This window comes from Chamaea fasciata, unplaced genomic scaffold (assembly GCF_029207755.1).
Source record: "Chamaea fasciata isolate MVZ Bird 193981 ecotype frontalis unplaced genomic scaffold, bChaFas1.0.hap1 SCAF_7, whole genome shotgun sequence".
Lineage (NCBI taxonomy): Eukaryota > Metazoa > Chordata > Aves > Passeriformes > Sylviidae > Chamaea > Chamaea fasciata.
The window spans coordinates 13,278,591-13,534,814 of NW_027094092.1; the positions used below are offsets into that span (position 1 = coordinate 13,278,591).

The 256,224-nt window shown below is 39.4% G+C and overlaps 3 protein-coding genes and 2 long non-coding RNA genes across 12 annotated transcripts in view; 2 read left to right on the top strand and 3 right to left on the bottom strand.

Annotated features, from left to right (window-relative positions):
* The window catches only part of SOX6 (SRY-box transcription factor 6), a 368,657-nt gene extending 343,317 nt beyond the window's left edge, over positions 1-25,340 (bottom strand). For all 5 annotated transcript variants that reach the window (XM_066187620.1, XM_066187618.1, XM_066187619.1 and 2 more), the window contains exon 1: positions 25,165-25,340. The gene's annotated coding sequence lies outside the window, so the exon portion shown is untranslated. The remainder of the gene's footprint in view (positions 1-25,164) is intronic.
* Positions 25,341-61,082: 35,742 nt separating this feature from the next.
* CUNH11orf58 (chromosome unknown C11orf58 homolog) lies at positions 61,083-65,557 on the top strand. Its single transcript, XM_066187622.1, has 5 exons — positions 61,083-61,198; positions 61,384-61,464; positions 62,683-62,743; positions 64,214-64,323; positions 65,105-65,557. Exons 1-5 carry the CDS (start codon positions 61,139-61,141, stop codon positions 65,312-65,314), a joined length of 522 nt encoding a protein of 173 aa, XP_066043719.1. The 5' UTR covers positions 61,083-61,138; the 3' UTR covers positions 65,315-65,557.
* Positions 65,558-72,155: 6,598 nt separating this feature from the next.
* Positions 72,156-217,675, bottom strand: PLEKHA7 (pleckstrin homology domain containing A7). Of its 4 annotated transcripts, none has more exons than XM_066187624.1 (28): positions 217,500-217,675; positions 217,322-217,398; positions 217,119-217,176; positions 134,416-134,499; positions 126,995-127,106; positions 121,095-121,199; positions 119,265-119,337; positions 117,938-118,038; positions 111,479-111,657; positions 109,095-109,580; positions 103,334-103,850; positions 101,179-101,265; positions 98,883-98,936; positions 94,587-94,655; positions 94,345-94,425; positions 93,365-93,514; positions 92,353-92,454; positions 88,781-88,889; positions 87,687-87,922; positions 87,101-87,289; positions 86,707-86,824; positions 85,787-85,866; positions 85,208-85,408; positions 81,951-82,103; positions 79,315-79,448; positions 78,345-78,487; positions 74,963-75,071; positions 72,156-73,711 (listed from the first exon to the last, which is right to left on the bottom strand). In XM_066187624.1, the coding sequence occupies exons 1-27, from the start codon at positions 217,580-217,582 to the stop codon at positions 74,974-74,976; spliced, it is 3,879 nt and encodes a 1,292-aa protein (XP_066043721.1). In that variant the 5' UTR covers positions 217,583-217,675; the 3' UTR covers positions 72,156-73,711; positions 74,963-74,973. The 4 variants fall into 4 exon arrangements, with proteins under 4 accessions (XP_066043721.1, XP_066043720.1, XP_066043722.1 ...); XM_066187623.1 differs by having other exon boundaries at positions 87,684-87,922; positions 217,500-217,673; XM_066187625.1 differs by lacking the exon at positions 74,963-75,071 and having other exon boundaries at positions 87,684-87,922; positions 217,500-217,671.
* LOC136292209 (uncharacterized) lies at positions 217,222-222,781 on the top strand. Its single transcript, XR_010721855.1, has 2 exons — positions 217,222-217,551; positions 220,956-222,781. It is a non-coding gene; the product is annotated as an uncharacterized lncRNA (long non-coding RNA).
* On the bottom strand, positions 221,452-226,186 carry LOC136292210 (uncharacterized). Its single transcript, XR_010721856.1, has 3 exons — positions 225,875-226,186; positions 225,427-225,483; positions 221,452-221,555 (listed from the first exon to the last, which is right to left on the bottom strand). It is a non-coding gene; the product is annotated as an uncharacterized lncRNA (long non-coding RNA).
* Between the last annotated feature and the right edge of the window lie 30,038 nt (positions 226,187-256,224).

A 256,224-nucleotide genomic window follows, 5' to 3' on the forward strand; every position in this document is an offset into this window, starting at 1 on the left:
ACAACTGGAGCAACACTACAATTGAAGCCCCCAAAAAAGTCTTATGTGACTTTATTGGGACTCCATCATGTACCTAAGAGACTGTAACTATAAGCAGGATATTCATTAGTATTGAATCCTTCATTTTCAACAGATGTCTTCACTGAAATTAAATTTCTACAACTAAGATGCCCAGTTTGCTACTCTTATTTGCCTGGAAATTTTCACTAACATCAACTTCATTGGCAGCAGAATAAAGCTACTCTCACACTCTCTCATTATCAAGAAACTGATAAATCAGAAAAAAATATATTTCTGATCAGGGAATATTCACACCATGTCAGATATCTTGTGCAAATGCCTGAATGATGAGTTAAGGCTTTCCATACAGTTACCAACATTACCAGAATCATAAAAGTAACATGAATAAGAGGTCTTTCTCTACTCTGCATAAAGGGGCTTGAAGTTAGATAAATTCTCCATACTACACAGAGAACACTTTCATTTTGAAGACAACAAAGTTTCTCCAGGGGAAAAAAAAAATAAAGATATCTCAGGTTAAATGAATGGAAGATTTGTACAAGAAGAAAATCCAACACATGAACAGAGTTCAGGAGGTGTCTAGGAATTACACTTTAAAGAGAAGTCAGACTTGGCAGTTTCAGTGAGTTTCAATGCAGATTTTCATCACAGGATGTTCTGATTAATACTGAAGATTCATCACTGGAGAAAAAAGTTAGGGAAAGGAAATTAATTCAATACTCATTAAACAGATTCTGCTGATAAAACCATCAACACAAGGAATGTTTTCCCAGAGACAGCAGTAAAAGTCAAAGTCTGTGGATCATTTAATAATATACTAAAGGTGATATATATATATATATATATATATAGGGACTGCAATAACGAAGAAATATTTGTATTATTAGCTGTAGAGTGTTTTACTAACTTTCATTTGTTATGGTAGTACAAATGGGAAAAATATGTTTCTTTAACTATAGTATTGCAATAGTATCTAGGTAGTAAGAAAGCAGTATGGCCTCTGATTGGAAATACAAGCTACTTTTAATTTTGTATACATACAAAACACCGTCATTTGTAATCTGTACTAGGCTTTCTGCCATTTATGTCCAGAAATTAATCTAAAATTTCAGAGCTAGTAGCCCTGAAGGGAGCACTGGAGCTTTCATTTGACACCTCTGTATCTCTGCATTTTTCACAGAGACCACAAAACCACCCCACAGTAACCTGGGATGTCTGCAAATAATCCATCTTTATGTAGACATGAAAATTAAAATTAAGATGGTAATTTTATCTTCATATCAACGCAAATTGTCAATGGCACCAGCTTTATAAGTGGACTCCATTCACACAAAACTGTTTCAGAATCCCAGCTTTAGAAATTGTGCAGTTTCTTTAAAAAATGTTAATACGGCAAGATGTAAACTTACTCCCTATTTCCCTGCTGGGTTTGTTCAAGTTAAATATTTTGCTTCTGTTCCTACCATAGTCCCTCCTTAAAATACACAATATCAGAAGATTTCTAATCCATGAGAGACTTCCATGGCAGTAATAGTGCATCTTACAGTGCTGGACTTGCATTTGTTGGAAGGCAAAAGTACTTCAGCATAATTTTTCTCCCCACACCACCTTCAATCTGATATCACCTTCATTTACTCCTTCAGACCAAGCCAATCACTTCCTAAATGCTACACCTCATTTTCTTTTCCAGGCAGTTTCCAAGAGTCCCTGGCATTGAAAGAGCTGTGAAACAATACTGAGGACTGACTGCAACTGGATGTTCACTGCCTGCTGACCTCACAGCAAGGAAGATTCTACCTCAAGCCTTCTGGGTGAACAAATAATTTTAGATTAGAATTCCTGAGCAGAAAATTACAAGAATCCTTTTCGAGTTCACATTCTGCTCTCTTTACCAAACATAGATTATCTGACAGACAAGTTTCCTTCTCCATTTGTCCAGTCTTTTCTAACAAAGAAAAAAATAGTTGGCGCAGTGAGTGTTTTTTCACTCTCCTTGACTCAATGCTGTCTATCCCAGTCCCAGAGAAAAAGCAGTTGGAGTAACCCTAACCTACTTTTCTCTACTACTTTTGCACATGGGCACCAATTAAAATATCGAATCTGTGACTTAAACAGGAGGTGTCTCATTCAACATCAATGACAACCCCACACCGCCCATAGCCTGAAAGTTAAAATGCATCTCTTTTAAAAAAAAAAAAAAAATTAGTTTTTAATATCAGCGAGCGTGTTAATTGTGGTAAAATGAACAATACTGAAATTGTTTGAAGATAGAATTAAATTTAATGAAATTCACAAACAAACCCCTTTTAGAAAGTAACAACAGTTTTTTGAACATTAAAGAGAAACTCATTATATCAAGACAACTCCAATGTAAAAGGCAAACCGACTTCAATCACTGCATATCTGCATGTTAATGAACTTGCTGTGTGCAGCAGGGACTGAACAGAGTAAGTAATGGGAAGACTGTCTTAAAGCATACAGTACACTTTAAAAAAAAACACGCCACCTTTAATCAATGAAACACCTTTTCATTCGTACCTTAATAGAAACTGAAATGATTTCAAACGTAACACAAAGGGAAGATGATACTTGGTAAAGGTTTCTTTAAGACATAACATTTCTTGCACATTCTTTCAGCATTCACATGCTGTCAGCATCACTGTGGCAAAGACTTTCAAGTTTCAGCAGACAGATACCGCCTAGTACAAAGTCTTTGTCATAATAATTTCATTGCAGCCCCCTGATCAAACATCTAGACAAATCTGAAGCTGAAAAGTGAGAGCTAACCAGTGACCTTTGATTAGAACCACAAGCACCAGTTTTAATAAAATGCCTCATTCATTGCCTTCCACTGCCAACAAGGAAGGTGTGTTTGAGCCTGAAAAATGTAGTCAATATACCATTTACACCCATATAATGATTCCTATTATTCACAGCTAGAATTTGTGACTGTAGCAAGTGAAACATAGACATCTTAAAATAGCTAAATGAAAACACACTGACAACATTCTACCTTTAAAATATATTCAGGAGCCTGCCTCTGCCTTTCTGTTGCCTGCTGCTGGCTTTCATGTCTTGCTGATCGTATTGTAATAGGCTTGGCTTTTTTCCCCCCACAAGCCTTCATTTACACAATGTTTGGTTTGTTACAATTTCTCAAAAATCTCTGACTGTTGGCAAAGTCCAACAGTTTTAAGGGGCCTTTAAATTTGTACTTCACTCAAGAAACAGTGTCCCATTCAAATATAAGTTTATAAAGCTGCCTTTTTGTATATTATACATGAATATTTATATATTAAATTTTGAGAATTCAACTCGTTTTTGGAGCTGAACTTCCCATCTAACTTTGAGGGAGGGTTGTAAAAAGACCTAACAAACTTTGCAGTTGTTCAACACATGTTTTTGCTCAGAAGCATCCAAGTTGCTGGTCTCTAAAACAGAAGTTCAAGGAAATACAATTAAAATCCATTTCACATATTTGTGCCTTAGCATGTCAGGCAAGAGGACAGAAAGGGGGTCTTATCACATTTATTTCCCACTTGAAAAGCGAAAGTCTTAAGAAGGGTAATAAATATTCAAATGACTTTGCACCACTGAGCTACCATATCAAGCTAATGATCTGTAGTCTGGAGCTCTATAAAAAGAAAGCTTACTGCCTGCCGTCACCTAGAGGTGTTGCTGTAAACACTGTGGGGGGATATTCTCCTCTCAGTGTGTGTGCATGTAACTACACTTAATGTTGTTTTCAAGACAGAATATATTGCTGAGTTGTAAAACAGAAAGACGGGGATGCAACGCAAGGCAGGGAAAGAATGCAAGGACAAGACTAATTGAAAGAAAGTTCCTGGAGATTTAACTCAGCCTCGTTCTTCTCCGTGCTCTGAGGGAGTGGGTTTGTTTTTCAGGCCCCACTTGCACAGCCACAAACAGGAGAGATACAGATGTTCAGTCATACACAGGGTGGGAGCTCATGGTTACTTAACTAAGAGCGAGATGAGTGAACTCCACAGCCTGCCAGAGCCTGCTGCAATCTTGAATTCACTGCAATAGAACTATTGAGGCCCTGAAGTTGAATGGTCCACTGCATAAGGCAACAGACCCCTTCAGGCAGGAAGAAAAGAGGAATAAATGGCAGATTTGTCATGAGCACCGCATCCTCCCGAGAGCACAGATCAAGCAGACTTGTAGTCCATCAAAAGCCATGGAGAAAAGGCACCTCCAAGTACATTAAAGAATCATTTCTAATCACATATCTAAGGGTACATAAAGTCTTATCTTTATTAAAAAATATTGCATAAGAAGGAGAGATGGCCTGCCATTTAAGCATAGGCCTGGAAATGAGCCATATCTTCCAAGTTCGAATTCTGGCTAGGACCCAAACCATCTTGAAACCTTCCTGCTTCAGTTTCCCAACTGGAAAAGTGAGAATAAACATACTTGCCTACGGTATTTCTCTCTCAAGAGTGAAGGAATAATTAAACACAGGGTACTAGTATCTTGTCTATTTGGAAGCTCCAACACCCCTTATCACCTCTAAACAAATGTAAAACAGATTGCAATTGTGCTTCTTCTCTCCTGCATACATTCACTTTCTAACATGCAAGAGAGCTTAATCATGGTTACATAGATTATTTAGGCTGTTCAGAGAAAAAGAGAGACCGAAAGAAAACTGTATGGAAAAGGCATACACAATCAAAAGTAAAGCTCCTCCAAGGTCCATGTTTACTTTCCTTTGAGTCTTACTCTTAACCTTCTAAACCTGGAGGAAAATGCCTGTCATCAGAAACCCTCAGGTTTCTCTCACCAAAGCCAGCAAATGACAAGTAAACTGGAAATGGATACCAAGGGAGAGTGAAACAGGATTTTTTTTTCTCCCAACAGAGTGACATAAACCAGGTTTTTACTGTCTCTGCTTTTTGTTCTTATAGATTGCACGGCAAACCATGCTGGCCCAAAGGTGACAGTGGTGCCTTCTTGTCTAACATATATTCTAAGCAGTGCTTCCCTAGTTCTTTGGACTTTTAAATCAGCTGGAAGAGACAAAGTTCTGTTCAGTTATAAAAATAATTATCAGATAGCAACATTTGACCTATTGTGATTCCATCAGGGCTGAATTATTCAGGTTTGCTCAGCAGACATTCAAAGTCTAAGACCTGAATCACCCACAGCTTCTCCCATACTAGGACACAGAGAAAGGTTCTGTTCAGCCTCAGTAATGAAGGATGGTGTACAACAGGCTCTCACAGCTTCCTTCCAGGACCTGCCTACAGTACCTCCAGCACTGCTGGCATCTCCAAAAATGGGCCATTCTCCCTTGAGTTTTTATTTCTGGCAAACAGCTCTGAAACAGAACTGTGAGAAAGGAAGTAAGTTCTGACTTTGTGAACGCAGGTAAGATGCTCCAAAAGAATGAGAAGCAAAGACACCTAAGACTTCTGTTGCATCTAAATGACCACTGTGACAGAAAGAAAAAACAAAACAAAACAAAACAAAACAAAAAAAAAAAAAACCAAAAAAAAACACAAAAAGAGAGAAAAGGACGCTTGTTATCTTTCGTTTGAAAGATAAAAATACCTCCCCATTGGTATTTTAATCATGAGGTTTGTTTGTCTTCCAAAAAGCCATCTTCTCAACAGTCCAAGCACACAAGTCCAGCTCATGCCCAACAAACATTCAAACACCTCGCAGCTGCAGAATCGGGCTCAAGGAATTTGATTCTGTTTACACTCAAAGCCCAAGTGACCCCTGAATATATAATACAGGTTTAACATCCTGATTCATTATCTATTTACCAAAGCAAAGTTGAATGGCTGAAAGAAGAAACTTTATCACCTTCTACTGATACTCCCCTGATTGTATTTATACATTTAAACATGCAAGAAGAGACAAAGACAACTTCTCAGAAGTGTTTTAAGTGCTCTGGAGTCTAACAAAAGCCAGGGAAATCTAGAGCTATCTATCTGAAGCTGCCAAGGGATACTGTCTTACTGTCTATGTGTGTACATCCTGTACCTTTAATGACTTGGCAATTCTCTTTCACTATGTAACAAAAAAAGCTACAGCTAGACTGACCTATCAGAAGGTCAGATTTCCTAGGGTTTATTATACGGGTTCTGTACAACTACAGATTTTAAAACATCATTTAGATTAAAAACAGAATTAGTCTTTGTTTCCTCTAGATAATTTTAAAAATTGCTTAATGTCCATTCACACACTACATATTTTTTTCAACTTTTCACTTGCAGATAACCAAATATAATTACTGCTGTAATACAATATAATACTACTGTTTGTTTCTTTCCTAGAACTGCCTGGAATTACATGACTATTGCCACCAAAATGGAGCAAAACAGACTGTTAAGCATTAGCTCTAAGTTAAGTGGTAACATGATCTATTTAGTGGCACACTTATCAAGTCAGTTCTGCTGCTGTTTATTTAAATAGAAATTGAAATATTAGCTGTTCAACAAACTCCAGGCGTTCTGGGCAGGAAATTGAGAGGACTCTAGACCTTGCTACATGGAGAGAATTTTTGACAAGCCTTCCCTAAACAGTTTCCTATTCTGAAGTACAGTAACATCTCTAATAGTCAAGGAAAAAAAAAAAAAAAAACCATAACAAAGCTGGAAGAAGAAAAATGTAGTCAGGGCAGACACAGTGCAGACACATCCACATAATGATGCTTGCCAGGGTAACAGTCCTTAGGCTCTGCAATTACAGCCAAAGTGAAAGGATACTCTATCCAAAATCGTAAAAGTCAAATGGATTCCTGATAGTACACACTGTTCATTAAATATCTGTTTTAAAACACAGCTTTACAGCACAGAGAAATCTACCTACAATCTTAAGCTCTTGAGGGTATTAGAACTACTCAACAAATACTTTAACCACAGTAGCTAACCAGATTTTGTCATTACCTTTATAATCACTTAAAACATTCTCTGAAAGACCCAGCTCTCCTATCCACATTTTCTTTTAATACATCTATATATATATACTTTAAATGTTGTGATTTGAGATTATAGAGCTAAAGGATAGTTTTGTATTCCACTGTTGCCACCTGTCAGCAAGTATTTCCTAAGGGTAGTGCCACTATTCCCAGAGCTTCACACATCCATATAAAGGGCTGAGTTTTCATTCTAAACTATCTGGCTCTGAATGTTCAGCCATAAAGATTTTGATTTGCTGATAAGAGTGTTGCAATGCAGCAAAACCAAAGGAGAAGTCAAGCAATGTTATCTAAATAAACTAAAATCATTATGCCTGATCAAAGCTACCGTACAGCCAGCTTTGGTCAATCAGCATAGCACAAATAGCATATTCCACTGCAAGATAAACTTCACAATTCACCCTGCAAGATTTCAATGAACAGAACAATCCCAAAATAATCAAATTACCTGAGAAAGGACTTCATAATCATGCACAAAGTCCTCAGAATCAGAGAGAAAGAGAGAGAGAGAGAAAGAGAGAAAGAGAGAGAGACAGAGAGATCCCACTACAAAGAAAGAAGTACATTCTTTATGTAATTTTTCTCATGCCTGAAAGTATTAAATAGATAGCAAAAATTACAGTGGTATCTTGTGTCTTCTGACTAAACAGTATTGTTCTGCTTCTCAGTTGTGGTGATTTTTTGGGTTTTTTTTTTTCACTGGGAAAGTACTACTCCATTGTACACATTTTCATTTTTTATGGATGACTCGCTTGATACTAAATGGAAGAAATGCCTTAGTAACGTAATCAAAAATATGCAGGCATGTGTTTCCAAAATTAATTTTGATATTTCCTGTCACTGAACTTGCCTCATCAGAGCATAATAGTAATTTTATAGTTGTAGCAACGCTGATTTCACCACATAAGAATCTACAGGAACATTTGAAGTTGTGCATGTTCAAGATTTTTTTTTTGTCCTGAACAGCTACCCAGACAGTAAGTTTCAAATTCCTATCATCTTCCCAGTAAGTCACACAGAAACTTGATTCAGAATTTCCAAAGAGCAATAGCTGATATTGCAATCTATGCACAGCTACAGCCCCTCTCTTATAAAAAGATGGAAGTCTAAGTGATCACTATTAAGCATTTGCTCACCATTTAAATTGCTTTCCTACTATTTAAAATGTGTATCTCAATCCTTTTAAGTAATTAAGCAATCAGTAAAAAAAAAAAAAGAAGTTGGGCTATTACAATTATTGTTCAATGGTTAATTTATATAAACACTGCAGGGGCTATACTGAACACTTATTTCATAAAAGACCTTTTCCTCCTCTTTCACACAACATTTTTCAGAAAATAAGCAGTTGCACGAAAATGTTAACATATGGCAGTATTTTTGGAACTGCTATAGAAATTAAAGGCAATAAAAATTGCCTTGGACAAGAAAGGACAAATAGGCCAAACCAAATAATTATTCTTGCAGCTTTCTTTAACCACTAAGTCCATTTTATATGCAGTTTCCGATCTCTCACATTAAATCTGATCATATATATTTAATTCCATTCTTAAAAATTTCAGTAGACAACTTCAGTGCTAACCTACAACTGCCCTGTCAGAAAATCTTTGATGTCACAGCATAATAGCTCCTGAAAGAACAGCACTAATACTTAATGTAACATGAAACCAGGGCCCTGCAGTGGGGCTGTCTGCTGTCAGGAACAAACAGTTTCACTGCTGTTCCCCAGAAGTGACAAGATTGAGAACTAACAGGGCAGCACCTCCTCGGTGCTACAGGAGACCTGTGGACCAGAGTCACTGGCAAATCACACAGAGCAACATTACTAAATTACAAACAAACAAAAAAAACCACACGAAATAAAAATGTCCAGCACTGCAGCCATAGATGTTCTCTTCACCTCTTGCAAACACAGTTGGTGTGAGGATGAATTATTTCCACGCAGCAAATGATAAAAGAAGAATCTGTTTTATGTGGAATTTCTTTACATTTCACGCTTGCAAATAAACACTCTTGTGCTGCCCTATGCATCTTAAATTCTTTTCTGGAATTTATTGTTTTCTCACTATGATCATTAGATCTCTTTAGGTTTTGAACTGAAATTTTAAGAATTAAAGCATTACTATTTGGCCTTCAGCAGAAAACACAAGATACTTTCCTCTGTTGCTAACACAGGTGCTTACAGGTCCACCTATGAACTTATTATCAGATTTCTGACTAATGAAAACCATTGCAGCCATTGTCAGAAAGCCTTGGAAAGATCAGATTCCAAAATCTTGCATGTCCCCTGCTCTGAATGGCACCAAATGTCTCTTGCTCAGTGCCTCTTTCCATGGAACTAAAGGCTCCCAGGGGAGGGATGAGATACTCACAGAATCAAGTCCCATATGTGTCTGCTTTGTGCTCCATATTTTTACCTCTTTCAAAACATTTTTAAGATTCACGGGTAACATTGCTTTAGGTCAAAATGTATTACTATACATGAGAGTACCAGGCTCCCATGGAAATCAGTTCCATTGCTGGATTTATTTTGTCTCTTGGAAAGCTGACTAGTCTATTTTATAAACTAGCAATAGCTGTATTTTTAAAGTTTATAAAACCTGGCCTCTGGCTAACTTGTAAACATAGGATATATTATCCTTTTGTTTGTAAAGCTTAATCCTACAACTGTCAAGCTGAATAAACCTTTAGAATAATAGCAAAAAATATTAAAAAAATAGTCATCACTAACAGAAAATTGAACTCAGATTGAGATTAAAATGTCAGTGGCATAAGTTTTTGACACGTTTGGCACTACTCATAGAACTGGGAACACTTTTACCATTTAAATTTCTTAAAAGGGTTCTTGGGCTATCTGATTTTAAAAGTCATAGGTGATAAAAGTTTTAAAAATTATCTATGCTTCACCCTCCTCCTTCAATGAATCTCCGGTAGTTGGCAAAAAAAAAAAAATAAAAATAAAAATAAAAAAAGTCGTCATGGTTTAAGCATGTAGGACCTTACTGACACAGAATTGGAAATTGCATTCTTCTGGTAGAGTGAGAGCACGTGCCCCTACAGCAGCATTAAATTTATCTGCTCATACATTTGCAACTCTTAGCATTTGCTCCCAGAACACACTTAAACACACTAACCACAGCGCAAACACTGAGCAAGAGACATTCTTTATACCTTGTAGTGGTAGCAGATTGCACAAGAGGAAAGAAGGGGACTGTGAGTAAAGTAACATGTCAGTAATCACGGTCTGTGGCAGTATCAAAACAATCGATAACGCCAAGTTCTCCTCCCTCGCCCTGAGTGCTGGCGCCCACTGCTCCCCGGGCTGCATCAGAGGCGTGTGCTGTTCCTCCTCCTAGGAGTGCAACCAGAACAGCTCTCCCTGCTAGAACTGGCTGTCCCTCCACTCAGACACTCCATGGTCTGAGCTGTGGTTTCAGCCAGCTCCCTTCCCCGCACGGTGACACTGCGTTTGAGGCAATCGCACAGTCATTCACTGCACCTCGGCTGGGAGGCAGGAAAGAGGAGCTAAACGTATGATTTCTTCTGTCCCTCCAGCTAGACGTGCAACAACATGCCTGTCTACACTCTAATCTAGGCTATATAAATACTTTACCTCAGCTATTTTAAAGACAGAGCATAAAAAGAAAGACAAACAGTCAAGATTTAAGCTGGCACTTAACTGCACCCCTATTCCATCCTGGTGGGAGCAAGCAAAAACTCTTAGACAGACAATGAAAGTCTCTTCCCCCAGAGATTTGAAAAGACCAAGGTTTGTTCCTGCTGAGGAGAAATGGCATCCATCACCTTTGCTGGAGACATCTGGGATTTCCCCCTGGCTTTCTTTTTTATTTGGTTTGTTCAATTTAGCCTTTGTGATGCTTGCTCAAGAATTTGGGGAATAATGGATAAATATTTATTTAAAAATCATATATAATTGACAGCAATAGCAATCATACAATTACAGAAAAAGATTCTCTGGCTTCGTTAACACTTCTGAGGTTGTGCCAAGATTATGCTTCTCAGCAGAACAGGTGAGAGGAGGAGGAGAAAAACAATTAGAACCATTACCTTACATGGCCAAGACATTTTGAGTCAAGACCAAATATCTGACAGTACTGCCTAGAGATCTCAGCTCAGATAAAGCTCACTGCTAATAATTGTCTGAAGAATGCTCATTTGGAACAAGTTGAAAAAGTGATAGTAGGAAGCAGAGAGACCTTGGAAACAGAAAAGTCAACATAAACAAATATAATTTATTTTCAGAATTTTATAGACTAACAGGAGACAGGCATTATTAATTTCTGCAGGTAAATAACACAGTTCAAACAAAGAAGTAGTAAAATCTGAGTCAAATGTTGGTCTCCTGATCAAAAATCTTAGCAATTTCACATTAAACATAAGTTGATTATAAAGAACATATTTATTTAGCATCAGTAATTATGTAAAATGAGCCATTCCCTCTGGAGATTATCCATAGCCTTCTAGACAAAACAAGCCCCAGAAGTTTTTAATCCTGACCATGTTGCGGGCTGACCATTAAACAAAGGAGCAGGTCAGTGAGGAAATTCATAAGCCAAAAAAATATATAAACCACCACTAGTGAGTAAGGATTCAGCCCTCCAAAGTGCTAAGCATGTTGGCCCCAGTCCAATGTAGTACTTAACTACATGCTGAATTTTAAGCACATACATAGTCTCATTCCCACTGAGATTATTCCTGGGCTTTAAAGCTCACCGTGTGCTTGTATAGTTTTTTGAACTAGGACCAGAGTACTTGGTATCTTCGAGGACCTGAAACCTTGAGTATTAGGAGCTGGATCTGGAAGAACTCAAGCATATGAGTTTTCTACCTGTCTTAGTCAATAACTCTGAATTTCATTCTAAAGAATGTGTGAAGCCCACAGAAATTGCAAGTTCAGATTTTGACACCGCAAAATTAATTAATTCATTAATTAATTAATATTCTCCCCTAGGTCTAGACAAATAACCAGAACCCATCAACTCCTCTGTCTGAGAAAACACATGTTCTGCCGAGTTCAGCTGTAAGAATCAATACTGGGAACAAATGCCAGCTCTCTAATTCATCATTGCTATTTATTTTAGTACAAAAATGGTGAGAAGAGGCAAACTGCTCTTCACACTTTTGATCGTAGTCATTATGGCTCCAACACCAGAGAACAGGCAGCCTGTGGCTGGCAATGGCTTCTGGCAAATGAGAATCTCTTTACCCAGCAATTGCCTTCACCACAACTCTGGAATTCACCACGAGGAGAGGGAGGCCCAAGTGTGACACTGAGTATACTTTTGGACAAGCAGAATACCAGAAGAGCAAAATGCAAATAAATTGATTTTGCACATCAAACAAATCATGGCTAATATTAAACAGTCTTTTATCTGCATGCAAAAGGGGTTGTTTGTTTAATGCTCTGCCTTTTTTTTCTCATTTCAGGGCCCTATTCATTGCAAAAAAAAAAAAAAAACCTCGGAAATGTAAAATATTTTTGAATTCAAGTAAAGTCATTTTATTAGAATCTGAACCTTAAAAAAGCTTTGTAAGATCCTGACACATTAATCAAGTGAGTACTTGCACAGAGAAACTTAGAGAGAGTAGAATGAACCACATGCACCTTTATGTCAGAAACAAAATTTGAAACAAATTGTGGAAGGCTATTTTGTGCAGTGGCTGCTGTGCCTCATTTGGACAACTGTATTACACTGTGGCATAGAAATGAAATAGTGAACATGCATAACCAGTCATAGAGTGATCCTAAAATAATCAGACAGTCGGCTGCCACAATCTAGCAGCTTTAACTAGATGGAACATTGCTGTGGGGACCCGTTTGCTGGTCCACGGCATTCACCAAGAAAAAGCATTAATATGCTCCATGGCATTTTTTTACGTGCTTAAAAATTCCAATGAAGCCTCAGTAATGAATGATCCTGCTAACCCTGGGCACTCTTAGAAGAAACATGGAGGAGGATATATGGATCCTTCTCTGGAAGTTACAGTGGCTCAATGTCTTTTGTGATAAAGCTCCACATTTCTTGTGTTTTTGGACTGTTTGTTACCTCTGCATCTCAGGCATTGAAACACGGGCCCAGCCCAGCCTACTACACACAGCTGGAAGGCTGCAGGCCATGGTCCAATTCTCCTAAAAGAACTGTCTGCCACAGGAAATCCAAAAAAACTTTTTGCTAAAAGTACAAGAACTGCACTATTTTCCAGAAAGCTGAGAATATAGAAAAACTCTTTCCCTTTTACATAACACAATATTCACAGTTCTGGAGGTTGTACATGCCAGTTATCAACAGCTGTTCAATCATTACTCCCCCTCTAACCTCAATTAATAACCCATTTGATTGTGAGTGAAAAAAGAGCTGATTTTGATATCGCATCCTCAGTTCTTGGAAAGTGGAGGAGCCTAAGCAAAGAAGGAGAATCAAGTAATTAGGTATCCCTTGAAAGGCTGCAACCACAAATGCTTATTTGCCCCCACACATCCTAGGGTTTTTTTTCCTGTCTGTCTGCTTTTCATCCTATCCCCTTTCTTCCTTTTGTTCCCTCTCATTCAAGTATTCTCCTTCCCATCCCCAGAAACTACTTCAGATTCTAAAATACCTATTTAATTTCTGCTTTGCTTTTAGCTAGTCTCAAAACTTCATCACCAACGAGATGAAAAGGACATAAAATAAAATCTCATTTTGCATCCAATATTCAGACCACTGGTGTGCAAGTGTATTGGGGTTACTAATTTACACTGATCATCTAGAATCTGTTAATCTTTTCAAAAATATTTGCTATCAACCAGCTGTCAGAACGATCAGTAAAACACAAAAATGTTTACAATTCATGCTAACCATTCACAGACTGATCATATATGTAATCTTTCTGTGCACTTCTAAAAAAAGACTGATATGACCAAACTGATCCACTCAAACCTTTCCTAGAAACCTACATTTTCTCAGACAGCAAGGACAGATAACTTCTGTTCCAAAGAATTTGCTGTGAATAACTTGATGAGCAACAGAAAAGGAATACATTGTTCAGTCTTGAATACCATAAGCACTAAAGGGACTTCTTCAACCACTGCATGTTATCTTCTTTAGAAGACAGCATTACACCACCTATATAGAGAAGTTTTAAAAATTTACATATATTAAGCTATATCCAAATACTATGTGACTACAGAAAATCTCTATGCGTGTTCAACAGCAATATGAGCAGCACAGTTGCTATTCTGTTCAATTATATATGCATTCACTCACTCTTCCCTCCCATCTTTGTCCTTTCATAGCCCTTCCCCTCCTCTTCCTCTCCCTTTGTTTTTTCATCCCCTCTTTTCTCCCACACACTTTCAAGAAGGCCCAATTCAGCACAGTGCAGCATCGGCAGAGACCAGCGACAGCTGCCGCTCCAGCTACAACAGTGAGTGGGTTTAGAAAAAAATCAAGGGACAGCTTTAAAGTTTGGGAGAGCTGCTTAAACTGAATATGCAATAACTCTACTGAGGATTTGGACTTTAGCTCCACTCAATAGGGGTGCTTCATTACCTACTTGTGGGAATGTCACTTGTCTGCGGTGAGGTCACAGCCTCCTGGCGGTAAATTCCGTATGTGCTGTTTAGCCCGGTCAGCTGAAAACAAACTAGCAGATGCCACCCTGATTTGCATCCAGTTACTATTGATGCTAAAGGGACAAGATGTGAAAGACAGGAAGTATCATGTGGGAGCCACGCTTCACCAGTGTGAGGGGAAACAAGCCTTCACCTTCTTTATCTAATCATCCCAAGCAGAATTACTGAAATAGAAAAGCCTTCCACAGCAGGAACACAGCAATCAAAACCAGTTTGGGGATGAATTTGACTCTTACTGGTTTATTGGTTATCCTAGGCATTTCTGTGCCTCTTTGACTGGGGTGGAGGCAGGATTCATCAGAAGTAAAAACAGCAACAGCTTACACCTTGATGTTTGCACTTCTAATGGAAATCGCCCATACAAGCAATTCAGCAAAACAGTTTCCTCCTGTTCCTTTGGGGTTTGGTTATGTCACACCCATAATGTGAAAAAGTGAATTCAACCTGTCCAAGGGAAGACACAAATTTGAAACTTCAGCTAATTCTCAGTAATAACTTCTCAGGTACATTTTACGTCTCCCATCCACATTTCCTCTTTCACTGAAAAGATTATAAAACATTCACAGCATCTTTCACTTTTACCCCATTGTGATGAGTTTGTGTTTGTAATTTGATGCCATTCCATCACAGAGTGTTGTGCAATGGTGTTTTCAAATCAACCTTTAGTGGGCACACCCATGCAGCCTGTAAAACACATGGCAGTGTGGCTGCAGTAAAATACACACCGGTGTAGCTGCACTGCCACTGCTAATCAGAGCTTTTGTTACATTCTTAAATATCACAGATTGAACCCTTCTTGTCTAAAGGGGGTAGAGAAGTTAAAAATAATGAGAATTTTCACTGACTGAAGAAAAACACGAACTAGGAGGAAAGACTGTGTAGACCAGCAAGGAAAGAAAAGCCTTTTGGCTTTCACCAAAGGTTGAGGGAAAATCTTTGAAGCAGGGAACAAGGGCCCACTGAACTACTTGAATACGCAGCAGACTTGGCTCCTTCAAGTCCAGGCTGAGTGTTGAGGGTAAGCACAGAGACACATGAGAATGAGAATATGCTTTGTCTTACTTATTTTTCTGGAGCATAAGTGGCAATAACTTTCTTGCTTGGTCTCTTCTGTTTCACATTTTTCCTTCCCACTACTCTTCTCTAAACTGACTCCTCACAGGAGCCGTCGCCCCATCCCAACACCAGTCTACTACCTTCTAGCTCATGAAATCAAGGTGAAAAGCAATTATCTCATCATAAAACTGTTATATCATATCTAGCTTGCTTTGAAATAAATGAAGATTCCACTGTTACTTCCAGAGAGAAAAACCATGGGCATCATAATTTCCATATGCAAAGATGGGTAGCATAATGGGAACTAGGGCTTATAGAAGGCAACCAGAAAGCATGAAAGGATTTTCCTGGAATTCATCTTTAACCTTTTGGTTAAGCAATGAGAGTAGATAGAAACAACAGAATGTAAGAATGTATGCATGTAAACCAGAGGTGAACACACAATTTCACTCAATAGGGACAACCGTAACAAAATCACTACTAAATATATGTTGAAACACAACTACGTAGGGACATAAGAAAAGGCCATGTACATATCTTCATATATTTGCACTAAAGGTTGAATAAAGTATATTCCCACTGCAGTGGCCTACATGAATCTCTTAGCAGAAGAAAAATAGGAGAGGACCTGCAAGAAGATAATCTGCCCTCAGCAGATCAGGTATGAATGAAAGAAAAACAAAAAGAAGAAAAACACACAGCCACAGTCCCCACAATTACAGGAAGCTGGCAAGCCAGCAGACAGAATCCCCACATGCTGAATAATATACTGCACCAGAAGACCTGCTGGAAGACAGATATGGAGGGACAGTTGGTCTAATGTGTAGTTTCTATGAGGTGAATTCCTGTTAATATCATCCTAAAGCCATAAAAAACATCATGTAAGCAAACCTGATTCCACCCTGATTGACACAAAATTATTCTCTTCAGTTAATCCAATGCAAACAGGGCCTTGACACGCAAGTCCCATCCCCACACAGTCACAAAAAGTTCTTTCCATTGAACCCAGAAGGAACTGCATCCTGGCCTAAGGAATGTGATTGTGACTAGAATAAAAAGGCACCCTCCTGCTTAAGTAAACAGAGTTACACCGGCTTATACCAGCTGAGAATCTGTCAAATACCAAATTATATCAAAATATTCCTCTGAAGTAGCTCAGCACTCCAATTCCATATATGTCAAATCCTTCAAAATGCTCATTCTAATAACAATAAGCCAGTCAGACTGGTTTATATGACACCGCTCTTCCCCAGAAAGCTCCCAAAATATCAGTCCTCATCTAGTTCCACCTACTACTTCAACAGGTGGATTTGGTCCTCCTGAGGTAAAATGCTGTGAATGTCCTTAGCACAGCTACTGCACTGAGGAAAGGGAGTGAGGATTCACTGAGCCAGTTAAAACTATAAGAATGTAGATGGGCAACTCCATCCCATCTCAGCTGGAATTAGGCCATGACAATGAGGTTAACCCCCCACTTGTGCAAAAATACCATGGGTTTTCACTAACCACAAATGGTCAGGAGCTTGGTGGAACGAGCCCATCCACAGCAATCCCACAGATGTCAGAAGCAGCAGAACAGTCTCTGAAAGGGTGGGATTCCCGCTCAAAGTACCCATGGATACATCCATCAATCGTCACCTAAAACTGGAGAAAACTAAGCAAGACTGCAAGATTGCTGCAGTACAATCACAGTCCAAACATCTGTTTAAGCACAAAGACTTCCTAGAAGCTTCACCTCAGTAGTTCTGGAGCATTAATGGACAGAGCCTCTGTGGAATGAGCATCTCTGAGTAATGAGGAAACTCACAGAACTCTCTGCCTCCTCCGCACTGGGACCCTGACCAACACAGTTTCTGAAGTAAACAATAGAACAGCAGCCCTTCCGGAACAGCTCAGGGTGATCCACTCAGGAATTAAAGTCACATTTATTCCAGAAAAAGTTTCCAGATAGGGAGCACCCTGCAGTATTTTATGTCAATTTTCCCACAACAGCAGGTCCTTGGAGTAATATATAAATTCTCCTTATGCTGTGTAACAGTTAGTTGGAATTAGTAAACACATATTGTTTCATTAAAAATATTATGTTCCAGCACATGCATTTAATTTGCCATAAAGTATGGTATGTAAGAAATCACACCATTTGCAATAAATCTCAAAAGATATTAGCATTTTTGTTTCTAAAACAAGATATTTTATGCAAGTCGTAAAATTTCAGTGGTATATGGAAGGGGTCTTAGCGAAACACACAAAAAAAATATGACTATAAACAAGCCATCATTCTGGTAAGAGGAAATACAAACAACCAGAATAAAAATAGTTGATGCACAAAAGCCATAATGAGGGGGTTGCTCAAAAAATAACTTCTACTTTGAATGGTTTGGATGAAATACAAATTATCCACAGAAAAGTGTGGACTGGCATAAATGTTTGTACAAAATTATAAGTATATTTCTAGAAGTATGCGAGAGACAACCGCCTGCATGCTGCACAAGGTCCCAACAACGCTCTGCGTAAGTGCTAGTGCACAGAGTCCAAACCACTGCATTTTAATTACTATGCAGCCTCAGATATATTGCCTTTGATATGGAAATGTTCTTGTTCTCTCATCTTCACATACGGTCTCATGCACAGAAATCTTTATCTGATTCATAAAAAATAAACTAGAATCCAATCTCAACACCTGACCTCAGTGCTTAGAAGTTTTTTACTAAGCATGGTGTCACTATAAAAAGAATGGGTAATATTGGTGTAAAGTTAGATATTTGGAGCAATGATGTGAAGGATTTGCAGTTAGGAATCAAATCAATACTGCATCTCTGAGGTTTTAGAGTTTCCTATTGCCTTTTGTCAGTCTACCAGTGACTGAAGACACAATTGACTACACCTTTCTGTCTAGCTCAAGAAGAAAGAAAAAAAAATTTAAATGACATCTTGTCTTGCCACCGATGGAAGAGATGCAGCTCAGCCACTTGCTATATGGAATAGGTTCTGAAATCTAATAAATCACTATCAAACTTTTCACCTTTTTTTTTCTGAATTTGGATGCTACGAACTTGAGCTATGCACTACAAAGTTTGCACAAGAAGAAGCAAAACATATCCCAAGCTTTACTTCAACAAACGGGTAAAACAAACATAAGAATACTTAAAATACAGACCCAGTACTTTCCTTTATCTTATATTAATATGCTGCCCATAAGAAGACTAAAAAATTTTGCTTCAACAAATTCTACTAGTCACTCAGAAAAAAACATAAAATATTCAGACCTATTTAGGTAATTCTCCTAGCTCTATAGAATTACATTCTCTTTTACTAAAGAATATGATCTGTGTAAACCCTCTAGAGATGATAATGACCCATCTGTAAATCATTTTGTTGCAGGTTATCTGTTTTTTATCATTGCTATTACCTGTCTGTCCCTGATATGATACCCTTAAACACATTAACTAGATGGAATGTTTTGCCTGACTTAAAAAAAAAAAAAAAATTCCATTGATCCATTCTGCACTATAGATGAATTACTCTGATTAACCTAGTTTAACAATATACCTAATTTTATCTTACTCTCTCCAATTCACAAGATTCAAGAAATATTTGGTTGAACTAATTGCCAAGCAATGATTTTCAGACTTGGGATGCTGGTTTTTTTCTTCTTAATTTAAGAAGACAAAACAGTAAACTAAAAACTGATATGAGTATTTTAAAATATACAAGAGGAGGAGAGAAACGTCTGTGTACTGATTCTTGTTTCTTTAAGAGAAAATCCATTTTTCAGGTTCCTGTTGTACTAATTGAAAGAGAATTATTTAAAACTTCACTGAATACTTGAATATACGATGGGTATCTGTAGCAGTTTCACGAGTTCCAAAGAACTCTAGACTTTCTGAAAGACAGTAAACTAAAAATTGGCAGGAAATCTCTTACAATGATGTCACAAATATTTGTTGTTGCCACAGAATACTGTTTTAAAAGAGCACCTACTTCTGTGCTGAAAAGGCTTTGGGAACATGTAACTATCCAGTTTTATCACTGCAGAAATCAGCTGCTTTCCAGAAGAGATGTCTATCTCTTCTGTCTTCTCTATCTCTTCTATCTCTCTTCTGTGCAGAACTACATCTAAATAAATAGGCACATATTTCAGACAGACATCACACCAGTCCAGTACACGACCTTACTAATGATAGGATTTTATGGTGTTCTGTTATTTTCATAATATGATGTAAAGGCATGCAACGACACACGATTCTCCCACAGTATGTATTTGTACATGTGTCTAAAAAACTCCAAATGGCTCATACTAAAGAAAAAAAAATTCAGTTTCTTTGGTTTGGTAATAAGTCCCCTAAAAGTTCCCATTCTTGCTGTTCTACCTGAGGAAAAATAGAAAGTTGTGTAAATAAAAATTACACCAAAAGCCACTGAAAGAGATGAACAGAAACCAGCTTGCTACAGTACAAACCTGAAACATGCATCTCTGTGTGCTTTCTGCTACTTGAGGACTGAGCTCTATGTGAAACTACCAAACACATCACACAGCAGCACTTCTCTCCCGGGTTCTGACACCATGCAGAAATGGCTCTGCCTCTGTGATTTACGGTAGGAATTGAAATGTTTTAAAAATAGGTCGCTGTATCACTGCAGTTGACATAGTTCACATGTACACAAACACCCCTATTTACACAACTTCTGAAAACTTCAACCATCACAGGCAAGGTCTGCCAAACCAGCCCGCTGATCTCTAAAGTGACACTGTGGAAAAAAGGAAATATACAACATCCCATCGTATGGGGTGGAAAGCAAAGTGCATCCTGTCTTCTCTTTCCGAAGTAATTTTTGCTCTGGGAAGTAAATAAATAAATAAATAAATAGACTGAAGCTTTTGGAGTGTGATCTGTACACTTCCAAGGGGGAAATCAACCCATAAGTAAAAAGATTGATGGATATGCTTCCTGAAGTGGTGTCTCCCAAGATGATCACAATGTTCAGCAGATAAAAGAGGACTAAAGGAACTTTCCAATGCCAACTGAGAAAAAAAAAAAAGTATTTGTTATTGCTGTCATCATGCAAAGCTCTGACCTTTATTGCCACAAGATATTTCAAGGCCTCCAAGAACTGCAGGGATATGTGGATGCTTTGGACTAAAAATACAATCAAAGATGCAAAAAACATGTCCAAAGAGATTTTTTTTTCCTGTTGAGCAGAAGAAGTTCGGCAGGAAATGACCACGAACAGTTGTTGGCCACATATTAAAAACCACTAGCGAGGGAACAAGCACTGGCAGTTCCCACTTGTGAACAGAATCAAACTGACAAGTGAAGGCGACTAACTTTGGACATCAGCTATTCTTTCCTACAAGTATTTTCTACTGGTAAGGCACTTGTGGCCTTACCAGTGAAACTGACGGGCTCCACTTAGTTTCTCTTGTCACTTTCCCCGGTGTGTAAACGCAAAAAAAAAAAAAAAAAAAAAAAAAAAAAAAAAAAAAAAAGGAAAAACGCAGCAGTTACATAAGTTGAGTGGAGAGTTGGGAACGTGCAGAGAGAGACAGCCATCTGTCTCGCTCCCTTTATGCTGCGTTATACACATGGCACTGGCTTGCACCCTGCGATCTAGCAGAGAAGGAAACCGAGGGAGCGCTGAGGCAGCCCAGTTCAGCCTCCCAGCAGAACCGAGACGGAGCACTGAGCTTCAGGGAGGAGGGAGAAAATAATGCGTTTAGCAGAGGATGCGAGACTGCCGAGCAAAGGGCCTCTTACGCGCTCATCGCTGAATGAATTAAAGTTCCCGGGGAGGAGGCCGGGGGAAGCGACACGAGAAGTGTGACAGCAGGCAAGGGGCCGGGAGCCGCCAGCCGGGGGCAAGGCGGGCACACGCCGGGGCCGAAGCCCGGAGGGGGCGCGGGGACCGGCCCGCCCCGGGGGTGGCGGCGGGGCCGGGCGCTGCAGCCCGGGGTCCCGGGCCGGGCTGGGCCGGGCTGCCCGTCCGGTCCCGGGCCCGAGCCCCCTCCCCCGGCTGCGGGCGCCCGGCGCGGCCCGGGAAGCGGCCTGGAGAGCGGCGCTGGGAGCGATGCCCAGGGCTCACCTTCCCCTCCCCCCGGAGAAGCGCGCTTCAAAATGGTTTTGCAGGCGAGGCTGGCCTGGCTGCGCTCGGTGCAGGGCTTCCAAGAGCAGTGCCTGGGTTGGTTTCCGTATATTCTTTGGCTTTTAATAGCTAGCTGAGGGAAAAAAAGAAAGCATTATTGTTTTCTTTCTTTCCTTCTCTCATTGCCTATTCTAAATTTGACTCCAAAGTTTAAGCAGTTGAATTGGCTAATTCTGAATACAGTCTATTGAGAGACCAGACACAGCAGTATATCCCTGTATAGCAATAGATACAATGTGCTGAATTGGCAGTCTAATTATAAATGTGGCATTTGGACCTCCTTTCAGACCCAGTGCCACCTTACCTTATGAGGGAACTTCAACTACAGCAACTGTTCAAAACAAAATGCCATTACAGGATCAGCTTCACCCAACGCTGGAACCAGCCAGGGGATTGTTTTACAAACAGCCTTTCTCACTTAACACAAGAATGTATTATAAGGAAAAGTTATGGATAGTGCAGAGTCTGAAGAAAACGCGTATGTAGTTTCTGCCAGGTGTCGAGCTACTTCAAACTGCAGCATACTCCAGATGACCTCATTATTTTCTTTTAAATGTACTCACTATAAATAATTATTCCTTAGTTTTACTAGAATGAACTGCTAGGTACGCTTGCTGTTTATATTCCAAGCGTAGTGTGCATGTAACGTCATGAGCACAAAAACCCACGAAATATCCTGGCTCAGAACAAAAACCTGCAATAAGATCTTGCCAAAGAATCATGGGGTGCTGAAAAAAAAAGTTTTTTAAAGGGTCTTTTCCAAGGAAATATTTGTATATAATGGCAGGCTACATGCACATATCTCACATTCATTCTTATTATTTACTTTATGGTATTATAATGGCTTAATTAAATGAGTGGGCACAAGCACGTCAATAAAACAAGTCAAGTCAAGTCGAAGTCTCAAAACAGGTTTCAAAATTGCTCCATTACACGAATACAGAAAGGGAAATTCGTTAATTTTTGGACTTCAAACTGTTTGAGGACTGGATAGAACTGTTCTCCTGTCCTCACGATCAGCACTGAAGATGGAAGTGACAAAAAATGTTAAAGTGAGGGTAAAAGAAAGCAGTAGGAACAAAGTGCCGGCTCGTGTGCCGAAGGCTATTTAAATTTGCTTAATAAACATATACCTTATCTACAAACAGCAGGCGAAGATATATTACTTTATCACAGAAAGTTTCACCTCTCTGTTTTGGGGAAACACCCCAGGACAGCACTAATCTGCCGTCCCCAGGCTCCCACCGGGCTGCCTTTCCCTGCGGCCCCCCCTTCCCCCCACCCCGGCCACTCAGACACAACACTAATTGTCCTTTCACGGTGCCACTTTCACTCCTTCCCGTCCTTTCACAAACAACAAAACCGCAGCAAACCCCACGGTGAGACGGCCCGCAGGAAGCGGAGACAGCGCCTGGCTGGGCAGGAGCGGTGCCTGCCCGTGACCTCCGGGCCCCGGCCGCACGGCACGGGCCGCGGCCGGGGCTGCCGGCCTGGGGACACGCCGTGGCGGCCCGGCTGGCGCTGCACGCCCGGAGGTACCTGCTCTCATCACTCCCATCTGCTCTCCCTCGCCCCGACCCACACCCTGCCGCGACCCTGCCGCCGGTACACGCGTGCATGCATTACACGAGCGGGCAGCGCCGGTGCCCGCTCCTCCCCGGAGCAGGGCAAGCCGCAGAGGCGCGCTCATTAGCTCCCACTGATGATTCCTTTCAGAATCGTGAATGGAACAATTGTCAAAAACTGCGGGAAAAAAAAACAAGCCCCCGAGACTATTATATACAGACGCAGCCTGTGTGCGCGCATGTGACAGTTGCAGGCAACACAGATTTGGCCATAAAACTCTTCAGCGTTATCCGAGATAAAACATCAAATTGCTGGTACGGTAAAAGAGGCTTCTTATCCCCAGTCCAAAAAAAAAAAAAAAAAATTAACAGCTTCGAAGGTGGTGAAACCCAGGAAAAGAACAAGCTCTCCACAAGACACACCTTGCCTCACTCGTATCCTGCAGCACCGCCTGTAAACAGCTGCGCTAGCTTGTTGCAACTGCCACTATTTTATTTTAAAAGAAGAATAACCGTAATAATAGTAAGTGAAATACTTCCTGAAAACTTACTTTGCATTTAGTTTAGGCACTATTCTTTTTTTCAGCTCGCAAAGGAAGCCGTTTTGTCCAGGTTAGGTATTGTCTACTTATGGATCAGCCTCTGGCTAAGGGTTTATTTTAATTTATGGCTTATGCATTCTTTTAAGGTCGATTTGCATGACCTCCGGCAAAGAGCTAAGGCAGCAAGAAATCCCAGGTCGACTGTTGCCACAAAGCGGCACGCATCTCCCCTTCCCCGGGTGTAAACAGAGCTCTCTGATGATGGACTGCTTTCTTCCCCCTCCCTGTGTATCACGAATTAGGGCGCGATATCGATTTTAAAGTTTTCGGTATAACTTTATCCGAAGGCTCCGCCGGGAGAGATAAGGCGGCGGCGGCGGCTCCCCGGGACAGCGCCGCGCCGTGGCCCAGCGCGGCACGGCCGCCGCCGCTCCCGCAGCTTTGTGTGCTCCCCGCAGCCGTCCCCGGCCAACTTCAAAGCGCTCACCCACCTCAAACTTAGCGCAGAACCCACAAGCACCACTAAAACTCCCTTCGCCTTCCTCCATCCCGCGTCTCTCGGGGTTATCCGCCAGGAGAAACCCACGCGAGCACTTCGGAGCAATGACAGCAGCGCTCCGCTCTCAAAGATTTATTTCGGATTTTATTTTTCCTCTCTTTCTCTCTTTCTCCCTCTCGTGTTAGTTCCTTACGTACAATATCTTCCCGCACCATGTGTTCGCCTGCCGTGGGTGATCTTAAAATACAACGCTGATCTGTCACTACATTTTAAAATAAACTCTACTCGGGAAGGATGAGAAAGTGTTGTGATTTCAAGGTACTGGGGTCCCTTAACGTCTCGGAAACCTCAGGATTCAAACAGCCCCGGAAACTCGCACGGGGACGAGACTATAACTACTTTTCCCTAAAGAGAAGGGAAGAGGAAAAAAAAAAAAAAAAAAAAAAAAAAAGGAAGAAAAAAGAAACACAACACCCTCGTGATACAAAAGTAAATAATCGTGCAGGGGGAGGCGGGGAAGGGGTCAATTCAGCAATGTTAAAAGCTAAACAACAGATCTATCTCCGGACGCTGCTGCTTCACTCAATTGCAACTAATAACCCATTAAAGACAGCGCAGGAGGAACCGAATTCTCTCCTGCAAAGCGACATAAATCCAGCGAAAACCCATTAAACCACCGCCACCGCCACCAAGCCACGCAGCACTACACACCACAGCAAACAACAGGTATACAACACAATAGGGCTGGTTTTCCTGGTTACCTCCTCGGGATCCAGTGTGGCACAAAGCACTGGGAGAGCCTCCTTTTTTTTTTTTTTGCAACGCGCTTCGGTAATTTTCATTAAAAAAAAAAATTTAAAAAAAAGGAAAAGGAAAAAAAAAAAAAAAAAAAGGAAGGAGGTGAAGGAGGGGAGGGAGAGGAATAAATGGGTAGTAATTCGGTAAAATAAAATAAATTAACTAGAGTCTGCTGGTGTTTCTCCGGGCCATGGATGTGCAGGATCCCGATCGTTAGAAGTTTGCGGATGGGTTGCCTGGAGATTTGGTTACAATCAGGTTCATTTTTTTTTTTTTTTCCTCCTGAAACAAGTGAAGGCGATGGTTACTGCTGTCAATCTTGGCAATCAATGTGAGCGGCCATGTCGTAAGTATTCAAAGCATTTCCCGTCGTGCAACATCAGAAAGTGAGTGGCCAGGGCATTGATCTGAGGAAGGCAAAAGGAGGCAGGGCTCCCCCGCCCAGACAGCACAGGCAAGATGAGACAACACAGGGAGAGAGAGGAGGGAGAGGGGAAGGGAGGGAGAGACACACACACACAGAGAGAGAGAGAGAGAGAGAGAGGCTGGGAGCGAGCGGGGAGAGCAACAACTGCGGAGAAAGTGAGCACAAAACAGAAAGTGAAATCGGCGCGGGTTGCCAGCCGCATCCCCGCGCAGCTATCACCACTCACAGGGCCATTAGACACATGAAACCCTACACCGCTCCGCTCCCGCTAATGACCACTGATTGCCCGGAGTGGTGAGGAAAGGTACTAGAAAGTTACCGGGGAGGGGGTGCGAGGGCGGGGCGGGGGCCGGAAAAGGAGGAGGGGGAGCGGGAGGGTCCCGGGAGAGCCGGTTCGCGGGGCGGGGGGGCCGTGTCACACGGGGCCGGCCCGCCCTCCGCCCTCCCTCCGCTCGCCGCGCTGCCAGGGGACACACACGCCGGGAGAGTCCCGCCGGCCCGCGGAATACACCGGGAAAATAAAATTATAAGGAAAAAAAAAAAAAAAAGACGATGTGCAGGAGGGAAGGGCTGGCGGCGTGGGGAGGGAGCGGGGACGACGAGAGGGAAGCACTCAGCAAGCGCTCAGTGACAGCTGATAAATGGGTCTCTGAAGAGCCCGATCCCACAGCACGGCCGGGAGGGGAAATTTTTTTTTTTAAAAAAATCAAAGTTTAAAAAAAAAAAAAAAAGAAAAAAAGAAAGAAAGAAAGAAAAAGAGGGAGTGGGGGGGAAGATTAAATGGAAAGTATAAATTACACCAGAGATGGGAGTCCGGCTACAGGAACTCGGGGGAGAGGAAGGGGAGAGAAGGCACTCAGAGTCCACAAACTACCTAGTGATGGATTCAGCAGAAAGGTGAAAAGTGAATGCAGTGAAAAGGGAAAGACAGGTATGGCCGGAGAGGAAAAACTGATTTAGGACGGACTCGAGCTGAAGTTGGGATTCTCGTGGCGACGACGAGAAATTTTAGCAGCGGCAATATATAAATATCCCTCTCTCTGCCTACCAAAAGGCAACAGATAAGGACTGGAATATCAGCTTGAATACCAATTTAGGAACTCACGCTCTCTTGGAAGTGCTAATTGGAGATAGGGAGGGTGGGGTGGGGGGGGGGGGGTGTTCTGGGAGAAAGAAGGGAAAACTATAAGGAGCTGAGGAGAAAATCAACCAGTGGCAGAGTACTGCAAACCCAAGAAAGTCTCCCTGCTGTATTTTTGCATTCCAAAGGTAAACATAAAAGAGTCTTTCAAACTGTCAAGGGCCCGCAGATCAGGTGGGCAAACAGCGCTGCAGAGCGAACGTCTCCCTCTTTTGATATTATTCACACCTAGGCTAAACTGTTGTTAAGGTGGGAGCGCGGAAAGCAACCTCAAGCCCACAAAATGAGAGAGAGAGAGAAGTTGTTGATTCATCTCTGTATTTTTGGCACTTTCTCCCCATTTTCCAGAAGGCGCCTGGAACAGTTAGTAACAGACAAACTTTTTAATTTTAAAATAGCTTCATAACTTATAGAGGCCAAAAAGACGAGGAGAGAGAGCCTGATTCCGCTTTCCTTCTTTCTCAAGTAGAAATTTGCAGACTAGGTTAGACCTAGAAGCACACTCAGCCCCTCTGAGAATGAACCTGGCTCCAGCAGGACGTGATGAAAATTGAGCATTAACGCGGTGGCACAGGACAGATATGACCTGGCTCTGATTCATTTTGTTAACAAGCTATAAAACTCGACACACTGCTGGAGTCATGCACGTTGCATCCTCTGCCTTTGCTATCCGAGGTGCTATCGCCCCTCTCGAGCCGAGTTCAGGGAAAAGGAGTTGTAAGTCAGAACCTCTTGGAATAGTGGACCTGTTTTTTACAAAATTTTTGGCAATTCCACTACAATTAAAGGAGTAACCCAAGTCCTGTTCGGCAAGAAGCAAGCACCTTGAAATACAACTTTATAATTATCCAGTAAAGCTTTATCATCAAATTAGCTGGATGAGGGCATAGTAGCTAATTTCCATACATTCTTTCAATTTTAATAAAAGACACTTTAAAAAGTGAAATTCGGAGATAAGGGGAAATTGTATGGTTGTAAATACCGAATTTGTATTCACCTGCATTCGGCTAATTCAAAGTATGCACCTTGCTGCAGTTACCCGGTGTATGGAATTGACAGCAGTAAATAGCTGCCTTTCGAGATATTGCTCTGTCCTTTTTAATCTTTAATTTTAAGAATTCCCGTGATTGGCCACTAAGGCTTTCCTTACAGCACATTTAAACCTGCTGCAAGTAAAGGAAATACCTTGACTTTTTTGCACAACTACTGTAGCTTTGGCGCGCAAAAAGATTTTAAAAAAAAATTAAAATGAGCTATGTAAGACAAGAGATGTAAATCAGAATACAAGGAGGAATAGTCTGCCTCGGTCTGCAACTCTAGTAATTTGTTGCTGGAAGTTTTTTTCTTCCAAGAAACAGGAAAAAAAACAACCCAAGCACTCCTCAAATGTAGCGCCTTATTAAATACGAAGCGGGAATGGGACAAGACATAATTAAGGCATCAGATAAATCTAACCGCCCACCTAGCTCCAAATCGGGCGAGCATCCCGCTGCACTCCCGGAATTCCAGCGCAGAGAATGACACTGGGTTGGGGCAGGACACGGCAGGGATGCGGCCACGCTCCCATGCGGAGCGCAAGGAACGCTCTCCAGCTTGTTGCTTCCCCTGTGTGATCAATTAAGTTTACAGATGTAACTCATAGCGCCGGAGAGCGGCAACTTCTCGGCGGCAGGAGGATTCCTTGGGCATTGTATGCAAATGTGCGTGTGTGTGAGTGCGCGCTGCACGGGGGTAATTGTGATTCCCTCTTTGTTTGCATAAGTGAACACCCGCCGTGCGGATCCCCACACACGTGCCGAGAAACAAGAAAACGCTTCCACTTGGAGTGTAACCCCACGTTTAGAAACTGCGTTTGGAATCACTGCCCTTGCTTTGGCTGCGAGAAGGCAGATGTTGAGGAGGGATGCTGACCTGCTGGGGCTCCCTGCACAGGGAAGGGACCGCAGGGGCTCACATCACGTCAGGGCACTTACCTGTGCACATCTGTCACGGCATTTTGCGCCGTGTGTCTCACTAAATGCGTTAAAGTAAAGCAATATTCAACAAGCGAGGCAACCTGTCTGTGTGCTGAGTTGTACGTACCGCATCTTTAACCTGAGCAGCAAACCTGCAACTCCTGGAGAGTTGGCGGAACAGTCTCAGAAGTTTTGGATACAAAGGGCAAGAAATTTCACTTTAAAAGTCATTCACCCACTTCTAAACTGCCCTCTCACCCCAGTTAATGCCGGACAATTAAGAGGCACGTTTATAAATTCCCTCTGCGGACACTGTCCGACAATGAAGGCTTGTTATAGGCTTGCTAAAGATGTTCAGAGAAACTTTTGCGAAATAATCAACAGCATCTGAGGGAAAGCTAAAGGAAAAGAAGTTAAAGCCCGATAATCCGATTGGGAAAAAGTTTTGTTAAGATAGATAGAAGTAAATTACTGCGCATTTCTTTAAAAGTAAACCCATCAAATGATACGAGTTCTCTACAACAAGAACCTCTGGCGAACTCCTCCAAAATTAGGGGACGTTTGCATTTTGTAACACTCAAAGATAAAGATATGCCTGAAAACAAAAACTCTGAATTCCTTACAGCGTCATCTGCCAACAAAATGTATTGTCTTGGCAGAAAGAGGATCAAGGAGATTTTAATTTCATTTTAAACTGTGCATCATCTTGATAGCGAAGGGAAAAGCCGCAGCAACAATCTCCCCGCTCCACGCCCCCGCCGTTCAAAAAAAAAAAAAAAAAAAAAAAAAAAAAAAAAAAAAAGAAAAAAAAAAAGGGGGGGGGTGGAAGAGAGAACTGGAAAAACCACATAAACTTTTACAAAGAAAATAAAAGCAAGTTCGACATGAAAACCCCTTCCTGTCTCGGAAAGTTCATTTTAAAGGTCCCCTCTGTAAATCTAAAGTGCAAACACCAGGCTAAGGTAGTGAGTGGCTGGAATTTGCATGCTGATAAGAGAAGGCTGTTGTACTTACAGTGACAGAGGGCAGGCTGCGGAAGAAAAGCTGTTTGTGTTAGCCTGAGAGTCACCCAGGGCTGCAATGAGAGGAGAAGAGAGGAGTGGGAGTGCCAAGCTGGATACACCTTCACCGCATCTCATCACATCTGCCAGCCTCTCTCTCCCTCTCTCTTTCATTTCCACATTCCCTTTGTTCCTGAAAAAAAAAATCTACACGTCACATCAGTCCCCAGATGCAGTCTACACCAAAGAAAAAAAATGAATAATTCAATCAAACTGTGCATAGTCTCTAAGGCAATAAATCTATTGCACTTAAAGAAACGAAGGGTAATTACCGCTATAGAATTAGAATAAGGCCAGAGCGCGCAGGGATCCCAGGGTCTGTAAACTCCACGGTCAAATAAAGTTTCATTTATTTAATCCTTTGACAACCCCAATGTAAACTAAAGGGGAGGATCAGAACTTATTCCGGTTGGGTTTGAGAATGCTTGAAGTGAATGTTATAAAAGGAGAGCGCCCGTGGTCTGTGACAAACACAATACAGGGGAGTAGAAGTGTTTCACTGCATCACCTCCAGGGTCCGTTCCCCCCTCCCTAATGAAGAGCAGACCACACTCCCACTTCCACCGGCTCCTGCTGCTCGCTGCAAGTGCAGCGGGGATCGCTGGCAGCCAGCAGCCGCCTTACCTGCTCCCGAGCGCCAGCAGAGCCTGACAAAAACTCAGGGGAACCGGCAATTTTGTTCCACGCTCTGGCGGAGAGAAGCCTCGGGGGATTTGCACCGGCAAGGATTGCCTCGGAACGGTGCCCCCGACTCGCGGATGTGTGCGGGGCTGAGGCGGGGGACTGCCCGCCAGGGGCGGGGGGAGCCCGGCGGGAGCGGAGCCCGGCGGGGCGGGCGCTGCCGGAGCGCTGTGACGGACCGGCCGGGGCGGGAGGCAGGAGCCGCGCTGCTCCCGCTCCTGCCTCGCAGGCTGCTCCCTCGGCTCGGAGGTAAGATGACTCTACATTGTGTTTGTCCCCCCCACGGGTACCCCGGGTGCCAGGGGCGCGCTGCTGTGCTAACGAGGGCGGCGGCTCGGGGCTGTGGCTCAGCTCCCCGCGCCCGAACCGAGCCGGAACTTGACATCGGCATCTGCCGCTTTACACTCTCCATCACGCTCTTTGCAAACTTCTCCTGGGGGGCTGGGGGAGGAGTGAGACGGAGAGGGGGAGGGGGAAACTAACCCCAGGTGAGACCGCGCTCTTCAGATGCCGCAGACCCTCGCTCCGATGCCGCCGGGCTCCGCGCCGACCGGGGAGGCTGAAACACCTTCCGCCGGCGCGGAGCATCGCGCACCTCCCGTCCCCGCGCCGCTGTAGCAGCGGTTTGATTTCCCCGAGACATGACCGGGACTGTTATTCCAGCGCGGGCAGAGCGGAGCGCGCTCCCGGCCGCCCGTGCCCGGGCCCGTCCATGTGCTTACCGCGCCACCGTGAGGCGGCCGCGGGCCCCGCACCGAGCGCCCGCCGCTCTCCCGGGGCGGCCGAACGCGCCGCGGCCGCGGGCACCCCGCTCAGGGCAGACGGGGAGGTCGGGGCTCTGCCACGGGCAGCCCGCAGAGCCCGGGGCTCCGGGACAGTGCATGCTACTGCCGCCCGCCCGCTCTCAAGGGCCGGAGAAAAACGGGGAGAATTTAAGGAGAATTGAGGGAGATGGGAATACACAAAGCGAAAGCACCGCACCGGTGTTTTCCTTAATCCCCTGCCCCGAGACTTCCTTCCTCCTTCGCCCGTCTCGCCGTGGCTGGGCGCTCCCCAGAGGATTGGGGTGAGTAGGGCAGAGAGCATCCCGGCCCGCTCCTCCCGCCGGCACCGCTCCCTGTAAATCCCCCTCCGAACCCCCTGCTGGAAGGCAGCGTCCCCTCGTCGTGTCTGCCAGGGAGCACTGCTGGCTCCTCCGCCCATCCTCTTTCCGCCTCCTTCCCCGGCCAAAATCAGGCCACTTGTACTGCCCGAGCTTTCCTAGAAGATTTTCCTTCTCAAGACTTTTAGTTGATTTCAAGTTTGAGGCTGGGGTTTTGGTTATATTTATATTAATGGAAAGGGAATGGGGGGGGGGGGGGGAAGGGTAGCTTGTCACCACCCATGGACAGTACCTGGGGTAACACTGCTAAAAGTTGTGGACAAGGCTCAGCACGGTGACTTTCTTAGGCACGCTCCAGGCACACAAAAGCTATGGAAATGGATCTAGTGTAGGAGACAGATCTTTTTATATAGGGGCACAGCACATCACTTACCTCTCACGAAAAGCTTTAACCCAGAAGGAGTTCCTCTCAGGAGGCTTTTAGCAGCTGGTGGAAAGCATCCCAGCTACTGGAAAGCATCCATCATGTCAGCGCATCCTGGCACCCAGAAAAAGCACTGACTGCACTGGCAAGGTTGAAGTCTCTTAACTCCTACCTACTAGTTGCACTGGCAGAGTAAGCTCCACCATTGAGAACTCTCATAACAAGCTCCAAAAAATGGCAATTAGATTCAGCTGTCATTAGGAATTACCTTAAGATCGGATACCTGATGATTTTCATGCATAGAGTAAAAGTAGAAAAACATTAGCGTGACGGTGGAAGGTGCAAGTATTTCCACTGAAATCCATCTGCTGCTCCTAATCTGAGAATTTTACCTAACAGCTGGATTTGCCTGTTTGTCATCTTAATCATTTTTCAACTCCCTTCTCTGTACAACAGGATGACCATAAAACATCTCTAACGTACAAAAACACAGCTCGAGATTAACAGTGATTTTAAATGTACTTTTCCAGAAGCAACCCAAAGCCATGCCAGAGAGGTTTAAAGCAATCATCACACTCATGCTAAGGCATCTCTTCCTTGAGCATGCACCTGTGTAGCCTCACATATCCCAATTTTCCCAGCTTCATCTGGGAATAGCAGAGCTTGTCTCGGGAATGAGGCGGGACGGGAGGATCTGTGTCAGGTCGAGCTATACCTGCATGCATATTTGAGGGGCTGGGAGGGGACTCGTGCTACAGGATCCCCTTGCAGCCCCACAGCAGCTCTATTTCATATTCCATCCCAGAATAAGCTCTAGGTCAGTGGTGTAAACATGAAAGTTGCTGAGGATCTTCCCCTAGAATCTCAGTGACAGAAAAGCCCTTGCTAAAACATGATGACTGCAAACCCCGTATCAGCACATCACGGTGCTTTTATTTTCCCACTGGCAATGTCCTATTCTGACAGCACATGCTGGAATTCAACAGAGCACGTATAGGCTTTCTATTGTAACACTGCAATTACTCCATCAATTTATTTTTGTTTCATACACCCACCCCTCTCAAATAAAAAATAACCCCACCAGAAAAGCACAATTTTCAAAGACCCTGACTGAACTATTGTGCTACAAACATATACTGAGTAAAAAAATACAAACAAACAAACAAAAAGACCCCAAAAACCAAACCAAACCAAACAAAAAACCAAACAAACAACCCCCCCCCTGAATGTTAGAATAAATAAACAAAGTTTTCTTTGATCTGGAGACTGGCCCACACTGCAAATAAGTGTATTACCACTTAGCCACATATACATGCCACATTTACAGAAATAAAAGGAATCCTCAAGATAGGGCAATGATTTTGTAGTTTATACTACTACCACTGTGCACTTATAAATTGCACTCGTTTCAAGATGTTCTTTTGGATTTATGACAATATGGCCTGATCTTGTAGGCTCGTGTCACTGCCAGTTGTTTCATCCAGAAGCTCAAGTCCTGTGCATGTGAAGTACATGCTTCTTATAAAGAGACTCAAAATGATGATGCTGGAAAGGATTAACAGTTTAGAAAATACCAAGGCAAGAGGTTAAAATGTCTACAAAGATATTTTGGGGTACGGAGTTGTTTCAAGCTGTCCAATTTTATTCGTAGCTTGTAAATATCATGGCATATCCCACGCCATGTCCTCCCTCCCCTTTGGGCACTTCACATTTTCTTACCCAAATACGTAGTAGTAACTTCTTGCAACCAAGTTGACTAAGAAGCAAATCACTGTATAAATCTTTCAAAACATGTTTAAATATAGCTTAGTAAACCGGGAATGTTAGGCAGAAACTGCTGAAAGTGTTCATACTGGTAAAACTGAAATGCGACATGATCTCAACGTATTCGAACATTCAATTATATGAAACGTTTTTCCAGTGTAATATCAGATTTAGGACTGAAGAGAAGTAAATGTGATTTGACTGTTTTGGAATCTTCCTAAGACAAACGACTGAATGATCAAGGTGTTTTATTTCCTATTTGGATCAATGATCAATAAGTCTTAAACATGTGAATCATGCATTTTGAATAGAAAACACGCTTTTTTAATAAATGCAAGTTAGACTGAATAAAATTACTATGTTTGGAAAGCAAAGCTCACCATTTTTTAAGTTATTGCAATCTATATAATTATGAAGTAACTTAATAAGGCATCTTACATTGGTCCTAAATTCTTTACTCAAGTAAAACACTCATTGATTCCAATGTGAGTGTTGCCTGAGTAATAGAGTTCCCTGTCAAACTGTTAAAATCAGCTAACTTCTAAAAGCCTGCAGATTGATGGAATAACGTGATTATACTAAAGGTATGTATTTAATATGGAAAAAAATCAAGTTACCAGGCAAAGCCTTTTCACTTTTCACATTTACAATAAAACAAGACAGTAATACAAGCAATTATTTTTAGGGGGGTTATAACTCTCTGCCTGGTCATGAAGACACTTAAGCTTGTGATTTTATTTATGTAAGTCATGCCAGTGAATCAGTTCTCTCATGTCACAGGCATTTGAGGTTTAGCATCTGGGACAATAGAAATAGCAATAAACTGGCTTTAAATATTCCACTAGCAAAACAAGACTGCTTTTTGCTGTGCATTGTGCTGTAAGAGTTACTTTGGAATGTCGTGTTTAAAAGTTTGTGAGTGATGATATACATTCTCTTTGTTTTGAGTGAATAAGCCTTTCATCAACATAACGTAGCACAGTTAGATTTTAAAAAGGTTCTCATAGAAAGCCAGAATTCCTTCACAGAAAACCAACATCAGACAAATGAAAAATACCGACATACACCTTTTTCTGATTTTTTTTAAAATTAAGTATTGAAAGCTTGATTCTAATAAGAATATTAAGTAAATAAATGTTAGCTCTACTGAGTGCTATTAGCATAGTTGAAATAGTAGTTTATAAATTTTTGAGAGCATCAGCATCATGATATGGTTGTCATAGAAACTGCAACAATATGTCATTTCAATTAATTTTACATGCAGTGATGCTGAGATTCGTGTAACAATTCTTTTAGGAAGTTCTAGAAGTAAATATCGAATAGCAGGAATAAAAACATTAATAGGTAATGGTACCTTTAAATTATTATTTAATTAACGAAACAGGGAGAAATCTAAATTATTCAAAAATAATGACAGTGCTGGAGGAATTAGTTAAGCAGACTTTGACTTCAAAACACCAAAATTAAAAGACGAAAGCCACGGAAACATTAAAACTCTAAGTGAAAAAAGTATCTTTTCCCAAATGAAGCAGATTTGGGGGGAAAAAAAAGTTAAAAAAAAAAAATATTCCTGTCCACAAAATATAAAACATGAAATGGTTTTAAAATGATCAATGTTCCTTTTGTGTGTGCAAGAAGCAAAAAGTGAAATGTTACAAACTCAGGACCATAATACAAGATTTTAAAAAAAGCTTTAAAGGTAGGAAATGTAATATGAATAGATTTATTTTTCCTGTATAATGCAGCTACTGTGTGTTATGAATGCTACCTTAAGTAAATCATTGCCAGACACACTCAACTGACATTAATGACTTGATTATTAGAACAGAAAAGCTAACCAAAATAAAGGCAGTGTTTCTAAAAAATAATTGTGTTGTAGCAGTGTGAATTTTTTATTTATTATTTTTATGTTATGTATGAACATATACTTCTATTTTCTTATTGCATATGTATGATACAATACCTGACCTGATAGTTTATATATGAAAGAAAATACTGAGCAGATTGTAATGAGAAAAAAATTTAGATTGTCAACACATTTTATATAGCAATCAATAATTTCATGGTATATTTTGTTTAAATTTACTGAGTTGCCACACAGACTCGAATGTGCAAGACCTTACAAACTGAGATGTAAATTGAACTGTTTGTAAGTAAATAAAAGCTATTGATATTAAAAAAAAAAAAATTAAAAGGGGGAAAAAATAAAACCCCCAGCCTATGGAAGCTAACTGCAGTGAGAAAGGAGAAGCATCTAGAGCTCTCCTTTCTGATAGGATTAAGGAATGCTACAAAAGAAGCATTTAAATCTCCAGTTTTCCCTGACAATTAACAATGAAAAGCAGATGTTTACAAAGCTATTTTACATGCTCGTTTATAAGATGCTAAAAGATGGTTTGTGGATGGTAAGAAGGAAGAGCTGGATAACTGCTTGTCTGGTGTATATTTAAAAGCATTTTCATTGGCTCAGTTATTGTTAATAATGAAAGAAACACTTTGTGCTGTATAGCTGTGACTATAGAAAACTGCCGTCGTAAAGTCCTCAACAAACTCTTAAGATGCAATTTACAAAGATAATAATAACACAGAATTATTTCACTTCTCTGAATGCTACACATTTGCATACCAGGACTGTGTACAATATACTCATAATGCACATTCATAACAACAAGGACTTCTTAACATTGCAACAGCACAAGATCTGTGCATTAAAAATCTACAGTTCCAAGTTTTCCTTTTTGGTGGGAAACCATTTGTATAAACCAGATGCTCTGCATCTACTCAGAGAAAGCTCACGTTCAGCTCTACACCTTTATTGAATGGGATCATATCAAGAAAATTACAAAACACTGTAAGGTAGCAGCAATATTAATAAATCCCCCCTCACAGAGAAACACGGCCAATTAAGTTTTCACACAAATTTGAGCAGAAGTCTGGTCTATAACTGTGAGTCAGGAGATGTGGATTCTATTCCTGGCTGTGCTACAAACCTACAGAGTGTTTCTCAACAAGTCACTTACACCAAGTCACTTGAGTAGAAAAAATGCTAAGAATGCCTGCCTCAAGCTCAATTTAGACAGATCCATATCTGCTTCTATGGATGCGTGCAAATGTGGGCATAAGTCTCTAAAAACCTGGGGCCTACCCCTTTTTTACTTTGCATCTTATCCTATTTCTCTTCCTGGAGGGAGCCTGTTGGGGGACTTAATTCATGAAAGACTCCTCACACAGCAATTATATTTATGCATAACAAGATTGCCATTAAAAGCCCCAGACCCGCTTGTTTCACGCTCACATTTCACTTCACACATTTGTAGGAGTCCCATTTACTCTAATAGAATTATTCACTCTGTATGATTCTGGGCATCTAAACTTCTCCAGTATCAGGAGCTAAGTTAATAGAATAGATAATGTGTAGAAATACTCACAGTTATTAATGAGCTTCAGCCCTCACACTTAAAATCCTGCATCACATTTGATAGGAGAATTTTTAAGTACTGCTATTACAATGTGCTGGTACAAGTAAGATGACTTGACATTAAATTTTTTTGAAATCTTAGCATATGTACATTTTCAAAACAAACAAAACTCTGTTAAGTGTAAAATAATTCCAAAATCTGAAGTTCTAATCATAAAAGGCACTCATAAATCACCTGTGTGTTGCCACCACCCAAGCTGCTTTTCGGTTTCTGCCTCGGCCACTGAATAAATTCTAATTTTTGTTAATGCTTATGTTATTTGTACTACTTCTCCAGTTGTGAATGAATATATTACACTAAAGTACAAAAAAAATATTTAATTCATATTATTTGGCTAGATTTTATTTCCTCGATGGACACTTCCGCAACTCAAACTTCCCATCTCCGGGACACTCTCTTGGACTAAAACTGTGCTACATGCATAATGATATGCAAAGTAGGTCAAGTTTCCAACGTGCAGCTACAGCCATCCTTAACTTCACCCAAATGGATACTGCTCACATGGTGAAAACTAAACAAGCATAGAAATGTTTACAGAATTGGGGCTGAAAGTAGCAAACAGTCTTCCTGCCTTCGATGGATTTTTTACCATAACACAAATTATTTACACAGAAATCTAACAGCAAGGGATAATTGAAAATATTTTGTCTACCTTTCAACAAAACACCATGGGGAAAATATCATCCCAGCAGCTGTTATTGGTAGGGCAGAAGGGGACTAAAGAAGGAAACAGCTTCTCCCTGAGTCAGTGACAGGCTGCACTGGTGCTGCACTATTGCCAAGTACCAAACCAGCTCATGAAACACAGGTCACAGCTGCCCACTTTTTCTAGTACCACGTTCCCCAGCCCAGAAACACAAAAGGTATCCTCCCTTCTCCCTCCCCTCCTTCCCACAGAAATTATACTCCTGGCTGGGTCCTTGACTGCTGGCCTGCCACAACCACAGAGGAAGGGACACAATTTGCCTCTGTCTCAGAATTTGCCATTATTTTAATTTGATGGTATTTTAATAATACAGAGTGGTTAAATTCCTCAGACTGCCATCTGAAATGTTGGTGACTAAGGGTTCTGTTCTGAGAAGGTTCTTTTCTTCTTCATCTTCTCCTTTTTTTTTCGTCTTTTTTATTTTAATTTTTTTTTCTTTTTTTTTCTGGTTTGAACATTTCTTTCAATTAGCTTTCTCACTTAAGTAATAGAAAGGTTAGCATTATAGGGTTGGGGTTTCTTTTGAATTAACTTAGGAAATGTTTATGGCGTTCATCAAAGGAGCCCATATTCCTGGAAGTTGGAATTAAAAGGAAAAACATGTTAAGAAAAAAGAGCACTTTAGAATCAATATGGTCATACACCCCCCAGATCCCCAACTTGTATAGTCAGCAAGCAAACATTTCTTTAGTATGGCAATTTTCCACTTAAGCACTGAAACCTCAACCTTGATTGTAAAGCAGTATTCAGGGGGTCATAACTTGTGTCTGCTTTTCTTGTCCTTTCTACAACCTAGAGTTGCAAAAGAAATTTTTCATGTTATGTTATTTTAATGTACAAAAGAGGGGAGAGCTGAGTGTGGAATTAGCAATGTATTGGATTTGAAAGGACACTTTTACCACAGCCACACATGATGAACCTTTTCTAGAGCATCCTCCACAGTCATGTTCAGCACAGGGAGCAATTCCTGAAAAACACCACTAAATTCTCTGACACTAAGGTTCTGGGTCAAAGGAAGAGAAACAGGGATTTGTCAAGGTCTATTTAATGAATCTGAGAAAGGAAAACACTCAAATCTGTGGTTTACATGTAGTACACTATACCAAATCCCCTTTTTTTTAAATTCAAAAAAATCATCCCTTTCCTATACAGTATTTGGCACACTTGTTTTCCAAGAGTGAGATTCAAACTTTTCAAAGCCCTTACATAAGGAACTTCCTTCTTTTTGCTCAAAAAATTAATGAATGATACAAATCCTTTGATTTAGAGAGAAGCTTTATTTTATGGAGAATATTAAGAGATTTTTACTGTTGATATTTCCACATTAATATACATTATTTATCTCCACAGGGTGGCGAAAAAGAGAAAATTGCAAAGACTTACTGGGTGGCAGGAAGTGGGATTCACTATAATCAACAGCAGCAGGGGACTCTTTGAGGTTGTGTTGCAAGATATATTCAAGATTTTAGCAGAAAGAAAATAATTGCATTTAATATTGTGCTGGTGGGAAATAACATATGTTCAATCTTTTCCAGCTTTTACGCTTACATTTAGATTTAGACTCTTGCCCTTTCGATGCAGAGATGCTACTCCTTAAAATCTGGATTTATTTTTTTTAATTCTTATTTTTAACCACACTTATGCAGAGAATATCCTGTTATTAGCCAGCTAGATTTTTATGCTACTTGCAAATTTTACTTCAAAAATTTACTAAGGTTTCATGAACATACTCTGTGGACTAAATAAATAGCTCTACGTTCAATAAGCAAGCTATTGCCAAAACACAGTAAAGTTTCCAGCATTATTTTATTTTAGATTTTTTTTTAATGTAAAATCCAAAGATTATATATTTTCGCTGATGTTTGCTTCAAATTTCTTTCTGGTTCAAATCACTACATTTCTTAGAAATTCAGAACTTCTTAAAAATAGATGCAGCTCTTTCTGTGTAAAGAGTAACTAATAAGTTGATGAAATATTTTCAGTTAGCTAATACAAAAAAGCTGACAGTCATATAAAGGTTTTCCACACTTAAAGGGATTAAAAATTTGTGCATATGATAATTGAACTTCAATCTTAGTTTATAGCTCATAAAAGTTCAGGAAATTAAAAGTAGCTGTCTAGCATAAACAAATTGTGCAGAATTCCTTTATAATCAAATACATACATACATACATACAGAGGGGTATCACTATAGCACATTTCAATATTGCCCAGTTTGCCCATGAAGTAGAAGAGAAACTGGCACTGGAGAAGTCTGTCCCTTTCTCCCACCTTAAAAAAGACCTAGAAACAATTAATTTAGGTTAGACACCAGTGTTTTAGAGACTAAGGCAAGTGAGATGAATTCCAACTTGCACAATAATTGCAACTCTGGTCTAGTCTTACTATTTACCTTTAGTCATTCCCTGCTTTGTGCTACTCCAGAATGGGTGTCTCAGGGCAGATCATCATCTGTGCAAAAGGCTAAAGGAACAGTCATCATTTAGGCCAGCCAATAGGATCAGCCTATTCTTCCCTATGAGTTCAGTTGCACACTTCAGGGAACCATATGAAATTATTTTTCAATGAAAATCTGTTCAAGTTGTTTTGGTGGGTTTTTTTTTTCAGAACCCTATTGCCTTATTGATTTTCTCCATAAATATATGCATATATGTGTAAAAACACATCATGGATTTCTGGAATATGAAAGATGCCAGACCTGGACTATAGATTGACAGGGGCTTACAGGTGGCTACCAAAAGACTTAAAGTGGGAGTTGTGAGTGGGAGGAGGAGGTGGGGGAGAACAATCTTCCATTCAAGAACAGTCTTGTTAAAAGTCTTGTCAAGGCTAAACAGGCTGGTTCATTGGTAAAATGTAATAAATATATATACATGTACTTCACAAGCTGCAATTCCACGGTTACTTTACATGGCTTAATGACTGGCATGTACTTTTTCTACTTTTTTTTTACTTTTTTAAAAAAATATTTACTTTTCTTGCTCCACCCTCACTGCCAGCAGTAACGTGACATGGCTCCATGCTCTGTCAGCTGAAGCAACTGCTGTGGTTTTGGGGGGCAGGGAGAGGGGCTCTGCTGTGATTTGGAAAGCACACAAAAAGTAGTGCTGGCTCCAAAGGGAACAGCGGCAGGGAATGGCCAGAGAAAAGGTGGAACTGCAGCCTGCGGGTGGGATCCGATGGCACCTTAAACCTACAAAGAATTCGAGTCGTCAGAGCCTCATCTACCAACCAAGGCTTTCTATTCTTTCCCTTGCCTCAGCAATAACACCCACGGACGTGTGCAGGAGCCAACCCAGGGAGGCTGCTCGTCTGTAAACTAACACCACAAATGTGAAGAGGAAAAAAAGAAAAAAAAAAAAAAGAAAAAAAAAAAAAGAAAGAAAAAAAAAAAACCAACAACAACAAAAAAAAAAAAAAACCAACGAAACAACAAAAACTTTTCAGCCAGATCTGCTCCAAGGATCAATTCACAGAAGGATCAGACAAGAGCCAGTGCCAGCACAGCGCAGAAGGTGGAAACACAGAGCCAGAGCCAACAGAGGAGGGGACAAGGCAGCCCAAACTTAGATCAACTCCAGCTGTAATGGACCCAGAGCCGGAGCCAGCCTGACCGCTTAGAAGCTTCCTAAAACCTCTGCACTTTCTCTAAAAACACTGAGATAGAATGAGTAAGTATACGGAGTTTAAACTACCACGATACCAGAGAAATAAATCAGGATTCTTACTTAAACACGGAATGGGTCAAGAAGCAAGAAAAAGCCCTCATGGTCCTAAAGATATCTAGCAGAGTTTCTGTAGGATGTAACAGGCCACGAAAAATCCTTTCTGAGCTACACAGATCACACTTGTGAGTAAATTTCTTCTTTCTAAGCCTTCATTGTGTAGATGAGAAGATCAGGTAGAGGCCGTTTAAGAAGGATTGAAAAAGACTGAAACCCATCAAGAGTAGGAGCTAGCATTTGAAGAATTAATAGTGTGAAAGACAGCACATTTTTTCTCTGTGCAAATATCTAAATTCTGCAATCCCTCACCCTTAAAATATGAATATTTTCTTACTTGAGGGTATGAAAGTTTAGATTTATCTGGCTATTTGTAAGGGCAATTACATACACATGAAGAAGTGTTGGAAAACTGGATTTAAAAGAAAGGAGAAAAATACTTGTGAGACATCAAGTCCAGAATAAAAAGATTTCTAATATTACACTTGGACTGTAAATAAAACAGACAAAGTCTAATATGTTGACTACAGTAACAGCAGCAAGGAAAAAGGTTTCTAAAAGATCGATTTGGAAATTGCTGGAAAAAGCTGCAGGGAAGCAACAAAGGATTGGTGTGTTAATTCATAAAAGAGAATAGGCTATTTGGAAGTACATAAATAAACAGATATTACTTAGTAGGTTTAGCTTTCCCTTTGAAGATTGTACTAGTTGGAAGGAAGATAAAATCTGTCACTGATTTTGGGGAGAACACATAAAAAAAAATTAGAAAAGTTTATATTGACCATATACTTGCCAAAAAGGCCCGGAATGAAGAATTCTAGCAGACAACAAGGTTGGACTGTTCTCAGATATACATTGAGTAGCAGTCTTTGAATGTAACTAGGATAAATCAGTATTTACAGATACTTTAGTACTCCCACTTCCTGTCTTCTGCTGATAATTAAGGAAATTAGTATAAATTATTTACAGACACAAAAAGAGATGTCCAGAAGTAAAGTAGCACGGTCAAGGCATGTTAAAGGTAAACGCAAACACATTCTGGAGGACAGCAGTGGAGAGCAGTATGGAAAGACTGTAAAGGATACTTCAAGAGGAAAATGCTGCAAATGAGAGGAATTAAAAGCAGAGAAAAACAGGCAAAAGTAATTCACATACAATCAACAGATTTTCATATTTGGAGAATTATTGGATGACAGATTACTAGAAATAAAAGTTTCTCAGAAGTAAAAGTTTCATGTGTGATGTCCTCTGGTCCTATGTACAGTTATTGAGATTGAAGGTAAGGAACTTGATTTTTGAAGTTTTGTTTACTGGCCTGCCCTGGCTGAGATAATAAAAGAAAAGTTTTTCTAATCCAGTTTGGATGTGTATTGATTTGTTGTTGTTAGCAGCATTGCTATACTATACTTTCTGTGTCCTTGAACAAGCAGGAAGAAACCTGGGAAGGGAGAAATGCATGGCATGGCGAAAAATAGGATGGCATCCCTGAGGCTGGAAAGATGTAACATGGGCTTTTATGATACAGCTACAAAAACACCTGTAAAAGCCATGTCCTTCTGCTATGCTTTTTTTATACACGTTTGGTATATCCAGTCCTCAAAACTGGATTTTTGTTAGTCAAGCAGATCAAGTCAGTTGAACTCAAACTGCCTGTAGGAGCACAGCTTAAGGATTCAACCACCCTTAGTGGATGGACTTAATTAGATTCAACATCTGATTCATTAGATTCAACATATTTCCTTGGGGAATTTGTCTGGAACAAGACATTCTTTAATTGTTATCAAAACAAACAAACAAAACCCCAAGAAAACCAAAACAAAAAATAATGAAGCAGAAGTTTCTTCTTAACAGTAGACATTTGAATAAGAATATAAGGACAACAGAATGTCTTTCCCATGTATATTAGTTTAACCTAGAAACTACAACTCTTGTCTAAGCCAGTCTACACAGAGTGGAATGCCCAGATTTTGACCAATATTCTCTTTAATCAGTATGTGTAGATATACAACTGTGTACCTTTAGGGCAGCCTGGAACTGCTGTCGTCAGAGCAGACGATGCAGGCAATGCTTGGCAATTATCCCATGCTGTGTGCCACGGCGCTGTTCAATCCAGCATGCTTCCTCACAGTCCTGCCATCACAACAAATTATGATATAAACATAGGAAACTTGACAATAATACAATTATGAATGAACCACCTTAATTTACTAGAGCACATACAGTATTCCAAAACAGTAGCACGTTTCTTACCTTAAAAGGTTATTAGGCGTGGGCAGAAATCACTAGTCTCGTTTTGTAATGAGTTCATGATATCAAATGTCGTCTTTATTGAATATTGGTCACGGGGAAAATTCATGGGTAATCAGTGATCTTTTAAAATCTGCTGGATTGTCACTCATCTCCTGTAATACCTTAAGAAATATGTCCTTGCCTGATTAGATGTTTTGGTACCATAAAAAGGAAGTAAAAAAACCCTCCAAAACACAGTGAATTTCAGATCTGCAAATGCCTATCAGTACAGCAAATATAGATCACCTTATTTTATTAAATGCCTTTTTTTAGTACTATAAAAGCTTTAATGTAGTTAATCAACACACCAGGACCCTAGAAACTAAGGCTGTCTTTTTTTTAAAAAAAAAAAACAGACTGAAGCCATCTCAACTCACCCAAAATCTTAGCTCCCCTGTGGAAAGACAGATAAAAGGTTAAATCCTTAGAGAACAAAGAGAAATCCAAAGAAACTCCTCCATCCTAAATTGTCACCAGGATTACAGTTTAACTAATTACAATACAAGAATGTGAACTGGGCTGCTTATAGGACAGTGTGCAAATTTAGAACTGCTCTGCACTGAAGGTGTTTTTTTAATTCCCACTGTCCTGAACTAGAACCTCTTTTCCTGGAAAACTCTTAAAAGTACCTGTAAGTGTACATACACTCTGCACATTTCTCGGGAATTACAGATATGAATATTTAAAATTAAGAATTCTTAATTAAATTATAAATAGTTACATAATGTCTTTCTTACAATATTAATTATTTTAAATATACAGTACTTACCTATTTACACATTGAAAAGTTGTACTTTAAAATGGTTCCAATCTGCTGCTCATAACATACAAAAATAACAGATATACATAATTCCAGTAGGCACTGTAATTTATTACTTTAGCCTTTACCAAGAAAAATATTTTCAAGCAATTTTATTTTGACCAGAAGTTTATGAACTAAAGTTGGAAGGGTGGTTCTATAAGCCAAGTAAACAATTTCACTATCAATGACTTTCTCCCTTGCTTCCAAGTATCTGTTGTACAAAGAGACTTCATTAAAGAAGATTGCAAAAAAAAAAAAAAAAAAAAGTGCAACAATATTTGCCTTTCATGTTGCAGCTTTAATTTACTTCAGTATGTTATCACACATTTCCAAATAAGTAATTTTTGATTTACAGTAACTTATTTTTTTCACCACCACCACAACCTGAAAAATAATTGTTCTTTTAATATGATAAATACTAATTTCATTGATAAAAAATTAATTCTGTTATTATCCAAGAACAATAAAGACATCATCAAAGATAAAAATTGCCATTGTCTGCATGTTAATTTCAGTACATATGTAAAAGATTGATATCTCTGTTCAATTGCTCAACTGCTCAACAGTCAGAATTCATTTTTATCAGCCCAACAAAATAAATTCAGTCACTTTTAGCTGTGATACAAAATGACCGAAGAATAGAAAACCCAACTCACAACTGCATTCCATTCTACCAGGCACTACTCATAGACAGAAGATGCACAGTAAAAGGCAGATCCTACCCTGGTAAGTCCAAAGTTTAACAGACAAGAGAAACAGAAGGTGAGAGGAAAGAATGTAATGCCCAAATAAAGGTGAGGAACATGGGGAAAAGAGAAGATAAGAAAATGGCTATACGGTCACAACCATTACATTACACACACGTACATTTGCATTCCTACATATATACACATTTATAGATACAGATATTGATATAGATATAGATAGATGTACATATAGATGGGTAGTTATATGCATGAAGACATGTGAAGACAAATGCATACATAGAAGATACACATTGATGATTTTGCTTCCTGTAGAAATCCAAACATTTTGAAAAAACAGAAAAACACCTTGCTTGACCATACTCTTTACCTGTTAATGAGCTGCTAATTAAGACAGCAAAATGCACAGTCAGAAATTTTACTATCAACTTTTTTTCCAAAGAAAACCTTTGTCCAATCATACGATTTCCAGTCATACAAACTAAATATTTTTTGTCCTATCTGAATAATAGATATATCTTTTTTGTATAAGTGTCTTGACACTTATAATCAGAAAGCAAAAACAATTCACAGATTCCTAACAGAAGTGAAATTAGTGCCTATTGTAAGAGAAGCTAATAGGGGCCAGGAAAACAAACAAACAAAAACAAAAAAAAAATTGGGTTTCTTCATGGTCTTTCTGACACATCTCCTCCTATGCCAGACTGTGCAATGCTCTCTCTGATTGGCTGTTTCTCTAATCCTAATCCTTGCCTCCATGACAGAAGACATGAGTTTTGTGGCAGTCAAAGCAAAACTGATCAGTAGTACAAGATGTATGCTCAGAAAAGGTCAAAACACTCATGGAAATAGGGAAACCAAAGCCCACTCCAAGATCCAGCACCACACTTCAACATGACTTCAAAGCTCCCCTGCTCACCTCAGTGTCGTAATCTTTGACCAACATCTCTGTCCCACCTCAAACACAGTTAGGTATCACCATTACAGTCACCAAGCTGCTGCTGAGGCCACAGAGCCATAGTTTGAAATAAAGGCAGTACTGTTTAGCAGAGATGCTAAACAAGATAAATGATGTATTCTGCTGAGCTCCACAGAGATGTACTGGCACCATGAAAACCCTGAAAGAATTCTGCACCTGCTTAAATTCAGAACAATCTTCCCACAAAAGGTAAGATTTTATTTTAGGTGTAACCTGTCCTTTTTCTTCTGCTGTATTTCTGCAAGCATATTTGCCCACCATTTTACTTTAATTATCACCAATTACATGGTTTGGTTTTTTGTCCAGCAAAGATTTTGTCATTCTTATTGTTGCCCGAGGACACCAGACAGAAAAATAAACAGTTCCTAGTAAGCTCCCCTTACACAGCCTTGGACATGCTAAAAACTTACCTCCTAAAGTCTGATCAGACATGAATTGTGTTCAAACTTTATCAGTCCTTAAAACAGAAAGTTTTCAATTTTTCCTGACAGAAACATGAGGAAATATAGACTTAAAACTTTATTTTAAACAACAACAACAACAACAAAAAACACCAAAACACCACAAACCTCACTTAAACACAGACCTAAATGTTGTATTTCACAGTGGCAGTCAAGGAGAGCACTCTGAATGCTCATTTAAAACAGAAAGTAAATATGAAATACATACATAAAATACAATGCATGGACTTGTCAAACAGAAGGAATATTATAACAGCAGATCCAGGGCTGTTCCTTTTTTACTTTCATTAGTCCACAGTTCTCCTGATTTGCATTAACAAGACTGCTACCACTGGTAACTCTCTTTGCATTTGACATGAAAATTAACAGAAGACTAATTTTAGGAATATTATAAACATCTTTCTAGAAGTATATCACTTTTTTTTTTTCAATATGCAAAACATTTTCTTCCTGAATACCAAGGAGAAAACAGATATTTAGTATCTAAGTTCCTCTTCAAAAGTATAGCTCCCCCACATTTCTCAGTTTCAGAACAGCTGGCCATCGATAGGGAACAGAGGGCTGAAATTCTTAAAATAATTGACAAGACACTGTGCAGACTCCCAAAAGCTTTCTGTAATGGGTGTCTTCTAAATCAAATATTAGAGCATTTCCCTGAATGTATAATATGTGTGATATAGTCCACTGATTTGTTCATTACAGTAATTTCCCTTCTCTTCTGTTTCAAGTTCCTTTTTCTTTTTGGTACGCATTTGTGTCTATTGCCTTTCTTTTAATATAGAATATATATTAAGAGCTGTCCAAGAAACATTTTATGGAAAGAGATTATCCAATAAACACTGTTTTAAATGTCCCAGGATAAGTTACACAGCTTACAAAGCACCCAAATAAATGGCTATTGCATTGAAGCATTTAGCACCTTTAACACTGTCCACAGCAAACCAAAGTTGTTTGAACAGTTGAAAATGCAGAGAGCAGCCTATATTGGTCCATTTCAAACATAACTGCTTAAGCAGCGTGTCTTCTCTGTGGTTTCCAGACTCACTAAGCAGAGATTCCTGAAAGACATCACATTATTGGGAGAGCAGCATTGCCCATTACAAAATGCTTTTCAAATCCCAACACTTAGTGGAGCCACATTGTACTTTTAAAGCTAACTACATGCACCTTTCAAAAATATTAAAGCACATCTCAGCCCACTGAGTGCTGCCAATAAACCATTGCTGTCAACACGTGCTGTACCTACAGAGAAACAGAGATACAAAACAAGGACTTGATTTACCCCACACACAAAAACCATCTGTCACATAACTGCAAGAAAAACTCTGACCTCTCAAGTCCCTGTGCCTTAACCACTTGACCAACACAGACACCCACACACACTCCTTTAGTAAGTATTTCCTAAGAAATAAACGTAGCATAGTTGCAAAACTGTAGCATAGATAGACTGAAATAATTCTTCAGCTGCTTATACTTGCAGATATAAACAGTACACAGCTCATAATCCACCTGCAGTTTTCAGAAGGTTTTGATGTCAATGCTGTTCAAACACATCCTCTAAAATGTTGAGTCTATAATCCCACAATATGTTTCAGATAAAGGATTTCTTATTGATTTGAGGTCAGGATTTCAGCATAATGAAACTCATGCAAACTTAAGGCTTTTTATGTTGTTTCTTTTCCTTTGTCTGACTACTCCCTTTCCACTTTTAAACACGCAATCTGTGATCCACGAGACTTAGGAAAAAATCCGAAACTGTTTTCCTTGTAATTCAGTACATCCAGATAAAACCATGCTAGAAGGTTATTATTGATGCCTTGTTTGCTCATGCTACACTCACAATCTATTATAGGTAATCCCTGGATATTCTGAAGAATCACTGCTAGAATTAAAGAACCTTTGTTTGAACTTAAAGTTTTGGTGAGTGAAAGGCATCTGCTAATAGAAGGCAAGCTTGGAAAAAACCTGCAGAAAACTGTATTTCCTTACTACTTTTTCAAACTCGACACAAAAACAGCATCCAACCTCAACAAATTGGTTCAGGTGCCTAAGGTTAATATTCACAGTGTTTTCCTGGGACATATCTTGCCCTCCTTAACACATCCAGCATTGCATCATTAACTCATTAAGTTTATTTAAAAACCCATCTCCCTGTTTGCGTGATAGGCTGCAGCTAACAGCCTGTTTTGTAAACTGAGCAAGTTTATTCTTGGTCTGTGTTCATGCAATGCTGAAGATTTGTCTACATACAAAAGTTATGCCTAATTACACTGATTTAATTTAATCAGCTCAAGCCCTGTACTGTGATGAGATCACAAGATTGCTTTCTACATGTGAAGTTCCTCATTGGGGAAGATGGACACGACCCTTCTCCACTACTAAAGTTGCATCCACGTGCTGGCTACACCTGCACAATTACTTAAATAAAACATAAAGTGCACAGCCAAAGCCTTTACACTGCTCTAGAACCAGTGCTTCAAACCTGAAACACCCCTGAGAGTACATGGCCCTTAGAAATTTTGGTAAGAGATTTTACCAGGAATTAAAATACTCTTCTTTTTTTTTTTTTTTTAATGTGCATTATTTGAGAGCTGATGCAAAATTTCACATGTAACTGGTCTGAGTTTGGCAGAACCAACTTCCTGAGCTTCTGTGGCATCCTAATAGTTGAGAAGGTGTTGCAGTTTTCACTGTGAACAATCCCTAACTTGGGATGCTTTTAAATAGCATTCAGGATGCATTTCTATTTGTTGCTTAGTAAACTGAAAAACTGAAGTTGCCAAGTCACCTGAGCCAACATAACCTAGTAAATATTAGAAATTTTAAAAAGGGCTGAAAATATTTCAGCTTTTTTTTCAACTTAGGATGAGATTCTTTTCAGTAGATTGGAAAATAAAATGGCTCTTCGTTCCATGGTAGCATGGAACTATAAAACAATGTGAAACATTCATAATCTTAAATTTTATTAGTGGAAATACCTAATAAAAATCTTAATCATTGAGGACATTTCTGTTTTTATAATTCAGCAGAAATCTCTATTCTAGGGCACTAGGAACTGAGGAAAAGTAACATTTAAGTATTACAAAGCCGTAGAATATGTGGCTTTAATAATGGAATTTCAACAGATATGTTTTAATAAACAGATAGTTCTGTAAGCAGTGGAAATGCTCATAGTGTGGATACAATGTGACTTGTGCTGCAAAGCAATCCTCTACTTCAATAGTATACTCCATGGATCTAATGACAGAAACATTTTAAATGCTAGCAGACTGTAAAAGCAGTATGTTATAGACTCTTGAATTACTGGGGACAAGGTTATAGAACACCCCATATGAGTTTTCAGCGCTCAATAAATAACACCATTTACATGTGGAAATTTTTAGGTATAATATTCTTTCCTCACAACATTCCTGCAGATTCATAGAGACAAAAACACAACAAAAAGTAAGATTTTTATATACAAATACATATATATGCAAATCATAGACTGCATGAAAAAGACTATGTGCTGTTACTCATGTATTATATAAAGATTATAGATGCATATTCCCTTATGAACTGAATATCTTATGAAATTCAGCGTAAGATAATGAAAATACAGATGGAGTGTTTAGGCTTTTCACTCAAATTACTGTTATTGGCCATAAAGCAAAAATAGTCTGAAATGGCCAAGCCTGTCTACAACAGACACAGCTTTTTTAGCTGGATAGATAAAAGATACACACGGCCCAAAAACTTTCATGTTATAAATCACTCTAGAAATAATGATAGATTTATATCTCCCTCTCAATAGTGCAGACAAGCAGTACTCTGATCCAAACCCCTGGGACCAGGCAGGTGGCCTGATATACCCTCACTCCAGACTGTTTGGATCCACCCGAGCATCAGCACTGAAAGTTATTAGCAAGGCATAAAGCATTTGGAACTGCAGCGTATTTACCATTGTTCATATTTGAAATGTTGGTTTAAATATTTGGTGACTACCTGAAGTTTTATTGAGGAACATTTGTTGGTTATTAAATCACTCCCCCACCCTGTTGCTCTATAGAACAACACTGAGCTCTCTTGAAGGTTTGGGTGGCCCAAGAGTCTGTGGCTGCTCTCGGACTTCCCTTCCTAGATATATTTACCTTACTCCTACCATTTCATATGGAATTATTTGTTGGTTTCAGTGCCATTCCTTCCTCTGAGGCTGCACTTTCATCTCACTGAATTTTTATCTTTTAGTTTCATTTCACCTCTTCATATATTTTCTCAGTACAGAAACCGAGGAAATGATTTCAAATGTAACTTCCTCTGCTTCCATCTCTTTGTGATTAGCAGGCACATTCGGAAAAGCACAATGATAGATTCCTTTGTATAGCGATTTCTCTGCAGAACTCACAAAGAAGCAACAAAAAATTTCTCAGCTAATATGGAATTTCAGCTTAGATGGTCACAAATTAACCAGAGAAGGGTGTATGTTAGTTTAAACAAATTACTCACATTTTCCATTTTTGGTCTATAGCACAAGAAATTAGATAGTTAATTTTAAATGCAAAACTTTGTACAGCGTGCAAATCATGTCTGTATGTCAAAGTAAAATAACAAACCTAATGAGGAATGTTAAAAAAGCAAGACCCATTAGTTTAAAGATACATGGAAGCAGCCAAAGATGACAAACATGCATAAAATTCAAAACATGATGGAAAAAGGAACAGGCACTGAACCACATAAATCAGTGTTTTGAATTCTATTTCTCTGTGGGTATAATTGTACCTTAGTTTCTTATAATGATTTATTGAGGTAAATAGTCTGTATGGTTTAACAGCTACAGCTTCAAAGTGTCAGGCACAGACTCTCCTTTATTCATGAGGCAGCTGAGTATTGGGATGTGAATCAGCTTCTGTATTCTGGGACTTGGCAAAGTTTGTTTTTAAGGTCCTTATAAAGGATTCATGTTGATGCAGCTATTCAAATGTGAAAAACACTGTGCCGTAATGGATGAAATAGAAAAGCTTTACAGTAATTCTGGAGGAAAAAAGTAAAAACACTGAAATAAACCGTTCAGAATTACCTTCAGGATAAGAAAGGAACATCCCAGAGTTAATTTCAATACATTATATCATTAGGGGGAACACAGAAAAAAGCTAATTTCTTGATGAAGCACGAAAGTGTGATGGGATCCCAGAATTTATTTTTAAGTTAAAACAAAAGCAAGTGCAAGAAAGAAATGGTAGAAGTTTAAGCTGCGACATTCGCATTTTGGGTTGATTGCCAAACCACACGTTCTATTGCTCTCAGACCAGGATAAACCAACCATTAACTAATCAAAAGAATCATTATCCATGAAAGCCATGATGGCATTTTAACAGTTCTTAATCTATTAATAAGAAAGAATAATTTGCAAAATATATTCCCTCTTCTGTTTACATTCACAGGGCCATTCTTAGCAGAAATTATATGTAGGCTCCCATGGTGTAGAAACCCTATGAAAGCCATGAAAATTCACTAAGCTTCCTTACGTCCCATGCCAAGATATTCAGCAGGAACTTTGGTCGTTGCCAAGAAACACGTGTGCCTCAGATACAGAAGCTCTGCGTGTACCGGTATTTCAACATTCCTGGAGAGAAATGTGACCCCTTGATGCATACACTGGTTTGCTGGCATGCTCACATTCCTCCCCATCTGTCAGAGTGGCATGCTGCCTTCTCACAAGGTGGGATGCCAGTTCTGGAGCACAGGTGCCAACCAAATATAGGTTCGGACTAATACTCTGCAAAATGTGGCAAATGACATTTCACCTGCAAGAGGACCATCCTACCTGTGGCCCATGCCAAATTAGGATTGCATGCTTCATTAGCAAAGGGGGTCATCAGCTGAAAATCACAGGCAGAACCAGAAATGCTGGCTTTCTGGATAACATCTCCTAGCTGAGAGCCTGCAGCACCGAGGTTCAATCTACAATACACCAAATTTTCCTAACATTGCAGCCATACAGCCCTTTGGAGTAAGATGCAGCAGACCATGGACAGAGATCTGTGGAATTCATCCTCCCAGGCTCATTTCTGACAAATTTCAAGATTCTTAAAAAAGGCAAATGAATTAACAGTGGGGGGAAAGCATAAATAAAGATTTGTGTTTCCTCTAAGGGAGTTTCTAGCACTGCAAAGAAAACCATCTTCATTTCGGCAGTCAAAAAAAACCCCAAACTAAAAATAAAACTATTTTCAACCAAACTGCTCATATAATTTTAAAATTCTTAAAGTCTATAAAATATTTTTATAAAGAATGACATACAATATAAAAAGTCTTTAGTTTCTAGTCTGACAATTTATGTACACGTGAAAGTCACGAACAGCCATTACACAAAAATCATTCAAGATGCAATGACAACACTGGATAACATTAAATGGTATTTCAATATCCTCAGAATGAAGTATAGTTTGAACATTTCCATTAATAAAAATATTCCACACTATATTAATCTAACAATAAAAATTAAATATTGAGTTGATCAATAAACAAAATAGCCACAAAGTAGTGTTGGTTTTGCCTCCAAATTAGCACAGCCTACTTAATTTATAAATGTACAAAAGAAAAATGAAGCATTGCTAGTCTGAAAAAATTACCAGTTTTCAGGAAACAATTTGCTATCCTTTCTGTGGTAATTTACTATGATTTCTGTAATTTATTTATCCCAGGATGTACCTGATATATCACCAGATTTAGGTGGTTTTGTTAAACTGGCCATCCAAAAATGAGTCATATTACACATAATTCTGCATTATTTAGGCTATTCAGAAGATACACCACTGCTATTCCCAGATGACAAACTCAGAGCTATTCTTACAAGCACAAAATTATAACTCAGTACATTGAATTCTATAATTACAATTCAATACACTAAGATGCAAAGTCCTGCCTCTGAGATGGAATAACCCCAAGCAACAGTACAGGCTGGGGGCCAACTGGCTAGAAAGCCTATTTGCAGGGAAAAAAACTGGAGGTCCCTGTGGACAAACTGATCATGAGCCAGCAGTGTGCCCTGGCAGCAAAGGCAGCCAACAGCATCCCAGGCTGTTTTAAGAGAAGCATTGGCGGCAGATTGAGGGACCTGGTAATTTCCCTCTTCCTGGCATTTGAGAGACTGCATCAGGAGCAATGGTCCAGCTCTGGTCTTCCCAGGACAAGGCAGATACTGAAACAGTGAAGCAAGACAACTGGGAGGCTGCAGTGTCATATACAAGATAGACAAGAAGCTGAGAGAGCTGGGCTTGCACAGCCTGGGGAAGGGCAGCTGAAGGTGAGAGCTTATTGCTGCCTGCAACAGCCTAATAAGAGGGTGAAGGGAAGATGGAACAAGGCTCCTTGCAGAGGTGCACAGAGACATGACAAGAGGCAATGGACACAAGCTGAACTATTCCAACTCAATATAAGGGAAAAAGAAATTACCTTGAGGGTGGTCAAACACTGGGCTAGGTTGCCAAGAAACACTGTGGCATCAGCATCCTTGGACACAGTCCAGCTTGACTGGAGATGGCCCTGTGTAACCTGCTCTAATTGGACCTGCACGGAGAAGGAGGTAGGACTGGATGGCCCCCAGGTGGTGCTTTCCCATCTACTTATTTCTATGAAATATGAGCTAGGATTTTGTACGATACACATCCCAGTTTTAACAACATACAGGAATATTTCAGGGTATCACACTCCAAGCAATCACTAAACTATTCAGGGACAGCAGCCAGCCTTATATTTGCTTTTCTTGTCTTTTCTTTCAAAGTCTTCAGTCTTTTGTGCGGAACTTTTTTCTAGTAAATGAACAGCATTAGACATGGAATTTATGCTACGCCTTCCCACTTTGGATCCCAAATGCTTTAGAAATGATGCATTACTCAACATAGAAACAGGCTCCTGTTATCCCCCCAGCAAAACAAGGAAGGTGGCATAAAGTCAGTAGAACAGCATATTTTTCTTCCTGGCACACTGTGCCTGTATGTCACAACCACTAGCCTAATGTAAAGGAGATTGTCCTGCCCACAGTTCCATGACAGTCTTGGGCCTGTCATAAATACCACCATATTAAGTGGACATGCTCTTTCATGCCTAGGTAAATTTATTTCAAACTTATTATTTCAGATTAATAAAAATATCCTGATGCTTGGGCTGCAAATTTCCATGCTCAAAGTCAAAATGTACATAAATTGCTGCAGTATTGCACCTGCAACTTACTGTCATTTATTATTAGAGTATGAATATCAAAATGGTAAAGTCTACTTTAGTGCAGGCAGAGTGTACAGTAGGTTCTTGGCAATGCTGCCATATAGTTTATAGTTTATTAATAGAGTGTAGATCTTGAAAACATCACCACATTAATTTTAAAGGCTTAACATAAGAAATAAGATGTTGGTGTTAAACAGGTAAAAGAGTAATGGATTTCCCTTTTATTTTTGTGCTTCTTGCAGTCACTCAAAGCCAATAGGCTGTGACTGAAACACAATTAATAACCCATGAACCCAGTACAGGGAAAAAGCAAATATGTATTTGTATGTCCTTCGTAGAGTAGAGGTCTTCAGTAGCTAAGAAGAGCAAAAATCAGCACTGCCAAGGAGACACTCTGGCTGTGTTTTAAGGAACAAAAGTCACAGGACACATCCAAACGGCCTAAATTAGAGGGGTAATGAGCAATACACCTTTTAAACAGACACTGTCAGAACACAAATTAATGAAACAGTTTTTGCAGCAGGAAAAATCTTTCTGATGCAGTGGCAGCAGACAGTATTGAGATATAGCTCTATCAGGGAGGTGCAGATATTGGCAGGAAAAAAGTCTTCTGCAGTCTTCAAAGGTTATTTGGACACTGGGTATATATGCAAAATCTGTGCACTCTACTGATGATGAAAGTTGAGGAGAAACATTTCTTTTCAAAAAGAACCGTGACATGGGAGCTGTGCAGATATATCAGAGCTTTAGCACACCTGGTTTTTCACACTTTTTAAACATTTCTCTAAGGATCAAGTGAAACCAGCAGGATAAAGATACCTGGTGCTATTTCTTATTCCTTTTCACTGACCATTTCCACAAATGTTACCAAAGTTCCTAAGGAGAAGAAACTACTACAATCATACAGGGTTAGGAAGGAGAACACACAGAGTCACAGTTTTTTCCCACATCACTTACATTTCTTTCTAATTTCTCTTTGTTCATCCAATAAAAGATTCAACGATGTTAGGAACAGAAACAGTTTTATGAAGAGACAAATTCTGTTTGCAGACAATTTTCAGCAGACTTCAAAGACCTTTGCTTACACAGCACTGTGAGACTCAAAAAAAAGGACAATGTTAATTTTGTTCAACCTTTTTCAGCAGAGTGTTACTCACCAGAGTATGTTAAGCAGTGGTTAGTCCACACCATCTTCAAATTATTCATAAGTTAAATTCATTACGACAAACAGATAAAAATGTTAATGTTCCCTTTTCCCTAAGGTATTCGGATTTACTACAGGTGGATGAAACAGTATACCAGAGGAAACAGAAGATACACCCAAGGAAGTATCTACAGAGTTTTCACTCTAAACAAACACAATTAATTTTGATAATACTGAAGATTTTCTCCTCATTCAGACTCACAGTAGAATAATTGAACTTGGCAGATACTTTCTGTGAAATGTCTTGTCTTTGTTGGGGCTTTTATGTGTTAGCAAGCACAAAAGAAAAAGAAGGAAAGAAGTGAGACAAAAAGCGGTATCTTCACTGCAATAAAAATGATTTTTACTCAGGTACAGTATTCTAGTGCTGTAGCCTGTACAGTGGTAAGTGAAGAGGCCTAGTCAGTTTAATACAATGTAAAGTCTTAAGGAAGAAAATCACCCCATCTCCTTATTTTGGGGTAGCTGGTGCACATCAACTCTGAGTAGGAGATACATTGTTGGCCTTGTCTGGCTACACTGATATAAAAACTACCTGGGAACTGTCTGCACTAGGACTGTACCGAAACAAAGCTTAACATACCTTTTAGGATGGTAGAAAATGGAAACTTTAAAAAATTCTTTGTAGAAGCCTAATGCATGCAGGGTTACTAGAAGCCTGCACAGACCTAGGTTCAAGGACATAATCTCTCCATTCTTTGTTTTCTTCCTTTGTTAAACTGGGGCAACAATTCTTTTTTCTCTGGTATTGAATAATGGCTTTTTCTGCTAGTCCAGAAATAAAAGTAAGTGAAGATAGTCTTTGTATTGATGTGCTGTCTGTCTTGTTTATGATAGAAACTATTTTGGTTTTAGATGGGAAGTGTTCTAAAAAAGCTTTTACAACAGGTTCAGAAATATAAAAGCCATTTCAGGATGAGGACCTCTCTATCCTTTATTTTGTTAGTCCTTGAAAGAGCTTTTTAAATGTTAACAGCTATGGCTGCCTTCACTCAACTGATGCTCCCTTCTCAGCAGTCCTTCCGTTGACATCTCTTTCTTTGCTCTTAGCTTGTCTCTCCTTCTTCCCAACAACTCCTTAAAAGGAAACTTAACAAGAGGTTGGAATTGAACTCTTGGCAGACATAGGGCCACTAAAACACATTGAATAGGTCTGTTGGGCAAGTCAGATTTCAGCAAAAGCATTTCTTTCCTTACTTTCAATGATACACAGAATATTTCCCACTCTTCCTGTGGCACGTTCCATATATTGCAGTGACAACTACTAAGCAAAGCTGCTCAGAAAATAGGAAGCATTTTCAGCTTAAATAGGTTGAAAGAGTTGAAAAGGTAGGGTAATGTCATGCTTCTATTTGATATGAAATAAAGCTTTATGTCTAAAAAAAAAGTAATTTAGACTGTGCACTTAAAGTAGGAGTATGTGTATATGTTTGGGGTTTTTTCAAGCTAAAAAAAAAGGCATCAGTTTCCTTGATAATCTTTCTTACAGACAGGTACTGGCAGCGTTCCCTGCCTCATGGTGATAGCTACTTTGAGTATCAGAAGTTCATTAGTAAAAATTAAACATTCTACAGCACTTGAGAAGAGGTTGATCCTGTTTTATAAGTCAATGTCAGTGAGCATATTATAAATTACAGTAGTCCAATTACTCTACAGCTAATATTTAGCACTTATACTGTGCTTTGAACACACACTCTTGCAACTGATAATTAATTCTTAATGCTGGCATGCAGATATACTATCCTAATTTCACAGATAAAGCAAAATTTTCCAAAAGCCACTTAATCTTGAGTGGAGTCAGGACTAAGCAGGGGAAGATTCAGCCCTGTATCCATGGCTTCCAAGCCAGGGCTGACCACTATCTTGGTCACCATGGGACAGTTTTATTATTGCAGCTTAGTCAATCACTGCATAGCAAAGACACCCTTATCACATTATACTATGAGAAATTATTTTGGCTCTCAGATCTGGCTCTACTTTAATCTACCTTACCTCAACAAAAAAGCTAAAAAACAATAAAATAATAAAAAAAATGTGAAGAATTTATTATCGAAATCTTCACTCATGAAACTGCTTCCGCAAGATCTAGTTAGGCCTCAACTTTCCCACTCCCATCCCTTTCCATGAAATGAAATGAAATGAAATCTCATGATTTCAATGAGGATCATTTCAGCAAGATTCTGTTCATTCCACTGCACTTTGCCTCTGCCATTCTATCTAATTGTTTTCACTTGATTTCAGAATTGCCTTTTTTTCCTTAACAAGGTTTTGTCTGCCTGCAAGTTTTTATAATGCAGATTGCTGAGCTTCAAAACTTGGAAACTCTTCATTCAAGTGATTTTTCCGGCATGTCCTGTAACAGAGCTGGTGTGCACCTACCCTGCACCTGCAGAGATGGTTCCCATTCACAGACTGCAGCTCACCACAGCAGCAGCAATATATTGAAAAGTCTAAGGGGATAATTGTACATGACAGCAAATAATTCCGTTGCCTTACTTGTCATTTCAGTTCATCTCATCTCACCCTTGCCTCTTTTAATGTCCAGCAATTGTTCCTCCTTCTGCACAGGCAGCCATTTGCTTGAGGCTCTGTTTCTGTACCACAGCCAGTTTGTGCTTCACGACAAAACCTCACCTCCTGTGAACGGAATGTTAACTTCAGGACAGTGTCTTCAGAGAGACTATGTCAAAACTGTGGAAAACTCTCACAAATATTGCCCAGAATCCTTACTTACTGCTTTGTTTGTATTCCAGAACAGCCTCAGAGATTGGAGAAGACGTGTTTCTTCTTAGAAATTCAGCATCCCTTGTTCTGAGAAAAATGACATTTCTCTGTTGCTCAAAAGAATACAGCAAAAAAACCACTGAATCTCAGCATGACAGCATTTTCAGAACCCCTTTCTTATAATTTATTAGTGTTACTGGAACTATAAGAAGCTCATGAGTCACACATCCTCAGACTTATCTGTAATACCTGCAGGAAGATAAGCAAAACCTTTACATAACCATTCTGCTACTGAGAGAATCCACATTTTTGTGAGCATTCAGATCACTCCATTTTTAAGTGATCCCATAGGCAAATGGCCACCATTTAACGTTTAGGATGTCTTTGTTTGGTAAGGTACCTCTTTGCAAAAACAGAGCATTTGAAACAAGGGAGCAATAAACTAAGGAAGAAAAAAATTTGTAAAAGCCTCTCACTAAAATATCAGCACCACATCATTATTCAAAATGTAAATAAAAACAAAATTAACAAACTATTAGTCGGACACATAGACATTAGTTCATTTTAGTTGCCCAGAAAAAGACTTGAACTTAACAATAAGCCACAAGACACAATTATAATAGCTGATTTGAGCAGCCTTATTTTTTATACCTTTTTTCCCCATAGACAACCCTTCTCTATTTGCCCCACAAGGGAAATATAGCCATGAAGTTAAATTTTCATACTTGTTTTTCATCGAGAGACAAGTCTTTAAGCACAATATTACAGAAACACTACTAACAACTTAACTTCGGAAAAATACAGTTTCACTGGTATTAGATTAGCCCAATTCTTACCAAGTTAAACAGACTAAAATGCTGCTAGACACTACTAAAAAGTTGGGGGTTTGATTTATAGAGTAATGTCACTTTCAGGGGTTGTTTCCTGTAATTTTACTCTTCTTGTTAGAAAAGATTTTTAAATACTAACATTTCAGTTGATCCATCACTACAGTCTCTACTCTACAGTACTACAATTATAATAGTCTGTACATCTAAATACCTGAAATACGGTTAAAGATGCATATATATGATTCTCTCAGATTATTAAGAATTATTGCTTCTGCTTTTATTGCTGTTAAACAAGAACCACGGAACCTGTAGAAAGCAAATGTAACAACTGTGCTTTTCTAATTGCTTTTGCACACCCAAGCAGAGCAGTCATGCAAACGTGAAATAAAATATCAATATCTAGTGCTATTCTGTAAAAATAGCGGTTGAAAATAATTATATTCTACATATCACCTCATATTTCACACCATATATCGTATCATAATCGTAGTTTGGGTTGGAATGGACCTAATCCATTCAACATCTAATTAAGACACTAGCTCTTTGGACAAAAAAAAAAAAAAAAAAAGAAAAAAAAAATTAAAAATTGCAATAGTTTGTTTAAAATGTCTCCAGAGGGAGATTCCCCGGGCAGTGTGTTCCAGTGCTCTGCCACCCTCAGTGTAAGGAAATTTTGCTCCTGTTGAAAGGGAACTTCTTGTTTATGGCCATTGCTCCTCGTCCTGCCCCACTGTGAAGAGTTTGGCACCACCTTCTCGGCACCCGCCTTTGAGATACTTCGATGTACGCATCAATAAATTTGGGGGCAGTGCGTGAATTTGTGCTTTGGACACGCGTGGGAGCGATGGAACAACAGCGGCGGCGAACGCCGAGAGGCACTGAGGGGTAAAGGGGAACACCTGGAGCCCCGCACACACGGCTCCACGCGGGGCACACGAACAGCAGAACCGGCGGACACCGAAGCACTGAAGGACAGAAGTCCCCACTCCGCCACCCCCGCGCCCAAGCGCCGAGAGACGCGGGAAGCGCCGGTAATCACCGGGAAGTGCGGCACCCGTCTACCGGCAGCGCCACCGCCCACCCCGAGGCGGAGCCCGGCCCGGTCCGCCCGTCACGGCCGCGGCGCCGCGGGGGCCTCTGGGACACGTAGTCCCCGCCGGCCCGCGCAGCGCCGCCGCCGCCCGCCCGGAACTACCGGTCCCGGCGCGCCCCGCGCCCGCCCCCGAGGGAGCGGCTCCGGCCGGAAGGCGGCAGCGCGGCCCGGTCACCCAGCCGCGGCCATGAGCTCAGCCCGGGAGTCCCAGAGCCACCACGGCCTCAAGCGAGCGGCCTCCCCCGATGTAACCGGGCGCGGGGCGGCGGCGCGGCGGGAGGGGGTTGGCGGCGCGGGGGGCGGCGGCAGGGCCGCGGCTCGGCGGCGGAGCCCCCGGCGGGACGCGGGCAGGCCGCGGCCGGGCGGGCGGGCCGCGGCGGGGCGGAGGGGCCGCTCGGGGCGGGCGGGCGCAGTGAGCGTGTGCTCCCGCAGGGCTCCAGCAGCTGGGAGGCGGCGGACCTCGGCAACGAGGAGCGGAAGCAGAAGTTCCTGCGGCTGATGGGCGCCGCGAAGGTGAGGCCGCCGCGCTGCCCATCGCTCCCAGCCGGGGGGCGGGCACAGGGAGCGGGGTGCGGGCCTCTGCGGGGCGGTCTGAGCGGAGCCCCAACAGCCCAGAGCTGCCGGGACTTGGGGCTCTCCTTCCAGGAGGATTTGGGTTTCACCGCTGTTGTGTCAGCAGCCGTGTCACGCAAAACGTCGCTCGGAAGTTGACGAGTCCCTGCGCCGCAGCTTCATCCCCACCCCGCGCCTTAAATGCTTTCTCTTAAAGTTACTTGTTGGCGCTTCCGAGAGAGAGGCCTTATTACAAACTAACAAACTTACGTACTAGGTCTGTACATTTCTCTGTCGCTGGGGAAAAAAACCCAACTTTGAAAGAGTGATAGCTGATAGACTAAACGACTAAAGTAGTAAAGCTAGGGAATATTTTTAAAGAGAAAATACGCAAAAACTACATTTCTATTATGCTTGCTGCAAAACTGGTTAAATGTAATAATGCTTTTTTCATGTATAAAATGTTGGTTTAATATTGCACTTGTACTTACTTTAAAAAAAAAACATTTTTACTTGTAGTAACGTACTTTGCTTGAATACAGTAATTTTGCAAGCTAAAATAGCTAAGTGTATTAAAGAGGTGAAAGTTAGGACTTTGTAGTGAATAGGGATACAGTGCTCCATTAAAGCATCCCACTACCGCTAATCTTAATGTCTGCCTGGGTACTTAGTGCTGCTTCCTGTGTAATGCCAGTTCTTGCCTATTGGGACACATTTGCTAATGAGCAACTACTGAGCCAATAAATTAATCATCACTGTGAAGGTCTTACCTGACACTGTGAGCAGTGTAAAAGTGGGATCATCATAGGATGCATGGTCTGAACTGTTGCAGAGTGTCAGAGAAAGGGTAAATGACCAGAACCTGGATACACATCTGTCTAGAATTATGTAGTATAATTTTCCTGTCAGTGGCTAGAAACAGAGTGAAATAGAACCAGCTCTGGGGTCTGAGAAGACCAAAGAGTGTGTAGTTGTTGGGGCTTCGTTTTCAGAAAATTCAGCAAAAGAAAGATGAAAAAAAGTTCACTTAGAGGCAGCAGCTGTTAGCTAGTAAAGCTTCCAGTCCTACAGTTGGGTGGCAGGGTTTGACAGCAAACCTTTTCCATTCAAGATATCCAGGATGTTGGCAGAGCTGTCAGTGCACCCTGAAGCTCCAAAACAAACTGCCTTTTCTTTTAGAAAGAACATACTGGCCGCCTTGTTATCGGAGACCACAGATCAACCTCTCACTTCAGGACAGGTCAGTTTATCCAACAGCTGATACAAAGTTGGAAATCTAACCCTTACTTAGGAACATCCCAGTGCTCTGAGCTTGTAGATATGGCAGGGAGGGATTTCAGGTTTCGTGGCTGCAGCTGCAGATGGGTCAGGCTGTGGACTTGTAGAAGTTCCTTATTTCTTAGATAACTGACAAATGGTTTCTCTGACTCTGCTCACTTGCCTTTTAGTCTAGTATATGCCAGGATATCCAAACTAAACTGTACATAGAAGAGAACAGGGGCTGATTTCTCCTTGACCTGGTTACCTATTGAATAGAAAGAGCTCTGCCCTAAAGCAATGAGGTAAAAGCTGTAAAGATCTGCAAGGTCATCTTGGCAATCAGCAATAATTGGATGTCATGTAGGAGCGTGGTAACTCCTTATCATGCTTTCTTAGGAAGTCAAAGTACATGTCACCAAGGTGGGTTGGACTGCACTGCCTGAGAGAAGCCTTAACAAAGCTTTGTGGAATAGCAGCTGTCACCATTCCAGAAAGCTTTCCCTGATGCTCTCCACTGATCATTTTTCACATGATGAAGAAGTATCTACAGACCAAAATAAGCCTGAGGATTGGTTCCAAGTGCTGGTGCTGTTAGCTTACAGACTGAGAATCACTCCGTCATACCTGAACTTCTAGAAAGGAAGTGATGCTTCTCCTTGAAGTCATAAAGAATTAGTACTCATTTGTTAATAGAAAAACGTTGAAATGCTGGGTCTTTAACACTTCTTTGTCCAACATACAGTTCTTGTCCTTTTACAATAACATACAGTTCTAACTTCCAAATGAGGAAATGTGGATTTGCAATACCACAAATACAAGTGATACAAATTAAAAGCTAGTGCTGCAGGCCTCCTGGGGAGAATTAGAAATTCCTACCTCTTCCAACTACATAGGATCCTTAACTGTTGTAGAGCACTACTGAAGTAAATAAAGGGGCTTTAGAAGTAGCTCATGAAAATTAGTTTTTCTGCTAATTCCTAAGGATGGAAAAATGCAGAGCTGTAGTAACTGCTCCTTGTAATTTGAGATGCATGAAACAGTTTCAGAAAGGGCACGATAAACGAGTGCTGCTATTGTTCCAAGGCATGATGCTATATCTGAGGGATGATTTAATCACAGTAATCCCGTGTTATGTAGTGAAGGTCACAAAGTTTCTCCTTGCTGGGGCATGTTGCAGAGTTGGCTGGAGCACAGAGAACTCACACTGATTACATTTCCCTTGTTCTGTAGAACATAACACTGCACCTCTGGAATGCATCAGGTCTCTTTGTATCCTGCTTGCACACTTGCTATTGTTGCTTTATAGTCTGAGGGTTTGTATGCAGTAATACTGGATCCTAGTTTAGAATGGTTATGTTTAAACTTCTTGCCTTTGAAAATGTGACTTCCTGTAATTCGGTGTCTTTGTTAATTTGAATGAACCATAACCAAAGTACCCTGGACAATGCAGGGGAAGAAGACAAGAAAATGAACGAGGAGTTGGAGTCTCAGTACCAGCAGAGCATGGACAGCACCATGTCAGGGCGGAACCGGCGCCACTGCGGGCTTGGCTTCAGTGAGGTACCGAGTTCATTTCTGGAGTCATTTGGCTTTCCCTTCACTAACACAAGGTGGTGCTGGGTTTAAAAGTCCAAGCAGACTTCCATGGTTTGGGTTAAAGGACAGACTTATTGCAGGCACTTGACTGCTGTTTGTGTACACTGTGGTGGCCATTTAAGTGCTCATAAATGACTGATGCTTCTCACTGTTCTGAGAAGTGATAAGACATGCCTTCATGCTCCAGAGCAGTCAGGACTGATTAGGGCACTAAGTGACAAATATATTAAATCAGGGTGTTGCTGAGGAATACATAAGTAGCCAGAATAACCATCTGCATTGTTTTTAGCAGTATCATTGGATTACTTCAGCTTTCCTCATGCTGCAGTTAGCTAAGTGTCCTTTCAGAGATCAGTTACACATGTGAATTCTTGATGGTCTAGCCTTTAATTCCATTATGTCACACTCTGTGACAAGTATTCCAGTGTCACTGCTGGAATTACTGAACTGATGTGATCTGGAACTTCAGACTCATTGAATGATGTCTTTAGGATTTCTGCTGTAACTAAATAAATCAGTGGCTGATGAATCCATGCATGTCACAGCTGGCATGATTAACCACTTCAGGGAGTTGCTTTCTGTCTAATAATTTGTGTCTTACAGGCCTCTGTTAAACAACATGGCCCATTTTAGTACCAAAATGAAAGGAGCCATTAAGTGAAACAATCTCACTGGGAAATTTTAAAGGCTGCAATGGAGTTTCCTGGAAATAATATTTTATCTCTCTCATAATCTGAACTTACAGTATCAGGAAGATGAACAGGAAGAGGAGGCAGCTGGACACTCCTCTGATGAGAGTTCAGAGGATTCTGAAAGTGGCTCTGATTCAGAGCAAGAGGAGTCTGCAGAGGAGCTACAAGCTACTGAAAAACATGATGAAGCTGAGGTTCCAGAAAACAAAAAAGAAGCAAAAAGCAACTATAAAATGATGTTTGTGAAAGCCAGTGGTTCATAACTGCAGATGTAACAGCTTTGTATTTAAAGTACAGTAAGCCTTATTGTTACAGTGCAAAGTGGAGGACTGCTACAGCACAAATCTTTGTATTTTGATTTTAAAAAGACCCTGTTAGATAACAAAAAGTAGTATTTGCTTTCTGTTGCCATGGATAACATTTTTATGGGCGCAATGATATTACTGGTTTTTGTAAAGTGTATAAAATCCTGGATGGAGAAATAAATTTGTTTTGTTCCTGCCCAATCTTTACAATGTTATCTGAACTATCCCTTCCCTTATTCCATGCCAGATAAGGAAGCTTCATGTTAGTGGTTTATTCAGTTAGTACCCTGGTCTTGAATTTTTAACTATTAAGATTACATGTGAATTACGTGATGTTGCATTAGTTGTAAAATACCAATATCAGCATTATTCTGTGATGTACTAGAGCTTTAAAAATGATTTTGTCTATAGATGCTAGTGTTGGCAGGGCTGAGGAGAAATTCTTCACTTTTGTGACAGTATTGATCACTGTATCCATCTGAAGTCCTACAGCAGCTGCATAGAGAATATGTTTTAGAAAAGCATAATACAACAGAAGGCTCTAATTGCTTCTTTGGCTTTCTAACGAGGGGAAGGAGCTGTAGTTGTTTCTACCTTTCAGTAGAAAAGTGTGATTTTTTGAATTACTGGTTCCTGGCTAGAGCACTGAGCTGTTATTAAAAATAACACCTCCCAAAGAAACCAGTTTACTTTGAAAGAGAAGGTATACTTTGATAATGAAAAGGATATACAAATCATTTTAGCTTTTTTAAAATATAGAATAAAGAGTTAAGTATGCGAGCCCTTCTTCCTTTTCTCCCTGTACATGTATCACTTGGAGGTCTGAGTCAATTAGCACAAGGCTGTACCTGTCAAGTCCAGCTGACATGCCTAGAAAGCCAGGAGTTCACCAACTCCTTCCAGCAAGAATTAAATACATCCATTCCTCTGCAAAGTCATTGCATTCATGTAATGAATAAAATATCAGAGCTTTTTAGACTTCTTTTTCCTCTTAGTACGCCAGACAGATCTCCTGGCTGGGAGAAGAGGACATCTGCCCTGTACCTCTAGTACTGCCACAGCAGTGTTCCAGGGGACACTCGGCGTGCTCCTGGAGACTCCATTCTGTGTACAATTCCTGATGTGCAGACAACATTTCCAAGCCAGTCGGCTGAAGGAAAGCAGCAGTTTGTACTATCATTGCCTAGTTGAATGTAAATGCTGCAGCATCAGCTATTGGGGGAGGACTTGGACTAAGTATGAAAAAAATAAAAGTAATATTGTAAATAGAAACTGAGTGTAGATTTTGATTACTGTGTTTTATTACATCTACAAGCTTTTCCACTCATTCCATTTTAAGAACAATGTTACAGCAGCCACTGTCAGTCATTTGTACTTGATTTGCATAGATTTGTTTTCCCAATACTGCAAGCTTCTAATACATAGAGAAAAAGTTTTAAGTTCCTTGTGCATTCTGAAGAGAAAAAATGACTGAGGAAAGCTGTCTTATCTCTACGAAAGAGATTGAGATGCCTCCCTAAGAGATCAACTGATTACTTTCCTTATAGACCCATTCCAGATTTTCCTGGTTAGACACTCAAGCTAAACTTGAACCAGCATTTCACTGTTAAAATCCTTTAGCTGTGGCTGCCACTCACCTCTTTGCCTTCTCTGTCCCAGCACCACTGCTCTCTGAGCTCTTCTTCCAGCATGCAGCCATGCAGAGATTCACATTGGGATCTGGAAAGACAGGAAAAGCAGATCCAGCTGGCCAGCCCGGCACAGCTCTCTACTGACAGACGCAAGGGGCTCTTCCACTCAGCCTCTGGCCTCCCTGATTAGGCCATCAGTTTCAGTTATAAATAAATAGAACACACAAAGATAAAAAAACCCCAAACTATTCTAGATACGGCTCCGACCAGGAAAAAAATCAACAGAATTTCCACTCCCCAAAATAACACCAGATAGGAACATCTGATTAGGTTTGGGGTAACATTTGTGATGCTGACCAAAGACTCACCTATTCAAAATAGGAAGAGTTCTACACAGTCTTGTCTTTCTGTCTTAACATTTATAAACATTCTAAGAAATTGCAGATTGATCTATGAAGCAGCATAAGCTTCTCCTTCTGTACCATGAAAGGCTGATTTAGCTCAGTTTGTGCCGTGAAGGTTTCAATTCAGGAGTCAGTTTTAGCAACATTTGATACAACAGTATCAGCAGTAGTGGCGTGGGTAAGAGCAAGATGTTTTCAGCTTATTGGAGACAGGGAGCACAGGAAAATAAAAGTCAGTGTGTCGGCTGACTCCAGTCAGCCCTTTGCTTTTTCAAGTTGGTATGGAAGGAACTCCCAGAGATGAGAGCAGAACACATCATAAGCAGACACTGACTAATAAGAAGGGCAGCTGCATTTGTCTATGAAAACAAGATTTGTCCACTGAACTTCATCAACTCAGAGGCCAGTTAATTTCCATCTCAATAGAAAGGCAGAAGTCTGCCTGTCCTACACCTCAGGGAAGGACAGAAGTTGAGCCACAGAGGGTTGTCACAGAACAACCATCACATCTGGTAAGTTTTCACCTGTTTCTAACCACCCTTCTACACAAAGAGCAATACAGGTGCATTCTCAGCACTTGGCTTTGGAAAACACCTGAACGAGGGCAAATGCACTGGTGTGCCTGTTTCCCCTTCCATTTACCTGGAATAAGGAAGCCCTCCAGGTGAGTTCCATCACAGCCCCAGTGCCCACAGGTCTGGCAGTCACCACAGAGGGTGTTTCTAAGCCAGGCAAAAAGGGGATTCTCAGCATCCTACAGGAATTCTCCGAGGCCAAGGGAACCAGATCTGTAACTTGCCCTGTAGTTTCTTGCAAGTGCTTTGCAGTTTACTCTCCCTTTCTTCCTGAAGAGAAGGCTGACAACTTGATTCCTGAAAGCACAGTTTATAGGCCAGCTTCAAAGCAATAGGTCCCTCTAAGGCTCTGGTTGGGGAATTCACATGAAAGACGACGTGCACATGTTGTTCTGATGCCAGAGAGGACGGTTGGTAGAAATCTCCGTGGATTTGCTACAGTCCCCAGTACAGGGATTAAATTATGCACTGAAGCTGCCTCTGTAAACTGCAGGAGACAAAGAGAATAAGTGGCAGTGCAATATCTCATAATCAAAGCCTGGCACGGCTCTTTGCATCAGTCTCTTGGAAGCTGTCAGGGGATTAAGAGAAGGTACATGTGTCAAGGTACCCTCAGCTGAAGGGACAGAGCAAAAATTGGTTTTGTTTGCTTTTAAGCCTGTCACCTCTGCACTTTTCCTGAGAAAAATATTTTAGTGCAAGAGGTATACAGCATCATGATGGGAGGTGAGTTTCCTTAGTTTTTGCACAGCATTAAAGAAATACAATATATGGTGATTTAACCCAAGCTGAGTTAATTTTGATGTGCAGGTGCAGAATGAGCTCACACAGTTTGTGCTATCATCTATCCAAACCCAGTACTATTTATGGTGGCCATATGAGGATTCAGTGGAGAAAAATAAAAAGGAAGTCTGAAAAGTACTTTAGATACTCTCTAGGAACAGAGCACAGCAACTGGCAATAGAAAGACAATTGTTGTGCTACCAAAACACTGCCCTGGAGTCATCATTGATTCTCCTTCATCCACTACTACCATCAACATCCCACTCCTTTGTTTAACTCTTTCACAAGGCATTTCTTGTACTAGCACACGAAACATCCTCGTTTGCCAGCTATTCCTTCTTACCTTCTCCACTACAATTTAGGCCAAGTCCTTTCATTGAAGTATTTTGCTGCTGTCCAAGTCTATATATTTCAGCTCGTTGCATCTTTTTACTACCTCTCACTTCCCACCACCAGGCCGTTCTCCCCCTTCAGCCTCTTACACCTTGCTTACAGATACATCTCTGCCATCATTTTCTACAATCTCAGTACACACCTTTAATTTCTTAATCTCTTCTTTCTTTTAGTGCTTCTTTATGCTACAGTTCCTGGTAAGCGGATTCAAGAAAACATTACTGTCCTCCAAGTTTACATCTGGTAACACAATGTCACCAACAGCTGCTCCAAAAATGCTAAGTGTTACTGTTTTCTTTGGAAGCTGTTTTCTACTCTCTGTAAGGCAAACCAGGAGCACTGACAAGTAAATAACAAGTCAACAGTGCTCAAATATGCATATACTTTCTATATGCACTTTTTACACATACTCAATACTTTCTGGTTTTATTTACTTTATAATTAGCACTTGAAGTTATTCCACCATCTCCCAGCAATTTCACAGCAGCCTTTATAATTTTACCTCCCTCCTATATTTACCTGTACTTTAACATTCCAAGCGTGGTTGTTGCACAGGATACCTCAACAGACTTGTATTAAAAATGCTCTTTAAAATTCCGGAGCTTTGAACTAAAGAAATATCTCAAGAAGTTTTCATGGAAAGTTCATCGTGGTTGGTTCAATTCAGCTGCAGTTAGATGCACCTTTTCAAATAATGGGAAAAAAAAAATGTAAAGGGGTCAGACCCAATCAATACAGTTGTTCAAACAGAATTTCAGGCACTGTGATGTGGGGATTTTTTGTGCTCTTTCTTTGTACTGCTCCACTATGAAGAAAGGTTGCTTTTGCTAGTTGAGCAATAAAAATCTTAGCCTTTTGAATACAGCCAAATAACCAATGGGAATCTTTACCAGGTGTGGAAAATATAGCAATTTTTTCATGTTTTTCTTGCGCATGGCTTTGTTCTTTTTATAACCATGCAGTACACGGGCACACAGACACACACACAGAGCACAAGCAAACACTTTAAAATACCCAAAGACAGACATAAATGAGAGGGGTAACATCACATCCTGCCTTCTGCATCTTCTAAGTTTTGACACCAAGTAAATCTGGTCGTTCCTTCATAGAACATTCAGAAGTTAATTGCTAAGACACCTGAGAAATAGATGGCTTCCTAGAGTGAAACAGATGCTGATATAAAATACATACACATATATTTGAAGATCTCAAAGTCAGAGGAGTAAATGGTGCAGGGGGGAAAAAAATGGTGTCAAGTACCAGAATGTGTCAGGAGCACTCTGCCTTCTCAAAACACCAACCCAGAGGCTGTGGGGTACCCGAGACCACCCTGATGGGCTTTAAGAGCTTTTTGAAATAGTAGCATCCTTCAGTAGCTTTTCCTTCCACACCTAAGATACTTCCCAGAAGAGACTCTTTCAGTAGTTTCCCAGAAAACCTTTTTACCTATTTCTGGTGCGTTTTGTTTGTGGGAGGCTTTTTGTTGGTGGTGGTGTTTTTTTCCTGCCCAAATGTTCAAAAACAGCCTGGATGTCTCTAAGTACTGCTTACCTGCCCAGTCCTTTAAAACAAACAGCATAAGTACAGATGCATAAAGAGAAACAGTGCTGTAAGCTCAGCAGGATTCCTTGCGGCCCAGCAATGCACACAAACTCAAAATAATAGTGAAAAACAGGGGTGGGGGCTGTTGTGCAAGTCCAAAAAGGTGAAAGAGGTGCTACTTACAACCATCAGGTTGTACTTTTATAAATGCAGCTGGGCAGTAAAAGTTTAGTAGCTTCAGCTGAAGAAATTGGAAACGGCTGTATACGGGAAGAGAATTCAACCCGCAAAATTTTTGCTTGGTATAACATTACAAAGTATTAATTAAAAACCAGAACAATTAGAAGAACTGACACTGCTTTCTAATGAGTGAGTTCAACTGGTCCCAAATGCTTCACTGTATAATAGGCAGAGAGGAAAAAGGGCCACTTTCCGACCAAAATTATATTGATCTGCAAGGTAACAATTGTTTTTTTTCTAGTTTTAATATTAGAAAGTAGCTTGTAACACCCTGAAAAGAGCATGTCGATTAAAAGAAACAGAACTGAAAAAGGAAACTGACCCAAACCAAACACTCTATGCATAGGAAAAACTAGCCACTACAATTTAAAAACTACACCCATCCTTACAAAAGATGGTCACTAAGAAGAGCATTTCACACAATCAAGAAAAAGTTTAGGAAGACAAACAATCTTATAATTTGTCCCCCAAATATAGGATTAACTACGGAATTACCAAAATCCTTCGATCAAGACTGGGGATTTATTGAAAATGTCACTGTTTAGGGCAAAATCCTTCTCTTCCACACAAGCTTGAATGAGCAGATTTTGTGTGTGCAATTAAAGGAGAGTGAACATCTCCCCCACGCTGCAGAGCAGCAGTGCCTGCGCTCCTTTCCCTTCACTGCTTTGTTATGCCCCACAAAAACAGGATGAGCACATGCTAAGAAGCTCAGCTACCAGTTTCTGCCACTCACATTCAAAGGCCAAGGACTCACAGCCTCAAACATTCACCCTCAAGTTTGTGCAGACAACACTAAGCCACAGAAACACTTTTAATTGATTTTTTCAGAAGAATTCAACATTTTCGGGGCTCTCCATCAACCTGATGCCTTTTGAGGGAACTGCTGGAAAGCCAAATGCTGCCAGTGAGCTGCAGCTTTGCCAGTACCCACCACCTTCCCCCCAGCCAACACCCCACTCTTGCTATTCAAGAATAAAGACAGATTTCATCACATGCTTAGGAAACATTTCTGAAAACAAAACAAAAAATCAACTAATAATCATCATCATCAAAATGTAGAAACGCTGTAGAGAGAGCCTGATTCAAATCTAAAGTAAGTGCAAAACTAGGGAACTTCAATGGGATTTGAACCAAAGAGCAAAATGTGATAAAAGCACAAATTACTCCAGAATTCCAACTAGCTGGACATTGATAAGAGAGCAGACAAGACAGAGGCAATAGGAGGCAGTTATGTTAATATTTTAATCTGTACATATACCATTTTCCAAACTGTTACATTTTATTTAAATTAATGTTTTCTTGCAAAATATTTATTTATGCTTTCAAAACTTTTTCATAAAGGCAAAAAATAAATCATTATTTTGGCAAAAGGTTTTGAAGTTGATACTGGCAGTATTGAGGTAAATAGATTGCATTAGCTAAATATATACTTTTAAGAATATTTCTGCATATAGTGTTAATATAATATGATTTGTCTTACAGTCTGAAACACAGAGGTCAGTTCCAAGGGGTTTTTAGATTCTACTTGAATACAGGGAATAAAAACAAGTTAGTGGTTTCACAAAATACTGCAGAAGTATTTCTCAGTTTTTTCTCATACAGAACTGAACTCAGCTACTAATTACATAACATTGGGAAGTTTTTGTATGTCTTGCATTTGATGCATACACAAGATTTTTTTAAAGTGTAGTTGCAGCAATTCATTTAACCTTATTTTCTCCTTACTTTAACCACCTCACCCTTTGCCCTATGCATAAGTACAGCACAGAATTTCAAAGTTTGGCAAAGATAAGCACCAGGTGAACATACAAATGAAATTAGCAGGTGCCACATTCCATTAGTTCTGCTGTTTCCAGGATAAATACTAGTCAGTTCGTCATATTGTAATGCCTGTTGAAAACAAAAAAAATCAGAAGAAAAATATGTATTTAATAGCCAAATAATACATATTTTTTATTGCTTACTTCACATATTTTAATTAAAAATCATCATCTTTCACATCTCAATTTTCAAAAAAAATAAAATTTGTTAGCTGTTTGTTGTAGAGGGGGCAGCACTACTGCCAAGGGCAACCTAACAAACTGCGGATTGATACCAGCAAGTTAATCATCTGGGATCAAAACAAAGTGGGAGTTAAAAATGGCTTTTGTTGTGGCTTTCTTGAGAAATTTCAACTATACAGTGGTTACTAATATTTAGAAATTCAAGCTTCTTGCAATGGATTATTTAATGAGCAAAAGGGTGGGTGATTAACTCTACAAAAATATTCAATCTGAAACACCCTTTCACCGAACCTGTCACAGGTGTTAGCTCTATATCCATATCCTATCAATGTGCTTCTAGGTTTACTCAAATTTTCAGGGTTTTTTTTTTTCACAGAACTTAACAATGTGCATCTGAGCCTGAGGGGGAAGTAACAGCATCTTTTAGTATCTATGCAAGAAGTGTCTTTTAAAATTAATTAAGCCCTTGATTTAAAAAAAAAATCTAAAATACATCATTCTAAAAATACATTGTCGGTATTTTACAGAGTTTATTAAAAGTGCTGTTTATTCATATAAAAAGTGTGAACTAAACTGAAGTAAATAAAAAAATGATCTGCAGTTCTCTTCATTTTCATAGAAAATCCTCCTGTCATTCTCTGAATATCTTTCCAGAAGAAGGTGTCATCAGCCAATGAGTATCTCCACAGAAACCTGGAAAAGAATCTCCTCTGTCTTCCACGTGGTGTCTCAAAGTGGGATTGGCCTCGAGTCTCACGTCAGTGTTCACTTACTGCTTTGGCTGGTGTGAAGGAAAATAAAACATGGTTAAATATTGAAGGGAGTCAACCAATGCCAAGCAGTAAGAAATTGCTGGAAACATCGGGGGGTTTTTTTGAGCCCTTTGCAGTTTGACAGGAGGAACAATTCAAAGGCACGTTAAGCGTTAAGCGAACAATTATCTCCTGATGCCACTGATCCTCAAGTTCCTGTGTCCTCTGCACACCACAGCTACTTTCTTTTTCTGAAGAAAAGGTAACTTTATATAAATATATATCTGCAACTGTACATCTATGTATATATATTTGTACAGACATGTGCTAGACATGTTTTTAAGTCAGTCTGGAATCACAGAATGGCTGGGGTAGGGAAGGACCTCTGAAGGTCAGCTCCAGCCCCCTGCTAGAGTCTCTGGCACTGTACAATTATTTGAGTTACTCAAGCAACCCTTTTTACTACTTCATCTCTGCTTTGTCGTCTTGTTCAATTTCAGGCAATGAAATTAAACCAAAGGAAATCAGAAAGGTAATAATAATATAAAAGGAAAATATGGATGCACAGCAAGTATCTTAACTAGGGGCACACTTGGCAGTTGCATACAATATTTACACCTTTTCCTACTTCCAACTTCAAACAGGGAAAACTCTGCAAATCCTACCAAGAAGAGACACAAATACAGATTTTTTTTTTTTGTATAGACAACAAAATTATCACATTTTTAATACTTGAAGTGGCAAAATAACCTAACCAGAGACAAAACCAATCCTCTGTTAACATGGTCCAATTAAAGGCATGATCCAAACACAACACTGCAGAATTAGTTACAAAGGGCCAAATTTTCAGCTCACCTCAGCTAAGACTCCAACGCCAGCTCATGTGTAGGATGCCAGCCCACAAAGGAAGCCCCTTGCTTGTACAAGGGTGCACTTTGGATTCTCTCTTTGTATGCCCTGAGCAGCCATCAGAGTACAGAAGGCTGCTGAAAACCTGGCCCCCTGTTACCCAGAGCACAGCTGTCTCCTCCCTTCACCACAGCGGGACTGAGGAAGCACCTCACCTGCAGAGCGACAGCACTTAACTGAAGACTTCATCAGCCCACATGTTAGCTCATTAGAAGCAATATTTACAGGAATAAAAGCTTTCTGAAAAAGTAGCTGCATGCTTTCATTCGGATGAATGCTTCCATTTTGGTTTAGTAAAGAAGTTAAAATTTAGCAAGCCACAGCACAGGCACGATGGCAAATCAGACATGCTGAGAGCAGTTAGTTCTTACTTGGAAGGTGTTTAAACAAATGTGTAGTGAAATCCATTGCTTAAGGGGGAGTGAGGTGGCTGTGGTACAGAAGGTGAGGGTGCTTTGGGTGGGTAGGCCAACTGCTGAGCTAGAAGGGATCACACACAGGAATTAGGCTGCACAATCAAACATTCACATCATAAACGGAGTCACCTTAATTTTCTACCACATGAATAGGAAGCCTGGTTAGCAACGAATGAGGTGCTACACTATTTCAGTCACATGGAACACAAGGTAAACAACATTTCTACCTGCTGCTTTTTTCTACTCCTTGCATAAATTAAACAAATAAAGATTCCTCTTTGGATGAGAATATGGACAACCTATCTTAAGATGAAATTTCACTGGAACATTATGAAGGCACACAGCACTGACATACTCTCATCAGCCCTGCTTTTAAAGCTTTTGAAGCTCTGGACCATCACTTATATTTGCTAATTTGATTTCCAGACTTCACTGAGGCTATACAGGTTTTCAACATTTCCTTTGTTATATGCCAGTGAGCAGAAACCAAAAAAAAATATAGAAAAATAATGTTTACAAAATTACATACACATACAACATTTTGTTTAGTGCAGGGCATGATACAGTAAATACATTTTCATATCTCAGTTTGAAAACACAGGATAAAGAACACAATGATTAAAACTATCCTTGTTTATAAACCAGAGTAATGGCATAGTATTAGAAGAAAATAATCATAAAATTGAAGAAACTGAAACTCGATCCAAAATTCTGCTTCTACGTTTTAGAGGGCCAAAGCACACAACACAGGAAACAACTTGTTAATACTCTTTTTTTGACTTCAGTCTTCCAGATTCTTGGCATGATTTCCACTCAAAAGGTTGATTTCTTGTTAGGAACAGAGGAAACTCTAAAATGCTAAGATTAGATAAATGTACAGTTTATCTTAGAAGACTCATATTAGCATAGCAACCTAACATAACTGCTTGCCCCTGAAAAATGGGTTAAGCTTCACAGTCTTTTTCATAACAAATCTTTATAAAACAATCTACATAATTAGTTTGGGATTTTCAGCTCTGCTTCATCATCAAGGAGCAAATGATAACCCACACTTCGGAAATCAAAATACAAAAATAAGAATGTGAAGGAATCTGTAATACGAGACTAAATGAGATGGTAAAATCAGTTGTGCAAAGTGTCAAATGCTTTTTTTTTTTTACTACCTTAGATCATCAGAAAATAGGCCATAATTAAAAGACCTGAACTCTTTTCTGCTTTGTAGATTTTCTATTAAAACCAAACCATTCTTCTGGCTTTCCTTTTTTTTTTGTTTGTTTGTTTGTTTTTTGTTGGGGTTTTTGTGTTTTTGTTTTGTTTGTTTGTTTTGTTGGGGTTTTTGGGTTTTTTTTTTGTTAGAATGCTATGAAAGGTGTTGGCTTTTAAAGGAGTAAGAAATAATTGAAATGAAAGCAAGACGTTTCAAGAAGTGAGTTTTTGAAGTACAAGTGTGGCAACAAAAGCTGTGCACAAACATAAATGTGCGGAATTCCTTAAAAACCTTAGTCTTCGGCTACTGTATTAGGGTTTCTTTAAGTGTCTGAAAGACTAAATAGGTAGCTGCTATGCTTCAATAAGAAAACCTAAAACCTCTCTCACAACTGACTGCAAATTTTCTGAAGCAGCATTTAAACATTTTGGTGCCAATACACACTTTAATTCTCTCTTTGAGGAAAACTAAAGAACTAAGTAGATTTTTGTGGTTACATATATCTAAAAAAATTGATGGATCACACTTTTGAGACAATTAAATACAAAAAAAATTAAAGTATATAAATAAACAACCTATAACAATGAAATGTACACTGAATTCACTACACAACATTTTAAAAAATCAAGCCTATTTCAGTAGTGTACAGTTGCTACAGATTCAGGCACACCCAGAAGTAACTTAACTGGCCCCACAAAGAGTAGGGCAGGCACTCTGCTCTTGTTGTACTGACACAGAAGAATAATTTCAAGTACTGGCTGTGTTCATCTGGGCTGATCTGTGCCCAAGATGTGTGACCTTTTCCCAGCAGAAGCTAGAACTCAAGTGGCAAAATGCTCCTCTGGCTCATACATCATGAAAAGAATTCCCATTCCATAACATCAAAGGATTGGGGTACCTGTTAGAAGGTTCTGGTCACTAGAACTGGGACCAAAGCACCTGTGGAAAAGCTCTGTTGATACACACACTGGCACACCAATGGGCCACAAGGTTATTCCTGAAATGCTCCCACGATTTTACAATTCTCTTTTTCTGTTTGTTTGGTTTAGCTTTATAATGTCTGTCCTCCTCAGCAAACCATTTTATCTCTGCCACTCATTTAAATTACCCACAGAATCTCTCTGAAGTCTCAAGATTCCTATCTTGGAAATGTATTCCATCCCCTCAAGATGCCATTCTCCTCAGGTTCAGCTGGCACTGCATCCCTGAATGTACAGTCACATTCAATCAACACTGTTACTGGAGATGCATGTTATGCATTCCGATATTGGAATAATCTGTCTTTAATGGGAAGGTCTTAAGGGCTGCTGTGGCAAGAGCCATAACTTTAAACTGACAACTTTGGATGAGAAATGCGCGTATTTTTTCTCCATCATAGTTGAAGTTTCCATTATTTCCATTCTCCACTGGAACAGTGAATGGTGCCAGTTATAAATGGCCAGTCAGACACTTGGGGAAAACGCTGCTGCATGGATTACTGTGCGATACAAATCTCTTGACATTTCATCCTTATTTCAACTATAAAGCAATCAAGAGTGAAATTATCACTTTTAGCAACATATTGCAAAGGATCTATTAATTTCCAGGCACTGAGCAGAATTCCTGCAAAGCTGTCTTGCTCTGACCTCTCATCCTGGTCACCAGACAGAAACATGGCAATCCCCATTTTACAAGGTCTTTTGCAGCCTGTTGTCACACAGTTCAAGCTTCAAACGATTGTAGCCTCATCTCAATCACTGGACCAGGGAATTTTTCTCTTAGAAAAGTATTTTAAATCTCCTTTCCTTGATTTTCTTTGAAGTCACAGATCAATTTACTTTTAAAAAAATGAATACAGAATATTTGATTTAATGTATTCATAGAGAATAAAAATGTTAATTCTTTTAGCACTATTAGAGCAAGTTTGCAAGTTCTGGACCTACTGATCATTCTATTTTGCCCCCTTTATCCTGTCCACTGGAGGTCAAATACTCAATGTAAATCATTAGCCCCTCTCCATTTGTTACCTACACACTATTTTGAATAGGAATGCCTAAAACTTTCTCTTATGCCAGGAGTTCAGCAACAACCCCATACAACTTGAGAAGCTGGTAAGGAATAGCTGTTATTTTGTAAATAACTAAGCATTACCTGCTACCTCCTTGCTCCTCTGAGAGGCTTCAGAAGCCAGAGCATATGAAATGGTAATGATGCGCTCCTGCTCCTGCAGCTGTGAATCTAAATCAATCGAGTTGTGTTTGTCCTGGGCAACAGTAGGCTGCAGATTGTGCATACTGGGGGGAAAGTGAAAAACAACATTAACATTTGCAAACATAAAGAATCCACCATGCAGATAAGAACAAGCCTGGATTCCGACAGCAGCTTTCAGATCTCATCTATCAAGCTCCGCGTTTTATTGCGGTTCTTTAAAATAGGGTTGATGTTGGATGCAAATGCCTGCAGCACACAAGGAAAAATGACACAGCCACCACACATTCAGTCACAATTTCTGCACAGCCTTAACAACATCTGAAAGTCCTTTTATAGAAATATAATTTATGTGCTTAAATGAAAGCACTACAAAAGTGCTATTTATTTGTAATTGTTAGTAAAATTCCTTGCTAATGCTCAGAGGAAAAGAACCTGGTGGTCCTCAGGCTGCACCCCTTCCAAAGAGAGAGCAGGTACCTGACATATGAAATTCTGGAAATTGAATGTTTCAGCTGACTCTATGTTAGCTGTCAGTAGGCAGAAGTGTTGTTTGACAACTCCAACTCTCTGACCACAACAGAAACTTGCTTTCATGCTGACTTTTATTCTGCTTTTGGCTGGATTTCTGCCTTTCCTTCCCCCTCACTCTCATCTACAAGTTGTTTGGTAAGGACTCACTACTGTTTTAGGACTCTCTAAACAAGAAAATGGACATATACAAAATTCATCATTATGTCTTCTGCCTAGTTTTAGGAAGCAGCTCTAAGTACACCACGTAAATTCTGAGTGCATTTTCTCAAAGCTTCAAGTTGCATTCAGGTAACAGAAATAAAGATTGTTGTATGATGTTAGTTCTCAATGTTTAACATGAGCCCCTGTGTAAGATTTGGAAAAAACCCTAAAACCTAACCTTGATTTTGTAAGAATATTCTTTATTTTTTCTGCTTTACGCTGCCTGGCCGCCAGTTCTTCTGTGGAAAGAGGCTCCTCTGGCTCCAGTTCAACATAACGTTCTGGAATTACAACCTTCTCAGGTTTTGACAACTGTAGAAAGAAAGCAAGCATCGAGTTTTCAATAACAAAGACTTAAAAGAAATTGAGATAAATCCTCCTCAATGGGAGAACACAGTGAAAAGAATAAAGCATGGATTTTCACAGTCAGTACATGTACCTGACGTTAAACATGTCTTCTGGATATCTAGCTGATGCCCTTTCAACAGTGCTCCCTCTGATTCTTTCTACTTCAGAAGACAGATTGAACAAATATTTAAAGGGATTACAGAAGAAATCAGAATCAACAGAAAACCTTCCTTCAGTTCAGGCTTAGAGCCCAAAGGAGGACACTGCCTAAAGCTCTTACAGTAGAAAGAAGCAACCACTATGAGACAGCCTGAACAACCTGAGATATCAATGTCATTATATTTGTGTCATGCCAGCCAGAACTTCCTACATCTGAAAGGAAATATCACTGAAAGTTTGAACCTAGGGCATCATTCTTCTGAGACTGGATAATCTTCTGTGAGCAGAAGAGGGGGAGAAAGGCAAGAAGAAATACACCACACTGTGCGATTGTGCCAACACATTGCATAAATTAATTCTGCAGAAAAAAATTTAATATGATTGCATGAAAGCTAGAGACTTTTTTTGCTAGGACAAATTACTTTGTGGGAAATTTTCACTCCACCCAATGAAAATACAGTTTACAAACTCTGAAAATCAATTTTTATCATACAGAACAGACTGCTTTTGCACACAAAAATAGAGGACGTGTAAATAAATGTAAATCAAGTAAAGGAGAACTATTTTTTTTCTTCTTCTTACTGGAATTTGTTAAAACACTCATGAGGCAACAAGTTTTCATAATTTAAAGTTTTCAATGAAATTAATTCTAAGTTTTTTCACCACCGACCTTGGTTCACGTTAATTCAGTGGATTATGTAAAGTGGCCTGACCTAACCCCCAGTGCTTATAGGCTGAGTAACTCACAGGAAATCTCATGCCAAGAGCACACACAGGCACACTCAACCATATTAAAATCACAGCGTCAAGTTTCTATACTAGCTTCTCAGGAAAGCCAAAACCAATGCTACCAGAAAAATCCTCATTTTTCCACTACACTTCCCTACTTTTCAATCCAACTCCTCTCTGGAGGTCTAAATATAGACATGTATATAGGGGTTTTTTTTAATCTATATCTTTGTGTCCATACGGTATCTAACCTACATTAGCTCGTTCCGTCACTTTCAGAATATCAAGCCCATTAATCATCACAACAGCAGATGGATTTCCTTAAAGATACAACTGAGTTTACTTCCATCTGAGGCACAGAGGTACCTCAAACACAGAAGTGCCTGCCAGGTGAAGAGAACGGCCACATGAAATGGAAAAGGACAACAAGGCCAGGCTGGATGAAGCTCTGGTTCAGTGGAAGGTGTTCCTGCCCATAGCAGGGGGTGGGAATTAGACGATCTCTAAGGTCCCTTCCAACACAAATCTATGATTCTAACCTGGGTAAACTGAGAAAGAAGCTTTACACTCAGAGCTTTAGACCTACTTCAGTTACTCTGAAGCAGGACAGAAATGCCTATCGGCAAAAACATCTCCTATCCAAGGCTTAAAGGAAGTACAAAGTGATTCCCATAGCCCCTGGGGCCTTCTGGAAAAGAGAAATCAATAGCAGAGTGCAACAAGGAAAGGCAGAAGTAGTTATTTTCTGTTTCTGAAGTTTACAGAAGCACTGTATTTTCTGTAAAAATTATACAAAGATTATCTGAAAGAGACACTCATCTGTAGAGTTCAACAGATAACGACTCATGGAGTAAACCATTTACAAATATCTCTCTCTGTAAAATGATACTCTGTCAACAGCTTTCAGAAGAGTACAGGTGCTTACTAGTTTAATTATCATTAATAGTTTTACTGGTTTGCCGTCTCCCACAGCATTTAACACAGCACAAGGTACCCCCTGAAGCCTTTCCACTTGCTGTGTTCTCTCCTTCCCACCAGATGGCTCAATCGCATTTCAAACTGACATTTCCTCGGTGACTGGAGCTGAGGAAAAACCTCGTGCCCAGAACACCGACCAAGTCATTCCAAAAGCTGACAGTAATGTTTTCAAGCCCAAATAAAGCAGTGCTTCCTTTTCTCTATCGCCATTTGCCATTCAACATGAAAAGTCATAAGGTAGCTCTGGGGAACGAACTTTTCCTTCTTTCCTGTTTCTCATTTTTAAATCCTCATCATGTTGTCTTCTTGTCTCTTTTTCCCAATTTATAGAACTTTCCTTAACTTAATCACCTTCATAAAGCCTGAGTTATGTATTTCAAAGAGTACAGTCAACTATTCAATTTCTTTGTTCCACTAAAACACAATATGAACACAAACCTTACAAAGGTGCCAGGTCATACATTTTCAGTACCCAAAAGACTCCTTTTAGTTCAAACTTCCGGCTAACTTTCGAAAGAAACGATGAGAACTCACTGCCTAAAACTTAGAAAGGTTAATATTTTGGGACAGAGAATAGGAGGAAAAGATTGTGAGCGTTACCTCTCTGCTGATATCTAAATCATAGTCTTGAGGCTCCAGGTCTGTCTCTGTCACTGCTACTGGATGAACTTTTAACCATTCATTTTCATCCTTGTCTTCTCCACGAACTGCCCTCTCAAGTAACTGCAAATCAAATTCTTGCTCTCGTTTCCACTGGTAATAGACACAAAACAATTAACAGCATTCAAGCATACCGCCAAACTCACCATACAGCAATGTATATTACTGCTGCTGCCAACGCTACACTGCTGACAGAGTCGGGGGGCAAACCCTACAGTGACAACAGAAAGAAAATAAAACTGCATTTCCTCGTTTGGATCTCATGCTGCTCTGTGAGGAATTCAGAGTATTGTATAATTTTACATGTTCACCAGCATAAGATTCTAAGAAAATTTTTAATCCAAATTTTACATTTGCTGATTAACATGGAACCAGCTACACATGGAACATCATCTCTGGAAGCACAGCTGTCACTAGCAGTGAGCTTACAGACTGAGAGAGTAGTCCTCGGCTTTGTAAAGAGGCAGTGCTGTGTGGTTCTGAATCACTACACAGAAAGGCTATTTACACTGCTGGCTGAGAATTACAACTTGAAAGTTTTATGTATCTTTTTAGAATAATAACTACTGTTTAAAGTTGATGATATTTCGTGTCTTAGTGTTAACTTGTCTTGAATTAAAAAATAATTGACTTTTAAGCTCTTCAGACTTCACTAAAATCAGAGTCTAGCTACCTGCAAAAGTCTTCCACACTGTCATTAAAAGGTATATATTTAGCAATATAAATCAGAACTATTAAATAAATACTTATTGATATTTAAATTTAGCATATTTAAACTAAGCTGCATAATGTAGAGTACCCAAAATCACTGCACAGTAGTCCCTTCACAACTTCACACAATACAGTCACATCTAAACTCACACTTAAAGACACTCCCAACACCTTTTCACTCAAAAAACTAAGTTCAGTTGTAGCATCATTCCATCCAGTAGACCTGAGCAACTTTACCATACATGATATTAAAAGCAGTAGGAAAAAGAAGGGACAAAAACAACAACAACAACAAAATTACCTCCTCAAGGTTTTGAGGGAATCAACAGGAGAATGTGCCACTTTTATGTTTCTTAAAAACATCTCCAGTATTTCTGGTACAAATCTTTGGCTTGTTTTGGATGAAGTCTGAACTCCATGTGAAGTCTTTAGACTTCAATATGCCACTTGCATTAATAATAACTGAAACCTATTCATGCACAAGCTCTCAGTATTCACTCAGAAGATAAGTATCTTCCATGTATATTAAAAAGTAGGTAAAAGGCAATTATATCTCAAAAATTAATATGTTACAGAATTCAACAGAGAAAAGAACATTTTCTCATACGGGTACTCCAAACTCATCCTTCTACTCATATTCGAACCAGGCCTGATTGATATAGTATATTTTAAATATACACTATCATTTAAAAGTTGTTGTTATGTAATAGGTAAGAAAAACATCAAACCATTTTTACGAAGCAGTACTTTTATTGGCTTTGATGTTGCAACTTTTACATTAAAAAGGCATTGTATATAACAAATGAATTCATGTACTGTGATCCATACTTAAAATGTCATCCTACACTTGGGAGCTGACCAATTAAAAATTAGAGTTATACATACAATGTATGTTTAAAGCAAAGGTTACACACTGAGCAGCACTTCAATTATACATTTAACTGTTTGCCATTGTGGCTGCTAAATAATTGTAATGCTGTAAGTAATTGTGCTATCAAACATGCTTTTGCATATCAAAGCCCTATAGGTACAAGAGATGACCTCTACAAAACACTACTAGGGCTGAGAAACTCTATTTTAATTCTTTACAGCAAGAAAAAGACCAAGATGGCACCCAAATTTATAAATAAAGTGTTTGCCACAAATGTTAATAATGAGTGTTATGAAAATGCTTCAATTTGACTAGTGCACATTACGTGAGTCAGAAAACATAAGTTCAGATTTATTTCTTCCAATTAAAGTATGAAAGTTACAGTGGTACTACAGTACTACAATTCCCAAACATTACGCACTGTCTTTAAAAAATTTGCGATTGCAAAACAGAAGACAAAACAGATGAATGTCTCCAAGCAGTGCACTTGTATTTACTGGGAAAGTAAATACACATAACTGGCTGCAAATTAGTGCTACAGAACAGTGGGAATGAAAAGCTGAATATTATAAGGTTTTTTAATGCCAGCAATTGACACACATGTACTAAATGCAATTAAGCCTGGTAAAAATTGAGTAGCCCAGTTAGAAATTTTAAAGTAACTACAAAATTCTGCAAATTAAAAACAAGCAAAAAAAATAAAATAAAAAAGAAGAGGCATTAGGTATGATGAGTGACAAATTTAAAAGCAAGAGATCTTGTGCAATGAATTAGGTAAAACAAAGTGATCATTCTAAAGCTCTAGTGGACCAAATAAAAAATAAATTAAAAGACCACAGCATAAGTGCAATTACAGTACAATCCTGGTTTAGCACCAAGTGAGCAACTGGGTAACTTCACCAAATAGAATTGCTTTGGTTAGTATCCAAAATGTATCATTATAAACTTATCATCTGCACAGCATTTACTTTCAGAAAGCAACAAAAATACTTCTCTTCAGCAGCCTAAATTTGAGCCTTATTAGAATATTCTATATTTTAAGCTTTAAAGAATTTGTATCAATTAAAATACAGTAGCTCTCACATAAATTCCTAATCAGCATGATTAGATTTTAAAACTGATTATCCATTTACCATCTTTTTTAAAAAGAACAAACAAGCACCACCTTGGTCTGATATTACCACCAACTATCTTGCAGGGTAATTTATTAATTAAAAGGAAAAATAACCATGGTGAGAAAGAACATTCTAAAAGGCCCATTCCATTATGAAGCAGTTTTAAAACTGTACAAGCTTCTGACACTTTCTAAATACAATTCCAAGGGAAAAAAAAACCCAAACATGGCTCTGAAATCACCCCAATATACTGGCATCTCCACTTGTTACTAACCTCTGACCAACTTACCTGCTGAACCTTCTACATTTAACTTAGCTACGAGTAAAAAATATCATCTGCTCCTCACACTCTCTGAACCCATTTGATACCCCAGAACACTAATTTAATTGGACTAGAAGCATCACACACGCTCAAGTGAAAGTGCTTGCCAGGGGAAAAAAAAAATAAATAAATCCAAAGATATTTTTAGTTTAGTCCTTTTAAGGCATATCTAACATACTGAGCCTACGTCTGCAGACACGGGCCTGATGAAAGACCGAGATGAAACAGGCTGCCTTTCTCCTTGGCTAAGAGTTCTCTTGCGTTCCCGCACTAATGCCTTCTGATGTCTCTTCATTCTTTCTAGCTGCTCCTCTGCACTCATCTTGCCTCTTTGGTGGTCTCCAGAGTATAAACGTTCCAAGGCACTCTTTGGTCTCTCCTGGAGAAGTCACAAGGCACACAAAAACACGTGTTGTAATTAATACTTTATAAGAAGTACACAAAAAAAATGAACTTCTCCTATCTCATCACTAAATTTCATTAACTTTGCACTTCTTTGCATATTTCAACTCCGTATTTCATATTAGAATTTTTGGCTCTAAACCTGGTTTTATAAATCTATTTGAAATGCAGTAAGTTGTTTGTCTGTTTTCCAGTTCATTTAAGAAAGTGAAAAATTGGAGACTTTGTTAGATCACAGCTCTTGGTCCGCTCCACAGCTACTGCAATCCCACTTGCTGCCACACAAAATATACTCTAGGCTTAATTATTTCAAGCAGTTCAGACATTTGCCTTCAGAAGTTTATTTAAAACTTACCTTGGACCTATCCCTTCGAAGTGTTGCAAACGATGAAATGGTAGATGACTGGTGCAATCTGGAAGTTGATCCAGAAAAACCTTTATAAGGAAAAAGAGAATGCCTTAAAATCAAATAAAACAAAGTAAGAGACATATCAGGGTTTTTTTTTTAATTATTATTTTATTATACTGTTTCTGTGGCGTTCTGGTCACTATTTGAGCATGCATTTTGCAATTCAGAAGATCATAAGAGACATGAAATTTCATTTCAGCCAAACATAATGCACTTCAGCTCACTACTGATCAAAATTCAGAAAATCTATAATAATTTAGAAGCTTATATTAAATGAAGGATAGGTTGAAATCAGCTGTACAAGAGCTGAAAGACTGTACAAATAATCACATCTATTTAAAAAATAAAACCTTATTCACAGTTAGAAATGAAGAAATAAGAAGCAAATGGCTAAGAAATAATTTGCTTTTGGCCCAAATATCATCTCTATCCTCATCTCCGAAACAGTTACAGGACCATTGCACAGTGGGGATGGAGTGTCAACTCAGATGTCATGTTTGGGGCACTATATTCATAGACCTTATCAGTTACATTTTAATGGCGACATAGGTGTTTCAAAAATACTTGGAGTTTGTGAAAGATAGCACAAAAATTATGAGGAAAAATAACTCTGAACATAAGAGACATTCTAATAGCCAAGTCCATGTTTTGCTATGCCTTTTTTTAAGCCTTATATACTAAGATGCTTTGCCAAAGGCTGATTGTAACAGTACCATTAAAATGCACAAAATCTCTAAACTTCCACTGAACAGTTAATCTAAAAACAGTGATCTGGTGATAAAGATCATCTCCAGGAAATCCTGCAAGAGAAAAGCTCCTATACAGACAGTCATGTTAAAGATCAACTCTATAAATTCCTGGCTTACCACGGGTAGGTAATGTCTGGTATCCACTGTCAGGGCTTATTAAAGCACTGGAAGGGTGGCTGAGGTCACCGCCTATCATTGCTAGTTCTGGTTCGCTCATGTATGAACGCAGTTCCACCTATACAGAAAAATGCTCATCAGCTCAAGTAAAATCACAGACAGCAAGTTTTAATAATCCTAAAACAAATACCAAAGCTTTGTTTCTGGATTGCTACATTTCTCTCTGCCATTGTTATATGGCATAGATCATTATTATTATGTCATTATTACCTCTCTGCCATTCTATATCATGATTACTTTACTAAAGGTCCATATATTTTACAGACAACAATAATATATGTTACTCAAGGTTCCCATGTCTTTGAAGTGCAGGTGTAGAGGTGTGAGTGCTCACCCTGTAATCTCCATTTACATACTGGCCGAGTTCTCGGTCTCTCTTTCTCTCGTCTGACTGACGCTTCAGGCCCCGCACCGAGGTGTGTCTGATGACAGTGGCTTCCCTCGGGAGGGGTGGGACAGCTGGTGGCTGATCCTCAGGACTGTACAGCTGAGGGAGAGGAGGTCTGGGCGGTGCTTCATCTTCCTGTGAACAGGAAAGCACAGGGATTTGGCAAAGACCATGAAAACAGTCTGGCATAAACCGTAAATAAAAGTCAGTGCATTATAGGAATTATTTGTGACTGCTTCAGCGGGCTCTCCTCTGTCCACACCAGAAGCTTGAGGCTTTAAAGCCCAAGCAACACCCAAGAAATCAACCACAAAGCATTCCCAAGGAAGGCTCTGAAGATTAGTATGTTCTAAATCAGTCTATGGCCGCCGTACTATAGGCTCCCCATGAATTGTGCTGCAATAGCTCCAACACAAACACCCAAAGGGCCTCCACACTGTGTGCGCTTCCCAACCATGACACTTCCACTGCTCCTGACAGAAGGGAAATGGAAACACTGATGAATGAATCTCACAAGAGCAGTACTTACAACCTTTGGCTTGAGCTTGACTGGTGACTGAAGAGGTGGCTCGATTTTTTTCAGCTGCTGTGCTTGGTGCTGTGTCCTGGTCTGGAAATAAGGCTGTGGATACAGCCTAACCTCCAGAGGGGATTTAACCGGACTGCGCGAAGGGCTCTGTGGGACTGAAAGTTTGCTCTCCACAGTAGCAAGAGAAGCTGGTAAGGAAGGCACTGAAGACTGAGAAAATGAAGGCACTGTTTTTCTCTCTAGGGGAGAAATCGACAAAAAACATTTCTTGATGAGGATTCAGCAAGTCTTTCAGGCCAAAAGTAAAACCACATGGTTCAGTATCATCCCATAAAATTCCTGGTGGAGCGTAATGGGAGAAAAGGAAAGGAAAGCCTGGAAGTCATATGAAATCAGTCCATACACTGCATCTGGCCCCATGCCACAGATTCCTGAAGTTGCCTACAGATCTAGACCATCTCAGAACTATTTTATCTCTGTATGCCAAAGGTGAGGAAAGATACTTCAAATACAAAGCGAATTTTGCTGTAGGCGTTAACAGTCTCTTGCTATCCTAACGCATTAGGTCCCATCTTTGAAATGTAATAAAGCCACTGCAATGCAGACCACACACACTTTCCCTTCCTCACTTCCAGAGCTGATGTTGCTCTGCCCACCAAATACCTGCCTGAACAGGGAGTGGAAAGGCAACTGCAGCAAGGGCAGCTGGGCTGCATCCAAGGCGAAAAAAAAAAACCAATAAAGCCACAGAAAAACCACAGAGAAAAGCTCCTGGACAGGATGCAGAACAGATACTACACTGGTAAGGGCCTGGCATGATAGAAACCCCTTCTGCAACTTGAAAAATTTAGCCCATTATTGCTATTGTTGTTCCCTTTTTTCTATGGCTTGTTACATTTTAGCACCATTGGTTTGTGAAAACAAACAACAAAAAAACCTCTTCGCCACCTCAAGCAAAGAAACACCAAGGTAACATGCTCAATCAACAGATATTTCAGACACATCCAACAGCAGAACAAACTTCCAGATTATTTGCAGAGACTCAAAGACTCAGCTGCATTGGTATATTTTTTATTTTTTCATCATGTTCTCCTTACCTGGATTCTTTATAGAGTCTACTATGGTTTTGTAATTTGCTTTATTTGCACTCAAGCCAGCTGTAACATCTTCAATTCTCCACAAGTCTTTTTGTATTTGTGTTTTCTCCTGTTGTTTGTAGTAAAAGAAAAAAAAAATCAATTATACCTTGGTTTTAATTTATTATGGGCCTTTCCTTCTTTTGGAAGGAAATATTGCACTTTCAGAAAAACTACAATTTCAGAACTTACATGAAAACTTAGGAGTTTAGGAATTAGTTAAATAATTATTTTAAAATAAAAATTAAAAGACACAACACCAACAAACACATCTTGTCCATAAAATTTATTAGAGCATTTTCTGACTCTTGGAAGACTCCCTATGGAAAACAGGGGAAAAGAGACAAGTCTCTATTTTTGTAGAATATTGTTCAGCTTACAAAAACATAGTTTAATGTTCTACATAAAATGAGCTTCCAGAACTGTTTAACTTGAACTTTGTTCTTAAATCCTATACCTATCAAACTTAAGACTGCTAAAAGCAGCCTTACAAAATATCTCATTGCATTTAGGGGAAATATCCAGTATTAAAAAAGCAAAAAACAAACTCAGAAGTGCTGACAATTTTAATTTCTGCTTATATTTGAGTTGTTAGGCCTACTTGCCATGATGTGTTACAAGTTAAAACAATATATTGCTGCTGCTCCTGGACTTGGTCTCATCTTGCATCCTATTTACTTTACCAAGGCTTTCCAGGAGGAAAGAAAGAAAGAAAGAAAGGGAAGCTTTCTCTACAGACTGGACTTTGCCTTGAGCTGCATCTTGCAGCCTGGCTCCTGAAGCCACCATTTCAGTCCCTCCAATCATCTTAAATAGCTGCTGTCATCTAATTAATTAAAGCCTGGTAACACCGATTTCAAAAATTTGCATCAAGAATAAACTTAGTAAAACCAATACTATTAAAGAAAGCGAAGGCAGTGAAACACTTAAGTAAAGAATTGCTTACAAACCGCCCAAGAACTCCAGAAATTCATCACTTTCCCTGAGCAGCAAAATAACTACTAATTAATCCTATAAGGCTGAGGGTGGAAAAAAACCTTCAGTAAAAGCTGTTACACCTCATAGAGCTAAGGAAGGCATATAAATTGCTTTCCACTTTCTGTCTTAAATCAGGAAATATGTTCAGCCAGGTTACAGATCAGCAAACAGGGTGCCAAGAACACAAACATTTAAATGATGGAGAATGTTATTTGCCTGTAGTAAACTCACTCGATAGATAGGACATATTTTGAAAGATTGTCAGGACACAAACTATAAATTTGCACATTTCATTTCATTTTTCTGAGATTAATCATATTACAAGGAACCAAATGATGGATTTACAATAATCAAGCCTCAAAACTGGTGAAAAAAACAGTAATGTCGCACTGAACATCCTGCTTCAGAAACCACTCAGAAAATGTTTGATTAGCAATGTAGAAAAGTCAGATCTTTTAATATTATTTCTTCCCATTACTTAAATATTGATGTGAAGAGAATATTTTAGATCTAAAATGGACCCAGGCTGAAGGATAAGCAGATGAATTAATTTTAAAATTATGAAAGCCAAGATTACTGTTTACAGAAGGGTGTAAATATACTTTATTGGCAAGCATGAAAAGGTAACTTGGAGAGAAAATTTTATTTCTCTAACTTCCTTCAAACAGAAACATAATTTAGAATGACATAAAACCAGAGGAGAAACACTTACCAACTAAGAAGTTATCACTGATAAAATAACCCATCTCAGTTAAATTCAGCATGCCCAGATCCTCCCCAACCCTTAAGCAAAAGACAATTGAAGCTACATTCTAAAAAGCAAGATTTACTCTGACCAAGCTGCTTAAACATTTAGGTTTTAACCTCTTAATTAATGCCACATAGAAACAACATCAGTGGTCTCCTACAGCAACTTGAGCCTGCAAATTCCTGAATTTTTAATAATATTCCACGAAGACTGCATTTTTTTAAAATAAAGTATGTATTAATTTAGTGCTATTGGAAAATGCTAGATAAACAATCTTGAGTCTACATGCCCTTGGGCAGAGATCAAAAAAATTCTATTATGGGTACTTCAAGTGAGACTTCTTTGAAGGAATACAGTTTTTTTAGAATATTTAGTACTTTCTGAAAAAAATTAGTTCCCCTTAGAATCTCCAAAATAGGTATTCAGAAACATTTTTTTAAAACTTAACCAAACATATCTGTGCATACTTATATGTATGGATATATAAAAATATACACACATACAACTGATAACATGCTTATGGCTGTGTGTGTATTTATAATTAATCACTTATGTGATATGAGATGATAATCAAACTGAATTAACATTTTTTTCTGTGCAAACCACATTCCTTTCCATATGTATTGGTGAATCCCATGCTACACATCCAGTATTTTTAAGCATGTTTAACGCCTAACTGGAAATTTGATCCCAAAGTAGTCTAAAAAGGTATATTTTGTTTAAAGGTGCAATTTGCCTTTGTTAAACTAAGTTATTTCATACAAGTGCCATTTTATTCTAATATTCCCCTGGGATCTTCTTTTTTCTAAATATTTTCTACAGCTGAGCTCAATTACATATTCTGACTCCAGAAACTGAATCACTTCCCCACACCCCAAAATGAAAAGTAAAAGAAAATGTAGTTTGAAGATTGATGCAATCAAAAAAGGTTTTACAACTCTTTGCTTTGATACAGAACATTTATTCATTAATGGTGAAAATAAACCGGCTTCAAATTATATCTGATCAGATATTATCTGCAAATAAAAGAGCTAAAAAATTTAACTAGTGAGCTCTTTTGGTCCAGGATGTTTGGAAAAGTAGACTAAGATTTGAGAAAAATGTATACACTAACTGTGTTCTTTGTGTTCTGTTCTGTTCACACAACGGAAAAATAACCCAGTATTCCCTGAGAATAAAGTCACCAGTTGTAAGCAGGTATGCAGAAATAATCCGGTATTCCACATTCATTTCAGCAAAGAAAATAACTGAGCTTCAAACAAAGCTTCTGTTTAAAATCTGAAACTGAATAATTGATTTAAAACTGAGATGCCTTTCAATTACTGATGGCTGTTAAACACTTATTCCACTTCACAAAACAATCTGCAGAGATGAATCTCCCCTAAATAGAAGGACATGACAAAGAACAAGTAATGACAATAACAACCAGTGACTGATGTTCTTAAAAATGGATAAAGAAGCCAACAATGTCAGATCAAATAAATGGAAGACTAAGAAGTCCTGCACAGTCTTATAAATTAAATACACTCTCAATGTCAAGATGTCAGCATGTAATAAAAACGTAATAAAATAATGACAAATTTGCATAGACAACTTATGAGAAACTATGGCACATGCTGCAAGACAATGTAGTGGGTTTTTTTCACTGCACAGCCTGCTGTTACTGTGCCTGAACTCTGCAAACCAAATTACACGGCAGCTGAGCGCACTGCAAAAATGGCAGAGAAAATTTCTCTAACCAAATGGTAACCTGAAGTTCAGACTAAATCATCCTCTAAATATTTACAGGGTCTGGAAATGGACTCACCTGAGATACCAATGAACTGTTCATCTGCTCCTGTAAGGCTTTTTTCAGTTGGCTCACATCCTTTTCTAATTTCAGATATTCATTCCAGGCATTTTCCATTTCCTGTTAACAGAAGGAATACTCTAATACAGTGCTAACTTCAAAACCATTTTCTACATCCTCGAATTGAGCACCAAAGTGTTTTGAAGTTACTGTTCTATTATAAAAAGAAGAGTCCATTTTAGTCTAAATTGTTGCTTAGACTGGATTATACACCTGAAAACACTTTATAGCTTGCAGGATCAAGTCAAGAACCTGTAGTTTAAAAACTCTGGCCAGTTTCCTGACACAAAACCAAATTTGCGCGTAGCAGAATCTCTGCACCAGAACAGCCCTTTTTACAGTGACTTGCTATTTAAGCCCACAAATACATTTTAAATGCTGACTATGAAAGTCATACATTTTCTACAGACACAAACTGACAAGATACATTTAAATAACAGTGCCGTTTTAGTGATCAGACCTCACTATAGGGAAGGTGTTCATGCAATTCCAGAACGAGCCTTACAAAGAGCTAGTCTCATATTCATGAAGCGATAGTAATAATAGAGTGAAAACAACATTCAATTACATTTGAATTTTACTAAGTTATAGTTTGGATGGTAAATTTTTACTGAAACATCAACAGATTTTTTTCCAATTCCTTTTACCCTGGAAAAACATCCTGGAATCACATTTATATTTATAATTTATATATATCATTTATATATAGCTGAAAGACTTGCAATTTAAGCCCACACTTAAAATACAAAGACAGTGAAAAGGTTAGGGGTTTTTGTTTGGTTTGGGGGGGTTGGGAGGCAGAAAAGTAAAGCTGAAGAGATTGTTTAGTCTTTTTTGTCCAGTTTAGTAACCTGTACCTTGACCAAAACTGTTCAGAACAGGTCTTAACTCCCCTATCCAATGACCAATACAGTTTTAGTCTAACCAGGATTTTAATTATGGTTTTCTTGAAGCAACCAAAACCATGTACCGTTGAAACTTTGGATATTTCAGCCCGAATATATATAAGGTCCTCTTGCAAAAGTCTCTGCTGATAAGATATTTTGTCTGCATGTTGTGGTTGGTCTTTGTACTGATCCATCTGCCTGTGTAAAACCTCCAAAACAGACTCCAGCTGATCCTAACAAAGAAGACGGGAGTAAGTTTACAACATTTACATGGAAATTTATGCATCTACTTGCAGGAATATGAAAGGTGTTTTCCATGCCCCAAGTCTTCCCTCTAAACCAACAGAGGTTAGGATTGGCCTCCTGTTTTGGAGACTCACATGTAAACAAAAACTGCAAGAGCCTTAATTACCTATTGAATCCAAAATTATCTGATATTTTCTATTAAATCTTCCCATTAAGCAGGCAAAACCGTTGAAACGCAAAGCAGTGAGAGGGGAATTTTTCTGTTTACACACTGTACAAAAGTATAATTTACAGTTTCAGAAAAATTCTCTTAAGCAGTATAGAACTATGACAGCCCTACCACAGCCCAGCATGAGCTGTTTCTTTAGGGACAGGTTTTCATTCACTGCTATGGGTGAAACAGTCATGTGAGGGTTTAAAATATTGTCTAAAACATGAAACAGGCCCAATTCATTTAGTCAGGAGTAAGTAACATGGAATTAATTTTGCACAGTAGCTCTTCTGAAATAGCGACCTGAAAAGTACTTTTATTTTAGAATACATTTTTTTCTGAACCGCCTTAATTTATTGACAGCTATAGCTCACAGGCAATGAAGCAGATGGGTTTAAAATGTTCACTTTCAAAAACATGTTTTCTTAGAATGGGTACTCAATCCTAAAATAAAACCCAATTCCCGTTATCACAGAAGATATATACACACTATAGTGCAAACAACAACCATTAATTCAATATTTTCTTTATAATTTCCTATTTTATATGTTATTATTAGATAAAAATTTCTATTTTATTTTACTAAGCCCTTTTTAATCTACTTACTTTATTTTCCTTAAGGGCTCTTAGTTTGTCCTCCAAGTCCTGCAGAATTCTGTCCTGCTCACAGAAAACGCTTAGTTTCACCTGGAAATGAAATCATACACATACATAAGGTTAGCTTTTAAAAACCAAGCAGAAAAGTATCCACTTGTAATATTTCAGCCCAGCGAGCATAGTAATGATCAAGTAATTGTATAACACAAATAGACAAATCAGTGCAAGAGGTGCTGGTGTTTGATACTTACATCGATATCACTTTCTGCAATCTTGACAGGTTTTGTACTTCTTTCTTTCAACGTGTCACGTCCTGTCACCTAAGAGGAACAGATTTTCAAAATGTAAGAAATTTGCTGCAAACTAAAACCAAATTAGGCTTCAGCAGTGAAAAGAAAACTTTTGTTAAATATTCACTTTTAATTAAGAAAAAAAAAATTAATAACATTTTGGATACAAGTTCTTTCAAATCTGGCTTTAGTGTTTGAGAAGCGTTAACAAAAGGGATTATTAGTTGCATTAAGTTATTTAGTAACTCTTCCAGCAGCTTGGAATTCTGTACAAAACAGCATAATCCCACCTGTCTATGGTTACAAAAGTCTTTTTCCTGTAAAATCTAGTAGTTTTAACAGTCCTCCTCTAATAGCTTTCCCGAAGCTGAAGGACTGGAATTTAAACGGATGATTGCAACAATAGCAGCATTCATTAATGACTAAAAATGCAACTTTTGGCAAGTGTTTCATTCTACAAAGACAGTATCTTCCTCAGCACAGGGTGGATTTTACTAAAGACAGACTGTTATAAAAATGTTGTAGTGGAATTAAATGTAATTAATCTATTTTGATGTGGCTGTCATGTACCAAATCTCTCATTCCATAAATCACTGGTTGAATATTCCATTTCTGGTGAGATTATTTTCTCACATAACACAGTTTAAGAATCAGTACTGAAACAATACTCAATTGTACTTCCAACCTTCACACCAACCTTAAAAATTAAGGCATGTCTGTGTCTGTAGAAATGTTTATTATTGTCACTGTCTACACAGGAACCTCTTTGTGAATAAATGAGGTTAAGAAAAGAGTAATATAATACAGCTTGTAAATGATACATTTTTTAAAAGCCTTAAATTCTAATGATTTAATATGACCTCTTTAGAACACTTTTTAACATTCATTAGAGCAAATTCTATCTTACCACAGGACCTCCTGGTGATTAGTAATATTCATATACAGCATATTCTTATTCATATACAGACAAAAGTTTATGAAGAAAAATTCACCTCAATACTGTCTTCAGTAATGTGAGAGGAGAAATTTTGATACAATAAGTGAAGCTGTTGGCTTTTTTAGTGAGGTAGTTGGCTTTTCTACCAACTGGCAATCTCCAGACTTGAAGCTACATATTTTAATTATTAACCTAAGAGTCACCTGCAGAATGATGTTAGTTTTTTTAAAGTAATTAAATTTTACTCTAAGTGAGGTAAATGTTGTCTTCTCTCCTCAAGTGGCAGACCCCATTTAAAGACTTCCCATGTACCTCTGTGTGGTGAAACATTCCTTCACCACCATCACAAACAATAGCATTTATTGCCTCTAGAAGCTTTCAATTTTTTCTTTCCTTCAACAATTACATGCTATATAGAAAAAAAACCCTGTCTTTCAAAAGTATTAATGAAATTATTTAAATGGTAAATCCTATATATAATTGTAACATTTAATTAAAAATAAACATAAAATACCAGCATATCAAAAGAAAAAATGCTGCATATTTAATTACCTGCAAGCTAAGACAATACAAAAGCCTTTTGCAAAGCAACAGAATTAACATAAAAACAAGTCTACAGAATTTGGGGATACTTTAAATTACATAAGCAAAACTGTAAGGAATTTGTTAGCTACCAAGCAGTCAACATGACAACATAATGAAGATTAAGCATGCTTTCACATTTTCAAATTTTCACACAGGAGTCACTGCTTGACACATTCATTTTCAAAACATGATAAAATGAAACCAAACACGGAGGTCAGCCATAATTTTGCATACAGACTCCAAAAGAAGGGGGGGGGGGGGGGGGGGGAAGTAAAAAAAAAATCTTAGAGAAAGCACGATTGTGTACCAAAAGACACCTGTAAAAGCCAGAACACTGACTGCTAATTGAGAAAGCGATGGGATGAGCACATTTCAATGCAAGCAGTCTTACATGTATACTGGATAGTAACCCTTGTGCTGAGTTCTTTAGCACTTTGTATATCATGTTGATCAGAGGTCCATTATTTTCTATCTGTTTCAAACAAAAGTTTAGTCATAGCTTGTTACAGACGTCAAGATTTAAACCACCAAATGTTACAACTCAAAACTCCATGAGCAGCAGTGATCACACACTCTCCGGTCACACCTAAGCACTTTGCAGCTAATTGCTCAATCACAACTTCATGTTGAGAAGTTCTATTTCGAAACCTCTAAGAAAGATCTTTAGAAATAATGGATTTAGTGAAGAGGAAAAAGTTCAACTCCAGTTCCAAAATGTTGAGTCCTAAGTGAAATTGTTTAATCAGGGTGGGTCCAATTCAAAGCCCAGTGAAGTCAAAAGAGTGACTTGAAATAATTGGCTTTCTATCTAAGTCTCCAGTGTCTTAAATGGAAGATATTACATACATTGCCCGTGAATTTGCTGTTACTAAAATCTGTATCATTTCCTTAGTTTGATGCAGTACACTCTTCTTTTTTCCTCATATCACAAATCAAAGCTTTGCTACATTTAGTGGCAAAACACAAATGTAATCAATACAAGGACACCTTCTCGAATTTCACAGGGTCTCTTTAATCTCTCAGCAACCTGACCTGAAATTTTACATTTCTGAACCACGACTGAAAGAAGGTTATTAAGAAATGCCCACTTTGAAAATTTACATCATTCCTTTGCAAACACACTTGACATTTTGAGAGTCAAGATTTTCAAACGGGAACCAATTGGCATTAAGTTTCTTTTCACAGAAGTATCGGGTGCCCCCATGCATTTTTCTTTCTGGCTGCTTTTGTTAGGTGCTGCAGGCAGCAGGAAGGCACAAGGGGAACTCCTGAGAGACCAAATATCTCCTCATGTTCCAAACTCCAACAAATTAATCTGGACAGAATCCATTAGAAAGTTAAGAACCCCTTCTAATAATTTTGCTAAGCATATCACATTTTACAGAAACTTGACCTGTGGCAACTTCAACTGTGAAAATTATTGTGTTTTACAATGGACAAAACGCTGTGATTATTAATAATCTCTCACCTTGTAGAACTTTTTAAATAATAATTTGTCATAAAATTCATCTGATGGCTAGGCTGCAGTTACACCTGGCAAAGCCACGAACAGATCAAGGACAAGGCTTAAAACTGAATGTGTCCCACCAATTTTAAATTTATATATTAATGATTCCAACAGTTTACATATTTGAACATTTAGACTACATATACCTCAGCTATATTATATGCTAAATACTACATATTATACATGCATATATTTGTATTATACATATATATATTTATATATGGTACTATGTGTATGCATAAAATGTATTACTAATATTTTCCATTTATATATTTGGTTATATATCAGGAATTTAAACATCAGATAAGACCGAAATACACATAGGTGCAGTTAGCTCATAGGCACCAAACACCCCATGGCATCAGGGAGCTCTGTTCATGCAAACCAGACAGACAACAAGGTGTCAAATTTCCCTTCACCCTGATTTTCAGGAACACCACGTGATTTATATATGGCAAGACATCCTACATACTAAAGGAAGTGGCAAACTTCTTTGCTAAACAAAACAGTTGTATCTTTTTGCTGTTTTTTTTTCCCCCCTTCAAAACCTGATTTTAAGAATTCTAGATTTGCTTTCAAATTGCCAATCATCAAGTGTATCAGATACAGAAGTCATTTAGACAGATGATAGGACCCTCAGCATCATATTTAATTATTTGTTAAAAAGAAATACCTCCTGATATTACTTTATCAGATTCTACCTACAGATGGATGGATGGATGAATGGGTGCATTTGAAATCTTTTAGCTGTAATAACATGAAAACAATGACTGTGCTAATTAATCACATTTTCACAAGAACATATGGCACATTATACAAATAAGGGAAAAGTCAGTTTAAGAAGATTGAAAGGGGAAAAGCTGGATTAAGAGAACACGAGTTTTAACTTAGAGGTGTTGACTTCACATTGGTACTAATGCTACAGCAGAGAAACATTTTCAATCTGTTTTTTATCTGATTTCCCTAAACACACATATCATTCATCACAGTACCAGTAACACAAGTTGTTCTTACAAACTAAAGCAGCCACATTTTCTGAGTTTGCACTTTAATTGTATAGTCACTACTGAAAAGACACTCAATACCCTAAGCACAACACAGGCAAGAGACAGGTTCCATCTCAGACTAGAAAGTTACTTTAACATTTGCAGGTACAAAGATGATACAAGAAAGACAACTGGGTTGAAAAAAAAAAGAAAAAATTAAGTAGACTCATCTAAAATCTTACCTTTAGATCCAAATACTCCAGATCCTTTTTCAACTGGATGTAAGTGTCATCCGCCTTCAGGTAAATACATAGGGAAAAAAACAGCGCAATATATTTGAATGTTCGAAACCATTTCAGAATAATTGGATTTGCTATATACAAGAAAACAGATGGAATAGAGAACAAAATAACGGAGTAGGAGCACATAAATAAAGCACATTTGCTCCACCAGCATATTGCTATTTACTGCTAAAAAATGGGCAAAATATTTCCCTAGAGTATTACTACCTCATTACTCCCACCCAAACATCTAGATTTTTGTTTCCACCTCTAATAGAACACAGAACTACCTGAAACAATATATTTTCGAAAAACTATTTTTTCAAGATCAATTTCCACTGACTAGCCCTTCACCAAAAAAGTTACAGTGGTGTGACTGAACGTCAGACGTAACTAGAAGACATCATATATAATTACTTTTGATCACAATTCATACGCATTTTAAGATATTAATTCCTTTATTCAGGGAAAGTATGAAATAAGTTGTGTGAATAAAATTCTGAAAAATATCTCACTTATACGATTAGACAATCCATTTTGTCTTTTAAGTAATAGCATTCAAGTTGATCCTTATTTTTCATTGCCTCACCTGTAATTGCTATCAGCTTAATTTTATAGTTACACTCATATAGCAACCTCGTTATTACAGTCCCTTCAAGGAAAACATGCACTGAAGTCATAACAAAGTTATTTCTCCTCTCTTGAAAGGGGATATTTGCAATACAAAATAAAGTTTAACTGTTGCAAATGTGCTACTTGTAGTTAGCCAAAATACCCAAAACTTCCTAGAATTTTAACTGCTATTTTGTCAGCATTTCATATCCTGGGTGCAATTAACTTCAGAATAAAGGAAAAACACAACTATACCTTTTCTCAAGTTTTGAGCCAATGAGAATGTGTAGTTAGAAAAAGAAAAGAAAAACCCTTTATGCCATAAAATCAATAGATCACACTTGCATTTCTTTAGAGGTGTTCATTTACAATTCTTGTCAGATCAGCTTGTAAGACTGGCTGAGGACTTGACTAGAAAGTCTGCCCATTTTTGGAGAAAACCCTGTTATTACCACCCATCGTAGCGCAATTGTTCTGTAGGTGAGGTAATCGGGAAATGAAACTTCTTCAATTCAAAAAAATTGCTTCTGTTTTGGGCCAAAGCCTTCACCAATTCCAAGAAGAGTCACCAGATTTTATTCCCAGGTGGCTCCATTTTTGAGGCTCTAATAGGAACCAGAGAGCTCTGTGAGTACATTTCTGTTTGATTTCACATTTACAGGTTTCATAACACCAGCGCAATCAAGAGCACCGTAGATGATCCAAGACGCTCCTGAGCTTTTATGAACCAATGTTCACCTGCAGAACTCACATAGTTACAAGCTCATATGAATGTACAGACTGGCTGATGCATTTCAATTTGCAGGTGATGCAGCATGTGGCACAGGGAGCCAACCCCATCATGAAAGCAGCACAAAGAAATGGTTTTGCTTTAAAATGAACTGATATGGTATTTTAACCCACATTTCTGAAGATGCAGCATTTTCAGAAATAGTATAAATACACAGTATAAAAAGGAAAATAGACACTTTGAAACAGATGCACTGGTGCCCTGTAACTTAAAAACGCTCATCTTTTATAGCAAATACAGTAAGCAAAGAAAAACCGCAAACAACCTGGGCACTGTAGAATATCAAAGAATGGGCAAGGAAGCACAGATTCAAGCATGCCACCAGTGAAGCATTTGCAGAGTCACAAAATGTCACAGATGAGCCACGCAGCAGCTGACCTGATAGGTGGAATTAGTTGGCAAGTGCTGCAGTAACTGAGCGATTGTGTAATTTCTGATACTAGCCAACTTAGCCTGATGTCTCCTTAATCGAATGAGAAGCAATGTTAGCTCTTCGGGCTGCAGGTATTTAGACACATTGTAAAGAGGAAATTAGCAGTCTTCAGGGAGAGGAACTATAATTACATTTTTCACCTCAGTGCCCAGAAAGCAGTTACTTGACATGACTAAGCAATTATTTAACTCTGCATTTGGTCAAATAAACGTAATAAAACTTGAATCCTGTAATAACAGACAGCTCACCCCTGTTCATGCTGCAGATAAAGGCAAAAGTCCTATAGGCTTTACTGGGTTAAGATTAAGTTCTCATTCGAGTTACTAATGCTTTAATTAATAAAGTTAAGATTAAAGACTTCGGGTTTTAAAGCTCAGCTGCACTAGCACGAGGACACAAGAGGAGCCGTGCTCTGCACTTACCGACTTGCCGTGCAAGCTGGGCGCGCTCACCGTGTGCGTCATGTAGCCCATGGCAGGCATGGAGCGCCGGTCCAGGTGAGTGGAGCTCTGCAAGAAGCCATAGGATGTGAGGACTGTGCCAAGTGGCAGCTGTGTTGCACCTGAGGGCAAATTCAGCCTGCACCTCTGCCACAGATTTTTTATTTGAATTCATGGCATGCTCAGATCAGGGTAACACTCATGGGCCAGCCCCATCCTTTGATGATCAAAAACTTATGAATGAACAAATGCAAATTCAGCACCTGTGATGCTGGGCAGAGCAGCGGATTGTGGCAGCATGAGATGCTTCAGCAGAATGTGCAATGTTGCTTCAGCAAATAAAAAAAAAATTTCATTAAGTTCCCCCCACCCCCCATTGTCTCCCAGAAAAAGGTTCGGTTGGATGATGCCCTCTGACAGCAGGCTTGTACTGCACATGTACTTATAACAACTGTGAATGCTCTCTTTTAGCCAGGGAACATGAAGCTACTGACATGACTGACACCTTGTGGCAATGGCTTCCATCAATACCAAGAGGTTTTTTAATCATCATCCTTGATCTGCCCCTTTCCGCTTACAATAAAAAAGCCTACTGCACACTCATTCTTTCATCTTTCTCTTAAAGCCAAACTTCTATGGCTTTCTTCAAGGCAGACTAAATGTCTCACAGTTTATTTTTATTCCTGTCTCTGAATTTCACCGAATGCCGTTTTATTTTGCCTCCCCTGCCTTGATTTTTTTTAAAGTGCAACTGGATGAAATTTAATAAAGCAGTACAGGGAGCGTGGAGTATCTCGGATTTATGCAGACACACACGTTTAAATGTAGAATGACGCTGTGTATTTACATAGAAAAAACGTGAGCATTTTTCTCTACAAACTTTCACAGAAGTTCCAGAGAGAAGTTTTAAAGATGAGGAACTGTGTTTCCCGACATTGGCGAAGCCAGGATGCCATTAAAAGAGCTTGAAATTTCTGCAGTTACATTGGACAGGAAAGGAAAAGACTGCAGGACATGCCTTTGTAAGGATGTAATGTTCGTTCAGCTTATATATGGAGAAACCAATTTGTGGTAGAATATAATAAGTTAAAAAAATACCAATCTCCAGTGCTGCAAATCACTAGACTATTTCACACTCTGACAGAATATTATAAACCTATAAATGCTGAAAGACACTTAACAGCTACACCACATACACACCAGGAAAAAGATCTGGACTGTGCACAGAGCAGCAGCCTAAAGTCATGGTCCTAAACCCACTCTGGGTATCCAGATTTACACATCTCTCTCTTTGCAAACACTTTCCCTATCAGAGTCCATGGCTAAGGTCAAAGAATTAAGTGACTACAGAGGCTTTCAATACCAGTTATTCCAGACTGACCAAGACAAGTCAATCCTTCACTGATTCAACACAAATTTCCCCAAATTCCTTAGGCAAGGAGAGCCATTTGGAGTACTGAAGAGTGAAAATCTCCGTTACCTCTGGATAAGAGGGTACAAGAGTCCCTCCAAAAAAATCCACACGGAAACTGTGCAGAAGTTTGAAGTTTCAGACCAACACTATTCGGTTTTGTTTAGCCCAAAACTATTTGGTTTTGTTTAGACTCTGCAATGGACCTGAGCTATTAAATGCATGAAAAAGTATATATTTTACAATAATAATAATAATGATAATAATAATGTTACTAAAAACAAAATCAGCTGTAAGACTAACTACAACAGCAAAACATACAGAGAAAGCAGGCATGGCAATCACAAAGCTACAAGCAAAAAAAAAAAAAAAAATCAAGGAAGATTCCATCCTGCTGAGTTTTATATTTTTGTCTTCATACTCTCTATATTAAAATACTACCATCCATATACTTTATGCATGGAAGCATACACCTTCCAGTCTTTAATTAAAAGTATCCCAAACGTAAGCGATGTGCCACCAATTTTCCTTTCCTAACCAACAAAAGTTGGTTTCATTCATCAGAATGGCAAGAGCTTGAGGAGATAATTATTCCTTGTATTAGTTTTTACAACTTACTTCATCTTTCATACACACGAGGAAGGACGCAACGAACCACAACTAAATAAACTCCCCTGCATGACACCACATATAGGATGGTTTGTAATCAGTTAAAAGGGTACCAACCTTTACAGCACGATTCCGTATCTTCCTGGGGGATCCAGCAAAAGGAACATCCACAGTCTGTCTCTCATCAGACGGTTTAACTGTGAGCCTTTCTGCAGGAGTATGTGGTCTCCGCGGGAGAAAGTTTTTTGGAGGTCCAGGTGGAGGAATATCAGATGGAGAGGGCGGAACAGATATTGATCGTGGAACATCTAATGAACTTTTTGACTTAGCACGATCAATAAAGTCTGAAGAACCTACATAAAGCGGGGCCGTGGGGCTGCCATGTTTGAACTGCTGTCTCTGCTGCCACTCATAGAGCTGCCAAACAGTTCCATCCTTATTTGCTTTCCTTTCCTCCTGGGACATCTTCAAGTGGCTTACGCGATCTTGTGCATATTTGTAGTCGCTCGGCAAATTGCGGTTTGGTGGTGGTGAGCTCCCTGAAGGCTGCCTGGTATTCTTTGGCAAAGTGTGATAGTTTTCAGGAAAAGGAGGATTGGGACCCTGACGTGTAAGAGTCTGATCAGAAGTGAGGCTGTTAAAAAAAAAGGGAAGAAAAGGGTAAATTTTAGCACACACTGATGAGTGGGAGTGACTGATAAAAAACACCTCCAATGACATAGGCATAGGAGCTACGAGACTTCTAACAGACACTTTAAAAGAATTTACAGAAATATTAACAGAGCAATATTAATGACATCTATCCTGCACACATCTATCCTACACTGTCTAAATACAAGATTTTAATTTAGTGTTTAACCTAGTATGAACTACTAGAAACAAACTTAGGGAATGGCAGCATTATGTACTTAAAATAAAAAGAAAGTCAAGATCATGAAGAAACGAATTATTGTCATGCTTATGGAGTGAGTCTGTAAATTAAAATACTCCTTTTCACAGAAAGTGTGCTCACCACTAGGTGGTGCAGTTTACGAAAACAAATGCATGTTCAGTAAAAATATCTTTAAAAGCAAGAAGAAATCTCACCAATCCCAGAATACCTCAAATAGTTTTTGTTCATGTGAATGAGGCAAAAAGAAGGAAAATGGTAAGAAACTGCTCAAAGTCCCCAGGTCTGTATGATTTACTTTCACCTAATGCTACTGGTTCTACTGATGGGAGCAACATGAGACTTTCTACAACAAAGGTCGTTGACAAATTAGAATATAAAAAGAGGCATTACATTCAGGCTTTAGTACCGCACCCATAAAACACTTGAACTCTGTAAACTAGTTCTTTTAGTAGGTAATGTTAAGACAGAATTGGCAGAAGTTTTGACAAAGTCTAGTTAGCTCCCTCTCCTGCTTTGAAGTCAAAATCTTTCCAAAGCCTCATACATAAGAGCCTGCCTGTCTAATTTCTGATTCTTCAGTCAAACATCTGGGGGTTTTATACTTTCAGTCATTTGCCTATTGATTCAGAATCTCCAAAGAGAAAACCATTCTGCTAGGCTTGCTACAAAGCATCAACACATAAAACCCCCAAAATTTAAAAAAAACAACCCAGCACAAAACCACACAAAGAAAAGCTCTGAGCATGTTTTCATCACTTCACTCGGTAAGTTCCACTCTCTGCATAAGAGGGAGACCTCATGGTTTGAAAAATGCAGGAATTCCACATGAAAGAAAGGCCAGGATGGAAAAGAACATCTTTGTTCAGCATCCAAGAGTGACTGAAGCAAGGAGGAAAGAATTGCGACCAGTAACTGCTGCTCAGTAGTTGCCACCACCTTTTTTTACTTGCAGGATCTGGCACTGTTGGACTGCCTTGAAATACGGATACTCTCAAGAGGATACATAATTGCTCATGCCAGCAAATAGAATAATTGCCCTGCACTGCCTGGAGGATTACAAGTCTGTAAAAGCTCTGGTCTCTCAGACCACAAAAACTTGATGTTACCTCGAATTTCAGAGTGAAGATTAAAGCAGGCAGGTAGTATGAACACAGGCAACACAAAGACCAGCATACAGTGGTTGTGCAATCTCTTTTAATTCTCTAATTCATTGCATCATGTGCACTTTGAATGTCCTGTATTTCGCCACCAATTTTTTCCACGCGTGGTGGAAATGTATTTTCTCTAGATAGCAATAAGAACTGAGAATGCTTGGAGTGGATAATGCTTCAAAAGGACATTTGAGGGAGGCATGAAGCTAAGACAGATTTCTCCGTGGAAAAACAGAGAAGAGATTTTGGCCACTTCTATACTCCAGTTTAATGGAGACCTCACAAAGGTGGTCCCTTCCTGGATGTTCTAAACTATCTGTGTGTGATTATTTTCTAACTGGACATTAAAAGGCAGAGTATTGAGATCAGCTGGAATTGGTGGCAGTCACTGAAGTCATCAGGGCTGGCAGCTTTAGGAGCAAAACCAAAGACCGCGTAAGTTTTGTTGGGGGCAAGGGGAATCATGCCTTCCTTCCAGAAATGGATGATTTTTTCTTAGATTAACTAAAAAACGTTATTTTGAAAGTAGTACATGGAGCAGCTGATATGAGCCTGTTTCATGCAATACTTCAGCCTGCTATAAAAAGAGAACAAAGTTGAATGTGCGTAACATTGCACAGGGAAAGTCATATTCAGAGCTGAACTTCGGAGGCAACTGCCTACATACAGGCACATTGTGTTTTCTCAGTATCTGAAGTAGGGAGAAACCTCAAGCTGAGATGACAAGCTTTAAGCTGGTGGCATCTCTACCATACAAGGTTTGAGATGCTTAGGGATAATTTGCATCATATAAAAATAGGCTCTGAGGCAACACATCAACTTTAAGGTAAAGAAAAATGTCCCAAATGACTCAAATTAGTCCACAACAGACCACGGACTATTGCCTTCTTGGAGATTAGGTGCAGAAGTGAGCAAAAGCAGCTGTTTTTGAGAATCTCCCTCATTTGAATGATGAGGTATAGAAAATATAAAAAGGAAAGCAGACATTAAAGAGTGAATAAATGGCCTGATATCATATTATATGACTACTGGCCACGAAAATCATTCAGGGTCTGCCATGGGAAGCAACCACACAGAAGATATTGTAAAAAGAGAAGATAGATGTTCAAAAGACAACCAGTACTATTATTAGAAACACTGTGCCCATTCATGGGAATGCACAGAAGCTAACAAAGACAAGTAATGTCTCTTCCTTAAGCAAATCAGGAAGGAACGGAAAGTTCTGCATAACAAGAAAGGTTTTAACACTACTTGCAAGAAAGGAAGTATCTCAACATGACTGCATCTAGTGGGGAAATATTAAGCTTAATTGGATTTATATATTTTTAAAATGCAAGTAAATGTTCGAAATAGCAAATTCTTCATAATTATGCATTGACTAAGTTTATGCAGACACTGGAACCAGATCAAAACGTAACAATTTTTTTAACAGCTGCCGTTTGATGGTCCTGACCTTGACCTTTAATTGCTCAAACCCAAAACCACCTGAAAGCCTTCTTTCAAACCTTCCACTTCTTGAGATCTCTCTGAAATGCTGGCATGAATCTTACCAAAGCAGGTATCCCCATCTGCTGAGAACAGAGTGGGATTAGATGGCTACACCGGATGTCACTGGAGTGCAGCTGAGAGGTCACTAAGAGAGGTGGATCTCCAAAGTAACAGCTAACATTTACAACTCAGCGAACTGAGCACTTTATTAAAAGGGGAAGTAAAACATCTCTTTGAAATGTCTAAAGATCTATATAAAAAGGCACCGTTCCTACAAATGATCATACTGGATTTGTGTGAACCCTTTAGCTGAAAGAGTTCTCCCCTGTCATAATCAACCTGCTGGCAAGAACTGCATCTGGACACACCTGAGCCAGGAAACAAATAAAGCTGTACCCATTCTGTGTTCAAGAATTATCCAGCCTTCTGAATCCTCAGAGGTTCTCTATTTATAACATTTCAGCTGGAATAACAACCAATATGGAGCTTTAAAAAATTAAGTGGTCTACTACTACTTACTAAAATCAAAATGGAATGTCAATCAAATTATCATCTCTGGCTTAAATTTCTACACCGTGCAATCAGGACAACTAAAATTCAACTCCTATCCATCATTTGACTACACTGCAGCAACCTCAGCAGGCTAGAAGAAGGTGCCATTTAAAAGATGACTCTAATTATCTCTGGGAAGGTAACATACAATTTATTCCGAATGCAGAGAATATAATGACATTTGTCAGGAAAAGGCAAAGAAAACAAGGTCAACTTAGCCAAAACAGACATTTTTAGAGATATGCATATGGAGATATAAAGCTATATCTAGAAACAGATATACACACAGATATACATATCTACCTATCTCCCTTTTCACTGAATACTTAGCAGCTCCAGCGGAGGTAGCTGGTCTCTTCTAGAACAAAGCCTGCAACCACACCATCTTAACACTGCACCTGGAACACGCCTCTAAAGTTAATTTACTGGAAAGAGTAATTAGGAAGAAAACCATACTTATTTAGCTATCAGCCAAGCCTGTCACTGCCAGGACTTCTGATGCAAAAAACATCAACACAAAATTTTTAAGCATGAGCTCATTAGTTCAATCATTTTCTCTATTACTTTAGGAAAATCAATGTGTGTAATAAGAACCAACTTACAAAGTACTTTTTTTCATTAAACTTATATTCTTTTGAGAAGTACTGATTGATATCCAAGCAAAAAAGATGGAAGATAATTGACTCTAGCAGTCTAAAAGAACATTAAATAATATATAAAGAAAAAAAGAAAGCTTCTTCAAGGGTAATTTCAAAGATAAAAGAGTAGAAGAATGGACTTCCACACACAATTACCAACTCTTAAACTTCTTACAGGCTCCAAATTGACAAACATTAAATTAAAAAAGCATTTTAAAAATTCCCAAAATGTTTTCTCCATCCTAAAAAACACATGCCAAAGTCTCTTGATTGTTTATACTATAATTAGATTTGAGCAGATTTATAAAACACTAATTCAGTAGAATAAGCACATTTGAAAAATCCTCACAAGTAGCATCAAGCCCAACTGTTTTTCCTGCCACTTGACAAAAGGTGATATTCTGAACAGACGCACATATTCATAGTTAATTTTTCCAACTGGTACTTAATCTGACTTTGAAAGCAAAACAATTATGAGATTTTCAAACTACAGAAGCATTCCAGTGTGCATTTCACCTACTGGTACTATTTATGTAATTTCAGGGACAGAAAACAGAGAAGAGAATCCTGGAGACCATCCCAGGACATCTTCATTAACTAAATGAATATATGGAGACCTTTCAATATGTGATACACACACCGTGACTCTGAACGTAGTGATCTGATAGAGAGGAGTGAATGGATATTTGTAACAGGAACAGAAGAGAAGAGGAAAGTAATGAGCATTCAATACTTTTTAAAGTGGGAAATAAACAATTACCTGTAATTTATATTGTGAAATTGCTTATGAATAAGAGGTAACTGAAGTTTGCACTTCACTTTATGGCTCTTCAAAATTTAAGCAAATTTTAAGAAGTTTTAAGCATCCACAGTGATTAAAAAAAGAAAAATAAAATAGCATGCTAATCTCTCTTATTCTTTTTGCAATACTCTAACAACATTAAAGAAATTTGAATAGCCAATCCCCTATTGGCTTTCCCAGGAGATAAATGCCTGAAAAATACCATTCTGCACTGAAGGAAAAAATAAGTTTTCTTATATATTGTCTCTGTAAAATATTGTTCTGATTTGCACCAAAGGTATTACTAACAAACATTTTCCTTTAATTTAAGAAAACACCACTTGGCCATCTAGTTAAAGATGGGCCTATTACTAACCTTTTTGTATCTCCTTTCTGGACTTTTACCCAGTGCTCCACTTGAGCCATGTTAGTTTTCCTTTGAAACTGCTTATCTGGATTTGTTCTGGGAACAAACCCTCTTTTATATGAGCCAGTACCATTCTGCTCCACTAGGCCAGCACTCATACTTAATGAATTAGGAAGCGTTCCATTCTTCTCAGCTGGTTGAGGCTGAGCTACTTGGGACCACGATGCATTCGTTAAGTCTGGAAATAATGAATCAGCTTCTGTTAAGGCATGCTTAGCCTTTCCTTTTTTGGTTTCCAGAGTTTCTTTTCTGTGGATGTAACGCTCCTCCTCCTCCTTTTCTCTTCTTATCTCTTCACGCTTATCGTATCCAAGCATTTCAGCTGATTTCTGATAACTTTCTTTTGTGTCTGTAATCTCTGCCTTCACACACTCTTTGCAGGCATCCACATGATTGACTTGGGGAACAGCTTGCTGATCCACTTTTTCAGTTTCCCTGAAAAGAAAATGCCTGTCAGTAATGAACACTGCTTAATTGTGAAAAGTTGGTGTGTTCTTGCTGCTCTTCCACAAAGGATACCCACAAAATCACTCTCTGCAGACTGTGATAAATTTGATATGTTATGATAAATATGCTCAGCACAACTCAGTTGCTATGCCAGTTAGACAAAAGTTACCTTTATTGTGCTGCCAAGGAAGCAGAAATGACTTATATACATCTGTAGAAATGACTGAAAATACTGGTATTGAATGAAAGAAGTGTTCAACATAACATTATGTACAAAAAAGCTGTAAATAAAAAAAAATCTTCCCATCCTAGAGGGATATGAAAAAGAAAAAAAAAAAAAAAACTGAAAGCCAAAAAACCAAAACTAAGCTGCCAACTGCTCATGGCAAAATATAAAAAAAGTCTTTCATATCTCTGTAGATGCCTCAGGGACTAGTCACTTCTGGCTGAGAGGACAGAGCAATACCTACATTTAAGTCAGTACTATTGCCCAGGGAATTTCTATAGGGGAGCTACTGCTGAAGAAAAAATTGCTCCATGCTGCAGTGCACGCTAGTTTACTTATTTACCTTCTTGCCTAAATAATCCCAGAAATCTTGACATTAAAATTTGGACACACTATAAAATGTCTGAGGATTCTAAAAGTTTCATGCTGCTTTTGACACATAACATACTTCATTTGTAATTTTCTTCATCTCCTTATAACAATAAGCTTCTCAACAACTTTTTTTTTCTCTCACAATGTGATGTGTTCTCACTGATCTCAGGGCAGCACCTCATCTCTGAAACTAAGTTCAGCTTCTATAAAGCTTTATGGAAAGTAAAGTCAGGCTAAATGCCATGGCAAAATTGTTTTCACGTCAGTCTAATTAGAAAAGAATAGTCTACTTCAGAGCAAGGATATTGGATCAATACTTCTAATGTGCCAGACCTTCCCATTTTTTCTTTCAATTATTCCTGTCCTTACAAAGGAGATAAAGGAAAAGGTACCAGCTTGTCTCTTGAAATTTAAATTAAATCTAGAAAGTCTTAACACAAGATCATATAAGATGTAAAACTCTGGAAGAGATGCTGATCCTTTGCTTGTATTTGACTGGCCAGAAGAAAGTTGTGTGAGATACTCAGAGAACCTGCACCGTAACATTTCAGTCCTCACAGCCCACAGTGGTTAAAAAAGAAGGCTTGTCTCATAGAACAGTCTCCTTTTACGTGGAGGATTAGATAAGGAGTCATATTCCAAAGCCAAAACATCAAGAAGGCTACATCAATTTAAGGAAAAAAACTGGAAGCACATTTTGGCACAGCTGAATTTGCTCACTATCAGTTCATACCTGCATAAATTAGTTGATATCTATTAACTCTATGCACTTGCGATTTACCCATCCCTAGCATTCTTTTCCCCCTTAACAGCACTTCAATCCTAGTTCTAAACACTCATTTGAAACAACTCAAACTTCTGTTCTTTTTCTTTTACTTTTCTCAACCAAAGACTGCCAGTTGGCTGCTGCAGGTGTATGAATTTGCCCACAGAAACCGGAACGTTTTACCTGAAATTTCCTAAATTATTTCATACAGAGAGAAATTAATCCAGGTCACTAAATGCGGGCACACCACTTGCATGCATACACAAATACTGAACACCAGGTACTTAATTTTTTAGTTTAAAAATTCTTAATTAAGATTTAAAATTAAGAAATAATAATAAATTTTCTTAATATCAGTAAACTATTTCGCAACAGAATGCAAATTAAAAATAATTATTTCTTTAAAGCGTGGAAGAGTTTTATGCACATATCTACAAACAGCAGTGTCAGATACCACCACGGGTGCAATTTATGTTAAGATAGGTTGAATTTGTTTTAAAAAAGTTTCAGAGTGGAACTTGCCTCTTCAGTGAGGAGCGTGTCTGCATGAGAGCAGCCTGGTTCATAGCCCGGATCCAGGCGTTCATATCCTCCTGGGTGTCAGCACTGAAGTAGTACGTCCGCATCCCTGTGTGCTCTGCCTGAGAGCCAATGACAGAATTCTTGTTGTAAATATATGCCCGCATACCTGTGTGAACAGCCTGGAAGAAAAGAAGAGGAAATAAAAGTCAGACAGCTCTTTCACCTTTTCCCCCCCCCAAAATTAACTTTAAAACAACTTTTCCAATTCTTTGACTGTTTCTTGAATTTGGGGTGAATTATCACACTGTCACAATGGGCTGTAAGTGCAGTAAACTCAAAAGGCATTCCAGTTTTTACTGAAATTCTTCTGCCTATTTCTAGAGCTATTAAGCTGAAAGCCCAGTGCTTATGATGTTCAGAGTGGGAAATTTCAGCTTTTCTTTTTCTTTTAATTGATACATTTCATTTGCCATAAATACTATACTAAACAAACTGAAGAAATCCCTATACTAAACAATTTTTAAAAATTCTCAATGAGATATGCATCAGCAAGTCAATTTTCCCAGCTCATTTAATGAAGAAATTTATTCAGAGAAAACACAGACAAAAATCTTACATTTTAGGCAATTAAACTGGTAATTTAAGAATTGATTATAATGCATGTTAAGACCTTTTGGTTAAAGCATGCACTTGAACACATATTAGCTGCAAAGTCACAATACTTACTGATAAAAGTTAGTAATACTGATGGAATTATCACAGCACATAAAACATTGACAATTATCTCTGCACGCCAAAATACTCCATGAAATTCCACTGCGAACTAGAAGTACTGGGCAATTTCACTATAAATATATTCAATATTCAAATGGCTTCAATATGGAATATCTTCACAACTCTAGGCTAGTTGAATTTCATCAAATCTCATCCATATTTGTATTAGCAATAGTATAAATATTACCAAATCATATAAGTCCTGTAACACGACAGATTAGCAGGGATTCATTTCCTTACTTTCCAAAAAACCTGAAGACAGTATACTCTGCTTCAAAGCTCTTGTAATGATATTAAAATGAAATTAATAATTTAAACTTATTTTTATAAAACTAAGCCTGCTATCACATACAAAAGCTAATAGCATTGAATACTGCTGACATAGGGTTTTTTAAAAGGAAAAGAATTATATAAAATTTTTAATTTTGCTACATCTGTTTCTAAAGGATAAATGTATATTGCAAGTAATGCCTAAATAATTGGTCATTTTATATTGATGAAATCCTCTTCCCCCCGTAATTCTAAATCAAATTTTAAAAAAATTATTGTATAGACAATCATAAATCGCTTCAGAAATACAATAGTTTTGACAAAACTCAGCCTCTATTTAATCCAGTGCAGCCCTTCCTAAACATTATAACTTCAGTTGTTTACCTAGAATTTCCCAAATTACCATGACCTTAGAGACTTGTATCAACAACTCCAAAGAGCAAAATATGTGCTTGCTATTACAGTGCTTTTAAGTAAGTTCTGTGCAAAATTTCCTTCTTTGCTTTGGCAGGCTGTTCTCCTGAATGTGTGAAATGTGGCCTTTCCCTTCTGCGCCTCAAGCAAGGAAGCCTGAGTTTGTTTTGAAAACTGGAGACTGAAGTAGAACAGCCAGCTAGAAAAAGGAGGAGGAAAAGGAAGGAAAGGAAAAGGTTACATAAAGAAGTCAAGACTCTCTCCTGCTCAAGAGAGTCTCCGCTTCCCAACAATATTGGCTGAAAAGGGAATACAAGGTGGTTTCTTTTCAATTCCCACCATTAGCTGCCTACCTGAACACAGCAAAATGGCTTACATTAAACAATAGCTCTGATCAATCACATATTTAGAAATCAAAGGACTTTATTCACGTTTGCCTGGTTGAGTTCTTTGGCCTTTCTTTGTTGTTATTGGGGGTTGTCTTTTTTCTCCATTTTCAGAACACAATAATGCTCAAAGCAAATATGATTTAGTAGCATTAATTCATTGTAATTTACAGTTACCGTCCAGTGTATGAAGAGACCAAAAACTGGCAGCTCCAGATATAAAGAAAAATGGTACTTTAATGTGAGACCTTATGCCTACAGAGTTCCTTTAACAGAGCAGGTTGATCCCACAGAAGGTGTTAAAACTCAGAAGTGAATCGATTCCTGCAGCAAAGCAGACTATGCATGTCCCACTGCAGATGATGCAGTAGGACACAACCATTCACCGGTTTTACACTTGCTTAAAAAACCCAGAATTTTGGGTAACTATGTGCAGAGACTGCATAGCACACCAAGAAATGGATTTAACAGCTGTCTTAATTGACCTGAACACCCTAATCAACATAACCCACCTGTGTTTTAGGTTTCTCTTTGAACACAGCTGCAAGCACTGCCTAAGAGGTTGCAGGCGAAAACAATATCAAAATGCAAACTGTGCTGCACCACTCTCTCTTGAGAGACTGAAGCTCTCCCAGCCTTAAACATTCCCAGCTTCAGAAGGGATAGTGGGGATGGTGTGCGATTATCAACAAACACAATATCCTGAAGTACACAATATGTAACACGAGTTAAGGGAAAATTCAAATTTATTTCAGTTATTTATTAGTAGTATGTTTTATATGCAAGAAAGACACTTTGTGCCAGCATCCTGTAGCTGTCCCTGCTGGCAGAGAGAAGCTAGGAGGCCTTTTGGGGTTGAGATTTTTTTTTAAAGCCAAAGCTATTAGGATGGCTACAGCATACTAAAAAGCCTATAACACAGCACATGCGCACATGTACACCATACACACAACAGTGAAAAAATAATATTGGTACCTATTCACGCATTCAGATGCCTTAACGTGGATAGATTGAGAAGAAAAGCAGTCTCTCTCCCATAGTGCACAGTAGGAGAAATGGACAGTAAACCCCAAGAGCATATCAACAAGACAAGACAAGGACAAAAAAATTAAACAAGTTAAAATCATTAAAAGACTGATCTTAAAAAAAAAATCAGCAAAACAAAAACAAAAAAACCCGAAAAACACAACTTAATAAAAGGCTCTACTAAAAATAACTACTACCTACAGCTACGTTCATCTCCACTTGTTCAAAACACCTAAGAGAGAAAAGCCACCATTCACAGAACAAAGGGATTACTAAGAAAACAGTTTTCTAATAACTGTAATCTCTCCAAGTTAGTTCTGCCAATAAGTTATAATATACAGAAAATTCTTCCTTCTCCTGAATTTTGATACTTATGAACCCTTTATGAGCAAAAATTGAAATAATACTCTGAGCCTTCACTACAAACTCAACAACAGCCCCCTACGAACTCAACAACAGCCCCCTACAACCTAACTCATCTTTCACCCTTAAATAATATTGAGCTTCTTGAGGATTTCTAGAAGCTTGAACCCTTCCCTCTTTCAAACTCAAAAACAGCACCTCTCAAATTTACAACCCTTGGCATTTCTTCACCTGAGTCCCCAGACCCAGAGCAATAAGGAAACAACACTGATTCAGAGAACATAAAGAAAAACTATGTCAATTTTTTTTTTTTTTTAGGAAAACCATTGAGATTAAAGAAACAGATAGGAAGCTTGTCCTGGTCTCAGCAGTCTAAGCAATGAACAAATACTTCCATTAGTAAGACCAGTTAAAAATAATTTTCATGTTTGAGGACAACAAGGCCTCTAAAGAGACTGTGATGACACGTACCTCCATAAACTGATACTATTCCTGTCCAAAATTATTGTATTACTACAAAGTATAGTCATTTCTCTGTTAATCACAGGAAGCATTTCCAGCTATATTATATGAATGTTTAGCCAGCCTTTTCACATTAAAATCTAAACACTGAATTTGTGCTCACTCATATTGGTACCAACAAAAAATTATTATTTTAAAATGCAGCTATTAGATTAACTAAATATCTTTAGGATGCAAGGTGCTGAACTAAATATGCAGTAAAGATCCTGAGTTCTAGGCTCACACACCAGCTTAGCAGCAGTGGCTTACAGCTAGTCACAGCACTTTGCTCAGCACAAATAAAGGAAGTGAAAAAATTTTCGAGAGTCAAAAACCGTATTACGATAGAGAACTAAAAGCAAAGTTTCTAAACAAAACAAAAAAAAAAAAATAAATGCACATACTGTTCTATTTCAAAGTAGGGGTTTGATTGCATTTCAAAAGCCTGTACGCAGTTCTGCAGGCCTGTAATTGTTAAACATCCAAAGAGACACAAAAACTTAAGCTGGACTTCAGGAATGATGAAAGGAAAAGGATTTTGAGAACTCCTACAGTGCACATTTTAACACTTTGCAGTGTTTAACACAGACCCCAGAGAGCATGCATTTTACAAGCCTTCTTCTAATCAAATCATATGCAAAAAGCATCCATGTATTTGCTTAGCAAATCTCCTTCCTCCAGTTTCACAAACAAAAGAGTTGAATTTTTTTCCAGTTGTGCTCTTTCCCTAGCTTCCAAACTCATTGCCACTTCAAATGGGAGCCAACACTCTGTTGTAACAGATTTACAACAACCTCAATAAAGAACAGGCCAAATGTAAGAAATGCCATGGCTCATTCTCCCACTTACTCAGGTCTTAAATGCAAAAAAAGCCCTTATCTTTCTTTTGGGCTTAATCTGCCTGTGTGTTCTATTTCTGGCTGCGAGACAGAATGCCCATCTAAGCTCTGGGTCCTGAGGTGCTCTGAAGAGATGAGATAAAGGTAATGGCTGCTGAGTGATGGATGCCAGCACCAGTGTGCTCCTGCTGTGGGGTGCCCACAGCCAGCTCTGTGACCACTGAGCATCAGTGTTGGACAGGGTCTGCACCATGGGAACAGCACAAAATCCCCCTGCTGCCCTTGGAGCTGGGTCAGAATAAAATCAAACTGCAGCATCCAGACTGAAGCCAGTCATCAAACACCTACAGCAGAGTTAAAACTGGCCTGACAAACTGATACTTGAAATGCTGATTTTTTTACAGAGTTTTCTAGCATAACCTTTCTTTTGCTATCAACACCCTATTTCTATCTATATCAACCTTTTAGTAACGACCCTGTGTTGAAAGTCTCAGGTTACTGGTTCATGATATTTTCAGAAGAAGACTCAGATTAAATACCTGGTAGAGCTCATATAGACATGATAACCTAAAAGGAACAGGGGAAGTCTACATTTGTTTCTGGAAAGGTTTAACCATGACCAAACCATGGATTCCACTCCACTTGGCCAGTGGTGACTTAGGAGCATGCGTAAACACCATTTGAATAAAATCAAAAGCAAGGAACCCTAGAAGAAAGAGTACATTGAGTTCCCCTCTTTCAGTACATGCTTCCTCCTAGGAAAAGGCTCTAGAAAAGGAGGGCTTTATGAATCACACTCAGTAAATACTGGAGGTGGAATGTTTTTCTTAAGCAAAGATTTCTTTGTAGCTTTATCCTGATAACTCATGCTCAGTGCATTTGAAAAAGTACAATAAACATTTCCACAAAGTGCACTGAGTCTTTTTTTAAACACATTTCCGAAGTTAATATTTGTTTAATAAATTTCAAACCATTATCCACTTGAGCACAGAACTGAAAGTAATAAAAGGCAGTCTCAATTTTAAAACACCTCAAAAAATCAAAATGCAAGAGAAAGTCAGATGTCCTTCATAATTTCAGCACAAAAAATATTAAACAGAGATTCCTTCTAGATCTCCTAAAGTACGCCTGATCAAAACCTGATTTTTAAATTACTTTAAAATTTACATAGCTGATCTACTTGATAGAAAAACAAGCTCTGACTTTAAATCTGCCACAGGCACAGAAGTTTCTCAGCTTTGCCTAAGTGATGTAGTTTTGACAATCATTTGGAGTCAGGTTTTTGCACTATCAAGAAGTATATGTTTTATTTCATGTAACAAAAACTAGAACTGTAAATTATACAATTATATTTATTTTTAGCAGAAAAAGAACAAAAACCACCCACAAACTCTATCAAACAAGAGTACATTTTCCTTTAAAAAGTCCATACCACTTAGCATGACTAAGAGGTGCCATTTTCTAACTGTGAGATCTGATTCTATTCTTTTCTTTTTTAAAAAAAAACACAACAAAACCAAACAGACATAAGTCCATTATGAGATCAAGTACTCTATTACAAAGTAAATAAGACAACTATTCTTCCAATTTATAAACAGTACTGGAGCAACTTGTCAATACTAATTTCTGATTTTCGAAACAGGCTCTTTACTCAGAGACACTTCATTAGGCTCTAAGGACACTTATGAAGTAACAGACATGAATGTCAATTCACAAGCCAAAAAAAAAAAGTGCTATGTCACATTTGAACAGGCAGTCAATACACCTGTCTGCTTTTAAAAACCAGTAACAAGTAAAACAGGAAAATAGATGATGCTCTTGTTTACAACAGCAGCTTTTCTAATGCAAATGAACTATGAATAAGCTGATAAGCTTTGCAAATGTACCTTAAAAGAAAATTTGCGATTTATACGATCTTCAGGTCCAACTGGAGATATTACATAACTAGGCAATGGGATGCTCCCCAGAACAGACTCTTCTCTGCTGTCTGTGGAATAAAAAAATAGAATTTAGTTCCCTGCACTGCTCAGTGGGCTAACAATATATTTCTCCTTTATGGACGCAGAGAAAAGAGGCATTAAGTAGAAACAAGAGTGGTTCAGACTGAATATAAGGAAAAGCATTTCCGCAAGGACAGAGCAACAGGGGCACAGGCCAAGGAAGAAGCTGCGCCATCATCTCCATCCTTGGAGCTTTTCAATGCCTGACTTGATTAAGCCCTGAGCAACCTGGGCTGACTCTTCCTGACCCTGCTTTCACCAGGCACTGGGATGGGACACTTCCTGAAGTCCCTTCTGACGTGAATTCAGTTATGACTCAACACCAATAATACATTAATACATGCAGAAAAACGTGTTAGTTTTAAAGAAAAAAAAGATTGGAGCTTGTTTTCTTAATCAGGTTGGGGTTTTTATCGAGGTTTTTTTCTTTATCTTTTTTTTTGCGGGGGGGGGGGGGGGGGGTTGGATGTTGCTTTTTAGCTTCAGCCAGAAGACTACACTGAAAGAATAAAGCTCATTGTGCCAAATGAACAGCAACAGGTTGCAAAACACGATGGACCTTCCATTTAGCACTGTACATCTAGGCTAATTGCTATAATTAGGAAACCTCTCTTACTGCTGGCTCCAAGTGATCAACAGCAGAAATGCAGCATCTAGAAATATGATTTCCAAGTCTACTATTTCTGTAAGGCTTTCCTAAAATTGCAGCACATGAAGTATTCAAAACTGGAAAATAACCTTAAGTAACACCTAGTTAGGTCTAAGATCACATCTAACCTTTTTTTTTTTTTTGTAGAATTACTGGATTCACAAGTTCTCACTGTTGCTTTGTCCCTTGGATTAAAACTGAACTAATGTCCTGATCTGGCCATTTTTGAGAGCATTCTCAAAAAACCCAGACATCCAAGTGCAAGCTAGTAGGTACCAGAACACAGATCAGAGATGGGATAAATCTTATTTATTCCAGTCAGATGTTCTGCAACGTAAACCATGGCATATACCAAACATAAATTTCATGAAAAAATATCACACAGCACCCTTGGCATCCCCTACTCTGGCCTAGAATTTGCTGTGCATTCAAGATGTCTGGCCAAGCAATTGTTTCACTGTTCATCTCAGAACAACTAACTTTATCGGAAGAGTTCAGTTAGTTCATGCATTCACCACGATTTGTACAGTTCAGACTAACTCAAAACAGCGGATATCTACTCACCTTTGTAATAAAACAAACAATAATCAGCAAGCACAAACCATCGTCTCTTCCATAACCGCATTCCAGAGCTATCCTGAAATGCAAGAAACGCGGCACACTTTTCATTTAAGGAAAGTTAACAGACACGGTGCTGATCAAGGGAGTAGGTTTACCAGAAGTTTACCTAAATACAACAGCTAATTGCAAAACAAATTGTTTATATCTTAGCAAAATATTGTGCACTAAGAAAGATAAGAGGCAAAACATCCAGCTATAAAATAATGAGGGCAGAATATTCAAACTGCTATTTTTCATTAATTAAACCTTCATCCCAAACAACATTCAGATTAACCTTGTACACAACCAATGCTTATTTTATCTGCAATAAAGAACCAAAGTGTATTTCTGGATGGCACAAACTCCAACGAAGATTGCCCGCAGACCAAAATGAAAATCACTACACAGCTGTGAAGTATGACCTCACATTTGAGGCAGTGATATCCTATAATTCAATCACCATATGTTACCCATGCCTAAAATGCAATTTAATCAAATATTCCTTAGGAAATAAAACAGGATGCATAATGTGCAAATTTTAATTAAGTATAATATAATATGCCTGTGGAGGTATATATAGATATAGATATAGATATATATAACCTTGTCAAAATGAGTAATATTTGCATTGAAATTAATTTCTGAAGCTTTTAAAATTCCCAGACTATAACCTAGGCAAGCACAACTTCTTCAGCTCGGGTAGGTTTTGATGAGACCAGCAGCATGAAAAGCACCTTCAGGTTTTAAGGGCTTACAAGCAGAGGTTAGGGGACAGAAGGAAACAGGATGTGCAGCATTGTTCTAGCTATTTCCCTCCTCCTTTCTGCAATCAAATTAAGGTTGGAAGGACTTTCTTCCCTTCCCATTTTCACGCTACAAGGCTAGCAACACATACTGTGTCTGAGTTCTGATTCTGTCCTGAAAACTAATGGACTTAGGTAGTAGATGTCAACAGAGCCGAGAGCAGAACACAGCAGAATTACATCTCCCCACCCAGGAGGAAGCAGACAGCTGTTAGCTATTTCACTTTCCTGTGCATGTGAAACCATAACTGTAAGCCTCAGATTCCAGCCTTCTCCTGCCCTGAAATCTAGCTGCTGGATCCCTGGTAATAATCTGGTAGACAGGGGTTGCCAAATGAGAAGGGCAATTATTCCCCTACAAGAAACAGCTTTACTTACTACACTCAAAGATGTGTTTCTGTCAGCTTAAGAGTCTAAGACGTAGTAGCTGTAGAATTCTGTTCAATGGATGAAATTCTATGATCCAAACTCTGCTGGCTACTAGTCTTGGGGACAGCAATGTGTGGTGAATGGATCCCCATTTCCCATAATTTTCTCCCTCCTTCTTCTGGAGAACAAAAAGGCATAGGGACCAGAATTAAGCCTTTGATTAGGGTGGAAGTGTAAAACCAAGTAAATAGAATAAGGCCTTCACAGCCAGCCTCAGGCTCACTGTGTTCTGAGGGAGTCAAAGATCACCCTGACAACAAGCCAGCAGCATGAACCAGGGAAAAGACCCAGATTTAGATAACAAAGTTATAGCCTCAATATTGAGCTGTGATGGTGATGTCCATTTATCAGTTTCCTCTTCTGAATTATACCCATTTGTAAATCTTGGTTTTCACACTTGCCAAGCATGAATTCCTCATCATGGAAGTCTGTGGAAGTACTCAACACTGCTCTGCGTCACCAACACTCCAGCTTCTGCTTTCTCATTTCCTTGGAAGGCACTGGCTCTTCCTTGATGATTGCATTGAAGTATATAAACAGAAAGAGGTCATCACATGCATACCTGTTTGTGCAGCCAGCCTCTTACTATCACAGGAACGTTGAGATTCCTCCTGATAGCTTGTTCCCTCTTCCCAAAGCTGTGAACTTTGTTTCCAATCTTCACAACCTGTAAAGAAGTATTAAATGCAGTGGTGGTTTCTGAACTGTACTGAGACTCATTTCACATTACAAACAGTCTCACTGCAATAACTTATACTTCATTACACAGCAACAAAGTATTCATGGCATTTTCAAGGGCAAGTAAACAGGCAATGATATTTACAACTGAGCAAAGTCAATCTTCCACTTTCATCAGGATGGTGTGCCAGCTCCTGCTGAAGAGCAGCAGCACTGGCGTGTCAAGGCAGAAAGGCAGAACTGTGCAAATTTTAGTGTGCCTGGGAAGCATTTTTGAGAACTGCATGCAAGTCTCTGGACAATATTGCACACATTTCTTACACACACTGGACTGAGCAGATGAATCCTGCTCTTGCTCTTCTTTGTTTGGGTTTTTGTGGGGGTTTTGATGGGGGGTTTTGTGGATTTTAATTTTTCTTTCCTGTTTAAATTCAAACAACACTGACAGCTTCTTTGTTTGGGTTTTTGTGGGGGTTTTGATGGGGGGTTTTTTGTGGATTTTAATTTTCCTTTCCTGTTAAATTCAAACAACACTGACAGCTTCATAAAATGCTTGGACTCTGGTCCTGCAAACAAAAGGAGAAGACAGTGGCGCTACCAGGGAAGAGACACGCACGGCATCAGTGGAATCACAAGGTAATGATTTGTGTCTCAACGAAACCTTGGTTTTGACACACATGGACAAAACTATTTCGAAAACAAACAAGGAAGGCCCATCCACTTGTGAAAAAGCAAGAATCACTCAATGAGTAATTTGCTTGTTCTTTTCCAGTCTCAGCCCAGTTTGCTCCTCCAATTGCTTTAGGACAGACTGCCCTTACAGTTGATGCCAACTACTCCAAGAAAAGAGCTGTCCAAATTCTTTCCTACAGTGTCTCTCTTTTTAATCTCTGAGCTTGTCAGGGTACAGATGCTCTGTGGGCTGCAAGCAAACAAAACTCTGGGAACAAGGATATTCATCACACACAAGGGCTAACATCAGAAAAATATCTCAGTGTACTGCTCCTGCCAGTCAGGCAACATCAGGAGTAGAAGATAGCATATAATGTAGATAATTCTAGCAAAATATTGTAACTTTAAATGGATTCTGTTGATTGGATTGATGAAGGCCAGACTTTACCAATCTGCACCAAATTTCCTGTCTTAATGAAGTGTTAATAGCTATGATCAGTATGAAAAAAATGCACTTCTTTTTTGGTGCTGTAGCATATGAAACAGTGAGGTAGACTGAACAGTTGTGAGGAGCTGTCAAAGGGCAGGATTTCCCCTTCCCCAGCAGCTCAGTGAGAGCCTGCACAAGACTCACCAGTGCCCCAGCACACCACAGGTGGTCACCTAAGGAAAAAGCCCATACCTGTCCACCTGTCCATGGCTGTTGGCACAAACCCAGCAGAGCAGGTTGTAAAACAGGTTTCTGAGGAGGTGCCCCTGCCATCCAGCTGGCAAAAACCAGTTGATAGCAAAGGTCAGGTGAGGATGGTATCACCGAGATCTCCCAGGCTGTGTCTCTGCCAGACCTGTGCTAAGGCCCTCAGCTAAGAGGCTGCAGAGCACTGGCTTTGGGCAAACACAGCCATGTACAGGCTGCTTTCAAGAAAAATGAGAAGTAAGCAATACAGTTGAGTTCTTAAAAATTGTTGCCGAATGTTAAGATGCAACAGCTATATTAAAAGGGTGATGAAAAATAATGAGGCCCAAATTTGTTAAAGCTCTGAAAGTCAAAAATCTATTTTTATTCTGTTTTTACTTTGTTTATACTTTGCAGCTGAACAGAAATAATTTTACAAAATTTACGGAACTCTAATTCTACAGAATTTAGTTTCCTAATTTTTCTCTCATGCAGATCTTTGGAAGGGTGGAAGAACTGAGGAGCAGTTGAAGTGTAGCCGATCTAGCCTTACAGCAGCATTTAAATTTTTGTTTGCTTGGTTTTTTTAATCAGATCTTGCAATCAAGCACTTTCTCTGATAGTAATTTAAAAAAAATGCAGACCACAATCTAGAAAAATCACCCTTGTACATGGTCAAAAGACTGAACAATTTCCATGGCATGGGAGCAGGAAGATTTTTCCAAAGGCTGTGTATTATATGTCAATCCAATACACATAATGGAAACAAAATTATCCTTTTAGGATACTTTATGTAATTAAAATTCTCATATAATCTTCAATATTGATCATCTCATTCTGCTCAGGAATAAAACAAAGCATAACAGATACTGCATGTCGTGCCTTGCTTCCACTGGCTAGACTAAGAAATTGGTTTAAAAGAAAAAGTATGTTTTTAAACTATTTCTCTGCACTGCAGTAGTCTTTTCCTAACTTAAATTATTCTGATATCATTGTCATGAGTTTAAAAATGCAGGCCAGCACAGCTATCTGTATCACTGAAGACACAAAAGTCACTTTTGACTTCAGTACATTTGTTATGCTGACTTGCTTGTGAATGACTGCTAAGTTTTTGCAACAAAACTCAAAAATGTCAAGAGGCAAAATTTTCAAATCCCTTTTCATCACTGCCTCATCTTTTTCTTACAGTAGCTTGTAGCTGAGGAGTTAAGTTGCTTACTTAATCATATATTTGTTTCTTTCTTTTAAACAAAAAAGTATAGGCAGACTTTAATTTGGAACAGATTTTTTTAAATACTAAACAGGAAGACTGTATTTTGGTCAAAATATGCAAATACATATGCATAATAAAACAGGGAACTTTCAACCTCAAAGGAATTTTAAAAAAATCAACCCATAAAAAGCCACCTGTTAAGTTACAAACTCTTTAACTGAAAAAATCTCAGTGCTGAGAAATGAACTTACGAATACTTTCAGTATCTCTAAGAAAACAATACAAAATCCGTATTTTTCAGATAGAAAAACCTGAAACTCTATAAAAATCCTGCTCTTAATTTTGAGCATTCACATACAGTGGCTGTGAATGAGACCCTGTGTTCCACTCCATCTCCAGACAGTCCCAGAGCTGGCACATCACATACCTGTCACCACTGCTAGACCCATTCTTTACTTGTATTCCTCCCCAGTTTATCTCAGAGAAATACCAGCAACTACCAGCGTCATCAACAATTCAATGACTTGTGTTATGTAGGATCCATCCAAAATATGCTCTCAAAATGTAGATAGTAAATACATTCCTTACTATGCTTTCATTTTTGACTTGGCCAAAGTCCTGCGTGGCACAGTAATATTTACAAACTTCCATTCACACCACCAGATGTTTTGAAAGACTAAATTCCAAATGTTCCTTACTGTCAAACTGAAACAGATCCTTATTCCTCCACAGCCTTGATTAATAATCAATGTAAATGGCTTTTAATATGGTTAACCATGTAATTGAATTGGCTACGAACAAGCAGATCTTTGGGACAGAATCTTTGCAGTTTATCAAAATGCGCTTTGGCTTTTCATTTCCTCAACTCCATACCCCTCAAATGTCAAAGAGTAGGATACACTGCATTGGTCTAAAGTCTTTAGATGACTTACTCACACAGCTCCTCCATCAAAATACTGGCCCCAAATTTGCACAGCTCTATAGAAAAAAACAGTCTGAATTTGGCCAGGATTCCAACACTATACATACACCACTCTGTGATGGCATTTGCAGGACCAAATCATAGAAGCATTTCATTAAAAAAAAAAAAAAATTAGCCATGGCTAAGTAGAGAACATGAACGCATCTAGCTTCATGATTGTGGTTCACATCTGCATCTGGGAACTCACTCTTTGAAAGAATCATTATGGAATTCAGGGAAGAAAACATTTAGAAATAGATGGAAAGACCTTAAAATGTACTCTCAACCTGCCAAAAGTCAACCTCAAAGTGGAGGACACAGATTATTTATGTTACAGCCTTTTTTCTCACTGCTAGTTCGCTTAAAATAATTTTTGTGTAAGGCTGTGAAGGAATTCAACAGATCTTCTGACTCTTCAAAACGAGAGAAGTGATTTCAAGCCTGTTAACACATGTAATGATTAAACAAAGCATATGTAAGAAAGATGTTGGTTCGTCTTAATTAAAACTCCAATATTTATTAAGGACTCAAAGTAGAATGCATCTTATAAAAACAAACTTGGTGGGGAAGCAAAGTACTGGCAAAGCCTCTGTGAGAGCTTTATTCTACGTCTAAAGCTACCATGTGTTAAAAAAATCCACACCTGGGAGCCTGCCAGAAGCATGCATAAGCCACCCTTACACTGGACTGCAAACAGAATTGAAAAAGACACCAAAACCAGACCAAACAAAGGCTTGGGAGGTGATTCTGGATATTCTCTAAGCTGTGATGAGAAAAGCTTTACCCTCCCATTCAGCTGCATGGTTCTGACATGCCCAGTGAATTAGCCTCCAGCATGTGGGTGGCCTGGGAGTGGAATCCAGTCCCCATTTTTGATCTCTGACTAGATCAGTGCAAGCACGTGACAAAGGGAAGCAGCAGGAGCAGGGGTCAGAGGATGCACACTTTTTGGCAAAAGTGTGATCCTGGCTAAGTTAAAGCCAACTGTGTCACTGGAGAATTCCCCAGCTCAAAGCACCGTATCAGGTCCCCAGTAAGTTTGCTGGTATAAAGAGGGAAAAATGATCTTTCTGCCTCTAATGCAGGCTTTAAAAAATTCAGAGGAAGGAGGGCAAATATGGTAAAAGCAAATGCTGACATATTTTGGTAAGTTCAACTCTTCAAATATCAAAAAGAAGTGTTTCAACTAATTCAAGTAACCTACTAAGCTTACTGTTTGCAGTGATAATTTCATCTAGTACTTTAAAGATAAATGTATTCTTGAGATTTGATACACTGCACTCTTAGTGTTGGTCCAGCAACTTATACACTTAGGGTTTTAAAAATAATTTTTAAAAAATTAATTTTTAGCTTCTCATGAAATTGTATCATCTCCTGTACTCAAGCACATCAAAACATTAGTAGAAAGATTTTAAGTATACCAACTAAACAAAATATCCTTGCAACCAATTCAGTGAAATCCTTTCTTAAACTCAGTTACATAAGAGGTTGCCCACTTTTGCATTTAAAAAAAAAAAAAAAAACAAACTGAAAAGTTTAAGAACTGCAGTCAAAAGTTAAGAAAACTATCTTATCTCTGCTAATTTTTTCAATATTGCTCTATCCCTTTTCATCCACCATTCTCACTGTACCGCCATTTATTGTAAGGTCAAAGAAGCATTAAAATAGATGGTGACACTTCAAGTACAGAACTTTATTATATTTTGTTCAATAATGGACACAGGTCCTTTGTCAATGACAAGGAATGAACTTTTCTATTATTAATTATTATGTGTGTGAACTCAGTGCCTGCACTGCTTGTGCGCTGCAGTGATGGCAGAAAAGGATTTAATTGTTACTGAGAAGAGGAAAGGCAGTAAGATTTCATGACAAAGTAAGAACTGCAAATTCTTGGTATCATGCATTACTTCCTGCCATATACACTGGACCACCAAAACACTTGCTGAAATACTAATATTACACATATTTACTTCCATCTGTAAGACTCTCAAACTTTCAATAATCACTATGTTAGAAGTTACCATTCAGTGCTATCACGTGCATATACAGTGCTTCTAAAAAAGCTGTAACAGTGCTGTTACTGCTGTATGCAGTGCTTTTATAAGGTTTGTGTCTGGGTAGAAGACATTATCTCTCCTCTGAGGTCTTACTGGACTTCTAGGCTGAATCCACAGCCCTGCTGAAATAAGCATAAGATTACTGGATTTAAAATTAGGGACGTTCTGATCAACAAGCTGAAAGACCAGAAAGGAAAACCTTTACCTTAGAGCCAGGTTTTGTATCAACAGCAGACGTAGTTACTGCAGTGGACGTTTCACTGACCATGCTTGAAGGCCTTTGGTTTATTTGTTGGTTGGACATAGATGAATTTCGTCTAGAAAGCAAACAAAACCAAATAATTGTTTCAAACATTCAGTTTGGCATTTTTATACTTAAAATTCACAGTGTGCAGGTAAATGACAAGCTAGTCAAATATTTCCCCTGTGCCTGCAAGTTCCTTTGCACCATTCCTGTTATTTTGATTTCAGGTCTTTCTCAAGCAGTGACATCTGATGATTGGTATTTGTCTGTGCCTCAGGAAGGAGAAACCTGCCAAACTATCTGCAAACCCAAGAGAGAATCAAGATATAACAAGGAGTGTGGTAAGAAAGAAGATAAGGCCTATGCAGTGAAAGCAAACTGTGCCAAATTTAGAGACTTGGCCACAAACCTGTGAAAGAGCCAGTACTGGGAAGAAAATGACAGGAATCAGCACTTGGCAATAACAGGCTTTTTATTTAAAATCAAACTGAGTCTAGACTGCTGTTAGACCTTTCACTAACTTAATGCTGTATCTTTGAATCTGCCTAAAATATGATTCATAGCACAATGTGAATTATTAAAATACCTTTTAAGCAAAATGGTGCAATTCATGGCAGATAATTGTCAGAAATGTGTGATTTCTGAGTCATTCTAAGATTCCAGAAATCCTGATAACTAGCTCAGATATCCATTTGAAGCATAAGTGAGGTCAAACCTAGCAGAAGAACCTGTTCAACAGGAAAGAATTCAGTACAGCCACCCAGATGAAGAATTGAGAGGATAAATGGAAGGGCAAAATAAAATCTCTGTGAAGAGAAGCTTCAGCAGTCGAGTTTGACACCAGCATCGAATGAAATTAAAACCACAGGTGGTATTTTCAAAAATCACTAACAACATAATTTAGCAAATAACAAGTAGCAATACAGTCACATCAGAAAAGAAAACACAACAAAACAAACAATTAACAACACATGATTTTCCTTTTCCCAGTCACCAAAGCCATTTCTTAGAAAAACCAAAAATAAGCTATACCAAACATAGTTGCTGCTACCACTGAAATCCAGATCTGAACACAACAGACAACAGAATAATCCTGAGGAATTATCACAGTTATCACGAGAACAGAGAAGAGTCTGTGATTTTGGGAGCTCAACACAAGGTTTAACAGAGGACAAAGTATTTGCCACTGCTGCTTTTTCCTCAGTTACAACCTGAACAATTATCTGTCCAAGAGCTTGTATAGGTGGCTTGGTGTCAGGGAAAGCATATTTTTCCATTTGTGACCAGGGTTTCAATGAAGTTTGCAAGTAAGTAACACAATTCAGGTCCCATTTTATTTATACCCTGCATATCTGGCAGAAATTCCTTCCTTCTAGATCTCATACATAACCTCAGGTCCAAGAAATAAGAACAACCTACAGCAAGCCCCTAAAATTCCTGGCCATCCTTTAAAGCAAGAGAACTTAATCATGTCAGGTAGAGTCAATTCTCCTCACCTTTTATGGAGCAGGTACCCTACTTCAGCATTTAACCACCTTTTAATCCAGTCTCTGCAAAATGCAGATTATGACACTGCCTGACTAAGCTATTTCTGCTGATGAAAATGAAAAATACAATTTAAATTTGGACAAATTGGAATTACTTTTCCCAATATAAATTAATGAAGAAGGAATAACCCCAGAGGAATGGTCCTAATTTAAAATTGCCATTCTGGTCTGACAGATTTTCACTATTCCCCAAAATACGGTTTCACAGCAGGTTAAAAACACCACACTTCCAAAAAAATAGAAGAATTACAGACAAAAACAAGCCATATGTTTAACAAGACCATAATGAGAAAATCACAATACAATAGACAATGATAAAAATGTAATTTCTAAGCATTTATTATGTGATCATACAGTGATTTCTCTTCCACTTGCTACTAAAAGTGATCACTGTCAAGAAACCAGGTTTCCCTTTCTAGTAGTATCAAATGAATGACAAACTTCAAATTCACAAGCAGGAAAATGCTTTTTAAAAAATGTGAGGTTGTTGCCATGGAAGAATTTAAGTAGCAAGCAAAAGCAACATTAAGTCCATTGAAATAGAAATTACATTATTATTCTCCTTTAAAAAGTCTTTGGCAGCAAACACTGGTGATGCAAACTTGCTGTGCCCAACATTTAACAGGAAACACAGAACAATACTGCAAATTTATTTCAGTATTTTTATATAGTATTTCAAGGACAGAATAGACTTTTTGCATGAAATCAGAAAATAAAACCCAGGTATTTGAGTCTCTTAACAGCTAATCAGTATTCTGAGTTTTTTTTAAAGCAAATAAAAATCAGCATAATATGCAGAATTACCTGAAACATCCTGGCATGTTAAGGGAACTAGCATTGTCCTAATAGTATTTACAGATTCAACTTTAAAAATAAGTGACTACAGCATTAACTCTGTGCATTCAGAAACATTAGTTCAAAGTTACTATTACAAAAGATATTTGATAATATCTGTTATTCAAGATACCCCATTCTGTCTTCGTACTGATGGTGTTTTACTATTTTCAGGCTAGTTTTCTTACTGCCTCCCACAAGTGTGTGAATACACACACAGAATTGCAGTGTGTCCATTTGGAGCTCCAGTACCGTGTAAATTTTTTTAAGTACTTGAAAGTAACAGTCTATATAATATCTCCTGTCAAGCAATTCCCCGCTCTGGTTAAACATTGCTAGTATGTCTCCAGAAACCATATTTACCAGCTGAAAAAATTACATAGCCAACATTATGGTTATTAAAAAACCCCAACACCGAACAAGACCAATAAAAAAAAAATGACTACACCAGTCGCCCATGTTGAAAATGCAATACTCACGAGAGATCATAAAGATCAGTCCACTTGGAAGATTCACATCCATACTGGCAACTTAAAAAGTTTATTTCTTGGAATCAGACAAGATGCAATAACATTGCGTCAATGTAGTTTTATTGCTAATAAATTTCCTAATCAGCTAGATGAAACAAAACAAAACAAAACAACCTCTCCTAGTGTTACTATACATGTAAACAAGGCAGATATTTATTTTGGGGTTGTTTGGGTCTCCTCTTTCCTCTCCACCTGATATTTTTGCTGCTATAGTAACCAAATGCAATAGATAAAATAAGATGGCTCTCTCCCCAGAGGTGATACACAGGTTTTATCAGGCACACAAAAACAGGCAAGAAAGAGGATAGCACTCTTTGGATTAAGCACATTATATTTTTTCCCCCATATATCTACATTTATGTTCAAATCTTATCTTTTTAAAAGTAAAATCTTCTCATTTGCAAACACACTGCTATGTGTGTTTATATACAGCCCCTAATACACAACTTGTGTGTTTAACATTAGTTCCATGGCTGCCTGTGTCCGATTCTTCATTTCTGTCCACAATTACTTAAAGAACTATTATTTCAACAAAGATAGGAAAAATCTAAACATGATACACAGCTATCCTAAGTAATTCTATCATAGATTCTTTTCAGAGAAATGCATGTGTAACAATGCAGTTAACTAAAAACCTAACACCTGTCTGGCAGACTTATCATTAATTCTCCCTTTTCCATTGGCTGCTTAAGAAAGGTTCCTGGGTGGATTAAGAGTTCATTAAAAACATGAAAGCAAAGCACAGAAATCAGCCACACAGGGACAGTTGTGAAATGGAGGGGCTTCCCATACAGCAAGATATTCAGATTATTTCAATGTGATCCTAAAAACTGTGAGGTGAACAAGTCAAAAGAAAATAAAAATTATTCTAGACGAAAACTGAAATGCTGGCAGAAAGCGATAGAAAAATAATCTTCAGATACAAGCAACCGTGATGCCAAACTTAATTCAATGCCAACAACAGAAAAGTAATTCAAAGGAGGGAGAAATAAAAAACATCTCTGCAGTTTTATCACTCAAAACAACATCGCCAAGGAAAGGTTATTTTTAAATATCAGCTCAATGAGTAACAGCAGACAAATTATGTTAAGAATTATTAGTAAAGGAATAGAGAAGGAAAAGTACAATTAAATTATTGTAACAAACAATGAGCTCATAGGCTTAATCTTGCAGTCACCTATGATCAATCATTCCATCAGAAAAAAAGAAACCTACAAGTGACATGGAGAAAAGCTGACTCTCAAGCAGAGCTAGTGAAAGGTACAGAACACACACCAAGTAACTAAAGCTGCTAAGCTTGGAAAAACAGAGTACAAGGTAGGGATTTGATAGTGGTCCCAGCTAAGAATGTTTTAGGAAATAAGGAATTACTAATCACTACTTAAAAGAAAAAAAAGAAATCTAAATTAGAACACCTTTAGGAAGAAGGAATAGTGTAAGGATCAACAGATAATGTAATTCAAAAGTCACAGGTTCCAGCCTGAAAAGCAAAATTGATGTGATATTGTTTAAACACCTTGGGAAAAGACTAGTGAAATATACTCTCAGCCTTCTACTGAAAGTGTCCATTTCTCATTTGATCAAGTGAATCAAGGGCATTTGGTTCACAACTGAGTCATAATCAAGCCAGGATTACATCACTCATTGGTGTAATTTTCCAAAACTTGTTCCCAAATCCTCTTGCCAGAACACTGCTTCCAGGATGAGGAATGGCCAGAGCAGTCCCTACATTCATCATTTCTACATGACTGTAAATTACTTTTCTGATGTAAAATGCATCCTTTTAAATAGATGTGTGTGTTGCAGCCTGAACAAGTTTGTGCTCTCTTCTCCCCGCTAGCTCCCAGTCAACATCTGTTGACAACTCCTTGGCCCTAATCTTAAATTAAAATCAACCAGTCAGTAATAAATCATGTCACAACAGCACTGAAGAACAAATCACCTTTTACGAAACCCTTAAGAGTGCTACTGCTCCAGATAGGGTTCTTCAGCTATAAGAAACAGCATTCTTGGTCAAAGGTTCCCACAATGGAAAGTTTCCACAGATCATGCCAATACAGCGACTGCCCCTCTGACCTGAGTTCTTCTGGTGGAAATCATTTCATCATGTGATAAAGATCTACAACACTGATTCCCAACTGATACATGAGCAACACCACCAGTTCTAAGAAATCCCTGATGCCTGAGGGAAAAGGACTGAAAGCACTTCCAGTTCCTAGGCCTTGGGACAGGGAGGTGCCAACAGCTCCTCAGATTTCACCAGACACATCCACATATGCCAACATCATCTCCTGACAGGAACTCACACACGGTGAAGAGCCTCTGTGTAAACCCCCACTGCTGCACAGAAGTGGTACAAAACCAAGGAAACCAGAGCATCCCACACATTTGAAAAAGACATTTTTAAAGCAATTTTAACTGACAGATTAAAAGCGTCTGATTTTAAAAACACTGTATGTTCTTCAGGCCAATAATAAAGCTTAGAGAAACATTCTTGCAAAGACTGTTTCCTGAGCAGTGACTGGAAACATTTACTCTTCTCTCTCCCTCCAGCCATTCCCTCTTCTTTTAGAATTGAAACCACCCCTCTCTCTACTAATTCTACTACAGTGTAAGATATTTCGTGGTTTTGATACCATCTCAGTGCAAGTAACTAAAGTCTACATGTTCAGATTCCCCTCCGAATAAGCACTTCCATTTCTCTCCCAAAAAAGTTTCTAACATACATTAAAGATCATTAAGTCCATGTGCCACCAACAAGTACTTCTTTCAATTCTGTTCTTAATATTTTTATCAGCTACCATGACTACAAAATGAAAAACAGCCCAGGCAAGAGTGACAAATCCAGGCAGGCACCCCAAGAGCTTATCCAAACACCTATTTTCCAGTACATATGTTTTAAATTCACATTAAATTTGACCGAACCTTTGCAACAGATAAATTAAAAATCAATTAACAGATGGAAGCTGGAACACAGGCTCAGTGGCGGCGGTCCCTACTTTCTGTGAGACTTGCTGATTTGCAACATACCTGTATCTCCTCACTAGGAGAGAGGGGTGGAGCGGCTTGTTTCATACCTCTAAATGAGCTAAACCCACCTGGGCAGCAAAGCACCTGCATACCCTGGGACAGCTGGGGTGACCTCCAGCTCAGCAGCCATCCCACAGCCTTCACACCCAATCACAGGCCTCTCCTACAAGGTCATATTTCATGTTAGTTCTCATCAGGCACCTTAACATCGGATTGGCCTTGGCTTTGCTTCGACTTGGGGGAGAGCAGCTGTTTAGCTGATGGTTTTTTAGGGGGTTTGGTGCTATTGTTGGTTTTGGTTGGTTGGTTTGGCTTTTAAACTCTTTGAGAAGTTCTTCTCGGGGCTTTTTCAGAACTTCTGAGCTCTAAAGCCATGTTCTACCTCTCCAAGTCACAGGAGAAGACAACTGCTGGAAAATGCCCAGTCTCCCAGGAGTGTTGAACGGCCTTCCTCTAGGCCTCATTCTTCTTAATGCTGTAACTGCTTTTGATAGCAGTCCAACCAAAATGTAAAGCAAATTAAATGTCACAGTATTTGAAATGTAAAGAGCTCAGAATTGTGCAGGCAGCCACAGAAACCCCACATCCAGGCCATCACAGCAGGACGCCCAGACTCTGCGACACATGAGGGGACAGAGGCTGCTTGAACAGGGCTGGAAAACTAGCCGGGAAAAGAAAAACTAGCTGGTGTTTTCCCATTCTTCTTGCCCTTTGGTTTTAGAAGAGATGTAGAATTTTGTCCAAGACTCTCTTTTCTGTCTAGGGAAGATATCCAGTCATTCCATTAGAGAAGGATTGCAGGAGCAATCTAGCAGGCAGCCAGGATGACAAGGAGGAGTTGAAGCCTACAGAGAAATGGTGCATGACCCAATCCAAGACCAACCCAAAGGTGACCAAATTCATCAGACTGAACACCTACATTTCTTACTTTTGTTTGTTTTTTAATCAGACAATCAAGATAAAATATGATAAAAAGATATCCAACACCATTTTTCTAGAACAAAGGAAAACATCTGATCAATGTAGAACATCTTAAACAAAAGAAAACCAAGGAAATACAATGGAAACTAGTAGTATTTTATGTAGTTCAATTTCAGTACAAACCTTCCAATATGCTCCAAAAGCACTTTACATTTATGTTCTGTTTACCTGATATTTATGTAAGATTAAAGCACTATTTTTTAAGTATATTTTGAAATTTTTTGTTTGTTTATTCTTGGGTTTGTCTGGGTTTTTTTGAAGATTTGATAAAGAATTTTCCTCAAGTCCTAGCATGGAATCAAAGACATACTATCACAATGAGAAGCAAAAATTTAAGCACAAACCTCAATTAAATTTTTCTACAATACTGCAAGAACTGTCAATAAATTAAAGTACTAATCTACTGTAGGTAAATGTGTTAGTGTTTTAGGTCTCTTGACATGGGTATAAAACTACTTACTCTTCTCGTAAAATAAATTCAATATTTTCTGGAGAAACCTGTCCTGTCACAGGATGTCTAAATGACGTGGTCTGCTGATTATGGCTGAAAGGAAAAAAAAAAGAAAAAAGGAAAAAGAAAATTAATATTGCTATACTCAGTAAAATATGATCTCTAAAAGGCAGAACTTTTTATATTGACGCTTTGCTGCTCTATTCCAGAAATTAAACATATTTCTGAGGTACTTTTCAAGTATGAAATGTTTTCAGCTCCTACCTATGTTCTTGTAGACTGCCAATGGCACACTGTACCATTTAATTATTAAGCAGGTTGTTGTTTTAAAAGTAAACTAGTTGCAATCTTTAGTTAGTGAGACACACTTGAATTTTATGATTATTTACACCTGGCTGTTACCAGATTATTTAGATACAGCATAAAAATTACACAACATAAATTTCTGATTCATGTTTCTGTAAATTTCACAGAATAGAACCAGTAAAATAACTTGAAATGCTGCTGGACAACATTTTACACAATTCTTGTTATTTAATGAGGTCATAGAGAGAAATTATGTGGAAGCCATTTCTTGCATGTTTCTTTTCCCTCTAATATGGTATTGCTCCCAAGATTTATCTTTACACCTTCATGCAGAGGCCCACATACAACCTTAGCTGTGCGCCGGCATGGTCTATATAAAACAACATTATTTAGTATTTCATCAGAACTGAATTAAAAGGTTTCTATAAACTCTCCCCTCAGAATACTATCTAGACATTTTGCTATCCTCTGTGAAACATTTCTTTTCATTAAAGATACATATCTCACCTATCTGTGAACCAAGCAGTCATTTAAGATTCTAAGTTTTTCTGGGTTTAGTTAACAATTCTTAGGTAAACACCATCCAAAACCGGAACTCACATCAAATGTAGCGAAATAATAACACGCTCTGAGTATATTCAGAAAGTAAAAATAACAAGGCCATTCAAAGAACTGTACCTCTAAGAGGCAAAAATGAAAACTTGATGTGTTTTCCTGTTTAAAGGTTTGGAATTCTTCCTCTTGTAAAGCCTATTTGGTTTCAAGCACTACAGATTTGACCCTGTTGTCCAGCATACCAGGATGTCCCCCAGCACAGAATAAAGAAATGTGTTGAGGTGTCAGAGTAATGAGTTCCTAAGAGATAACACTCTGCTGACTAAAGAGCAGCTAACAATCAAACAGCTCACGAAGCCATAACATTCCAATGTAAATAGCTCAGGACATGTCTTGATTTAAAAAACAAACCAAAACCAAGCAAACCAAAACCAACCAACCCCTAACAACAACAAGAACCCCACGAACTGCTCATGTTAAGTCCCACTCGGGCCATAAACAAAGAGGATGTTTGGCATGTTATAAACTTTTCTCCCTTTTCCAACACACTTTGCTGCATCAAGTCAGATATAAGGAACCCATATAATGATCCCTTCCAAGAGTAAGCTGAAAGATGTAACAACTTATGCAGCACCAGAAGACCTTTTTCCAGCCTCGCCTAATACAAAATTCCTCACCCAAAAGCCATTGGAAACTGTGAACAAGATGTGGGCTATCAATTCCACTGCACCAGGGATGGCTTTTGCTCCCTAGACTGCTGAGAACTGACCTGTCCTACAGCTGTGGGTTAATAAAGTTTCATAAAGGTTAACAAAGTTTCTAACTCATCAGTTTTTCCATGAAATCAGAGATCCAGAGAAAGTATCTTCAGTAAACACACAGTGCTAACACAGTGCAACCAAGATCTATTTCGTCACAAAACCACCGATGAGTATTGTTTTCTAGAAAAGCATAGTGTGAGATTTAATTTTGTGTCTACATCCAAAGAGTGGGATAGGAATTGGAGATGTTTTCAAAGAAAATCATAAAATAAATAAACTATAACCCTAACAATCCAACTCCATGTTTGTCACGCAGTCCAGTTTTAAGTTGAAAGCTTTTCCTTTCAAATCAGGCCTGATGCAGTCTGTACAACCTTAGATGCTTAAGTGAGGACCGCTATCAAAACAAGTGCAGATACCTTGTTTGTTAGTTAAAAAAAATGAAAGTACCTTGCCAGCTATATTCTCCAGGGGCAGAGGAACTGCCAACAAGCTCTCATCTGCAAGCTCTCAGTCATTAATAACTCACTCTTCAATTAAGACTAAGAAAAAGGACTGTATTCCAGAAGTGCTCTGGGCTTATTCAGGATGGGAAGTTTTCCATTATACCATACTAGCACGTACACAAATGCTTTATTCTATCTCAGGAAATAAATTCACCAGAAGATGAATTAGTCCTTTTAGTTGCAAATAAAGAGCAAGTGCATTACAAATAAGACTAAATATTACTTACTAATAATAAAGCTTTCAGCTGGAAAGTAAACACTTTCTACAATATCTGAGCAATGCATTTTAGATCAAGTTTAGCATGTCAAACAAACACTACAGCAGAGAAACAGAAGGATGGCTGTGTTGCTGCATAAAATGCAGATGGTAATTTCACAGACAAGGAGAGGGCACATAAACCCAAAACTTCCCGCAAATCTGCAGCTTCAATCTGTAGGACTTCCCCGGGAAGAAAGAAATGAAACCCCTGCCACTAACAATTAGTTTTGCAGAACACAGTGGTTTATTTGAATTTGAAAAGTGAGAGTTTAAGTGTTTTGCCTCACAGGACTCATTAAGACTAAGCGATACTATTCAAAACAACCTATACAACAGATGGCTAATGCCTTGCAACAAGGAATTAGATAGCAGGGAGATTTTCGTTCACAATGAGAGCAGTCAAACATTGGAAGAGGTTGCCTAGCAAGGCTGTGGAATCTCCTTCCTTGGAAACATCCGAAATGCGGCCAGATAAGGCTCCGAGCTACCACAAACTTTCTAAGTTGCTTCCAACTCTGAAGCTGGCCTGGCTGGATGACATGGGGTACAGAGCCTCCTACCAACATAAACTATTCTGTTCTATCATTCTCTGCTGCTACCTCCATATCTTCTCTGCAAATACAATTTAATTCCTATAATACCTTTGAAGCTTTCCCAGTATTTAAATGGATTTATTCCAAGACTATTAGCTTGTTTTCACCAGGATGAGGGAAGTTGAATAGTTAAATTTTTAGATGATGATTTTTTGTTGTTGTTTTCATGTCTTTTAAACATTTGCTTAACAGTGATATCTATTTCCACAGCACTGCTAACAATAACATCGCCAGTCAGAGTGCTCTAAACGTTTTGCAATACAAGTTTTCCTTCCTTTCCAGGCACAGACTAAGAAAAGACCTGGCATAAATTTTCTCTGGACAAAATAGCTACCCAAGAAGTAGTTAATCACCTGTATTTCTCCCAAATTGCAACTACTGAATGCGTTCCTATTGTCCAGAAATCTACCACGTACAGCAGGCACAATAAACGTGCTTTAATAAAAGGGCATGAGAAGCTCTTTCACTCTCCATGCCCCTTTGATTCTTTTTTCACTAGAGAAAGATGTAATAGCTTCAACAAAACTGGGAAAGGCTTATGATGCTTCACCACATGAATTCTGGATGCCTTGGAGCTTGCATTAGTACAACACGATACAGTTGAAATGCCAAGCTAAGTTTTCTAGCAACACTACAAATTTTCTGTGTGATCAATTATGGCATTTTTTCCCTGGCAACCACCTTTTAATTTTAATAGTTTTACATTATTCTGATTTTTGTACAGATACTGGTAATCAGAGTCATGAAAGCAAAGCAAGTATAAAAACATGAAAAATCCACAAAAAATTCATTCATGACTATCTACCACTACCAGCATTATAATTACACTACAGACTGCTTTGTTACTCTGAATTTCAAAGTTACCACTACTGTTTTCAAAGAACACCACTTTCCAAGGCTACTAATAGTTAAGACTCAGACTATTCATGAAAGAATCACAGTTCAAAACCAATTTCTTTGTAATTAGATACCTCACCACAAATTCCATGAATTCAAAGCATGTATCCGCAACTTTTACCAACATAAGAACTGAGTCACCCACTACCTTAAGACAGATGCAAACCATACTCTAACCCTACTGCATAATGGAGACAGGCAGGCACTTTTGCTTGCATGGATCCTTTTGCAGAACACATAATTAATATGTCTTCGATTAATTTTGTATTTGAGTCAAAGCCAAGTCCTAATTATTAATTTTTGGACATGGATGATGCTGATGACCTTCCATTTGAAGTCAAGCAAGTGTATAGATTGTCTCTGGAGTAATTTAAATGTACAGGCAGCTGAAACTTGAAATGTGTGAATCCACTATTGATGGAGTCTACATCACATTAACAGCAAATTTATAAGCTGTGAGAAAAATTCACATTGTCATTGGACAGATGCCCTATAATTAGTACAAGCCATTTCTACAGCATTTATTTTCCAGGCAGGCTGACTCCTTTACACTTACCTATAAGACTAGATAAGCATAAACACCTTTATGTTGAATACCCCAAATGGTGATGACAGTTATGTGTGGGCACCCACCCACACTTCCATGGGTGATTTAGGTGTGGGTGCAGCTGACAGAAGAACTCGTGCAGTGAAGAACTGTTCAGCCAGCGAGTTGTTACTCCAAACGGGAGAAAGTGCTTGTATCTAACCGGGCAAACAGCCAGGAATAGTTTGCTTTATTTCATAATATATTTCTGAAATACATCAATGGCTTCAAAATAGTTTCAGCACTGCCTTCTTGAGTATTTTTTGGATATTAGCTTTAAGAATTGGTTAGAACAAGTACCAACAAATAGTCCAAGAAAAACAGCGCCCTCAAAGTTCTGCAAGCTGGAAGAAAAATAGAGATATAATTTGAAAGGATTAGGAATACCAACTAATTGTATTACTCAAGCAAAAGCACCGACAAGCTGCACAAACACAACTCCATCTTTCCAAGACACTGGACATGATCCACTGCTTTACAATAGCAGTGTCTCATCAGAGTAGCAGGAAAATCCTTGTCCCACTGTAAACAGTGTCCAGGAGACTTTGATAAGGTCAAAATTTCACTCCCCCCCACCTTACTTAAATTAGCACCTTAACCTAGAAATTACTCCGTAAGAATCACAGAGTAAAACTGATTCTCTCAAATCTTACATCCTGCTCAGATGAGAATTCCTAAGTGTTTAGTTGTTCAGCCTGAATACAATTCTGTAACTAGCAGCAGTCAACACAAGGGTCTGGGCTTACAAAGACAGATGAAAGGGGACAAGATGGCGTAACACCAGATTTTATCATATTTTCACTCCTGGTAGAAGCTGGCAGATAAGAAGAGTTTGAAACGAACAGGAAAGAGACGGTCACTCTCTCAAGTAGTGTCATGCTTCCACCCAGTTCACTGATGATGAGGTTAAATGGGAACTGCAAGTTTCCTTGGAAATGAAAAAAATTCTCTTTTCCTGTCTTAACGAACTCCCAAAGATATATATACATAGTATCCAGCAGTAGTATCAGCAGGAAAGATTTTGTTAACAAAAATGCTTTTAAAAACAGAGCTAATAGAACAATAGTAAGCTAATATGGAAAATGCCACGGGAATCACTACAAATATTTTCAGTCATTAAAAGCACAGATAAGAGGATGAATACACTATCATCACAGGATCAACACAGATTTTTCATGAGTAATACAGGCTGAAGTCATCTGCTGATTCACAAATCCTTTTGATGCATATCATGAGAAACCGTCAGGGTTTTATTAATTCACAAAAACAAAATGCATCCACTGAACTTGAAATTAAAGGGAAAAACACGTAAGTCTCTATGAAAAGGAAATCTTTAGAAAGGATTTTGATTCTATTTCATTACTTTTGTGGTTTTAATAAAAGTGTAGTCCCTGCCTTCAAAATCAAAACTTAAATTCAAAACCTCTCTGATAACACAGATAAACAAACTAAACTATGAATTCATTTTCTAATAAAAAAGAAAGTGGTGATATCTTGAAGTAACATGATTTAAAAACCCTGGGTAAAAGCAGCCCACTTTTACATTCCAATATCACCCACAATGTAAAGAGTTTAGTGAGGAAGCCACCCAACACGCAGTGCCACATAAAGATACTATTTTGGAAAAAGTATTCAAGGGAAGCTTTACACAAAAATATCACAGATCTCAGGCTTTAAGCCATAACAAAACTGGTTAAAATAGGTGTTCACATGCATAGCATCTAAATTTACCAAAGGAGGCTGAAAACCCTCAGTAGTGCTATTTGAACCTATTAAACTTTGATGCAGACATCATACATATAACAGACAACAAAATCCACTTTGTTCTAAATATCAAAGCAAATACAAGCTTTCCAGCATCCAGTTTTCATCTAAGTATCAAACCATACACTGTAGAAAGCTGAAACAATTTAACACAACCGCTCTAAGAGCCAAATAAAACAGATTTTGAAAACTTGTTCTGCTGCCACATAAGGCATATAACCTCAAAACATTTTATCTTCATTGGCGTTTTAATGCCAAAAATGGATTTTAACTTAAGATAAATGCACTTCTGATTTATTATTTATTGAATTTAATCCATAATACAAAAGATGTGATTATCAGAGGACAATACTGCAGACTGAGACTTTGCTGTGTGTGCCCTCAGACAATGTGGAAACACACTGTCCTTTTCACCTCTCCATAAAATGAAAATGTTTTATCTACCACCTACACCATGGGAATGGCATTTTAATCAAATACAAAATCACAAGTGTCCAGGATGGAATGAAGGAATTATAGCTGGTATCCATCAAGTTGTCCCATGGCTACAGTCTAGAATACTGAATCCAATTTTGGACTTCCTCATACAGGAAAGGCATCAACAAACCAAAGTGAGTGCAGCAGAGGGGCACTAAAATAGTTCTGGATACCTGTGGTGAGGAGAGAGCCAGGGATCCAAGCCTTGCCCAGCTTCAGAGGGCCCTGCCAGCACTAACCAAGAAGGTTCTTCACTGTGGTACCCCAGGGGAGCAGGCATAAAATGAAACGAGAAACCTTCAGACTGCTTGGAGGAGAAGCCTCTTCCCCTCGAGGATACAACAGTGGCAAAGCATTAGAACAGGGTGCCCAGAGAAGTTGGGTAGTCCCCACTCCTTGAAGGTTTTCAACACCAGAATGGAGGAAGAATGAGAAACCCGGTCTGACCTCACCACTGACCATGCTCTGTGCAGAAAGCTGCACAGAACACCTGAAGCCTCACCCAATCCAAGCTGCCCAACTATCATAAGGCTAGGTACAATTCCTACTTCTCTAACAAAATGCAAACAAAACCCAAAGCGAGCTAGCAAGTTTCACGTAATAGCTTCTGCTATGAGAAAAATGTAAAAACTCCTTATCATTTAGGGAGAAAAACTCAAAAGAGCATTAAAACATGGTTTGTTCCTCCAGCCTTTAATAACGCCATTATTAACTGCTTCAGTAACTAAATAAATCTGAAGTTCATTTACATTCTACTAATAAATATTCTATTAAAGTGGAGAATTTATGCAGGCTGGGTTCCTTCCCATGCTTTTTATTTGTTAGGACACAACTTTCAACTGAAGTCTTTCCTAGTCAAGGTCATTCAAAACACCCATGGGTCTGTCTCAGACCCTCTGTAGCCCTACCCATGTCCTCCACAGCTTCACAGTAGTACTGAGGTTCTGACCATAACCCCACAAACCTCATGCCCTTCAGACAGCAGGCTAAAGAATAAAAAAGGATATCAGCATCATATTAACTGAATTAATGTTTAGTATGAAGAAACCACAATTCCCACAGAGCACACCTATTCTTGTGGGTTGGTTGATAATGTTTACTGGTATATATATTAATAAAAGTTCCTTCATTAGTAACAAACTGCTCCTGCCTATGGAAGCCTTGTGGTTAATTGTGAAACACTTCGAACTCCATTCATCTGCAGCTTAGGCAAAAAAAGAGGAATATATTACAGCAACAAAGTTATTTCTTTTGGCTTGTGTGATTCTTGACTGTTTTAAAGGAGTTTCTCCTTACCCTATCTCACTCAATTCACTGTGTTGGATAAAATGCAATGCATCTCCTCCAAAGTTAAGTGCATTTGCAAAATGGGTTTTTTTCTTATCAAACCTTAAGTATTAAATGGACTACAGTAGTCCTGAGAGGCACATAATACCAAGTTTTTGTTTGAGAGAAGATTAGCAATGCAAGATCATCCTGTCTAGAGCAACAGGTATGAATTAATGGAGCTTTTCAGGCTGACTCTTCAGAGCTGTGAATTATACACCTCGTTGTTACTTTCCTTTCCAAAGAAGCCCAGTACCTACAGCACTGAAATACTGGCATGTTCTAAAGTCATGACATCAGCATCTGCTCACAGAATGCTACAGCAAATCACACACAGAGCCAAGATAAAGGTTTTAGGATTGGAACCATCAAACAGATATGGAAGAATCTCTTTCTAGATTATGCACAGTTTATAAAGTACACAGAAATATCTCGGTAATTCAACAAAAAGCTCAGCATTACAGAAAAAAAAAAAGGGAGGATTTATTGCTATACAACTATAAAGATATAAAGCTACCTGAATTTGACTATTTCAGTATAACTTGCTCAAAGAAACAATCTAGAGCCAACCTGACCTTACAAAAATGTAGAAATACTCAGTGGCCCCCAGTCAGACAAGCACAGAAACTCCTCAGACATCTCCAAACACTCACAGAAATATTCCTGCAGTGTTAAAGAATTTTCTTCAGCATCTACAGAAGGGAAAATATGCTAAAATACACACAACAGTACTAGTCAATATTTATACAAAGAAGAAAAAATACAATCATTAATACATTAACCATTTCAATACTGTACTAAGTAATTCAACCTCTAAAATAGCTCCAGTTTAATTCTTATTATTTGATGTGAATGCAGAAAACCAAACTTTTGAAAATGAACTACTTTAGTGTGTGTAACTCCAGAAGGTTCTTTGCTAAACACAAACCAATTAAGTAATTCTCCAGAAATACCACTATTTTCAGTCGTCCAGTGTCACCACCCCAACCCCCAACTCCCCACTATGTAATCAAAGCATGTCAGGTCATAATATAACCTATAGCAGTTGGTTAATAACAATTTACATTACTGGCATAAGTTATGCTGAGTTTAGTGTACTGGATGTTCACATTTGGTATGTGAACCAAACAGAAAATTCTTATATAATAACATTCTGTGCTACATTTCTTGAGTCAACGCATTGCACTGTTAGAAGGTGGAAATTTGAGAATAAAATCATACAGTAAAATACAATGACAAGAGGGGCACAGAACCCAGCCACAGAAGAAACATTTGCATTTTCTTAATGTCACTAAGACACATTAACAGTGCCCAAACAACCAGTTCAGAAAGAGTCCAGAGTCCACACAACTCTGATGACAATATGTAGATCTAGTGGCTAAGGAAAATAGCACAAGTAATGTATCAAGAAGCACACTTCCACTCTTCCTGTGCTTAAGCTTGCAAACACACTTGTAAAATGACCTTGTTGGTTTTCTGTGAAGTGGCTCAGAGGTTTCATTTAGATTAGCAAACATGTATATGCATTATTAGATAGGATGCACTCATCTGGGGACAGCACGAGGCTTCAAAATCGGTTCTGAATGACACTCTGCATGAAAGCACATTATTCCATTGGAGCAGATGAAAATCCCGTCCTTAGGCATTAAGACTGCTATTATTTTTTAAAGTAACTGGAAAGATGAAGCAACTACCACCTTTCACAATATGACTGGAAGTGAACAGCCACGCAGGACGGCCAAAATGCCAACACAGACAAAATCAGGCTCCTTAGCTTCAGGGAGCAACACTGCAGCACAACCCAGCCAAAAGCTAGCTCTTAGCGCATCACTATATATAGGGGAGCTATCAGCTGCATTCCTCCTGGGCCACTCGAGGAGGACGTTGTGGCCTCTTGGCCTGGTTCTTGTCCTGTAGCTCCACAGCAGTGTGGCCCCAGCAGAGCCCTCCGCTTGTCACTAGAGCTAAGCCAGTGCAGAAAACACCTCCAAGGGCACAACAGTGCTGTTCCTGCTGCTTTGTCACCAGGGGATCCACAGCCTGCACAGCCCCACAGCATAGCTCACATCACTGAACATCAGAGACACATGCCCTTAAACCAGACCTCAGCCAGGCACCTGCAGCAACAGCCACCTCCCTGTCACCTCAGCGGCACAAGGACGACCTCTCGGCCACGTCCCCAGACTGTAAGGACAGTCCCATGCGGGTTCACTTCCTGCCCTCAAGGCATCCCCCCCGTCTGCTCTGTCAAACAACAGGTCCAGGGCAGAGCAGAGGCACCAGTGGGACTGCATGTCTCTGCTGGGCTGGTTCCCCCTGGCAGCCCAGGCACAGGCAAGGGCAGCGCTGCAGCAAGAGAAGCTGCCAGCGGGAGAACTCTCACACTGCTGACAAGGCTTGGGGTGAGAATGGGATTAGAGACTCAAAGAAATTCCAAAAACTTCTTCAGATCCTGCATTAAGTCCTTTCAATGCCAAGAAAGCCTCTATCAAGCATGTGACTGAAACTTGGCAGCTAAGGGGGTGAAGTAACTTCACATGAAATAATATTTGTTCTTTAGGTAATTATTTAACAGAACATATGATGATAGAATGCCTTTGAAAAATGGGGATCTTTTAACTTACACAAAACTTCGTAATCTCTTGAAAACACAGATATTAAATAGTCCTCCACCATTCAGGGAGTGGTCTCTTTTTTTCCCTTTCAGATACAGCAAGAGCAGAAATAAAATGCTCCAAAGCATATGACTGAAAAGTGCCAGACTAAGAGCTAGACATTTTTGGTAAATTCAGAGCAACATATAGTAAAAAGGGTATTATTCAATGCTAATTTTTAAAACACAAACACTCCAAGTCCACTATGACAAGTATCATATGCATTAATATTTAATCAAGAGGATTACAAGCAACACAATACCTTTCCATGCTTTCAGTAGTTCCATTGCATTTTAAATAACGAACAATAGAAATGTCACAAATAACTTCTCTGAATATGTGCTGTCCCTGAAACAAAACTTAAGAGACTACATTTGCAGAGTCTACTTTAAAGCAAATAAGATATTTCAAAGTAGCACTGAATAAAGAAATCAGATGACTGATTTCTGCTGAGTAAGTCTTCACTTACACAGTGATTCTGCTTTGGAGTTATATTCATCAGTTTTGCACTATAAAGTTGAAAAAATTTGAATTCATGGCATGATGAATTTCACTTATTTTGGAAACTGGGCTGGGACTCGGAAATGCGTCTTTACTGAGAAATTAAGTTCTCCCACAAAAAAAGTGAAAGAAGTGTCTAGATTTGCAATATCTGAAGTTTTTCTGCATCATTAACAGATGAAAGAAGTTAATGGTTTTGGCAGTACTACACTGGGATTTGGGAGACCAGGATTCAGATTTTAGTTCTGAAGCAGATTTCCTGTACAGTCCTCCTTTTTTTTTATGAAATCATCATTTTATTAACATTTAAGACCTTCAAAAGAGAGAAAAAGTGCCTACCAATTTAGACTCTCAACTTCATTTGCAGCTTTGAGGATGCTACTGCAGTACATACAAGCAAAAACATTCATTGTTTTTCAATAGCAGAAAGCACTACTTCAGCCTATCCAAAAAATTCCAGCAAAGCTGGGAAGCAAGAACATGTTGAAATTCCTGAATCTAGATAAACAAGACACACTGCAGCCTTCCAGATTAATTTTTTATGGATTTACAGAAAATCTCTCCCAGTGCCTAGAACTTTGTTCTTCAAAATATTTTCATCCAACATAAAATCATCTTTATTCTGAAAACAACATTTTGGCAACATCAGAGCTCTTTTCACTTCAAGAACTAATTGTATGGATGTGGGAAGAAGGTGATTGCCTTTCCTCCTCCTGTACCCTTTCAGAGCTGTGAGGTAACACACTGTAAAACAGGATACGACTGTACAAGCATAACGAATCCTAATGCATTGCAACACCCACAAAGCAAGTTCAGCAAAATTATTTGGCAAGATTAAACTGTCAGTGCACTTCTTAAACACTGAACCCATTAATGCCACCTGAAAACTTGGATCTCTAAATATAAGTCTCCAAAACTAAGCTTACTCTGAGATGAACTTTCCTATACTACTTAAAATCTTTCTGCTCACTTTCTAGTCCATCTAAACTTAATTCACCAAGGTACAACTTATAAATAACTGCACTGAAACATCAAGTTCAGCCTGACATGACCCGGAAGATGTTTGCTTCTGTAGTATCATAGGTTGTCATTTTATTACTGTTCTTTGAAAACCATCTAAGAATGTAAACCTAAGCCAGTGATGTTAATACAACAGATTAAACTCCAGAAGAGATGAGTGGCAATATTAATTCATCTCAAAGTACAAGACTAGAAAGACACAAGTACATTGTAATGCAAATTGCTGTCAAATCAAAGTGAAAGGAGGGAAAAGGTCCCATTTCTGAACACAAAGACACTCTCTACTAAAAATTAAAAATAAATTCATTGTTCTTAACTTGTATAACACAGACTTTGTTTTCTACCCAATATTCTTGGGTTCTCACGTTATATGCCATAACTTCAAGCTTTAATGCCTCTGAATTTAACTAACATTAGAGAGCTCAAAAATCCTGCAAAAACCAGGTGCATATTCTACATTCCTGGGATGTGGAAAGGTTTGCAGAATAAGACATTGTATTCTAAAGACATAAAGAAAGAGCAGCTTGAACTTTTTGGCACCTTAAAATGTTTGGTTCTAGATTCCTTACACACTTGTTTTCATTCTCAAATACTTCTATTGACATAAATGTAAGCATGAGAACTACAAAATAGACACAAAAGCTATTTTGTTGATGCCTTAGAAAATTACAAGTGAGAGTTACAGCGGGAAGGGAAAAAACCCACTAACGTTCTATTTGGAAATAGACAGAGTTTTGTTTTAAGTTACAGGATCTAAAGAAAGTAAACAGTGTAACTGACTGAAGTTCCAACAGGAACGTTTGTGACAACTCAGCACACCCTGCAGGGAAGGACAACAAAAGAAAGATATCAGCCAGGTACTTTGCTATAAAATCTGCGTGAGCCCATCCCCCTACGTCTTGTACTGAAAACCTGGCGAAGAAAAAGAGAAAAAGAGCCTTGACAGCAGGACCAAGAATCATGTTGTTTCCTAATAGTCTTCCCCAGAAGTTTACCCAAAGGAAGAAAAAGGACAGATGTACTCTTCTTTACTAAGTGATCTTACCCTACCCATAAAATCATAAATGCAAGGATGGTGGTTCAATTTTGAAGGAAGCTTCTGCTACAGCTAAGAGCAAATTCTTAAGAGAAAAGAAATAATCCATATCCATGACATGTAACACCAACTATATTTGGAAGCAAGGAACTTCACCGAATGCCAAGTGGCATATATCAAAGACACATGCAAGATGCCACATTTCTAACTGCTTACCAACAGAAGAATAAAAAGATCATTAATAAGCCAAGCAACAAATACAAGGGAATAATTGAACGTTTTTAAGGACTGTCCTGTGAGTTGCATTAATAGTTTATATAACCTGACCTCCATTAGATGCTTGTAGAATTGATATGTCTATTTATTTGGTAGAATAGGTAAAGAGGTCACTTAAGACACTAGAAGTACATATTAACTCTATTGTTACCTTACATAACTGTTAAAAAGCTAGCGTATTTTTCAGCTGCATCCTATTAAACCAGCCTTCAGTTAAAGCAATGGGATGCTTATCCAGTAAGTAATGTCACTCCAATGTAATGATCACAGAATCAGAACGGTTTGCACTGCAAGGGACCCTACAGATCACTGATTTCCAACCCCCTGCCGTGGACAGCACACCTCCCACTAGGACAGGTGGGTCAGAGCCCCATCCAATCTGTCCTTGAACTCTTCCAGGCATGAGGCATCCAGAACTTCTCTGGGCAACGCATTCCAGTGTCTAACTGCCCTCACAGTAAAGAATTTCTTCCTAGTGTTTAAACATGCCCACCTTTCATCTTAAAGCCATTGCCCCACACCCTATCAGCTCATTCCAATAATTAAACTAACCCCACCTATAAGCTCCCTCTAAGTGTACTCAAAAGCCTTCTCCAGGCTGAACAACTCCAACCCTCTCAGCCTTCCCTCATGAAGGAAGGAGGTGCTCCAGCCCTCTGATCATCCTCACTGCCTCCCTCTGGACTCACCTAAGCTGGTAAACTATTATGAGAGCTCAGAAACCAGCTACTACCTGAAACCACCAGGAGTGCCTGGACTAGCAAAAAAATTATATGTCCTTCATTAGGCACATGGTATTGCAACACACACAGCTCAGGTCACAGGACTTTCCCTTAGGCAAACAAAATTCCAGCAACTGAAGAAAGTCATAGAAACAGTGAAGGGATTTTCCTAATCCTCTACAACTGAGATGTTCTCTTCTGTTCCTTGAACTCCCAATCGTCCCCTAGGGCTCAGAGTACAGGTAGTTCCAGTTCTTCACAGAATTATCCTGTCCTCTTCCTCACACAACAACTAATGTATAACAATATTATAATCAAATTATAAACATATAGGTTATATTAATATGTAATTATACAACATTTACAATCCAGATCACTATATATTCATAAATTCACTAATCAAAACCAAAGTGTTAACTGACCTAGGAGATTCCAAACGAAGCAGACTTTTTAAAATGCAAAAAATTCAGAATGCAGAATGTGGGACATTAGCAGCAGCAGTTGTATCTACGAATTAAATCTCAGTGGTATCAATTAGCAGATTTCTCAGGAAATAATTAAAATGGGATTCTCAATCCAGTCTTCACAACACCACTTTAACAGTAACCTCCATAATACAATAGAGTCTTGGAAAACTTTTCATTTAAATTCTTCTCAAGGCCTGTATTTACAGCATTATTTTGCAAATATGTTTCAGACACTCCTATCTCCAAGTATCGTATCACCACTGTGCATGTATTGCTTCAGGCTCTTCCCCCCCCCCCCCCCCAATATCTCTCTAAACTGTTCACCCTCCAGCAGGATTTTCCCTAGGTACCACTTTTAATCCAAACAGCCTGTCATAACATTGTGGTCACTATAGAAATCCTGAACTAGCAGCACAGACAGCAGAGACACATTTTATCTTCCAAAAACCAGATGAAGTTCAAGACACATCCATCTCAACCTTTCTCACGAATATTTTCCACCAACTTTTTACATTCTTCTTCATTCATAGAGAACTACCAGCATCTGCAACAAGCTGGCACCAAAACATAAAGAGAAAATTAGAATGTAAGGCCTTGAGTTACAAAATAACATGGCTCTGGCACACTTTCTCTTCCTTATTGTATTTTCTTCATCTCTCCCATTTTACTTATTGAGATGTTTCCATTCACAATCATTTTCTTGTTACTGAAATGTCAGAACGATCAAAGAGAGAAAACTGCACTACAGCATCTCTGTATTCCCATTGTGGAGTTTCTACGAACAAATTTTAACAGCTAAAAAGCATGAATAACACTCCTTGCAACTAAAACCATATAATTTAGTTTAACATCCACAAAGCCCTGAACTATAGCTGGTAACACTTCCTAATCATAAATTAAGAATTACCACAAAGCAGGTAGCAAAGTACAGATTAAGGTAGAAGTTGTAAAATGCCAATTTTTCTAGGCTTGTGCATGCTTTTGCCCACCTAATATTTTTGTAGTTAAAAGTCTAGTCACATTATTTTAACTGGCAAGAAGCAGAGTTCCGGCAGAAGACTAAGGAATGAAGTATGAGTTACAGGCCCTTATTATTATTTTCCAGTGTAAAATATGGTTATTTTACACAAAAGGCAGAGATCACATTGTTTGCTTAATGGATCACAAAACAGCTTCACCTCATATTGCCTATATTCAGCACATTTTGAAATAACCTGTTTTGAAATACTTCCATTTATTTTTCTTTAAATGACAAACTTCTGTGTGCATTCTTCTCTTGTGTACCAGAACAGAATCAGCTACTGTATTTTCTGAACTATTACTCTGTACGTTATTTGAATGAAAATGCCAAGAAATGACTCATCACACTATAAACTCCCTTAATGGAAAGTAATTATAATGGTCAATATGACTGTAGTATCGGAGGTATTTTTGATAGTAAGAAAATAAAGCACATTACAGTTCAAAACACAAAGCAGTTTAAAACAAACAAACTAAATATTGTTTAGATAATTAACCAGAAAGTGTATTATCTTCATAAGGAAGGGAAAAATTTCTGCAGGGACAGAAGCCACAATTACCAAGGAACGGCAAGACTTATCCAATAGTGCAATAATAATAATACCCTTTGCATAGTTGAGACACATTAATGGTATCCTAAAAGTCTAAATTACAGCCTTGGTAATATTTAAATTACTTCATAGACCAAAATAAATCCATACAAATGAAACCTGAAAAAACTGAGATGGCATTTACCTACTACAATGTAAAAACTGATTACAGTTGTAATCTATGATTTACCTACAACAATGTAAAGACATGCCTTAGCTCAAACACTTCAAATGGGAGAACTCACACTTCTCAATGTTTGCAGAATTAAGATCAATGGACAACAAGCAGTACATCTCCATCTGTCAGTCTGTAAAGGATTCTTACGTACAAATTTTGCAAAAATACATCTTAAACATCATTACTCCCAGGAAGAGTTAAAAACAGAGAGTGGTAATCTTAGGAAGTGTAAGTCTACTGAGAGAATATACAGAAAACAATGATACCTAAAGCTTGTATGCAGTTAAAAAAAACACTTCAGTGCTCTTAATGTAATGTACTTAACCTCATGTTTAAACAGTGCTTTTCATGTAAGAACATGTTCTGAATCACTGAGCTCATAAAATCATGAATCAGAAGCAAACAGAAAAAAAAGGCTTTCAAAGTCCTCAGTTCACTTCTTCCCTAGCAAATGAAACCAAATCCTGTCACGGATTATCAAGCACAGAATGACAGTTCAGGTCTAACATATTTGATCACCTCTGAGAAAAGCTTGACCAATTTGGTCAAATGCACAGTTATGGAGATTTCATTGCATAGTTTCAATGGAGTTTTCCCCCACAAACACTGCAGTCCTTCAGCTCGACAACTATTTCAATGACAGCCTGCACAAAACAATTTTTCCTGAACAACTACATGGCCCAAACCAAAAATTAAAATGCATCCCCGCCCCCCCCCCAAAATGTTTACAGGTATATTTTCTTGAACTTTTATAGATACATAAGAAAAAAAGAAACATACATGTAAGATATGTAAGTATATGAACATCATTTCTGAAGTTACACAGATTTCCTAAAGATTAAAGTTCTCAAAATGCACCAAGTTGATCTTTTACACATCTAGAAGCAGCACGCAGGTTTTGATTACAATGCCCTCCATGTACTAAAGGTATCAAAGCTGTCAAATTGCACCAGTGAAAATCCAAGAGAAACCTTCGATTCAGCTGATTATCAGAAAGCTGATACATCAGTAAGCCAATATAAATTAATTCATGTCTACCAATAGTAAGAACATGAACTCAGGCAGCCAGCTGAATGCATAATAATGATGTTTGGGAATAAAAAATTTCCCCTAAAATAGCTCTCAGAACTTAAAGAAAGTATCTTATATTTGAAGAATACCAGGTATCTGGTAACGAGGATGTATGCGACTGGATTACGATTCGGAATTCAGAGTTTTGAGACAAACATAAACTTCAGTGCAGCACTACCTGATGTAATCACAATTTAAAAACACAATTGTGCCTTGAAAATCTCACTTCCCTCATCATTTTTAAAATCATGGAATTTACAGGGATAAAAGCACTGTAGAAACTGTAAAATCAAGAATGCAGAATTTCCCTTGCTTAGTGTATAAGTGCATGAGTGAAAACCCAGTAAAGAAACCCTATTCTGTCCTGAAATCCTTTCTGAAATACTGCAAGTGTTCATAATGGAGGTCTCAGTAGCAATTACTCACTTTTGACTTGTCACTCAACTGTCACCATGACAACAACAAAAACCTTTTCATGCCTGGAGAAGACAATAGGAATTTTAATTGCCAAAATTCATTCTGTTGACAGTTTGACCGAACCTAAACTCTACTTCCTAAAAAAAAAATATAATACCAATTTAAAATTGGAAGAGTAATAGGATTTTTTTCCCCTCAAACATCCTGCTCTTGGTATTTATTTCTTCACGTTGAGATTTAGTATTTGCCATTTATCAAATACTTTGGTGAATGTGATCTTCAGGATGGCTGGTAGAATATCTTTCATGGCAATGCAAACTAAGTTTTGTCATTGACCTCAGCAGGAAATCTCAAATGTTTATCAGAGACTGACTGTCCAAGCCAACATCCCCACAGATTGGTTGGTTACCTGCAGAGGAGTGGAGGCAAAGCTGAGAGTAAGACATCTCTTGTTTTTTCTAATCTTGGGGGAAAAAATAAAAAATCAATTATAAATGCAGCTGTGTGCTTTTAAAAATATAATGGGCTAGATACTGTTTAAAAAATTAATTAAAAGCCATCATGTTTTGAATCCTGCAGATTCTTAAACATAAATCTCTACCTTGACAGGGCTATTCATTGCTCACAGCATTCATAAACAATTCTGGGGATTAGAAAATATTTTCAGTTCCCTGCTAAAAATACTCAAGGGGATAAAAAGCAGAACACTTGGTGCTAATTCTTCTCCATGCTACCACAAAGTACAAACTACAGCAGATATTTATACAATCACATAGCCATGTTTTTCTCCAACAAACTAGCAAACGGATACACCTTGATAATGTCAGAATTTGCTGTTATTTGTACCTGTTCCTGTACTATAACCTATCATCAAACAATAATATTTAAAGTAAATTCTGAACATCAATCAAGTAGCAAAGGAAAAGGAGTGGAGTTGACTATTCTCAGGAAATTGGTATTCTTCTACCAGAAGAACATCCTTTTGTGAAGAGTTAGTGTTAGATTAACAAAGAAAAAACTTGACTTCTTGACCTATATCCACCATGACACGTCCTATCAGGAAACATTAAAAAAAAAAAAAAAGTTCTATGATGCAAGAATATGCGAATTAAGATAAAATTGCAAAATTATGGTCAAACTAATAGTCATACATGTTTCAGAGAATATAAATCAATTGAGAATGTAGACAGATTGCCTGGAAAAGAAAAAAAATCCCATTTTCTTTTGATATTAAGGATATTTGTTCACAGCACCAGGGGAAAAAAAACCAAACTGGACCACTAAGCATTCAGTTTTGATTATGCAAACAAATTCATACAGATTCAGAATCATGGAGGCAATTAGAAATTGGAAAAGACCTCTGAGATCATCGAGTCCAACCTATGAGCCCCACCATGTCAACCAGACCATGACACTGAGTGCCACGTCCAGTCTTTCCTCAAACATCTCCTAGGATGGTGATGCCACCACCTTCCTGAGCATCCCATTCCAGCGCTCAATCACTTTCTGTGAAGAAATTTCTCCTGATGTCCAACCTAAACCTTCCCTGACACACCTTAAGACTGTGTCCTCTCAACTTGTGGCTGGTTGCCTGGGAGGAGAGAGCTGGCTACAACCTCCTTTTAGGCAGATGTAGTAAGTGATAAGGTCCCCTCAAGCCTCTTTTTCTCCAGGCTAAACACCCTCAACTGCAATAGGAAGGACAAAACAAATCAACAGAAGAAAAGCACATGGAAACAAAGCAAATATTCTGATACTACAGCATGTCCTTACGAACTGTGGATTCAACCCAGAAAAGATCTTCTAGCGAAAGATTTGCAAAACAAATATTGAAGAAGGACACTTGGAAAGCATAAATTCCTACAAGATTCAGGTTCAATGGGGAGAACAAAAACGTGTTCCATAAAGCGAGAAAGAGTAACTTTTTATTTTGACCAGTAAGACCCCGACATGACTGAGAAGGCAGTGTTACATGGAAAATGATGATTTCACTACTGATCTCTTGAAAGTAAACGACATTGCAGGAAACTTGAAAATTTGCAAGGATGCATAAAACCAAGCATTTGAGGAATTCATGTCTGAACCAAACAGCTTCACTAATACCACAAATAGTACCGACAGCACTGCACTGAAGCCAAGTACATCACAAACATTGCAGAAGCCTCCAAAATGTCTAGAAATAACTTTTTTGGAGGAAGTGATTTAAACCATGAAATCATTAAAAGAACACAGATGGCAAAAAAGAAACAGTACACGTTAAAAAGTACATGGCTGCTAGATATAATACATAAAAAATTCTCATCTTACGATTTAACTTCCTACATAGCTCAATGGTTTGGTTTATTATTTTTCTAAGTCAAGGGCAGCATTTTTATTGTCATACAGAAGTCATCAAGGAACTCAACGAAGTAGCAAAGCATAAAAAGTAGACTATTCTTAGAAAATATGTACGTATTTTTCTACCAAAAAGAAGCGTCCTTCCATGAAGAGTTGGTGTTGAATTGCTTTTTAGTCCAAGGGCAAGTAGTGGTAGGGAGCCAAAGCCCTTTATTTCTGCATACTGTTCCAAACTATGACGACGCAAGAGTGATGACTGACTTTCTAAAATGCACCATTTAACAGCAGGTTTATTCACACAACCTAGCAAGGTCTACAGGCAGAATGTTCTAAATCGGCACCAAAAAAAAAAATTCTGGTATGTGTACTGATTAGAAAAATCAACTAAATAAAAATCCATACCATTAATAACCTGTATTTACTTTTTTTTAACCTGTCATACTATAGAAGTTAAACATTAAAACCAGTAGAGACTTTATAACCAACAATGATTTCAATCAAATTTCCAAAAGGAACCAAACAACACAGGAAGGCTCCTGGAATTATTTACATCAATACCTTGAATCCAGACCGGGTTGGATTAAGACAGTAAACCACTTACATTGTACCTGAATAGAGGTTTTTACGAAATATTAAGGTATTCAATCCTTTTCACAAAAACCTCACTTGATGGCAATTGACAGCATCAATCGAAAAATCCAAGCCTTTTTAAGAAGCGTCAGACCCAGTTACTTGTCTTACAGCTGACCACTCATAGCTGTGCTTATTAGGAAGAAACACAGAGATGTGCAAGTTATTTGTGCTACAATATATCCCATCTGCTAAGATGCAGTGGATTCCACTTCAGCAATGAGTAAGATTTTCTAGAGCAGCAAAGAAAAAAACAGATCAGAATTCAAGATGAACAAACCACAGCGTGATAGTGGTTCTAGAGCAGTATCTTTAGAAATAACTGCTAAACAATATTTAAAAAGTAATAAGTTTTACATACACACAGAAACTCACTGTACTTCCCTCCCACAGTAAAATTTGATCCCATGTTACAGCTTAACCATTATCCCAAGGTGAGTGAGAAGGGAGTGATCTTAGCTCCATGGAAATTTACTGTGGTCATAACTGAAAACAAACCATCCCTGAAAGCCAAATCTAAAATAAAGGAATAAACTTCCATCCTGCCAACTACCTAATTATTACCTTAAATCACTCCAAACATTTTCCTGGCTTTCTTAGCACTCTGACTTGCACCTCTATCATATCCCATCTACATAATACATAAAAGGGATAAGAATAATTCTGTTACTGCAGTCTTTGGCCTTCCTCCGTTCTGGGAAAGAGACTTCATCTGTTAGCAATAACTAATTACCTTTGTGCTTTACAACACTTTCATGTTGGATTCCTTATATTTTAAAATTTATTGATATAATTACGAAGTGATGGAAGCCAGTATCCACTACCAACATGAACTCATAATATTAAACTAAAACAAGAAGAGCCAATAAGCCAATTCCCGTTTTATTTGTTGAATTATAAAACCCTCATATTTAGCAATTTCTCAAATACTGTGAAAGCTTCATAGAAGTCTGTTCTATGCACAGAAGCATTTAACCTCCGGTGATCAGAATGAAAAGCACTAGTTTTACTAGTAGAAAGGAGAAGTGACTCCGGAGCAGTCGCTTCCAGACACCAATATTATTAATCACATTAATCAAGCTACTGGAATTATTTCAATCATTATCTCATTTTCCTGAAGGATCTTAAAGAATTCCCAAAATCACAAACATCTGGATACGCGTTATAAAAGGCAAGTAACATTTCAGAAGCATTTATAAACATTAGATTTTTAAGGATACAAAATTTCAGCATGTGGTATATAGGGAAAGCAAGTTCCAAGTTAAAAATATAACCACCTCTTCCGAAGTAGGAAATGGAAAATAATGCACACTTTATTCTCTGCTGTATACTTAGAAACTTCAATATTAAGAAAAAAATATTTACACCTTCATTTACACCACAAAATTATTTGCCTCAAAACTGCATTCAGACATACCAGCTGTTGCTCTCATCTAAGTGTCATTTGGCACTACAGTTACAGTTGAAAATCTTTTGCTCTTCACTAATCAAACAACAAAAGAAATCCTCAAGGAATTAATCCAGAGATATTCTTAGTATTCCCAGTGATTACTCACTGACCATGCATCTGTCAGATTAGATCCCTGTGTAATTTCATGCAAGCGCCAAAACACAGTGATCCAAACAGGCAGCAAACAGACCATACATTTTCTGAAACACACTGCAGGGCACTGGTACTTTGCAAAACACAAGTGTGTTGTACCTTACCGAAGTAAGGCTAAATTATTTCCATTTTCATTTAAAAACAAACAAACAAGCACCCATCAAAACAAACAGAATAAAATAAAGAAGGGCAGCAGAAGACCAAGCTGGAGGGGAAGCATGATGGTAGATACAGTCAGGACACAGGGAAACAATCTTCATCTCTTCAAGCACCATTTGTGTGACTGCTGCTGATCTCACTACTTTGGCAGCAATTTTCCAGAAGAGTGCAAGACATCTGCTTAGGCAACCACCAAATTACCAATTACATCTGACAGAAGTAGTAAAACTATAGGGGGTTTTGTGAAAATGTTAATTGATGCGCATGCAGCGACTTTGCAGTTGTCTGATACAAATATTGAGAAGTCACCTTCATCTTATGGGTATCTCCTACTTCTGCTTTCTGTCCTGTCTATCACCAAAGAAAACTTCCCCCGCTTCTGAGTGAGAACCCTCCACAGAACACAGCGCTATGTGCAAATGAGCACACCATGACCCAAGCCCTACCATGATAACTTTGAATCTAGAATAAATCAGCAGCTGAAAGAAAGCCAGAGATGCCAACTGGAAACAAATTATGTTTTGAGCTCAAAAAGATGGCCTTAGTACAGTACTGAGTACCATGGTGGTTGGCACGCCTCTGACTTTGAAGCTTTAAAGGTAAATATTGCCATGGGTAAGGAAGCTGACAGTAGCAGAGCGGCCAAGTCAAAGCACCTCTTACATTCCAATCAGTTTCTGCAGATTGTCACGGGACAATTCATGCCATTTGAGTTTATCAGTTTGGTCTACAGCAGTTTTTCTTTCCACTGTCCAGAAAGGGTTTCTTTCTTTGAAAGAACTAATTCACCCATCTGAACTACACTTCTAAACTCGAACCACAATTGCTTGCACAACACAAGGTGCCTCTGGCTGGGCTCCAGTCAAGGCTGCCAGTATTTCATCAGAGTTCTGTGAAGTAAACACACATGCAGGGCTTTGATCCGAGACACATGTCCCAACACTTACACATCTCCCCTTCCAAATCAGTGCACTTAACCGTGATCAGCAGATTAGCAATGATCACTCTATCAAAAAAGTTCTGTACCTAAGCAGGGCGTAATACACTGTATGTGATGCAAGGAGAAGCTGAATAAACTGTCAAGACTAATGTGCAGCATGAGGGTACTCACAACAGGAAAAACAACCAAGGAATAGACAATAGTTTAAAAATAACAGAGCAGAGAACAGATTCATTGTGTCTCAAGACACAACTACTTAACAGAACTAGTTAGGCACCAGCATTGCTCCAAAGAACTGCAGCCCAAACTCCTATTGCAGCTCCCGACACATCCTGTACTCAAGTAAAAAAGAATAAATGCTGCCATTGACTCTATCTGTAATACTTTCAACTTCTAAAATTTCACAATCATAATACAAAACCCAGAGATTATGGGAGTGTGTTTGCAGACTTCTACAAACCACACTTTACCCACGTTTAAACTGAAACTGGAGAGAGTAGAGAATATTTTAGAATACTATTTTAATATACATTAATACTGATAAAGTATATAGGAAGTTTCTTTCAAATCACTGGAAGTAGACTATGGAGACTTAGAAAGTACAAACATTCAATGCCTTGATTGTTAGGAAAATTTAGGTTTTAAAACATGCAAAATTATGACATTTAAGCAATTGAGGTTTTCAGAACAGCTTGTACTTCAAAATAAGGGGCTTCTCTTCAGGAGCTTTTAGCATCTGAAATACAGCATATCATGACCCAGCAGGGTGAGAGTGGGCAGAAAAGAATACAGAGAGAAAGCACAATGGAGTGAAATCAAGACCCATGGTGCAAAGCAATAGAAAAGTTTACATTACCAAATCCACTGCACATTTGCCTAATGTTTTCAGCACATGGAAGTAAAGCAGGCCCAGCAGAGAGCAGAAATAAATCCATAAAAGAAAAACACTTCTGCCAGGGAATATGAAAGACTCTTAGCAGGCATTAATAGATCCATGATGCTTTTCTTTAATTTAAAAATTCTGAATTGTGAACTGAGATTTCCATGTAACAAGCTGACACAGGCCATATACTAAATATTCTGTATTTCATCCATCTATGGTAATACAGTGCAGGGAAAAAACCAAATCTGTCTTTAAGGTTTCCACGTGAACTGCCAAAATCAGAATGAAAAGTTTATTGTATCTTCCTCCATCTAAAAGCTACACCAACACTTCCTACTGGTCTTCATAGATACAGAACAGCTCAGAAAAGCTGGAGTTAGAACACCAGAAACACCTGGTGGACACACATGAAAATCATTCTAAGTAAAATCCAGTCGATTTGCAATACAAATACATTTTTCTAAACGTTACACACATGCTGACTTTTCATTAGTGGGAACAATTCACAGCAGAGAAACTCTTGTGAACAGTATTTCTGGATCTGTGAAATCACCTCAAATCTCACCCTCTCCAACAGAAGACAAAGAAACAATTAAAAGACTCTACAATTATGGGGAATGCAAAGTTTTTATTTTTTTTCCCTTCTTCCCTTCAGGCAACTTTTTTTGTTTTTTAAGAGCAATGGAAAGGACAGAACAGCTGTAGGAAAATTAAGGGAAACATTAGTTTTTACCTGAAAGGGGACAGGAAGAGGGAATGGAAAACAGTAAAAGCCAAAAGAAGCGGGGAAAGATCAGACAATTACATTTTTCAGAACAGTAATACATGACTAACCGACAGTTATGAATTCTATAATCCAGGATGCATTTCAAAACCAGAAATCTTACCTCGTAAACAGCACACAAGCATAAAGCAAGTAATTTTTATCATATCCACTTCTGAATAGGCTTAAGCAGAGGGAGTAACCTGGTAAAAAACCAGAGTGGGGACAGAGCTAATGACATGTCTTAAAGCAAGAAAGACAAGCTTGAACTTGATGCAGTTTAACAGGAGAGCCAAGAAACGGATTTTTCAGCCGGATGATGTAGCTAAAGCAGCAGGTAAAATGTGGATTATTTAGATAGGAATAGGGAAGAGGAGGGGAAGTGCTACAAAGCTCCAAGAACGATGCAGCAGCCCTGCAGAGAGACAAGGCCTCTCTCTAACAGGAGGCTCTCCAAAGCCAAAGGGAAAATGGACAGGTCTACAACACTTTAGAGACAGGGGCAGCAAAGCACAGGTAGAGTTGAAATTTGAAAAGTGAAAGAAGAGAGCAGAGATGCTGTCCCACTGCAGGAGAAGGTAGCAGCCACAGGGAACAGAGAACTACGCCAGCAATGTCACCGCAAGCAAAGTTCAGGGGTACAACACCCAAGAGTTTTCAAGGAAAGAGAATAACATGCAACAATGCCTGAAAATGACACAGGTCTTAAATTCTGAAGAAGTGCTCTATGGGATCAGATTTTTCACTTGGGGCAGGTCATAGCCCAGACATACCAGGGAAGCAGCGTCCTCATGTAGTACCCTGGCACCCTCCCCACATGAGCTCATAATCTCAGCCATTACACTCCTCTCCACTCTAATTGTCTGTTTCAGGAGATGATTATTCCTCACCCAAAGCCGCGAGTGAATGAAACCTCTTGCAGGAGCTGAAAACCTGATGTAAATTTTGAAAAGGCGAGCACCATCAGCATTATCTGCATTGCAGTCATCTCAGCAGCACAGAGGCATTTCCACGTCAACAGGACCAACCGTCTGCTGAAATAAGTGTCTTATTTAAGATGGTTCTCCTCAGGATGTGAGAAAAAACTAGTCTGGTTTTCTGCAAAAAGTCTAAAAATAGAATATATAAGCATCCATTTTCTAAGTGCTCAAATTTATTCTCCTTTTCTGCAGGAAGATGTCCTTCAAATGAATTGCAGGACTCATGAAACTGGATTAGCAATGTCATAAATCACACACCTGCCAAAATAACAGCATAAAAAGTGAGCCTAAATATAACCTACATCTAATTTGAATAGATACAATCTATATTTAACAATTTGTTATAACTCAAATATTAGCAGACACTTATTCAAATATCAACATAAATCACAGCATTAGTTTTAATTTTCCTACAGTTAATTGTTTTAAAAACAACTTTTAAGCTCTTGTAATGCCCTCATTTATGATTTAATAAGTTTTGAATTTGCATAAAGAAGAAACTTGCAAATTTATGTTTCATAAATTTTCTGCCAGTACTCCAACTTTTCTCCTCCAAACCAAATTGTAACAAAATCCTAGTTTACAATTCTCAAATTATCAATGAAATGCTTCACAAACCAGGACCACTTCTAGGACCATCATTTAAACTGCAGGATTTAATACAAGCCAGAATTTCCTTCATGGATACCGGAAAGAACAGTATTTCCCTATAGGCTTGATTTCTAAGACTCAAACTTAGTTTCCATATTTAATCTCAAAAACACCGTATTAAGAACACAAACTCAGAGTGTTACAGGGTGATTCTGTGACCTATGTTCTACTGCTTAACGTGGACTCTCTCAACACTACAGGTAAATCTCAGAAAATCTCCAGACACACCCCTGCAAGGATTTTTAAAAAGTAATCAAGAGGTATCCAGGCACCTTCAGCTCCAAGAGAATCAATCAGAGTGGAAATCCGGGAAAGCACGCTTCTAAACAAAGATCTGTAATAATTCATTAACTTAATGATGCAAGTAGATTAGCCAACTGTTGAGGCAGAAATGGTAATAGAAAGAATCAAGGAGAATTCAGAACCATCATCATTCACAAAACCAAGTCAGCGTACATTTATACCAACAGAGACAACACAAAACCCTGTGTTGTTTCAGAACACAGAGTCAAATTTCCCTAGAACAACAGAAATAATGCACAATGTTCCAAAAATAAAGGAAAAAACTACCACTTCATGCTGAAGTCCTTAGAATAATCAAAGTACAAAATATTTTACATCTGAATCTCTAGTTATACCAGACTTTTTCCTTTTTTCATAATGAAGAATGTGTTAAAAAACAGCAGTTAAGAAAAAAGCCCCACAGAACTTGCTGTAACTGGTTCTGCCACCCAAATATCAATGTCATTAGAAGAACTGCAATTACATTTCTGTGAATAAGAGCCTGAAATACCTGAAAGCACAAAGTCAATGAGAAGAAATACTCAAAGTTTCAGTCAGAATTAATTAGAAAAGTAAGCAGTCCACATCAGAACTACTGCTTTGCACCATTTGCAGTTTGTTCTTTCGCCTCCTTTTAAGGACACTTAATAGATAACATTATCATAATGTTCATATTTTTCCTCGGAGTTTCCTCTTTCCTGACAGAATGATTTATAATGAATTGTTGCAATCAGCCACCCGTTCATCTGATTACACCCTTGCCAGCAAGTGTAACCCGAGCCACACTCAGAATGTGCACAGGGAGACCTGAGGAGCCCCAGGTGATGCAGATGCCTAAAGAAGGCGATGCCCAGCGGAGCTCAGCAGAGGTGAAACAAGCACAGCATCACTGCCAGCAGTTTCACAAGAGCTCAGTTTCACAGCAGGGCAGCACACACAGCTCCACAGCTGGCGCTGCAGGGAGCCACGGGCAGGAGTGTGTCCATCTCCTGGTCACTCGCGCATGGTGGCTTTTCATTTCCAGTTAAGATGGAACAAAATAGGGGAGAGGGAAAAAAAAAAAAAAAACGGAAAAAAGGAGACTAAACAGAGCGAGGGAAAGTGGGGGACTGGCAGGAAAGCAAGAGGTAAGAGACCTGGAAGAGCAAAGAGATTTGCCATGGCAGAAGCATTTTGTAAGAGATGCATTCCTACCAGCTCCACTTTTCCAAGGAAGCAACTGAGGAGAGTCGTGCAACACCACAAGGAACTGCAACACCAGCACACACCTTAATCAACATCGCTCACCACTTCATGCTTCTGTCTTCTGGACAAAAGTCAGAGATGATGACCTTGCAACATGCCTCATCTCCAACAGTTTTCCTATCATTTTGTCTTCTCAAAGAGCACCTTGTGCTTAAGATTTATTCCCTGCAAGCTGAACTCTTTTTTCAAGTCCAATCTTGCTTAACGAGTTACTTTTTATGATGGGAAGCTTTTTTATGTGTTGTTTGTTCTGTCAAGCCCAAATAACTGCTGACATTGTAATCATGAGGCCCCTTAGAAAAAAAAAGGTCTTTTGCTTAAAAGCAATCTTCTCATTTGCCTATAAAGCAATTATATATATATATATATGATGTTTAAATCATTTTAATATAAAAATAGCCTGCCCACATTTTAAATATTGCAGAGGATAAAATACATAAAACTGTCCTCTTCAGATTTTAATCATTCCCTCTCTTACTTAAATCTGAATTTAATATATTCCTACAGCACCAGCCTTCTTTAGCAGTTCTTCCCAAGCCCTGAAGAAGGAATTATCTTTCTAAAAACCAGAGACCAATCTCCCTCTCCTAACATGAAAGCTACATTTTGTTGTAGACATATATAAAAATCAAATTCTATGGAGAAGCAGCTTCTAAGGCCAGCGTGAATTTAGCACATCATGTTCTTGCATATATTTTATCCATTTAGTCAAAAACTCTGCCCTCACCTTTCTCCTCCACTTCTCCCTACAGGAGAGGCAACAGCTCTGAACCAGCAAAGACCATTAAATACAGGAAGTCTTGCTCAACTGATTTAGTTATTCCAAGAAAAATGCAACAGTAAATCCCCGTCATATACATGCCTACTGCTGAATATTCAGAACAGCAATATTAAATAGCTACCCAGGACTTTCCCTAACACTAACAAAGAAATATTGTAGTATAATTTTTGTTATTCTTGATTACTATTTGCCTGGGCACATGACTTCTCAAGAGATTTTAATTAGATAAACTTGTCAAATTATGCTACAAAGAAAACTGAGTAAATTTGTTTCTTTGCAAGTGTTCAGTGTCTTCTAACACCGCACAACATGGAAGTGATCAAGATTTATTCCTTTGTCTAAAATACAGCAACCTTTTTTTTTTTTTAATTTAAGAAATGGATTCTGATAAAAGGCAACATTTGAAGTGGGCAGTGGCTCCCTCTTTAAAAGAAAAGCAGTGGCTTAATGCTGCAAAATCTCTCCCCTTCCACAGATAAGCTCTGCCCATTTGTTGCTTAGTTTCAGTTATAGTAACTTACTTAGGCTATTGCTAAGACTGGATGTAATTTGCATTGACTGCATTCAGAATCAGCTGCACAGGTGCAATTGACTCATACTGAATTCATGAAGATTACAAGTTTTCACTATCAAGTTTAGTTTTCAACTGGATGTTTCCCCCTTTTCTTTATTAGCAGACAGAAGAGGTACAATAGCATGTGCGATTCCAAGACTTTTGTTGTGAACATGGTTTCCACTGACCTTGCTGGAAGCAGGAATTCCAGTATTGCACAGGGATGCAGAAGGTTCTTATTTTGGTTAGGACAAAGGGGAATCTTCTTATGAAGGGTATCACAGTCCACCAGCAAAACTCCAACTACATCACAAAAACACCAGTAATTGCTCCATACTTGGGTTTTGTATTATCCCACATCTCCACGTGAGGAAAGAGATATAACTCCCATTCAAAACTGTGTCTGAACATGTATTTGTGAGGCAAATGAAAACAACAACTGTTTTCTAAAATGGCTACAGTCTGATGATATCCCAGTGGAGCTGAAAGCTCTGGCTACCCCCATAAGACATGTCTAGAATACCAGATGTCTTCTCTCTGCCAAAGGAATACTCACAAGACGACACTCTTCTTGTCTACCAGCCTAAAGCAATGAGAGACAGCAAAAGTTCTTACAATAAACAGCTCTTGCCGTACCAGAGCAACTGGGAGAAAGACATGAGTGCAGCCTTTGTTCCTAATCTCTACTGATGAAGTTTATGAAAATCAAACATGGTGAGACTATTTTGAAAGACTTTTGAACAGACTTCCTTCTACACCATATGACATACAAAGAAAACCCAACATTACATGATAAAGCAGGTGAAAAAAATGCAAGCTCTGTGGCTCATACCATACTAGCCAGTGTGATGACAAGCTTACTTGCAGGCTTACTTTGGCTACCATTTAAATTTTAACAACAAATTCTACATTTGCTGCTATCTATCTTGAAGCAGATGAATTATAGATGGCCACAGTTTCTCTGAATTTCTAGATCAAACACCAAACCTGTAATAGAAAGATGATAAACTACTCCAAGTGTTTTTCAATCATGTGAGGCATTTTCTACAACTAATGTCTAGATCAGATCTCCTTTCTTGTGTCCTTATAAAAGAAAAAAGGAGGTTTTTTATCACACTCAACCTAAATTATATTAATGTCTAAATTTTGTTCAAATATGGAAAAGCAAGAAACACCAATTCTGCACTACATGGATACCAAAAATGAATTACAATATGGCTCAAAAAACACTGTCCCCAAGCTGAACTCCCGATTTATGCAATGCCATAATCCACAGCCAACCAGGAGGCCATGCTACCCTGAGTGACCCAGTTTTGGAGACAGCATCTTGGTCACCTGCAAGATAAACAATGCCCTGAGCAATCTTAGAAAACTATAAACAAACAAAACACTGACTGTGCATTCCTCCAGAACAGGCTACCATCAATACTTCAGCCGCATTTCTACAAAAATACTATTCCAAAACTATTATTCTTTACGGACAACAGAAAGCACAATCCATTCTGAACACTATGCAATCCCAAATACAACTCTGATCTGTGGAAAATTAGTTTTATCAGAGAAAAAAAAAAAAAAAAAAAAAAAAAGCACACTTCCTGAAGAGAGAGCTTTTCCAGAACTCTGTTGAGGACTTTTATGCCATCTCAGTACCAAGGCACAGTAGGTTTATTGTCTCTGTCAATATACAAGTTTAGCATAATGTACACTAACCTTCCCACTAGAGATCACAAACCAATCATGATCACAAACCAATTATGATAAACAGTAGTCTCACTGCCTATTTATTTACTGGGGAAAGTTCACTCACCAGAATACGACCGGTAGAGTGCATTGGAGATTCTAATTCAGCCCTGTCTCTATAAGGTACGTTACTCCCCAGGCAAAAATGGATGTATGTTACTATTCTGAAAGAAAAATTCTGCACTGAGGATGAGCTCTAAAAGGACTGCAGGAATACTAAAATTTTATATTTTACAGTTATCAGTGGTTGTAGGTAATGTAAGGAACTTCTCTTTCTAGGCACTGAAACAGAGTTGCAAAGTCAGAATGACTTAGTCATTAAAGGAAGTAAGTCCACCCAATTTTACACACATAAAGCAGGATCTTAATAAGCTCAGTTGCATGTAACAGAAACTAATTATCTTATCTGAAAATTATTAAACACAGACTTCATTGAAATGCTGAATAACTATTTAAAACCATGCAAGAAACTGAAAGGAAAGAATTAAAACCAAAATGCAGATAAGCAACAGGGATACAAAAGTTCAGGAACTTTAATCTCTCTCTTTTCACAACAGAGGACTTATAAGCCAGACAGACTTCTTAGGTCTCTTAGAATTAAGACCTTCATTCTTGTCCAGAAGGTCACTGTGGAAACTTGGGAGTTGGGTTGTGGCTCTGGACATTCTGATGTTAAGGAGCAGGAGTGAAAAGCTGTGACTTTGACTAAGCACCTAACACACGGGTGGGAAGAGAAGGTTTTCACATCAGCTGCCATTTACTGAATTTCTGTTGTCTAATTTCCAGTTTGGATTCATGCCTTTTAACACAAAAAATGTCCAGAAAAAAAAAAAAAAAGAGAAAGGTTACTGGACTCCAGCATCCACTAAAGTCAGGCCAAAGGACAACCAACAATGAGGAGTCACTGTGACTGACCTCTCAAGGGCTAACTCTGGTACCCTTGAGCAGACAGCCCCAGTAGTGCTACAGAGACACAAATATTTGAATTTATTTCAAGAAACATATAAAAAAGTGTTTAAATCGACTCTATAGAGAATCACTCTTGTTTCTACTCACAAGTGACCATCACTGCAGCCTTACCATACCACTGTCTATGCTGCAGTTCATGGGGATTGTCAGATTGATTCTCTAGATCTGAGTATGTAAATAATTAACTCATTCTCTTATCCTTCTCTTCGTATGTCTTACCAAAAGATGAGTAATAGCACAAAACTCCTGTCCTAACTCCCATTTTCCCCTCCCTCTGTTATTGTTGCAGGGACTTCATATTTAGACACAATAAACAGGGATTACATTCCTTTATTAAGGTGTGCCAGAAACCTGAGCTCTTTCAGCCACAGAAGTACTGTAACACATTCCCTCTAATTATTATGCAATATTACAGTCTTCTACACCACGAAGAGCAATTCCATGGTTAGGATCCAGTCCATTCACTAGAAAACTGTTATACAGCACTTTCAGAAGGAAGAATTATCAATAAAACAGGAGTGTTGAGTTTAAAAGGTAAAATAAGAAGCTTGTATAATTTAGCTTTACCACAACACTGGTATTCATAACCTTTTCACATGTGCACATTTTGTGTGAATGCTCTTAGAAACAAAATGTCAGTAAGTACTTCTGTTTATTTACCTTATGTAATTATACATGAAAAGACTTAAAATCATTCATGTTTTAGAAATCTATATAATTTCCTTTTCTCAACACCACAGATATCTGGCTCTCAATAAATGACAGAAATATCTGAATACATAACTCACTTGAAAAAATCTCCAAGGTTACAACTTCATTTTTCCAGTCAGAAAAACTCTGAAAAGATTTAGTATGCTTAGAAATAAAAATATTTGCTTTAAATAAAAGTGAAGTTAACTATAAGGTCAGGCACACAGCATTCTAAAATAGTATTTATGGTTTTCAGCTTCTTAACTCTCCAATTTCATAATTTTTTTCTGAGAACAAAGAAATGGGGGGAAAAAATCAGTTAACACACTCATCATGCTACAGCTCTATTTGCAACTGCATTAAAAGGTAAAACTTAAAACACGATATACCTGCATGACACCTGGTAGAATGGATATCCCGGTAGAGGAAGAGAGTTTGAAAATCCAGACTGGCTCGACATTGCCTTCAGGTATTGCATCCACTTAAATCTCTTCTATATTCCATATGTTAATTCCTCGCTAAAAAAAAAATACGTACGCACGTATCCATCTGTACCTTTGTTCAGAGCTAACTAAAAAGAAACCAAGTACATGCTGGAAGGTCTGGAGGATTCTGCCTGCATTTCAAACTGCTTCCTCAGTAGTGAAATTCCTAAAAGCCAACACCCTCATGACATCACATACTACAAAATCATAAACACGCCATCGCGAGGCAAGGACAGCCCGTGGGTTTTGGCTCGGCAGAGAGCCCTGCACCGCATTCTTGTAGCGAGCACGGTGCCTTTCAGGCAGAGACCTGCCGCCGGGAACAGCAGCCCTGCTCTGGCAGGCAGCCAGCAACCAGCACAACTTCTTGCCAATGCCGCAAATCCCTCCGACCGGCCGCCTAATGAGCGGCCACACTGCAGGTGAAAACATCGTTTCAGCCCCTCCACAAGGATCTCCTTCCCAACGCACGGGGTCCGCGACCTTGAACTCGGCGACAAAAACGCCGTCTGAACATTTCGGCTAACCGCACGCTGCGTACTATTGTTTTGTAAGCGAGATCGGATCACACTGCACACCACGGTAGCATGAGAAATCATACTGAGCTTCCCCTGCTAAGGAAGGATGCTCTAATGCAACACCTCCAACTATGGGAAAAGCAGGAGGGAAGGAGAGGAGATGGAAACTTAAAACATGTTCTTTAAGCTACTGAATATAGATATAACATTATGTGCATGCCTTCCTGCAGTATTTTACTACTGCTTAAATCAAAGAAATATCAAAAGCAACGTTTCTTTTGATATACAGTACAATGGTAAGTTACATTAAAGTTACTTGGGCATGCCTTCCTCAAGAGAAAAAAAGACTACTGGAAAGCAGGAAAACATGTGAGTAGTCACAGTATTGCCCAGTGGCATGACTAATGTCAAATAGACTTAAGTGATTATCTACCTACACTACTCTTAAGGAAGGCGTACAATGCCCTCACACATGGATTTCCTTAAGTTAAGCAAAATTTCAAATAAAAGAGATTTTTAAAATTATTTCATTACCTATGCTAGCTGCACTGGAAAACATTAAAATGTTGAGTTTAATACCTCTACCCCAGGACATACTATTTACTTTCATGCTATTTTGTCTCAGTTTTGCAATGCTTTCCAATTCCAAATCAGTTTCACCTGGTTTATCCCAAGTTTATAATCGACATTTCCATCATAAGAAAAATGGTACAAAACTTTGTCACTTTCCTAGGTACCTTATAAAGTCTGACCTCAAAGACATATGTCACTGCATAGGGCTTCAATTCCTACAATCCTATAAAAGTGCCAGGATAATAAAGAGACTATAGTCTGCCCAAAAAAGTTTGCTCGTTGTTTTTTGTTTGTTTGTTTGTTTTCATTTGCACAACTGATATGTCCTGAAAAACAAAGAAGCTTCTGGGTACATAATTTTGCATAAATGTTTATCTCTCTCCTGGCTGTGAAGAGAGAGCCTAAAAAAGCAAATCAAGCACAAATAATGTTGTGGTATCAGCTGAAATTTTAGAGACAGACTTGAAAAGGCATCATCTCTCATGTCCAATACGGAGCACTCACTCCAAAAACTCGCAACACTCAAAAACCACTTGGGGAACACCAAAGAAAGTTGTGTGCTTCTGAGAGAAAGAGGAAACTCTACTAAACCTGTGTGAGTCCCATTTGCCTAATCAGGGATATCAGGATAAATACTGGTAACTTTCATGCCCATGGCCACAGCTGCTGAGGGACGTCGTGCCTGTGATGCCTCTGCACTGCTGGGGTTGGCCCTGAGGAGTCCCCTTGTGTGCACACCCCTGAAACACTTTTATTCTGCGTATTTACTCATCTTCTATTTGGTATCTTCTCCACACTGATAATGGCAGCATTAGCACGTTTATGCAGCAACTCTCATCTCAGAACAAGTTCTCCTAGTCCCAGCTGGGATTGAGAATGTTTCCATTGGATTTGCCAGCTGAAAAAGAATGTTAGTGTCAAACTGGCAGATTACAAGCTTATAAATTAGGAGTCTTAGAGGTTGCCAGTGGCTTGCCTTGACATTTTGCAAAAATCACATAGTCCCTTAATGCCTAGCTTATCCACATAATAAGGAAAATACTGCCTGACAGCAAAGGAATGATGTGAGGTTAATTTTTTTTGTAATTAAGTATTGAAATCCTCTGATTAAAGATTTATGAAGGGATAAAACAGCTGTAGTATTTGAGGGAAAAGATGTGTGGGAATATTCAGAGTAGAGCTTTTTTCCTGTCTCCTGCTCCTAGCTCTAACACAACAGAAGCATTATTGTTCTAAAATTCCAATTTAAATATAAAAGCCATTTAAATTTTAAAATATTGTGGAAAGTGCAGTTTTTAAATGGGTGGACAGCATTCCACAGCATTTAAAGATGGGGATAAGTGAGATGACAATAGGCAGACAAAAACTGTATTTAGGATGACCTTTACAGAAGCAGAATCCTACACTGGTAGGCATCACACCACTTCAGTCACTTGGAAACAGAAAGGGAAAGCGTGGCTTAGGACAGAGAAAAGGGAAAGAAAATCTGATCAGGACCAAAGAGAAAGCCTCCCCACAATGAAACCCAACAGTTAACAAGTGCCCCTTTTATTTAGTTCCACAAGCAGGCTGGATTGCAGAACACAACTACTTTTGGGATCCAGACCTAACTTGCCAAACACCACCTCCACTGAAAGAGAGGAGCAGGTTTCATTTCAACTGCAGTCACAACTCTTGGAAATTTGCTTCCTTGTTTCAGAGCCAACGAGCTCACTTAAAAATAACCACCTTAGTATTGTTTGGCACAGCATGCCCTGTAACACTTATTACTCTGCTGGAACAAAATTAAACCAAGAAAATAAGTTTGAGACACAAGTACTGTGTGCTCCACAATTTACAGTGACCTTAGTACTGAAGGAAGTGACCTGTTAGAACATTTAATGCTGCTACTTGAAAAGGTATGAAATACTTAACTGAGATCTAACTGCAGTTCAAAAAGCAAGGACAGGCTGAAAGACCGGAGAAGAACAAATTCATGACCATTTTCAGTTATTTCAAACAAGTACCATCCTAATGGAAAATTTCTTTAAAGCCAAGTCAGGCTGAAGAAGAAATAGAAACTAACCTCATAACTAACAATCAATTTCATCAAGTCTGGAACTGAGAGCAGGCATTCTGTAGACAATTATGTGGTCGTATATCAAAATGCATATAAAATGTTCAGTATTCATAAAAATAGAATGAAGTGTCACGCAAAAATTATTGTAACATCAATACGGTAAATCAGTAATTTAGTCCCATCTAAAGTGTTATATTTGATATTTTCACTGTATGCTGTATTAGTGTCTAATAAATTAGACAATGAATTAGAAAAACAAGAAATGTAAAATAAAATTACATGCAGTTTGAAAATAACAGTATTCACAAAGAAAATATTACAAAGATATTCAATATAATGAGCAGCACTTAGATGACATAAAGCAAAGCCTTTCCCTCCTTTCTGTATGAAACACACACACAAAAAAAAAAATAATTCAACAACACTGACGAATAATGGCAAATTTGCAAATGAAGGACAGATCAACCTCCCTGCCGATGGCAGGGACACCCTCCACTAGATCAGGCTTCCCACAGCCCCATCCAGCCTGGTGTTGAACAGTTCCAGGATGAGGCATTCACAGCTTCTTTGGCCAGCCTGTGCCGGTGTCTCACTACCATCACAGGAAGAAAGGAAAGCAAAAGATAAAGACATCCTTCACAAGGTAAAATGCCAACCCACTCCTCCCTGCTGACAAGACTGATGGAACTCCATAAAACAGAAATAGTAAGAGCCTTGAAGTATAAAGTATCTGAAATTTAAGGAATTTATTTCCATTAAGGATTTGTCCTTCAAGGAAGAGTGAAGTAGAAGTAATGGGAAGACATAGCAGTAGGTTATATTTTAGGTACGGACGTATTTCTGCATCCAGAAGCTTTATCTAAGTACATAGAATCATTAAAGTTGGAGAAGGCCTCCAAGACTAGTGAGCCCAAGCTGTGACCAAAGACCACCTTGTCAACTAAACCACTACACTCAGTGCCATGTCCAGTTGTTTCTTAAACACCCCCAGGGAAGGTGACTACCTGGGTAGTCTGTTTCAAAGCCTGACAACCCTCTCAGTGAAAAAAATTCTCCCTGATGTCCCCCCCTGAACCTCCTCCAGTGCAGCTTAGGGCCATTTCCTCTCATCCTGTCAGTGGATTCCTGGGAGAAGAGACCAGTCCCCACCTGGCTACAGCTTCCTTTCAGGAAGCTGTAGAGACCAATAATTCCTGTATCTGAAAAAAGGTCTAGAACTTAATCTAAATATCTGAGAATTCATAGTGGAATTACTAGACATACATGTCCGCTTGCTACCTTAGTCCTTACAGACATTCTTACTCGGATTAAGAAATCATATTTTTAACTGTTTTTTTTTTTCCCCAATCTGGAACAAGAGGGAAGGAGATGTTGAAGTCTTATCTAAACATCTAAACCAGATTTATTTTTAGGGCAAGCATAAAACTGCTCTTAGCTACTTTACTAGAAAGGCTGTAAAGATGTTCAGAGTCCAACACCGTCACCCTGACTTGCAAGGCCACCAAAGCAGCATTACCCCAAAGCCATTCAGCCACCAGCAGTTACAGGACAGCCTGCACAGCCTCCAGTGACCTGACACATTCCAGTAACACATCAAGTCAAAAATCACCGTCCAAGCACTATGGCTACATTAATACTCAAAGCACACCACGACAGCCTTTGTGCCCAAACCAGATGTGACACACCTCCCTCTCTTTTCTTTTTCACTCTTCCTGCATGTTGGCACTCTACATTTATCCACAGCTGAAGGCTCCATTCCTTTTACTCTCCTCTGGGTGCTCAAGAGACAGCACCCTTCTTCAGGCTTTGCACATTAACACAGCCATCATCACTGATTTCAGTTACTCTACAGCTTAGGTAACTTTTACCAGCAGATGTTTCAGCAGTCAGCCATGAATTCTCAAAATTCTCAATGGCTCTCAAATGCATGGTGCGATACCAAACATGGGAAAAAAATCACGCACCAGAACTGAGATCAATAAACTGCAATCTGGATCTAGATGTCAGATTGCATGTTGCATGCATGTTTCTTTACTGCTTAGCAAGCTCTCAGGCAGAAGCCAAACAACTCTTCATGGTGGCCAAAGGTTCCCAATTGATTCATGAGTAACTGAACACGGCTGGCACCCTGCCTGGCAGAGAGATAACCCCGTCCTGTTGAACTAGAGCAGTGAACGCTCCTGCCTGCACACCCAAAGCCACAGCAAGGTTGCTGTGTAACCAGGTGCTTTGCTCTCAACCAGGCCATTCTGCCCTGCAGCTGTCTGAACCCGCCTGTAAACAATCTGCAGAGGGAACAAGAAAAATTCTTGTCAGCAGTAAAACATCAGGATGCCTCCTGGGGCAGGGAAGAATACCCGAGCTGTAAATTAACCTCCTGCAAGTCATGAAACAACACAGACATAAAGCCATTGACCATGACCGAGACAAGAAGGGTGAAGGACCCTGCTTACAGCCTTGCCCTCCTCTCCACCTGCAATTCCAGCTGAAACAATTAGCCTCAAGAAACCTGCAACTGGAAACTAACCTCCAGGATTCTCTTGATCACTGGTGACAGTCTGAGGCACACAGACGTTAGTTATTCTGTACCTGAGCACATCAAACAGTGCAGCACATCCTAGAATTCTAACCTCAGTAAACTCTGGGGGATGATCTCACCTTTAACACTAGAAGGAAATGTTACCCTCAACCACCACACGTTCACTCTCTACCATCCCCATGACCTTTACCCAGGAAACAGAGCAAACAGCACCTGGCCACACCAGCATTACCAGCAAGGGGGAAACTGCTCTTCCAGGAAAACAGGAGATCCACTCTACACAGCAAAGATTTTTAACGCCTGTACCTTCTACAGAGACCATTTCAGAGTGACAGTTCTATTTTCTGCTCACTGCATTTGTAAATACATGAGTATAAATCTTGTGTGCTGTGGAATCGGCAGGTATTACACATTTCAGCTCAAAGATAATGTGAGAATCAAATTACAGTCTCCCACTGTATGAAATAATTACATATTCTTACATCTGAAATTACTTTTATAAAAACCAGAAAAATAGCATTCGTGAAGACATTACATTATTACACATAGAGAAAAAATATATATACATATATGCAGAGCCCGAAATGGGATTAAGCTACTTTATCCTACTTAAAAATGAATTATACTGGATAGAGACAAATACTTCCTGTCAAGTGACCTGAAAATATTCAACAGAAAAGCAGAAAACTAACTAAAATGATTGAATGAAAAAAAAAAACCACCACCAACCATACACCAAAACTGTGAGTCAGCCAAATAAATTTCAAAGGAACTAACTTTTGCTAAAAACAAACAGGAAATCTAGTATTGCATAATTACTGAGCACGCATGCAAGTAAATTGGACTGAAGTGACTTAATTGGAACAGTCACTGCAAATATAGGGAGAATTCAGAACGCTGATATTATATGCAAATATTTAAATTACTTTGTATTTAGAAAGCAAGGTTACTTTCTATCATGGCACAAATATTAACTTGTGTGGGCTACCAGAACATAGTAAATTTCTCTCTCCACAGACACAGTTTATTAATACAAACTAAACAGATGCCTATTTAATGGCATTCATCTTGCTGGCCCTTGATGAAGCTCCAGAGTAAATAATATACTTCTTGTAGGATTGCAAATATAGAGAGGAAGTCTTTTTGAGGTTCAGGATAAATGAAAGTCTTCTGCACAAGAGGGGCATCACACAGTGTGCTTTTTAATCATGACATATTTTAGATTAAGAGCCCTGACAAATTTTTATCTGTAATAATAACCTATTCAAAATTCAAACTAGCAAATAAACTATAACTACAATGCCTTGCAAATGGTGCAAATCACCTATCAGGTGACAGAAAAGTGTTACAAATAGAGGCAAAATGCAGCACTGTCACCTCACTTTTAAGTTGGCATTTTGTGTCATTCTGCGCGTGTCTCCAAAGAACAAAAGTAAAAAGAAACTGTTGGGTGTAAAAACACCTGAGGCCAGGGTGATAAATGAAACCACTTCCCAAATAAGCTTTCCTAATTAAGGCTTCTAAACCAGAGCTGGCTTGCATTCAGTTATTACCACTGTTACAAGTAATCTGAAATATTCTTGATAAAATATTTTTAGCATCAACACCAGCATATTAAAACCAGTTGAAGGTCATAAGGGTGAAATAAATAAAAGTTCACACTCGGGAAAATACCAGATTCATTCCTAAGACTAGAGTTGTGAAAACTCCCTATTTAAATCAGTTAAAGATCTTTTATAGTTATCAACTTAATGTATTATATAATCTGTGCATTAAAAAAATAAAACAGCATATCCATCCATTCTTGGATTACATCTATGGGATTTTACTTATTCGTCCCCACAGGCACACCTGGGCTACTAAAAAGGGTGAGTTTTCTTTTGTCAAAAGACAGAAGCATTGCGTACATAGTTTTAATCAATTTTGTGTCTTCCCAGCCTCCCTGAAGAAATATTTAATTTGCTTAATTAGACAGATGGCACTTTTTATTATACTTGCATTTGCACTTAAGAAAATTAATTTGCATAGCAAAATTTTTATTTTTTAGGTCAATTCGTGTGCCACTAAATGACAATTCAGGACTACAAACTAAAGTATTATTAAATCTATTCTCTGAAATACAAATATTTCATACTAGTATTTTTAATTAGTGAACCACTGAAACTCCTCATTCTGTGTTGGTGTACAAACTTAAATTACTTTTGGCATATTCTTCTATATTAATCTGCGTTAATCTCTGAAAAAAAAAAAAAAAACTGTTCCAAAGAATCCTTTACATCCCTTAAATAGGAATCTGTTACATGCTTATTATTTCCATATTATACCCAAACTTGAAGTGGAAGAAATTAAACTTAACCATGACATTATACACTGCACATCTGACCCACAGTCACACTGTTAAGAACTGAACAGACTGCACAGAATTCTAAAAGAACTATGATATTTGCAAAAAAACCCCACCAGAATAATGAAATATCTATAAGCACCAGGAATGGCAACACACAAGGTAGCAGGGACCATGTGCTTTCAAGGGCAGAAGCTGCATTTCTATGCAAAACAGGACATCCCTTAAAATGTACACTGACTTACACACACACACAAAAATCACTAATTATATTTCAATTAATCTTGTGAAGCCTGTGAAATGATTCATGTTTACAACATCTCACCACCTAACCTCAGGTGCTTTGTCAAAAGAGGAAGGTTTGTTTTTTTCCTCCCCATAAGAACAAGAAGGATAAAAAGGTGAAGGATATAGACTCAAACTTGGACAATCAAACCTATGACTCAGCATCATAAGAAAAAGCCAAGGTAAGGCATGATTTGATTTGCAACTAAGCTTTGGGTTGCTACAGCAACTTCAGTATTTCAGAAGATATTAGAAATACTTCCATTCTTCCTCCCTCGTAATAAAATCTGTTTAAATGCTTTGGAAATCATTCAAATACTTATCTTCCTTGATAAGAATTAATCATCAATTTGAAGGCTAATTCTACGAAGACCAAGAAACAACCGGGATTTTTCACAAATCTGGAATGTAACTGCTGATAGAAAGACAGGAATATCTGACATTCACTGCCCTAATTATTGAAGATAATAGCGCTCAGCCTTCAGACAGGTATTCTAATCACAAAGCAAACTTTGCAAAACACGTCATTAAGCAAACAGTGCTCATTTAGAGTTTCAGGATGGAAAACTCAAAAAGGTTTAGCAAGACATCAGTACAAAATCCTCAGATTACCTTAGGCATTTAGCACACAGGAAAAAATGCAGTTTCAAATGAAACATTACAAGTTGTTGGGTTTTTTGGCAAGGACTGAGCACTGATACATACCTATGACAGTACCTTTTCCAAACACTGTTTGCAGACCCGTCAGCTCCAGTCCGCCATTAAGAGTTCTCATAATTAAGCCTGAAGCACTCATAAGCATTCCAAAGTGAAGCACAGTCATTAAAAAGGACCATGCTTGCGCTCTCCCTATTAGCTGGGAAAAAACTCATTAATGCCTTCACTCCTCTCTTTCTGCCCAGGGAAAGAAAGAAAGGGGAGGGAAGAAGATTAGAGCAGAACACCGCCTACATTGCCATCATTTCCTCCCTACAGGTCGGCCACACAGAGGAAAGGGACCAAAAATGGTCTCCAAATTGGCTTCAGGGCTTCAGACTGACTTAAGAGAAACAAACCAGAATTAACTTGATTTATGCAACTGATATGAGTTACATGTGGCCCTGCCATGATCACATCCACTCAGTGCTATCACTCTCACATGTGTTTTGAGATAAAGGCAATAAATTTAAATCAAGATATATTGAGAAACCATAATTATGATATTATATCCAAGGTAATTCCTAAAACCAGAAAACAGATGTTTAAATGATGCATCATTTTTAATTAGCTCTCAGCATTTTTTTCCCTGGCCACACAACTTCAGTGGTGGAGATCACCACAGCTTTGTAGAGTTAAGTTTACAGACAACCACCTTCTGGGTTTCCTCCCATCTAGAACAAGTTAATCAGCTTGTTCTGTAAAGCTAAGTTAAATATATTCTTTCAGGAAAATATCCCTACTTGAAGCAAAGCACAAACAGTTATTGCACACATGATTTTAATGGAAATTCTTATAAAATTGGAGCACTTAACAGATGGGGGGATTAAACCTGTAAATTTCTCCTCATATGTATGAATTAAAAGTCTCTGCACTTTGGTGTGGTATGAAATTTATTAAAAGAGCATTGACATGTTCCATGACTCCTACTTCAAAGCAACTAAATTATCAGGAATTATGTTTTATTTTAAAACTGCCTTCAAAATACAAAATGACTTCTGGCCTAAGTCCTTCAGTAAGTTAAAAGCTTTCCTGTTACAAGCTTCCATACAAACCAATCAGAAAACTCACTGTTAATGCTCTTGGTAACTAAATTTTGTCTCAACAATACACTGAGTGAAAACAATTACCTAACGTGTTATGCTAATATAAGTAGGTCACATTGTTTCAATTAGATTTCCCTTAAAGCTCTTCCTAATAAATCTAGTTGCAAGAGACGTGCTTGCCTTATTTGCTCTAAAACACTGTTAATTTAAAATTAAATATTAGACAACCCACAGTCTTTGAGAAACTCAACACGTTGCCTGCCATGTACATCAAAGCACAGGTTTTTTATATGAGTTTTGTTTTGCTGCAAATATACAGAGAAACCTTTGTCAAAATCCCATCAGTTACAAATGCATGACTGAAATTCTTCCTGCATTTGGGAGTAGAAGGGGGCTGTCATTTGTCACCAAGTTGCTTTGACTTTTACTCTCATTGCTGAATGCAACACAAACAATAAAAGGCAAAACTACCATACCCGTTTTACTAAGGGATATAATTCTAAAAATAAGATAAAATGAAATAAAAATCTGTGAAACTGCAAGCCTTGTTTCCTTTCCCGTTCACCAAATATACGTGTGAGAAATAAAACCTTTATCTAAGCTTATATTTTCCTCATCACCACAGGATCAAAAACTTCAAAAGTTTGGAAATAATCCAATTACTCCTTACTTACCTTATAAATGAGATATGAAAATACATGCAAAAAAGTGGTTCTAGAAGTAAATGCTATACAAGAATCTCCACCAAAATATACCAAGAGGTGAGATCTAGCAAGTAAGTGACAAGCTATCCTAACTCAGCATTTGTTTTCGATTAATTTACATTTAATTGCAGGTGCCAATAGTTTAAAAAAGGTAACATTGATCTCTGCTCACTGCAGAATATTTTAATCCGGAATCATAATATTAGACAGTCACTTAGATAGTAAGTTACTCGTACTTTGAAATAATATTTACATAATAGTACACCAGCAAACAGGTCCCAGACAGCCCTTCCTAGGGCTGCATTAGACCAGAAACAGCCAACATCAGGAAGAAGCTGCTGCCTCTAGGCTGAGCTGACAAACTTTCACTCTTCAGCTTTATACAAATGTAGCAGTAATTACTCGCTTAACCTGACACCAGTTCCCACATTGTTCATTCCCACAGACTACAGGGGCCAGGAGGGGATGAAAGTCTTCCTGCAGTGCTACACGTAATTGCTGAAACCCCAGTGTCTCTCCCGTCCTTTCAATAGCTTTTCAGGACCAACCAAAAATGCCTTTTCCACACTGAGCTGCCAGTAAAATCAATACTTACACTCCCTGGCTGAAAGGGGGGTTTGCCTGTAGGGATGTTTAAAAAACATTGCTTAGCAGTTGAGTTGATTAGACTGCTCTATCCAATGATTTTGGATATCTAACCAACCACTTCTCAGATTCCCCCAGTTTTCCTTAACACCACTTTACCAAGCTGGTGACTCACACTTTTTCTCCTCCATTTTCCAAGACTACTATTGCCTCCACTGTCCCTTATACCTTCTGAATTTATGAACTGCTTCTAGTATGAAAACTTGAGGTCATATCCAGGCATCTGCAAACCAGATTATTTTTTTTTCATAGAACACTAGGATATTCTGGCCATTCCTAGTGGAACTATTACTTCTTAACCTGTTTTGAGTTTCATTTTGGCTTCAGGGAAAATACTGTTTCATATCTTCAGCACCCCTCAAAAACTAGAACTGTCTCATTGCCAAGAACAACCCAACTTTTTACATGCTAATTTTAAATTCTAAAAGGGAATAGTTGATGAGTGTACCAAAAAAAAAAAAGAAAGAAAAGAAACTCCATGAAACAAGACCACCACTCTTTCCTCAGCAATTAGATTAGAAAAGCCAAAAATTGCAACCTTACTTCATGGTTACTTTAGTACACCTGAATAGTTTTTTCACCTAAGAAACAGGGATGAAAGGGGAGACAGATTAATCTTTAATGATGAAAAAGGAAGTATTAAGTATAAAATGAGACACAATATTCAAACTTCCAAAGGATTACTACAATAAGTTAACAGATGGGAACGTTAAACTATGGGATCGGTGTTACTGATGGCCTTTGAAGAGAGGAGAACAAGATTACATGTAAGATGCCTGATGATTTGTGGACCTGTCCTCCAGCTCTGGTACATCATCTAGAACGGAATAGACACAGGATGTATCAATATGCGAAACAGATTTTCTGCACAGAGAAACATTCTGAAGCCCTGGGAAGCTGTCTGAACAGTTTTCATTAGGTCTATGCTTTTGGCATAGAAAGCATAACTCTGTAAGAAGCTCCAATTAAAATCATAATGGCTCTACAAGTATTTAAAAACACAGCAACAAATCCCTTCAACGGATTTCTCTAAACCAAGAAAACATATTCCCTCAAGCATGACACGTTTGGTACTATAATGAAATCAGAGCTGCAATACCACAGACTGTGAAGCTACTACCCTCTAAGACTAGACTTCAGATACTTCAAATTCTGATTAATTCCTATCTAACATCCTAAAATGTCAAAGCCATTCCCAGGTTACTTGTGTTCCAACAGATTAGTTTTGCCATTTAAGACAGAGAAAAGCACTGCAATTCTACTACAGAAGCTTCCAAGTGTTTGTTCAGCCTAAAGACACACCATAAACCTCACATCATAAGTGATGTGCTATTATAGAAGACTTTTCTGCATTGCAGGCTAAAAGCAGCATAATAATGATCTAGAAAACTACAGAGCATGTTCCCTGGGCTTTAATTCAAAATGTCAGAAGTACACTGCAGATTTCACCAGATTTCTTCTAAAAAATTATTATCAAATGCACAGAAACACCAGATCTCCCAAGATTCACTTTTACACCTCATCCTATTTCTAAATGTTTGAGCTTGACAGATTTCTAAATATTTTTTAAACCAATTTAATTATCTAAAGTATGCTACTAATTCTGTAAGCATGCTGAAAAACATTCCAAAGGTGCTTCAACAATCTTAACTGGGAATCATTTAAATGATGAATCAAGTACCACACTGCAGGAGCAGCTACTTGTAATAAAGTTTCCTCATGATGGCAGCATAAACCATTCTCATGAAGTGCATACCTTCTCATACAAAAGTGAGACCTCAGCTGCTCTAGAAATTGCGTGCACTACCTTTTTTCCCCTCTTCACATTGTCATTTTTACACTACTTTACAGTCTTCAGATTTAGTCCCCAGAATTCCACAAGAATATCATTCTCCTTCAGACATACAATTTATAAAGAAATATAAGGTACTACCCTACAGAGTATTTTGACAAGGGATAGTTTTATGCAGCTTCCCCATACATCCCATTGGATTTTGTATCATTTGTATCTTCTACTTTGGAAAGTCTGTAACTGCACAATCTACACGTCTGTGTGAATCACTAAGTTAATGCTTCAATCAAGATCTATGAAGTTCTTCTGAAGAATGATCTTCCATCAAGTTCTCTTTGCTTTTAGTGTTTCTGCACTACAAAGAGGACAACACCATGACTTGCAAGATCCCATTGCCAGAAGGATTCTGAAAATCTGGCACTTTGTCTTAATGACCCTCCACAGTGTACAAATCACCAGGATTTATAGGCAGTTGTATACTTTTATAAGGCATTAAATTCATTGAGTTCAAAATCTGCATAGATTTCAGCCTATGAACAAATTACAACAATTAAGTTTGTGTTGACTAAGAATAGGTTTGAGATTTAAAAAATCAACACCATGCTTGGAAAGACTTTGTTTAAAAGCTATTGCAAATCACTTTTTTTAGACTGTGCTGCAAGCATGGCTTTGCTGAGGCTCCTACTGCCAAAATCTCATTGCTTGAGATTGAAAAGGTCAGCCAATGTCCCCCTCAGATCAGTCACCACAAGCTGTTCCTTAACCAAGTTCTACCAAACCATACAGTAAAAGAAACCAGATCACTGAGACAGCAGCTGATGAAAAGACAACATAAACAGTTATGTTTAGCTGATCCAAAGTGACAGTAAACTCCCAAAGGAGAAAAGACTGACCAGGAGGAATGAGTGATGTCCTCAGTCTCCTGCTCAGTTACAAGTTTCATATCTGTACAGCCTTTAAAAGTGCACTAAGCCCTTACTTGTTTTACAATGCCTACACAGAGTTTAAAGACCAGAAGTGTATTTTGATTTATTTCCCTCTCACGTTACTGACTACCTCTGCTTAAATATACCTAGAAACCTTCCCAATTTACGGGTTTACACTCTCTTTGATTAATTTCCAACTGCTTAAAGGAAGCAATTCTGAGACTCCACGAAAATGAAAACAAACAGCCACTCATCCTACTTCTAGATGTTAACAAACACTGAAAGAATAAACATCCGTGAGGAACTGAAAAATGCAAAAAATTGTGAGTCTGGTTTGGATGGAACAGAAGCTAGAAGAAACACAAATAAAACATGTTTCTAGCCCATGAAATACAGGATTGATGTACTTGTTCTGGCTTGGCACCCCTGGACAGAGCAAACATTGTTGCAACACCCAAAAGCAGCAGCGAAGGTTATTTGGCTGCAGTTAAGCTTCTCCTATCTCTTCTCATGTCTTGGCAGTTTTATTTGCACTAGGGTAAGGAGGGTGGTTAATACTAATTTTCTCAAATCTGACTCAGATTACACTGATTGAAAAGACTGGCCCTATCTTAATTTGAGGGTTTACAATAAGAAGATTAAAACAAACCAGCAGCATCTTTGCTTTTAAGCACTACACTCACTGAGCAGCAAACAAGTACCACATCAGAGAAAAAGTAGCTGTCATTACACCGCATCTTCCAAACATTTATGGTTTCTAAGAGAATTACCATCCCTCCAGAAACCTCCCATTTTCTTCTCCAGACACCTTTACAGTACAGCTATTCTGGCCAAGACAGCAGCAGGGCTTTACCACATCTCCTCTGCTTAACAGGATTTTTCAAATGAGCAGCAAAGCCTGGGAGCAGCTGGAGCTTCAGAGGAGATTGCCTCATTATCAGTAGCAAGAAGCAGAATAAATGAAGCAGAGCAAAAAGCCAAGGTCTCCATCTGAAGGGACAGTTACTAGGTTTAAAAATCACAGACTAAAATCAAGACTGCTTCTGGTATGTACATCTGTGTGCATTATTATATAAAAACAACATCATATAGGAGTCCTAGATGAATTTACAGCTTTTTGTTCCTTTACGTAACATTAGTTTAATTTGAGAACCATGATGGCAATTGAGTTATGTGAAAGGACTAGCTAGATGCAATTAGAAACCACCACTTCTACCAGTTTCAGCAAGGCACTTCAAAAATATAATGAAATATTCATGGCCATATTGTGACATAAGAGCCTACAACCAGCTTAAAAGATGCAAGAGGAATTGCACAACAGCCTGTCACTTAAAAAAGAAAAAAAAATAATGAAAAGGTGTATTTGGCAAGATGAACTTTCCCACTCAGACTGTTTTTTACTCTAGTCTTGTCTCTCATTGTCAGAAACCATCAGAAAACACTAATTTTTACACAGATGTAACACGTGATAAATACTGCATGAACAATTTTTTTTTTTCAATTATCAGGCAAAAGATTTAATATGTAGGACATTATTAGTTGAACACAAATTTAAGGAAGAAAAGCCTGAAGTTTTGAAAAACAAAAGAAATAGAACATTAAAAATTAGATCCAAAGCATGACCTAACAACTGAAAGGAGAGAAATGCAGAGATAATGCATAATGAATGCCTGAGAGTAAACTGATCAGTAAGCAGGAGGCACCCAGCAGAAGTCACCACTGTAACATGGCAGTGAAAAAGACAAAATTCAATGCCAGGATACATCATGACAAGTATTTCCAGAAGAGACAAGGAAATATCTTAAGCAGCCTTCAACTGTGCTTCAGCAAGCCTTTATCAAGATTATCATGCTACATTCTAGACAATCCACATTTAGAAACCATCAAAGCATGTAAAAAGGGCTTTGGGTACCTGGGGAAGAGATCAGGACACATCAAGTAGAAACAAAAAAACCTCAGATGCAATTAATCAGTCCATGAGATAACAATGTGGTGAAAATCAGGAGACATACCTGAGTCCATACCTGCTTGCAGATATCAGAAACAAAAGGCAATTCACCAGTATGTCATAACACTGCTCATGCAAAGAATTTTTTGCTGTTTGTGAATATCAATAAATATTTTGGATTCTACTACATCTCTAAAACCATTAATCTTTTCCAATTGTGCAAACACCTACTTGTTTCAAACTCCAAAACTTCTGAATCAAGAATTCTCAACAGAAGTCTTTCATCTGCAACATATTAGAAGATAATCTGTTATGAGTTTACCCTGCTAAGCTACTATGCAAAGTAGATTTAACTCTTCTTTTCTTGTGTCCTTAAACTGCCTTGATTCCAGCAACAGTACTGGAATCTCCTCCTTACTCCCCCACCAATCAAATGAATGACAAGGGCATTTTCTTCTTCGCTGGCAAAGTAGGAGCTCAATTATCATACAAAATTTCATTAGGAATATACTTTCTTCTGTTATGATCCTAAACCCATAACGTTAGGAATCCCAGTCTGCTCTGGATTCATTTGATTGTCCCAAAAGTATAAACCCACTTTGTTGCTCTTCAACCTGTGCAGCCAGGATGTGCAACCTACTGAGACACAGACATTAAAAGCTTCAAATGATCTAACTAAATCGACAGAAAGATATTCCTGCTTCATCTATAAAAGGACAAACGGCAATACCCACACTCTTGCCCCAAATAAATCTGAGCAAGACTTTGGAGAGTAAGCCTCACCCTCTCCCAGTGAAGAATTCCAGGTCCACAGAATATCCTAGACAAGAAGAGGTTTCAGGCAATCATCCAGTCCAATCTTCTGCTGAAAATGAGACTTTAGATGATCCAGAGTCATCCAAACCAAATCTTGAATACTTCCAGCAAGGGAAATTCCACCCCTCCTCTAATCAACCTACTCCAATATTTAACTGTTCCCAAAATGAAGAATCACCTTTCCTGACTGTTCAGGGATGACAGTGAAGGCTCGGGATTGCTATACTTGGATGGACAAATGTGATGCTTTTACAGGCCGTTCAAGCCCCAAAGAATGTAAGCACAATCCTTGTCATACAGCTTTTCTTAGGTGTGCATTTTTCAGAAGTGTGGGGGGGAAAAGAGGATGGATTTGCTAAGCTCTTACTTATGCTAGAAATAAATATTATGTTAAATGAAACATTCATGTATTTTTAATCAATATACCATTAGAACCAAACCTGGCCATCGAACAGCTGACAAGAACAACCACACTGGAACATATTTGGCTAAGAGGCACTTGCTCATTAGCACTTCAGCAAGAAGAGTCACGCAGAGTGGCATTAGTCAGGGAAACACACATTTCCAATTCTCTGGGCCAGCCTTGCCTCCAACCCAACAAAAAAACTTTTGGCAGGCAGCTAAGAGCTGCCATTTGCAAATAGAGGTGGTATTTGGCATCTTTACTCAGACCCCCAGCTCCTGGAATCATGTAATGACTTGAGAATGCATGCTTTCATCTTATAAAGATGGTCCTAAATATTCATATTTTAAGAGGAAAAAATCGGCCCTGGAGATGCTCAGGGGAAAAAAAAAAAAAAAAGGAGATAAATATGTGAGTATAAATAAGGAGTAAGAGGCCAGTAAATCTAGAAAATGTTAAGCAATTCTAAAGAAGTATAGATTCCAGACATTCTATTGCACTCCACAGATAAAGTATAATCAGGTGCACAATTATGCTGTCTTTTTCATTTTACTCAGAAATTGCTCCTAACTCCCAAACTCTAAAAATTTCACTTGTATGTTCTTTTCCCGTCCCCCTGCAAGGAAAAAAAAAAAATCAGAATTTGACCTCACAGAGACAGTAGCTCAAAATGAATTTAAATAAAGCAAAACCAAATATAACTTACTTTTACTATTTCTCAGCTGCCCCATATATGCCTCATTTCTATACACCTTTTTAAAACTAAACAAGCCATATAAACTATTGGCATAAGTGGCACCAAAAAAAGTTCCATTCAGGTAAATTCCACAAGGAAGCAAAGGCAATTTGATTTTCTCATAACACAGTTGTAGACCCTCACAATGAAGATCAAAGTAACACACATGGGAAAGTAACTATTTGAGTCAAGTACACTGAAGTCTTACAAGAAGAATTAGAGCAAGACAATCACAGATGCCTGCACTGACATTTTTAAGTTGACTGTAACTGGCTTGAAGTTTTGCTATAGCATCGGTGACAGTAGCGGAGTTCTTCAGTAGCAGTGGTTTGACTGAAAAAAAAAAAAAGGGTTTTTAAAAACAAATATTTACCCACAAATATTTTAGCCCATACCCTGAAAAATCACAAGAAACAATGAAGATCTGAACAAACATGTCTCTTACAGAGCTCTCTACCGTTCTTTGAAAAAAAATCCAATACAACAAGCACTCCTCTTCTGCGTTTGCCAAATTTATGAAGTTTCATAGTGGTATTATGTTATTTAAGGAAACTGAGCCAGAATAGAAAAGCACTTTGTGCACAGAGTACTCATAAGATGCTAAAACTCAGGTTTGCCTTTCAGGGTGTTCACCATATACAGCCACTCTTCACAGCATAGCGCTAAAAGGGAAACCAATGCAAAAGTCGACCAAAAGCCAAGCTTAATAAACCTTCTAAATTTACTAAGGCAGTTTTAAACAACAATAGACTGGAGGCTATTTAGAGCTGCCATTTGGAGGGTGAAGAAATGCTGACAGAAACCTCATGACATCCAAGAGTGACAAATGCAGGCTTGTGGGATGGAATAAGCCCATGCAGCAAAGGCTGGAGAAAAACTGGCTACAAAACAGCTTTTTACAAAGGGCCCCTATGGGTCTCTGTGAAGAAGTTGGACACTATTTATTTATTTATGACGCTATTTTCCTTCTACATCTTGACCTCTTCAATGTGTTGGAGCAGGGAAACGTCGAAAACAAACGACCAAAGAATCTATACCAAGAGAGTATTACACACCTTCAAGTCACCTAGAACCAGCAGTACCAGGAAAGCAGGGTCAGGAACAGATAGTCCTTGTCTCAAGACCAAGAACTAGCATATCACAATAAGCTGGTTCACTAATAAGGACTGACAGGCTCCTGCAGGAAAGTACAGGCTGACAAAAAGAATTATGGAAGCCTCGACATACTTTGCCAACTGCAAGTTCCTTGTCCCCATCACCTGGAAACAGATCTGACAAAAATCAGTTTCAACAAAATTCAGAAAGACCCTCCTCACACACAGAGCTCCTTTGGTCCTCTGGGTGCACACTCCAGAAGAACACTTCCATTATTTTCATGAAGCTGAATGTTCTCACTCTGAATAAAGACGAAGCTTTAATAAAGATAGAAATAGAAAACTACACCATTGATGCTCATTGTCTGTCTCAGACACAAACACTGAAATTTTTGAAATAAGAAGTACTTTTTTCTGTTATCTATTCTAAACTTATTTTTCTTTTAAAAACTTATGACATTCCTTTAAAACAGGCTTTGATAAGATTGGTTTCAAATTACATTTTATTCCAGTATTTCTGTTTCCCACTGTCTCGGGAATACTCACAAATGTAGCTATAACCTTACACCATAGATATAACCATACACCATTGTATTCTACAGATTCATCAGGAACTTTTCTTAGCTTAAACCTGTCTTCTTTAAAGTGTACATTCAAACATAAAATTTTATACTCTTCCTGCCCGCCAATTCAGAAGATTTTGTCTAAATCTCACCAGCTTGTTTTCTTCAGAATTTCATTTAATTCTTTCTGAACTGTTTTCATAATTCTGAAAATTGTAGCCCCTCATCAAAACAGAGACATCTAAAATAACTGCATTAATTGCAATCTGGTATTTCCAGTGAAGAAGAAATGCAGAGAATCACATCTGTGACAAGCACATTTTAAAGAAAATGCCTCATTCCCACAATTCTTTTTTTCTTTTTACATTAAACAGTACTCTGTTACTTAGAAATCCTCACAACTGATACACTGGAGCTTAATTTTGGAATCATTTCTCACTGATTATATGCCATAATCACCACTACATTCTACCGATATAATTTATTTTTGTAGATAAAAAGTTACTGTTCCCAACTCTCCCCCACCCAAAGGCACAGAAAGAGCCACACTTGATCTAATAGAACTCTTAGGATTTAAGAAATATTCTAGTAAGCTTTGTTACAAAACAAAACAACGAAACAAAACACCAAAACCCAACTCACAATTCCTATGCTCTTTGTTGGATTTCATTACGAAATAGACGTAGGACAACATTCAAATTCACCACCTCAAGTTAAAAATATGAGTTTGTTTTGCCATCTGTGGAAACTATTTTGCAGGCAGTCAATACCACAAAGATCAATAAACCCTATGATGGATTTCCTTCCCAAAACTTTGCAAACTAGCTCCATATTAGCATAAAAAGCAGACAGCAGAAGATTGCAGATTAGCTTCAGTTTTCAACCTGACTACATAAACATCTGAAGAACAATAAACAATTTATCCTATTTATTTAAATGAATCACTTCAATTTGCTCACCAGGAACTATATACGGACAGGTAATCCTTCTGCTTTCTGGGATATAGAGAAGTGTGCCTTCTGTAATTTGGTTTAATCCACAAATGCTCGAAGAACACTGTCCAGCAGCAGAGTCCCATTCCCTACATTGTCAATAAATGCCTTCTGCAGAAGTGTAAGGAAGGCATGCCACCTTGCAGGAAAGGTTCCCACTGCACTCATCTTTACAATTCAGCTGGCCTTTCTTGACACTGTTAAGCAACACATTCTGTTAAATGTCACACCAAGTGCATTCCATGAGATGGAATGTACCGTGGTGTCCCCACAGAAAGCACATCCTCCCACCACAGCTGATGATTTCAACGCTTCTTTGTACTCCTTGTTTAAAACAAAAAGGACAAAAATAGCAAGATTTTTACAGTAGTAACTTTCGACGTACCAAAACAATAGCTTGGTATTTTCCAAAGTTCATGAAAAGTTTGAAGTTCCCCATCTCAAAAAGTAGCAAAACAAAGTGCCCCACCCCCAGGAAATTCTAAAAACCTAAAGTACGTATCAGAACACATCAGTGATCTGACCTGGGTGTCTGCATATCCTTACATTCAGTTTCCATAAATAGTACATTAAAGCCTAAACTATATTAAACGAACTCATATCTGTATTCTAAACTTCACAAGACATTCATTGTCTATAAGCATTGATAAAGTGCCCATTTTTTAAAACAAGTTTAATGTTCTTCCTATGAGATTTTAACAAAGGCGTTCTTTAGCAAATTGCTACTTTTTCCTACCTCTGTCAAAGGATTTTTGCCATAATAACTTCATTTTAAAGCTCACATGAAATCCAAGGTAAGCTTTCATAGGTAAAACTACTTAAATTGGATTATTCATTGTTTTTATTTAACTGGAGCTATTTTAATTCTGCTCAGGGAAGTGGCAGGCATAAAAAGCAAAGGCTAGGTAAGAGGGATCTAAGAAGATGAATGTAACAAAAAGTAAAATAAAATTACTGCAAATAGGAAGCGTATAAACCAAACTTCAAGGACAACTGCCAAATCTCCAGAGATGTCTGCTCTCCTGGGAGGTGAAAATCTCTAAGATGGGCTCTACTTAATTTTCATCTGCCATGCAGTTCCACTGAACAAGTCATTTTCTAAAAAGCTAAAATGTCCAACAAAGATCCCACGACTACCGAAAGGAACAGTCCCACCTCCTGCCTTCCCAATGTTTCCTCTACACTGGTACTGGTGCCTGTGCAGCCCTGCAGCACAGCAAAGGGCAAGCGATTCAGCTTAAATCAGTTCCCCACAGGATGTGCTCCTAGCTAGAGCAAAGAAGTGAGCTGGAGCATCAGGCTGCCAAACAAGTCTTCCAGGACTGGTCAGGAAAGGGCTGCAAAGGAAAGATACCGTGGAAATGTCGGCATCCCCTCCACTGACTGCTCACTCTTGGAATAATTTAAGCCCCACTGAAATTTATTAGCCAGCCAATTTGTGGTGTGCTCATCCACAGGCATCAGGAAAGGACTTTACACCTTTCCCTTATAATGAAATTGAAGCTGTTGAATTAATTTGCCTCTAACTCAGCCGTGCAATAATCCAAAGCTCACTGGAATCACCAAGCTTCAGATTAGACCTTTAATGACCTAGAGTGGTGAAAGGACACAATTTACTTTCCTTGTCCTTTGTTTCCCAGAAATGCTCAGAAGCAAAGGAATTAACATGGGCCTGTCTTTTCCACTCCCACACAACAGCTGTAAGTAGCTCTCTGTCTGGTGGCAAAAGCTACTTCAACCAAGCACATAACACCCCCCCCAAGCAAAATACGAACCCACGAAAGAAATTCCAGGTCCTAGGAAACAACAACAGACCTTCCAGAGCACCACTGAAAGCCCCTCAGAATACACAAGGCATATGCCTATGATGAGTGAGGGGACTTGAGAAATGGTACCACACAGAAGACAAAGGTACAAAAACTACCCAAGGTCACTTGTTTATTAAAAAAGTCTTGGTTCTCCTCCCCATTTGTTTTAAAACCTAAAACAAGGAGAACATCTACTGAAAAGAAGGGAAAAAAGGAATATTTTTTTAAATAATATAACCTTCAAAATAGGTACTGCAGTACCCTTAATGATTTATTCATGGATTTTCTGACTTAGACTACTCCAGTTCTTTGTCTTTCACTCAGATACTCCTGCTGACAGGATTTTGTTAGCTGTTAGGAAACTGAAAGCTCACAACAGCTATTGTCACAAATGAGAAGCAAAACTAGCTCTTTGTTGAACAGCTTAATTATATGCAGGCAGAAAACATTTGAGGGCCAAACTGAACACAGAAAAAGAGCAAGATATCTGAGTCTGTGTTCAGACTCTAAAGTCAAAACTTTGTTTAATCCCAGAGTACCTAGACTAAATAAGAAAAAACCCATGAAACGTTACACTGCAGAAACAACTATCCATTCTGAAATAATAATATGAATTTCAAGGAAGACAGCATTACTGTTTTCTTTTTATAAATACTTGTTATTCCATCAGTCCCAGACTAGTAGAAAGCTGAAAATACTGCATAGCAAGGAGAGAGCTCTCCTCTCTGGACCCAAATCAACAACGACAGCAGTTAACATGTAAGTATTAATTTCAGGATCTTTACTGAATGCATTTAAGCAAAGTTCTCTACCCAAGTAAGTGACTTTTCTAGCCCTGTTCCAAAAGACCCAGCATCAACCAGGTACCAGCTGCACATCAGGTTTCCAAATAAGATACATTCTTGTATCTCTAAGCATCAATAGCTGAGCTAGTCACTGCATTGCAGTCCCCTGCATCTCACAGGGGAAAGAAAGGAAATTTAAGGGAACAAGTCACCTGATCTATTTTAGATGTCAAGATCCATGAAGTAGCCCTGGAAATGACATTCTGCTGCCTATACATGAACCCAAAAGTGACTTTCTCAGGTGTCATCTCTCTGTTACCTACAGCTAGACAAGAAGTAAACCTGTGTATGATTTCCAGGTGATGGGCTTCAAAGGAGAGCCATGGGTGAGCATCACACTTGACAGCTGGGCCATCATAAAAGAACCCAGTCAGTGCCCACAGGACTAACCGTGGTTTGACAATGGCACAGAGTTTAGAACACTTTGTTTTGCACACTCACCCTTCTGGCAGCTGACATCACACGGTCATATCAGGACACAAGGGTCCCAGACACCCTCAGCACAATCCCTCTTTCCCCTCTTATGGGGTAAGAAAACCTGTAATTCTACTAAAAACATGATTTCAGCACCCTTAGTAAAAACGATTCTTGAAAATAACCCATACAAAAATGTCCTTAAACACAGTATTAGTGACCAAAACAGCACAAGGAATGACAGATGCTAAAAGGCAGAACCAAAATAACACTTCTATTGAAGTAACAGTCAAAAATGTAAAAACACACATAAAACTAATCCTACTTAATTCTTCATGAACACTTTACTTCTTTATGTTAAATAAACTACAGGGCAGTTAATAAACATCTAAATTATTTGCACCTGTATTTATGAACACAACTGTAAAAACGTTTATAAATGTACAACTTTTTAATGGACAGGACAGAAAATAATTTTGGAATTAATTGTATAGATTTGCATTTTTAAATATACTTGTACCATATGGCTTTATATACAAGTACACATGCATACCTGTACTTATATACATATTACATATATTTTATATAAAGTATTCTGCCAATACTTCTGTTCATTCTAAGACTGTACTGAAAAGACTTATAAGATAAAATATTAACTACCAAAGTAATTTATTAAATGAATAGCTATTGTTCTTCAGCCAAGAGCAGCATGCTGCTGAATACCCTCAAGTCACACAGTATTTATTGAGATACACACAGAATTGTGCAACTTCTACTGAATACTTGGAAGTTTCTCTCTCATAAAACCTACATATATAATACAAAAAAATTAAATTAAATACATATTAACAATGCTGTTCAGCAAGTGCTATCACAGCATTTTTTGCAAACACAACTGTGCCAGGAAAGAAGTTCGCAGAAACAGGAATACAGAGATGCTGAAAAGAGTAACTTTTAGATTGGAGCCTTCAGGATCAGTTTACATTGAGAATATCCAAGAACATAAAGGAAGAGAACACTGTTCAAACCAATCTATGCCAAAACTGAAAACACAATTAAATGGCTGAATCAATATCACAAGAAAGTCTAGTCAAAGAGCTTTTTTCCATTTTCTAAGGCAGGACTGCAGCTTGTCCTAGATCAGCAGGGAGTACAGGAGTCTTGTGCAGCAGGACTCCAATTTGGAAATAATTTTAAAAAGGAACTGCACTTCACATTGTGTAACTTCCAAATACACATGGGGAGAGCAGACTGAATTATAATTTGCCCATTTGAGTCTGACTACAACGAAGTTGCCCAGAATACTTAAAGGAGTTAATTCAAACTTTAAAGTTTGGGGGGAGAAAACAACAACAACAACAACAAAAACCCAATTCACAACATTTAGTCATCACACTGAAGGAAAAGATGACTAAATGTAACCAGTTTGGAATGACATTGTTTAAAACACTATTAATCAAAAAATTTGGGTGAGAAGCAGACAAGGAATCTGAAGGTAGTGAGACAGGGAATAAGACAATCAGAAACAGAAGAACAGGAGGAAAAAAAAAACAGGAAACAAATATAGAGAAACAAACACCCTACCTGATCAATAAATAAATCTAATCCTGTATACATCCCACTTCCACTTTATTTTTCAAACAAAGAGTTGCATATAAACATCCAAATGGAAGAATTAAAACTGCCCAACGTTTAGTCAAAAATAGTAAAATATTGCTTTTAAGACAGTTCCCCTTTTTGACCTTTCTGTCCCTTTTTCCACTTCCAGAACTATACCAGCAACCACGGTCTTTGCTATAATTTCTACACAGTTAAGCCTGAAAGCTTAACTCATTATCAAAATGTCTACCTATGTCAAAGTACAATAATTTCTTTACAGACAGAAATAATGTTTCTTTAATCAAAGAACACTGTTTTAAAATGCAGAACTCTGATACCCTGGTTTTCCCAGTTTTAATACATCCACTAAAATAGTTCAGAAAAAGTTAAACTGCAGGACAGGAGAAATGCATGTCAGGAATGTAACACCATGCAAAAATGAATCTGTGACAAGCCTGAGGTTTATGAGACTGTAACTACATTAATTTTCAAGACATTTAGATTTTCCTTAAACTTACTTGAGTGACCCATTATTTAACATTCCTCATTTTCCATCCATTAAAATTTCACTTATGAATGCCTCTCACAACTGTCAGCACACTCAGCTGACTTGAAAGGCTATTGTTAAAAGCTCATATAAAAGGGAACAATAAAGACAGATACTGTGAATTTACCACAGAGAACAGAAAGTTTCTGGAAAAAGTCAAGGCATGAGGTTTAAAGCTGACAGAAGAAAGCTTTTTATTATTTATCAACCAGCAAATCTTCTGAGTAGGCTAACTTAATAGCGTGCAAGTACCATTTATCCTTCAACGTTATCCTCTATTTCACACATAATTTTTACCTCCTATCTTTTCATATATTTGCTAATACTCACTATTTATGGGTACTTTGGTAGAAAGCCCATCAGTAAGGATGATGCACATTCTGGCCAAACATCATATGCAAGGAGAACTCGCTGGAGGTGAGGGTCATGGGATCCCAAAAGTGTAGTTCCAAATTCAGGACCTCTTGCTACAAGCAAGATGTCAGGCTCTCAAACTGCCGGCTTGAACTTCTAGTTAAACAGGAGCACGTCAATCATTTTAGGAGAGCAATGGGCACATCCACAGCTGCAGACTTAATAGGAAAAAATGCCATACACTATCCTACTTCATTACATTTCCTGTGTCTTTCATCCCATGTGTAGTTTCAGCCAACGCTGTTCTGACTTACTGATACTTTTCCTGTCCTTGCTGGAGCTCCCTTGTCCTGAACTGCTACTGTATGCTGGCCCCTGAGGTCTGGCCCTCCCCAGCACAAACCACACCACTGTTTACACATTCCTACATTTCTTCTGCGTGGCTGGTGAACACAGGACCTTCACCACTTCTTCAGCTGATTGCAACTCAGATAACTGAATGGAACTTATGAGGCACACATAATGAGAGTTAATTATGTTCACATGATGCAACTGAATTTATGGTCACACAAAAACCTCAGCTACTCTGACAATTACACAGACCTAGCAAATCCTCACGCCCCAAGCAACAAGTACACTACACTGACTTCAGAAGAGGTAAGACAGGACAAACATGCCCAGGTGTGCTAACCCAAACCACAGCAGGATGGCTTACCTAAATCTTCCACACAAAATTAAATGCACTTACATCTACAAAGTTTTAAGCTAGAATTTAACTACCTAAGAAACACATATGGTTATTAGATTGTTCAGAAATAAACAGCAACAACTATTTTCTTACTTTGAGTAGTTTAGCTACATAAATTTGATCTTTTTAAGTCCTGACAGAAGACGTGCTCTAGTGAGATTCAAAACTGTGAGCACATAATCAATCATCTAATTTCATCATGAAGCTTAAAAACAAAAGGCTCAACAAATGCCTCAAAATGGATGACAAGTTTGAACACTAACTGCTGAAGAAATTTCATTTTCTAAAAGGGCAATCTTCAAGGTCACCAGGTGAATCATCACCAAATAACCTTTACATTGATTAACCAAGTCAGACATCATCTGTTACATTTCAAGATTTCCCCCTCATAAAAACCATGAGTGAAACAGGCAATAAATGCATCTGCCCACCCTCCAACAGTGTATATAACCAGCACAGAGACAGTACAGACACCTGATTTCATACCAATTATAATAAGCAATGCAGAAATGAAGTACAGAACAACCAAATACATGTGCTGAGTAATAGGAAAAACAACTCCTATTTGTTTTAATAACTTCATTATTCTCCTATTTATGAACAGTTGTAGGACAGACTTTTTAAACAAGAAAGCTTTGATATGTGTGGTGCCGTTGTTCTGGTTTTGTTCCGGTACTTTATGCATAGAAATTGCAAACTATTCATATGTTTAAGGAATACACACAAAGATACTTGGTTCCAGTCAAACAGATATTCTCTCCAGCTTAACTACAAGTATTTTCCCCCTTTCTTTGACCTTTTCAAACTCCTGGAATGTCACACAGAGAGGATTTTACAAAAGTACGATGCCTATGTCGAGGTACTGTATTCTCTACACCAAACAATTCTGTCTGCAATAGAATGGCAGCATGTGACATACTGAAAAGCACTGCAAGTATGCACATGTGCATCCTGGCCAAATTAACATTCCCAGGATTTGGCCCTGGCTTTAAACCACCAAGCAGACATGCTCTAGTTATATCCCGTAAAGATACACTGTTTGTTTTCCTAGCTACAGTATTTTTTCCACACCAAGTAATTCAGCAATCACAGAAGTAAAGTGGGGACTTAATGTTTCCTCGTTTACTGACCAGTATACAACTGAGTAATCTCCTAACCATCCTTGGAAAAGCTCATGTCCAAACATTATATAAATACAGCTGCTCACATTCTGTACACGTCCCTCCACTAGCTCTTTCCCCGTCCTGTTATGAACTGTAAAAAGTAAAAAAATCTTGGTCAGTTCACAACCTTCACTGTTCCAATGGTTCAAAAACAGACAAAGCATTTATGGCTTAAAATATTTCAAACAGGTATTTTTTATTCTAGTGTATAAATAGAAAACTATTATGAAATATATCCAGCCTATTCAATAACCACTCATCTTAACTGAAGATACTATTTTCCAAAGCCATTCTGAAGGCACCAGGAGTCACAAACAAGTTGAAAACTTATATCACATGTATAAACAAAAGCAATTGTTGTTGTGTCTAAATAAGGCTGACCACAAATACTTTACACTACAACAAGCTCTTTATCATAGAATCCAAGAACTTTAACAATTTAAAGTAACAATGATGTTTCACTGGAACTTGCCTGGAATCTACTCCTTGATTTGCTGGGTAGCTCTCCACTAGAATATTTACTACACTAGCAGCATCTCTGTAAAACCTTCCCAGCCAAAGCATGCCCTCTGACAAGATATTTAATGCTCATTTTCCACACATCCAGTATGACTTTTCATACCTCCCTTGTGTATGAACACAAGTTGTGCAGTTCCATGCTGATGCAAATCTTAAGTCTTGTCATTTCCACACGCGCATGTGTGGGAAGAGGGAGGGTATGTTTGTTTTTAAATACAGCTAGCATAACTTGTCATAATTCCCAGACTCTAGATGATAAGAAAAAGGTTTTTGAAAGCTGTATTTATTGGCAGTATGTATGGGTTTCAAAGTCATGCATCTATCTGCAGGCAAGCACATTTGTTGCACAGGGGTCTACCTTTGGACTTCTACCAGTTTCCCCTGCAGTTCAACACCAATTTATAGCAGAATTTATAGAGGAAAACAACAAAGATGCCATGAGTAATCCATGCCAAGCCCCAATTAAGGCTTTCAAAACAATAATTACTTGGTGTCAATTATGCCAGCACTTCTTATACGAGCACGCTTTAAGAATCCAAGAAGGGCTAGCCATAGACTGCAAACACTTTATTAGCCTTTATTCATTCAACAGAATCTCTCTAAAAGCATCTATAAACCCAAATCTGCAGCAGCTGTCTACATTTTTTATTGTAACCCTCAGCACTGTGAAAAGAATAGGCCTTGAGTTTGGAACTAGTTATTTTTGCATTTCTATACAGAAACACGCTAAAAAGGCTTAAAAAGAGACATACGTTAAAGGTTCTTAATTGTCATCCTAGTCTTAATAAACTCTTTTTAATGACTGAAACACTGTTCCTTAAGAGTAAATAACAGGAGTTACCAAGACATGCACCTTCTCATTGCAAAAAATACTCAAAATATGTAACAGCCTCAAAATGAAGTGGTTAGAAGATACAGGAGCACTACAGAACCCAGTTGCTTGGGTTTTTTTAAATGCAATATTAAGATTATCCTTTCTGTCAGCACATAGTTAATTTGCCACCACCCCTTTCAAAGCACATGCATTATAAAAAGGTTTTCACAAACTTCTTTTTTGAAGCCAATAAAGTAGATTTTCTTTTAAAGGAGAAAAAACCCCCAAAACAAACAAAACCAAACCAAGCAATGGAGTAATCCAATTATGAACAAGCAAGCCACAAAAACAGGCACATCACATACAAAGGCACATAAATTTCAGGAAAAATATACAGCACAATTTAAAAAATCCCCCATAGAAAACTACATCAGAATAATTCCTGTTTTTCATAACGAACAGTGCCAAATCTAAGTGGATAGCATTATTCCAAGTAAGTTATTTTACCTAACGTTTAGAAATTACTGGTGCCAACATACCCCTCCACATGAAGTACTCAGAAGGCTTCAGACATCCTCTAAATAATCATGCAGAACTGTTGCAGAACCAAATGACAAAGGCACAGCTGTCTGTTTTCCTGAGGCAGAGCACACCACTCTCTAACTTTTAAAGGCACAATTTCAGTACAAATTTGATTGATGAACTGGAGGAAAAAAAAAATACCAAGTGACTGAAGTAAATAAAGCTAAAGGTCTTTCCCTAACTTCAGCTTTTATGGACAGAGATGAGATATTATCTTTAAATTTAATAATGCACACGTTGGTTGTTAAAAAATAAGGTGCTTTATAATTCTAAATGTGAATTTGGTGCAGTGAAAAAAAAAAAAAATCACACTAAAACTGTCCAGCTGATTTTTGCACAGAAATTTTGTGTCAACTTTCCAAGCCCTCAATGCTGTTATTCCAGGATTTGGTAATGTCTCCATCCCAAGTCGGCCCACCAAGCCAAGAGTACGAGCAGCTGTTTGCAAAGCTCAAATCCCCATATTTTACAAAAGAAACAAAAAACAAAATCCTACCACAATTATGTTCTGCCTTCAGTGAGATTGGAAAGCCCCTGAAGATGAGTTGAGCCGGCAGAACAACCCAAACCTGCCAAAACAATTCATCTGGCTTAGATGCTCTCCCTCGCAGCCATATTTCCCCAGGAATGCTCAAAAACAGACGTATTTCAGCTTGGATAAACTCTCCTGGCAGGCTGCTCCTGCAGCTCTCCTATGGCAGAGCCCCTTCATCACACCGGAGGTTTGGGAATGGGGATGAAGGAGGGGAGGCAGCCTCTCTCTCACCTTGAGGACACCCCGCCAGGACTCCTCCGAGCTGCTGGGAGGACGCACGCTCCCAGGGAACAGGCACACGCACGTCCCAGGCACGCCATGGAGCAACCCCATGCAGACACCCCCAGCTCTTCCAGGGCTCTTCCCACTGCGAAGGGCGAGCAGCTCCCAGTGAAATGGCAAGTGAAGCTTTTCTCCTGCCGTTTACAGTAGTGCTGATCTCCGGTGATTAAATGCAAACTCTGTTAAAACTTTTGCATAATGATATCTTGCGATATTCAAAGTACTGCGTGTTGCTGTGTTTATACTACACTGCCTCTGGTTTTAGTGGCCTCATATGCTATACAGACAGAAGAGAAGGATACACTGTTCTTAATGTCACAATCTCCCACACCGAACCACATTATTTTAAGTTACTGGTCCTAAAAGGAAAAACAGTTCTAGCATCGTTATTTGCTTCAATGTCCAACTTAATTCCTTGCAATCAATACTAGGCAGATCACTTAAATAAACTTCACCAGACACAAAACTCCAAATGTACCACAATTCTACTCTAATTCTCAAGCTTTATGGAATTACAGAAATCACTCAAAAATCCCATATTATGTAGGAAAACAAAGATCTAAACCTGTTCTTAGTTATGAAAGTAAGGAGCTTGGAGAAAAGATGTATCATTTCAACTGTTTTTCAAGACTAACTAATCCGAAGTGAGACATTTAAAAAATACATTTATTCCTTAACAGTCGCAAAGTTGGCACAAAAAATGCCCTCTTGTGGCACAGCAGAACCCTACAGAGCCTGCCCCAGGGTCTTCCAACTTAGCTTTCAGAACAAGAATGTGTGACTCAGGGCTTGTTTAGAAACTAAAAATGAGATAAGGAAAGCAGGTTCTAAAGTAAACTAAAACTGCAGGTATCATTCAGAGTTTGAATGAATGCTTGAACCCACTTTCTCTATGTGGCTATTTTCTTTTTTTTTTTTTTTTTTTGAGAGTTAATCTAAGTAGTGAGTACATCTGGCCCTCCTATAAATCTGAGCATAATCCAATTCCTGGGGAAAGCTGCTCTCTTGCTAGGAACAGAGCACTGTCACAGTAGATTCCAGAAAGGGTAGTTTTCATGCTGCGTGAAACTCTTCATTAAGGAATATGTGTAAAAACAATTTCAATAGCTTCAACAATAGGCAACAACTTCCAAGACTGCCTCACTCCCCCCCACATCAGACCATTAATTCTCAGATGTACCATTCATTTGAGGGGAACAACTACGATCAACAGATTTTTCTCTCACGGAGCAAAGCTAGCACAGTACACATTCTCCTGTTAATAGAAATGTGGCTGCAACAGCTTCAATTCCCTTACCTGGAAGCAGCATCTTTCACACAGGTATTATTTTTGCTGCTTTTCTAGCTCTCAGCCTGCAGAAATGATCTTAAAAGTAGTGGTTCATTTGCAAGCAAACAAAAAGGAAAAAAAAAAAGCCATTAAAAAACCCTTTAAACTGAAGTCAACCCCCACAAGCACTAAAATCCTGACGCCCAGACATGAAGAGGGGCCTCTCCCATCCTGAGCCTACAACACAGCAAAGAGCGCATTCTTTAACACATCACTCCCTTGGTTGCATCTGCTCAACCAATGGCAGTTTTGGCAGCCTCCCAAATTATTCCTTTTATTCCTGAGGACAGTCCCCAACAGCTCGGGTCCCTCACCCTGCTCCCCTCTGAACAGTCTGCAGTGAGAGGTGTTATCTGTTTTTCCCAAAGCACAGCTCAAGCAGGAAGCAGTTGTTTGGAGGCACAGGGAAACCTTATTCCAGCTGCCAGATCACCTGCAGCAGCCCACAGCAAGGTCACACTCACTAAGGTGAGCTCATTCCAAGTGCTCAGATGGAGCTGGCAGCAGCAGGAGAGAACAGGCAGGTTTGAAAGTGTTATGTCTGACACAAAAAAAAAAGAGCATTTTGATCTTTTGCCTAAGTGCAATAATTAAAAAAAAAAAAAAAACCACCACAAAACAGTTTTACAATCTTACAAACCCTCAATCAAGCACAAAATTTTAGTTAAAATATTAACTTTAGAACATAAGACATTTTAATTATTTGAGTATCTGGCACTTTTTTTAGACAGAAGCCATCCATGTTTGGTTTTTACAAAGACGTTTTCGAAGTTTTCACTTCAAGTTCCAGGAACCTTTTCCAAATACTTGTTAGAAAACCAAAGCATTTTAAAGTGAAATTACTGTTTAATCCTCAGTGAAATCACTAGGTCATTTCATCCGTAAGAGCACAGATGTAAACTCAAGAGCTAAATCTTTTTTGAGTCAGTGAGCATTTTCTCAAAACTTGGTTTGTACGTAGCTGAGATGGAAGTCTCCCCATGAAGAGCAGGATGCACACAACTGTATTTTTAATGGTCTGGGCTCCCCCAGACAACAGCACACGTATGAAATGGCCATGGAAACACACACGTCTGGCAATGAACACCAGAGCAGAGTCCTCTGGACAAAGCCCTGCCAGCCACGCTGCAAAGTTACTCAGGCAGTTCAGAAACCACACAGGATTATGGTGACAGTTTAGCAACCAACATGACAACAGGGGAAACCAGTAGGACTGAGATATTTTTCATCATTTTGCTCACCCACTACTTGCAGTAAAGATTCTCAAATCAAAAGTCATTAGGCTGCATTCCTCTAGCTGGAAGGGGTCAACAGCCCTTTTCTTCCTAAATACAACTGAGCTTTTTACCACTTTTGAAAGCAATAAATCAATATTTCCTTCCAGAGTTATCCTCGCTTGTGTCTATTTTCTACATCCTGGCCTTGCTAAATGGACAAGTTCACTATCAGCTACTGAGCAAAACCAAGCCATGGGAAGATCTACAAACCACTAATCTGGTCAAGATCCCAATCTATTAAAGGCTACCATTTTTCAGACAGCTGTATGCAGTCCTCCTCCAGTTCTCACAGAATGTAAGTAATAGATGTATGTGTGCACACAGCCACATAAAAGGAGTGAGATGGGCTGGGGAAGGTGAGAAAAAGAAATCACAAGTGTCCTTATTACCTCAGAATGGTTAAGCCACACCTAAGATTGCAAGAGATTAAGTCTCCAACTAATAGGAGGCTTCCTCCTCAACCAGCCTTCGTCAGGCATATCATAACAAGAAATTCCTCTCTCCATAATTTATCCCAGATCACTAACCTGAGTGCTGTCCCAGGATGTCTGCAGCTCTCTTAGTCCCTCTGTCTTCTGGTCCTGGAAGGAAATTCTCAATCTCTGTACCCACCCATCCTGACTCAGCAAGTCTCCTCTCCAGAGCACCAGCCTACCCATTTAGGCAGAGAGTACAATTTCCCAATGCCCACAGGAAATAACTCCTCATAATCCTTGAGCAGCTGAAATAGGAAGGTCTGTCATTCACAACATCACTTAGTGTATGCATGTTTCAACAAATGGTATCGATTGCACAGGTCACAAGTATTTCACCTTTCTTGAAACAAGGAGCACTTCCCCATCAGCTACAAGGCAAGAATTCATCTGACAATTGTAGGTCCCTCAGCTGTTTGCAACTACTGCGACCAGTTAAGATAACAAATTATACAGGATCTCCTTATACCAGGCAACTTTAAAAAGGCAGCTGTGACATTTAAGATAAGCTTCTTTAGCAGGTAATCTAAGAAGCCTATACAAAAAACCCCCACATTATTACTAAGAACATATGAAGCAGCAGCCCATTTGAGTGGGCAGGTGTGTTTTTCTTCCAAGCATTCAAAACATGGCTTTTCAAAACTCAGAATCTCTAAAAACTGTTATTCTTTTAGTATTTTTTAAGCTTATCTCCAGAGAAATATTACATAAATAAAAACCTGTTTTTCATGCCCTACAGGAACTGTTTTCAACACTGATGGGGGAGGGGGGATACTATCCTAAGAGCTAGAAGGCTTTGAAGGGCATTCCTCTCCTGCTGCATTTCAGATTAAGTACAAACTCCTTCCTCTACTTGACAGATCTGTTGACAAGCAAGTACTCCTCACGATTAACCACTTTTTAAAAAATAACAAAAAAAAATTTAAAATTCAGTTTTTAATGTTAACAGAGTTACCATAGTCTACTTGAAAAATTGTGTTAGTGAAAGGAGTCTTTATCCCAAACAATGGCAAAGATCCACACGTTCAAAATGAAGGAAAATGAACATAAAAACATCTATAAGCTGAAAGCTTACTGCCAAATTCTGACTGACCCAACTGAAACAGCATGAGCTCCAGTAAAGATATAGGATAGAATAGCTCCTAACATTTTATAAAGCTTTTGAAAGAGATGTAACTATTTTTCCCCAACATAAAAAAAATAAATACCCAATACAGAAATATTTCCTCCAAGCAATTTGTGTCAGTAAGTATAGTATTTATCATGTTTTTATGAAGACGGCAAGTGCTCACCTCTCAGAAGATTTATTTATCCAGCATCAGATATGAAAAAAGCCTCCACCAGACAGTCTTTGACCTGTTGGAGCTTCAGGAATACTCTTTGGAGGGTGAAGGGAGAGGCTGCTAGCTATATAATTATAAACGTATTTTAACATAAGTGCAGTTTGACATAAACTGACTAGGAAGAGGGAATAATTTCACTGTCAAAGTCTTCCAAGATTAGAACTCTGCAACTTTCTTAAATAATGGAAGCCACTACAAAAGCACTTGTTACCTTAGATGGAATGGCACAGAAATTGTTTTATTTTTTTTCTCCACATGCAGCATTCAGAAGTCCAGAGGGGTGTGTTTGGTTTTTCCTAGCAGATGAAGTGTAAAGGCTTGTTTTTAAGACCTTGATGCCGAATCATCTCAGGAGCTTTTCAAAATGCATGCACACATAATTATCTCAACACAATACCACAAAAGCCCTTCACAAATTAATTTGGGAAACTCTGCACTTTAACACCATCCTTGTTAATTTGATTTGCCCATAACAAAGTGATAAAGTAATTAATGTACTTCTTAACTACTTTCAAAATTTTGTTTAATGCTTCAGCTTCTGGGCAGGTACAGAGAAAATATCTCCTTCTCTCATTCAGCATATTCAGTTAACAAGGATGTCAGAAGTGAAGAAAAACTACCAGGAACACACTTAAACCTCTTTTCCTTTTTGCAATTTATGATCCACTAGGAATGGGAGAACAAATTTACATGGCTTTAGATTAAAATCAGCTTGAAAAATAGAAAAGGAAATCACAATTTACTACTCAAAATTACCTGAAGCACTCAAGAAAAATGTACTGTAAGATTCAAAAAATCCATTTGTATCACAGATTATTAAGACACATTTTATTTTAGCTAACTTCAGAAGTGAAATTCCAGTGGGACCCATGCAATAGCCGTCACAATTAAAGTTGTCTTGTGACTCCTACCCCAGATCACCAAACATTCATTTCTGGAAACACAGGGTGCAGCATGAAATACCCACTGGAAGTTTTCATACATTAAATTCAGAACAGTCCAAAACATTACCAAAAAACCTACAAGTAAGCAAAAGCATTTAAATGGTTAAGCAGGGTACAGCTCATAATTCGAAGTAATTTTTGCTCATGAAGACAGCAGTTCAACTACTGACAACTTCTGACACACTACTTCCCCACAAAAAGTAATTTCTCTGATTGTTACAGAGAAATTGTTTTGTCTACCTCACAAACAGTTAAAAGCTTCCAGAAGGTTGGGTTTTCTTAAAATAATCCGTTCCTAAGTGTAGCCTAAACTTCTTAACTAAAGCCCAGCCTAAAGAAAACCACAGTCAGCTGAGAGAGAAGCACACTCCCTTTAAATCAGCAGAACACTGGGGCTTTCCTAACTCTGCTCCTCCACTCTAATTCTTCATATGGGCAATCCTCCCAAACCGTAACACTCTCAACTCACACCTTTCTCCATATTTCTACTCGCCTCCCTGGCACAGAATTCTTACTCTGGCAATTTAACATTTTCACTGCAAATATCAGGGGCCAAAATAAATGGAATGTCAAGTTAATTGGCATGGAAGAGCTGCTGAGTCAAATTAAACACAAAAATGAATAATGCACTAGAATTCTTAATATATTTACAGAGGTCAAAAATCTCTCAATTTCTGTATTACTGCAGAACCAAGAAACCCTGTGACAGAATGCTTAAGAACTCTGTTAAATCAATCAAACATAATATCCTACTTAATTTGTATTTTCACCTACATCATTTACAGACACCAAAACTCACTGAGAGCAGCACTTCCAGTACATTTCTCTCGCTCAGTTTCACCCCAACCTGTTGTACAGACCCAATAATAAGTTAAAAACCACGTTCATTATCATTCATGGAATTCCTGAAGAATTAGATGAAAGGAACAAAAAGTTGATGTATCATTAACATTCTGGGTAAAAAAAAATATTGATGCCAAATGTTATTTTTAATCCAACTCCACTTACATTATTTTATTTGGAATTATCATCGTTTATCCAGTACATTAATAGAATTTCTTATTCTGCTACTAATCACAGAAATCTTAAAAATCCATGAGAAAAAAACAATTTGGAATTTTCTTTCTAAAGAAAAGAGACAATTTTCTTTCTAAAGAAAATATATATATTATTCACTAGCAGCCCAATATATATAAAAATTAAGGGTTTTTTCTATACTGCCCCTGCCCACAAAGAAAAAGCAACTTGCCTGTTTACAATGTGATAATATCCTAAGTGACAGAAACTCCTCAGGAAACAGCTGTGTAAGAGTCTAAACAGAAATTTACAAGTGTTTTCATTTCTCCACACAAACAAGGCTCTTCTGCTCATCAATAATTCAAATACTACTCACGTTACTTAAAAACACAATTTACAACTACTTCCTTTTAAGATTTCAGGCAACACTTAATCTGATTTCCACAAACAACAGTTTCCTCGAGCTCCTGCTGTCTGCCCACCACAGCGACACAGGAACAGCACGCTGGCAATCAGAGGCACTCCCCAAACTGCTAATTGCAATTCCTCTCTTGCACCTATCGAGGAAGATGATAAAAGCTGGACTCCTGTAGCTCCCTCTCTCCTACTGCTACTTTTCTGCTGAGGGAAAAGTTCACGTCATCCATACACAGGAACTTCAATTCTCCTCCTTGATTTCAGTCTTTAGCCCATGTTATTTATCAATACCATTTAACAGTTTATTTGCTGACTGCTGCATCTGATCAATGGAAAAAATAAAACCCTGGGACTTTCCTTCTAGGCAACGCTGATGCAGCAAACGGTGCAGAAAGAGAACACAGATTTGGGGGGAAGGAGGGAAGAAACCACATTTGAAAGCATCCATATTATCCAGCATAAACACTGCTTCTGGCTTTTTCAAGTCCACACTACTCACTGCCCAAAATGCTTCATCTTTCATTTCTGAACATACAACCCATCCAGAAGTCCACACTGAAAAGTTTTCAGCTCACTACTTACCTACTTTTCCAGAAGTATTTCACATCCTTCCTCCTCTTTTACTAACTTTGGTTCTCTTCCTCACACAAACTCAGCTTTACCAGTGTTTTCACAAACTTCCAATATTTGGGACATTTAACTATCTATTATCATTATTATTATTAGAACTGAACCATCAGTTCGGCACTGCCACTGCTGGTTGGCTGCCATCTGACTCTGCAGCCATCCCAAGGGAAAGGCACAGCTGAGCTCCCACCTTCCCCATTTGAAGAAGTGCAGCACAGCTGGGGAAGAGTCTGGAGCACAAGTCTTATGAGCAGCAGTTGAGGGAGCTGGGGGTGTTCAGCCTGGAGAAAAGGAGGCTCAGGAGGGACCTTATTGCTCTCTGTTACCACCTGAAAGGAGGGCGTAGCCAGGTGATGGTCGGCCTCCTCTCCCAGAAACAGGCAACAGGACAAGAGGAAATTGCCTCAAGCTGCACCAGGGGAGATTTAGACTGGATATTAGAAAGAATTACTTCACCAAAAGGGTTGTCTGGCATCAGAACAGGCTGCCCAGGGAAGTAGTTGAGTCACCATTCGTGGGCATATTTAAATTCATTGGCACTTGGGACATGGTTTAATGATGGACTTGGCAGTGCCAGGTTAATGGTTGGACTTGATGATCTTAAGTTTCTTATCTAAATGATTCCTTACTGTAGTCGCTGAAAGGAGTAGATGTTTCCTTGCAGTGCAGAAATCCACCAAGCACCAGGGTTATTTAAAATTTAAACCTCATCCAAAATTTGAAGACATTTCTCCTGAAATTCTCCATATCACCTGGCAAGACCAGCAATATTGTTGCAACACTTCAAATTCCTCAGTGAGAGAGAAACCACCAGAATTTAAAAATCCATATTACTTGTAAACCTCTCAGCAAGGACTACTCTGCCTCAGTACAGCAGCTCCTGCTCAGCAAATACTGGGTATTATTTTAAATGCCTTATTCATGTATTTTAAAAACTTGTGTTTAACCTTGACACCAGATGCTCTAGGTTAGTAATGTTAACTGTGACTTCTGCTTCTACCTGAAATGGTTTTTAATCCTTCAACCTCAAGGAGAATGCAGAAGCAAAACCTGAATTTCATGCCCAACAATCACATGCCATACCAAGAAAACATACTTTAAGTCATAAAAGTGAATGCTGCTTCACTTCTTTCCCAGAGGACACTGTCATAGACAGACCTCAGTAATTTCAATTTCCCTTCCACCATTCTGGTGTTTCAGCATTTCCTTAGACAGTTCAATATTCTCTAGAGGCAGGGAAATGCAACTCTCAAGAAAGACTCTTCATCCAGAGATTTAGCTGCCCACCATCCTAGGCAAGTTAGCAATAAGGGGAGAAAAACCAGACAGCGACACTGGAAAACATCTGCTACACTGATACACTTCACTGAAGTAAAGATTTATCACTCCCCAGTTCAACTGAAGGGACTAAATATCCTGTGAAATGAGTATATCAAAGCCCAACTTGATACCTGTAATCTCTTCATTTGAAGAATTCCATGTAATGATTTTACATGAGAAATAAAAGTCATTGACTTTCATTTTTTTTAAATGAGTTCAAACTGCACCTCACTACAAAGCCAACTGGAAGAGCAAAAGGAAAGTGGTTAGGCTATTTCAAATTGAATACTAGGAATAATAAAATACAGCGTTGAATGAATAAATCTCATCACTAAGTGAAATAGTTTTAGGCAGTCAAGCATTTCTGTGCTAAAAAAGTAAAGCACAAAGTAGCATTTAAATAACAGCATTAATCTATGATTTCCAAGGAAGGAAATAAAAACATCTGCTCAAGCCACTTGACAATATAATTGTCTTAATTGGAAAGCAAGCAAAGACTTTACATTTAAAAAATTGCACGTTCACTAATTCCACTCTTTAAGTAAAAGAATTTAAAAATAGGGCTGATATTCTGAGATGGTAACAATAAATATTAAGTGTTTGATAACTGTCAGCTAAGAAAAATGGATTTCACCATCTTGCAGCTAACTGTTATTATTTCATTTTAATTTTGTCCAGGAGATTCAGCATGGTCTTGAATCGCCATGTCCTCTGTGGAACAACTGACTACATCTAGATTTTGTCAGTGTTTTCTGACCATGCAAACAGCTAATGTTATAATTCCTAAACGTCAGAAAAAAGGTAAAGAAAATATGACTGCTTTACCAGGCAGTGAAAATTACATAAAAAGAATCCCACCCATTAGCACAGTCCTGTCTCCAGATGTGTTTAAAGATTTTGCTGAAAAAGATCTAACAGATCTATTATCCCAGGTATTAGGACAAGGCGCAGTTATTTTCATTGATTCAAAGTAGGCATTGAACCCAAGCACTCAGAGGTTAACATGCAGAGCACACATTTAAAACATTAAAAAATTGGCTTGGAAAGACAAACATTTTAAAAAATTATTAATTTAGCTTTTGGCCTCTGATTTATGCCGCTTGATAGACAAACATTGCCTTGATATTCTCATTGGTCTCGTTTATATTGGTATCAGTTTCCTAAGTTAATCAAAGCAAATCTTCCTTCTCCCTAGAAAAAGAACAAAAAAGTAACTGCAAAAAGTAAAGAGCAATAAACATGAAAGTTAAGTGAAAATTGCTGCTCAAGCATTTTGCTACTTTGAAGACGAATAAGAAACTATGACATTTTGAAACAAACATGCTGCTTGCAAAAGGCAATATCTACATTTTTTCAGTTTAAATAAAACAGAAAATTAACAGCAGCTTTCCTGCTTACTATATTTTACAGAGTCTATACAGAGCTCCTCAAAAAATCACCTGCATGTTGCAGAACTAATGTGTATTTTCAAATGCTTCAGTCAGCTCTTAGTTCAGGATACTTGGTCGCGGGTAAGTAAATAAAAATATAATAAAAGTCCTTATTTGACAAAGAACTGTAAATACAACCCAGTATTATTCAAATGCTTCATTTCAGCAGTGTACCCCAATCTCATTTTAAAAGTTTTGGTGGTTTCGGTTGTACTTCTTATTAAACTAAAGATAAAACCTTCAAAGATACAGATAAGCAATAAGGAAAACAAGGGTTTAAACACAAAACTTCAGGCAGAAAAGCACATTACCTACTATGTATTGGTAACAAGATTTTGTACCTGTCTAGACAAGTCAGTGACACTCTTGCCAAGTACTCCGTGGCAGACAATCAAAAAGAGAAGGGTTGGGCGCTTAACCAGATTCTTCTTGGATTTTAACATCTTTAATTACAAATCTGCTTTTAAATTAAAAGTTCTGCTTCTAAAGACATAGAGCAGACCTTGTAAAACAGTCTAATAATGCTACAGGAAAAGACAATTAAGCTATAAATAAAATGCCCCATCTTTAACCGTTATCCAAACCGAGGCCATAAAAAAAAGTTTAAAAAGCACATCTAGGAGGCAAAGATGAAACAAATTAGATTTAGCAGCAAATTAGAGTCTACAGTCATACTAGCTAGAATTGGATGTGATATTAAATAAATGTGACACCACATTTATTCAAGTCGGTCTTTGCAGAGATCCAGCACTACAATACTGAAGCAGCACACTTAATCCGTATCAAGGAAATGTAAATATTTGAGATGATGGCAAACTTGGATCAGTAGCGAGGTTAAAACTCGCTTTAGAATAATCCATCTGCAGCAAGTGGAATGATGGGAAAATGCAGGGTATAGAACACACGTATTGCACAGCACACAATTCTCTTTTCTCTGAAGCACTTGGTGAGATTGTTCAGGATTGCCAGACCTGCCTGCAAAAAGGTACCTTTTTGTTTCCTCCATTTATAAAATGCATCCAGATCCTGCACTACTGGCCTGCAGATGGGTAATCCTTTTCACTAGGTCCAGTTCCTAGAGTTCACTACTCATAGATTGAAGAAGTAACCTTTTTCAACAAAACACGTAGCTTTAATATCAAGATTCTGCTGTCCCAAATATTTGCGATTCTCTCGTTTCTGGCAGATAATGGGTAATTAATACAATAAAATTGAAAGTGTTGAATAAATTATCTGTTTCCTCATCTGATGTGACAGGCATATTGCACAGTTGTAAAAGCAGTCTGAAACATAACTCAAGATTATGAAAACTACTTTTAAGACTACAACAATACCTGCCCAGTACAGCTGCATGACTGTATTTTTTCTTAATCTTTAGACACCCTTTCAGAAATATTGAAACCCTCACTGCCACAGATAACTTCTTTAAAAAGGCACATACATTCACCTGCACAGATGCAAGGAATGCAGAAGTGGACACCGCTTCAGTAAAGAGGCTGAATGAATGAAAATTTTCTTACACATTAATGTTCAAAAAGCTGGAATGTGTAGTACACGAAACGTGGAGGCTGGCAGCTTTGAAAAACCAGTTCATGCCTTCGTTTCTGAGCTACAACACAAGGAAGCCACATAGCCCCAACCAGAACAAAAGAATGGTGATCTGTTTCCCAGAAAACTTTGATTTCCAGAAGTGTTCAACACCTAAGAAAGCATCTCACTCTAAGTGTGTGTTATCCTTGCTGACCTCTTCAGGCAGGCAAAATTCAGTTCTCCTACGTGTGTGTATCTTGGAACAAAGACAAGCACAGGATAATGAACCAAGCTAAGTAGTCTGGGGTGCAGCCTTGCTTTAAAAACAAACAAACTCCAGCACCTTCCCTTATGTGCTCCTCCCTCCCCTAAGGAATGCACACAACATCCCTCTCCATTCACATACCTTGCTGAACCAAACCACCCAGTGGTGTTTCCCTCACGCACAGTTCCAAGCTTGCTCTTCCAGAGGGCACTCTGAATTTCAGGCACCATAAATTTCACGCACCCTTTTCCCGCTTTCTGGGAGCTGAACTACGAAAGCACTTCCTCTGCTCTCTGCAATTGTCAGCCAGCGCTGCCCGAGCACAAATCCATCAGCACTTACTGCACTCATTAATGAGTGATCTCCCATTTTAACTCTCATCAGAAAGGACACTAAATTGTTTCCCCAGCTGGAATGAAACACAGCTACTGTATCCGACCAGCAGATCCAACATTCCCAGCTCAATTTTGCTCACAACCCAGGACAACAAAACGTATGAAACAGGCTGTCTGACCAAACCCAAAGCGGGAGAACAAAGGACGAGAGAGACGCAGAGAAACTCGAACAAGCAGTGAGATTTGCTTTTACTGTATATAGTTCTGCCTTCCCATAGCCCAGATGGAACAGTATCTTCCAAAAAATTTAAAATGAGAAGAGGAAGAGCCGGCAGGGTTTTCCCCCAGCCAGGCGGCGTTCCTCCGGCTGCCGTGGGCCAGTAGAGGCCGCTCAAGACCACGGATCGCTCCCGCGGAACTGCCGGACGGGACGGCGGCTTCCCGACCCTCGCCTCCCAACACAACAGCCACTTCTGGCATTTTTCTCCCACTTCTCAGTTCCACACCCGCTTTTCCACGGGTACAGATTACCTCAGTGAAGTCTAGTCCCCCCCAAGGACAACTCCTGACTGCAGGCTATCACTGGTGGCCAGAATCCACATCGATGCACGTGGTGCTCTCAAATTTACCCCAACTACGTCTTCTACCCCTTGCTCAGGAACCACTCCGGGTTTCTTTCCCTAAAAGTACCCCCACGACACTCTACAGCACACAAAATCCATTCATTTCACCAGAGACTATCCTCACATTTTCTAGAGATGGTGTGAACACATCCCTTTTGGTGAAGTTCTCACGTGGCTCCAGCTACCCAATTTTTATTCCACTCCAGGAACTGCCCCCAACTCCAACTGGCCATGCACAGCAGTGACAAAGTGACAGGTTCATGGACCAGCTCCTCACAGGTGGGTTTCGTGTCAGTTCATGTACTTACTTACACATTAACTTTTATTTAAGCACAGGGTCAAGAGCCACAAAGGACATCATCTACACAGAAGACCTCATCATTATGAGCGTCATCACTATTCCTTGCAGTAGCTAAGTGCTCCAGTATCTTTTACTTCTCCAGCATGGAGAACAGAGCAAGAAATAATAATTTGTTTACAGCAGGTCAAGGAATACATACAGTAAAAAGTGGTTTAGCCCACAAAAACAGCCACCAAAAAAGACACCATTTTCAACATCCTTCTAGGAGTGGGGAAGACAGGAATTTCTGCAGGGCAGAAGAAACCTGTTGATTAAATTTATTAATGAGATTATAAAACAATCTTCTCAGATAATCAAAAGGACTGAACTCAATAATCCAGACAGTCCCTTCCCCTTTGGGCTTCCGTGATTAAACAATAATTAAGTGGGTATCATCTGCAGCCCACTGTGGGTGAATCTGAGCTCCTGTATGGTTTTCAGTGACATTGTATCTGAACGTACACACTTGGCACAGCAGAATCAAAGTTAAAAAGGCAGACTTCTGTTTAGTGTGCTTTGCTCTTTGCTATTTCCAAACACTTGAAACACATACCATGCATATTTCCTACACACAGTACAGGCTAAATACAAGAATTAAAGACTAGCAGTTGCAAAGAGTCACTGACTATTGCTATGCCAATTTCATGGGTTTGTTTCTTGTACAGCCACTTTGTAACCAAAGAGAAGGTCAAGTTGAACTAGAAACTGACTTCAGAAACAAATAAAAGGTTAACTTCAGATATTTAAGTGCTGATTTGTACTTTTTTGTTCTTAATTCTAGGCTACAATTTGAATGCATGATTACCTTTCAGATGTGCAATACCTTTGCAGAGGTTCACAAAGAATCTCTGTAGCAGCAGTGTGCTTTTTTTAACATATTTAAATACAAGACAGTTAGGTACCTAACACTGCAAGAACAGATCCCTTCACACCAATAGCCACCTCAATCTTTGAAAGCTGTATGAAGGTAATAAAAAAGCATTCCACACTTTCCAAGCTTTCCAACTTCCCCAAGTCCCTTGGACAATCAGAAAATGAGAAGTAAATGGAAAGAAAAACCTGCACTGTAAAGCATACATGCACTGCTTTACCATCATCACTACCCTTCCCTGCATGTCCCATCTCCTTCCCCACTAAGAGTTTGCCAATCACAATTAACATTTCCCATCACAACCTAACCACCAGAAACAGACCAGAGCCAGTGCTGTTCAGTCTTCATTCAGCTCCACATATGCTCAGGAACAACCTTTCTGCAGTGACTGCCCCATAAAGCACTTGCCCCACAAACACAAGGTATTTGAAAAACATCAGTAAACAAACAAACAAAAAAAAAGAGAAGGAAAAGTGTGGTGCAAACTGCATTCAGCACTCAAAAACTGTGACAACTATGATACTTTCAAAGACTACTACATGGGAATCCAGAAGAATCAGTTTGTAGATCACTTATTTAATGTTTTATTTAGTGATTTTAGGGTAAGAGGCAGCATCACCCTAACAGGGTTTGCCACCATCAAGAAAACCTGAGGAATATTTGGAACAGAGAAAATCATTCACAAAGATATAGATGTACACAAATGGGAAGAACTGGAATGTAGCTTCCTAGTATAAATTACAGTTCTTAAAATTTAAAGCACTAAAGAAAAAGGAAAACTTGCCTGTATCAGTCAATTGGCAGTACTCACATGTGCTGTCACTGTGGGCGTCTTCCCTAAATAGGCAAACAACCTAAAATGCAGAAAACTGAGAAATTTTTATAGCCAAGAAAGCACTTTTGTTGTCTGAAAGCCTCACAAAAGCTCACTCCAGCAGAGGATTCTGTTCACTCACATGCAACAAAGATGACTTCATATTGCAAGAGGTGCAGAGAAGAGCTACAGGATAATCAAACAGACGAAGAGCCCTTTTTAAAAGGCAGCACAAAGAACTTGGCTTACTTAGCTGAGCAAAAACAAGGCTAAGAGGGAATGTGATTTCAGACAAGCACCTCGAGTAAATAACCAAAAGGAAAACAGTACCCCTCCAACTACAGGATAGCTGCCCAAGTACAGAACAGCAAAAAACATTCTAAACCACAGCACGTTAATTTGGAAAGTTTCTATTCAACAGAAGTGAAGTTTTGGAAATTTTCAAACTCCTGTTAGGTGGAAAGGGGAGAAAAACTTACCTGGTTTTGCTATAAGCTTGACCAGGTTATAAAACTTTGTTCTACCTCATGATGTTTCAAACCAATGTTTTACCATATGATGTTTTAAGTTTGTCCACGGTATTGAAAGAAGCAATAAAAACATGGAAGTAAATGGATATTAGTTTTTTCACATCAAACACAGCTCACATCCAATATTTTATCTTGCATTTTCATGATCTCAGAAATCAGTTGCGTAAACGGATTTAGCCTGTATATATTTAAATAAAATGTTTGATTGAAGTTATTTGAAACAGCAATAATACTTAGTAATACTTCTAATTTCATTAGAGAAACAAAAAGACTTACAAGATCCATTAAGGAGTCAATGTGGTAAAACTACAATAGGGTGCATTGATTGGTGAAATTATCACAAGAGGGAGGGGTTACTTGGAACATTCCTTCTGACACCCTTCAATAAATTAGGTAGCCAAGGAATAACAATGTGCTTGTGAAATTTCTGTAGACAACACCAGACTGGAACTGTCACCAGTACAAAGAGGACTGGGTAGTTATCCAGGAGACTTCATGGGTTTTGAAAGCTGGAATGCCAGAAAATGGAATTTAATAGTACAGCATGTGAAATCATGCGTTTAGGGACCAGTAACCTTTTCTGTAAGCTGAGAACTCATCACGTGGAAGCAGCATAGGAAGAATGAACAGAGCAGTGAGGTATGGAAATCATCATCTAAAGATACTGATGTTTACATGAGCACAACAAGAGCTCAGTATGCTCATGGAAGTAAAAATGAGAAATTCCACTAGGCTCAGGAAGCCTCTGAGGTGAAATTAGAGAGGTTAGAGCAGTGCTGGGGGAAGTATTGCTGCTGAAGAGTTAAATAGTGTATTCCATATCAGGAGGATCTTTGGTCTGAAGCAGTTCAACTGAACAGATTTATGTCAAAACATTGCTTTGCCTCCTCACAAAACTTTGCTTGACTAAAGATGATTGAGTTTATTAAATTGCTCAGTAAAATACATACTTCATTCCTTATTTCATTTCCTGCAGCAGCTCCAGCCCAAGGTAAAGAACACTATTAGCACAAATTATGAAAATGTACTGCACATAACTCTAATTCAATGGATCAGAAATTAAAAGTTTTGTAACTGCCTCACAAACAAGAAATGGTCTTCCAAAAAGAGCAGTTAGGAAGAAGAATTTAAACTGTTCTAGAATTGCCCTAGTAAGTTTCTGGACAGGATAGAAAAACAGATGTATTTCTACACCTAGAAGTTTATGTACCTATGTAAAGGATCTGTTAACAGTACACTTATAGGCTGGATGTTTTAGAGTTCCATCTCTGGGCTGTGCAACCAGCAGAACTTTTACTCCTTACTTTCAACACACTGGCCACAGATAAAGGGTGGCAGCTCTAAATGTTACTGAGCTGCTCTCCAATGCTTTGCTACTATCTCCTGCTCAAGAGTCAAGGGCTAAACCAACTGCCCAGCCCAGCTCTATAAGGAATTCTCCGGCTCAGACAAGTGAAGATTGAATGCCTTTTTTCTCCTCTGTGGGTGAAAAAAACATTTCAGAATCTTCTGGAATTTTATTTAACAAACATCCAACATACGAGAAATTTGTGATACCTTCAGTCAGCTGCTCCTCCACCCGGCCCAGTGTGGTTTGGAAGTTTGATATTTGCTAAAACCTCGAGTTACTCAAAGATTTTGGGGTACATCTGCAGGCATTTCAATACTGGACAACTGTGACACAGCTGTCAGCAGTGATTGGGGTTATACTTAACAACCTGGGTTAGCCATCCCAATCCTGCACTGAAGCAATGAGATAGTCTGAGCATTTTCCAATCCTTTTCTGTTGCTTCCACTAACTTTGTCAGGCATTCATATTTCCAAAGGAAAATGCAAGGACATCACACATGACACATGACTCTATATCCAAGACGTACCAGAGTTTTACTCATTTGATTAAATCTCTACTTTTACATCGGTGTTTGGCTTTGTAAAAGCCTTATATCTGCAATGTCTGAAAGAAGCTCCCTTAGTTATCCTACTTCACTGCTACACGCTTGCATCTCATAGAGTAAAAGCACCCCAATAAGCAGCACATCCCCGCTTGTAACTGCTCCCTGAACAAGAAACGCCACATGAAAGATCCCGACAGCCACCACCAGCCCTGGCAAGGCAACTTCATCCGTTCAGCCCCTGGAAGCCTTTCACTTGCAAAACTTCCCGGGGCTGCGTCCACAGCCACGAGACATTTAAAATAACAAAACCACCATCCACCTTCCACCTCGGCCGGCGCCCAGCGAGGCAACGCTCCACCTGCCGCAAACCTCACTGTAAACAGCGGGGAGCAGGGGAGCAGCCAGCTCACAAACAAACAAACGCAAAAAAAAAAAAAAAAAAAACAAAAAAAAAAAAAAAAAAAAAAAAAAAAAAAAAAAAAAAAAAAAACAAAAAACAGGGAAAACTGAAGTGCCGCCTCCAAGGAAACCTGTTGCTGACCGCAGCCAGAGCGCGGCTGGGGGGGATCGCGCATCCCGCCGCGCCCGGAGCCAACTTTCCCGCTGGCACGGCGCAGCCCGGTGCCGCTTTCGCTGGCGTGGATGGTTAACGAAGGCGGCGGACGTGCGGGGTCGGTGCGGGGGCGGCGGGCTGAGCCCGGGCCGGGGCCGCGCCGCCAGCGCCCCCCGGCCCTGGGCGGTCGGCGCGGGGCCGGGAGCCGGTACTCACTCGATGAAGTAGCTGGCGCCCTCCTCCGAGAACCCCTCCTCCCATCCGCGGGGCAGGTCTGCAAGGCACGGGGAGCGGGGAAAGAGAGAGAGAGAGAGAGAGAGAGAGCGGGAAGGAGGGGTGAGAACTTCTCCTGCGGAGCCCTCCGGCCGCGGGGCGGGGGGCGAGGAGGGGGCTCGGCGCCGCCGGCCGCGGGCACCCACCTGAGCGGATCATGTGGCCGGAGTTGACGGGCTCGCCGGTGCGCGGATGCAGCCAAGTGGTGGTGCGGGTCAGGTCGCTGCGAGGGAGAAGCGGAAAACATGCACCTGTTAGCGAGGGCGGCGGCGGGCGGGAGCGGGGCCGCGCTGCCCCCCGCGCCCCTCCCGCGGCGCCCCTTACTCGATGAAGAAGACGCGCCCGTCCCTGCAGACGCCGTAGGACCAGTGCTCAGGTAGAGTGTCCCGCCCCACCGCCGCCGCCATGTTCGCCGTGCGCGCAGCCGGCCGGGGCGGGGGTGCTGGCGGGCGGGCGGCCGGCGCTCGGCGCCCAGCGCCCGGCTCTGCTCGGCAGCGCCACCGCGGCGCGGGCGGGGGGCCACACCTCCCGCCCCTCGGGAGGCCGCGGGCACGGCGGCGGGAGCGGGAACCTGCGCTGCTGCCGCCCGGCTTTGTCCGCCGCTGCCCCGCGCCCGCCCCCCGGCCCCGCGTGGGCTGCCACCCCGGCGACACCGGCGAGGCGCAGCGGCCCCCCGCGGCCAGCTCCGCGGTCATCTCCGCGGCCGGCCCCGCGGTCATCTCCGCGGCCGGCCCCGCGGTCATCTCCGCGGCCGGCCCCGCGGCCGGCGCGGAGCGGCGGCCACTCGCGGGCGGGAGCCGCACATCCCTTCAGGCGCTCTGCTCCCGGCGGAGGGACCGGGATTGTCCCGTGCTTCGCTCTGGGAGCCGTGCCCGCAGCGGGGGATGTACAGGTGTGAGCGCACCTGGCTGCCGCCGTGCCCCGGGGACGCGCTCGCCAGCGGCGCCAGGTGAGGAGGGACAGACAGGCCGCGGGGACTTTGAACCTCGGGCACAGGGTACGGGGGCACCAAGGTTAAAACCTCGCAGAGAGGCAGCAGTAGCAGCCGGCTGACAAAGCAGAGCTGTCACCGGCGTCGGGAGGGACCTGTGCCAGCCCCTGTGTTCATCCATGACCTAGAAAAGGCAGGAGGGTAACGTGAGAGCCCGCTCGGTGCATTTCCGCGAGGCTGGGCTGGCTCCCAGTGAGACCAAGACCCTTACTGGTGCTGGTGTGGTGTGTGCCGATGCTCCAGCTAGAGTTAAGTGCTCCAGTCACTCAGAATGTGGTTTAGGGACAGAGTGGATGGGACAAGCAACGAGTGGGCTGCGGTACAGCAGAGCCCGTAGGTATCTTACTCTCATCCCAGCGCCAGCCAGCAGAGCGAGGATGGATGCCAGGTGACGAGTCCCAGCCAATGCCTTGGCTTTGCCGTAGTGGTAGTTGCAGCAGGAGAGGAGGATTGACAACGCCAAAGGGTTCAGGGTACAGAAATACCTCTTTCGATGAGGTGGCGGAGCCAAGCATGGCTATGTGGGGTTCGTGCTGTTCTGATACTGGGGAAGACAGAAGGATCAAAAAGGCAGGAAATGGGGCATTTGCAAGCTTGGCATAGAAGAGTGTTAAACGGGAAAGACAATTGCAAAGGGGTGGGGAAGGGTAGGTAGGTCTGACTGGGGACAGGTTAGTAAAGAAGAACAGAAGAGACTAACTGAGGACACAGTTGTGGGGCAGAGCGCCAGCTTGCATTAGGAGAGTGTAAGAGGGGAGAGTGCTGCAGTATAGGGAAAATGATAACGTTTGCTTTTTCTTCTAAATAACTAAAATAAATCATCAGAAGAAAGCAGGAGGCAAGAAAAGCAGCATCAGTCAGGAGAGAGAGGGCTTTGCTGTATTTCACGCCAGTTTCAGATGACATTGCAGGTCTGGTGCATCAGGATAGCTTTGTGTAGAATTGCCTTTTTGACCACTGTTGGAGACGATACTATCCTGTGTATATATACACTGTATGTACTGTATATCTACACTATACGAACATGGTGTCATCTAACAACCAAGAATGGACATTACTGTGGCACACATAGCAGACTGATACTCTCATCTTCCAACCAACCACAGAATTTCAGTTTATTCACAGTGATAAAGCAGGAGAGGAGTATCTTGCAGCTGTTTATTCTATGTCAGAATTTTGATTAAAACTTCTAATACGAAAACTTCTGTGCCCTCTTAAAAAAAAAAAAAAAAAAAACAACAAAAAACAAACACCTTTATTGAGTTTCCATGGCAAAGTTTTGGAAGACGGGGGCCACAGGAGTGGCTTCGGTCAGAAGCTGCCAGAAGCTTCCCTTACATCCAACAGAGGCAATGCCATCCAGCTCCCGGATGGACTCACTGCTGGCCAATGGATCGGTTAAGGGATTTTAAAAGGGAAAAAAGTTAGCATGAAGGAGGGATTGGGCCCAGAGAATGAGTGAGATGAGTGAGAACATGTGAGAGGAACAGCTCTCCAGACACCAACGGCAGTGCAGGAGAGGCAGGAGGTGCTCCAGGCAGTGGAGCTGAGATTCCCCTGCAGCCCGTGGTGCAGCCCATGGTGAGGCAGCTGTGCCCCTGCAGCCCATGGAGGCCCACAGGGATGCAGAGATCCACCTACAGCCCATGGAGGACTCCACTCCAGACCAAGTGGCTCTCTCACAGCCTGAGGGAGGCTGTGACCCCATGGGAAGCCTGTGCTGGAGCAGGGACCTGCAAACCCAGGGTCCAGGAGCCCATGGTGGAGCAGGATTGCTGGCAGGAGCTGTGACCCTGGGGAGACCTACGCTGGAGCAGCCTGTTCCTGAAGGAAGGACCACATCCCGTGAAAGGGACCCGCACTGCAACAGCCCATGGGAAGGGACTTAGTTGGAGAAGTTGATGGAGAACTGTCTCCCAGGGGAGGGACCCCATGCTGGGGCAGTGTGAGGAGTTCTCCCCCTGAGGTAGAGGAGTGGCAGATGTAATGGGAGGAACTAACCACAGCCCCCATTCCCCATCCCTCTGTGCTACTGAGAGGGAGGAGGTAGAGAATAAAATAAAATAATAATAATTATAAGCAGCACATTGGAATAAAATTGGAATAATGGGGGGTAGGGGAAGGTGTTTTTAAGACTCAATTTTATTTCTCAATATACTATTCTGATTTGATTGGTAATAACTAAGTGAATTCCCCCACGCTGAGTCTCTTTTGCCTATGACAGTAACTGGTGAGGGATCTCTACCTTCCCGTATCTCGACCCACAAGCCTTTTCTCTCCCCTGATCATTTGAGGAGCGGGAATCACAGAGCAGCTTTGGTGTGCACCTGATGTCCAACCAGTGTCAACCCACCACAGAAGCCCTAACAATTCTGAGTCATTCTGGTTAGGTGTGAGTTATCACAGTACTGGCAGTAAGGTCAGTTCTAGTGCAATTCCAAAGTAAATCAAACACAAGTTACTTAGTGTCGTTGCATGTTTAGATCTGTGCAGAAGAGGTGAACACCGGCTCTTGCTCTGGAGTCACTCATTTGCCATGATGCTCTGAAGCAAGGCTTCCATGCTCCATCAGCTGCGTGAACTCATTGCATTTCGCTTGTAACTCCACCAAGCTCTGGCCATTCAACCACTGTGACAAAATAGGCTTATCCACATCAAATGAATAGTAACTTCATTGAATAAACATTATTGTGGTTTGGATTTCAAAAAACATCTGTACTGGTCAAGCATCTGCACTGGGTCAAAGTAAATGTCTGTTTAGCCTAACAGTCTGTCTTGTGTCCCAACAGGAGCAGGTGCCAGGAAAGAGCACAGGAGCCAGACAGTCATAGGCGACCACCCAGCTTGTTTCCTCAGCTCTAGTACCTACACCCAGTGCTCGCCTGCAGAAGCTGTGAGCTCAGAAAGCTCTTGCTCAAGATGTTATTTCCATATCTAGCTCCTAATGGATCTTTTCTGTGAACAAGACTAGAGCCTACATAACTTCTATCATCCAACAGTAGCAAAGTGCTCCTAATGCTCATCTTACCTAAGCTGTGTATGAAGAATCACCTTCTTTCTTTTTGTTTTGAACCCAGATCCCATTACATTGATTTTCTTCAGTTCTTGCAATGAAAGAGACTGGGGCCACTAGTGCAGCCTCCTGCAGTGTGAACATTGATTTTAGACCAGGTGGCCCAGGCCTTTGTCCAGGTAAGGATGTGAAAATACTCCAGGGACAGAAATTCAGCAGCCTCTCTTAGCAACTAGTTCCCATGTGCCTGTGGTGAAAATACTTCCATTATATCAATTTAGAAACTTCCTGATTCAATTTGTCACTGTTGTCATATGACCAAATCTTGAGTTGGTGCATCGTGGTGCCTGAGGCATTAGGACATTGTCACATACACCTGCAAAATACAGAGAAATGCATTATTGAAAAAGCATATTTTCTTACAGTAACTTGCAGAGCTCTATTCCAAAATTAATATCAAGATGAAAACTTAGTCTAGATTCATAAAAGTTCACAAGCTGACTTGTGTTGGCCTTATCAAGAGGTAGGTTTGTGATTTAGAGCCCTGGAGGAAGAATGCCTCCAGGCATCATTCATTTGTAAGATTACCAGATTCTTCTGGTTTTTCTGTTCTTTTTTCTTTTTTATTCAGGCTCTGGTTCCAGTCCTCCCTGGCTGATATCAGACACTTTTCTATTACATATCATTCATTGCACTCTAGAGGCACTGTCTGGAAGAAGCTGTTTGGGGTAAAATTGGGACCTTAAGGCCACAATATCTGGAACTCAGCTAAAGGAAGTGAAATATGCTCTTCAACAAGGGTCTAATAAAAGCTAGGATATTCGAGGCTCCCTTTGTTGATAACTGGGTGATTCAAGGGGACATCATGAGGTCCCTGAATACTGCAAGTTTGAACCCACATTTGACAGCTTTATAGGAATGTGTCACTAATATTACTTGCTCTGTCTGCATCCTCTGAGAACTTTTCTGGATGACTTCATTTAATTGGGAGAGCAGTGCTACATTTTAAAGGATGCCATGGTTTGGGTTGGAAGGGACCTTCAAGATCACCTTTTTCCAATCCCCCAGCCCTGGGGGACAGGGACACCTTTCACTAGACCAGGTTGCTCAGAGCCCCATCCAACCTGGCCTTGAACACTGCCAGGGCTGCGGCATCCACAGCTTCTCTGGGCAAGCACCAGTGACTCACCATCCTCACAGTAAAGAATTTAATCCTAATATATATTCTAAACTTCCCCTCTTTCAGTATGAAACTATTACCCATTTCCTATCACTACATGCCCTTGCTATTTCCAGAATAAACTCACTGAACATGAACATCCTTTCTACCTCATCCTTTCTTTTCAGCCCTTGCCCTTACAACCCAGCTTCACCCTGGCAGTGGCAACATCCAAATACTCTCATTTCCTCTTTATTCCAGTTTCATTACACACACCCCCACCCCTTGCACCATTCAGGTATGCATATTTCCCTGCACTTTTTCAACCCTTCATATGCTATAACTTTTCAACAAAACATGGAGTAGGAATCTGCAAATAATCCAGGAGACACTATATGAAAATCACAAAAAAAAAAAAAAAAAAAAAAAAAAAAGTTTCATTTCCTTCACTCACAATTAGATCCAGTGTCTAGAAGGTTACAGAATCACAGCTGGATTTAAGAATGGTGTGTACTCTAATGATCTATTTCCTATTTTTCAGAGAATTCTATACAATTGAATTTGACAATCTTAGAGGTCAAATCTGCTGCTATTTCAGGAAGCTTAAATGAGGTACAATGCATAGAAAAGCCTGCTAGTTATGACTTTTTCATCATGACCTGTATATTTCATAAAGGATAAGCACGACTTATAAAAGGTGCGAGGCCAGACAGAGGCAGAGCATTTGAAGAGTAATGAATCTGAATTATTAAATCCTGGTTAAGAAAGCTTATAAGCCATAATGCAAATCATGTATTATGCCCTTTAGCTGCAAAACATGTATTATGCCTTTTAGCATGGTTTTCCAGCTCTGCTTCGAACAGCTGAGAATTAAAATCATGAAAGGTTTCATGGTGAGACGGATTAATTTGCAAGACAATTTCAGAGCAGTTCATTGTCTGATTGTACTGAAATATAGGTTGTGCAACCACGTTGTTCTTCAGGATTGTGTAGTGTGATTCCCATCTAGCAGTGGTAAGTGCTTAAGACACCAGAAGTTAATACATTGATTCTTAGAGGTAGAAGAAAGTATAGGGGAGATAGGGAAGAGATCTTGGAGACATTAGGCAAATCCATGTTCCTGGAAAATTTCCGATGCCGTTACTCCAAAACTGCAACACTTTTTCAGAATATGGAAGAACTACACTAAGGAATCACTATGGTATATTTATTCAAATTGGAGAAAACAACTTCAGCTGTTGGATGGGGAAAAGCCATCTCAGGGGTACCAACCGAACTCTTCAATTAAAAAAAAAAAATGGACATGCACAGCTAGAGCCGGTGTCAAGCTGTAGGATGAAGAAGCACTTAATGAAATAGATCGAACATGCAGAAAGATCTTTTTCTAGTCTGAAGTCCTAAGATGGTTGAAAACATGAAGAGAACAAATTAAAAAGATCCAAGTTCAAGACCAAACATTACTTTAGTGGGTAGGGAAAGCAAACAAGATAACAAAAAAATCACTATTGGATTACTTTGAAAGTAAAATCTAGTTGATTTGATTTAAGACATACCAATCAATTTTATTCCTTGTTCATCCATGTCAAGATGAGTAGAAAACAGCTTGATTTATGCCAAGATAAATTTGAAGATAGATGATACATAGAAATTTTCCCAAATGTAATGAGCAGTAAAGCAGCCTAAGTAGGAATATCATGGTATTTCCCTTACCACCAATTTCTAAAGGCTGGCTCAGACAAAATTTCTCTCAGGGAAATTCTAAGTGTACTTATTTTGTCTCAGGTCAGGAGCTATGAAAAGATGATCTCACAAGATCCATTTTAGTCTATATTTCTGTGAAAAGAAATGCTGGTTCAAAATGTTAAGACTTTTAGAAATAGATGGGCATCAAAAATTGTCATCACCTGATAGGTACTAAAGAGCACCTTATTGGGTGGTTATCTAGTTGACAGGAAGAATTCATGGCAAACTCTTGAATTTAAAGATTTCTGTTATTTACAAGGAGAGGAAGGACAATCCCTGATACAGTTAAGAAAGATAAGCAACTTGCACAATGGTACTACTGATGACATGACTAAATATAGAGCACATACTCGTTCCTGATCTGGAGTGTTTTCTGTTGAACCACACCACCTACAGAAGTCAGGAGAGCTAGACAGAAGGAAGGGCAAGAGTCACAAGATATCTACAAAAATTTGGCACACCATCTGCAAGACATCATCCACTTCCAGCCTAAGCTATTAATGCAATGCCAAATCAATCTTGAGCAGAACAGAAAAGGTATTGTCACCAATAGATTGTGTTTTACCTTTTTATAAGTGCTGACATTAAATGAAACATCTTTTACACTTTCCATACAGGGCAGTTTATGCTCTGGGGAAAGTGATGGAAATTTTTAGACAAAGTAAGATTTTTGGAGCTTATTTTCCTTGCAATAGATTGAGAAGTTTTCCTAGATTTCCATGGGACCTGTGTCAGACAACAGAATTCTAAGAGCACCAGAAGATAAATATAGCTGAAAAAATAAGAAAGATTAAATAATGGTAAATCTATTGTTGAAGGAATTCCAAATACGGAAAAAGGAATTATTCATTTTCCTGGCCACTGGAAAGAATATAAACAAGTTCAAATTGTATCCACAGTTCCTTTGAGGAAGATATGGAGCATGACATTGTACAAGAATAGCTTGGAGGGTCACTGTCTCCCTGTGCAGCAGGATCTGACTGGAGACTGCACACAGGCATCAGCCCAGACAGTGACACTGCTGAGCAAGACAGATGGGAAAATGACATTGAGAAGGCAACACTGGTGCTGCATAACAAATCCAGACTTCTCCTTCCAAAACATGCTGAACTCTCCTATGAGTTAAAAAAAAAAAAGGGTAATTATCTTTAGTTAAAAGGTTATCTTTTCCAAACCACCATTGGTTTTCAAAAGTATGTTCTCATTGAAAGTACCCTTTGTGAAATCCAGAAGATATCTTCAAAATAATTCTGTTTTCCTTACAAATGTCCTTCAAGTTTAAAAACATCCTACTGGTTTACTTTCTAGATGCAAACAACTGAATATATCCAATTATAACTCTCACCTGAATATCCATTTGCCCAAAAGAATTATATTCACAGAACCAAGTTAAGCATGTACCCTGAAATGCACAAAAATGCACACAAAAGCAAAAATGAATGAATGCATCCCCTAATTATTGTCAATTTACAATTTCCTGTGACACAAGCTTTTATGATTACTATATTTAACGTAGTCCCATCCCTCCTCATTTTCTCTCTTTTGCATTTCACAAAGTCTCAATAATTTACACACCCAGCACCTAGAATCCACACACTAGCATATATTTGGTAATCAAAAATTAAACTAAATAAAAAATAGCCATAATTTTGTCATGACAAGTCTTATCATTTTAAACATAGGTGGCAATAGTTAAATATCTGCACAGTGCTCCAGTTATTTGTAGAAGGGAGAAGTACAAAAGAACAATTATGTGCCAAAGTCACGGGATCATTTCCAGAAATTTAACTTACATTTTATAATGAACACTTGAGGGTATTTTTCTTCCTTTTTTTTTTTTTTTCTTGCCAAAGGACACTGTAAGCCTGGCAGCCTGTGAGAAACCCTCTGTTCTTCAATGCTGATGTACCTGTGACTATCAACATTTGCTTTGTTTTAAAGCAGACACTTGAAGTCAGTTCCATATTTATGAACACAAACAGACTCCCTGTCATTCCATGACACCTGAGTATGAAGAGATCCTTTTTTAAGAAACGGGACAAATGCAAAGACAAACATCACTGATCCTTAAGACTAAAATCTTCAAAATTTTAAATCAAACTGTTCAATTCTCTGATGTTTCCTCAGGAATTATGCATTTGATTTCTTTCCCCAATATGAGATATGTCACTTTATTCCCATCAAAGCTTTTTTCCCTAGTTTTGAGTCCACCATTCCACAACTGGTATTACCTTTTTTCCAGCCTTTTTGGGAACTGCCATTTTTTGCAACTACATATCATAGTTAGGGTAAGCAGAGTGTCATATATTCCCAACAATCTTTGCTAGGACATTTTTTCTAAAGAATTTAGGACCTCTGAATTCACTTTCCAGGCTCCTCCCTAAGTTTGCTCTCCATTTGCTTTGGAAGACCCAAAACTTCACCCTGGAGTCCCCATAGTAGCAACAGAAACTAACCTGTTCAACAGGATGTTTTCAAATTTGAATATGTCAAAGATAAAACAGATTTTCACCTCATTTTTCTTACTACACCCATAAATAGCTTGCCACTACTCTGTAGACCACTTAACACACCTCTATGCATACTAATAGCAAACCCCACACAAGACTCCAGACAAGATTCCGTTTTAGCATCTTCTGCCCCACCTTTCCAGAGATGTTACTTTCTCGGTGGGCTTGTAACTTGCCAAGGTCTCAGTCCTCTTCCTAAATAAGCTTTTGCCAGGCAGAACAATCTCTTCCCATTGTGGTCTCCCAAATCCTTTTTTCAAAGACCCCTTTGCAAAAGAATCTAAGATTTTGATTATCTGCTTGGCTCCAGAGGGAGGTAGCTGAGGGTTAATCATTCTCCTTCATTTTTTCTGGCAACATGAAGTGTGCATACCTCATCACAGCGTTCCAATATCTGACTTCTCTCCAGTTTCTTCCTGCTTTTTGTTACAATCTCAGCACAGGTGTCTTCTTGAGAATCCTCCACATCTCTTTTTGTCTCTTCCTATGCTTGGGCTCAGGTCCTTCTGTGGTTTTCATTCCACAGTCTCCTGCTACACACTGGTACCCCATCCACTCTGGGCTTCAATGATTTGCAACAGCAATCAATTTCCAAAGTCAATGTAATAAACCATCTATATGTGAGCATGACAAAAACCAGTAGCTATAGTAACAGGAAAGCTTTGAACAAAACTGAAAAAAACTAAAATCTGAGGAATATCAGTCCACTGTTCCTCCATCCCCAAATATTGCACAGTTCCATAACTGTCCTCCTGTGTTCCTTTGCCTGATTGTATCTCCACGTAGCGCAAAACACAGTGAGATAAAAATGAAACTTTATTTTGCTTGGCTTAAGGAGGAAAAATAAATAAATAATCGCACACAACAAAACTAGGAAAAGGTTGTCTTCCCCCCCCCCCCCCCCAAAAAAAAAAAAAAAAAAAATCTGTAAGTTGCCAATCCAGGACAGGCAAAACTGTCACTATCCCAGTATCAACACTATCCCACGTGTTGATACCTGTGACCCACCTCGCTGTCACACGGAGCTGAAGAGCAATTTCTGGCAGTGTGGAACAGCACAGGTAACTTTAAAAACACAGGTACAAGAAAAAGAACCTCCTGCAGGTTCTCTGGCAGAACTCTTGAATCTAGCTGGACTGAGTCAAAGTAATTTTAAAAAATGCTTTTTTTCTAACTGTCATATATTTTTCATTCCCTCGAGCCTGTGTAGGTGGACTTCCACAGACAAGACCGAAATAGACTCAGGGCCTCAGTTTATTTGACCCCTCAAAAGGTCAGTAAGGTCAGCAAAACATTGTTCAGCAATTTTCCACACTTATACCTGTGTCACTCACACCTTTTCATTCCTGCATGTTAGAATATGCATGTCAAAATAGATAAACAGTACAGTCTTAATTTATACCAGAAAATCTTCATTAGTTTATATAGACTAAAAGAAACTAAACTGTCTTTGTTTACTGCAGTATTATCTTCCAAAAAAATTATTCTTTCTTATTTGACCCTTCCTTTCTTGAGGGAGTAGGACTATTCTGTATATCTTTTAAATATATACAAATGTCTTGCTCTTCTTAATAAAACCTACTTGAAATAGATTTCCATTTAATCAGTGAAGTAAGTAGCCATGCAAATCAGGAGAGAGAATTATGTATTTCAGCAAGGAATATCCTGATATTTGTCAAACTGGAGTATTATTATATCTGATTCAATTTTACACATTGACATCTCTCCATTGTTATTGATTAATGCTTAAAGCCCTCTAAGGTTGTTATACAACACTATTATAAATAACTTATATTATTTAGATACATAATGGATGTGATCTCTACAAATGATGAATTATATCCCCCTTCTTAATTACAGCATCCTCTGAAATCTAATTTAAATAGTAGCTAAGCAGATTAAATTCAAAAGCAAGAACAACAGCAAAGCAGTTTGCAAAATGATAAATTTATGGGGTTTTTCTCAGTGCTGTAGAGTTTTGCCACAGAATGTTTTGTAAAGTAACATCTTTCTCAATATCTTATTAGATCACTGTAATCTGGATTTACATATTGATTCATTCCGTTTCAATGTCAGTCAAGACATTGAAAATTTAATAAAAAACAACTCTAATTGCTCCTCAGAGACTTAACAATAATTACTCCCGTATCATCTCAATGTGGCAGACATCTTTAAGATGTTCTGTTTTTCAAGCATAACAATTGTACGTCTCTTTTGGGCACTGTGTACTCCTCAAATCAGCATTTCACTCACTGAGATGTTGAAGGCTGCCTTAACAACATATCACATAGGGGCTACACTTGATAAAATCGAAACTGTATTCTGTCAACAATAATTATGTGGGTGTTTTGCTCATTTCCTGCTATAGCTGTCCCATGGCAACAGCGTGGAAACAGCGCTCATTTTTTAAATACATAAATGACTGCTTTGATGACACATTTCTGGCTCAGGTTTGGCAAAGGCGAGGTGAAAACAAAGACCTTTTTGAGAAACTATCACAACTGCTTCTATTATATGCAAATCTGTAGGGAATGTGCTAATTCCCAAGCGGAGGGTGAGGGCAGGGCGCAGCTTTGCTGTAGCAGTGGTAGAAGTGGCCTGAGGCATTTCCAGACACTGATAACAAGCCAACATTTGCACTTCAGGCCTTTCTCTCCACCCTGGGTGAATTTCACAACAAATACCTCAACCGAAGGTCATTATTCCACTTAACCCTACTTTTGGGGTTGCTGCTGCTAAGGCAAATCAAATAAAATCACGCTAAAATTCCACATTTTATCAGAATTATGTCCATTTTATCAGAATTATATCAGTCTGGAGTGCTGAAAAAACAGCTGGTGGTATTGATGATTTTGTCATATGAACTCTGATACATGGGAAATCAGCTTTGCAATTTTCAACTTTAACTGTTTTGAGAACATTTGCTTTTCTAAGATTATTTTGTGGCTTGTGAACCAAGAAGAATAGGTATTGTACAGACAGTTCATAAAGCAGTCACAAGATGAACTAGGATATTGCAGGTTTTACACTTGGCTCCGTGAACATCCAACGTAATAAGACCTGATGGCAGGATCAAGTGCACCTACAGCTCCAGCCTTTCAAATATCAGCTTCACTGAGAAAAGTAGCAAAAATGATACAATTGTGGGTTTTTTCGCTAATATGAGCACCCTGACTAAACTTGTTTCATTTAAGTCGATACTAATGCAAGAAGAAACATCTGGAGATTAACAAAGTGGACCAGATTCTGGCTGGATTTTTAGAAGGAACCATGTAATAACCCACCATCTGTCCCTGGGAGCATCCTTTCCTTTCATTTTAACATTCTAAAGGGATTTGAAGAACAAAATGTAGCATTAAGAAAATGTAAAATCCATAGATATGTGTATTTAAGATAAATCTATGATACCATTCAACGAATAGAACATTTTTTGCACTAGGGGAAAGAAACACAACTCAAAGTAAGGCAACACATCATGTCAAGCTGTACATTGGAGCATTAACAAAGCCCAGTGTGCCTGAAATGTCCAGAGAGAATCTTACACTAGCCACATATCAATTGTCTTTTGTATTGTCACATGGATGTAAAGGAAACCAGGAGTGTTTGCTATCAGCATCTGGTTAACCACTCAATTCTAACCATAGTTTTGGAACAAAGAACAATTTTATTTCATGCCAACCATTGTCTGTGGCAGGGAAACAGCACAGTTTCCATTAGAGGAGGATGAATTTTAATTCTGATAAGTTGTGGGGATGAAATGCTAACTTAAGTCAAATGAATATTCATGTAGGAAAGTGAAAATAGGTGTCAAGGACTTGCTGCACTTAAGTCCTGGGTTACATGAAAACTGTACACCATTCAACAAAACAACAAGGTTTCTAATGATTACTTTCCCCATATAATTTATTCATCTATTCCAGAGCAGTGTTTCAAGGCTTAATGAGTATTTGTAAAGCTCTGACTGAAATGCACTCTCAAAATGCAAAACATTAAACCATTTACAATGAATGAAGTAGTGTAGATTACTGGTTCAGAAAAGCCACTGCAGCTCATCAACATGTGCATTTGAAGGGTGTATTACTTCACCAGGCCCCTGTTCACAGTCCTGTGCAGTTGAAAGGCTAAGTGTGCATCCTTCCCCCTGAATCCACTCTGATGTGCAGGGACAAAGGAAAAGTTGAGGAACTTTCGCTCTTCTCGTTTCACCCCATGTGCCCCATGTTTTGCCCATATGAGGCAATCTCATATCACATCCCAAAGAACTTCTTGGAGAATAAACAAGATTCAGTAGCAATAGAATGGTTTGGGTTGGAAGGGACCTTAAAGACCATCTCATTCCAACCCTCCCACCATGGGCAGGGACACCTCCCACTAGACCAGGGAACTGAAAGTCCCATCCAACGTGACCTTGAACACTTACAGAGATAGGACGTGCACAACTCCCCTGGAAGACCTGCTCCAGTGCCTCACCACCCCCACTGAGAAGAACTGAAGTCACCTCTAGTTCCCTGTGTGGCCATGTTTCTTCCTGGAAGATCAGCTTTCTGAATCAGAGGTTTCTGAAAGTCTCTGGTACAGCAGACTTCTCTGAGCACAAGTGGCAAACAAGGTGACCTCATGCTTCCATGTGCTATCTGCTTGTTGATACGACTCTCTTGCCCATTGTTGCAGTGCCATTGCACCTGTCACAGATGCTGTATGGTCTTTAAACTAGATAAATGGCTACCAAAAAAAAAAAAAAAAAAAAAGACAGTTTCAAATGTTAATTTTCTTAAACTATTTTTTTCTTCTTTGTACACTGTGATAGTTGCTTTACCACTACTAACAAAATCTCATGTAACACTAATGATGGTAAGGAGTAGTCCCAGTAATTCTAAAGGAAATCCAAGACTTCATAAGGCCAGATTTTAGCAGGAAAAGAGAAAGATCAGGCAAAATAAAGATTCTGGGATTAAGTAATCCTTCTTTCCACATTAACTAACTGTTGCCCAGACACTTGAATTCTACATCATGCTGTGCACAATAAATGAGAAGTCAGGAGAGGCAAAATCTTGGCTTTTGATATCTCACACCTTTCTGCCCTCTAGTTCATCTCTTCTACACCTGTCAATAGTGATTATTTCTACTTACTTATTTCCCTCACACACTGCATCTACTGCATCTTGGGACACAGGAGAGGGTATAGTTTATATTTATATACATCAATGGCAATGTACAAACAAAAAATAAAGCTGTCAGTGGTTCATGGCAGCCTCCTGGACAGAGAGGAACGCACATTATTGTTACGTCCTTTTTATTAAATTAGCCAGCTTGGAAGTCTAATGTCAGTTTTCCTCATTAGCCAGGCATAGTAACTGGTTTGGCTGAAATATAATCTAATAAGGGGTCAATATGGGGACTGAAGGAAAAAATTTAAAAGGAAAAAAAATTGCCCAGAAGAGACATGACTGAAATCACAGATTATACCAATTTCCTTAGCATACTGTATGTGCAGATAATATTTATAGAAACCAGCATCTCCCAGAAATAGGCATTACATTAATTAAAATGTGTTGTAGCCTAAGATTACATTTTATTAATTCCTGTTTGCAAGAAGGTCATGTCTAATGATTTCCTCTTGGAGTTACTGGTTTTAGCAATCAGACCATTAAAGATTTTGATTCTTGTTCTACTTGTGAAATTACTCAGATTCTTGCAAACACAAGTGCCAATTCCTTGATCTTCTGGTGTTCTTTTAAAGTTTTTGCCCTAGTGGGATTTTCTTTTTCTTGAGAGAAAACAGCTGCACATACAACATCAGGAATTGTAATTAATGTTGCACCAGTCCAGAATAAAAACCATGTGTTCAGATAACCAGGATACTCCAGCATTCCAAATATCCAGGATAAATTATTATAACAGACCAATACTGTTCTCAATTGCGTTATCACTGCATTCAATGCACAATTGCAATTGTGCTTTATTTTACAGCTGGCACAAATATGTAATTCCTTGTGAATAATTAATGTTGAATTACACTGTAAACGCGTGTTTAAGTATTCATGACATTTTACAGAAATCACGTATGCAAAGTTCTCCCGATGAATGAGATATGAATTAAAAAAATAACCACCTCCCTCACTTTAACACCTTGGGGAGTGGGAACATTTTTGACCACTGTCAAAAGAGTGTATTGAAATCACATCTTTTAAAGCATTTTGTAAGCATGCAGAAACTCTAGAAAGAACATCAGAGTGGTTAGATAGACAGGCAGAGGCACAAAGAAACACAACCGATTTATCTGTTTCAATAAAAGGCAGTGGTTGGTCCTGAATCTGTTCTAAATACATCAGCGTCTAATATCACTAGTAGCACTAGCACATAACACACAGCAAATTCCACCCTTCTAAGTAACATTAATATAAGTTTCGAACCCTTCTGAGTTATATTAATTAATCACATTTCTGACCTGAGTTCACAGAGGGCTCGAACTGAAGGCAGTTAACCAATTAAACAGGAGTGGTCAGTGCTGTGGAAAATGGGGGAGGAATTTTGGAACTTTACACCTATTTTGCACACCCTAAAGATTACTGTTCAATTCCTCTGAATTTTGGGTAATATGAGCACCTACGGTGATTGAAAGCGTTTTGTGGAACCAGCATGTGCTTTGATTGCGTCCACGGTTCATTCTTGTGGGTGCTTTTAAAGATGCAGCCTCCTCATGTTCAGACACAAGCTTACCTGTCCCTGGTGATTAATGCAATATATTGGCACAAGAAGTGCAAATATCTGTAATCATGTCTCACTCGGGGTGCCTGATGACCTGGGAGCAAAGAGCAGGTACATCATGAAAACTGAGGAGAGGGCTTTCAGACAGGTAAGGGGGAGCAGGAGAAATGCAGCTCCTCCCTAACACAATAAGGATCATGACAGATCTCCAGCATTCTTTGAATTTTGCTAGTTTCATGTGTCCTGAATTTGTTCTACAATTTAAAAATTCTCTTGTTTTGACATTTGTCTAAGCAAGAACGTCATTCCCAGCACCTGTGTTTGAGCTCCTGCAGGAAAGTCTCTCAGTAAAAATAGCTGTCATCTAAAGAGGCAGCAGATCAATGCCAGAAAACTTGTTGATCAACTTCCTGCATTCCTGTTCCCTTAAGAAATGAGTTCTGAAAGACTTCTTCAAGGAACAAGGAAAATTGTTGTTTACTAACAGTCACAGGCAATGTTTTCTAGAAAATTTTAAGCTTAAGCATCTACTAAGGCTTTATTCACATAAGGAAATCTCAGAGTAACTAAATTCATTTAAGAACTTGCTTGGTGAAGGGCTCTGCTCCTCCTGAGGGCATGTCAGTTTATTTAGACAGTCTGAAAACCCAGATGTGTTGTTTTTACCATGAGCAAGGGCACACGACTGAGGAGGATCTGGCTGTGGCAGCCGTGCAATCTGCAGCTGAGGGCACAGTTCCAGCTGGTTACCAGTCCCACATGGTCAAAGTGCCCTTGCCAGCAGCACAGCAACACTGGAAAGATTTGAGGAGCAAAACAGCATCTCCTCTTTACCTGCTAGCAAAAAAAAAAGTTGCTGTTCTTTCCCCAAGCCTCTAGTTTGGCTTTTCTCAGTCTTTGCAGGTAGTCTGAAGCACTCAAACATTTCTCTCTTTCCACCTGCTATCCCCTCCCTTCCTCCCCTAACCTGACCTGAAGTAAATCCTGCCTTCAGACTTGACCCATACTTTGAAGCATCTTCCAAAAACAATGCATTGCGAAATGTACAATTGCTGTCTGCAGTCTATTCTACAAAGCTTTGATAATGCAGTTTGGCAGATAAGAATGTGAAAAGAAATCTATATCTTATGTGGCCACATTGGCAAAATGACAGAATATTTTGCTGGCTTTCAGGGAAGCGGGGAAATAAGCCCAGTAGAAAAACTTCCCCGTGTGACATGCTGCATCTTCCATATGGCCCTCTGCTATCCTGGCTGCACCAGCACAGGCAAACTAATAATACTTACAAGTGTGAGATGTGCAGGTTTCATAACAGCATTCCAGTGGGAGTAATTGTAACCAGTTTTAAGACAGAACTTGTCAGGTTTGGGAACGAGACTGAACGCGGTTGCACCTGCGACAGCAGAAGGCTGGGTGCAATCACCCCACAGGCCCTACATTTCAGAGTAAAAACAAAAAAAAACAACAAGCAACCAACTGAAGTCCTGGAAAAAGAAAAAAAAGAGCCAAGCCTCAGAAAGAACAACAGCAGAACAAAGGTAGTTACACATTAGCCAGCACACGTGCTCCTGTGTGGCTTCCCTGGCTGGATTGCTGGAGCTGCCAGGGAGAAGAGCGTGAGCCAGCAGGGCCGCAGCAGTCACTGACACGTAACAGCTCCTTCGCCACTCGGAATAAAAAAAAATATTACAAAACAAGAAAGAAGGAAAAAATATTTTAAAAAGCAGCCCTTCTCCATCCCCACTCTGTCTCCCAGACACACAGCAATCTTGGAAAAAGAGGGAAAAGGGAGAGAATATTTTCAAGGGTGGCAAGTGCATCCACAGTTCCCAGCAGCAGGCAAACTAAGCAGGCTTGTGGTGCTGCAGTGAGACCTTAATTGCACTCAAGGTGCTACTGGCAATGTGCCATGAAAATGTGTGCTGGGAGATGATTCCTATTTGGAAGAGTATAAAAAAGACAGAAGAGTCAAAAAGCAAGAAAAGAGATGGAAAGTAATTCGTCCAAAGGGTGAGTCACCGTTCAGAGCAAAAGCAGCTCCTGAATGTGCGTAAGGCCAATGCCCAGCCGGCTGGGGAGCCTTTCTGTCTGCCTTTACTGCATTCCACCTCCAGCTCCTCGAGCAAAAACTATCCAGTGGCAGCCCACTTCAGCCAGGTTTTGGTGGGTCTCAGGACCCATGGGTAGATGCAGAACAACGCAGAGCCTCTGAGCCAAGGAGGAATACATGGCTCGTTCTGCACACGGTGTGACACCAACGCAGCCTTTTCTAGGAAGAGAGGACTCACAGACCCACAGCAAAGACTTGCACTGCAAAGTATTTCGCAGGCTTGCAGGTGGAAATGGAAAGAGAACAATGGATTCTTTCTAAGAATTAACAGTCTTCCACATCCTAAAAACCTGCTTGCAGATTTGGGGAATTCTGCAAAGGGGGGAGGAGCTTCTTGCTTTGAAAAAAGCAGTATCTCCGCTGTTTCTCCTGGAAAGGGAACGCACCTCTTTGACTGCCTTCTGCAACTTGCCTTATCATTCCCACTGAATGAGATTTCAAATCTCAGGCTGAAAAGAATTATATGCAACTCTTACAGCTGAATTAAGGCCACCTCCAACTGCTAGTATCTCTGAAGTGGGATAACACTGTTCCTCTGTGTGGAAGAGAGAAATTTAGTGTAAAAGAATGGGTACACTGTGGATTATTAGTGAAGTTTGTTTGTGCTTTACTAAAATTGCTTTGCAAAACAGTCTGATTTACATTTGGTGGCATTTTTCATCCAAGAATACTTTTGGCATAAATGTTTAGTACACCCCTGCCAAAAAAAAAAAAAACCAACACAGCAGGAAATTACCATGCAAGGCAAAGAGCAAAAGACCAATTCAAATCCCCTTGGGATTTTCTTAGAAATCAAAAGCCACTTGGAGTAAACATTTGCCAGCTCAACTATTTGAACTGTCTCATACATATCTCTCTAATAGCCTCTGCAGTAACTGACAGAGCACAATACCTAGAAAAGATGCCAGCACATCACAAATATGAGGCTGTTGAAAGGATTACGCATAATCCTGTCTCACCAATGAATAAAGAAAATAAGAAATGCAACTGTGGAGTGTTGAATAGGACTAAGATACACTTATGACAAGCTTTTGGTGTTTTTTGTGCACGACAGAACTTCACTGAGATGGTCATGCATGAATTCTGAAAAAAATGGCATTATTACTGAGGAATGCCAGGCGAAGCAGGAAATAATCTTTAATTAATTCGTGAGGAACTTTCATTTGGCACACACAGTCTGCCAAATAAAGGCAGAACAGTAGCTTTCTTATTAAGCTGATAAAATCGACCAAAAGTGAAGAAATCCCATAGTCAAAAGGCATTAGAACAATGGATTTTTACTAGGAGATGTAATAGAAATCCACAGGGAATCCTGGCAATGCTCACCGGGTTTTTTCTCCTGAAATCAAAGGTATTTCTGACAGAAAAAGGAACCAATCTTTACATTCTCTACTTCTCCAGATTTTTACTCAATATTGGATCTCAGGCTGAGTAAAATGCAAGTAGATTCAAACTTATTCATCAATTCTAACAATTCAAAGTACCTCACGTTGTCTTTCCTTATCGCTATTACTGTCTCTGTAATTTCATTTCCAATTGCCACCCCCATCTCCCACCGGCTTGCACAGGTATTAAGGGATATTTTTGTCATTTGTAAAATGCTGGGGAAACTAGTGATAATAGGCACTTCATAAACGTCAGGTGTTATTTTAGTGAAACTGGGACAAACTGCTGGTTTCAAACATAATTGGCTACAATGGAAAAACTGGAGCATCTGCAGAAAACTGGGCCATGGTAGGTGTGAGGTGCTAATATTTATCCTAATGTGGCAGCTTTGTCTCAGTTCATAGGAGGTCGTCCCTGTGCACTGAGGTGTGTGAGCAAAAGAGCAGTTAAAAGAATTTTATCTTTATTTGAAAGTGCTTCCTGGGAACAGGAAGCAATTCAGCAAATCAGTGTGTTTGTTTTTCACATCCACAAGCCAAAATTTAAATCTCACTTAAGCCTAAAGGGAAACAAGTTGGGCGATTTCAGCGTAATCCCTTCAGAAATGTATTCTCTTCACAGGAACACAGCTCAGAACAGTAGCAGCTCTGTGCAGGAGAAGCCTCACTCTGAAACATTAGAACCACTACAGTTTAGATTAAGAGGGAGAGTCTTTATTGGCAGCCTTTATAACAATATCCTATATAAATTTATAAGTGGTCTTAGCATATTGACATCCTGGAAAGGAAATATGGAAAACTTGCCTAGGAGCTGCCTGCATTAATCTTCATTCTATCCTGTACTGGCATCTTTCCCAGTTTCCTATGCCCAAAGTTCACAATGTCTGTTTTTAAAGGAACACACTGACCCTTATAGAGAAGAGCCCAGGAAGCCTGATTTGCTACTAGTTTTAATTTTTATATCCTCTTTTCCTAAAACAAGGAGGTTCTGAACTGCAGCTTCTAAATGAGCCAACAGAAAACAGCCTTGATGTGAAAAAATTTGGCGTGCAAATCAGATGACTAAGGAATGTGGATTGATCACACCACCGGGCCTTATGGAGAGAGAATAAAGCAGCAGTATTCCATGGAGCTAAAGCTCATGGTCCAGTCTCACTAACATGGACCAGCACTGCTCTTTGCCATGGGCTCTGAGCAGCTCTGCAGGAGCTGGGCCAGGTGAAAATCTCAAGAATGTTTTCATTCTGCAAACTCCTTGCCACAGCCAACAGTGATTTTGCCTTTGTGAAGCAAATTTTAGACTCCGTGCACCCCCTCTGAGTGAGGAAGGGAGAGGTGAGATCAGAGCCAAGCAGCTGATTGATAGCTGCAGTGCAGACACACTCAGAAAGAAGTTCCTGGAAAAATAAAGTACTGCATGCTGTGAGAAAAGGAGGTTCAAGGATTTCTGTGCAACAGAACTACTTCACTCTTCCAGGAAACTGAACCAGCAAAACACTTCTAGTGGATGTGCAGGTCGACTGGCAAAACAGGGCTTATTTAGTCATCAGAAAAACACCCTCCCTCTTGGTAAAACAGGCTGACAAGATAACAGCCTCAGTTGCCATGGCACCTGTCTCACATGTGGATCTCTACCACAACTTTAAGGAGCCCAGAGTTCACCCCCCTTCTCAAGAGAACATGAACACACCATCAAATCTCATTATATACCTCTGATTTTTCTGCTTCTTTTAGAAGCCAAGAGTCCTGACACATGGGTTTGGGAGGAGGCTGCCCTGTTGTAGCTGTCCCAATGCTGCAACGTGCCCCGCTCTCCCCCTGCTGAAGTGGAAGCCCATGCAGTGCTGAGTTTCCTACCAGCACATGCACTCCTTGCATCTCCTTAAAACCCCTGGCAAAAGGATCAGGGCTTGCTGAGGGGTCCTGATGGGAAGATGTCCTTGTTATGTTCTCAAACTGAAGAGACTGTGTCACCAGCTCAAGGGGAGATGTAACACAAAGCCTGGTTTTGGGGTGTGTATATAAATCCATAGGGACTTTACATGGTCACCCATCATTTTGCCTACCTCTGACTACCCCAAAATGTCTTTCCAAGATCTTACTTTTTCCTTAATAGTGATGGTCATGATTCATTTTGGGTTACAATGAATACATAGGTTCCATGCTAATCAGCTCCAAGGTTAGCAAACAGCCTGCTGCTCTTGTTATCTCAGCTAATTTATTGAAATTAAGTTAGTTTACCTGCTGACCTCTATGCAATGCATTCAGGGTATTCCTCAACAATCCATGATATTAGTCTCTGGGAAAATCAGCAGCAGGAGATAAGGCTAATACCTTCTAAAACCTTTCTAAGCAAAGCTCCCCTGTAGCAAGGTTGCTACCCTATAGCTCCTGCCATATAAAGCACATACTGTGCTAATGGAGATGCAGTACTAGCAGAGATTCTAGGTCAAGTTTCACACACTTCCAGCACAGCTAGTGTGGATTTAGGCTGGGAAATTTGAAAGAAGAGTTTGTCCCTCACTTATACTATGAGGATGTGAGGACAGTGAGAGATGACCACCTAAATTAAACACAATGCATTTTTATGCACTGGAGATCAAGAATACCTTTGTTTCTAACATTTTGAAGTTTTCCCTCTGATGCATGTTCATAATTCCCACTGATATCTATAATACAATCCATGCCCCAATTCCCATTATCCTGGCACACTGCTCTCAGTGACAAATGACAGAGAGGATGAAGACAACAATAAAAGGGACATTATTAAGGCAGGTAAAACTTCCCACTAGAGTAAGTCTTAAAATATGTATGTTAGATGAATGGACACAGAAACCACTCGCCTGAGGTTGCCTTTATCACTCAACTAAAAAGATATCCAGGAAAAAGATATCTAGGAGAAAGACATTCCTACTGCTTTGGCAAGAGGCACAGCCTACATTTGCTCCCTGAACACGCTTATTCATTGCTTTCCCTCACTTTTATACAAACACCAGGGGCTGGTCTAGCCAAAGTTTCCCCTCCCTGTGGCTGACACGATTTGCAGTTTGGCTTTATCAGCTGTGCATGGGAAAGTAAAGACACCCCACCCAGGCTCCTCCTTGCACAGCCACTTCTCCTTCTCTCACCCTGCCTGGACCTGCTGCACAAAGGACAAGCAGCTGGAGCAGGTTCAGCACGGAGAACTCCTTGTTGAAGGCATTTGCCAGCAAAGCCCAATGCCTGTTTCAAGCCTCTGGCATTATAAAATAAAGGAGTCACAGCCCAGCACACATCCCTGCATTTTGGGCATGGTTTTGAGATGGGATATACAGCACAGTATCACCAACCTGCATCTTTAGACCTGGATCAGTCCCAAAAACTAACAGTTAACAGCTTAGAAATATTTTGGTTTTTAAAAAGTCTTTGTTTTCTGATCCTTGGTGTTTTCCAACCTTAGGTTCACACTCCTGAGACCCTAATCACCCTCAGGAGAACTGTAAGCATTTCATTTTCAGACAGAATCCCGCAATCTGGCCTAATCCCATGACTCAAGGCTGCAAAAAGAAAAAAAGGTGCGGGGGGGACATGGAGAAGAGTATTAAATACATAATAAAGCATGAAAGCTACCAATATCCAATTCAGAATTGTATTCTACAAAGGTAGCAGCCACAATTACTCTGTTTCTAAGAACTATTCTAACACAGCAGAAAGCAAAGTTTAATAAAACCCCTTAGGTTTGCATTTTACTTGCAAACATTCTGGCAGGGTAGAAGGCCAGGCAGAGACCTTTACTTCATCTGTCACTTGACATTTTTTGGAACATCTTTTTTTACTGAAGGACCGAAATTTTGCAGCAGTGAAATTCCAATGTATGGGAATAGGAAGCAAGGGCAAAGGGAAGCACATACAGACAGAAGCTCGTGGAAGAGCTGCCAAACACAAGCAGAGTAGCTGTAGAATTTATTTCGCTCTACTCTCATCCCGACCATGCAACAAAACAGAGGAAGGGTATCTTGTGATTGAACACTGGCCTGGAACATGTGAGTTCAGTTCCCAAGTATTTCATAAAGTTTCAGACTCAGCTGTCATCTTTCAAATATACAAAGGAAAATAATGTTTCCTTTCTTGCACTCTTGTTCTGTCCTTTTTCTTCATACGGTGAAGCTGCCTCTTAACTGATGTGAGCTACTTAGCAAAAGGAAGCTCTGATTTCAGCAGGGACCTGTGGCTGCTGCAACAGCAAATCATAATCTGAACCAAATCCCACCTCAAACCTTTGCAAAAAGTTCAGCTTTTTAGGAGCAGGAACATTACTGCTGTAAACAGCCTCTGAGCCTGTTGTGAGCAGACATCCTGCAGATCTTATTCCAGCAATCTTTTGCTTTTTGACTAAAATACTTAAAGAATCTAAAAATACAGTGTGAAATAAATCACGCTGCCTAAAATTCTACTTTCCCTCCCCTCAAATTTTATGCCTTTTATTCTGAAATGGGGAAATGGCAAAAGCAACAATGAAAGGGTGATTATTAATCTTTGATCCTGAGTCACTTTCTCTTACAGAGCCCTATTCTTCACCTCAGGAAGTGTGATACAGGAGCACTCCCACAGCCTGATTAAAGGTTCAGGTATGGGGTCACACAATGCACAAAGAGATCTGCAGAGTTTCAGAGAGCAACAGTGTATTTAATGTGTGACTAAAGGCAAGCACGATAAAGAACGCAATAATGAACATTCCTAATGATTGCCATAGCTGTGAAACTGCCACAGAACTGTTTGAGGTAATCGTGGTGAGAAATTGAGTTGTTTGTTAAGAAAGAAATGGTCAAATCTGTTTTCCAGAGTGCTAGCCTGGGTGATTACAAAACAGAACTTGCTGGGAATGCCAACTTGCTGGAAAATGGCAGTGTGCCCTCCTCAACCGAAAACAGCCAAAGGGACCAAGGTTTTACTGGCTCACCCGAAAGCTGAGGAATTAGAATTGAAAACAAGCCGGGTGGGGTAGCTAACAACTGGGATTTCAGGTTTGTCAGCAAAGAGATGCCTCAGAGAAGGGTCAGAGGTTACACCTGGAGATTTAGAAGATAATGACAGAGTTCAGACAGGCATCAAACCCATCTGGTCCCTCAGAAAGCAAATTGTCATCAAGTTCAATTCTGAAAAGAACAACTTTGTTTAAGATGCAGAATTCATTACTTCCTGAGGAAGATGCTCATCCCAGCTCTCCCTTCTTAAAGTGAAGAATTAGAAGATAGATGTTTTTAAAAAGAAGACATCAGAGTCTGTATTTTTGAAAAGTCCACAGACAAACCAGCTGTTGCAGGAGCCCCACACAATCCCAGGCGACTGAAACAGCAACCCACCTGCAAGCTCTTACCACTGCTCCCTCTAAAGATTACTTTTATGGCAACAGCTTTCCTGCAAGGGAGCTGCAGGTCTCTGAAGAGCACTGAAATTGCAGATGACAACAACACTGTGTCTCCCCGAGAGCAGGCAGTGCAGGCAGAGCAGCAGTCTCGCAGCCAGCCCACTTTGGGAATGGCATCCGAGTCCCGCCGCCCCGCGCTGGGCAGGAGCCTCTCTTTTCACCAACACAAAGGAGGACGTGTGAGCATGAAATCCACTTTGAGCACTGTTCACAGAGCTGAGTCTAAAGGCTGCTTTGGCCTGGCCACCACGAGGAGCTGCATTTTGATGTTCACACTCTCGGAAAACACCTTTTTTCCTCTCCCCCTCCTCTAACATTCATAGGGGGGTTTTTTTATGTTCTAAGTCATTTTAGGAATCCAGCTTAAGAACTTGATTCTCAGGATCTAGAATTTTTAGCGTTTCCAAGAGGGAAACAGCTGTAAAGATTATAGGAAATCAGGAGATTTACTGTTAATCTACTAGTCCCTCAAGATTTCTGCATCTTTGGTCCAATACAAAAAAGCAACTTTCTTTTGTGAGGTCATACTTTACACTCAAGTGTAACACCGCCGAATTTTTAAGGTGGTAATCTGGCAAGAACGGGCAAAACATTAGGACAAACACGATATTTCACATGCATTTTACTAGATCTAACAGCAATTCAGGATGTTTCAAGAGCTCTGCTCAATTTGTCAGCTTGTGAGCAACCTTATAACTAATCTAAACATAAAGGCTTAATCTAAACATAAAAGCTTGCTCACCTACTCTGTCAAGAGAGTGGGGTTTTGTATCTCTCAAAGAAGTTTTAATTAGACAGAACATTTCCAACCATTTAATTGCAGTAACTATTAAATATTCATTCAGACCTGGATTTAGTGAAAGGTGTTCTGAAAAGTCCTAAAGTATGAAAATGCACTGGCTATCAGATATAATGTGGGCTGTTGTGCTGACAACTGTACATGAGCAGGAGAAAAAAAAAGATTTTGTGACCTTGTTTCTGCACATCCGTGTGAAAAAAAAAACCCCAACAACAAAGCCAAACAAACCCCAAACAACCTCTATTTGTGAGGGCTCATGAAAAGTTTTAGATCTATAAAGCTCTGGCAGTCCTTTGTCTCATCTTGCTGCATATTAGGGATATATTTCACGTTCAAATTTGACTTACAGCAATAAGCAGCCAGTACAGATCATGCCCTGTGTGACTCACAGATTGTAGTCAAATACACTGTTTCACAAAAGGGGTGTCAAGGACACTCATCAGCATTCTAGAAAAAAGACAGAATCACCTCTGATAATTCTGACACTAAAATCCCCACACATTCTGTATCATTCATTACTTAAAGAACTGAAGACAGCAATGGCTACCAAAGATGAAGCACAGATATTTCAGTATGGTGGCTCTGCATTATGTTATTCTTAACCTTTTCTATTTTTCAGTTTCTAAAAAAGCTGCTGCATCCATCCACTGTACTGGAAAATTCAGTGGCATGAATGGTTCTAAATTTAGGATGCAGGACACTGCAGCTGCGATAACAGTTCGGAAGTGGAAGGCATAGTGGGTACATGACATATTTAGATAAGAGGACTATTTTTAGTCAAAATGAAGCTCAGTTTTGGCTACTTTAGCAAGTGCACTAATTTGGCTAATCAGTTTGGATAGACTTTATCCCAGCTCCCGCTCTCACCTACAAGGTACTGCACACTGCAACCCCTTCTCCCTATTTGTCTTTCAAAAACTAATGGGTAAAGCAGGAGAAAAGTAATCATAAACTTGTCACATGCATTTCTGCTACCCCTTCCTCAGCATCCAGTGGCAGATACTTGGAGAAAGGCCAGCGACCTGTCTAGACCACTACACTCTGACGTAGCACAGCCATGCTCTCCCACAATTTTCTCCTCTCACCCAACTGCTTTTGTTTGTCTCCTCCAAATGGAACAAATTATCTGCTGATCCATTTCTGCTAAGTACAGCATTTTATTGCACCAAGACAGAGTGCAGTCTACTATCTCTCTTCCACTTAGTTCAAGCTTAAAATGTTGCTCCACGACTGGATCATTTTTCTCCTCTTTTTTTTCTTTTTAAACCCCCTAGCAACCTCTGCCCATTTACATCCTTTTCTCCTTTAAACACATCTTGTCTTCAGAGTAATCCATCCTGCTTTCTTGAGCCTGAGCCTGGCTTCTGTAGGATCTCGTTTTGACACATACTTGCCATGTCATTTTTAGATAGCAAGTTCTCCATCACATGGAAACCCATCACAGACAGCCACACAGGGAAGTGCCAGATTTAAAATCAAAGCCCAGGCTTTCAAGTCAGGAGCTATTAGGCACATGTTTTAAAAATTTAGTATCAGCTTTTATTTATAGAAAAACGTTTTTAATACATTTCAGTGAAAATCAGTAATCTGATCAAGACTGAAAGCGGTTATAATTTGTAATATTGGGACAGATTTTCATTAACAAGCTGCGCACAAATTAAGGTTAATTATTTCCAGACTAATCCATACCAACTTCTCAACATAAAGGTTTAATTTTTTTTTCCTTTTTTGAGGAGAAATTGGCAGTCATATGTTTCAAGTACTGCTGCAGCTCTGGTCTCGAACCAGGAAAGTATAGGTGCAGTGAATCTACTAAGAACAGTCCTAGTTGTTTCATATAACTGGGGTTTGGGCATCTGCAGCAGAGCAGTAGATTTGTGCTTCTCCAAAAGCACAGAGCTCAGCAGACTGGGTTATGTGTTTAAAAATGAAGCTGGGTGCTAACGAGCCTTACCCAGCATTCACTATCCACAGAGAATTCCCTGTCTGTGGCTCCACAGAGCTCAGAGTCGTCTCTGAAAACCATAGAATGACCTAGGTTGGAAGGGACTTAAAGATTATCCACTTCCAACCCCCTGCCATAGGTAGGAACACCTTCCACTATCCCAGGCTGCTCAGAGCCCCATCGAGGCTGGCCTTGAACACTGCCAGGGATGGGGCATCCATAACTTCTCTGGGCAACCTCTTCCACTGCCTCACCACTCTCACAGTAAGGAATTTTTTCCTAACATATAATTTAAACCTACTCTTTCAGTTTGAAGCCATTCCCTACTGTCCTCTCATTAGATGCCCTTGTAAACAGCCCCTCTCCATCTTTCTATCCTCTTTCCTGTAGGCTCCCTTCAGTTACTGAAAGGCCACAATTAGGCCATCCTACCCAAATATACACACATGACCAGACTACTGTCTCAGAGAAACCAACTAAACAGCACTGTTTTCAATGGAGTCACACTGGAGGAAAAAAAAAAAAGAAAAAAAAGAAAAAAAAGGAAAAAAAAAAAAAAGGAAAAAACATATTTAGATTATCAGCAGTATGATGAAATTTTCAACTCCTTGAAATTTTCCAAAGAGTCTGCAGTCATATCAATGATGCCTTTAAGAAACTCAAATCTCAATACCAGAAATTAGGCCCCATTCATTATTTTTATCCCTTAATCCTGCTGAGCTCCCAGAAGATTTGTTGTACTGCATTTGAATTTCTCTTGCAGTATTTCAGAGTGCATTTTGATGGAAGAATTCCACTACCCGAGGCACGCTCTCCCAGCTTATTGCACCAACACTGCTCTCTTGTGGCAAACTCTTAAAGGGAATTACTGATCCATGCTCTACGCACAACTTAGCTAATACAATCCAGTGGGCTGAGGGTATTTACGAAGTCACCACCGACAAAAATGGATGCTCACAGTTTTGATAGATAAAACAGACAAAAAGCAGCAGCAGATCATTAATTTGTCTTACTGGATATGAAATATTGAAGTGCTCATCCTCATGCCTCTGTCATGGCCAAGACTTTGCAGAGAGAGGGCTGCTTTTGCAATTCTCTTTTCTGACCTTTTCTACTGAGATATGTTTATCAGACGGAACCTAACAACCATTCTGTGCATTTTTAAATGTCTTTCAGAAATTCAAATCCACTCCTCAAAAGGAAACACCATTGTTTCTCTCTATCAACTCTCACAGTTACCTGATGATTTGAATTCACCATTTATAAAAAAAGTACAGTTTCCCAGGCATGATTCATATTTGCAGGCTACAGAAGACAATAAACTGCTAAATACATTCATTTTCTTGATTTGAGGAGTGCAATGAAGACACAAATTCAGTGAACAGGAGGCTAAGTGACTACAAAGTTGCCTAGAAATGGGAAAGGAAAAGCAAAACTGCAGTTCAATTAGATAAATAAAGTGCCTAAATCATCCAGAGTTTTAATGGATTTTTTTCCATCCTCATGGCTCTGAGAATATCACTGATGACCTATGAGAGCAATTCTCCCTGGATAACCATCAACCATCAATCAGATTTGCTACTTTTTTATTATTTGCAGATTAAAAAAAAAAAAAAAAAGAAATTGGTTTTCTTCACTGTGGTAGGAAAGACTAACTTGTGTGTAGCATGGACACCAGCCATCAAAAAGGCAAATATCCCCTGGACAGGCATGTAACAGCACACACAGCACACAAGTCTGACACTCACAATGATTTAAATGACTCACTCATTTAAATGACTCTCATTTAAATCAGACACACAGTGTTAGTGACACTTTGCCACAACAGGCTCATGGTATTGAAATGAATCCCTAATAAAGGGTAACATTGGCATCAGCACAATCAAGACAATCCACAACATGGGAAAAAACCTCAGCTACATGTATATACCCCAGTGTGATAACTCAGTGGTTTGTTTTTTAATGCAATTCAAGACATTCAGGTACTGACCAGAGCTGAGTAGGTGGGATCACTAATGGAAGCAGGTGACGGATTTTTAGCGAGTAACAGCTTGCCCTTCTTCTCCTCTGCCTTTTCCTTCCTCAATGCACCATTTGACTTGCAGAACTCAAAGCTGCTTTATATTTGTTAGCAGAAACCAGAGGCCTCTACATGTGAATCTCTCCCTCTGACCAGCAGGTGAGCCCAGCCTCAGCCTCAGGGACTGCTCTTGCAGCTCCCATGCCCTTTACTGTTGGATCATGCCCTATCCATGAGAAGGGTTTGAATATGCTGCACCTTTTGCAAGCAAGTTAATTGAGCAGCTTCCCCAGGCAGTCCCCAGGAATCAAAGCTTTCTGTCTACTCAGCTTTTCCAGTAAGGTCACAACAGTGATGCCAGCTCTTGTTTATCCCTCCCATTGCCTCTGTTCCCTGTATAAACACTGGACAAACAGCCCTGCCAAGGCCAAGAACTGCAGCTGGAGTACCCAGCCCTCATGGCTCCTGAGGGGGAGATCCAGGGAAGCCACTGGCCAAACACACCTGCAACAACCCCAAAGGAAAGGCCAGCAGCACCATTGTTGCTCTGAACCTCCAGGAGGATGGCCTAGAGGTGAAAGACAAGAGTTTCTGTGGTGGAAACCCTGCCCTGTTCCAGCATATACAGCTTTTTTCTTTTTTCTTTTTTTCTTTTTTTTTTTTTTTTTTTTTTTTTTTTTTTTTTCAGAAAGATGGAAATCCTTAAAAAGGGTCCCAGGCTAAGGCTGATTTTGCTTTGTCAGTGACAGCCCACCGTGTGACAGAACACAGACATCTGGTGTTCCACTCAATTGTCATATTTTGATTGCATCTGTCACATACTGGTAGATCTTCAGGTTGAGGGAGATGATGAGCTTTTAGTTTTCCTTTCTCACAGCTTCGTGCTGTATGCCTCTGCAGGAATGAACTTGTCAACCCAGATGCAAAATGAATGAATGGCTTTTAATCACTTTGATAATGTTAACGTTATTGCTTTGACAGAATAGCAGCAGATACAGTTTGCTGATTCAGCCACTTGTGTAACGATCTAATGGGCTTTTCTGGCTAATGCCATGCTCTAAAAATATACACTGGACTAATAGATGAGCCTCTGCTATACTGAAAAACAGGCTCATTAAGACAATTCCTCTGAAAAGTGGCATTTTTATGACAAGATACTGAAGCATTTAATTACCCTCTATCCTGACAGAGCTGAAAGAAATTAATTAAAGAGAAAAAAACCCCTTTGCAGCAATGTAGCAGATCTTGAGGTACGAAAAGATGCCAGCAGTCAGTAGTGTAAAGAGAAATCTGAGAAGTGTGAGGCTGTTTCCCCAAAGGAAACAGTCTGTTGATAGGCCACAGATTGCCCTTCATTTACACCGAACAGAAGGCCAGGTTCTGGGAGGGGGATTGACATTACAGCACAATCAATTTTCTCTGCTCTAGTCTGCGCCAGGAGAATATCGGCGGCTGCTGAAGGATGGGGAAGCCGGAGGCTTGGGAAGGCAGGAGAGACTTCGGTGATATTTGAGGTAAGGGACTTGTTTTCACTGTAGAGTTAGCCTGGATTATCCATCCTTAAGCTCATTCCCTGCTCTCCAAGAGCAGGTAAGGAGAGGCAGCAGCTGTGTTCAGACCGCAGCAGGCACAGGGCGGCTGGCCGGGGCTCTCAGCAGCTCTGGCACACGGCGGTGTTGTGCCGGGAAGCAGCGCCGGGTGACTCCGGGAGCGGCCCCGCAGCTGCCTTGGCACGGCCCCGGTGACGGCGCCGCAGCCCGCGCAGATGGCATGAGCTCAGCCTTGGTGCTGGCCCTGCCACCAGACACAAAAACAAACCTTATGCAACCCCCGCCGCTTTTGGGGCAGAGACCTGCTCCTGCCTTTGCCCCACTTCCTGACAGAGCTGTTGGTGCAGCAACATGGGAAAACAGATCACAGAAAAGACACTGAATTTCTTTTTTAAGAAATCAACCAAATAGCCCCCCTACTTGCTTTGTGATTTGGTTTTTTTCCTTCTCAAACTCTACTGTCTCTCAGTCCAGCTCAGCACCCTGCTGCAGCAGCAGCCTTGCTGACACCCAGAGAAGGGCAGAGGGGTAGGAAGAGGGGCTTGAGGAGGAGACTGCTAAATCCTGCTTAAGCCGGGCTGGTATCACATGAGAAATCCACAGCCTGGGTTATCCCTACTGTAGCCTCAAGGCACATTTCCTTACAAAGAGTTGACTCTTAATCAGGCTAAAGACTTTTGCATGTGAGTGCAGGCTAAGTCAGTAGCCTGGCTGGACTTCCCAGTGGTGCAGGGGTGAAGACAGGCCCCCAGTGGAGCAGATGGAATTCTCCCTCCTGCAAAGAACAGCCCCACCGGCACTGAGAAATCATCAACTGCTCAGAGCAGCGTCCTTTAGATCTTGCCTTTACAGCAAATTCCAGACTTAATAGAACCATGGGCCGTGGCCTGTGTGCCACACATAGATGGGGCCTCCAGTCCTTTCTAGCAGTTCTCCTTCCATTTCTGTCACAGGCACACGTGGGTGACACAGCGGGGAGAAAACTCTCACAGAATAGGCGGAACTTCAGCTGCTCAGACAGCCTGTGCCAGCTTGTCCAACAACGAAATGAGGTTGATTATTTCAACCCTTCTCCTTTTGCTATTTTGCTGTTGGATCCCTGTTCCAAGTCAGCAATGTGTGCCTGCCTTTGAACCCCCGAGACAAAGTCACCCCGAGCAGCTCACTGACATGACCAGGAGAGCTCACACCCTCCACAGTCAGAGGTTCACTCTACCAAAAGCAGTGACGCACGTGTTACTCTTTGCATTTAATTCCCATGTGTGTATGCAAAAACTGGGGGTTTTCCATCGTTGGCACAAAAGCGCAGCCACACACACCTGCTCATTTCAACCCTTGAGAGAATTTTCGCTGTTTTAAATACCGTGGTCCCGGCAAACAAACAGATATCCCAGTACCCCTCTAGGAGCCCTAATCAAAGGGTGAATTTGAGTTACAGCGTTAGAGGGCAGATGTGGGTATCGGTATCGGCTCTGGGTAACAGGACACCGCCAATACTCCAGCCCAGGGCACACCTCCAGCCGCGCCTGACCCGCATGTCCAGAGGCACATCTCACCATCGAGGAACTCACAAACAGCCAGTGAGGCACGGCGCTGCCCTGGGGACACCGCGGAACAACAGGTCATTGCCCGCACGGCGGAGCGTGCTGCTCAAAAGATGGGGAAGCAATGAACTAGACGGTCCCCCCAGGGCTTCCTTGCCTTTGGCTTTCACTGGGAAGTTGGCATGAGAACGCCCCCGCTCGCCAGTGGAGCAGAGGAGCCCCGCACCTGCTGCACATCCCTGCCTGGCTGGGAAAGGTGACCCTTCCTGGCAGGAGAGAGGCTGCAGCAACTCCCTCTTTGCCAGAGCCACTCCTCACTGGCACAGTCGACACCTCTGTCCGAGATGTACAACGTTTCTATTACTGCAGTTACCAAAAGAAGCAGCTGTTCAAACAATGTAGATGTAGTGGCAAGTGCTAATACTTTGAGGAAACATACCAAACTGCAAAACGCTCAGCACATCCCTTCCCTCCATCACAGAGGATAAGAGAAGGACTGAAAACAGCTGAGTGGACATAAAGAGCTCACAAATGCCTTATTAATAAGTGTGTTGGATCTAATGATCTGTGAAACTGAAATGAGATTATTTGGATTATCTCATTAAACAAGAATAATAGCAATAGTAACCGGGTAGTAATTAAGAGTGGGCCAATCCAAGGACAAACTAAGCAATAAGGCCAAAAGACTCTTAATTAACACTCTGCTTGTTTGTGCCTGTACTTCCACACCCAGAATTTATGAAGAAATGAAAAACAGTGGATAATGAAACTGCCTGATTTTAACAAACAGAAAAGAAGCCACTGGCTACCCACACCTGCATGGAGCATTCAGTCTGAAAATTAAACAATGACTAAATGGTGCTATTTGGGCAGAGCCAGCCCTGAGGAAACAAAAACACGTAGCCAAAATGTTAAACTGTTTTCAAAGGCTCAGCAATTAGCAATCAGCTCCGGGCAAATCTGCAGGGTAGGAACAGAACAGAAACAATCCATAATCTCAGCCTTTCTCAGGCTTTAACCACCAGCCATCGCAGCCTCCCAACAAAAGCATAGCTTCTCCTCAAAGCTTGAGAGCAACTCCTGAAGGCTTCAGTGCATAATTTGAAGTGAAACAGCACATGAAATTTACCTTTAAGGCGTTGTTTTTATGTAAGTATCAGAAGCTCTTTGGCTCAGGGCAAAGAACAGGACACCTCTGCAGGCTCACAGGGACGGATGGGGCATGAGGGATTAAACATGACAGAATCAGCCTGAGTGGCATTAGGTCAAAAGGTTCCTGGTATTGAAGCCTGAAGTAATTACTGTTGTGCAAAACCCGCTGCTCCCCTTGCCTTCCCTAAGTACTCCTTACTTAACAGGAAAAGCAGGCACTATAAAATACAGTGCAGTACTAAAAGGCTTTCTTTCCCAGGGGACTGCATAACCGATTCTAAAAGGTGAAGACAAACTGCTCCGAGGCCATCGCTCACAGTACTCTCCTCTCGTGGCTTTCCTAAGGCAGCACGATCTGGTTTAATGCTCCAGGGTTACTGAGCCCAAACACGTCGGGGGCTGCATTTACCAAAGGAACTTAAATTCAAAATGTCGGGACACAAAGCATTTATCTCCCTTTAAGACTTTGCATCCACATACAGAATTATTAACATTGGCAAAGAAAGAAAAATAAAAGGGTAAGTGAAGGAAGGTACCCTGAAGAAAGGTGTCTTTGTTACCAGAGTTATTACATCAAGAACAGGAACTGCACCCCTACATAACACACTCATTCTCCATGGAGAATGGTGCAGTTTGAATCTTGCTTTTGTAGCAAATTTGAACTGAAACAGAACTATAGGGGGGGTTAATTAATTTTAAAAAATGACAATGGCTTATAGACATTTGAAAGATAAAGAGAAAAATAATGCAAACCCAGTGACTGCTCAATTACCCTCAAGGGAAAAGAGGCAGATTAACCTATGAAAAGCGCTCAGAGTAATTCAGGACTGAGGGAAGAAACATTTGAACAATAATTAAAAGGGGAAAAAACTACTTTACTAAGAAGTTTGGGGTCCCTCTGAGAGGACCTACAACACTGCCACATATAAAACTAATTATCCTAATTTTCTGTTTGATTTGCCCCTCACTGGGCTGCCTGGGCTGTGGTCTGTATCCACGCTGGGCGATGTCTCTGTGCCAAAGCTTCTTTCTCTTGGCTGTCCCCCTTTTTACCCAGACCTATGTGGGTCACACAGCAGGGAGGGGAAGAGAGTCTCCCAGAAAAGGCATTGGTGGGCCACACAAACTCATGTCACGCCCAGTTTCCCAGATTTGCTGGGTTGGTGGCACCAGCCAGGCAGGGAGAGAAAGCTGCTGAAGTGCCAAGCCTCCTCCAGCACGGAGCAAGCTGCGTGACCCACACACCCACTCACTCCTGTGCTGCCCCGAGCCAGCTGTCAGGCAGAGCTGAACCCGCAGCCGGCACGGCAGCAAAGAGCATTTAACAGACACTTGTGCTGACAGGGATCCTCTTCTGCCTCCCCTCCCCGCACCTCCTCCATCCTTGTGTCAGATCTGCTGTCTGCAGACCCAACTGCAGCTCCAGACTGGATTGCAATTCCAGCAGCACCAGGCTGCCACACCAACGCTGTTCAAAGGGTAAAACTGCACCCTACATTGCCACTAAGAGAACTTCTGGGTTCCCTTCACTGGGTTGGTGCCTTAAGTTTTAGCTTTCATGTTTTTCAGATTCTGTGCTGCCTAGAGGTGCAGTTCTGAGCCTCATATTGAGTGTTAGTAAGCTCTCTGCACAGAGTAGGTAGACAAATCCTTTTCCTGCTGAAGACCAAGGACAACTTTCAGGCCCAAAAGCACAAACAACAGTGGACTGAAGGGAGGGACAAGAAGGATGGGACCTCACAACCTGAAGCTGTAACTGGACAATTAAACCACAATATGCAAATGGACCAAACCTTATAAAAGTGTCACACCTCGTTACTGGGGGTCCATTTTGTGACCATTCTAAGCCCACCCTGGGTGTAGCCCTGGTCAGGCTCTTGTCCTGCCCAAGGTGTATCCTAGAGGCCTTTCAATAAATACCTACTTTATTCCCTAGCTCTGCCCAGTCTCTGTTTCAGGCATTAGGTGGTGGCGAGCAGTGACGCCAAAAGTGCCAGCGCCAAGAGAGGGAAGGAGGATCAGATGACAGGAAACAGCTGCACACCTGATGAACAGGGAGTATATCCAAAGTGCACAGAGACAGAGCCATTGTTCTGTGTGAGGTCTTCACCCCTAGAGCAAGTTGAAGCCTAAATGAACAAAAATGAGGCTAGAAAATTTTTCCAGCCATGGAAGTGTGGAATCTGTAGCAGATGGTGATTTGCTAAAGGATCACCATCTTGGAGGGGAAGTGATGGAAGAGACAGCACTCAGACTACCCCAGCTACATCTAACCGGCACAGATCAGAGAAAGTTACAAAGAACACACATCAGGACTCCAGGCATTTGAACATACTCCCTGATGAGTTTTAGTGCTTTGATAAGTGCAGGAGTACACAGGGACTAGGCAGGAGAAAAAAAACCCCACTGCTTGAAATACCCAGCACAATCTAATCCATGGTCTGTTGCTGGGTTTGTGGCCGTAAAAACACATAGCAATGTCACTGCTGCAGGCCTCCAGGACAACTACACCTTAACACTTCTTCACAGCCCCTGAGTCTTCCCATGAAAAATACAGAGCAAGAGGCAATTTCCTATTATCTTCCAGCTCACAGGAGAGGAAATATTAAGACTAAAAATACACCCGTGACCAACTCTTTTACCTACATCATGTGCTTGTGCCTACTCTGTAGTCTGATGCTAATACAGCTTTCTTTCACTTCTAATACAAATGTTTAAGGATTTAAAGTCAGGATGCTTAGAGGAAGACTTTTTACTTAGGGTATTGTGCCTAATAAAAGTTCTGCTTTTTAACACTGGCTGACACACATTCAGTATGTTCTAGGGGCATTTTTAAGAAAAAAATTCTCACAAATTTGCATGAGTCTGGGAGACAGAGATTTGTGCAATCCACAAAGCATCCTTTGTGGAAGTTCCCATGCTGGCTGCTGAACCAAATCCAGTAATGTGTCTGTGGGAACACCCCTCTAAACCAGCACTTCAGCACATCTGTTTTACTGCTGGTGCTGACTCTTGCGCGACCCACCTCCGCAGCTTTCCAAAGCTGCTGCTCAGTTCCTTGTGCTTACAGAGGGAGCCATTGCAGAGACATCAGAGTGGAGTCCAATGCATGTGCTGTTATATCCAGCACTGCTGGGTAAAGCTCAAGTTCCCCATCCCAAATGCCATTTCACCTGACCTTCACTACAGGGTAAGTGACAGGGCAGAACCCCCCAGTCTAACCTGGCTGTCAGTGGCACACTGGAGAGAAAAACATTGTAGAGGACAGTGGAAGGAATAACCCCAACTCAAACTGCAAGCTACATAAACAGTCCTAAACTGCTGCATGCCGTGGGATTATCCATCAATGTGGAGAACTGCAGCCAAAGCCTGTGTTTTGTTAGGCCCTATCCATCATCTGTATCTGCAGTGTGACATTTCCGATTTCAGCTGCTTTCAGAGGAGCTTTGCAATTTTGTTGGGCAGACAAATCTAATTGCTGTTTAATACCAAACAACGCTGCAGCAGGACATGATTGCTTTGCTTAAATAACATTGTTCCTTTAAACTGCTCAGATTTAACCCTATTAGTCGGATCTCCGAATCAGAAGCAAGGCTGACAGGAATCATTCCATGAAACAGAATTTTTTACTTGACTGATTTGCAGCTCTCAGAGTTTTATTAAACAGCTGCAGAAGGGACTGGTCTTTGTTAAGAAGAGGAGACACAACTTCCAGAGGTCACTGAAACATAGAATTTACCCATACTTTAAGGAAAATCCTGTATATTTGGCAGCCTAATTGAGGATAATATGGTGCAGGAATTCATCACAGAACTTGTAAGCAAAGAAGTTTCAAACCTGTGAACTGACAGAGTCTTAACTGTACAACAGGGTCAAGCTCCTTAATTTTCCTGCTTTTTATGTCCTCCTTTCCTACATCCAAATTTGGCATACACAGAAAGACAAGCTAACAGCAGGAGACCAGACCATGATCTGCTTTGAGCTGACCGAAGAATTGAGTTATGAGCCCAAGAGCACAATCGGGTAGACAAATATCAGCGACAAAGCTGGCTCCATTTCCCTGGTGGTCCTTTAAGGAAGGAAGGTCCAGCCCACACCCCACTCTGGGCAGGAAGAGGTTGGGGGACGGTTCCCTCCACTCTAAGCCTTGCACATACATCAGTGCAAAGAGGGATTATTGTCACTGCCCACTATTGTCCACCAAGAGCCGCACTCTGGGATCCTGTTCCAGGGGTCAGTGCCATAGTCTGTGTCTCCAAAAGCCTCTGTGAGCTGCCTCTATGCTCTGCTCTGCACCACTCCCCACACAGGTTATTTACATATAAACACCCAACTCTGTTTAAAGTGCAGCTATCACAGGCTCGCAGGCAGGACACGACCAGGACCTCGGAGCTGCTGCCAAGCTCTCCTGCTGCCCCAAGCAAACCCTTTTGCGGCTTTATGCCTCTGTCACTCACATCCCACTGAATTTATGGGTCAAAACTACTACATAAAAGCAGGACATCAGTGAAATGGTGTTTCTGCAGCATCATGTTTGCAACATGCATATTTGGTGAATTCCAGAAAACTAAACATTCTCCAGAAACTGACTATTCCCAGGTCATTACCCAGCACTCACAAAGAATTTGGGACCACTGAAACCGGCAAGTCCTTGCACATTACAGGAATGTTTTTTGTTAGTAAGGGCTTTATTTATTAATCATATATGATTTTGAGATCCTAACTTGATTGAGACTACCTAAATTCCATTTGAAAATATTATTCTTGTATTGCTTGTCAGATTACAGTACCGAAAATAACAGAATACTAAACCAAAAGAAAATTCAGAGCTGAATCTACTGCTGAAGAAAGTTATCAGGAACAACTACCTAAGTGATGTGTGAGGAAATATCTGTGTCATGAGTTTGAGGTGTAAATGGAATACATATAATAATATAATACATACATATTCCATGTAAATGGAATACAATAGATATTGCTCCATCAGAAGTTTCTGAGAATTTATTAATTTAT

Bases quoted from the DNA above. Each gene is read 5' to 3' on its own strand.
- PLEKHA7 (XM_066187623.1), bottom strand. From the start codon at position 217,582: ATGGCGGCGGCGGTGGGGCGGGACACTCTACCTGAGCACTGGTCCTAC. The intron at 217,399-217,499 runs GTAAGGGGCGCC...TCTCCCTCGCAG, and splicing joins GGGCGCGTCTTCTTCATCGA to CGACCTGACCCGCACCACCA. The intron at 134,500-217,118 runs GTGAGTACCGGC...TTTTCCTTTCAG, and splicing joins GGCGCCAGCTACTTCATCGA to CCATAATCAGCAGACCACGT.
- CUNH11orf58 (XM_066187622.1), top strand. From the start codon at position 61,139: ATGAGCTCAGCCCGGGAGTCCCAGAGCCACCACGGCCTCAAGCGAGCG. The intron at 61,465-62,682 runs GTGAGGCCGCCG...CTTTTCTTTTAG, and splicing joins GGCTGATGGGCGCCGCGAAG to AAAGAACATACTGGCCGCCT. The intron at 62,744-64,213 runs GTCAGTTTATCC...TGGACAATGCAG, and splicing joins AACCTCTCACTTCAGGACAG to GGGAAGAAGACAAGAAAATG.